At 37.0% G+C, this 288,358-nt stretch overlaps 1 protein-coding gene across 2 annotated transcripts; it reads right to left on the bottom strand.

The window, feature by feature from the left end:
• Nucleotides 1-141,933: 141,933 nt before the first annotated feature.
• LOC131035888 (violaxanthin de-epoxidase, chloroplastic) lies at nucleotides 141,934-255,109 on the bottom strand. 2 transcript variants are annotated; one of them, XM_057967649.2, is made up of 5 exons: nucleotides 254,958-255,109; nucleotides 239,912-240,515; nucleotides 158,094-158,190; nucleotides 157,542-157,933; nucleotides 141,934-143,049 (listed from the first exon to the last, which is right to left on the bottom strand). In XM_057967649.2, exons 2-5 carry the CDS (start codon nucleotides 240,496-240,498, stop codon nucleotides 142,548-142,550), a joined length of 1,578 nt encoding a protein of 525 aa, XP_057823632.2. In that variant the 5' UTR covers nucleotides 240,499-240,515; nucleotides 254,958-255,109; the 3' UTR covers nucleotides 141,934-142,547. The 2 variants fall into 2 exon arrangements, with proteins under 2 accessions (XP_057823632.2, XP_057823631.2); XM_057967648.2 differs by lacking the exon at nucleotides 254,958-255,109 and adding an exon at nucleotides 254,801-254,864.
• Nucleotides 255,110-288,358: the final 33,249 nt, after the last annotated feature.

Below are 288,358 nucleotides of genomic sequence, written 5' to 3'. Positions count from 1 at the left end.
GATGTGGAGCACATACCTTTAGTTCACCTCTTTAAGGGGCAACACCCCTAATTCACCTCTTAAATAGGTAAATGTAGCCTTCGGTAGAGGCTTGGTGAATATATCTGCTAACTGCTCTTTACTGGAAACATGTTCCAATACAACCTCTTTGTTCTGAAATTTCTCCCTCAAGAAATGATACTTGAGCTCTAAGTGCTTGGTTCTAGTATGCAATACCAGATTCTTGGAAATATTAATTGCACTTGTGTTATCACAAAATATACTCACCGGTTCAGATACAGGAACTTTGAAACCACTTAATACATGCTTCATCCAAATTGTTTGAGTGTAGTTCATAAATGCTGCAACATATTTTGCTTCTATTGTAGACTGAGAGATACAACTCTACTTCTTGCTCATCCATGAGACTAATCTACCACCGAGAAAGAATGCACCACCGGTTGTGCTCTTTCGGTCATCCACATTACCAACCCAATCAGCATCTGTGAATACTTTGAGATTGAAATCATTACTGTATGGATACCACAATCCATAATCTATAGTTCCCTTCAGATATCTAAGAATCTTCTTGATTGCTGCCAAGTGGGATTCTCTTAGACTTTTCTAAAAACGTGCAGCAATTCCCACTGCATGTGCAATGTCCGGTCTACTATGTACTACATAGTGCAACTTACCAATCATTGACTGGTATTCCTTCTCATTCACCAATGCTGAGTCATCTTCTTTTGACAATTTACAACCGGTCTGCTGTCTTCCATGCCAAAGGTCTTCAACGCCTCTTTGACATACTTGGAATGAGTGATAAAGATACCATCTTTCATTTGTTGAATTTGTAGTCCAATGAAGAACTTAATCTCTCTGATTAGTGACATCTCGAATTCCTTCTTCATTTCATCTACAAATGCATGGCTCATCTTGTCATCTCCACCAAAAATTGTCATCAACAAACACTTCATTGATCAGAATTTGATCTCCTTCTAACTTCAAATAGATATTGCTATCTTCACTTGTTCTTTCAAATCCAATCTTCAAAAGATGGGAGTGTAAATGTTCATACCATGCTCTAGGTGCTTGCTTCAATCCATACAAGGCTTTATGTAGCCTACACACCATATCATTATCTTCTGATAGGGCAAACCCATCTGCTTGCTCTATATACACTTCCTCTTCAAGTATTCCATTCAGGAATTTAGATTTTACATCCATCTGATACACTTTGAACCCCTTGAAGGCTGCATATGCAAGTAGCATTCGAACTCCTTCCAATCTAGCTACTGGAGCAAAGGCTTCTCCATAGTCTTCTTCATCTTCTTGAGCATATCCCTTACATACCAATCTTGCTTTGTTTCTTACCACTATGCCATCTTCATTCAACTTGTTTCTAAAAACCCATTTGGTGCCAATAACATTTTTGTGCTTAGGTCTGGGTACCAAAGACCATGTACCATTCTTTTCTATTTGGTCAAGTTCCTCTTCCATAGCCTTAATCTAGTCTTCATCTTTGTGTGCCTCTTTAAATGTTTTGGGCTCAAATTCAAAAATCATGCAAGAATTTTCTCTGACCTTTCTTCTTGTAAGAATTCCTGCATCCTTATCTCCTATGATCTGCTTTGGTTCATGATGTAGCTTTACATACCTAGGAATGATCTTAACTGATTCCTCTTTCTTTTCCTCTTTATCCTCATCGTCATCAGCATCTACTGGTGTAGGAGCACTGTTATTTGTACTTGGTTGTTTTGCAACTGGTTCCCAGAAGGTTACATCTGGTTCATCTACCGCTCGCTCGCTGCTGGTTTCCTCAGGTTTCTTAGAGGTTTCATCAAGTCTAACATTGATACTTTCAACAATTCTCTGAGTCCTATTGTTAAAACACTTGACAGCTTTTCTCTTGGTGGAATACCCTAGGAATATTCCCTCATCACATTTTGCATCAAACTTGCTCTGGTTTTCACTTCTCTTGATATAACACTTGCTACCAAATAGTCTAAAGTAGCTTACTACTGGAGTCTTACCAGTCCAATATTCATGAGGATTTTTATCCTTACCTTTCCTGATGAGTACCCGATTCATAGTGTAGATTGTAGTGCTCACCGCTTCTCTCCAAAAAGTGTGAGAAACCTTCCCTTGAATTAGCATCATTCTGGCAGCTTCAACTATAGTCCGGTTGTTCCTTTCTGCTAGGCCATTTTGATGTAGAGTCTAGGGGGCAGATAGATTCCTCTTAATTCCATTCTCCTCACAGTACTTATTGAATTCTCCAGAAGTAAACTCACCTCTTTGGTCAGTTCTAAGGCATTCGATTCTCTTACTGCTTTCCTTTTCAACTAGTGCTCTGAAGGCTTTAAACTTTCCAAAAGCTTCAGAATTGTCTTTCAAGAATGTGACCCACATCATTCTTGAGCAATCATCAGTAAGAATCATAAAGTACCTATCACCCTGAACACTCCTAGTTTTCATAGGACCACACAAATCAGGATGCACAAGATCAAGCAAATTATCTGTTGTGAAAGATTTACCTTTGAAGGTTGAGGAAGACATTTTCCCCAGTTGACATTCTCTACACAAAGTATTCTCTAGTTTGTTCAGCACAAGAAATCCTCTAACTCCCTTGATCTTACTGGCCTTCACAATATTATCAAAATTTACATGGCAAAGTCTCCTATGCCATATTCAACTATCATCAAACTTAGCCATTAGACATTGACTGATATTTGTATTTAACTAAAATAAGTTCCCTTTGGCCTGCATACTAGTGTCCATCAGTTCACCACTCTTTCCTTTTATTTTGCACACTCCATCTTTGAATTCTAGAGTGATTCCTTTATCATTCAGCTGAGCAACACTCAAAAGGTTATGCCTAAGACCTTCTACCCAATACACATTATCAGCACTGCTTTTTCCATTCAGAGAGATGGACCCTTTTCCTTTCACCATACATGGTGCATCATTACCAAATTGGACTACACCTCCATCATACTCTTCTAGAGACATAAACTTTTTCTGATCACCAGTCATGTGGTGAGAACATCCACTATCAATAATCCACTCATTAAAATTATCAAAGTGGGAGACAAGAGCCTTCTTGTCTGACACATCTTCCTTAATAGCTACAAATACTATTTCTTCACTTTCTTCATCTTCTGATTCATCATCAGTGACACCTTCATCAACTGCAACAAGACAGTTTCTCCTATTTCCTCCTTTGAACTTTTTAAACTTCTCTGGTTTGTCTTTATTGTCATTGTTGGGACAGTTGATAGCAATGTGTCCTATCCTATTGCAAGAAAAACATTTCAAAGGGCGCTTACCTCTGTATTTTCTAGTTCCCTTTGGAAGTCTCTTGGAAAGAAGAGATTCAAATTCCATTAGGATCTCCTCATCATCCATATCCCTACTTTGTCTAGGTTCATAGCTGATACTAGCTTCTTTACCCTTTCTAGATAGTGCATCAGATGCTCTAAAGGCTGAATTGGTCTTCTGAACACTGCCATCATAATTGTTTACCTCATATGTGGTCAACTTAGCAATGATGGAATCTAGGGATACCTTTGTCTTGTCAATAGATCTCAACTCCTAAATAGCGGCAACCCTTATTGCATAGACCGGTAATAAGGATCTCAAAACTTTTCTAACAATGGTGGAATCATCCATTGTACCTCCTGCACACTTGATGTCTCCAACAATAATTTTAATTCTTATCCCATATTGTTCAATGGTCTCTCCTTCAACCATTTGCATGTCTTCAAATTTTCCTCTAAGGCTTTCTTCCTTAGCTTGCTTCACATGCTCATCACCGCCATAGATGGACTCTAGAGTATCCCACACATCTTTGGGATTGTCTTTGTCCTGAACATCTATAAACTCAATATCAGATAGACTACTGATAAGAGTTTTCATGACTTGCCCATTCTCCTGAATTTTTCTTCTTTGATCATCGGTGAGAGTACCGGTAGGGACAACATAAGTATTCTCAACATAGTTCCAGTGTTGAGCACCCATGCTTTTAATGTATATCTTCATTCTGTCCTTTCATATCTTAAAGTTATCTCTGTTGAACTTAGGACCCTCCCTCTTCATCATTAGAATATGATCTTTTCCTCAAGCGGTTAAGCTTATAACACAAAGGACCTAGAGGACACTCTGATACCAATTGATGAATAATGATGAACAGTAAATACTCAACAGATACTAAGAGGGGGGGTGAATCAGTATAGACAAAAACTTCTTTAACAACTTAAACTGCAAAGACTGCACTAATTAGTAAACAACATCACCGATCTAAATCAAGGCAATACAGGTAAAACACACTGACTATAAAAGTCATAAACGGGTAATGCTTAGATCTTCACAAAACCTAATATCTCATTTCCACTTCACCCATATGCTTAAAAAAGTAATACATCAGAAATATAATGACCATTGGATCAGCTTGCATTACTGCTTAATAGAAAACACTAAAACATCACATGAAAAAGCATCACACATGACACACTTATTTTTCACGTGGAAATCCAAATGGGAAAAACCATGGTGGGATGAATACCCACAAGTTTTTCTTGAACTCTTCTGAAGTCCTCTCTGTTAGGAGCCTAGTTCAGTTAAAGACTTTACAATAGGTTCTGCTAGGAATCGATCCTACTAGGGATCACCCGGTTAAGGGATGGCTAAATACCCAGTTAGAGGTTAAAACCCTGTTAAAGGTTACCTTGTTAGAGGATTTAAAGAACTCAATGATTTTGAGTCACCTTGTTAAAGGATTTACAAAAAGCATATTAAAGCTACCCGGTAAAGGGATTTTCCAACTGCTGAAGTGGTTAGAAGTCAACAGGTAATACACTGATCTGATAACAACACTTAATGCCAAGGCAGATCCACTTCAGTTCCTTTACATCTGCAATTACACTCTGCATATATCTACTCACTACTCCGGTCTAGCAAGAATCACTTCACACACATTCATTTGCCAACAACTTCAAATGAGAATCATCATCGACCTTATAGACAATAATTAGGTCAATGGCAAAAACCTAAAACCCTAAGCATCTAGGTTAACAATACAATCGGTCCAATCCTGACCGTTTAATCACATTACATGGGGTAAAACAATCTTGAACAAATCTCAAGATGTTCTCCATCATCCATTCTTCACTACTTCTGGAAGCTGATAACCCATCACGCGCTCTCCACCATTTACTAAGATTTTGCACATTCCTAAGGTAGATAGAATCAATCTTCTTCATGCAAGATCCTCAAGGAGATTCTTCACGCACACAAGGCTAACATGGCAACATGATCTGATCTTCATTTCAATGCTAACTCATCACAGGATGTCATCGGTTGAATCACACAGACTTGGAATGCATCAACCGGAAACCCTAAAGCTAAGACTACCAACCGATAGTCATATCAAATGAAACCCCGATACAAGCGTTGCATATATCGGTTCACATTCCAACATATCAGTTCACCTTTTTGCATATACCGGTTCATACCATCATATCGGTTCTCTTGCCAGTTTTCTTTCTTCAATATATTGATTCATACTTCAGCATATTGACATCAATGACAACATACAATCCTATTATGTCATCAAACTCTGCACATATGCCAACAGAGGGGGTGAATCAATTGTTACAGAAACTTGCAGCAACTTACAATAATCTTAGATCTGATAATTAATAGTGAAATCATGAATCAACAACACAACATGTTCACACATAACACCAAGATTTTTTACCTAGAAAACTTGGTCAAGGGAAAAACCATGGTGGGAACTTACCCATAATATCATGATACCCTGTTAGAAGTATATGAAATATTACAATCGGAAATGCACATGCATTTAGGCACACTTCCTAGAGCTCATTACTTAGATACAATTAAGGGAAACAACCTTGGGAAATCTTACTACCTTACAAACAGATTCAGATCACTTCCGAAAAATCTCGAACTAAGAAATCGCATCCTCTATGCCTGGTTACAATTTTGATTAAGCACATATCATCTCTCACACTTCTACCCTAGTTTTGAATGATTAATACATTATTCACACACCACATACATCCACAACATCACAATGACAAAGATATTAATTTCATTTATACATGACATCAACCTTGGACCAATATCATCAAGGTTAGATCAACACATATCACCTAATTACAAAATATAACCATACACACTACAATATCATATGCAGACCAAAACAATGTCAGCTAAGACATAGAATGGACCTAAATCACCATCTCTAATATGAAACACCTCCAAAAATTATGCATCAAACATCTGCAACCCACTACAATCACCATGTCAGCCAAAAATATGAAGAACACCACCGGGAGAAGAAAAATCACCAATAATGCACTCACTGATCAATATGGACCACCAACATGAATAACACACGATCTAGAAACATCCACACATATCCTTAATTACCGCAAAAACATCCACACCAACTCAAATTACTAGAATCACATCATCATCATACCGAACTTCAAGAATATACACTGAATTGACTGTCAACCCTGAAAAATCACTTGCAGAGCACCAAATCATGAACCACTTGAATTGAGGACACGCATCATCATCTTAAACATATTCCCAAATCTGAAAAATAAGATATTACAATGCAGAGCAATGCAGATCAAAATATTGAACATCAGCAACACTGAAGAATAAAAAAATTGGTTACAACACATATACTCATAACTCACTCAAATCTTCATGTGGAGCATCAATACTCATGTTTAATCAACTAGAGATACTTATCTATAAACCCTTTAATCCACAAACACTGATCATCAATATACAACATAAACCGAACTAGTTGAGCTTCACTGCAACACTGCACCAAATAGAGAAAACATGTTGACAGTAATGACAACACATCTCTCCAACACATCCAACAATCTCCAACAATGATAGGGTCTCTTGGGACTCTTTAAAGCTAGTCTTACAAAATATTGGGCTTAAAGACAATGTTAAAATTCTTATAAAATTGTTTCATCACTCCCTCCTTCCCTATCCTTATAAATGGTAGACACAGTGGACACTTCAAATCTAAGAGGGGGTTGAGGCAGGGATACTTTCTCTCCATATATAATTAATTTTTTGGGAGGAATATTGCTTTAAGTATAAGCACAAGACAAATTCATTGATACAAAACAACTTCCTCTCTTAATCCTTTTCTCATCTACTACCATTGCCAAAGCTAAGGGATGGAGAAATTCTCTCTCTCTCTCTCTCTCTCTCTCTCTCTCTCTCTCTCTCTCTCTCTCTCTCTCTCTCTCTCTGTCTCTCTCTCTACGCCATGGTATCAAAAGACTAAACTTGATAAAGTTGCTTGTTTTCTTCAATGCATCTCAAATGATCCAAAACTAGATTGTAAATACTCTCAATTGTAACATCCTACCACCTTTTTAGGGATGTCTCTTTCTACTAGAAGAAAATAGTAATTACCTGAATCTAATTAATATATTTTAAAAGAAACTTGTTGCATGGAAAGGTAGCCTCCTAAGTGAGACAAAAAAACTTCTACCAATCAAATATTCACTCCAGAGTATTTCTATCTACCTTCTTTCTATTTTTAGAATACTAAGAAGTTTGGTTGAAATAGTTGAATAGATACATTTTTTTTTTTTTCTGAGCATGGAAGAGAAATATATACTCTCTTTGGTAGCTTGGGATCTTATGTGTTCTTCTAGGAATTATGGAGGATGGGATCTTTGTAAAAGCAAAGACATGGACAAGGCCCTAACTACTAAATTGGGGTGGAAATTAATAATAGGAGTGGATCAACATATTGAAAGATAATTATATGAAAAATATTGTTGGTCATTCCATTCTCTCAAATAATTATTTCTAGTTGGATCTACTCTTTGGAATAGTCTTGAAAAACATATACATATATTGGCCAAAGGGGTCAAATGGATTATGGTAAATGGAGAATTTATTCAATTTTGGGAGGATCCTTGGATTATTGTTTGTAAATTAGAAGATGTTGTACCTTGTAATCTTCTTAAGAAGGAATTAAGTAGGAGATTTGGAAATTTAATCAAAGACTATTTCAAATTAAAAAATAGGGACTATAGTTGGAAACTCTTCCCAAATATGACAAGTATTTATGACTTTAATTGCTTAAAGGATATCATTTCTAAGATCAACAACCACAAATTATTAAGAAAGGAAAGATAGGTGAAATCATTTGGTAATGGGACCCCAAAGGTACTTATTTTTCAATATTGGATACTTTATATTGTCATTATTCTAAGAATGTTAGAATGAAGATTTTGGAAAAATTTAACACCCAAAGGATCTAGCATATGAATGTAGATTGTCACCTTTCAAACATCCTCTTATTAGGTAAATTTGAGACCTGGCTCTATTGCATTATGGTTGGGGGTTTGGAAGAAAAGGAACAACATTTTTTTTTAAACTCTTCTAAACCTTGGTATGTTTTGGTTGAGATGATTATCCAAAACATACAAGAAAATGTTTGTATATAAAAAATAAAGAAACTCAAGTAACCCCCCACTAAGATTGAAATCCTTGTAGTTGATAATTATAATATGGTGTTAAAAAGGAGAATGTGAACATCACTAAGATATTCAAAAGAAAGAACACCAAGCCTTGATTCTAAATGGATTAAGATAAAATTTTATAGTTTATTCAAAGGTAATATAAGTAAGGTGGGAGGGGGGATTAATAAAAAATTATAACGTTTATCCAATTTTTTCTTATGTTGAGAATATAAAGATTAAAACTAATAACTTTGTTGTTGTGGTAGCTTTAAGAGGTGCAATCCTTGCTAGACATCGAGGCATCAATAACCTAATCCTTGAAAGAGACTAAAATTAATCTTAAAAATTCTCAAAATTGAGGTTGTTCCTCATTGCTCATATAAACATCATCAAGGAGACAAGGGAGATCCCCATATCAGTGGAAAATGTAAAAATTAATCATGTAATCAGGGAAGGCAATACCTCGGCCAATCTCCTAGATAATTTGGGAAGAAATATAAAAGGTTTAAAATGTTATAATATTAAGGGTACCCTCCCTTAATGATAAACAATAGTATTGATGAAGAATTTGTGGATATTAATTGATCCTCAAACATTTCCATTAAGTTTCTTGAGTGCAAACATGAGCAGATTTAAGAAAAAAGATATTGTCTCTTTTTCAATCTATCTTTATGTGTGTAACAATAAACATTAATGATTCCAAAACTAAACCTATAAGAATCATAAGGGATATTGCCATACCATGATCTCCTACTATTGGCCTACAATGAGTAGGGACATCATGACATATTTTAGGAATTTAATAGCTATCCCACCAAACGAATGTATAAAAATAGATGCTAAATAATAAAATAATTTGTAGCATCCTAAATTGTACTTGCCTACAATTTTTGACCTCACCTAGACCTCATTTTGGTGTTCTAGTTCTAAGGCCTGATTGCAATGCTGATTATGCTCACACCACTTACCTATTATGCATTTCTATCAAATTCCCAATTCCACCTCATTTTTGGAATCTTGATTTCCTAGACCAGGATGTACCATGCCCTGGTCCCAAATCAGTTTTAGGGTGTACCATGCCCTAGGCCTCTTAATTGGGCCCCAAATTGCACCCTCACAACAATCATCATTAATGAGTAGGAATTTGGATCATGTGTCGACTTGTTGAGAAAATTCAATTTGATTTTTGATGATAAAGTATAAAAGGAAGTCTATCCCTCCCATTTCTAACCTAATGAATTGAAATCAAGATCTATACTCTAGTAAATTCGATAAATTAATCAATTATTAATTAAGAATTGGAGAAGAAGTGAATTCAAGTTCAACCATTGAAGATGGCCTTCATGATAAATGTTTTATGAAGACATCCTACATGAAACTCTAATATCTTTGTGTGAAGACAAACAAAAATTCATCAAAGTAAACATTGTGGTTTCAAGCATTACATTTTAGATTCAAACTTTCCCTCAAAAGGAAAGTAATTTGTTTCAGTCTTTTATTACATTTTTCAATTCAATTTCATGGTTAATTCTAAAATTAAGCTTTTACCTAAGGTAAACCCCTATTCCTAACATATTTCCCTTTCTCTGTGTATGTAGAAAACAAGTGTGGAGTTGTACTAGAAAAAACAAGCAGAGTCAAGAGTGACAAACAAGTCAACTTTCGATGATGGAAAGTTTGGAGGACCAAGGTGGATCTGTGCTACTTGGACCCAAAAAATCAAGCTGAATTCTAGGAACAAGTTTGACACATCTTCTTTTGCCTAGACCCAATTTTGTGGCTCAATGGGATATTTGTAGCTTATTGTTTATGTCAGATTACTTCAATAATTCATCATTTTTCCCTAATTTCACAATCAATCAAATTCAACTAAGAAAGAGGATTAATCAACCCTAACCATTTGAATCCAATCAAATTCTCAATCTCTTTCCTATAAGGATTGAGCCTATATCTATTGGGTTCAAGCCTCTTTCAATGTAAGTTAGTTGATTGGGCTAGTTAGTGGTTTTATTATCTTAAACCCCAATTCTTAATTTTCCTTACATTACATTTTGGTGAACCCAACATCTTGCATGCCTAATCTAATTTATTGTCTCAGATCTAATTTTTTATGCATTTTAAAATTAAAATTTGCACTCATAATTGTTACTCAAGTGAATTTCAAAAATTTAGAGGTTAAATTCATAAAACCCCTAATTTATTATTCTAAAATTAACTTGTGAGTTCCATAATTTTTTCAAGTGTATTTTTAGATCTGATTATTATGACATATTATGTTACTATCTAAAGGCCTTTATCATTCAAAATCACAATTCAAAATGCTTATTTAATTGGTTAATCAAAGGTTATTATGTAACAAATTGCATTTCTTCATCATATTTTTAAATTTGTGCATTCAAATTTCCCTCCTTTGTGCATGCGAGTTTTATTACTATTAGTCCTACATACAATATTCTCATGAGAAAAAGTTGTAGAATTAAGGTTTTCCAAGGTTTAATCATTAAGGGTATGGAGCCTCAATTAGATCACTTATTCCATGAGAATGTTGGTGCTTCCTCTAATCCAACTAATGACATAATTTGTCCCCATTCTCCTCATAAGTCTCATGATGTACATGAATTACTAACTAGGGTTTTGTATTGACCAATTGGAGAAGATTTACAATGAATTTAAAAATATTTAAAATTGGATGAGTCAACAATGCCTCGAAAGTGAGGCAATCTCTGTACTTGAAAGATTAAAGAGAATGGTGCAAAATGATAAAATTGATGTTGATTTCTTATGTGGCCTTTCTCATATTGTTGACACTAATATCATGCAAATCAAAAGTTGTGTTGAAGTCCTTGGTTATTCCCAACCCACTAGTTAATCCAATCATTCCACCCCTATGCTTGCATCCTTGCCTAGTGTGCCTAAATTTACATCTTCTATCATTGCTAATTCCACACAAAATGTTAATCCTACACATGTTAGTCATGGAGGCAATCTCGTTAATCAATATTATTACATACCTCCTTCTGCAAGTCTTCCATTTATATCCCAAACATCTCCCATACCAACATACGTATTTTTCCACTGCCTTATTCCCAACCTCCACCTATTTACAACAATGTTACTCCTCCATCACACTCCAACATGTCCAAGTTCAATCCATCCACTGAATCAACCATCAATAATCTAGCCCAAACTATTACATACCTACAACAATAATTGGCTTCCATTAAATCCAATTTTAATGTGCCCACATTTGATGTAGCAAGCTCATCATCTGATGATATTGTTTGTGCAATTCCCCCTAAACATATGGAATCCCCACAATTAGAGTTATATAATAGAAAAGGTGATCCCTTCAACTTGTGAAGACATTTCAATAATTTGTGTAGTTATTTTGCTCATGATCAAAGACTCATGGCTAAATTGTTTACTAGAACCTTTAGGGATAAAGCTTTGCAATGGTATTGTTCTTTGTCTCCTGGTTCTATTACTTCATTCCAACAATTGGCTAATGCTTTCATTCAATAATTTTAAAATAATATTGGTCCTAAGATTACTTTGACTGATTTGATTAAGTTGTAAGCAAGGAGTTAAAGAAAAGGTGACTGATTTTTTGTACGTGTACGAGAATACAAGAATATGTGTACGAGTACAAGAATATGAGTACAAGGAAAAGATTATGAGAATATTCTTTTAGGGTTAGGGTCATTCTTTGTTAGCCATCTTTGTATGTTGCCCTAAAATTACATGTTATAAGCGGCTGGAATGTATAAGGCATTGTAATGGTGTTGTATTGATTTACTGGATAATAAGAAAAGATTGGACGACTGTGTTCTGTGGATGTAGCCCATTTTTGGGTGAACCACGTTAAATATTTGTGCTATCTATGTTATGCAATTTTCTTCATCTTTTGTGTTTGTATCTACATATAATTGTTAATTTGTATATACTCTGGATCTACCTAATCCCTAACAACATTCATCATCAAGCATGTAGTACCCCTGCCCTAATCAATTTCTAATCTCGGTTTGACCTTGGTTAGTTTATCATATTATAGTGTTATAGTCAGATGTTTTGATTTTAGTGCATACCTATTAATGTGGTTTTCACACCAATTTGTATGCAAGTTATTAATTCTCCTATTTTGTGTCATTATCTCGGGCTAACACTTTCATTAAGTTTATATATGTATGCATGTATGACTCTTGGTTGTAGGAGATTTCAAGTATAGTACCGCATGGGTGCGAGGTTCGTCTCCACCTGGGTTCACAGGTTTGAGTGTACCTCTTTGACCCTTAGAGTTTGGATTAGGTGATCGTAATACCCTCGTTTGGCCATAGTCGTGCTCAAGTGAGCGTCATCAGTCGTTGTCGGTTTTCCCTTTGGTTGGGTATGCGAGTCGTCTGTCTGTTTGGTTTTCTTGGGTTGCATGTTTTGTGTGTGGTTTAATCGAGTAATTAATCCTTAATCTCTAATTTGATTTAATATGTGTTTTCGCATTAGTATTTTAGGGACTAAATTAAATAGGCTCCATTTTTATGTGATTAATCGTTAATTGAGTTGCTCAATTCAGGTTGGTAGCAAGTTCAATTAAAGGGTTAATTTTAAATTTATTATGTTTATGTTGTTGAAAAAGAAAGATTTAAATTTAATTGCAATAGAATTAATGTAATCTTGTTGGCATTTTGGAAATAGAAAGGTTAATTTCAGTTAATTGAGGAAATCAATTTTAAATTGAAAAGCAAGTTAATATATTGATATAGTTGGAAAGAAAGAATTTGAAGATTTATTTTAAATAAAATAAATTTGGTCAAACTTCTCCCATTTAACCTAGATTTTTGGAAAAATATGGGAGGTTGATTTTCTTTGGAAAATATTTTGGGAAATATTTTTGGATGGAAAAATTTGGGGGTTTTGGGAGGAGAAGGAATGTCTTGAGCTGGAGAATTGGGCTCTTCTTCAATCTTGCCAGGATTGTTGAACCAAGTAGGCCTCTTGTTTAATTCATTGGCTTCTTTGTTTTCAAAAAATTGTTTTGGATCTTGAAGAAATCTGTTTGTGAAGATTAAAAAAAAACCTCATCTATTTGGGGAAAATGAAACAGTTGTAATTTTAATTCCAATCCAATCCCCTCTTGTTCTATTTCCATTCCAAGTTTAGATTATGGTTATTCTGGTTGTTTTAGAATCAAAAATAAACTTGAATTGCCTATTTAAAATAAAAATTTGTTTAAATTCCAAACAAATGCTTTCAAATTCAAGCTTCAATCAGAGAAATCTGCCTAGGTTTGGATAATGGATGTTAATCCTTATTATTTTGCCAGTATGGTATTGTTTTGGAGATATTTCCTTTCCTGTATCTGGGTATTTGGAAAATGTTAGAAACCTATGCTTTCTGAAAAAAAAAATTAGTTTTTTTAGTCTCTAGGAGGCTGGTTTTTTTTAACTGTGTATTTCACAGTAAGTAAAATTTAAAAAAAAAGAAATATTAATACCCATGTGACAGGCATAAACCCCCACCACGCGGGAGGTAGCAACTGCTACCTATTGGTAGCAGTGCTAACAATGGTAGCGAACTGCTACCAAAAGGTAGCAACGCTACCATGGGTAGCGTGAGCTACCAAGGGGGGGGGAACGTGGGGTTCCACGTGGGTACCCTCCCCCATATATATATATATATATTAAATTGTTTTTTTATATATTTGTTTTATCAAAAAAAAATATAGTAGTTTAATATTAATTAAATGATTTTTTTTAATTAAGGTTTTAATTATGATTAATTTGGCATTAATTTTAATTTAGGATTAAATTTGATATTAATTAATTGTATAATGGTATATATACGTTAATTTAATATCCAGATTTCATTTTATGATTAATGCATTTTTTTTCTAATTAAGTACTTAATTTGTTAATTTTGTTATTAATTATTAATTTGTTATATTTAATTAATTGTGGATTAATAAATATATACATTAATTAATAGTTAATTTTGGTATTTTTTTTAATATGTACGCAAGGAAATAATTTGTTAATTTGGGAATGGATTATCTATATTTGGTTTTTTTTTTTAAATACATATCTCCTTGATCTGAAAGTGTAACTTGGTTTTGGAAAAGATGATTTTGGAGAGACTATTTTCAAACCAGTATGTCAATGATGTTTTATTTAAAGATTAAATAGCATATTTATTTGGTTAATGTTAATTTAAATATATTCATGTGAACTTGGTTTAAAACTCATAATGACACATTTATGTATGTTTGATGCAATGAACCTTAGAGAGTTAGAAAACCAAGAACAACCTATACCTGGATGAGGTGGATAACCGCAATCAAACTTAGATCATTTAGAAGACTTGATCGACATTTAATGTTTATATCAATATGAGAAAAGATTGTATTTACCAATTGTTGCCTATGCAAGTTTAATTTTTTTATTCGCTTTTGCTTAAGTAATGGCAAGCATTGATTTGTTTGATTGGACCCTATCGTATGGTTGATTTGGGGTACCTATTTTTGTCCTCAGTCTCGAGTTTGACTATTATTTTGTGGTGGTGTTGTATTTGGTCTTATCCTTTATGCGGGTGTCGAATAATGTTTTATGGTTGACCATAGTTGGTCAAGTCTCTAGTTAGAGTATCATTAGTGAGTGCACCTCTTATGAAGCCATGTTTGACCAAATGGTTGATTTCTCCATTTTGAACTCTGTTTGCTTGACCATGTGTATTCCTTGGTTTTCGAGTTTGTTTGAGTATAGTCTAGTGTTGTATGGAAAAGTAGCTTTTGATTAGGGGCCACGCCCAAAGTGGTTGTTGGGTAACCCATCGAAAATGTGTCTAAAAAGTGATAACCTAATAGTAGATTAGAGAGTTAGTAATTAAACACTAAGTAAGATAATTGTGCCTCACACATGGGATGAGTGCTAACACAGACTCAACATGCTATGAGAAGGCCTGAAATGGCAAACCATTATCCTTGTCTTAACGAAAGGATGTGTGGGTCCACATGAGGCTTGGATGGGCCGAAGGTTCGGAATAGGTTGCCAGGGTAACCCAGTGTATGGGGCCAGAACCTATGAAGACCTGCCATGGTAACCATACTAGGTTGTGTGATGACACTTGTCCCCTGCGTTCGCTAGTGTGTTGTTGTGTTGCCTTGATAGGAGCACTTTTGTGGAGTCGTACTATTTCTTATGCCCTTGTGAGAACCTTATTTCATGCTAGACCTTGGGTTGCGAGGTCTTAGTTTTGTGAATGCTCTAGTGGACCTTTGTATTTGCTTCGATTATGTTTAGTTGGATCCTTTCCTATTTAGGGATCATTTATGTATTTATTGATCGACATGGTCGTTTGTATATTGGTTATGTTCTGCCTTGATGGCAGGATTGTAAATGATGTGAACCTCATGTATTCTTAACATATTTAATTATCAGAGGGGTCTTGCAGTTGAGCAGACCCGGAGATGTAGCCCTCTAGGGGTGAACTCCGAGATCAATTTGGTGTTATATGATGCTTATGTCTTTATGTTCCTTTTTAGTTTTAGTATGTATGGATGGCATCATGTTAGAATGTTTTAAGTGGTTTATATGAAATTAATCTTAAATGCATGTATGTAGTTGTCTTTTTAATGCAGTAATTGGATCATGAAATAATGTAGTTTTGAACAATAGAATGCATTCAGTTATTGATAATGAAATTAAGTATGCATGGAAAGATCTCACTAGTATATGATGAAATTCAAGTGTGTTATCAAATTAGATGTATGGCTTATATTTTAATGAAAGCTTGAACGTAAGGTATGAGTAAATCTTAATGGATGAACCTTATCTTGTGATCTATATTTTTATCTTACTGAAAGAATTTATCCTTGTTTAAGAATTATCTCGTTATAAGATAATCAGCTTATTGGATTTATTAGTGTGAGTTAAGTAAAATGTGGAATTAAGTAATCTCGTTGGGAAACCCTTTAGGTGTTAGTAGATATCTTCTGCTATGTAATCTGAATTTTGATATCTCGTTGTATCTTAATGTTGTGTTTATCTTTCAAAAAAAAAATTATTTGCACTCTATTCATGTGTTTTAGCTTGTCCCTTCGGGGTTTCCTGGTGGGGCATTACAAAGCATTTCTAGAGGTCTTCAAGGCTGCAAAATTCTTCTTCTATCTACTGTGGAGCAACTTTACATCATTCCTATGCAAGCAGGTGTGTGCAATTAGGGTTTTGTCATGTTCATGCCATTTCATACAACATATGTGATTACATTCAATAAGAAAAGTAGCATTATCAGTCATTGCAGATCTGACGTATATCTTTCTATTATTTATTTTAGTATTTGCAATATTTCATTCAAGGTTGATTCCTCAACCAGGGTTTGACTTAGGTAAACCCCTATTCCCAACCTATTTCCCCTTCTTTCTATGTGCAGGAAATGTGTACTAAGTTGTGATCTTTAGAATTGGCATTATTTACAGAGATGAATCAATCCCCCTTCGGTGCGTGAAAAGTATGGGGGATTCACTTAGTGAACCTAGGATATATCACGTGCATTCATGGCATACTAAAGAATCTTCATATTTTAAAAAAAAAATTGCCCTAAACTCCTTTTTTATCACACACTCCCAATACATAGCCTGAATTAAAAACCCCCCTATTTTTACCAGATAGGCAATATATTATTGTCAATTTTGGGATATTAAAGCCCCCAATATGAATGCATGTAATATAATATTCCCTATGTTGGTATTTTGGTATGGTTTTATCATTGATGTCAACACCTACTAAAGCACTAGCACTCTGAAGATCCAGCAACATTCACCGGCAAACAAGTAACTATTGCATAGTTACTTGTATATGGTTCACCGGTAGGATATAATCATCATCGGCACTTGGAATGATATGGAAGACACTTGGTAATGTCAAAGACATCATGTGGCCACTTTGTTTTGAAGAATTAATCATTGGTATATTCATATTTGCATATTTGCTTTTACCGGCAAATAGGTCTAGGGTTACCTAGGGTTACACTGACAGGTTTATCTTTTCCAGATCAATATGGCACACTATGGAGATGATTTATTATTGTTGTAAATGCATTAAGCCAACATGTTTAATCGGTTATTGCATCGGATATCATATTGTTTGTAAAATGTTTTTATTGTAATATCTTGTAGAGCCAACCTACTAAAATTGGTCTTAGGTTATGGTATAAATGTAAGATCTTATTTGTAAGATAAAATGTGGAATGCGAAAAAGAATTGTGAGAAGGTATATGTGAGATTAAGCAGAGCTATACACGAAGACATCATTTGAAGGTGAAGCTAGGTTTTTGTAGAAGCATATCAGCATTACACCGGTACTGAATCCAGCATATGAAGATGCTATTTTATGCAGTACATTCTTATTGGATTTAACCATCCAACTGTAGTCAATGTGACTCCCATTTTGTGATTGAGCAGTGAGCTCTAGGCTATTGGCCTTTCTTCATGTGTAAACCCCATTTATGTACACTTACTATTTGCAGTAGTATCATCTGATTGTGGGTAAGGTTTCCCACCGTGGTTTTTCCCCTTACAGGGTTTCCACATACAAACATTGGTGTTATGTGTTGTGGATGACTTTATGTTTATGTTTTATGCATTAATCTTTACTAGTATAGCAATTAACTGTTAACACTATCTATTGGCATACTTAACTGGTTTACCGGTATTAAGCATTAAGTTGGTTAAGTTGTTTTTGGCTTGAATTTATTTGACAACTGATTCACCCCCCCTCTCAGTTGTCTGCGGGACCTAACAATTGGTATCAAAGCTTAGTCCTCTTTTGCAAAAGTTTAACAAATTGAGGAGATCCAATCACTACTAATTATTTTAGGAAGGACAGTCCTAAACTTGATGGAACCAACTAGGGGATATGGAAGATCAGGATGGAGACACATCTGAATTGCATTGGTAAAGACATCTGGGAAGTTACAAAGAATGGTTATATTGTTGTTGTAGCTGGTTAGACCGCTCCAACTACCTTAGCCAAAGATGAGGAGAATGATTGCAAAGCAAGAGAAGAACTTTTGAGCGCTCTATCGGATCAACAAATCATGGGATTATCAGATAGGTCTACTGCTAAAGCTATTTGGGATCATTTAGAAACACTAAATGGAGGAGATTCCATAGTCAAGATTGCAAAACTTGAAACCTTCCGAGTCAGGTATGAACATCTGAAAAATGGAAGAAGATGAAAGGATTTCTACTTTTATGGAAAGAGTAAATGAAATTGTTTTGGGTATTAAATGTTGTGGAGGAACCTTGAGTGAGGATGAAATTGTTTCAAAAATCTTAAGAGGATTGCCACTGGCATATAAAATGAAGGTTACTACTATAAATGAGTTGAGAACAATACCTAATACATCAGTAACTAGGGATACATTAATCGGAAAACTTTCAGCCTTTGAAATTGAGGAATATGGTCTTTTTGCTACTATAAAGACAGATTTGGCCTTTAAAGCATCAACATCATCTGCTCCATCATTTGACAAATCAGATTGCAAAGCCTTTTATGCAAGAGAACTTGAAGAACTTGAAGCACTACTTGCAAGGAAAATGCCAAAAGGTCCAATTGGAAGTAAGTATGAAGGTAAAGCACCCTTTAAATGTTTTAACTACAATAAGATTGGTCACATGGCTTCGAGATGCCCTAATAGACATGCTAGACTAAGCAAATAAGCTAGAAGAACATACAAGCCTAATCCTAAATATTAGAGATACAGATTTAAAAAGAACAAAGACAAATCTTGTTACATTGCTGATGAAGGTGTAACTGATGATTTTGATAAGGATCGAGTAGACAATGGATGGGTTTTTGTTGCTATAACAGAAGATCAACCGGCACCCACTGCTCAACCGGTAGAACAAGCCCTAGTAGCTAAATTTGAAGTAAAGGATGAATGGATCATTAACTCAGGATGCTCACATCATATGACAGGAGATAAAGGTAAATTCTTGAACTTTCAAGAATACAATGGAGGTTTAGTAAGATTTGAGGATGACAAAGCCTATTCAATCAAAGGTAAGGGTACAATATCTCTTGATGGTAAGTATAACACTGACAATGTCTACTATGTTGAAGGATTAAAGCATAATCTTTTAAGTGTTGGTCAATTATTGAGAAAGGATTTCAATTACAATTTAAGAATGGAAAATGCAAAATCATGAATAGAATTGGTTTAGAAATTGCAACCAGTAATCAGAATAGAGGTAATATCTTTCATTTGAATAACAATGAAAAGGCATGCTTGATTGCACATATAGATGAAAGTTGGTTATGGCATAAGAGACTATGTCATGTAAACTTTGATTGCATGGTAAAAATCAGTACTTCTAAGGCAATTAGAGATCTAACTAAAATTGTGAAACCTCATAATACAATATGTAAGGAATGTCAGTTTGGAAAACAAGTTAGAGCTAGTTTCAAAAGTATTCCAGAAAAATCCAATAATGCTCTTGATTTGATTCACACTGATTTATGTGGTCCAACTAGAACTAAAAGCTTACAAGGTGATAGATATTTCATGCTAATTATTGATGATTATTCTAGAATGTGTTGGGTTACTTTTCTCAGAGAAAAATCAGAAGCACTTGGAAAGTTCAAACTGTTCAAAGCAATGGTTGAAAATGAAACCGGTAAGAAAATCAAATGTTTAAGATCAGATCAAGGAGGAGAATTCACATCTAAGGACTTTAATACATTTTGTGAAGTAAATGGAATTAGAAGACAGCTATCAGCACCTCAAACACCACAGCAGAATGGAGTTGTTGAAAGGAAAAATAGAACTATCTTGGATGCAGCAAGAAGTATGTTATCTGAAGCAAATTTACCACATGTATATTGGAGAGAAGCAGTCAGAACAGCCGTCTATACATTCAACCAAGTTCACATCAAAGGTGAAACCGGTGAGACCCCTCATGAACTATGGTTTGGTAATACTCCTACTCTTAAGTATTTTAGAATTTTTGGAAGTAAATGTTATATTAGAAGAGATGAGTATATTGGCAAATTTGATCCTAGAAGTGATGAAGGAATATTTCTTGGTTATTCATCTAAGAGCAAGGCATATAGATGTTTTAATAAGAGATTGCAGAAAATTGTTGAGAGTACAAATGTAAAAATTGATGAACAATTCAGAGGAACTTCAAGGTATATAGACTCTGAACCGGCAATAGAAATTGTGACAAATGAGCCTACACTAAATCCATCAGTACAGAATGAAGATCCAGTTACCCCGGTACCATCAGAGGATTCCTCAAAACAACAACAAACTAAGACACCCCGGTATGTAAAATTGAATCATTCTAAAGATCAGATAATTGGAAACAAATTTAAAGGAGCTATGACAAGAGGAAGATTGGCAAATGAAGAGGTATATCTTATTTCTCAAATTGAACCATCATCTGTTAATGAGGCATGTGAAGATAAATTTTGGATTAAATCTATGGAAGAAGAATTAGAACAAATTGAAAAAAATAATACTTGGACATTAGTTCCCCAGCCTAAAGATAAAAATATAATTGGAACCAAATGGGTATTTAGAAACAAACTTAATGAAGATGGTAAGGTTGTCAGAAATAAAGAAAGACTAGTGTGCAAGAGATATTCTCAGAAAGGAGTTGATTACAATGAAACATTTGCACTAGTAGCTAGAATTGAGGTGGTCAGATTATTCTTGGCTTTTGCAGCTCACAAGAACTACAAAGTTTATCAAATGGATATTAAAAGTGCATTCTTGAATGGAGATCTTGAAGAGGAAGTCTATATTGAACAACCTGATGGATTTTCTTTGACAAATGACAATGATATGGTTTGCAGGTTAAGAAAAGCTCTGTATGGATTGAAACAAGCCCCAAGAGCTTGGTATGCAAGGTTGGATAAGTATCTTTTAAAGATTGGTTTTACTAAAGGAAATGCAGAGAATAATTTATATTACAAAATAACTAATGATGACATCTTGATTATAGAAGTATTTGTTGATGATATAATCTTTGGAGGAGAAGATGGATTGTGTAAAGAATTTTCTATTAAAATGCGGCAAGAATTTGAAATGTCTATGATTGGAGAAATAAAATTCCTTTTAGGATTGCAGATTTCACAGACTGACAAAGGTATATTTTTTAGTTAATCCAAGTACTTGAAAGAGTTACTAAAGAAATTTGGGATGGAGAACTCTAAACCGGTAAGCACACCTATGACTACAAATGACAAATTATCTCAAAGGGATGAATCTACACCTGTTAATCCAACTAGATACAAATCTATGATAGGAGGTTTACTGTCTTTGACACAAACCAGACTTGATATTATGAATGCAGTATGTATTGTTTCTAGATTTCAAATTAATCCTAGAGAAAATCATGAATCAGCAGTAAAAAGGATTTTCTGGTACTTACAAGGCACTACAAATCTTGGATTATGGTATCCTAGAGATGAAAATTTTGATCTATGTGCATACACAGATGCAAAATGGGCAGGAGATGTGGATGATAGAAAAAGCACCACCGGCAGAGCATTCTTTCTTGGAAAGAGATTAGTTTCTTGGTTAAGTAAGAAATAGAGTTGTACATCTTTATCAACAGCAGAATCAGAACATGTTGCAGCAGCAACTAACTGTACACAGGTACTATGGCTCAAACAAATGTTGAAAGACATAAAGGTAAAATGCAAGGAACCTATTACTATATATTGTGATAACACTGCAGCAATTGATATATCTAAGAATCTGGTATTACATTCTAAAACAAAACATGTTTCTATCAAACTGAATTTTCTAAGTGAAAAAGTTGAAGAAAAAGAGATAAAACTGGTTTATGTGAATACTAAAGAACAACTTGCAGATATTTTCACAAAACCTTTGCCTAAGGAGACTTTTGAATATCTCAGAGATCGGCTTGGAGTCATACCACCACCAGTAGAGACTTAGACATTTGATGATTGTCATCAACAGACAGAATTAACATACAGATCTTTTACTCTAGTCTTTGATGAGGAAGCTACTTCTCAGGGGGAGTAGTTGGTATATTGAATTGATTGGTATTTTGTATATGAACTTGGTACTATTATAACTTTGGCATTTGATGTCAAAGGGGGAGAGATATCTATGGAAAAACACATTATCTTTTAAGAGAAATTTGAATAACACATGTTGCTCCCAAGGGGGGAGATTGTTGTTTGAGAGAGACTATTACTCTCTGTATTCTGGTTATGATCTTTTTGGAGAGATTGTTGGTTTTTGGTTTTTGGCATTTCTATTTTGGCACTTTGATGGTTTTTCCATCTTGTGTTGACATCAATGCCAAAGGGGGAGATTGTTGGTATTTTTTGGTATGGTTTTGTCATTGATGTCAACACCTACTAAAGCACTAGCACTCTGGAGATCCAGCAGCATTCACCAGCAAGCAACTATTGCACAGTTACTAGTATATGGTTCACCGACAGGATATAATGATCACCGGCACTTGGAATGATATGGAAGACACTTGGTAATGCTGAAGACATCATGTGGCCACTTTGTTTTGAAGAATTAATCATTGGTATATTCATATTTGCATATTTGCTTTTACCGGCAAATAGGTCTAGGGTTACCTAGGGTTACACCGACAGGTTTATCTTTTCCAGATCAGCATGGCACACTATGGAGATGATTTATTATTGTTGTAAATGCATTAAGCCGACATGTTTAATAATTTATTGCATCAGATATCATATTGTTTGTAAAATGTTTTTATTGTAATATCTTGTAGAGCTGACCTACTAAAATTGGTCTTAGGTTATGGTATAAATGTAAGATCTTATTTGTAAGATCAAATGTGGAATGTGAAAAAGAATTGTGAGAAGGTATATGTGAGATTAAGCAGAGCTATACACGAAGACATCATTTGAAGGTGAAGCTAGGTTTTTGTAGAAGCATATCAGCATTACACTGGTACTGAATCCAGCATATGAAGATGCTATTTTATGCAGTACATTCTTTTTGGATTTAACCATCCAACCGTAGTCAGTGTGACTCCCATTCTGTGATTGAGTAGTGAGCTCTAGGTTGTTGGCCTTTCTGCATGTGCAGACCCCATTTATGTACACTTACTATCTATAGTAGTATCATCTGATTGTGGGTAAGGTTTCCCACCGTGGTTTTTCCCCTTACAGGGTTTCCACATACAAACATTGGTGTTATGTGTTGTGGATGACTTTATGTTTATGTTTTATGCATTAATCTTTATCGGTATAGCAATTAAATGTTAACACTATCTACTGGCATACTTAATTGGTTTACTGGTATTAAACATTAAGTTGGTTAAGTTGTTTTTGGCTTGAATTTATTTGACAACTGATTCACCCCCCCCTCTCAGTTGTCTCTGGGACCTAACAGCCTAGCCAGTGAAGCTCCCATAGAGAAAAGTTTGGAGGACCATGGCGATGGGCACCAAGGTCCTGACATTTAGGATCTCTTTCAAGGATTAGATCTGAATCTACATTTCTTAGTTCTGAGTGCACAACTGAATCCCACATTTGTAGCTCACTGTTTTCATGTTTTTACCTTCATTTCCAGCCCTTTATCTTAATTCAGCAATTCAACTTAGAAAAGAGGGATTCCAAAATTAACTCAATCGGTATTCAAGCTTAATCCTTGCTGGTTTTTTACTGAATCTATTGGGTTCCCCCTCTTCTGAATGTAATAGTCTCCCAAGTTTAAAATTAGTGGTTTTCATCTCTCTTGGGGTGGAAACCCTAATTTTTCACTATCACATTTTGGTGAGCCTGACTCCTTACACCTTTACTTTTTATCTATGTTCTCAGATCTGACAATTTATGCAATTTAAAATTAAAATTTTCATTTACAAGTATGATTTCCTTGCAAATTTTAAAAATTTAGAGGTTAATTTCACTAAAACCCTAATTTTTCACTAGTAGATTTGGGGTTGAATTTCGACGGTAATTAGTCAGATTTTCGACTACATTTCATTGGACAACCAACCAAAATCATCATCAAAAACTTGTTGGCAGATGTTTTGACATTACTCTAGGCCATCAAAATTCTAACAGAAACCAGGACACGTTCAACAGTGAAGGTGACTGCCATTCCGATAAGCCAATATCGTCGTGCATATAACACGCCCATCAGACGTGTTACTCTTTGCCGTCGGAATTCCAATGGCATCTCTGCCACCTATCCGATGAGCCAATGCCTTCACGCATATAGCATGCTCATCGGATGTGTTACACTTTGTCGTCAAAATTTTGATGGCATCTCTGCCACCCATCTGACGAACCAATGTCGTCACGCATATTGCACACCCGTCAGACGTGTTAGTCTTTGGCGTCAAAATTCTGACGACATTTAAATTATTTAAAAAAATAGAAGACTATGGGATTGAATGCTCAAATGATCAATGAAGGCCAATTCATATCATCTTGGCCAATCACATTATGGCACCTTACATTGGAAGAATAAATATCATATCGGGGATCAACCTTTGGAATATGGCAATGAAACCTATATTTAAATGTTTATTTCCCTAGGTTAATGATGTGAAAGTTGTGATTCTGTTTGAGGACATATTAGAGAAGGTGATGATAAGGTAGTAGTTACTAAAATCACCAATGATATGGTTGAGGTGTATGTCAAAAGATGGAGATAAATAAGATTAAAGAGTAGGGATAAATATAAAATAAATTTAAAGAGCAATGATTAAAGGCAATTTGTCTATGTATAAAGGCAGTTAAGATATATTATTAAGGAAGCGATCAAGTATTCAGTTTGTTAAGGATTGTTAACATAGGGACATCACCTTTAGTGATAAGTTGTTTGTGCCTTGAATCAACACCTCCACAAAGGTATACAATAAGATTTGCATATGAAAATATAGGGGGAGGATCATGGAAGAGACTTGGGAAGGAAGAAATAAAGAATTTCATTGGTGATGTGTATAAGTAAAAGAAAGAAAGATCATTCTAGATTCAAAAAATAAGGAAATGCAGAACCAAATATTAATAAGAGAAATATGTGAAGGCAGCGATAGACATTAATAGAAGAGGCAATTCATATGCAGATCTTAAAGAGAGGTGTTGAGTGATAGATATACAATATGCAAATTTATGAAAAGAGTCCATGCAGATATATGAAAAGAGTCCATGGATATTTATGAAGAGAATGTATGGTTAATAAAGAGATTGTTTATATCAATTTGTGAAAAACATATCACTTGCGAGAAGAGTGTGTTGAATGTAAAATGACATATTTGATTATATATACACACCAGTTTGGAGAGGGACTTATATAAGATAATTATTGTCGATTTGAGGAAGAAGACGGTAAATATTCTATGACAGATGTACAAGGAGATTGTAATAATTTTTGTAACAAATTTGTAAGGTTTATGAGAGATTTATGATCAACATAAATCCATTGTCAGATCAGAGAAAGCTATAAATATAAGTTCTATTTTTTGAATCATTCTTAGAATTTTAAGTTAAATATTAAAGGAAATGTCTTTAGTTTGATAAAATTATATTCATAAATATATTACAACTCTCACCTTAAGTTGGAACTGTTGTCTCAAGAGTGAATTGTGATAAATCCCAAAAGGGGACAAATGCATCACCTCCTCCAATAGTTTTGCGACCATCTAATCCCACTTTTGCACTCATTCCTTACCTCTACACGATCTCCCCTCCTAGAGATCTCTCTATCATTTTTATACACCACCACACAACATCCTCTTCATGAAATTTTACCTTCTTTGTGTCTGTGACCCCTTCTTGAACAAAGATATGCCCCATTACCAATACCAACTTCATCAACTCCTCAAGTTCTCCCCCTAAGAATGTTGGTGTCTTCACACCATCCTTCTCTCCTCTTGTTGTACTGATCCTCTCTTTTTGTGTTGGCCTCTTCCATTATCACATCCAACCTAGCCATCATCTTTGCGTTCTTGGCCATCAATTGTGTCTCGCGATTTCTCTTTGCCCTTGCTCTCCATTGAGCGATATTCTTTGTGCCTTGTCCTCTACCCATCTACTCATGATGGAAATCAAGCCCTTCCTTGCACCTACCCAACAACCATTGTGCTAGAAGATACACCATCAATTGCCTTACACTTGACTATCTCAAATCAATTATTTTATGTAACTATCCCAAATCAGCAATTTTGCCAATCCATCTCAATTCAACAATTCTACCAATCTTCCTCGATTGAGAAATTCTACCAGACTACCTCGACTCAACAATTTTGCCAATGCCTTCTTTGCATCCTCTCACACATGTGCCAAATTTCCTCCCATTTATATTTTTGTTAGCACCTCCTACTCGAGAAAAATAGCATATAAGATCATTTTTTTTCATACAAATGCACCATGACATAACTATAGACCCATTAGTTCAAGAGATGAATGATAATGGATCAAATAGTTTCTTATATAAGTGAGCTAGGAACAATCTTTCTTATTTAATTGCTAACTTCCCAAGACTATGAATACAGATCAATCATAAACAGTCCTAAAAGATATACACAACATCAAAGTTATTAAGAGTTGGTAATAAGGACTGAGTTAGTGAATACTCTACTCCCAATATGACTTTTAAGGTATAATTTATTTGATAAAGTCAATCTTAAACTTAAATATCACCAATTTATTAATGCATATGAGATATTGTTATGATATTTAAAGGTGCTAATAAACAAACTAGATTCAATAAAAATTATAGGACTTCCCACCTATAATCCAAGATACTCTTCTTATTAGGTTCAACGATAATTGAAATAGATCCCATCCCTAGATAAGCTCTAGAGAACTCAATCAATAACCATTGAAAAACATAGGTACTGTCATATAAATGCAATCTTATACACCAATGTGTACTGATAAGAATACTATACAATCCCATAGGCAACACAATCTAACAACTATGCAAGAGGATTTTATAATAACATCATATTAACAAACCACATAGTAACAATCATTTAACTCCCCTTTTGATGGCTAAAATACCATATGATATCTAACCTAATATTTATTCAATTTATAATTAACTACAAGAATCATTACCTACTCAAGACTTTTCATATTCATAACAATTATCGATCCTTTAAAGATCTCATATCTAATATCAATCAATCAATATTCAAATCTTTGATTCTTTAGTTATGTAATGCACAAATTTACTTAATTTTTCTTCAATCTAATGATCATAATTGCATGTTATTTGCACCAAGGGTTGTCATGAAACATTAAAATAAGTATAGTTTATGGAGATTTAGATAATATAAGCATTATCAACTCTATGCACCCAAGATTACATTAATTTGTCTATACAGAAAGTATACTACTATATTCAACATACTATATGTATCTATAGTTTTTCTTTATGACTATAATTTCATATATAAAAATAGAAATTATATAATATACTTTGAATCGCCTCAATACTATGAGAATAAAGCATCCTACTCCATTATTCTTTCTAATATTGATCTTAAAACTCTCTATATGTGTATTTATAAAATAATTGCTTTAGTTAATCGATATGTACTAAAAGAAATGAAAGTAGATAAGACAGTATCATCTGATAAATAGTGAACTCTATAATAAAGGTTGCAAAAGGATGCCCTTGGTGGTCATACATCTACTTCACCATTATAAGCTATTTATAACTGATAGTCATAAGCAATGTGCCAAGGCCAATAAAGTCAACTAGGGGATGGAGGAAAAGGTACAAATCTGAACAGTAATTGCAAATGAAATGGTTTCCAAAATAACTAGATTGTGTCTAATTTCCCTCTAAGAAATTATGAGAAACAATATGAATATCATTAACACTCATAAAGGGATCCACACATTGGTATGCATGAAAAATATGATAACAAGGATAGCAAGTGTGAACTGTTTGACAATATTCCTCAAGCTAATGTGATCGTCGGTCATGCATAAAATGGATTTGTTTAAAAGGATTTAGAAATTTCAAGAAAATAGATTTTCCAATAACCATAATATAGAACGAAGCATGAGGATTCACGGAAAATGCATAGATCTAATTTATAGACTCTTATTAGTTCTAAGAATTATAGTTTAAGATGGGTAATGACCAGTATCAAAGACATGGAAAATAACTAAATTGATGGAGCAGTTATAAAATCATTAAGGATGGCCATACTTATCTCATTTGAACTAAGATCACTCTTTATCTTACTTTGGATCTCTTCTTTCTCCCCTCGCGTCCTTTCATTCTTATTTACTTCTTTTCTTCCCATGTTAAAGGATCAACTCCACTGATCTGTAACGTATTTGTCCCATCTTGCTACCAAAATAATAATGAACCCCAAGCCTTCTCCCAAAATTATTGTTGACCCCCCCTACAATCCTCCCCCCTATTCACATGATATTTTTGCCCTTTTATTTCCTTCCTTCGCTGCTAATATTAGCTTATTATCTCTCTTATCATCTTAGAGGGTTCTAAGAGACTCAACTAGAAAACACCAACACAATGCATCCATACAAATATATTAAAGTTTTTTGATGTCTATTCAACCTTCACTATGTGTTGACTCAATGCATAAGCTCATCCTTTCTACATGAGTCTAAATGTCTTGAAATGGAATATCAAAAATATGGTAATTAGATTTGTATCTTTCTTGAATTGGTTAATTCTCAATTCCAATGACTTAATTCTTAAGCTCATTCCATTTGACAAATAGATTATTTCTATGTCACATCTAGTAGTAAGATTATCAAAGAGACACAAACAACAAAAGTTTGTAGATATAAATAATATGCCTCTTTGAAATTTGAACATAGGTTTCCTTTATGAAAATCTCAATGACTTAAATAATTATGAAAATGACTTAGTTCTCCTTTTAAAGTGTTCAACTTAGATGCCATGACTTTGTTGGTGCCCAAAACCATAGATTGGAAAACCAAAAGACTTGTCAAATCCTTAAGTAATCCAATCAGCCTTGGCCAACGAATAGGGATGGTCGAAGACCAAATCCCTCTGCACTTTAGGCTCCACTAAACCTAGGTGGGTGTGCCTCTTCCTCTCAAGCACAAAAGAGGTTATTTATAGTGGATTTAAACCTTTTAGCAAGTTTACACAACTAGCAAATTATTGTTCTACAACTATACTTTATTATGTGCTTTAACTGAATGCTTTGAAAAGAAATGATTGTGAATGTATATTGAAAATGAGATTGCTTTCAGGACTTAAATAAAATCTGCATAGATCAATTCATATAGGATTTGGGAAGAAAATTTCTCTATCAAGGACCTTGAATGCATACAGATCAAAACCTTAAAAGATCAATAACAGACCAGTGCCTCTATTCAGGGATATATATGACACTCTATGGACAAAATATCTTATCAACTCAAGAGACAAATTCTCATCAACTATGAAGGTTCAGTATGCGTTACACAAACAATAAGAAATAAACCTTTCACTTAATGCAATGACATGTGATTCACACCATAGAAAATCTATAAACAGATCTATCAAGAGGACAAAGATAACTCATCAACACAAAAGTGTACACAATATTTGGAAAAGGAGACAATGAACCTTGTATATTAATCTTCAGGAAATAATTGCATACATAAGTTGCACTTGTAAATATTTCATTATAGATTGCTTGCACAAAATGGTACTTCTTCTTCCTATAGACTTCTCTGATACAAAATGATATTCAATCCCTACAACATTATGTCATTCTTGTGACTCCCCCCTTTTTTACATAAAAAATGACTCCCTATAAGTATCTGAATCAAAAGGCATATATGAAAGGACACACCCTTTCATACATAGACAATTTCCCTCCAAAGGAAACACCCTTTGGCTTAATAAAAAATTACAAATGAGAACCTTTAAAAATACTAAATGATGCTTTAATAACGTGTCTTCTATTCTCCATCTCGATAAAATATTCGACAAATATTCATCATCCTCTCATTATTTCCTGCACACAAGATAAGCTAATCAAATTCCTTAATTTTGAAAATTAGGTATACTCCTCAGATTTTGAAAAGTCAATTATCTTTGTATAAATACTGGTTTAAAATAGTCTAGTAAAACCAAAGTATTTATATTTTAAGAAAATAATTCTGCGAATATAACATCCATTTATATATAAAAAAAATACTTTACCCTAAGATGTATATTCAAGGTAATTATTCAAATATAAATAAATTTTATCTTTAATGCACTTTTAAATAATGTAAAGTAGGGAATATATTTCCCTTTTATTATTTTCAAGAATTTTCCCCTTTGCTGCACATCCATTCGTGCCATGTATCTTCTTCTGGTTCATTTGAGGATCACCCTTTATCTTTTCGACCAAACTTACTCATCAGCGAGCTATTTGCGGGTCCTATCAATTCTTCAGTTTCATCGATACCTTTTGTTTTTTATGGGACCGCATCTGATTTCTTCGATGAACCTCATGTTGATGAAATTGTTGCTTTCGGTGAGTCTATTTTGAGATCCATCGCAGCCTAAGTTTGTTCAATAAGCTCTGCACCACCAGACTATTTCACTTCAACCATTTGCCTTAACCGCCTCAATCTACTGCTTGCTGCTAGCGGTTAGTTGCCAAGTCGCAATGAATACACATCAAGCACCTTTTGATCATGGTATAGCAACCACCATTGGATTGATTCATCTGACCATCTAATCATCCTTATTTGCTCGGCCTTTAACCCTTCCTGAGTGGCTCTCTCTTTTCTTTGTATGTTTGTGTCGCATGTCACTTTTTGGTTCACCTGCGAATCCACCTTGACTACCACTGGACCTGGGTTCTTCTTCTGCGCCCCACCATGTGGCACATCTTGACTCACTTGCAGATCTACCTGGATGACACCTCATCTGCCACCTTGGCAGTTGCTATGTCGCGGGGGTATAGGTTGTGCAACTTCATCTTGTGGTATAGCAACGACCATTGATCCACTTCAAACATGCGTGCTCGTTAACCTCCCCTTTTCTGCATGTGCTTAGTCGCCAAGTCATGGGTTTAAACCAGCATGCATCTCTATCCTGCGACATAGCGATGGCCGCCAGATCCTTCGTGATCACCGTCCGATCAATCAAACTTGCTTGATCTTTAACGTCCATCCTCGCCAGTTTGTTGTAAAACTTTGGTTTCCTCAGGATACGTGCACATGTGGGGTCCATCGGCTTCAACCTTCTTCACACCAAAAGCCTTTTGTCTTTTGACAGTTATCATACAGGTCATTTTGGACTTAAAATTTAAATGAGCTTATCCCACAAACAATGTGGGATAAAGGCTTTCCCTCTGCTAGCGCAACACACTTGAAATTTTCCAAAGCCTTTTCCACCGTTCTATATGCGCAGGTTTGGGGGTCTTGGCGATGCCACTTAATCTTTCAACAGCTCCATTTTCTTCAGTATTGTAGTACCCCTACTAGTTTGAACTCATTAGACTCATATTTTATTATTGGTTGTTTTTCAATGGATACATTACCATGACATATTATTCAGATTTTTATGACATTATGCTTTATTTGGAGATGAGATGTATAATTTATTTGCAGTATTTCAGTACTTGTGATTTATGGCATTTTATGTACTGACATTTTACTTTATTTATGCAATGTGGAATTATATGTTGTGTGTTTGCGAGTGTATTGGATGCAAGGAGACGATTTTCCTTCACTCATTTCGGTGAGATAGGGAACGTCACGATTCTCCTTCATCGGTGTGTTTGTCATGTTTTCTATATTATATATATGTATGCATGTGTGGTTCGGTGATGCAGGATATTGCAGGTACAAGTACCGGGTAGGTACGGGTTATCGTCTCCACCTGGCTTCACAGGTCTGAGCGTGCCTTATATTTTCCAATGGAAGTGGAGGAGATAGTAGTTGACCCTATTTTACTCAGTTACACTCGTATGAGTGTCATCAGTTAGTCGTTTTGTCAGTTAGTTCAGTCTTCGTATTTTGTCATTTTATCTTTTATGGGTAATTGCTTGAGATTTGTTTAATTTGAGTGTTTTAGTGGATTTAATTAATTAATTAATTAAGTTTATGAAATTATCTCATTATTGTATTGTTTATGCATTGAGATTATAAATTTAGTTAATTAAAGAAATTATTAAATTAAGCTGCATGGTATTAAAAAAATATTTTTATTTTAAAAATAAATTAGATTAATTGTATAATTAAATAAATGAATAAAAAGATTAATTAGAATTAAAATATTGCTTTAATTCTTTATTTAGAAAATTAATTAATTGAAATTAAAGTATTGTTTTAATTCTTTATTTAGAAAATTAATTAATTGGAATTAAAATATTGTATTAATTCTTTATTTAGAAAATTAATTAATATGCATGAGAAAAGTAAAGAAGGAATAATGTTTTTTAATTATTGCATGTGATAAATTTAGAAAATAAAATAAAATAAATTACTATTATTCTAAATTTAGGTTTTTTGTGAAAAAGCTATTGAACCTAGAATTTTAGTTTAAATAGGGGTTACGTCTTTATTTTAGTTACACAGACAGGTCAAGAATTTAGGTGAAGAAATTTATTGGAAGTTATTGAAGGGATTAGGGCTCTTCTACAGATTTCTTCCAGGAAAGCTATACCAGGTTGGATGATTTCTTAGTTGTGTGTTTTATTAAAAATATTTCTATTTGTCTTTGCTTGATGTGTGTGTAAAATAATTGTCAAATTCAAAACCCTCTTCTAGTGAATTTGAGTTTGTTTTAAAATCCATGTCTGATGGGAATTTTTAAGTTATGGGAAGTATGTAATTTTGTGAAAATTAGGAAAATTGTTATAGATAATTTGTCGGATTTTACGATGCATGGAAATTTGCAAGATTTGTGAGAAAGGAGTATTTACCTGAGAAATGGTTTTAATTACCTTAAGGAAATAAATTTAATTATAAATTAAATTTATTTAGGTTAATTAAATTTTTTTTTTTAAATGAAGGATTGAAATTTTGTAAAAAGGGAATTATTGGAAATTTGTTATTATTGATGTTAAAATTTTATTAAAATGAAATTATAAAAATGTTGTTTTTTTTATTATACTGTTTAAAAATAAAATAATTATAAAAAAAAAAAATTAAAAAAAAAAAAATTAAAAAAAAAAAAATTAAAAGCAAACTACCTACGGTAGCATCCGCTACCGGTGGTAGTACATAGTACTACTGACGGTAGCAGTGCTACCGGACGATAGTACTAGCTACCCACGGTAGTTCTAGCTACCGGCGGTAGCATAGGCTACCATGACAGGGCCCTTTTGTTATTATTAAAGTGTTTTTTTTTAATTTTAATTAATTTCTAAACCCTATCCACTGTTTCGGGTTTCATACCCAGGGGTTAGATTAATTAAATATTTTATGTATTATATTATATATGTATATAAATAAATATATGTATATTCATATATGTGTTTATATATATATATATATATATATAATATTAGATATGTTTCTTTTGGTAGTTATTATAATATTTTAAATGTTATTTTAAATATTATTTAATTACAGTTTGGAATGTTAATTTAAATAAATATGTTGAAAATACATTGGGAGAATTATTTGTATTTTAAGTCTTTTTGGACAAATGACAAAGTGGATGTTTTGGTATTAAAAAGTTGTAAATTCTTGTTATCTGGAAATTTGTAAATTGCATGTTATTTATGCTTTGGCTATTTTTAAGGAAATATTGTCTGTAATAGGATCTTGCGTATATTGTGTTCTCAGTCAAGTTTTATTTCATTGCAATTTTGATTAAATTGTCATTGGGTCCTATGTTATTATTTCTCCTAGACCAGGTGTTGTTGTATAACCTATTTGATATGAGCCATTGTGTGTTTTTGTCCAAATGGTCAATCTTGGGTTGGTATTTGTGTATCCATCACCTGTGTTTGTCAGGATTGTTTATGGTTGCCTGTTTCGCCATAGAGTTCTTGTAGAGAGAAACATTTCCTGTTAGTGTCCTAAGAGAGAGAGTGGCTTTCGAGCGGGGGCCATGCCTGAAGTGGATGACAAGATAACCCATTGAAAGTTAGTTAAAAAGTGATAACCTAATAATTGATTAGGGGGTGGGTAGATTAAATATTAATTAAGATAAATGTGCCTTGTGCATAGATGAGTGCTTGTACAGGGCTCATGATGTTATGAGAAGGCCTGGAATGGCAAACTTACCACCTTGTCTTCACGAAAGGATTGGTAGGGTCCTCATGAGACGTAGTTGGAACTGGAGGCTCGGGAGAGGTTACCAGGAGAAACCTGAGTATGGGGGTCAGGACCTATGGAGGTTGTACCATGGTAACCATCAAGCTATGCGATGACACTCTCTTCTTAGAGTCACTAGTGTTTTGTGAGTTGTGTTACATGGATGGTTGCAAAGTCTTGTAGTCCTTTTGTACTTGTCTTACTTAGCTTGCTTGAGGATTTCTACTATCTCCTAGCACGGTGGGGTGGTTCCATTTCGGGATCACATGGTCGGGTGGTAGTGCCACTTCCCATTGGATGTTCTAGATTGTATCTTCAGGCGAGGAAAGGCTTCACCAGTGTTTCTTGGATCATGGTTTATGTACCAGCTCTTGTTCGAGATCATTGTTCAGTTGAGACCTTGTGGTCATTATATCAGACTTTTATGTAACCTTGATATTGTATCTTTGTAACCAGTGGTATTATTGGAAGCCATGTATTTATGGATATTGTAATATTATTATGTCAGTGAAATGAATGTTATTGTTTTGATCTTATGTTTAAATGATTTATGAAAATTGGATACATTGGAATACTTGTATATTTTTTTTTGGGATGTATGTGTAGTTTTAAACTTAAGTTTTCAATTTATCTTATTGAATGGATTGACGGTGGTGTTAATATAATCTATGAAATTAATCTTCATTGGTTACCCTTAGGAAAACTTATGATAGACTTCCGTTGTGTTGTTAAATGTGCAATGATTATAGTTAGTACACTTAGTCTTTAACAAAAAAAAATTATTTCACTCTTTAGTTGCCTAGTTGTGTTGTTTTCCTTTAGGGTTCCTAGCGGGGCATTACAAGTATGCTCCTGCATATAAAACACCCACAATAAATGCTCAAATGATAAGAAAAAGGGCATTTATATATAGCACAAAGTATTTTGTAAAAATATGTGCTAACAGACTGAGGGACCAATGGCATCTCTTACGATCTAATTTACCCAAAACTTGCAATTGGCCTTGTCCTTTGGATTATGCTGCACCCTAATTCAACATTTTAACATTTGTAGATGTAAATATGCAGCATACCTTTATGTTTGTTGGAAGAAAATTATTCATACGAGCATTGAGTTTCTCTAATTAAAACAAAGCAACACACTATAACCATTTTAGGCTAAAACCAATGGATAATCTTTCTATAATCAGATTTTACAAGAGTTAATCTAATTTACTAGAATTTTGGGTACGAGGAAGGCCTTTATCAATTGTTTAGAATATCTTCACTAAGGTTGTCTTTCTATTTCTAGCACATATTAGTGTCTAATTTTATCTTAAGCTTTTGCGCAAAACCATTAAATTTATTTGCCTCAATGTTCTTTCATTCATTGTGGCCAAAGCAATTTTAGTTTCTCAAGAAAATAAAAAAAATCCTAGCTTTATTTAAGGCATATAGAACAGTTGTTCCATTTTCACTCATTGAAGAAGACTTGTCTTGGGTCAAATAAAGTAAAGACACAACCACATAATCAGTGCATTAACTTTTTATCTTACCAAAAAATAAACACCGCAAGTAGATCCTTTTAAGAAATAGGACTAATTCACAAAGGATGCCTTGCTTGTCTTGGGGGATTGAGCAAAATGGTCTAGCTGATTTACCCTTAATTACACAAGCCATAGATGATAAGGCTTAAGAGAATTCCAATCTTGGAAAGGATCATGGAGCATGTCAACTTCAAAAGATGAGAAACATGCTCAAATGTATTTATCAATTGTGGTATACTTTATAATTCATCAAATATATTAATATGTTGTGTTCTCTAGCATTGCAGATAGATGAGGTTTGCATAAAATATCCTGGATGATTTACCTCCAACTGCATAATCCATAGATGATATAAAGTTTGAGAGAACTTCTTGGAAAGGATTTTGGAGCGTGTGAGCTTCAAGTACAAGGAACTTTAATGGCACTCATCATGTTATTACATCTTTAAATGTTAACTTCACCAACAGTTTTTTTCATTTATCATTTCATAATTTATTATTATTAATGTTCATTCAGCTTTTGAATATTTTAAAGTGGACATGCAATTAGTATTCTGACTTCTAGCTCATGCTAATCCCTTTGTTGTAAAATTTTTTATCTTGTTGGGATCTAAGAACACTGAGAGCGGGGAGTGAATCAATGTTCTACCGGAATGAACAGTTTTCAACTTTCTACACCATGCAAGTATGTTATGGTAAACAAATAAGCATATAACAAGAAGCAAATAAATGATCCACATAAATTAATACCTTAACACATAGAATTTATATGTGGAAAACCTCAATGAGGAAAAACCACGATGGGATTTGTGACCCACAATATTAGTTCACTGGCCATATGAAAAGATATTGCATAAAACAGGGGCTTGCACTTGCAGGAAGGCACACTTCCTAGAGCATACTGCTCATCACTAAAGAGTCTCACTAACTAAAAGATTTCTACCAAAGTAGATTACTGAAAATGAACTCACGAATGCATCTGCTATGCTCAATAGAGTTCCGATTAGATGGTTCTGCTCTGTATCGGTTCACAGTCTTGAACTATTACCAGTATTGCTTCTCCTCCAAGAGTGCTTTCCTAGTTGTCTATAGATCATTGCATGATATAATGTTCGCATACAAAAATGATCTCCATACATAATTTGCATCATAGTTTTGCTATACTTGATCACCTATTACATCATAATCTCATTCGCATCCTTATTCACCTTGTCACAAAATTGACCTAGTAGATTGACTTCTATACTAATTACATATGATATGCCTTGTGTCGGCTTACAATATATTTACAAAATATATTCAATGTTGGTCTCGATAATAATTACAAAAATATTTACTAAAATAAATCTTTCTTGATGTCAACTTCCTTGAAGTATTGATGTCGGTGTTGGTGCTAGTGTAGGTGTAGCCCTAAATGCTTCCAATGTCGGTATCTGTCGATATATGCCTCCTAGTGTCAGTTTGATACTTTCATCAGATCTTGTTGCCATCAATGACAAAAAAAATGAAGCCAATGAGTATCAATTGCCAACAATATCCCCCTTTGGCATTGATGGCAACACTCATGTGAAAAATGGATTCTCTACCGGTGTGCTCCACCTGAGCAACACACTTCATCTGATAGCATATTCACTGATATTTTTCACTACATACTCCCCCTTTGGCATTAATGCCAAAGACTGGTGAAATAATAAAGAATGAAAGACTATTGTTAGAGTTACTCGAGCCTAGCAATCTTCAGAATTTTTGGGTATGCCTTTTGTAGCAACTGAAGATATATGTCCCTGCCTAATTTGAAAGTATCAGATACCAATGCAAGTCCATTGAGTAAGTGGTCAAGTGATTCCTTCTCCAGGGTATCTACCGGTGTGGGCTTTGCTATCATATCCATGCATTCTCTCTTGTGAACACCCAAAGAGTCAAGTCTTGGACTTACCAAACCTCTTAAATTTCTTGCTCTCCTCATTATTTTATCTTTCTCCTTCTCAAAAGCACAAACTTGGTTCTATAAGGATAGAATTTGTCCTTCAACAGACATAGTTAGTGTAGTCAGCCCATCAAAATAATTAGCAATAGTAGTCATTTTGTCATATAATTCTTTTAATTTGCCATCTACATTGGTTGTTAGACTTCCTATATTGCAACATACTCTATAAATGTTAGCGCATTGTTTCAAACAAACCTCAATAGAGATAAGTTTGTCCTCTATCTTCTTTTTCCTAGTTTCTATAAGTTGATCAAAAGCTATTGTTTTTGTAGTAGAGAAATTGTCCAAAGCTTGTCGGTCTGCAATCTGTCTTAAGGATTGATAGTTATTTGATATGTGCTCTGTTAAAGTTTTGAGCTTACCGGAAGGGCTTGCTCCATCCTCAATCTGATAGTCTAGCATTATTCTCTGTAATACAAAGACTAATTGATCAATTAACCCTTTATCTACAGTTCCTTGTTTTAGGAATTTCTGAGTGGCCATCATCATTAGTTCTGTTGAACTTAACTCAGAAGTTGATTTCTTCTCAACCTGAGAAGTGTCAATTGCCAAAAAATTTGCGGGGGAATCTATTTTGCCTACTGGTATGGACTCAATTGATTTAACCTTGTCCATCTCAACCTCTTTTGCACTGGTGGCTTCGCCACTTGGTGCAGTATCGATTACTGTCGATGGAGTATTATCCACGGTGTTTCCAGTACCCTGTACATTCTCTTGCTCAAAATTGGTTTGTGTCAGTATAAATTGTACACTGTCCTTAACTGTCGATTGTGGTTGTGTGCCTATAGTTACAACTAGTTGTGATTGTGTCAAAATTGGAGTAGAACTTCCCAAAATACCCTTTCCTTTTGATTTGTCAGGAATTGTGGGGAATGTTAACTTTGCAAACTCTTCCTGAGATGTGAGAAAGTCTGGGTTTTTCTGAAAGAATTGTGTCCACCCCTTACTTGTCTCATTTACTCTACCCATCATAAGGCTTATCTATCGGTTTTTACTACTAAAGATTGTCCTATTAGAAGTATCTATACATCTTTTCATCTCTTCATTATTTATAGTGCCACATTGTTCCAAAATTGCAACTTCCTTTATTTCCCTATCCCTCTTGATAGCATCAAGCCTCCTAGCTTCAATTTTATTGTATAGGGATAAAAGTATCTCTTTAAAAATTTAAACTAATGCCTTCTTATAGATATCTATATACAATAAAATAGCTTCTTCTAATTCATTTTGCTCGCTTTCTTCAAAAACTTTATAATATTTTGATATGTTCTTTAATATTCCATCTTTTGTAACTTCATCAATAATTTCAGCATAGGTCATTATTGTCTTACCAGTTCTAGTATCATCACCCTTCTTCTTTTTGCTTTTGGTAGCCGGTGTGACTGGTTTCTTCTTCTGCATAGGATTCCTTACCGGTGGTGGAGGTGCAGTAGGCTGAGCTACCTTTCTAACAAGCCTCCTCCTTGGTTCTGCCTTTTGTTGCTCTACCCATGGTTTTACCACTTTCTTCCTTTGCACCCTTCTAAAGGTCAGAGGCTCATTATCCTCAAGGTCAGAGTCAAAAGTGATTGGGGAAATGTGTGCTTGTGGCTTCTTCATTTCTTTAGTAGCAACCTCTATCAATTTGACTGCCTGTTTAGATTTGGAACCTAGCTAAGTGACTATCTTGTAAATCACATCTTGCACATATGCAGATATTTTCTCTATTTTCTTCTCTCTTCTTTTTCTGTTAAAACCTATTTTCACTTCAAGAGCCTTTTCTCCTATTGTACCGAAGTTCTCTGTTTTGTCATCCAAAGGGGCATCTAACAGTGTCTTTGCATAGACTTCAAATATCATATCATATACCTCATATCCAAGCTCAGTGATCCATATTTGTCTGGGATCAACTACTTCCATGAGTATTTCATCAGTTTTCACCATGAAGAATATGTCAATGGAATACTTCTCCACAATGTTCTTTGAGATTCTTTCCCTTTGCCTCATGTTCTCCTGAAATTTCTTGAAATAACCCCAAAGCTTCCCATCTCTACCGATACCAAGACCAATGATAGCTTCTTTGATTTGCATACCTATCGGTATGTCATGAGCCCATTGCTTCTTTCCTAAACTAGGTAGCTCATTTAGGAAATAAAGTATCAAACAAACAATTAAGCTACCATATCTGAATGTGTCTTTCTTGGTTCCTTTGACCTTTTTAAAGTTTATCATTAACACACTCATCATCCATTCACATTATTTCTTATCATTTGATATGAGAATGAATGCATGAACTTGCAACAGAATTCAATCGATTAGATTGAGTTACCTTATATCCTATGATCATGCTTGTAAATTTTATGTCTTCAGTGCCCAAATCCTCAAGAGTGCAATGAATGTATGCCCTTACATCTTCAACATAAATTACTCCTTCAGGAACCCTAGAAAATGCTCCCGCAGAGTCTTCCTTCTTCACAATTTTGGGAACCTCCTTAAAGACTAGCCTTAACCTATCCTTGACTTCGACGATTGTCGGATTTGCGATAAAAGTAGGAGCTAAAGATCCAGATTCCATTTTGAAAAATATTTGAGTGAATGCTAGTGAAAGATTTGAGTCCTTCAGATAGTTGCTCAAAATCCTCTCTCAATTCTTTGCTTGCTCTTAGTTTTCCTTTACTTCGCTCTGATTTTTTGAATGCTCGGTGAGTGAAAATGAATTCACTTACCCTCTTTTATTAGAGAATAAAACCCTAATTTTCTGTCATTAATACTTCACCAATAACCCTATGGATGTCGGTTTCACAGTTATGTGTTGGGGTAACCTTCATCAATGATGAACACAGTTCTTCAGATTTCTTTCTAGATCTCTTCCGAGGTAATATGAAGAATTTAGTAGTGACTTTTCCAACCCCTAAGGCTTATGCCTCAATTACTGGTGGAATTTCCTTCCGGTGGAGGAATACCATGTTCTACTAGTGGATATACCAGTATAGATCCCTCCATTTTGTTCTTCAGATTTTCTAACCCATCTCTTGGTATGATCTTGTTGTATTTCATCTACCTTCTTCTTTACTTTCTCATTTTTATCATTATTAGCTGGTTGAGTCTTGCTTCTACAATACTTAGCAATATGACCTATTTTGTTGCACGCATAACATGTAACATTGTTCTTCTGAATTGATTTGACATATCTGGTATTATTATTTCTTGACCTACACTAATTAGCAAAATGTCCAAACTTTCCACATGCATGATATTTGACATTCATTTTGCAGTCTTCTGATCTATGACCATATTTCTTGCAGTTTGTGCATTAACCAGAAACATAATTGTAGTTTTGTTTTTCCTTATTTCTACATTGTTTAGCCATATGCCCAAATTTATTGCAAACAAAACATCTACCATTAAATTTATAAGCATTAGATTTCCAACCCGGTTTCCTCTGTTCTGATGAGTTATGCATACCAATTGTCTGATCTTCATTAGTAGTATCAGAGTTTCACCTTGTACAAATCCAAGTCCTTTAGAATCATCAATCTATCTTTGTCTTTTCAGTAAGTCAACCAACTGTGCAGCACCGATCCTAAACTTTTCATTATATTCACTTGCAGTAGTCAGATCATCTCTCAGAGTAGTTATTTTCCTTTCAAGTTCTTGTTCATTATTCTGGGAGTGTGCCAAATCAGTTCTCAATAGATTATTCTCATGATTCAATCTTCCACGTTCATCAAACTTGTTCTTCAAAGATAAAACAAGATTATCTTCCTTCTTTTTTCTATCCTCAATATCTTTTGATAACCTCATGGTCAGATCATGCATTTCAATCTTCATGAGCATATTTGCTTGACTTAGTTTGTGACATTGTTCCTTAAGAGCATTCTTCTCCTCATCATCCAGTTGTTGCAAAAGTTCTTTCCTTTTGGCTTGAGCAGATGACAACCTTTCTTGCAGAATAGAAATGAATTTATTTGTAGAATTCAACTTTTCTTGCAATTTCAATTTCTTCATCCTTACAGCATCATAATCCTCAAGAGACATCTCAAGTTGTTTCTCCATAGCCATGTTCAAAGATTTTGGTTTCAGAATCTTCCTCAAGATGTTAAAAAATTTCGAGGTACCATGCTTTGATACCAATTGTTGGGATCTAAGAAAACTAAGAGGGAGGGGTGAATTTGTGTTCTTCCGGAATGAACAGTTTTCAACTTTCTACACCATGCAAGTATGTATCGGTAAACAAATAAGTATATAACAAGAAGGAAATAAACCATCCACATAAATGAACACATTAACACACTAAATTTATATATGGAAAACCTCAATGAGTAAAAACCACGGTGGGATTTGTGACCCACAATATCAGTTCACTGGCCATATGAAAAGATATTACATAAAATAGGGGCTTGCCCTTGTAGGAAGGCACACTACCTAGAGCATATTGCTCATCACTAAAGATTCTCACTAACTATAAGTTTTTTGCCAAATTATATTATTGAAAATGAACTCAGGAATGCATCTGCTATGCTAGATAGAGTTCTGGTTCTGTTTCTTCTCTGTATCGGTTCACAGTCTTGAACTATTACCGATATTGCTTCTCCTCCAAGAGTGCTTTCCTAGTTGTCTATAGATCATTGCATGATATAATGTTCACATACGAAAATGATCTACATACAGATAATTCGCATCACAGTTCTGCTATACTTGATCACCTATTACATCACAATCTCATTCGCATCCTTATTCACCATGTTACAAAATTGACCTAGCAGACTTTATATACCTATTACATATGATATGCCTTGTGTCGGCTTACAATATATTTACAAAACATATTCAATTTCAGCCTCGATAATAATTACAAAATGATTTACTAAAATAAATCTTTCTTGATGTCGGCTTCCTTAAAGTATTGATGTCGGTGCCGGTGCCAGTGTAGGTGTAGCCCTAAATGCTTCCAATATCAGTATCTATCAGTATATGCCTCCTAGTGCCAGTTTGAGACTTCCATCAAATCTTGTTGCCTTTTATCTGATCTTGTTGCCATCAATGACAACAAAATGAATCCAATGAGTGTCAATTTCCAACATATCCTTACAAACACTGTCCATATTAGTATTCATCAAGACCTATCACAGTCATGTGCTGAGTCCAATTGGGTGATGTTCCACCAAGCCATTGGAGTTGAGTATTTATGAAATTCATTGGTTCAAGTCAATCAAGGAGAGTTAGAGGCCTAATCTTACCCTTATGCCAACCTACGTATGTGATGAAAGACACTTGGGGTCATCCCTTATCAAAATATCAGATCTCCTAATGTTGTCTTTGGTTGAATCAAGGAATGGAGTCACCAAAATTGTCTTATCTTGTTATTATTGAATACTTCCCTGTCATGAAGAGTTGAGTATTACCCCTATCTCTGCATCACTAAGGCATCAAGTTTGGGACCAACCCATCTGGGAACTACATTATGATACCTCAAAAATACAATACGCATACCAAGCCACAGTAGTTAAGGACAAATATAATAAATCTTGGAGCAGCTAAGAATTTGTTTGGCCTTCAAAGCTACAGAAATCTTCAAGGGAGATAATAAGGTTCATATAATTTGATCATTGTCTTTCACAATCCCAAATAATGAATGAGTACTATTGTATTCAAGAAATCATTAGCAAGAAAAGATAAAATGGTGCCATGAGAAGATTTTGATAATGGAAGAATAAATCTTCTCGAACCTTCACAATGACAAGTACAATCATGAGCCTTTCACTAGTGAAGAGCAATCTCACACAAAAACTAATCCCCTTCAAAAGGCATGATTAGGACATATTCATAGGAATGCTTCACATAAAGAGTGCCCAAAGAGAAGACTCAATAATAGCAATAGTGATAGCATAATCCATTCTCCATTTTGAGTACAATGATACAAATATACACAGTGAGAAACATTGAACATAGTAAGCCATTGGAAGATAAAGGTTCATAGTCCTAGGTCTATACATGTTTGACTAGAGGCAGATTTCAAATTATTTGCCAATATTACAGTAGAGGTTACAAGAGTTTAAGGGCATAAACAGCCCAAAATGAAATAGTATTAGAGAAACATCAAATGCAAATCTTCAAGGCTTCAAATATAGTGACAAGATCAAAGAAATAAGAGTTTGTTATCAACCATCAAAACACTAGTGATCAACCATCAAAATATTAGTGATCGACCATCAAAAGACTATTTTGTGGCTCTAGTACCAAGGAATTTTCTAGTAAAACAATCTTGACAATGGTTCCTACTATGAAAGTATGGTTTCTTTTAACAACACCAAGCTTGGTGATTGGTGTACAAGTAAAGGAAGGTCAATGGTTGTTACCAACAATGATTGATAGCATATAGGACAAAATCAAGCATTAGATTCAATAGGTAGCAATGAAGAATCACTATTATATACAAGAAAGAAACTTATCAGCAAGAGCTAGATTCAATAGGTACAAATCATAAATGGTCATCTGTAATGCCCCACCAGGAAACCCTAAATGGATAAAGCTACAACACACGAATGGAGTGCCAATATTTTTTTTTAAATAAGACACAACATAGAGATACAATGAGTTATCAAAAGCTTAGATAACATAGCAGAAGACTAAAAAAAACCTAAGGAGTTTGCCAATGTGATTACGTAACTTAACATCTAACTCAACTCACGACATCTGACCCAGTAAAGCAAGTTAACTTAATTTCATGTTATTACTTTAAACAAGGATATAATTTGCTCAGTAAATTAGCATTATAGATAATAAGACGCATTCATCCATTATGGTTGAAGATGAGTCTAACATGAGGAAATTTACCCATTGAAGTTAAAACATAGATAACATATGAATTCATCCATTAAGGTTAAAATATAGTCAACTTGATGAGTTCTTCCATTTTAGTTAAAATATAGCTAATATGATGAAGTTCATTTATTAAGGTTAAAATGTAGATAACCAAATGAGTTCATCCATTATAGTTAAAATATAGCTAATATGATGAAGTTCATTTATTAAGGTTAAAATGTAAATAACCAAATGTATAGTTAAAATATAGCTAATAAGATGAAGTTCATTTATTAAAGTTAAAAATGTAGATATCAAAATGAATTTCATCCATTAGAATTACAATTTAGGGAACATGACGAGTTCATCCAATAATCTCTAACCATTCATTACGTTCAATTTTACATTAAACACATGCCATGCACCTTGTTCCAAAACACACTTTAATTTCATCATAACTAGTGAGATCTTTTCAAGCATACTTATTTTCATTAACGATAATAGAATTCATTCTGCTAATCAAAACTACACTCTTTCATGATCCACATTATTGCATTAAGAGATGACTGCATACATGCATTTACGATACATCTCACCTAATCCACTTATACATTCTACCAATATGCCTTCCATACATGCTAACACTAAAACATGAAACATAAGAACAAAATAATCACATAACACCTAATTGATATCGAAGTTCACCCCTAAAGGGCTACATCTCTGGATCTGCTCAACTGAAAGACTCCTCTAATCATTTAAATAAGTTAAGGATACATAAGGTTCACATCAGTTACAATCCTGCCATCAAGGCGGACATAACCAATATACAAACAACCACATCGGTCAATAAATACATAAATGATCCCTACATAGAAACAGATCCAACTGAACATATTAAAAGCAAATACAAGGTCCATTGCCTGATAGTACTCTAACTAAAGACCTGACCAACTATGGTCAACCACAAATAACCACTCGACACTCGCATAAAGGGCAAGACCAATTATAACACCATCACAAGGCAATAGCCAAACTAGAGACCATTGATATAAATAGCTACCCCAAATCAACCAAACGACAAGGTCCAAACAAACATATCATTAACTTACTAATTCTCAAATCGATACATTATTAAATTTCCAATAATTCTAATAGCATATCATTTAAATTTGCAAAATATCCAATGATAAATATTTCATTTTCCAATTACTCATATACTTTAGTATTCCATTTCTAAAATTCCCAGATGACCTATATCATTTAAATCAAAAAATAATATATTCCTGAATAATATATTATTTAAAAATCGCCAAATAATAAATATATTTTAATTCAAAAATATCTCCAATAAAAAAATAATATTCTATCTATTCCCAAAGGGTACTTCCTCATTAAGATTGATACCCAAATTAAATATTAATCATTATATATTTATTAACCCCTGGATAATAAAATATAAACAATTGATAATTTAATAATGCACAATTTCAAATTAAATATTAATTAATATATGTATATATATATATATTAATCTTCATTAATAAAATATATATTAATAATAGTTTAATATTACACAGCTTTCAAATTAAATATTAATTAATATATATTTATTAATCTTTATTAATAAAATATATATATTAATAATAATTAATATTAATTAAAAACTATTACAACAAAATTTCAATAAAATAAGTTTGTTTTTGTTTTTGTTTTTGTTTTTGTTTTTGTTTTCTGATTTTTTTAAAAGGGTGGGGAAACCCTACGGGGCCCCCCTCACATCATGGGAGTGATGGAAGCCACCGCAGCTTCAACCCCCCCTCCCCCACAGCCACCACAGTGGGCGCAGAGGCCCCTGCAGCCACCATGGGTGTAGGTCCTAGCAGCCGCTGTGGGCGCAGGTCCCTACAGAACCCACGGGGAGGAGGAGAAGGGAGGCGGAGTGAGTCAAGCCTCGGCTCCTCCGCCCGCCAAACCCTAGCCCCAAATAATTTTCACTTTTCAATTTAATTAATTTGATTTTAAATCAAATCCATAACCCCATAAAATAAATTAAGAATAAACTAAAAAACCCCAATTCCATTTATTCACAGTCTTTGTAATATTTTCCAGAATGACCAATAACATCAATATTGAAATTTTTTCCAAAATAATTTTGGTTTTCCAAAAACACAAACTGTGTTGAATAACTAATCCAAATAAGAAAATTTTGAGCATAAGAAGATCATTTCCCAAACAATGAATCCACCAAATTACCAAACTTTAAACTAAAATGCATAGATTTAAAACCCAATCCCCATTTCAACCAAGAAATTTCTTTCAAAAAAAAAAAAAAATTATTTTCATTTTCTCTTTCTTTTTTTTTCTTTTCAACAAAGGAAATAAAACAAGACTCCTACCTCATTTCGCATTCCTGGCAAGATCTGATGAAGAGCCCAACCTACAACTCAAGAAATCCTTTCTTCCCAAAATGCCCAAATCTCCTCCAAAAATCCTTCTCCAAAAATATTTTCCAAAAAAAATCTCCAAAAATAATCCCCCAAAAATATTTTCAAACCTAGGGTAAATGGAAGAATCTTTGACCTAATCTCTTATTTTTGAATTTAAACATCTTTTAAATAAAGTGAAAAATCATTATTTTCAACTATTCAAATAATCTAAACTTGTTTTTCAAATTAAAAATCAAAATGCTTCTCTCCCTCATTTAATTTTAATTTTCTCAATATTAACAAAGCTAACATTTATATTTCACAATATTAATGAGGGTAAAATATTTTTAATTAAAATAAAATGCCAAAATAAATCTTTCACACTATATCAAATATATATATAAATTAAACTTGCTTTTCTAATTAAAATTGATTTTCTTAAATAATTAAAATTAACCTTTCTATTCCGAAAAGCAAAAGAGATTAAATTATTTTTATTTCGAATAAATTTAAATCTTCCCTTTCAAAATGCATAAACTGAATAAATTCATTATTTAAAATTAACCATTAAATTAAACTTGCTACAAACATGAATAGAGCAATTATATAAAAGAAACCTATTTACTTTAGTTCCTCAATTACTAATGCATAAATGAACACCTTAAATCAAATTAAATACTTAGGATGAAATACTCAATTTTACCACACATAAAGCACGCAACCCAAGAAAGCCAACCAAATACACGACCCACAAACCCAAATGAAAAGGGAAACTAACGGACCACAGGCGACGCTCACTTGAGCATGAATAGGGTAAAATGAGGGTTTTACAAGCACCTAATCCAAATTCTAAGGACGAAAGAGGTATACTCTACCCTGCGAATCCAGGTGAAGATGAACCTCACACCTAGGCGGTATTGTACCTACAATCTCCTGCAACTAGGAGTCACACAAGCATACATACATACATACATACATACATACATACCTATATATATATATATATATATATATATATATATATATATATATATATATATAATGAAGGTGTTAGCTCGAGATTAATAACAAGAATCATGAGAACAATCAAACTTACATAAGAATCGATGCGAAAGCACATTAACAGGTACGCACAATAATCATAATATCTGACTACAACATTACATCATGGTAAATCAACCATTCAAGAATGCCACATGAAAAGTCAACCAAGGTCAAACCGGTCTTTACAAAGCTAACTAGGGTAGGGGCACTACATCCTCCCCCCTAGGCTCTGACTTACTCCGGAAGTCGTAAGGCTAGATGATAAACATTCAACATGCCTTAGCCCTGAAACTCATTTAATAAAAATCAATTGCACATAGGAATCTTTTCATAAATAAATGAAACATTATTGCTAAATCCTTTACGAATGCCATTATCCATTGGCAAGATACATCTAAAACCATACATTTCTTATAACATTCTAGGAATTATCTATAATCATAACAGAGAAACAAAAATCTTCTCCCTTTCATTACACCAAATTAAAGCATTAAAAGAGGTAAGCAACAATTACCATACTCATCTATCAAACATGACAAGAAAACATGCAAACATGATCAATTTCTTTTACCAATACATCTTTTTTACAAAACTTTATCGCATAGAACTAGCTTCAAATATCAATTTCTACAACCAAGTTAACTTTCAATAAATAAGTGCAACATAAATAACTCAATTGTTTACACTTTCCAGGCATATAAGAACCTTTCCAATGACTATGTCCCATAACATAGTGATAAGTTAACACCATTTAATCCATGATTACACATAATAACCATCCACATAACTAGAATGCACAACTCAAAAGGCCACATGTGAGCATGTCTAATGCTCGGTCAAAGATAACATGCACGATCAGCATCTCTATGCCTAATCTTAGAATAAATAACATGATCATAAATATCCAACATCTCACTCAAGGGCTTGATGGTGCTAGGGCACACCATAGCGGTGCTACCTTCCATACAAGACCCTCGTGAACATCCCTTATTGCGTAAGGTGGGTAGCCTCCAAGAGATAGTCACCACACATAGGTAGGTAGTGGATCCTAGCTATCTCACAACCTCACATACCCCCATCCTCAAGGTTCCCTACGTCTACTTCCTCGTATACACTCAACCAAGACCGTCTCCTACGTTCTTGGAGAGGAATTCACATTTCAACACAAGACCAGCATACAAAAACAAAAAGGATAAACCAGTTTAGCCACCAAAGTACAGAAGAATAAAGATAATAATCATCAATTCCAACAGTAAGGCAAGAAAATAATTCTAGAATTGCAACACCAAATCAAGTAAACAAAATATCGCAAGATCGTGGCTAAACCTTCAAGGTCAAAATAAAATAAATTGCTGGCCCACAAGGAAACAAATGAAAATATCATGTGCACATAATATTACTATGTGACTAGCATCTAGCCACCAACGAGGAAGGAAGGAACAATCGTCTAGCTATTGCAATAGCTCATCATGTGGTGTGGCCTAGTCATACATCCGCATGGCATGGCAGTGTGCACCTCGACATCACCCTACCTCACGTCGTCACACTGCATGGCTCTATCCTAAACCAATCGATAGGCCACATGGCAATGTCTACTACATCCCACATCTTGTCTCAGCATGGCATGGCAATACTCCAAGCGGAAAAAGAACACAATGGACGTATCTCACATGGCAGTGTGCCTCGCGGAAAAGGGCACGCGCAGGTTACACCCTGCATAGTGACATACCTCTCAGGATACTCATCGTAAGCCAGAGGTATACATGGCTAAGGTCCACCCACATGTCTACCAACACTAGCCAATTGGTAGCTCATGTGAAAATAACATACCTTTCATGAAGACAAGGCAAAAGAAAGATCCTCCAATAAAAACCATCATTACGCTCAAGAACTGTCATCAATATGCTCAAATAAAGGATAGGAATAGGTTGGCACACATAAAACTTATAAACCGGTTCATCAAAAGGGAAAGTGTTGAGTAAACCTATAATACAGTTTCATTATTTAACTATATTTTTCCTCAAAATAGAGAAGCTAAAGTCACTTCGCACTGACATTACTCGTACGTCGATCCATGCTATTTAAGGAATGGTGACTTCTAATACTACCCCTTAACATACTGAACTACCAACAACCCAAGGTTTGGTACTCATTAGGGTAACAATTAAGCAACATCACATAAACAGTATGGTTTCCCATACTCATAAGTAAACATATCCTCCATGGTTGATTACTTCACCATCCCATGGGCACATAAAGCAAGCACGGATTTCTTACAATACACAAAGAAAGCACCAGTACTGGTTTAGTCACATTTACAGGGAGTACTTTTCAGTACGCTATCATCTACTCAAGGAAGGTTTTAATTATGCTTTTCACATGAATAACTGAATAAAGTTTATTCTAGATACAAGTACTGAAATTCTTCTTAACTATTCAACATTACATAAGGAAATAACATCATTCCGATATCTTTCTCAAATTCCACTAAGCATTCGAATTCACATTACTAACTATGCAATTTTCTTTTTGAAGCTTAAGACTTTCATCTTTCCATAAGAAGCCCAAAAGAAAACATACAATTTCATATGCGTTATAAAAATTCTTTTTAAATCAATGCATTCTTAGTAGCATTTCTAAAAATCTTATGATTTAGGAAAAGAGAAGGGAAAGAGAGTTTGATAATCAAACTATTTCCTACAAAGACACAAGATCAACAAGATCACACTACAAGCTAAAATTTCTCACTATAAGTCTATCATTTTAATTGCACGGTTTTCATTTCGCTACCATTTTAGGAGGATGCCAAATAGCCTAACATGACATTTCCAATTATTATGGTTGCAACAAAATGTTCTAGTTTTCCAAACAAGAAATCAAGACAGACAATCCTTCAATAATTACAAGGCCTCTTGAGAACACTCACTATTCTTAATTCAATACAAACACATATCATACTTTGCAACCTATCATTGAAAATCAAACTACGATAAGAAGATAAGCGAGGAGCTATCAACTAAATAATACATATTAATGCATGCACATCAAACAAGTCTTTCATTTAAACTTTTTAAACATAATAAGGTAATTACATATACCCAAAAGCAAGTTCAATGGGAATTGCTAAAATAGATCCTCAATCAAACTAGTTTAATGAAACACATAAAAAAATCTTTCGTGGAAAACATTAATACAGTCTCGAAACTACTATAACATGTTCCCTTTTGGTACTTCTTTTACAACAAAGTAGTTTCACAAAAATCTAGCTATTCACACCTTAATGCACATTACTTAAGATAAAATTTAATTATGTTACTACTATGAAACACATGGAGAATTATTTAATGTAAACATACAATTCTTCTCAATAACCAATATGAACTTTCAAACCAAAGCCCTTTTATAATCTAAAAATACATAAGTGTTATAAGGCTCACACAAGGTTCAACAAGTCACAACCTTCTCTCGCAAAAGAAAACTCAAATAAGAGATAATTACATATATCAAAAATATTTTAATTTCTAGATAGAGAGAGGAGGAAGGGTGATGATCATTTAATTTGCTACATAATAAGCATTCAATATCTACCACACTAGTCCTTCAAGCAAACAACATTAAGCTAGATCACAACCTTAAACAAGCACATTCATACTTTTAGATTAAAGACATCACTAAACCAACCCAAATGGATTAGTTAAGAGAGTACAACAATCAATAAGGAAGGTAGATACGACTCTCTTTCAGAATAAGAGAAATCGTAAACCAAGACCTCAATAAGGAGACAAAGCACATATAATCACTCCATAGCACCCACATCAAGAAGGTGAAAACAAGGTGTGAACACACACGTCACACACAAGTTAAGGTTTTCTCAATCACACACATACAAGAAGGAGGACAAGCATACAACATAAGGTCAATACACCCCACACCAACTAAGGGCACAAGTGAAACTAGAGATCCCAGTGTTTGCAACATGGGCTCTGATACCAAATGTAATGCCCCACCAAGAAACCCCGAAGGGATAAAGCTACAACACATGAATAGAGTGCCAATATTTTTTTTTTTTAAAGACACAACATAGAGATACAATGAGTTATCAAAAGCTTAGATAACACAACGAAAGACTAAACAAAACCTAAGGAGTTTCCCAACATGATTACGTAACTTAACATCTAACTCAACTCACAACATCTGACCCAGTAAAGCAAGTTAACTTAATTTCATGTTATTACTTTAAACAAGGATATAATTTGTTCAATGAATTAGCATTATAGATAATAGGATGCGTTCATCCATTATGGCTGAAGATGACTCTATCATGAGGAAATTTGCCCATTGAAATTAAAACATAGATAGCATATGAATTCATCCATTAAGGTTAAAATATAGTCAACTTGATGAGTTCTTCCATTTTAGTTAAAATATAGCTAATATGATGAAGTTCATTTATTAAGGTTAAAATGTAGATAACCAAATGAGTTCATCCATTATAGTTAAAATATAGCTAATATGATGAAGTTCCTTTATTAAGGTTAAAATATAAATAACCAAATGATTTCATCCATTATAGTTAAAATATAGCTAATAAGATGAAGTTCATTTATTAAGGTTAAAAATGTAGATAACAAAATGAAGTTCATCCATTAGAATTACAATTTAGGGAACATGACGAGTTCATCCAATAATCTCTAACCATTCATTACGTTCAATTTTACATTAAACGCATGTCATGCACCTTGTTCCAAAATGCACTTTAATTTCATTATAACTAGTGAGATCTTTTCAAGCATACTTATTTTCATCAACGATAATAGAATTCATTCTGCTAATCAAAACTACACTCTTTCATGATCCACATTACTACATTAAGAGATGACTACATACATGCATTTACGATACATCTCATCTAATCCACTTATACATTCTACCAATATGACATCCATACATGCTAACACTAAAACATGAAACAAAAGAAAAAAAGCATCACGTAACACCCAATTGATATCAGAGTTCACCCCTAAAGGGCTACATCTCTGGGTATGCTCAACTGCAAGACCCCTCTGATCATTTAAATAAGTTAAGGATACATAAGGTTCACATTATTTACAATCCTGACATCAAGGCGGACATAACCAATATACAAACGACCACATCGGTCAATAAATACATAATTGACCCTACATAGAAATGGATCCAACTGAACATATTAAAAGCAAATACAAGGTCCATTGCCTGATGGTACTCTAACTAGAGACCTGACCAACTATGGTCAACCACAAATCAACACTCAACACCCGCATAAAGGACAAGACCAATTATAACACCATCACAAGGAAACAGCCAAACTAGAGACCATTGATATAAGTAGGTACCCCAAATCAACCAAATGACAGGGTCCAAACATACATATCAAGGCCTTGACATTACTTTAAACAAAAGGGAATACAAAAATTAAACTTGCATAGGCAATAACCGGGAAGGGACAATCTTCTTTCTTATTGGTTTAAACAATAAAAGTCAATCAAGTTTTCTAAATGATCTAAGATTTCAAAAATACATTAACAGAAAAATAACCATTACAAGGTGAATGCAATACCACAATCGTAATACTACCATTTGTCTATTTCTCAATACAGAGGAAAATTATAACTAAACTATTTATTTCACTAAAGGAAAATATCATTAACTTACCAATTCTCAAATCGATAGATTATTAAATTTCCAATAATTCTAATAGCATATCATTTAAATTTGCAAAATATCCTGATAAATATTTCATTTTCCAATTACTCATATACTTTAGTATTCCATTTCTAAAATTCCCAAATGACCTATATCATTTAAATCAAAAAATAATATATTATTTAAAAATCGCCAAATAATAAATATATTTTAATTCAAAAAAATCTCCAATAAAAAAATAATATTCTATCTATTCCCAAAGGGTACTTCCTCATTAAGACTTATACACAAATTAAATATTAATCATTATATATATTAACCCCTGGATAATAAAATATAAACAATTGATAATTTAATAATGCACAATTTCAAAAAAATGGGAAAAAATATGTCTTTGTGTGCGAAAAAGAGATGCAATGCATCGACATCTTCTTTTGAGTGCTCTTATCTGCCGCGGGGAAATTACAGAGGTTCTGCTAATCAATTCGTTGTTTTGGCTAATAACTTCGGGACTGAGGATCTTGGTAGGGTCATTTCACAGACCCACAATCAAGAGGTCTTCTTTGCAAAAACAAAATACTCTTTGGTTAATGCGGCTAGGCCTCCCCCTCCTCTTTACAAAGGCTAGGATCAGGATTGGCATTTGGTTAGCCGCAAAAGGGCATTAGGGCAACCAAACGGCCTCAAAAGGATTTCCAATCATTGTTGGGAGGATTTTTTTGTAAAACCTAACCAGCCAAAGAGTTCCTCTGCTCGCTACATTCCTCCATGAAAATCCCTGGGCAAATTATCAGAGGATATGGAAACCTCTGGCCATCACAATTCTAAGGAAATTAAGCACCCTATGTCGGATCTACCTTCAAATTCCCCAACTACTCCTAACAGGTTGGTCATTGAAATTGATAATTATACTTAGGCTAGGTATCAAATGCATTGCAAAGATAGAATGATCTTTGCTCTGTGGAAAGGCTAGGGGATCCCGTCGAAACAAATTGCTAACTGGGTGTCATCCTCCTTCAATAACCAAGCAAAAATTAACATCCTTCCTGATAATTTCTTAGCTATTGAATGTGGTAATCATAATCTTAGAAATTCATTTCTTAATGAGGATATATTAAAATTTAAAGTTCTAGGATTTGATTGCTGGGAATGGCAACCTCTCTTTCTCCCATCTCAATTCAATTCCTGCATGGTTAATAGAGCAATTTCACTTGATAAATTCCCTGTAGAATTGCACAATAATGACCTTTTAAGAATAATAGGCAACAAAATAGGTAAATTTGTAGAAGTCAAAAAATCAGCCCTAAGCTTCTTTAACCAGTTCTTAATCATTAAAATGAATATTAACATTAAATCTTTAGAGCCTATAACTCTGAAATGTGATAAATCTTGTTTAACCCTAGAATTACCCTTTTATAATGGTCCTTTCAAAGATTCTATGCCAAGGAAGATCCCCTTCGAGAAACCTTTCCCTGTATCGTTGCTCAAGTCTAATGGTGCTCCATTTAGATTCGTGGAAGGAGGGGATTTTACCCTAGAGGGCTATAAGATTGATATTAACCCTAATCATCTTACCTCTAACCTATATCCTCATAGCTCCCCTATTAAGCCCTCTCGCTCCCCTCTTCCTTCACTACTAACTATAAATTCACCTATAGCTGACTCTCTTCTGGGGGATCGAGATTTATAAGATGGTGAAATCAATGAGGTTATCCCCCAGAAAGAGTAGCTTGGCCTAACAAATTTGTCATCATCTAGCTCTCTCATTCCACCAAAGAGGATGAGTCCCTTGGGGTCTCCCCCTTTAATGGAACTAATTTCCTCTGAGCAATCAGCAAAGCTGGATAGGCTTTCCCCGGATCCAGGATTGGCATCCTTACAGGGTCAACCAATCTCTCTAGTCTCAAGTATGGAGGGCTTTGAGGAGGAAGAGGTTTGCCCTCCATCTCTGAAGGTCGTTTCTGATCCAATTGTAGAATCTAAGAATGATCGAGTGGCTAGGGAAGTTAAAATCATTGTCAATTTTGTAGGGGAAGAAGTAGTAAATGACCTCATGGACCTATTGGTTGATGAAATCTGTGATGATGAGGATTTGGAAAGACAAAGGGATCTCCTTGTCAAAAATCTAGTGGATGTTACTAGAGTCGACTTAGAAATAGATGAACTCTTTGTAGCATTAGATAACTTAGAAAATGATAACCCAAATATTCTAGGCATTCTCAGCTCTAATAGAAGCAAAGACTCTCCTGATTGTGCTAAACACAGTAAGAGAAGAGGTAGGAGATCCCTTGCTGAACTAAGATCAAAGGATGGAGAAGCCAAGGGTCAGTCTAAAATATCTACTCTTTTTAATGTAGGGGAGGGGAAGTTCCTCCCCACATAGCCATGAAAATCGTAACTTGGAATGTTAGGGGTTTGAATGCCCCTAAGAAATAGCGCATCTTAAAGTGCTCCATCTATGATTCTAAACTAGATATAATGTTAATCTAAGAAACTAAAATGAACTCCTCTGATATAGCCCTTTTTGAGAAAAAACTAAGCATTAGACAGCTAAAGCACTCCCCTGCAATAGGGGCCTCAAGGGGCTTAGCCATAATTTGGGACTCTAGATTCATCTCATTTACACCTTTAGAGATTAAGAAAAATTGGATGGGAGGAGAAGTAGTAAGTTATAAAAATAACCTAAGATTCAAATTGATTAACGTTTACGGTCCTATCCAAAATAGGGATAAGGCTAGGGTGTGGGTGGAACTGGAGTCTTTCCTCAGAATTTTCCCAAATGATGTATGCATCATTGGGGGAGATTTCAATGCTATCACTAAGGTAGCAGACAAAAGAGGAGGTAGCAACAAACTTCCTCCAGTGGCTGTAGATTTCAATCATTGGATCAATAGGAACTCCCTATTGGAAATCTAGACGACAGATAATGTCTTAACCTGGAACAGCAGAAGGCTTGGTTTCTTTAACATTGCTGAGAAACTAGATAGGTTCTTTATCCATGGAGGGCACTCAAAGCTTAACTTTAACTTGAATGCAAAACCCCTCCCTTTAGCAGGATCTGACCATTTCCCACTCCAACTAATCTTATTATCTAACCACTCCCTTAAAAAATGTCCCTTCAAATTTGAGAGCATGTGGTTCAGAGATGATAACTTTTTAAACTTAATTGAGAACTAGTGGAGAAGCTCTGTTTTCTCTAGTTTAAAGATGTTTATTATCACAAGCAAGTTAAAGCTTATCAAAAGGAAGCTCTTAGAATGGAACGAGACTAATTTTGGAAATATTTTCGATAAAAAACTCCTAATAGAAAATGATCTTAAGAATGTTAACATTGAGGTTCTTGAGAAGGGGATGGATGAACATCTCTTCCTCAAAGAAAAGGCTCTACTCTCTGAGTATGAAAAGACACTCTCAAATGAAGAGATCTTTTGGAAATAAAAATCGAGGGAGACTTGGTTGAGTGATAGGGACCGAAATACTAAGTTTTTCCATAATAGTACTAAGCAGAGGGGATGGGTCAATCGAATTTCTAAAATTAAGAATTGTTAGGGTTCCATTCTGTCAGAACCAGATGATGTTGCCTCCGAGGCAGCAAGGTTTTTTGATAAAATCTTAAACAATATTGAAGGCTCCAACCTCAGAGGCCAACTCAATATTATCAAGAATCTTCCAAAACTCATTAACGATGACCACAACAAAATCTTGTCAAATAAATTCTCTGAGGAGGAGGTTAAATCTGTCCTTATGAAGATGAATCCTGACAAGGCCCCGGGCTCAGATGGCTTTCCCACTAGATTTTTCCAAAAATGTTGGGGTTTTATGGGGACAGAGATCATAGACGCCTTAGAAGGTATTAGGAACTCTAGTAAGATTCTCAAAGAAATAAACAATACCTTCTTAGCTCTCATCCCAAAAAAAGAGAATCCTAAAAGCTTTAATGACTTTAGACCAATAGCCCTTTGCAACACTCTGTACAAACTGTTAACCAAAACCCTAACAGCGAGACTCCAAAATCTTCTCCCCATTATCATTAGTGAAGAATAAACTGGCTTCGTAGCAGATAGATCAATCTATGATGGGGTAATTATAGCCCAAGAGGCCATTCATTTGGTCCAGCTCAACAGGGCCCCAAGTATGCTAGTCAAATTAGACATAAGCAAAGCTTACGACAAAGTTGATTGGTGCTTCCTATGAAAATCCTTGGAGGCCTTTGGATTTTCCAAATCCTGGATCAACCTAATCTTTGAATGTATATCCACCCCCAGATTCTCGGTCTTGGTTAATGGTTCCCCGAAAGGTTTCTTCAGTAGCTCAAGAGGGCTTAGGCAAGGAGATCCTATGTCCCCCTTCCTCTTCATCATCATGGTTGAAGCCCTAGGTAGATCCATCTCTAAGGCCAAAGAGGAAGGAGGGATCCAAGGAATCCCCATTACCAGTGGCCTCCCTCCCTTTACCCACCAGCAATTTGTCGATGACACAATGCTTTTTGGGCAGGGAAGTGTAAGGGAAGCGAGTGCCTTCAAAGGCATCCTTAATTCCTATATGCTAGCCTCGGGTCAAGAGGTGAATCTAGCCAAGTCTGTAGTTTTTATGTTCAACATAGACCCCTCCTTAGGGAAAGTGATCAGCAATGTCCTGGAGATTAGTGAAGGAACTCTTCCTTGCAAATACCTAGGCATTCCCCTTGACAAGGGTTGAAGACCCTCAAAATTATGGGACAACTTGGTGGATAAAATCAAGTCTAGGATTAACACATGGAAAGGAAAATGGCTCTCATCTATAGGTAGAGCAACCTTGGTTTGATCGGTCTTGTCAGCTATGCCCATTTACCAGCTCTCCTGTCAACATTTATCTTCTTCTAAACTTGTAGAGATCAACAAGCATCTCAGGACTTTCTTTTGGCAAGGTGCTAATGACAATCGTAAACTATCACTCATATCCTAGGATAAGATATGCAAACCTAAAGAAGAAGGAGGAATTGGCATTAAAAACCTTCATGATCAGGGCAAAGCCTTGGGTGCCAAGTTGGTCTGGAGGATGTTTAGAACCCCCCACCTCAAATGGGCTTGCTTGTTGCACCACAAATACCTTAATGGAGGGAATCCTATCCAAATATTCAGAGAAACCAACCCTCCCAGAGGGTCCTGCCTATGGAATTTTATGTTAGATTGCAAGAGGATTATCTCAGATAGACTTACTTGGAACCTGGGGTCTGGCGATAAAGCTCTTTTCTGGTCAAATTCATGGGGTGGATATAAGGCTATTGATAATATCCATGACTTTGGTGCTACTTGTATCCTTCTTGAATCTCATAGAGGACCCCTGTTAAACAACTATATCTCCCCTTCAGAGGATGGGGTTGGTTGGTAGTGGATCGAGAAGGAAGATGAGGATATCCCAGTAAGGGATAAACAAAAACTTATGGCAATTCTTAAATCAAGGAACATTTCCTTAGGTCAGAATGAGGACAAGCTTGTCTGGGATGGCTCCCTAAGAGGAGAATACAACTCCAAGGATGGGTACTTTCTCATCTCCAAATCATTTATAAGACCTGTGACTGAGCTTCCCTTGAAACTTTGCTGGGATAAATATTGTCTGCCTAAGGCAGGTATCTTCTCCTAGCTTGCGGTTTAGAACAAGCTCCTAACTATAGAAAAATTTAGAAGAATGGGGTATGAGGGCCCTAGTAGATGTCCTCTTTGTGAGGTAGATGAGGAGACACCAATCATATCCTCCTTAACTGCCCCTTTGCTCACAAATGTTGGATGTAGTTCACCAACAAACTTGAATGGTTTGCGGCCTTCCCCCATGCCATCTTTGGAATGCTCAATGCATGGCCTCTCCTCAGGTGTGGCTATCTCTTTGAAGGTTTATGGAGAGTTTTTCATTCTTCCATTATGTGGGAACTATGGAAGGAGAGAAATAGACGTCTCTTTAAAACTGAAAAACTAGAGGTTCCCAAAATCATTAACAGGATAGAGTCAGCTATCACTGAGCTCATGAACAACTGACTGTCATCGGGCACATTGAAGAATAACTCTATCACTTATTGGGATGAAAATATGAAAAAACGATGGGAAAGCTTATCCTTTCCTCCCTTTGTAGGAGATGGTCCTATTGCAAGTCTTCAATCAAGGGATGCATGCAGATGGTAGCCCCCAAGTGAAGGTTGGGTGAAGCTAAACATTGATGGGGCATCTCATGGCAACCCAGGGCAAGCATGGATAGGATGTGTTGTTCATAATTGGGAAGGCAAGGAACTAGCAACCCTTGCCTCTTCGGTTGGCATCAACACCAACAATTGGGTGGAACTTATGGCCCTAGTGGAGGGTCTGCATTTATGTAGGAAACTAGGAGTTAAGAACTTGGAAATTGAAGGATATTCGACTATAATTGTCAATGCTCTGAGGAAAGGTAGTATGCCTAATTGGTGACTAAATACTTTGCTATCAAAAGCTCTTGACTTATGCAGAGATTTTGATAGGTTCACAGTCAATCATATTTATAAGGAGGGCAATAAAAGAGCGGATGAGTTAGCCAACTTGGTAGCCGATGGCATCAATCTCCTATCTATGCCACCTTAAGGCAACCCCCTCTTTTGTTTTCATGTCCTAAGCGGTCGGTAGCATGTTTCTCCTTTCATCCCCTTATGTTTCTCTTCCCCAGACTCTGTTTTAACCCCCTTATTTATTCCTCTTCCTGCCTGTCATGCCCAAACTTTTGGGCAAAACACAACCAACAAATTTTTTATTTTTTTTAAAATCACTTAATTACATGCAACCATTGCTTAAATAGTTGTGTCAATTTAACAAGTTGTTCCCAACGAATTCATAATTGACATTAAATACTTATATAACTAAATACGATAACTCCTATTATCAAGCGGCGCAAATAAATTTTATAAGGGTAACATTAAATTCTCTCGAAAGTCCATTCCATCTCAGTTGCGCTTATTAGTACTTAATTTGATCCATTACTACTAAATAGACATTAATATAATTACTTGGTTCGATATTATTTATTTAAATAAGGGTATATCAAGAGTTTTCCCGATGCATAGATACTATGACCTCTTCAATAATAACTTAAATAAACCTTAAATCTATTAATTTCCATGTTATTATAATTTCATAGTAACATCTATTTGATTAACTAAAATTAAAGTACCTAGTATCATTACGATAATTAAATTGTCTGACAAAAGACTCCACTAGGGTTAACACGGTTCGCAAGACTTAGTCCATTTTATTGTGGAGAAAATAATTTACACCACTACAATTTTTTTTTTCTTCTTAAAATATACATTTAATTAAATTATTTTGTTAATTATAAAAAGGAACATTAAGATTTCTAGAGCGTAATTTTATAACTTAAATCACGTTGTCATGCATTCCTTCATCAAATATTAAATATTATAAATTTAATGTTCTCATTACCTCTCAGTTTAAATCTAATCATTTAAACATTACAAGAAGAATAAAAAGTGACCAGAAATGAACTCCTTTACAGAATTCACTAAAAAGAGTATATTTTTTTTTTTTTAAACTAAACAATTTCCAAATTAATTAGTTATTTAAATAGCTTCTCAAATATATTTACCCAAAAGGGTTAATAATAATATTATAGATTATTTAATTAAATTCCAAACTAACCCATTGAGCTAAATAATCGCTTAATGAATATCTCCTATACAAATCTTATGCATTCATTTTTATTTTTTTTTTGCTATATATATATATATATATATATATATATATATATATATATATATATATATATATATATATTCTCAATAATACACGTACATATGTAAATGTTTATTTTCTAAAATATATCTATTCCACAAAACTAACTAAACTTATTAAATAACCTTGTGACCTAATTTAAAAAAAAACATTCTAAAAATGCCTTTCCTTTTACCTTCTTACTTTTATACTCTTATAATTTCGAAATACCCTAACCCTGTTCGGGTTAGGGTTTTGAATTTTATTTCAATGCAGGGAGGGCCAAACGAAACATGGGAGGCGGCCGATGAATTCTTTTTTTTAAAGAGGGAGGGATGATGGTGTGGGGGTTTACCCAGCCGCCACTATGTGCACACACAGTGGTGGCGTGGGCGCCGCCCACTGTGTGCCCACACAGTGGCAGTCTGCGGGCCGCCCACTTTGTGTTCACATAGTGGCGGCGCGGGCGCCGCCCAGTGTGCACCCACACAGTGGCAGTCCACGGGCCGCTCACTGTGTGTCCACACAGTGGTGGCCTTGGCGCCGCCCACTGTGTGTACACACAGTGGGATTCGACCCCCCGCCCGAAACCCCTTTTTTTTTTTTTTTTATATTTAGTCTTATTTTTATTTTATTTTTTAATTTTTAATTTTTTATAATAGATTTATATATATATATATATATATATTTATGTACTTATATATATATTTATATTTATATATAAATATACCTTTTATATTATATATATAAATATGATTTAAATATGAATATAAATATATATATATATGTATATATATACTTTTTATTTATATACATATATTCTAAATATAAACATAAATAAATATATTTTGAATGCACTTAGATTTAGGGTTAAAGTTTCTATTAAGTAAGTATGTACTATTATTCCAGTCCTTTGAATAGATTGATTAAATTATCCATATTTAGATCAATGCTTTATTTTTATTTTTTTCTTTGCTAACCTTGTTGCTTTAATCAGAGATAGACTAAATAATTTAGATTTATTTAAATATAGATTTACTTTCTGCAAAAATAAGGTAATTATCATAATTAAATTCACTTAGAATAGCATAGATTTTATTTTCTGTACATAAACAACTGACAGTATTTAATAATTCTATAGCAACTATATAAATGACAAAATTTAATTAACAACAACTCGATAAATCTAGGAAATATTAAAATGAATCCTTAGAGATGACTATAACATTGTTTTAGATTTCCGTTTTCTGCAATTAAATCAATGACAGATTTAAATGAAACTAAATATGCATTTCCATATACAAATCTAAATTTTAGATTTTATTTTATTTCCAACCTACTACATGCATGCGAAGCTATTTTATTCCTTTCCTATTTTATTTCATAAGCATAAAGGAATAAAATAAATTTCTTGCCTTTCAAAATATTATATACTCAACAAATATTGACTTCAAAACTTTAGGAACTAAATCCTGGAATATTCATTTCTTTTCTACATTTTAGCATAAATAAATATTCATCTTATTAAAACATATTTCCAAGACCCTATTGTCAACTTTAAAATAGAATCTATCATTTCTAATAAATGAGGTTTTTACAAATGATAGATACATCTCCTTTCCAAAAATAGATACAACATAGTTTTCTTTTCACCCTGCTGCAACTTAAAATATAAACTAATCTATTTCCAATTCTTTTTCTGCTAAACATAAGTCCAGTAACCTCTACTTGTCCTTTTCTTTCCTTTCAACAACCTACAAATAAATCAATGCTATGACCATGGAGTGCTCACCTCCCATCCTAGGCTAACTGGTAGCCACCCCCAAGCTCGGAGAACCAAGCCCTAAATGGGAACACACATGCAAACACAAAAGACAAGGGAAAACAACCACAATCACATTCCCAACCCAGGCTACACTGCACCACACAATGTGATGTCTTTTCAAGGGTGGTAGTGGACCAAGTACCCTAAGGAGACTGCAAGTATGGTAAAACATATAGCCACCTCATGGCAAACCAAAATATGTAGCCACCTCATGGCAAACCAAATACATCAAGTGTATCAACCCCACATCCCTTATGCCCCCCAAGGCATTCATGCCTTATTTCCCTCCTTATGACCCCCAATGCATAAACAAGCCATGTAGCAAGGGTCACATAGAATCCCTTGGGATCACTCTCATAACGAGAGTCTCTCACTCAAGGGCTATCACTTCTACCACCCACAAGATCCTCCTCTCCCAAGAGTAAGAGGTCTTGATGACTCCCAAAAACACATACAATGTATAAACACAAAATACGAAATAAATTTCCAAGAGAACATGCACGGAAACTAGTCTCTTACACAAACATTACTTTCAAAAACACATGCAATAAGAAATCCATTATAAGAAAGATACAACCAACCTTAATCTACCCAAAGGTATGCTAGTTTTGTTGAGGATGAGCAGCCCAATTCCACGGTTCTTCCCTTTCTACTCTTAGCAAAATTCTCAATCCAAAGTCTAGCTTATTCTTTCCAAAATTCTTATGTCTCCAAAAATGGAGAGTGGGTGATTGCCCCCAAAATCTCTCTTTCTTGCTTAAGAAGACACAAGTGTGAGTTCTCTCAAGTTTCTAAAATCGAAAAGGAAAGTAAGGTAAAATGGGGAAGGGGAACTCTCATTCAAAAAGGAAGGTTCACAACTTAGTTTGAGTCTTCAAATTTCAATTTTCGCACAACTTAGAAAAGTCACTTTTTAGGGTGTCTAAAAGGTCAAATGGGAGTAGAAACTTGCCTAAAATTACCCCTAACCCTTAGGTATACCTTATGGGTTTTAGGAAACCCTATTAAACTACCCCTAGGTGTCCATTTTACCCCTTTTAAACCCCTCTAAAGTTAATTTTCGGGTCAAACTTAAGTTGACCATCCCAAAGATTCTTTACCCAAGGCATTTATGGAAATCACATCACATTAATTGAAAAAAAACTAGAGTTAAATAGTTCCCACCAAGAGACAAACTTAAAAATTCAAACATAAATCCACACATGTGTCAAGTGACACAAAGAAAATACTTTTACAAATTTATACATGAAATCGTGTCTCTTGTGGATTTTACACGAATCAATTAAATAACACTTGACACACATGCATCATTTACTGTTACGAATAAAATACAACACAAACAGGGTGTTGTCTCTCCAAATAGACAAACCCTGGTTTTATGAACATACATAGGTCTAGGTTTCGTTCTCCGTAATATTTCCATGGTCAAATGAATATCTTTTCCTGTGCCACTCCAATACACATTAGTAATTTCCAATAACCTCGTATAATATTAAACACATGAATTAGAATACACATCAAACACTTCGCATACAATTTACATTTGAACAATTCAATATATCTCATATCCAATTAAATCCACATAAGCAATTATCACAATTCTCATAATTTTGGTCCACACATAAAACATACATCTTAATTCTATCATCATAATAAAGTCCTGCAAATCCAATAATGACATACATCCTCTCCAATTTATCCTATTCTAGAATCATATAGAGTTCTTTATCATAAAGCATATAAATGAAGCATCAACATTCATCAATGTTATCAAATCACGAAATCATATACATTCTACATCCAAACATAGCTGACATACGTTAAATCAAGGTTATCCAATCAATGGATCTTTTAGGATTTCAAATTCATAACATATCAAAATGTACAGCACAAGGTGCAATAACTCTATAACTTGGTTCAATTACCTTTCTCACCAATCTATCTGTCTAACACAATCCATTCTATTGAATTATAAAGCATTTATTAATAGGTCAAACATGGTCAACTAAGTTAATCAAAGCTTGGTTTGGGGAAGGCCTTACATCCTCCTCCCCTAGAGTTTGACTTACTCCTGGAAGTTGCATGAGTAGAATTTTGAAGTAGGGACATAACATTTCCCTCCATTTCCATAAGTCACTCAAACTCTTACCTTGCCTACTAGAAGGATGAAATACCAAAATCAACTTATTATTGTAATTAACTTACTATCTTCACAAGGTTAAGTTCTTAGTATTTTTATTACATTTCCCTTTGATCTCAGGTAGGTGTTTGCAAGGTTCTATCTTTCAACAACTTACATTATTGCGCCATCCAAATCATATCTATAACACACATCAACTCCCACAATCAAGGTTACACATATTGAATTTTCTAGGAGTTCTACTTTGTTTAGGATTTGTTTAAAAGCATGTTTATCCTACTGAATTTTTGTCCATGCATGTTACTTAAGAAAATTGACATCACACTTAACCACAACGAATCTACTTATTCTACATTCGAGGCACCTCATTAGGGTGTTAATACACTATTTGCTAAATCGCCCTAGGTGCATAATTTCTTCCAACTTTCTTAGGTGGCAAGGCAAAATCAAATTTAGGTTCTTCAATTCTGCCCTTATATAGGGTAGTTTTCTACCACTATGGATTAAAATGTTTTTTTATATTTCTAGGCTCCAAGGTTTAAGTTTTATAGGGAGCATTATTCGCCATTTCCAAACATTAAGGTACACAACAATCCCATTCCAAGGGAGTGATGGAAGTTATTAAAACTTATTTTAGATATCATCCACACAATCATCTCCATACCCATGCCAAATTTACCAGTCGACAATCATTACTTTCGCAATTCATTACTTTCGCAATTCATTAGGTCTAGGTCACACTATTGTTATAAATTTTCTCTTTTAGATTACTCACAATTAATTTTACTTAGGAGGATATTCCTTCCTTTATCTTAATTTGATAAAACACATTCTTTGTTAATTCTTGTGCCTAATTTCACTCCTTGGAGTATTGTCCCTTGACACACTATCAGTGGTTCCACGAACATGATAGATATTACACAAATCACATCACTAGGGCTAGTTATATCAACCATCAAAATGACCACTTGACACTTTTCAAAAATACAAGTTACTTCTGCCAAGTCCAATAAAAAGAAGAAAAATGTCAGCAATTGAAAAATATTAAAACTAGAAACATGTCAAGTGCCATAGTTCATATAAAAAGAAACATAAATTTAGTGGTCTTCTCTTCATAAACAAAATAAATAAAAAGAAAGCTCTAGCCCCAATGTCACAATATACTCTTCAAAGAAAATCAAAATTAATGTTGAATCAAACTCGAAATAAGATGACCATTCTAGCCATGCTATAGGGAGTAACCGCAACACATCACCCAAGATCACACGTCCTGAGTGTGTTAGGAAGTGATTATTAGACTCTTGAGATTTTAGATTCTTTAAAATCCTTTATCAATTTATGAAATACATTCTTATACATGAGATCGCATTCGTTTTTTTTTTAGAGCATGTTCCATTTTAACCTTCACGTGCTTACTATTACCAGCAACACCTTCCGATATAATTCATTATCTATTTAGGGTTATTAACACCCTTAATTATATCTAACAGGTGATTGCACTAACTCTACCATTCTCCGTCCATTCTTCTTTGACTTCTATTACTTATCTTATATGCTAAACCTTGATTCAATGTTACATGGTAGTTCAAATATTGACACTTTCATGTCTTACGCACTTGGTTGATAGTTCGGTACAATTTTGACACTTGTTTACTTAGAACCACTTAGGGTTGTATAATGTAATCATATAATTTTACTAGGGACATCATTTGTTTTTTCTTATCACCTTATGTTAGCTTCTTATATTTTCACCTCTAACATTCACTTGCCTTCATTAGGTAGAAGCTTGTTGCCAAATTACTAACACTTATGGTTAAGAGCCATTTGGGGTGGATTTATTGTCAAGTAAGGTTGATAATGGTTGACAACAATTTCTACCCACACATTTCAGGACATAATTCAAACAACTCGGAGAGTGAACTTATTCTCTCCTAATTCACTTATGCAATTATAAAATCAAGGGGGTGTGCACTCGAAAGTGACCAACACCCATCCTTTTAATTAAAATTTAGTAAAAGGAAGTTATCTCATTCCATATTACTTATTTATATTTACTTACTAGCCAACTTCGGCATATCACAACCTTCGATCTCTTCAATCTAAACCAACCATCTTACCATCCTAATATCCAGTTACCCAATTACGGTATAACATAAGGATGTCCAATAATTACCAATGTCTTAAGACTCCCAAAATTTCCAAGTCCTCCCATAGCTAGCCACCTAGTCAGGCTCCTTATCATTGTTCCCATAAAAGATTATATACTGCCAATTGATCTTTCATTAAAACTTTGGTATTAAAATACTACTATACTATCTCTCCATAAGCCATTTCCATCTGCATGTTGCTTTATCCATACTTAATGTTTTTGCATACTTTCACACTTGAGTGCCAAAATTTGCAAAGCTTCTTCGATTGTGCCTAGTAGTTGAATTGTGTTACATACTGTCTTGTACCTAGCAACTAACCATGATTGGGTTGCACTTTCCTTCTTAGTTTCTGAACGACATCTAGTTACACATTTCTAGATTATAGGATCCTAAATACTTTTGCACTCCTTGCACTTCAATGGGGATTTTTTTGTATGATTCCTAAATCAACTCTACTCTCTCTTCCATTATTTACTTTCTTCAAGATTATCCTCTCATGAGGGAACTAGTTGAGGTTTTACTTGCTTGTTCCCCAATTATATAACCACAGATGAACTTAGGGTTTATTGTAAATATGTGTTTTTACCCAAGAAGTTCATGCCTCCTTTCTCCTTATTTAACTCACCTATAGTATTACTAGGGTTTTCTGATCAAGGGGATTGTCATACATCAGTTTAGTTCTTATATGTAGGATTATCCAACTCTAGCTCCACTACATTGCTACAATCATTATCTAACAAATGCTCTTAATAAGAAATTTATCATGACCCCTTTCTTAAGGTACCTAGTCATTTGCATAGGTTAATGTTGTTATATGAGATTTGCAAGAGCTCCTTTTAACTCTCCTTCATTGCTGTCTCCAATGGCGGCCTTGATCTTTTAAACCTACATAGCTTAAAATTTTATTTTGAATTGTCTCGATTCTTATTTATCTTGTTTATGGTGCCTTCATCTTAGGTCTAGCTATCTTGTTTGACTTGCCATGTCAAGTAAATATCTCGATTGATGGCATCATGTTAGTTTATCATTTGAGGTATTTTACTGAAGAATTAACTCCTCATATTGATTTGGCTAGGGAAATCATTGCGTTTAGGTTCAAATTGAATGGTAACCTCATACATACTAAAGAGCTAAATTCTGTTAATAATACTGAAATTACTTCATATGAATAAATAGTTGAATATTTCACAGCCTTAGGGGTTTTATTACACCATAAACCTTATGACTAATAATTTCAAATTTTAGGGCTTTAAGTGCCCCTTGGAACCCCCTAGAATTGATATATGTTGATCTATTGATTCACAAGAATTTTTTTTTTTCACTTATGTTTCTCTTTGTTATTTCACAAGTTTTCCACCTAGGTGTTATGCTTCAAACCATAGTTTGTTTTCAACTAAGTTATGAATGCAACCCATGTTCACCAGTGTATGAACCTAGGGCTCTGATACCAAAATGTCATGCCCAAACTTTTGGGCAAAACACAACCAACAAATTTTTTATTTTTTTTAAAATCACTTAATTACATGCAACCATTGCTTAAATAGTTGTGTCAATTTAACAAGTTGTTCCCAACGAATTCTTAATTGACATTAAATACTTACATAACTAAATACAATAACTCCTATTATCAAGCGGTGCAATTAAATTCTCTCGAAAGTCCATTCCATCTCAGTTGCGCTTATTAGTACTTAATTTGATCCATTACTACTAAATAGACATTAATATAATTACTTGGTTCGATATTATTTATTTAAATAAGGGTATATCAAGAGTTTTCCCGATGCATAGATACTATGACCTCTTCAATAATAACTTAAATAAACCTTAAATCTATTAATTTCCATGTTATTATAATTTCATAGTAACATCTATTTGATTAACTAAAATTAAAGTACCTAGTATCATTACGATAATTAAATTGTCTGACGAAAGACTCCACTAGTGTTAACACGGTTCGCAAGACTTAGTCCATTTTATTGTGGAGAAAATAATTTACACCACTACAATTTATTTTTTTCTTCTTAAAATATACATTTAATTAAATTATTTTGTTAATTATAAAAAGGAACATTAAGATTTCTAGAGCGTAATTTTATAACTTAAATCACGTTGTCATGCATTCCTTCATCAAATATTAAATATTATAAATTCAATGTTCTCATTACCTCTCGGTTTAAATCTAATCATTTAAACATTACAAGAAGAATAAAAAGTGCCCAGAAATGAACTCCTTTACAGAATTCACTAAAAAGAGTATTTTTTTTTTTTTAAACTAAACAATTTCTAAATTAATTAGTTATTTAAATAGCTTCTCAAATATATTTACCCAAAAGGGTTAATAATAATATTATAGATTATTTCATTAAATTCCAAACTAACCCATTGAGCTAAATAATCGCTTAATGAATATCTCCTGTACAAATCTTATGCATTCGTATATTTTTTTTTTTGCTATATATATATATATATATATATTCTCAATAATACACGTACATATGTAAATGTTTGTTTTCTAAAATATATCTATTCCACAAAACTAACTAAACTTATTAAATAACCTTGTGACCTAATTTTTAAAAAAACATTCTAAAAATGCCTTTCCTTTTACCTTCTTACTTTTATACTCTTATAATTTTGAAATACCCTAACCCTGTTCGGGTTAGGGTTTCAAATTTTATTTCAATGCAGAAAGGGCCGAACGAAACATGGGAGGCGGTCGAGGAATTATTTTTTTTAAAAAGGGGGGGACGGTGGCGTGGGGGTTTTACCCAGCCGCCACTATGTGCACACACAGTGGTGGCATAGGCGCCGCCCACTATGTGCCCACACAGTGGCAGTCTGCGGGCCGCCCACTGTGTGTTCACATAATGGCGGCGTGGGCGCCACCCACTGTGTGCCCACACAGTGGTGGTCCACGGGCCGCTCACTGTGTGTCCACACAGTGGTGGCCTTGGCGCCACCCACTGTGTGTGTGTACACACAGTGGGATTCGGCCCCCTGCCCGAAACCCCTTTTTTTTTTTTATAATTAGTCTTTCTTTTTTTTCTTTTTTTAATAATAGATTTATATATATATTTATGTACTTTATATATATATATATATATTTATTTATATTTATATATAAATATATCTTTAATATTATATATAAATATGATTTAAATATGAATATAAATAATTATATATATGTATATATACTTTTTATTTATATACATATATTCTAAATATAAACATAAATAAATATATTTTGAATACACTTAGATTTAGGGTTAAAGTTTCTGTTAAGTAAGTATGTACTATTATTCCAGTCCTTTGAACAGATTGATTAAATTATCCATATTTAGATCAATGTTTTATATTTTTTTTTTCTTTGCTAACCTTGTTGCTTTAATTAGAAATAAGCTAAATAATTTAGATTTATTTAAATATAGATTTACTTTTTGCAAAAATAAGGTAATTATCAAAATTCAATTCACTTAGAATAGCATAGATTTTATTTTCTGTACATAAACAACTGACAGTATTTAATGATTCTACATCAACTATATAAATGACAAAATTTAATTGACAGCAACTAGATAAATCTAGGAAATATTAAAATGAATCCTTGGAAATGACTATAACATTGTTTTAGATTTCTGTTTTTTGCAATTAAATCAATGACAGATTTAAATGAAACTAAATATGCATTTCCATATACAGATCTAAATTTTAGATTTTATTCTATTTCCAACCTACCACATGCATGCGAAACTATTTTATTCCTTTCCTATTTTATTTCATAAGCATAAAGGAATAAAATAAATTTCTTGCCTTTCAAAATATTATATACTCAACAAATATTGACTTCAAAACTTTAGGAACTAAATCCTGGAATATTCATTTCTTTTCTACATTTTAGCATAAATAAATATTCATCTTATTAAAACATATTTCCAAGACCCTATTGTCAACTTTACAATGGAATTTGTCATTTCTAATAAATGAGGTCTTTACAAATGATAGATACATCTCCTTTCCAAAAATGGATACAACATAGTTTTCTTTTCACCCTGCTGCAATTTAAAATATAAACTAATCTATTTCCAATTCTTTTTCTGCTAAACATAAGTCCAGTAACCTCTACTTGTCCTTTTCTTTCCTTTCAACAACCTGCAAATAAATCAATGCTATGACCATGGAGTGCTCACCTCCTAGCCTAGGCTAACTGGTAGCCACCCTCGAGCTTCGAGAACCAAGCCCTAAATAGGAACACACATGCAAACACAAAAGACAAGGGAAAACAACCACAATCACATTCCCAACCCAGGCTACACTGCACCACACAATGTGATGTCTTTTCAAGGGTGGTAGTGGACCAAGTACCCTGAGGAGACTGCAAGTATGGTAAAACATATAGCCACCTCATGGAAAACCAAATACATCAAGTGTATCAACCCCACATCCCTTATGCCCCCAAGGCATTCGTGCCTTATTTCCCTCCTTATGACCCCCAATGCATAAACAAGCCATGCAGCAAGGGTCATATAGAATCCCTTGTGATCACTCTCATAACGAGAGTCTCTCACTCAAGGGCTGTCACTTCTACCACCCACAAGATCCTCCTCTCCCAAGAGTAAGAGGTCTAGATGACTCCCAAAAACACATACAATGTATAAACACAAAATACCGAATAAATTTCCAAGAGAACATGCATGGAAACTAGTCTCTTACACAAACATTACTTTCAAAAACACATGCAATAAGAAATCCATTATAAGAAAGATACAACCAACCTTAATCTGCCCAAAGGTATGCTAGTTTTGTTGAGGATGAGCAGCCCAATTCCATGGTTCTTCCCTTTCTACCCTTAGCAAAATTCTAAATCCAAAGTCTAGCTTATTCTTTTCAAAATTCTTATGTCTCCAAAAATGGAGAGTGGGTGATTGCCCCCAAAATATCTCTTTCTTGCTTAAGACGACACTAGTGTGAGTTCTCTCAAGTTTCTAAAACCGAAAAGGAAAGTAAGGTAAAATGGGGAAGGGGAACTCTCATTCCAAAAGGAAGGTTCACAACTTAGTTTGAGTCTTCAAATTTCAATTTTCGCACAACTTAGAAAAGTCACTTTTTAGGGTGTCTAAAAGGTCACATGGGAGTAGAAACTTGCCTAAAATTACCCCTAACCCTTAGGTATACATTATGGGCTTTAGGAAACCCTATTAAACTACCCCTAGGTGTCCATTTAACCCCTTTTAAACCCCTCTGAAGTTAATTTTCGGGTCAAACTTAAGTTGACCATCCCAAAGATTCTTTACCCAAGGCATTTATGGAAATCACATCACATTAATTGAAAAAAAACTATAGTTAAACAGTTCCCACCAAGAGACAAATTTAAAAATTCAAACATAAATCCACACGTGTCAAGTGACACAAAGAAAATACTTTTACAAATTTATACATGAAATCGTGTCTCTTGTGGATTTTACATGAATCAATTAAATAACACTTAACACACATGCATCATTTACTGTTACGAATAAAATACAACACAAACGGGGTGGTGTCTCTCCAAATAGACAAACCCTGGTTTTACGAACATACATAGGTCTAGGTTTGGTTCTCCGTAATATTTCCATGGTCAAATGAATATCTTTTCCTGCACCACTCCAATACACATTAGTAATTTCCAATAACCTCGTATAATATTAAACACATGAATTAGAATACACATCAAACACTTCGCATACAATTTACATTTGAACAATTCAATATATCTCATATCCAATTAAATCCACATAAGCAATTATCACAATTCTCATAATTTTGGTCCACACATAAAACATACATCTTAATTCTATCATCATAATAAAGTCCTACAAATCCAATAATGACATACATCCTCTCCAATTTATCCTATTCTAGAATCATATAGAGTTGTTTATCATAAAGCATATAAATGAAGCATCAACATTCATCAATGTTATCAAATCACGAAATCATATACGTTCTACATCCAAACATAGCTGACATATGTTAAATCAAGGTTATCCAATCAATGGATCTTTTAGGATTTCAAATTCATAACATATCAAAATGTACACCACAAGGTGCAATAACTCTATAACTTGGTTCAATTACCTTTCTCACCAATCTATTTGTCTAACACAGTCCATTCTATCGAATTATAAAGCATTTATTAATAGGTCAAACATGGTCAACTAAGTTAATCAAAGCTTGGTTTGGGGAGGGCCTTACACTGCCCCCTGTATTTATGTATAGATACTCAGACAAACATTTAGTTTAAATATGTCCATATATTTGTTCTCCCAGACTTTAACTCGGGTAGTTAGGCCCAATCCATGGTCGGATATAATCATTAAAACACAAATCTCAATCAGAGATTTTATTCCTCTCCTTCATACCCATTTAGTCTTCCATCCTTTAGCCCATGGAGAGGCCCCTCGTCTAATATTTTTGTATATGCTTATCTCGAAACTTTCATTTTCAAACCCTCGCCTTGATTCAGTCATCCATCCTCATATTCAGCCTCTTATCGGCACATATATATATATATATATATATATATATATACATACATATATGTAGGTTTTATCTCACATTCTTGCGGCCCAGGACCCTTTCATGAATTATCTAGGACAGATAAGCACTCTCAACACTTGTATCCTTCTTTCATTGAAATACTGTATTTAGTCACTATGGTTGTTTCCTCACCGATACCTATCTCTTATCCATTGGGTTTTATGTCGAAGAAACCTCTGGCTTCGATGACCTCCTTTATTTTTTCCACTGAAACACTTCTTCCATCGAAATCATCACGCCCTGTCAGTTAATGGATCTATTGTCTCATTGAAGCCTTTCTTTATCCTCCCTTATCACCCTCCACCGATAAAGTCGCATCAGTGAAACCATGCGTATCGGAGGCATGCCTTTTTGCTTCCTCGAAACCTATTTCCTCATTGATATCTTTTATCGGTGTAGCTTCCTTTTGTCTGATCGACTTTATTCTTTCGATGAGAACATTCCTTTCGGTGTGTCCTTTTTATGTTACACTGAGGGTACTATCTCCTCAAAGAGCTTTTCCCGTCGATAAAAACCATCTCCGCTTTCCTTGATATCTTTTTTCGATGGAATTATTATCTTCAATGAGTCTTTTCTGAAGTTCATTGGTTCTTCCTTTCTTCGATGGCCCTTCTATATTGATGAGACATCATTGGGTCTCATCGATATTATTTGAACCCGGATATCTTAAATAGGATGCTTTTACACCCGCTTGATGACTTGTGGGCTACCATGGTATTAATGAAAATGATAATTCTTTTAACAATAGGGGGCTTTTATAATTTAACTTGACAGATAATCCTTCTTTCATCAAAATACTATATTCGGTCACTATGGTTGTTCCCTCACCGATACTTAGCTGATATCCACTGGGTTTTTATGTCGAAGAAACTACAGGCTTCGGTGACCTCCTTTATTTTCTCCACCGAAACACTTCTTCCATTGAAATCATCATGCCCTACCAGTGAATGGCTCTATTGTCACATTAGTGAAACCATGCGTATCAGAGGCATGCCTTTTAGCCTCCTCAAAACCTATTTCCTCATCGATATCTTTTATCAATGTAGCCTTCTTTTGTCTGATTGACATTTTTCTTTCGATAAGAACATTCCTTTCAGTGAGTCCTTTTTATGTTACACTAATGGTACTATCTCCTCATAGACCTTCCCGTCGATGAAAACCATCTCCGCTTTCCTTGATATCTTTTGTCGATGGAATTTCTGTCCTCGATGAGTCTTTTCTGAAGTTCATCGACGCTTCCTTTCTTCGATGGCCCTTCTATATCGATGAGACATTGTTGGGTCTCATTGATATTATTTGAACCCAGATATTTTAAATAGGATGCTATTACACCCGCTTGATGACTTGTGGGCTACCATGGTATTAATGAAAATGATAATTCTTTTAACAATAGGGGTCTTTTATAATTTAACTCCACAGATAATCCTTCTTTCATCAAAATACTATATTCGGTCACTATGGTTGTTTCCTCACCGATACCTATTTGATATCCAGTGGGTTTTTATGTTGAAGAAACCGCGGGCTTCGGTGACCTCCTTTATTTTCTCCACCAAAACACTTTTCCCATCAAAATCATCATGCCCTGTCGGTGAATGGATCTATTGTCTCACCAAAGCCTTTTTTTATCCTCCCTTATCGTCTTCCACCGATAAAGTTGCATCGGTGAAACCATGCGTATCGGAGGCATGCCTTTTAGCCTCCTCGAAACCTATTTCCTCATCGATATCTTTTATCGAGGTAGCCTCCTTTTGTCTAATCAACTTTATTCTTTCGATGAGAACATTCCTTTCGGTGAGAAGTTACACCGATGGTATTATCTCCTTGTAAACCTTTTCCCATCGATGAAAACCATCTCCACTTTCCTCGATATCTTTTGTCGATGGAATTTCTGTCTTCAATGAGTATTTTCTGAAGTTCATCGACACTTCCTTTCTTTGATAGCCCTTCTATATCGATGAATACATCATTGGTCTCATCGATATTATCATCCTCCCTTATCATCCTTCACCAATAAATTTGCATCAGTGAAACCATGCATATTGGAGGCATGCCTTTTTCACTTCCTCAAAACCTATTTCCTCATCGATATCTTTTATCGATGTAGCTTCCTTTTATCTGATTGACTTTATTCTTTCAATGAGAGCATTCCTTTCGGTGATTATGTTACACCGATGGTACTATCTCCTCGAAGACCTTTTCCCATCGATAAAAACCATCTCCTCTTTCCTCGATATCTTTTGTTGATGGAATTATTGTCTTCGATGAGTCTTTTCTGAAGTTCATCGGCGCTTCCTTTCTTTGATGGCCCTTCTATATCGATGAGACATCATTGGGTCTCATCGATATTATTTGAACCCGGATATCTTAAATAGGATGCTATTACACCTGCTTGATTACTTGTGGGCTACCATGGTATTAATGAAAATGACATTTTCTTTTAACAATAGGGGGATTTTATAATTTAACTTCACAGATAATCCTTCTTTCATCGAAATACTATATTCGGTCACTATGGTTGTTTTCTCACCGATACCTATTTGATATCCATTGGGTTTTTATGTTGAAGAAACCTTGGGCTTCAGTGACCTTTTTTCCACCGAAACACTTCTTCCATAGAAATCATCATGCCCTATCGATGTATGGATCTATTGTCTCACCAAAGCCTTTCTTTATCCTCCCTTATCATCTTCCACCAATAAAGGTGCATCGGTGAAACCATGCATATCAGAGGCATGCCTTTTAGCGTCCTCGATACCTATTTCCTCATCGATATCTTTATGATGTAGCTTCCTGTTGTCTGATCGACATTATTCTTTCGATGAGAACTTTCCTTTTGGTGAGCCCTTTTTATGTTACACCGATGGTATTATCTCATCGAAAACCTTTTCCCGTCGATGAAAACCATCTTCGCTCTCCTCGTTATCTTTTGTCGATGGAATTACTGTCTTCAATGAGTCTTTTCTGAAGTTCATCGCCGCTCTACTAGGATAAGTTTTAAGACTAGAAGGAGGCAATACCTTACATTAATGAGCATAGGTATATAAACGTGTTGGCATATCTCGCTCCTGGATATATGTGATCACAGATATATAGGTATTATTATTTATGTAGATATTGCCTTCTTTTAGGACTAACACTTACCTAGCTATTCTCATCTCTATTTTACCTTTTTGGTCCCCTATATTCTTGATGTTTTGTCTCTTATTTTTTTCTTAAGAATCTTTCAAGCTTTAATGTCTCTAGGTTGCTTTAACTTAGCTTTGTAATCTTTTTAAGCTATGTATATTCTTTAAGATGGTAGCTCCCCACGATCTCTTTGTAGGAATACTTATGGAATTTGCCTCGTTAATATTTATTGAATTTATGCTCTAATGGGTAATCACTCTTGCATTATGTTTCTGGAGATTTTTTGAGACTAATATTTTGAGTTGTGTATCCTAACAGGGTGACCATCCAGGTAGGTATGATATATTGTATAAGTTGACCTATTTGGTTTTCCTTTTCCTACCATTTTGGTGAGAGATTTTCTCAAGATTTTGTGCAGCATATGGAGTAGAGCATGCTTAACCCTATGTTTCAGGAATAGCAAGAACTGTCGCCCACAAATGGTAGCATCACCCCAAGAAATGGACAATCTGATGCTCAACTTTACACAAAGGATTTCTACAGACAATCTTCATTATTTTGGACAAGTTCCCTTTGTGATCTTGTATCTCCATTTTGTATCGCATTCTTAATTTTTTCTAATCCTTGAGGGATCTGGGCTAGACTGGAGGTTTTCTTCCCTCCATTCTTTCCTACCGGTGCCCACACCGAATGGAGGTGTAAATGTAATTCTATCTATTTTTAAAAAATAATAAAATTCTTTGGCCTCGGCCTTTTATCGATCAAAAAAACAAAAACAAAAAAATAATGCACAATTTCAAATTAAATATTAATTTATATATATATATATATATATATATATATATATATATATATATATATATATATATATATATATATATATATATATATATATATATATATATATATATAAATCTCCATTAATAAATATATATTAATAATAGCTTAATGTTACATAGCTTTCAAATGAAATATTAATTAATATATATTTATTAATATTTATTAATAAAATATATATTAATAATAATTAATATTAATTAAAACTATTACAACAAACTTTCAATAAAATAAGTTTTTATTTTTTTTTCAATTTTTTTTTAAAAAACAACTTTTAAAAAAAAGGGTTGGAAAACCCTGCGGGGCCCACCTCCCATCACGGGAGTGGTGGAAGCCACAACAACTCCCCCCCCCCCCCTCTACGGCCACCACAATGGGCGCAGAGGCCCTTGTGGCCACCGCAGGTGCAGGTCATTGTGGAACCTGCGAGGAGGAGGGGAAGGGAGGCGGCATGAGTTGAGCCTCGGCTCCTCCGTCCGCCAAACCCTAGCCCCAAATAATTTTTGATTTTACATTTAATTAATTTGATTTTAAATCAAATCCATAACCCCATAAAATAAATTAAGAATAAACTAAAAACCCCCAATTCCATTTATTCACAGTCTCTGTAATATTTTCCAGAATGACCAATAACATCAATATTGAAAAAATTTCCATAATAATTTTGGTTTTCCAAAAACACAAACTTTGTTAGAAAATTTTGGGCACAAGAAGATCATTTCCCAAACAATGAATCCACCAAATTGCCAAACTTTAAAGTAAAATGCATAGATTTAAACCCAATCCCCATTTCAATCAAGAAATTTCTTTCAAAAAAAAATAACAGAAATTTTATTTTCATTTTCTCTTTCTTTTTTTTTCTTTTCAACGAAGGAAACAAAATAAGAATCCTACCTCATTTCGCATTCCTGGCAAGATCTGATGAAGAGCCCAACTTGCAACTCAAGAAATCCTTTCTTCCCAAAATGCCCAAATCTCCTCCAAAAATCCTTCTCCAAAAATATTTTCCAAAAAAAACTCTCCAAAAATAATCCCCCAAAAATATTTTCCAACCTAGGGTAAATAGAAGAATCTTTGACCTAGTCTCTTATTTTTTAATTTAAACATCTTATAAATAAAGTGAAAAATCATTCTTTTCAACTATTCAAATAATCTAAACTTGCTTTTCTAATTAAAATTGATTTTCTTAAATAATTAAAATTAACCTTTCTATTTCGAAAAGCAAAAGAGATTAAATTATTTCTATTTCGAATAAATTTAAATCTTCACTTTCAAAATGCATAAACAGGATAAATTCATTATTTAAAATTAACCATTAAATTAAACTTGCTACAAACATGAATAGAGCATTTTTTTAATTAATGATTAATTATATAAAAGAAACATATTTACTTTAGTTCCTCATTTACTAATGCATAAATGAACACCTTAAATCAAATTAAATACTTAGGATGAAATACTCAATTTTACCACACACAAAGCACACAACCCAAGAAAGCCAACCAAATACACGACCCGCAAACCCAAACAAAAAGGGAAACTAACGGACCACAGGTGACACTCACTTGAGCATGACTAGGGTAAAATGAGGGTTTTACAACCACCTAATCCAAATTCTAAGGATGAAAGAGGTATACTTTACCCTGCGAATCCAGGTGAAGACGAACCTCACACCTACATGGTACTGTACATGCAATCTCCTACAACCAAGAGTCACACAAGCATACATACATATATATTTATTGAAGGTGTTAGCTTGAGATTAATAACAAGAATCGGGAGAACAATTAAACTTACATAAGAATCGATGTGAAAGCACATTAACAGGTACGCACAATAATCATAATATCTGACTATAACATTACATCATGGTAAATCAACCATTCAAGAATGCCACATATAAAGTCAACCAATGTCAAACCAGTCTTTACAAAGCTGACTAGGGTAGGGGCACTACATCATCAACAAAACAATCATGTTTATCATTGAAGAGAATCATTATAAGGATCATTTATAGAGCTAGAGATCAACAATCACATTGGATGAAAATGAAATGAACCATCAAACACAAGAAATAACTAAAGACCACCATTTGTAGACAAACATAAGACAGTGATTGAGGTTATTTCAACATAAGAGAAAACGTAGTTTGCTACAAGGTATTTAGAAAAGTAATGAGGTGCCAAAGCCATTTGGAATAATCAATTGAGAGCAGCCCCTCATTGGTATCATTGAAGATTATATTCAAAAGGACTATTAAGGTCATGTGAGTATAGAGAACAAATCAAATACAATGCCATAGAATGTAGTGGCATAGAAAATGATAAGGAAAATTAAAAAATGCTAAAGAAAATGTCAACCAAAAAAAAATTACAAGGATGAGGCATATTCACAACTTTTTCACTCGCGCCATGGCTGATATCAGTGCTAGAAGCAACTCATAGTGTTAGTGTACATAAAAGACAATATGGGAGTTCATTATACCCAGCAACTTGTGGTGGTGTTGTTCGTATTGTCTCTATTAGACCCTGCAATTAAGATTCAATATACATTTTTCAATAAGATTAACTGTGCAACATAATAAAATATTGAAAATTGTGTTATCTTATTGAGCTTCACTTTGTTTTGATAATAGTTTAATATTCTCTACTTAACATGGCCAACCATGCGAAGGTGGAAGCTCATTTGGCCCCTCGCCCCCCCCCTAACATCACTCTAAATTCCCCATTAACATCTAACATTCATTCATTCTTTCTACCATTAATAAAATATAATATTCATTCATTAATAACACATAATGTTCATTAACACATAACATTCATTAACATGCAACATTCATCAATATTAATTAACACATATCATTCATAACCATTCATTAGCACATAATTACATTCATTAACACATACAAATCAGTCATTATCAAATAAGGTAGATTACAATCATTTGGTTTTTTTTTTTTTTCTTTGAAGCTATGTAAATAATAAGTGGAGCATTGTTTTATTCATCATTTCCCCCCTCTTCAGTTGTTCTGCCCTTTGCTCGTGATCTTGATGTATGCCTAGTCCTATACTGAGGATAAGAGCACTGAAGCGAAGGGGGTTCCTCTACAATAACAAAGAAATGGGTTAAATTCAAAACATTTTTTTATTATTGTTACAAGTATTTCATTAATTTAAAGAAAATAACTATGCTGCTCTTTACTTGATGGGGCCACATCATCTTCCACGTCATTTTGTCTAGCCTCAACCTCAACATGTTGAACACCCACTAGATCCTCTAGAGTTGAAATACTAAAGGTTACATTAATGGTGAACACCAATTTCAATTAAATGTGTTTAAAGGAATAATAGTGGTCCTCTTTACCTGATTGGGGAACATCACGTTCCTAATGTTGTGTACCAGGATCATGCTTCACTTGGTCACCACCGACTACATGCTCTAAAACATTAAAAAAAAAGGTTACATCAATTACTACACTAATTACAATTTAAGATGTTTAATTGTATTAATAATTACATAAATAAATTTGAATAGAAAATGAATACCTCCACTACTGGGATGCACATCTGGACCTTCATGTGCAGGTCATGTTTCACGATTAGCAAGTTGCATTCCAATGTCATGCACATTGTTATCATTGCTTGCTTATTTAAAATAAATATAGTCACTTTATGTTGGAACTCAACATCAATTAGATTATTGGTAAAGTATTCAATTTGAAACAATTTTCATTTAGCTTATTTACCTGTGTGACAGATGCACCATTTTCATAGAAAGGACAGTGAACTGAAACCTTTTCATTTTGTAGGATCAACCTGATTATTATGAATGGTGTTGGAGTTGAATGTTAGGGGAATATTTGGGTGAGTTTACGTCTTTTCCAAGAATAGTTGAAGGGTTATAAAATAGTAAATTGATCGATGAAGTAAGACTATCCCATTGGTGGTTTTTTATCTTTGTGAATAGTGTGAACACAACAGAGGGTCAAGATGTTTCTTAGGGTGGTTGGGAGGGTTGAGAATTGTGTTTTTTTTCATGGGAAAGAAGTCCATTTATGTGTCCTTGGGAACCAATAGTTTGGTGTGTGACAAATGAGAATTGGGAGATGTGTCTTTAAACCATTAGTGGTACTAATTAGAATTAGTATCGTATCGAAGTCAAATTGTGAGAGTTGGAGTGATTCAAAGAGTGAAAGTACTCAAGATGGATTTGGAAAAGATGATTATGCCAGTAGGATCACAGTAGGACAGTTACATTAGGGGCAGATAGTGATCTCATTGTTACTATTGTCTTGGCACATAGTGGAGTCAAATGTCAGAGCAAGTGCAAGTGGCAATTTCCTTTGAGTCAAATAAATTGACAAGGTCCTATGATTAAGGGGTTGATCCAAGTCAAGGATCTAGAAAAAGGATGTGTTCGAGGTTTGTTGAGAACAAGTGAATGGATGTATAAGGGGGTTTTCTACCCTAAGGTATGAATGATCAATCATGAAGAGCATCAACTAGATCCCTCTGCATCAACTACATAATAAATATCTGAGCAATAACACTAGCATTAATAAAGAAAATTCACAAGTCTAAAGAAGGAATGGTTTTAATGTATAAAAAATCATCATCACCTGAACTACCTGCAATACCCTGCTCATGGCCAACAAGTTGATGAGGATGCATAATTTTTTGTAAAAACACACATACATATTTTAGTTAATGACATAAAAGAGTATAAAATATAAACCATTATTGAACTTTTGTTATAATTAAAGCTTTCATTACTACTTACTTGAAATTTTTCTGTTGTCCGCATCAATTTTTGCACCCTCTCTTGTATCTCATCAGTTTGAGGCTCCACGGATGTCAAAGCAACAATCTCTCTACTAATTTTTCTAATATATTTTTTTATCAATTCTATAGGGTTTATGGAATTTGCGATGTCATCATCGCTTAATCCTATTGAGTCCACATCTCTAGAGAGGTGCTTAGGTACTGCAACTCCCTTTCCCTTTCCCTAAGCATCCGTCTCTGACAAGAATATCATTAACACTATCAAAATTACTCTAAAACACTCAAGAAAAGAAGATAATAATGTAACAGTTTGCTTCTATCTAATTTGTACAATTATAATAAGGTTCACCTGCTCGGTAGAAGTGTCATGACCTACATCCCTATCTTCACTATGTGATGGATCCATGTCGCCTTGTGACAAAGAAAAAATATAAAAAAAATTAGCGAAATGAAACCAATAGACTTAGCAAAAAAACTTAATAATAAAGTGGTATATTGGAGTCATTAATTGGAGGTTGGTTAATTTAAATGGTATATAGTACGTACCACCCCCATGATAGTAACTTTGTTTGTATCTATATGATTCAAATTGTAATTGATTAGTATCTCTTCCCCTGCACTTATTGATTTTATCGCACATACGAATACATGATTTCCCTCACGCACCTTAAATATGCAGTTGGGTTGCTTATTAGTTGACCCAGGTCGCGTACTGATTTTCAATATTCCCTATTGCTTTTGGCCTTCCATCAATGTATACAGCCACTCATTTAATTTGATCATCCTTATTGATTTTATCACACATACGAATACATGATTTCCCTTGCATGCCTCAAATATGCAATTGTGTTGCTTATTAGTTGACCCAGGTTGCATTACTATTTGCAAAATTCCCTATTTCTTTTGGCCTTCCATCAATGTATATAGCCACTCGTTTACTTTGATAATTATCTTTTTGTTGTATATAATTTGCTGAAAGTGCATACCTACGCATTCTTTTTTTATATCGAACAATCTGCATCCAATTTTTGTAATTGTAACAAGGTTCAACAAACTCCATCAATTCAGCAACTTTGTTGTAACAGACCTTTATATCATCCATGTAAAATAGACCCAACCCATGTAACAACGATGGTGCTATGCAATATATCCTATCATTAACACAAAAATTAGTGTTTATTGGAGGAATTTCTTTGGGTACCCATTGTTTATGTAGATGTTTGTACCTCAAGAGCACCTCAATGTCACCTTTGGTCTCATCATCATAAGAACATGACCCCCCTTGAGCAAGGAAAAATTCCATGCATTTATTGAATTTTCTTCTAATCTTTTGACCTCTAGTTGATCTCCCTATTGTAGACCTACTACATGTCTCACTTTTGTTTTCTATTCCTACATTTCCCTCACTCGAGGAAGACACATCTGACAAATACCTATTTGGTGGTACTTGCACTCCATCAAATGAGAGAGTTAGTTGCTAATGAGAGAGATATTTTGCAAATGAGGGTAATGTTGATGAAAAATGCGGCCCTAAAGTTGATGTTGAGATTAAAATTTGAATAAGTCCAACTAGGGCCTCAAGTGTTGATAACTGTATTAGATTTGCTGCTAATGTCGAGGTTTGAAAAACTAAGGAAGTTTGTTTTCCAAGTAATTTTTAAAAAATAAATTGTTCTGATTGATTGAAAAATAGGTTTTAAGGACCCGAAACCATTACAACATAGTTAAATAAAAAGCTGAGAAAATAGAGTCCTCATACAAAGCGACTGGTCCAAAAAACCAACGAACAGAAAAAACAGCTAAACAACAAAAAATAGCAAAGAACCCAAGGAGACACTACATAGTAATTTTCTTCAGCAAAACCTCTGCCTTAGTCACCAGCTCATCATAGGTCGCCCCAACTACTTTTAGCTCCTCCAGGTCCTTATTCACTTTCTTTTCCTTCCTCTTTCCACGGGTGCGAGTTCTAGGACCTTGGGCTTCCCCGGTTCCTTCTGCATCCAGGTCAATTTCCTGGGTTTCCTTTTCATCATTGAGCTTGCTGATGAGGGTATGGGTGTTGTTGGCTGAGATTTTCAGAATGCTGAGACTCTGCTCCGCAATGTTCTTGAGGCACTCCTCTATCTTTTCCACTTTGGCAACTGTATCCGAGAGCATTTTTTCGCTAGTTTCCTCTAGGGTTTTTCTATCCTGTATCTCCTTTTCAATTTTCTCAAACCGAGGATTAAAGGCATCTCTGATGTCTTCCGCTTTGGCAATTGTGTTCTTCAAATCTTCGATATAATCAGCCATAGTGTTCCCCTCTCCAATGTTAATGGTCTCCAGGATCATGACTCTATTGCAAAGTTTTTTGTATTCATCCACAGTATTCTTATTCCCATCAATAAGCCATTCAATGGTTTTCATAAAACCCTTCAAGGCCTCGGGGTGAGGACCAGGAGAAGGAGTAACTTTACCAAGGGTTATCTGTTCATCTTTAGCAATATGGAGGGCAAAAATAGTGTCAGCGGCCCTTAGGGTCTCCTCCATAGTCTCCATCTCCAGGCTTTGTTTAGCTTCCAGGGTTCTTGTTTGCTTGTCCTCTTCCGGTTCCTTGCCTGTGTCCTTCAGATCTTTGCTCATCTCCTCTGTTTTCTTTTGCTTCTTCCTGGGTTGGGCTTGGTTTTTACTTTTTTCCTTCAGCACTCCCTTAGGGTTCTTCTTCTCCTTAGGGAAATCAGAGTCCTCTTCTTCCGAAGAAATACTAATCAAGGGTTTGCTTTGGGGTTTTTTGCTCTTAGAAGAAGAGGGTCTTGATTTCCTCTTCTTGCTCCTCTCATACTCTAAGTCGTCAAAGCTTTCCTCATTATCAATCGAGGAATCATTATCTGAATCCTCCTCCTTCGAGAAATCAGAATTAGACATTTCTTCTTTCGAATCCACAAAGAGCTACATTCGATTGATTTTACAGGCCTTTAGATGATCATAAATGAGGACCATAAGTCCCTGGTGCATTGCAGTGTCACCCCAAGGATTTTCTTTATATGCTTTTAGGGATGCATTCATAGAACAGAGCAAGAAGTAAGGGAAATTCACCTTATCGTTATGCCTAAAATGATTTAAGAGGACAAAGTGATATCCATATACTTTCGTAAACCTGCCATCTAGAGTTATATACCTCATTAAAACAAAGAGAATTTCTTGCCAGGGCTTTGCAAAAGCCCTAGGCGGGTAATAGGTTTTGCTCAACTTTACCAGTCTTTTATTCTCTTTCTCTATGACTGGGTACCTTTCAATGGCTTCCCTATTGACCTTCCTGTCTCTGTAGAAATTGCAGCCCTCCCTTTTGAGTCCTGTAGCTTTAGCTATTAACTCTTCATCAATTTCTACAGTTGGTCGCCCATTTTAAGCTTGCCCTTCTTCCAATTTTTGCAGAAGAAGCTAGTTATCTTTCCATCACGGCCATGGAGTCTCTCAATGAAGCTCGAAAGACCACCCTTCTACAAAATTTCCCACACCTCTTCTTTTTGTTTCCACTCCTTGCAACTTCTTGGCTCATATCTTCTCCTATTTCCGCCCATGGTGTCATTTCTCACAGTCAAGTTCAGGTTACAGAGCTGGTGAAATAGAAAGCTTTTCAAAGCTAAAACAAAAGACCAGAAAGCGTGCGTAGCATTAATGATTTGACAAGTTATAATGCATGTTCTGCTAACTTTGATGTTATAATGAGTAATTCCCTCATTATTGAAATACCTCGAAGTGCTTACTTCAGTACATATCATAATTGCCCTATCAATCAAGATTCTTTGGGGTACTTCGATATCTTTCATTTATTATGATTTGTCTTACATCTCCGGGAAGACCGCTCTCACCTGTCCACGTGGTAATTGTATCATTCTTCACTGCCACGTTTGCAGCCCAATCAGCAGAACAGTTGGCCTCCTGATATATATGGGATATGTGGCATTTTTTGAAGGTTTTGATGATGTCAATGGCAGAAAAAATTATATTGTGGATCGACCAAGAGGGCTGAGAGGTCCCATTGAGACACTTAATAATATTATTGGAATCCCCTTCGATCCAGAGATGGGTACAGTTCCATTTTTTGGCTAGAATAATTCTTTGAAGGGCTGCCATAGCTTCCGCCTTATGATTGGTTTGAATGCCAATAGGGATAGCAACCATACCTTTGCAAATGCCTCTGTCGTCTCTGAGAATAGCTCCACAGCCTGAAGGACCTGGATTTCCTTTGGCTGCTCCATCAAAATTGATTTTAAGCCAACCATGGGGAGGGGTTTGCCATTTAACTTCAAGCCTTTTATTGTGGCTGATATTATGACCATCAGTGATCTTCATATTCCAGGCTCTTAAGATATTTGACTCCAAAGAGTTGTTTGAGTAACAAGAGACCTCCATAGTTCCCATATTTTCCTGAATAGCCCTTTGAATTTTCTGAAAAACAATGTCTTGATTTAAGGACACATCCCTGAAAATTTGGTTGTTTCTTTCCTTCCAGAGACCCCACAGAATGTGAGGCAGAGAGAGCTGCCACATACACCTCAGAAAAGAGTTGGTCCAATGAATTTGCCAGGAAGAGAACAAATCTCTAATGTTACTAGGAAACACCCAAGCAAGACTAAAGCTTTTGAGGAAGCTTTCCCAGACAGAGGTTGAGAAAGAACAATGGAGGGCAAGATGGTCCACTGACTCTTCCTCTTGAAAGCACAGCACACACCTATTAGGAAGGGCAAAACCTCTGCATTTAAGGTTGTCAATAGTAAGGATCTTATTCTGGAGAATAGTCCAGAAGAACATATTGATTTTAGGAGTTAGCCCTTTTAACCAAGCTTTAGACCAGAAAGGATTCATAGGAGGGGAGGGGGAGAGGATACCATACATCGAAGATACAGTAAAGGTACCTTTGGGGTTATATCTCCAGATCAGGGAATCCTCTTCCTTATTCAGCCAGATAGCAGACAGTTGGGTTTTGAGCTTGGAGAGACTGGGATGAATACTATCAATGTTCTTCCAGTTGTTCCCGTCCCAGTAATCTGCCACTAAGGTACCAAAAGAGCCAATACAAGAGGGGGCATGGGGAGCCCACTCATAGAAACCCATTAGGGGTTTGTCAAAAAGCCAGGGATCCTCCCAGAATCTCACTTTTCTACCATTTCCAAGTTTCCATGTCACACCTTTAGCAATCATCTCTTTACATTTAGAAACATGGTTCCAGATATCAGATCCATTTATACTAAGATCCAAATTAAGAAAAGAAGATAGAGAAGAGGACAGAAGAGAATACTTACTTCTCCAAATTTTGCACCATTCAGAATCAGAGTTAAACCATCTCCAAACTTGTTTTGACAAGAGAGCTTCATTTAAAGTGCGGATCCTCCTAAGCCCCAGACCACCTTTGCTTTTTGGCTTGCAGACCTGATCCCATGCCACCAAGGACATTCTTTGCTTTTCCTCCACCCCAGACCATAGGAATCTTTTTTGAATTTTCTCAATAGCTTCAGCATACTTGACTGGAATTCTGAATAAGCTAAGAGCATAAATGGGGATACTTTGAAGAGTAGCCTTAAGAAGAAGGAGCTTACCAGCTTGACTTAAGAGAGCCCCTTTCCAACTTGCAGGTTTTTTGTGAAATTTATCAACCAGCGAACTCCAATAGGAGTCAGGAGGGGAAATCCCCATGGGGAGACCAAGGTAGGTAGCAAGAAGGTCAGCAATCTTACACTCCAAAATTTTGCTGATCCTTTGTTGTCTTCTCTCTGGGGTGTTAATGAAAAAGACATCACTTTTGGCCCAGTTAATAAGCTGCCCCGTTGCATAAGCATATTTACACAAGGTATTCTTCAGAACTTTAGCTTCTGAGATGCTTGAATCCCCCATAATTATTGTATCATCAACAAACTACTGGTGTGAACAAATAAGGTCAGCAGAAGAAGGTTGGAGACCCTTAAAGGATCCTATCTGCACCAAATTTTCCATGGTTCATCCAAAGCATTCTGCCATAATAATGAATAGGATGGGGGAGATAGGATCTCCTTGCCTAAGACCTCTCGAAGCTTGGAAAAAGGTTGAAGGAGAACCATTGACAAGAACAACAAAGGACGCAATAGTGGTAAGTTGGGATAAAAGATCCACAACTCTTGGGGCAAACCCAAAGGCAGTAAGGACTTTCTGAAGAAGAGACCAGTCCACCCTATCATAGGCTTTGGAGAGATCTAGCTTAAGGATGAGACCCTGCTTCTTCTCTTTAACAAGAGAGTGAATATTCTCATGAACAGTAATAATGGAATCGAGAATTTGTCTTCTAGGAACAAACCCATTCTGCTGGTGTTTAATAAAAGTCGGGAGAATAGACAAGAGTCTAGAGGTCAGGACCTTAGATATGATCTTGTAAAAGGAATTGTAGAGGCTAATAGGTCTGAACTTGTCCAAAGAATTAGCACCTTGAATCTTGGGGATAAGAGCAATAAAAGTACCATTTATTTCCTTCAAGAGTTTTCTAGCCCCAAAGAATTCCTTAACCCCGTTAGCAACATCAGTCCTGATAATGTCCCAGAACTCTTGAAAAAAGAGCATTGGGAAGCCGTTAGGACCAGGAGCTTTGTTTCCATCAAAGGAGAAAACAACATTTTTAATTTCTAAGGTAGAAGGAATGGAAGAGAGAAAAACATTATTTTGGGCATCAATGAGATGAGGAATGTTCTAAAGAAAAGAGGACTGAGCTTCAACATCCAGACTTTGATCCCTGAAAAGGAGGTCCAAGAAATACCTCTTAGCTTCATTCCTTATTTCATCTGCCTTGACCAACTCCCCACTGTCCACAACTAACTTGTTCATCCTGTTGGCAGCTTTATGTTTGATGGTTGACATATGGAAGAATCTTGTATTCCTGTCTCCTTCCTTGAGCCATATGCATCTCAATCTCTGCTTCCAGAAAATTTCCTCTTTAGTAATAATATCATGGTATTTCTTAAGAATCTCATTCTCCTCAGCAATAGAAATAGTACTAAAACCATCCTTCTGGATCTGGTCCTGTATCTCTTTTAGGTTTTCCTGAATTTTACTCTTAGCCTCAAATATATTCCCAAAGTTGTTCTTATTCTAGATTCGGATGTTGTCCTTCACACTTTTGAGCTTCTTAACCACTTTGAACATTGTCATTCCCTCAACTTGGATACTCCACCATTTTTTAATATACTTTTTAATATCAGGGTGAAGAGTCCACATTTTTTCAAATCTAAAGGGATAGTTTTTTCTTCTGTTGATCAAATCAGCATTAAAAGTAATTGGAAAGTGATCAGAACCAACCCAAATATGTGCAGATAAAGAATAGAAATATTGACTGTACCAATCATCAGAAATAAGAGTTTGGTCAAGGTGCACTTGAATAAGGTCATTACCATTTCTTCTATTTGTCCATGTGAAATTACAACCCTGTATCTCCAAATCATTAAGAGCTAGAGAATTAATAAAATCCATGAGAGCCATCCTACTTTCCAGCTGAGGTGGGCTACCTCCAAATTTTTCCTCCTCTTTTAAAAGCGTATTGAAATCCCCCATAACCATCCAACTTAGATTTTTGAAACTTTCCCTAGCCTATTTTATCCTTTTCCAAAAATAGTTTCTAGCCTTTAAGGTATTAGGAGCATAAATGTTTGTGAGAACCCATGAAAAACCATCTTTAAGATGCTCAAATTTAATACAAGAAAAATTACCTTCCTGAATAATGACCTGACCTTTAACAGTGTTAAGATTCCAGATGGTTGCAATGCCTCTAGAAGTACCCTTAGAACTTCCCCCACTAATTTTACCATTTTTGAAAAACTTCAAAGATTCAACTTTTTCTCTACTCATTTTGGTTTCTTGAATAAGAAAAATGTCAGGATTGCTATCTCTTATCATATTCCTAATAATATCATCTCCTATGGTGACAGGCTGCAAATTATATAAAAATGATGAATCTCCGAAAGCTAATCAGACCTTGTATAGATCTATGGTTGGTGGATTGCTATATTTGACTCAGACTAGACCTGACATTATGTATGTTGTGTGCATGGTTGTAGTACCCCTACTTGTTTGAACTCATTAGACTCATATTTTATTATTGTTTGTTTTCAATGGATACATTACCATGATATGTTATTCAGATTTGTATGACATTATGCTTTATCTGAAGATAAGATGTATAATTTAATTGCAGTATTTCAGTATTTGTGATTTATGGCATTTCATGGATTATTGCTATGTACTAACATTTTACTTTATCTATGCAATGTGTAATTTATGTTGTGTGTTTGTGAGTGTATTGGATGCAAGGGGATGATTTTCCTTCACTCATTTCGGTGAGACAGGGAACGTCATGATTCTTCTTCATCGGTGTGTATGTCGTGTTTTCTATATTGTATATATATATGCATGTGTGGTTCAGTGATGTAGGATATTGTAGGTACAAGTACCAGGTAGGTATGGGGTATCATCTCCACCTGGCTTTACAGGTCAAAGCGTGCCTTATATTTTTCGATGAAAGTGGAGGAGATAGTAGTTGACCCTATTTTACTCAGTTACACTCGTATGAGTGTCGTCAGTTGGTCATCTTGTTAGTTTGTTCGGCCTTCATATTTTGTTGTTTGATTTTTTTATGAGTATTTGCTTGAGTTTTGTTTAATTTGAGAGTTTTAGTGGATTTAATTAATTAATTAATTAAGTTTATGGAATTATCTCATATTTGTATTGTTTATGCATTGAGATTATAAATTTAGTTAATTAAAAGAAATTATTAAATTAAGTTGCAAGTTGCATGATATTAGAAATATATTTTTATTTAAATGAAAAAATAAATTAGATTAATTGTTTTTATTATTTCCTAAAATTTTAATTAAATAAATGAATAAAACGATTAATTAGAATTAAAATATTGTTTTAATTCTTTATTTAGAAAATTAATTAATGTGCATGAGAAAAGAAAAGAAAGAATAATGATTTTTAATTATTGCATGTTAGCTTATCTTTTGTGATAAATTTAGAAAAGAAAATAAAATTACTATTATTCTAAATTCAGGTTTTTTGTGAAAAGGCTATTGAACCTAGAATTTTAGTTTAAATAGGGGTATAAATCTTTATTTTAGACACACAGGAACAGGTCAAGAATATTAGGTGAAGAAATTTATTGGAAGTTTATTGAAAGGATTAGGGCTCTTCTACAGATATCTTCCAGGAAAGCTATACCAGGTTGGATGATTTCTTAGTTGTGTGTTTTTAGTAAATATTTCTATTTTTCTTTGCTTGATGTGTGTGTAAAATAATTGTCAAATCCAAAACCCTCTTCTGGTGAATTCAAGTTTTTGTTTTATAATTCATGCCTGATGTGTATTTCTAGTTTGTGGAAAGGGTTTAATTTGGAGAAAATTAGGAAAAAATATTATGGAGAAAAAAAAATAGTCAAGATCCTCATGATTGTGTGAAAAATTGCAAAAGTTGAGAGAAATAGTATTTACTAGGGAAATTATTCTCTCTTGTTTAAATAGTCTTTTAAATAATGGTGTCTCTGTGAAATTATATGATTACTTAGAAATAAATTTAATTAAGAATTAAATTTATTAGATTATCTGAAATTTTAAAAAAGTATATAATTAGAATAAAATTATGTGAAATAAATTTTATTGATATGGGGAAATTTATGTTTTTGCTGTCAGAAATTTTTTAGTAAATGGGGAATTTATTTTTAATGCTTTAAAAAAAAATAATATTAAAAATATATATATATAAAAAAAATAATATTAAAAAATGTGGGGAGGCTATGCCTCTACCCACGCAGCAACTACCTTAGGTGGCGGGTGTTGCCTTAGGGCAGCAACGCTACCCAAAGGTAGCGGTTGTTGCCTTAGGGCAGCAACGCTACCCAAGGGTAGCGTTGGCTGCCATATGGTGGCACCACTACCCTAGGGTAGTTAGTTTGTTATTTTTTTTTTTTTTTTGTTTAATTTAATTTTAATTGTTAAATTTTATATATTATTTTATTTGTTATTTATTTTTATTTTTTAAAATAATAATTAAATAATTAAAATGTCTTATATATATATGTGTGTGTGTGTGTGTGTGTATTTAAATAGATGTGTGTGTGTGTGGTGAAAATGGATAACAACAATATTGAAAGACTAAATGAATTCAACCACAAAACCCTAGCCTAACAACAACAAAGATCCACCATAACATATGAAGATTACCTAAGACAATGCAAATCAAATGAAATCACAAAGATTATACCATCACATGTCCAATAGGGTTTGGATCTCCATTCTTCCTATCTCCATTGATCTTGCTTGATATATTTGCTCTCAGATTTTATGTGCACAAGGGCTCAACAAAGAATGAAATGTGGTTGCAAGTAGGATCTCATATGAAAAGCGTAGTGTAGTCAAGTGCATAATTGAATTAGCTAGGGTTTGATAATGAAGGAAGCATCTCCTTATATAGAAGACACTATAAGAAATGGAGCGATAAGATTGAGAGGTGTAAAAGAGGTTGGCTATGATTAGAGAGTAGGTAAAGGAAATAATAAAATAATGAAAGGGTAGGTAGTGTATGAATTAAGAGATGAATGGCATGTGTCATGGGTAGAAAAGGCTAATGAATTAATTAAATAAATAAAGATTTATTTAATTAATAGAAGAAGTGGGATCAATTAAATAGATAAGATATTTATTTAATTTAGGAAAAGGATAATTTAAATAAATAAATGTATTTATTTAAATAAGAAATAAGGCTAGAAGAGGATAAATGAATTAATTAATTAAATAAAGATTTATTTAATTAATAGAAGAATTGGGCTAAAATAATTAAATAAATAAAGATATTTATTTAATAAGACATGACAATTTTAGGTGTCTACATTTTGCCCCTCTTTGAGACAATGCGGCTTGTCACGTTGTTTCAAAGAAGATAATATAAACTGATACAAAGTTGCCCCAAGATGGGAATGATATGCCCCCTCGAGAGATTGGATGAAAATGTCTGAAAAGATCACAGACAATCTCTCAATAAGAAATAAAGGCTAGAATGGACTGACCGGATAGGATAGAGTGACAAAGTCACGGGATAAAGAAGACTGACTCAGGAAACGAGGGCTAGGGCAGTCTATAAGATAGACTACGAGGGAAATACATCCTCATTGTCATCCATACATCCAAGAGATCAGAGTGCAGAGCGAGATAGAGCAGCAGCAGTCAACAGCGATGGCATTGGTTCACAGATTCGATCGCATTCGCCGATATCAGAGGCCAGCAGATGCAGGAGAGCCGGTAAGTACCACAAAACCTCCTTGTACTTTGTTGCAATAAATGTTGTCATTAATGCATGCTAGGTAGCACATTTAATGCATGTTAGAATAATGTCCAAAAAATGTCAAAATGTTGAGGCGCGTCTCTACTAGTGCCAGGCGCATCTAGGCTGGCTAGGCACATCTGTGTTTGTGTCAGGCGCGTCTATGCTAGAAAAAACGTCTGTGCCAAATGCGAGCGTGTCTGTGTTGTTCAGGTGCGTTTGTGAAATATGGGCACGTTTGTGCAGGACAGGCGCGTCTATGCAGAGCATAGGCACGTCTGTGTATTTCAGGCGCGTATGTGCAGAGCAGGTGCATTTATGCAGTCTTTAAGCACGTTTATGTCATGAAGGCGCATTTATGTCTTCAAGGTCAAATCGGTAGTTCTATGATGAACATACGCTGTCGTTTGGATAAGCTGCTGAGAGGATACACTCAAGCAGGTCCTCTAGGGAAGACTAGGATAGCAGATAGGGCCAGGATTGACAATTTTGTGATAGAACATACGTTGCCAATTAGGAAACTACTCAAGAGGATTCACTCAAGCAGAGGCCCTAGGATAGGATAGGTCAAGGCACTTTGTGATGAACAATGAGTACCAAGACATAATACTTTGTGATGAACAAGGAGTACTAAAATATGAGAAGCACTTTATGATGAATAGTGAGTGCAAATGTGAGCAACACTTTGTGATGAACAGGGAGTGCAAAACACGTAGTACTTTGTGATGAACAGGGAGTACCACTAGGATAATCAGCAACACTTTGTGATGAACAGTGAGTGTCACTAAAATAGAAGCAACACTTTATGATGAACAGTGAGTGTTACTAGGATAGAGTACCATATGCACTTAGATAAAAAGTAGCATTTTGTGATGAACAGTGAATGCCACTATGACTGACATGATTGATTTGCTTGACTGTAGGAGTATCTGCCTATGTTGGAGTTGCAAGAGAGATTCCCGTCGACTCAGAGGTTGCGACCAAAGTTGACATTCGAGGACAGGGCTGCCATTGAGGGTATGGGCCTGCAATATATTATGTATGTGCCTGAGTTTTGGGCAAATATGAGGTTGTTGACTGCGCTAGCTGAGAGATGGCACTCAGAGACTTGCACTTTCCATTTGCCAATGGGTGAGATGATAGTCACCTTGGAGGATGTTTACAAGATACTGCGGGTACCGATCGATAGGGAGTTGATTCCTTATGATCGAGAGGGAGATAGGAAGGCCCTAAGATGAGTGTTTCAGGATCCCGGACTAGAGATGAGAGTTGGACACATGACATGGGACATGATGACAGCAACAGGACTGGCACTACCAGCAGTGCTAGGAGGAGTGATCAGTGGGTTCCTGCGTCCAGACAGGGCGACATGAGGGTTGGCTGTGGGTTGGGGGAGCACCTTGGAGACACTGGTTACATAGCACACCAGATATGCCTAGGGACCATGTGTGCTGGCACACTTGTATTATAAGTTGCATCAGTTTGTGTATCATGGATCCATAGGATTGGGTTGTGGAGTTACATTGTTGTAGGTATGGGCCTATGAGCATCTGCCGATTACCCGGCCGATACACTTCAGGGGAAGGGGTCATGGACGTAGTTTTGTACATTTATATGATATGATTACATCCCAGCCACGAATTGGTAGGTTGGAGCATTGGCGTCGAGTCCTGGATGAGATCGACACTATGATATGGAGGTCATACCTTGGGTGCGAGCAATGGGAGGATGATGCAGTGGATCTACCTTATACTTTCTGGAGTAGATATCTGATTGGGTGGGTGCCCTATGTATTGGAGAGATAGCTGATTGACAGGGTATGCAGGCAGTTTGGCCGTATTCAACAGATGCCACGGGGTTTCGAGATGTATGCTTGGACAGTCAGGGATCAAGCACACTTTGGGCCATTATTGTCGTATGATTAGACCATGACGCAACTAGTAGAGATGGTGTCGATGCCATGGGATATGTGACCAGATATTGAGGATGCAAGTATGGATGCAGAGTACATGGCGTATTGGGCTGAGCATCCCTTTCCACAACTGACAGACCCAGGGGAGGCGATAGATGGAGATGGTGGGGGGATGGAGATGATGATGGAGATAGTGGGGGGAGAGGCCGATGGAGGAGGCGGGGTGCAGTTGGAGAGAGGAGGATGGCTCCACGAAGAGAGAGTGGGGAGGAGAGACAGGCTCAGGTGGTGAGGGGTCGTGGTGGATTGCCACTATAGGTGCCAGTAGCACAGGGTCCTAGACAGGTGTAGGGACAAGGGCAGAGGCAGGTACAAGTATAGGCATAGGCACCAGTACAGGGGAGCCATAGGCAGAGGCACAGGGGGCCGAGGAGGAGGAGGATGAGCTGCTTGAGCTGAGGGAGATCTTCCAGGGATAGGCAGATGAGATTTAGGACCTGGAGGGGGAGATAGCTATGCTCAAGAGGCGACTGAGGGAGACAGAGCATGAGCGGGATCAGACTATCCAATGCTATACTGAGGCTGAGATAGCACTGAGGGCTAGGAGGCAGGAGGCAGAGGATACAGGGGCTGGATATGCCTATGTTCTATGGGAAGGGGAGGAGATAGGTTATTGGCGAGACCTATATTACGAGGCAGTGCCACCAGAGTAGTGGGCAAGGAGCTTCTGTAGACCATCCCGAACAGCGACAACTATGGGAGGGAGCCAGAAGAGACAGGCGTCCAGCGATGGGGTTATGGGTCCTCCACCACCACCAGATAGAGGAGATAGGAGGGATGATCCTGGGGCAGATCCTTCTAGGGCTCAGACTCCGTCGAGGCCAGGCGGCTCCGAGGGAGGGAGTTCATCATAGCCATAGAAGGATCCCTATGTATCAGTGTGTTGTACCATTTTGTATTATGATGTAGACACCTTCGGGTGATTTTGTAGCCATATAATTTTGACATCATTGTATCATGACACTTTATATATATATATGAGATGATTCATCTTTGCGGTAGCTATATGTATGTGTACCTATGTGATGAGATGTTTCATGATGTATGTTTTTATGTGATGGTTATGACATGGATGCAAATATATACATGATGAAATGCAATATTTTTGTTCTTTTATGTTTTTAATAAGTTATGCATATGCAAATGTGAATATATGAAATGTTAATGAATATGATAATGCAAATGATTATTTACATGATGAGAATGTGAAATGTGCTAACATGTGTTGTGTGCAGGATGTGATGCATTTGGGATATCTATATGTATATGTGAAATGCTAATATGTGGTAATGCAGGTGCAACTACATGAAATGCAAATATATTTGGCATGTCATTATACTCAGTCATGTGATAATGGGCTACACGGACTCAAGAAGGATGATGGAAGTCAATCCAGAAAGGGGGATGGAAGATAGAAGATATGAAAGTGAAAAGAGCTTCTTGTGTGTTATCATCATTGAGCTTTATTATGGCAAGTAGGTTATGACAATCGAGGCATATGTTCGACCTAGAAAGTCATTGTACCTATTTGCATGGAGATAAGACAGTCACAAACAAGGAATGCCCCAGTTCATACTAGACTCTCAGTGTCCTCATATCCTTGGACAAGTCATAGAATTACTAAGAGACAATCCACAGACAGCAAAGAAAAATAGATGACGATACCCCATCCTCGCCTTTCTAGTCAAAGACATCCTGATAATAAAAATCTCCAGTCAGAGACATCCTAGAAAAGCTAAAAGACATGTCACCAAAAAGATAAAATCAAAAGAAAATGAAGACTCGACACCAACATCCACTGTAGTCCTCAAGTTTAGTGTCTCTTGTCACTTGTATAAGTCTTATTTGATTATGGTCACAATGTTTACTTTCACAGAAAGGATAGATAGCACTGAACCATATGTTGTATGAGTCTATTGAAAGATTTGATTTGTTGAAGCCCATTGTTGCTGATGTGTCTCATCTGAAACTGACTGAATCCATGAAACTGATACTTTATTGCGGAGAAGATGAAACTTTATTGCGGATTGTGATGCAAATGTTTCTTTATTGCGGATTGTGCATGAATAGACTGAAAAAAAAAGTGGAAGAAATTGTACTCCTCGAAACATGTGATGTTTTCAGTTCCACGCCCATTACTGGACATAGGACTTGCCTTAGACACAGATAGGACCTGATTTATTATGGATGGAAAGAGGGGGAAAAGGGAGGTTTATTATAAATGGCTAACCAATCTTGGGTAGATCAATAACAAGCCATGATGGGAATGTGTAAGTTTATTATGAATGGATAGGTTGTGAGTGTGTGCAAAGTGAAAGGATGAAATGGAATCCTGAAGGAGGGAGGAGCAATGTCTCTATGCATGGTGTCGGTGACCCGGTTTTCACCATGGTACTTGCCCAGGGTGCCATCGAAGTGGTTTTCACCATTGGATGAAATGTTTTTCTTTACTTTTTCTTTTTTTTTTAATTTTTTTGTGTCACAAGGCGCCTATTTGCCAGGTTTTCACCAAGTAATGATTTTTTTGTTTTATGATTTTTTTCGTATTTTTGAATTAGGATATTCTGAAGAGCTATGTGTAAAACCTACGAAAGTGCATGCTATTGATAGGATCCTCTAAATGTTCACCCTCTGTGGTTGAGAGCTGATATGCACCATATCCATATGTTGTTGTAATGATGTGAGGACCAAGCCAGTTTGGTTCAAACTTGCCCTTCTTCTCTCTGTCTTGTTGATTTTTAGTATTTTCTCTGACAACTAAGTCACCTACCTCAAATGTGCGAGGCTTGACTTTATGATTGTAGCTACATTGTTCCTTGACTGAATGATGTGTAACTTGAGTGACTGTCTTCCTTGATAAAGGAACTGAGATAGAATTACTAGTGTGTGGACTATGTTTGCCCATATGCGTGTCACCTAAAGAAGTTTGGGCATCCCTGATAACAAAGTCCTTCGAGGAAGCTCCATTAAAGGTCCATGATGTATCACCAAAAGGGGATAGATGTGTGGAACAAGTGGATGAGTTATGAAGGCTTATGATTGCAAAAAGAAGTGAAAGTAGGATAGCATGATGGAGACTTAGGATCAACAAGTATGCTTTTTGACTTAAAATTGTAGAACTTTTGCCCCTAGTTATTTTGATATTAGGGGAGATCAACTCTTGTTCTTTTTCTTTCATAGGATTTTTATCCTTGAACTTGATTTTTGCAGAGTCCAATAGCTTTTGATTTTGATTTGGACTAAAGGACTTTTCTTTATTATTGACTTTTAGATTTTTCTTTTCAAGGCTTGATGTTTCATCCCCAATTAGTAAGGGCTTTTGTAATTCTTGTTGATCCAAGTCTAAGAGAGGACTGAAAATGGAATGAATGGGTGAAATGGTAAAGCTATGTGAGTTCTCAAGAGGGCTGGTGATACGCTCAATAGATTCTTTGTTGGAACTACTCTTAGGACTATTAATACCAAGAGGTGCTTGCACCACTAGAGGAGATTTGCATTTAGACTTAGTAGCCACAACACTAGGTGGTTCACACCCAATTCCTTTCAAATTGTTTATAGATTGTTCATGTCGACTAAATACCTTAGGAGATAGTGGGAGTTGATCAACATGAAAGATATACTCACCACATCCCAGGTCTTTAATCTTGATCTTTTCTTTGATCTCTGCTTGTTTTGATGTAGAAGCTTTCAATGATTATGGATCCACATATGTTGATGAAGGAATAGCTTCTCGATTGACTGGGATTGTTATTTCTGATCTAAGTCGCATATTGTTGCAATATATGAATGGATTTGGGTTAGCTTTGACAGTCACTTCGACTCCATTGTGTGGAAACTTGATACATCGATGATATGTAGATGGTACTACGCTCATCTCATGAATCCATGGACGTCCTAACAATATGTTTTATGTGAGATCTAGATCAAGGACTTGGCATAGCACATCCTTCATAACTGGCCCAACTCTGAGAGGTAAGGTGACTGTGCCCTTGGATGAGCGCTCTTCGTCATCATATGCCTTGATGATGATTTTGTTTGTAGCATTCACAGCCCTTTCAGAATATCCCAATTGTTTAATAGTGTTCAATGTACATATATTGAGACCAGCTCCTCCATCAATCAGGACTCATTTTATTCGATGTTTGTGTAGGAAGGCTTCAATGTGTAAAGGTGCATTATGTGGCTGACTTACGAAGATGTCATCGGCTTCTCTGAATGTAAGGGAGTGTGGAATGGAAAGGTATCCCACCATGGCTTGAAACTAATCCACGTTCATATTAGTGGGGACAGTAGTGTCTCTCAAAGTTTTGTCAAGAATGGCCTTATGTGCAAGGGATATGCGTAAGAGCTCAAGGATTGAAATGAGCATGGGTGTCCTCCCTAACTGTTCTACAAGGTCATACTCGGGTTTGGTTGATGAGGAAGTAGTTTTTTTAGCTAGAGCACCTTGCAAAGTGAATTTACCTTGATGGGTTGTGACATTACATTCAGAGGTAGGTTGGGAAGAAGATCCAATGCCTTTTAGGACAATCTTGGGTCTTTGGGTAGAATTCTCAGGTGTTTTGTCCTTGATGATAATGGTAGAGACATAATTGTCCATCGAAATGTGATTGATAGTTGAATCATAGTTATAAGATGCTCTTGTATAGTTGGTTCGCTCATCTGTGGCTTTAGACTTTTCCTTGTCATGTTTCGAGAATGGTTCTTTAAACATTTCATGTTCTTGATTGGATGAGTGTCCCTCGATCTCAATGTCGCCTCTATCAATGAGATCTTGTATAGTGTTCTTCAGCCGATGACAATTTCCTATTTTATGTCCCTTGCTCTTATGAAATTCACAATATTCATCATCATTCCACCAATTTGGTTTGACCTTTGGCTCATATGGAGGCAAATCTAGAATTGTTATTATTTTGTTTGCCACTAGCTTTTTGAAAACTGACTCTAGTGGTTCTCCCAATGGGGTGCACTTCCTTCATGATCTAGAAGTTGTTTGAGTATTCACTTGATTGTTTGTAGAGCTTGATCCCAAAAAAATGATTTTGGATCGCACTGTATTGGCATCACAACACCATCATTGACTATGTTCTTGTTTTTATTCCAAAATCTTGGCTTATCTTTTCCTTTAAAGTCATCTTTGTTTTCATTGAATATCTTAATGACTCCTTGTTCAATTAGGACCTTTTCTATCGCTAAGCCTTTTTCAATGACGTCCTTGAAGGTGGACAAATAAGCTTTCCTTAGATCATAGCCGATGTCTTTGTTAACATTCTGGGTGAACATCTCTACCATTTGTTTTTGTGGGATTTCACAAGAGCATCTGCTGGCTAGATTCCTCCATCTTTGTAAAAATGATGAAAAAGATTCTCCATCCTTTTGTTTGGTGTTGCACAAGGTAGTGATTGATATGTTTGTCTCTATGTTGTATGAGAAATGTTGGATAAACACCTCTGCTAAGTCACCCCATGACTTAATTTCGGGTGGAAGTTGGGAGAACCATTCCATAGCTTGATCACCTAGGCTTTGTGGGAATAATCTCATCAAATATGTCTCTTCTAAAGCTACCTCAATGCAAGCTATGAAAAACTATCTTATGTGTGCCTTAGGATCCCCTTTTCCTCTATACTTATCAAACTTAGGTGTCACAAAGTGTGTAGGAAAAGGAGGCATTGGAATGCTCTTGTCAACTGGATAAGGACATACGTCTCTCATTGTGTATGTTGGCTTCAATGTATTTATGTCCTCCATTTTCTTTTGCAAGTCCCTGATTTGTTGCTCCAAATTGTTCTTCGGTGGAGACCGACTTCTTGGACCATACCCCATGCCTGAACCACTAGGTGGAGGAGGAGCATGTTGTATATATGGAGGATATTGATCATACACATGTTCATATGGAGGAGGTCTATAATGATGTTGTGTATATGGACCACTTGGTATAGAGTCATGTTGAGGAATGACATATTTGCTTTGTCCATGTATACCATACTCTATAGGAATGTCATGAGTTGGTTCTAGTGTGTTGCCCCCAAATTTGATGCAGGGTTTCCTTGTGTCCAAATTCTAAGCATGCCTTTGAATATCCAATTGCTTTGGTGGTTGATCCTTAGCATTGGTATGTGATTGAGCATATTGTTCTGCATAAGACCTCCATAATGGTCTACGAAGGTGAGTATCATATGCTTGACCATGTGTATGTGGGACCTCTGGTTTTTGAAACAAAGATGATGGTGATTCAAGCACAAGATGTGGTCCTCTATTGCCTCCACTATTAGGCCTCCTTTGATCCATGTTGGAGTGAGGTTGTTGCAAAGGTCGATTTTCCATTATTTGAGACATGTCAAAATCATGAGGGATCTTGGTTCCACTTTGTGCCATCACTTGTAGAAAATATTGTCTATCTCTCCTCATTATTTCCTCAACCAATCGATTGAAATGAGGATTCATAATGGTGTCTTCCACCTCTGCTAAATGTACGGAAAAGTTGTCCATAATGTCATTGTGTATATCATTGTTGTTTGTAGTGTCCATGTGCTCAACATTTGGAACGTTTCTATAAGCATCCATGTCAGGTAATGTAGTATGATCATAAGTGAAAAAGATATCATTGTCATACTCATAGGAGCTCATGTTTGCGGACTCTTGAGCCTCTTTAGTTTCTCTCCTATATTTTTGGGAACGGGTTTCAACCATGAACTAGGTATTGACCAAGATGTGTGAGACTAGATGAAAATGGAAAACAGTATGGAAGACCAAGAGTTGGATGGAATGTAAATGAATCTGAGGTTTACTTGCAATGTCCAAAATGTAAGACCAAGTATGTATGTAGTAGAGTGGGTGTGACTTCCAAAGAGAGGATAGTTTCTCTTGATGAGGTAAGTTGACCTTGACTCTAAGTAAGACCAAATGAGACCCAAAGGGGATAGACCCTGATGAGGGACCACTTAGTAAAATGTTGTTGTATGTAGTGTGTTGACAAAGTATGATGAGAACAAGAAAGTGACCTTTTGACTCAAGTTTAGACAAATGTGAATGTAATGTAAGGTGTAAAGCAATGATGGACTTTGTGAGACCCAAAGATAGGTTGAATGCTAGATGAAACCCTAGAGAAATAACCTAGGAAGCTCAAGAATTGTGAAACTGACTGTGTTTGTTTGATGGACTGTAAAAAATTTTCAATTCTAAACATAGACGTGCCTGTATACTACACAGACATGATTTCCTGACACAGACGTGGTTCTGTTTAACACAGACGCGAGTCTAAGATTTTGTAAATGCAATGTTGATTCTAAGAACACAGACACGTTTCTGCCCTTCACAGATGCGATTATACAACACAGACGCTATTATGTCAGACACAGACACGTTTTTGCAAAATTTGTGCAATTTTTTCCAATTTGTGAAGTTGCTTTGTTGTGACCAAATTTGAGTGTTTGACTATTTTTCGTGACAAGAGAACACAGTGTTGATGAGGATTCAATGTTTGCAAGTTTTAGAGTCAAAAAAATGACTCAAAGAAAGTGTGATGTCTGATGTAAAATTGTTTTGCATACACTTGAAGACACAAAAGACACAATGTTTTGATGTTTGGTCTTGAATGTTTGATTGTTTAAAATGAGTCAAGCACAATTCTTATGGCTGGCCAAGACAATAGTTGTTGATCCCACATGGAGTTTCTCCCGAGGCTACGCTATTCAGAGAAGATACTTAGATGTTTGACCCCACTGGCTCCACCCTCGGCACTCACTTCTCGAGGTAGCCAAGTATCAGTCCCCACGAAAACTCCTCATGGCGAACTTTGTATCTCTACTAAGAATCGTATGTGTGTGGGCCGCTACCAGAGGTCTGACCTCCTGCCCCAACAACTAGAAGGATTTTGGCTTCTAAAACAAAAAAGTGCTAGTAAGGGCATCTGCTCGTGTGGCCATACATGTGGCACTTTCAACTCTGTAAATACAGAAGGCTCCCAGCCGGTAGGGGTTACACCCTACAAATGATCAAATAAATTTGATCAAACGGGTTTATGGGGAGACATAGTGTCGGTATGAACTAATCAACACACGTAATTCATAGTTTTCACCATGAATACAGTTATTTATAGTGGTTTGGAAGAAGATGGCTTTTCTTTTGCTACCACTTGGGTCTTTCTCTCCTCACTAGTAGTCCTAATGACCACACGGGGAGACAGGCCCTCTAAAAATGAAACAAAAAGAGCCTATTGCTCAAGACACAAAAGACAATGGTTCAATTTTAGTGCACCAATTAAAGTGTTTGCTAGTCTATGAGAACAAGACACACAATAAAGATCAAAAACCCTTGCCAAGGTCCTGCAACAAATATTTGTTAGTAGTTTGGATTGTTTCAAATGATCACCCCTTCCTGCACACACAGAAGTTAGGTAAATTTTATATCCAAAAGACTTTGTGAAATAGGGGCCTTCAACAATGCATTTTGTTGACCAATTCAAAGATTTGATTCATCATAAAAAAATATCACCTGTAAAATTTTAAGAGATTTTTAGAAATGTAAGAAAATCCAAAAAATTTGCTAATTTGTTCCAAAAATTAATTTTTTATGAAAAATCATAAAAAATTCATATAAAATGCAAAATCGATCCAAAAAATCTAAAAATTTTATTGGAGAGTCCTGATGGTCTTCCAAACCTGCATAAAAAAATTTCTGCAACAAATCCAAGCAGGATTTTTTAGGAATGATTTTGCATCAAATTTAAAATCACAAAGAACAGATTTTGTGTATAATTCTGAGATATTTCCAAAAATGTAAGAAAATCCAAAAAATTCGCTAATTTGCTCTCAAAATTAATTTTTTATGAAAACTCATAAAAAATTCATATAAAATAAAAATTTTGATCCAAAAAATCTGAAATTTTTATTGAATCCTTGTGATACTTTTCCTAACCTGCACAAAACATTTGATGCCAAAATTCAAAGCCGTTTGTGAGATCTAATCAAAATAAGGAAAAACCCTAATTTTTAAAGATCTAATTTTTTAGGAAATATTTTGCATCAAAATTAAAATCACAAAGAACAGATCCTCTGTATAATTATGAAAGATTTCCAAAAATATAAGAAAATCCAAAAAATTCTCTCATTTTCTCTCAAAATTAATTTTTTATGAAAATTCATAAACAATTCGTAGAAATTTAAAATATGCTCCAATAGATCTGAATTTTACTTTGAGAGCTCTTGATGCTGTCTTCAACCTACGAAAAAAATTTGGTGCAAAATTTTCAATCCGTTTGTGAGATATGATCAAATCTCTCCAAGATCTTGATTTTGTGTCCAAAACCCTAGCTGCACAAGGTTATTCTCCAAATTGTTTTACAAAACAGAAATATAGGGTTAGAAAAATCTGTAAAAAATACAGATCTAACAAAAATCCATATCCCACCGGGTGTGCCAAAATGTTTATGGTGAAAATGGAAACAACAATATTGAAAGACTAAATGAATTCAACCACAAAACTCTAGCCTAACAACAACAAAGATCCACCATAACATATGAAGATTACCTAAGACAATGCAAATCAAATGAAATTACAAAGATTATACCATCACATGTCCAATAGGGTTTGGATCTCCATTCTTCATATCTCCATTGATCTTGCTTGATATATTTGCTCTCAGATTTTATGTGCACAAGAGCTCAACAAAGAACGAAATGTGGTTGCAAGTAGGATCTCATATGAAAAGCGTAGTGTAGTCAAGTGCATAATTGAATTATCCAGGGTTTGATAATGAAGGAAGCATCTCCTTATATAGAAGATATTATAAGAAATGGAGCGATAAGATTGAGAGGTGTAAAAAAAGTCGGCTATGATTAGAGGGTAGGTAAAGGAAATAATAAAATAATGAAAGGGTAGGTAGTGTATGAATTAAGAGATGAATGACATGTGTCATGGGTAGAAAAGGCTAATGAATTAATTAAATAAATAAAGATTTATTTAATTAATAGAAGAAGTGGGATCAATTAAATAAATAAGATATTTATTTAATTTAGGAAAAGGATAATTTAAATAAATAAATGTATTTATTTAAATAAGAAATAAGGCTAGAAGAGGATAAATGAATTAATTAAATAAATAAAGATTTATTTAATTAATAGAAGAATTAGGCTAAAATAATTAAATAAATAAAGATATTTATTTAATTAGACATGACAATTTTAGGTGTCTAGAATATACTTTATTTTTAATTATCAATTTAAAGATTTTTGTTATATGAATAAAGAATTTAGAATTTAGTAATTTTAGCAAAAAAAATTATAATTTTAAATTCGATATTCATATTGGAAATACATTAGGAGATTAATTCATATGTGAATTTATTTAACTTTATTGGACAAATGACAAATTTGATTTCTATGTATTATATAGTTGTAAATTCTTGTTATCTAGAAATTCTTAAATTGCATGTTATTTATGTTTTTGGTTGTTTTTAAGGAAAGATTGTTTGTAATAAGATATTGCATATATTGTGTTCTCAGTCAAGCTTAATTTCATTGCAATTCTAGTTGATTTGTCATTGTATCCTATGTTATTATTTCTCCTTGGTCAGGTGTTGTTGTATAACCTTATTGATGTGAGTCATTGTGTGTGTTTGTCCAAATGGTCAATCTTGAGTTAGTGATTATGTATCCTTCACCTATGCTTTGTCAGGATTGTTTATGGTTGTCTATTTCGCCATAGAGTTCTCGTAGAGAGACATTTCCTGTTAGTGTTCTATGAGAGAGAGTGGCTTTCGAGCGGGGGCCATGCCTGAAGTGGTTGACAGGATAACCCGTCAAAAGTCAGTTAAAAAGTGATAACCTAATAATATATTGCGGGGGAGTGAGATGAATATTAATTAAGATAATATACCTCGTGCATAGGTGAGTGCTTGTACAGGGCTCATAATGTTATGAGAAGGCCTGGAATGGCAAACTTACCACCTTGTCTTCACAAAAGGATTGGTAGGGTCCGCATGAGACTTAGTTGGAGCCGAAGGCTCGGGAGAGGTTACCAGGAGAAACCCAGGATGGGGGCCAGGACCTATGGAGGTTGTACCATGGTATCCATCGTAAGACATGTGATGACACTCTCTCCTTAGAGTTACTAGTGTTTTGTGAGTTGAGTCACATGGATGTTTGCGAAGTCTTGTAGTCCTTTCGTACTTGTCTTACTTTGCTTGCTTGAGGGTTTTCTACTATCTCCTAGCACGGTGGGGTGGTTCCATTTCAGAATCACATGGTCGGGTGGTAGTGCCACTTCCCATCGGATGCTCTAGATTGTATCTTCAAGCGAAGAAAGGCTTCGCTGGTGTTTCTTGGTTCATGGTTTATGTACCAGCTCTTGTTCGAGATCATTGTTTAGTTGAGACCTTGTGATCATTGTATCAGACTTTTATATAACCTTGATATTGTAACTTTGTAATCCATGGCATTATTGAAAGCCATGTATTTATGGATATTGTAATTTTATTTCAGTGAAATGAGTGTTATTTCTTTGATCTTATGTTTAAATGGTTTATGGAAATTGGATACATTGGAATACTTTTATTTTCTTCATTATGAAATTTAGATGTATGTGTAGTTTTAAACTTAAGCATTCAATTTATCTAATTAAATGGATTAACTATGGTGTTAATATAATCTACAAATTAATCTTCGTTGGTAACCCTTAGGAAATCATATGTTAGACTTCCGCTGTGTTATTAAACGTGCAATGGTTTTAGTTAGTGCACTTAGTTTTTCAAAAAAAAAAAATTATTTCACCCTTTAGTTGCCTAGTTGTGTTGTTTTCCTTTAGGGTTCCTGGTGGGGCATTACAATGGTTGCTAGATATCAAGTTGATCCAAAAGAGAGTCATGTCACTACTATGAAGAGGATATTAGAATACTTGAAAGGAACTGTGGATTATGGTTTGTATTGTCTGAGGAATGATGATTTCATGCTATGTGCTTAGACTGATGCTGATTGGGTTGGTGATGTTGATGACCGAAAGAGTACCTCCGATGGTGCATTCTTTTTGGATAAGAAATTGGTTTCAAGGGAAAGTAAGAAACAAGAATCAGTTTCCCTATCTATTGTTGAAGTTGAATACATTGTTGCTGCTAGTAACTGCACTCAAGTAGTTTGGATGAAATAAATGTTGAAGGATATCAGAGTTATCTATAATGAGCCTACTGTCATATACTGTGATAATTCCAGTGTTATTAATATGTCAAAGAAACTAGTGCAACATTCAAAGACTAAGCATGTATCAATCAAGTATCATTTTTTGAGAGAAAAAGTCAATGAAGAGGAAGTGAAGCTAGAGTATGTGTCAAAAGGAACAAATTTGTTGATATTTTCACCAAGCCTTTGCCTGTAGATACATTTGTCTATCTGAGAGACAAGTTAGGGGTATCCACCTCTCTCGATGAGAACTAGATGCATTGAGTTGCATCAATCTGATGGACTTCACAGTCTTATCTTCTTGTCTGGATTGATGACTTTACATTGCTCCTCTGATGGAGTAGTATGTTTGTGGTTCAGTTGAAATGGTTATAATCATGATTTTTTTATTCTAAGGGGGAGAGTAAGTTTAGTTTTATGTTTTGAGAACCTTTGTCATTGATGTCAAAGGGGGAGAGAAAGCGTGTGAAAAATTGTCTTATCTGTTGTTGGTGAGCTTGATCTTAGGGGGAGTTTGTTGAAGATGTTTTCTTTCTTTGCATTGATTATTTTTCACATCCATATGTTTCCATCAATGGCAAAGGGGGAGTTTGTTGGACATTGTTGCTGTTAGGATATGTTGTTGTCATTAATGTCAACATATTCCTATGATTTATTGCTTTGGTGGTTGCAGATTGGTTTATTGGGATCATTGTTCAATGTATGGAGTATTCCTTGTATCATTATATCTTTTTGTATTATTTTCTATGATCTGGAAGCTTAATTGATCATATCATATGATCCGGTTTACAACTTGGTTTTTCTTATCAGTGCTTTGTAGAGTTTGGTATTTCCTCCGCTATATTTCGGTGTGATCGGATATTGAGTTATGATTTTAAGAGATTGTTTGGGATGTTCGTGTGTATCTTCATTTCAAATGGTTCATGATTTGGTGCTCCGCAAGTTATCTTTCTTTGTGGCAGTTGTTGTTGTTTGAGTGTTCTTGAGTCTCAGATGTTGATCGATGAAGATTTGATAAGTGGTGTTGGTACAACTGCTACAAATGATTCTAACGTGCTTGCTGATGTTTCCTAACTATGTCATGTTTGTTTTGATGATCCGCATTGATCCTTGTGCACGTTCTTGGTGATTTTGTTGAACTGGTGATATTCTTCATGTTATGTGGTATTCTTGGTGATGTAGCGTGTTGCAATTGTTATTGGCGTAATTTCTGGTGGTGTTGCATGTTTGAGAATTTGATTTAGGTCCATGTTATATCATGTATATCATAATATTGGTCTGGTGGTCGATCTTTGTATCGTGTGATGTAATTTTGTAATTGTGAGTTGAGGGTTTGGCTGACCTTGTAGTCAAGGTTGATGAATTGTATAAATAGGTGATGTAGTCTTGTAAATTTGATATCGGTGTTTTTGTTTGTATTATTAGAGAGTGGTAAAAGTGAAAACACGCGAATACATCCTTTGACATTGTGTTTGAGTAGAGATTGGAGTGTTGCAGAGTAGACAATATGCTTAACTGGAACTGTCATCGAGCATTTGCAGATGCTATTCTTTCAGTTCATTTGATTCTGAATTGTTGTCCAAATATTTTGTAAGTCAGTGAGACTTCTTTTTAAGGTAGTGAACTTTCCTTTAGGGTTTTAGCCTTCTGGGTTATTATATTTGAGTGGTGAGCTTTAGGAAGTGAGCCTGAATGCATGTGCATTCCCGATTACATAATTATTTTCACATACTACTGCATAGTATCATCTAATTGTGGGTAAGGTTTTCACCGTGGTTTTTCCCTTAACCGAGTTTTCCACATCAAAATCTTGGTGTTGTGTGTTGTGGTATCAATTTCCTTATCTTTGTTGTTGTTACAGTTAATTTGATTTGCATTTATGGTTTAGTTTGTTAATTTGATGAAAACCGATTCACTACCTCCCTCTTAGTTTTCCTTCATTGTTGTTGCCAACATGAAATTCTAGATTGTTAGCGCCCTTTCATAAGGAAAACTCTTTACATCATACTTACTTGTATACACCCTCAAACAATTTTCCAAATTCTATTCTAGTTTTTTTTCTTGCCTTTGATTTCAAGTACCCCAATGCATTGAAAGATCTCCCATCCTCAACAAATCCCAATATCATGGTTTGACATAAATTAACAAGTTTGATGAATTCTGACAATGCATTAGTCAATACTGCGCTTTGAGTTATTTTTTGCCAAAATGTTGTTATTGATCCTGGTAGGTTGGGACTTTCCAATGCCTTAGCCTACTCCCTCATTGTTGTTGAATATTCAAATGATTGCTCTGATATATATTATGGTTATCTAAAATTCCTTCTATTTCTATTTCTATTTCTATTTCTATTTCTATTTCTTTTCTATCGACATTGCATATGGATTTCTTACAAAAATGATCAATCAAGCACTATAACTTGTTAAAATAATCCTTTCGACTACAACTGAGCCAATAATTAGGATACACAATAGACATGGCTTCTAATAGTTCATCTTGATGGAATTGACTTAAAATCTCATCTGAAACCTCTCTCCAATATTCTTTAAAGTATTTTTTACAAAACTGACAATTTTGTTAAAAGCTTCCCTAGTAACAGGCACCTCTCTCATTCTTCTTGAGCGCCCTAGTAATAGGCACATATCTCATTCTTCTTGAGCACCCGCAACCACTAGCGGTTATGGCATACTAGTGCATTGGTATTTCATACACGCATATGTGTATACATCTCTTTGCTAGTGTTAAACTTTAAAAAATTATCAGGATTTTCTAGATCTGTCATCCAATGCCAACTAGAAAATTCTTCCTTTATAAAAGGCTCTTGTCATAGATACATACTATCAAGGGTCATTATTAACCTTCTATGCAGACTAGTATATTATTGAATATACAGAGTTCTTTCTTGAGCTACTTTCACAAGATTTCTCATTTCATTCAAAAGGGGGAGAATACCAGCCAATGTTAAGAGTGTCTCTACATCACTTAACCTATGTAAATTCTTAGAAGCTTTGTCTACTGACCCTTGTTGTTTGTACATTAGTCCAATCAAGGATTTATATTCAGAGAAAAATCTTTCTACTAGTCCACGCAAGGAGATCCATCTGGTATCAACATCCTTAAGAAGCTTGTTTCCATCGGTTATTCCCTCGGCAAATTTTTTTATGTTCTACAAATCATTTGGGCCTTTGACAGAAGAATGAGTATAGCTCGCGAACCAGATTTTTAACTCTAGCTACTAAATCAAATTTTCTCACAATTCTAAAAGCTAAATTTAGTCTATGGGCCATGTAGTGAATACCAATCAAGTATGGTGAAATGGAATTTTGTAGCTTTGCGCAAAAACCATTCCTATGACCTTAAAACGGTGCAGCTCCATCAGTTCCTACACATACCAACTTTTCAACAATTGGTAAGTCATGCATACCACCAAAATGTTTTAAAGATTTCTTAGCTAACTCAAATATATTTTGCGTTATGGAATTCTCCTTCATTTTAACAACACAAAGTAAATGAGATTGTGGACATGTTTCCTTATGGTATACACATGCATACTTATCCAAGAAGTATTATCTACTATTGTAACTTCATCTAAAGATAATGCAAGAGAAAGTTTGATTGTTTAATAGTTTTCTTTATGTCATCTTTTTCCACATCAACAAGACAACCTGCCCATTCCCATCCACTATTTTTTGACCAATGCGTCTAAGGAAATATAGGAACATTCAAAAATCCTAATAAAGTAGCAGTCACGGTAGTCTAACATAGGATGACCATTTTTTAAGAGATGAAAAACAACAATCAACTTAACAGTTTTTGACTTGAATATTTTTCACATCATATGTTTGAATTGAGCCTCAATTGAACCTCAACATTTAGCATTCTTCTTCTCTCTTTGCATATGCTCTTTATACTCTTCTTCATACTTAACATGTTTACATTCTTCCTTTTTTTTTTCATCTAATCATGGATCGTTCTTTTCCATCTATGATTTGTTTTTCATACACTTTACCAATATGCTTCTCTATGGTGTCTAGTTTTAGCTGCAACTTCTTGTCCCTTTTTAGTTTCCAACTACAAATTGTACACTTGCATTTTGTTGAAGGCTCATCTTTGTTTGGATTTGGCACTTCTTCAATGAATGGGTACCTTGACACCCAATCCAATAGAAGATTCCTTGTCATTTATCACTCGCGGCCCGATTTCGATTTTCTTTTTCTTTTTCTCTTTCGTGTACTTCCAACAACATCATTTGTGCCTTTCTCAACAGCATCATTTGCACCTTTCTCAACAACATCATCTGGGTCATTCACATCAACAATGCCTATGGCATTGACATCAACCTCAATTGACTTATTTCAACTATTTTGGGAATCCAAATCTATTGGAACATCAGATGCAGCGTTGGCATATGTCTCAATTATCTCATTTTGATCTTTCTTGGAGGTTTCTCCTTCAATAATATTTTTTTATGCATCTACAACTATAGATGTTGTACCTTCATCTGATGGACTACCAATATTAACATTATCGAAGTATGACCTTATGCTTCTATTTATGTGTTTTGATGGCCTACCTTCAACACTTTCAGAACTCTGACTGGTCGACATCTCTCAAGAAATACAAACTGAAAGAAATGGAATCTAATAACAAAGAAGATAGACCCCTATATCCTGATTACTTAGGCAATAAATGAAACCCTACAAAATAATTTTTAAAAACAAATTAAAATTCACAAACTTTGCGTATAAATAATCTTATAATACTGAAAAATAAATTTTCACTCACACTTATAGATTGGTTTTGTCAAAGTTTGTTATACAACAATGTCTGTAGTAGCAAATTGTTTATGATATGAATCAACTATAGAGATCTCAGAACAAAACAAATTATGTCAATAAGTTACCAACTTTTGACTATATTTATTCCAATCTAGATTTGGCAAATTTTGCGGGGCATTTTAAAATTTATTTTAAATTTTGGCAAGTTTAAGTGGGCTTTTGGCATCGTTGAGTGAAAATGGACGAATCTCCTTAGCTAAAGAAATGATACGTTTTGATTTCCAAGGCGATCATGGACCTATAATTACCATTAACTTACAACACGACTGGCAAAAATGGGTCATCCTAAACAATAACGTACAAAACGATTGGCAAAATGGGTCTTCCTAAATGATTGTTGTATCAAACTACTTAGCTAGTATTGGTGACTGAATGGGTGCATGTACATTGGAACTTTCTAAGTTGTTGGAAAAAAAAAAGTATAATTGGCCCCCAAAAGACAATGGTGAAACACCTTGCCTGTGGCCCAAAACACGTAAAAATGGGGCAAATGGGAGATAGACCCTTGATCGTCATATTCACCAATTTCAAAATCCTCAATCTCGACTATTCGCTAATTGGCAAAAATTCGCCACTTAAAATACTCTGTAAATAACACATCTTTATGTGCAAGAAAATTTAGAGTCAAGTACAACAAACAACATAATTAGTATTGAGTTGAACACACATGGGAGATAGAGTATGGTTCTACTTCGATAAAGACATGCTTCAAGGGAAAGAAGAAAATCTTAAACCCTTAGCATTTAATCCATTCACAATTCTAGAGTAGAAAGGTAAGAACATTTTTCACCTTGATTTGCCACCTTCATGAAGATCAATTCAATGGTGAATGTAGAGCTCCTATGTCTCTTTTGTTATGAATAAGGTTATTTCCTAACCAAACATTAGTAGCGACCTATTCACATGTTAAATTTCCCTAGGTCCTAGGTGGCATTCTAGAAGTCTTAGTTGTTAAGATAAGAACACATCATATCTTATCTTTATGACTTTAATTACTTTAAGTCTCATGGGAATTTAATATTTGCATTAGACATTTAATTCTTTTCTCATCTTAGTTTTTTCTACTACATCTCACCTTGTCCATATAAGCAAGGCCCTTGTACATTTGTAACATATATCATATCTCAATATTCAAGCAAGATAATTATTGCATATTCTCTTCTAGAAAATATCTATTGAGTAGCAAGAAAGTCTAAGCACTCGGGTTTAGGGTTCTATTCTATTGTTTGTTGGTTGTTATACTCTTTGATGGTTCTTCCAGGGGGATGCCCTCGTGGGCCTCCCCAAACAGTGAGAATAGTAAAGGAACGCTTGTTTGAAATGCCCAAGGGGGAGATCCTTCCTCTCCATCATACTCTTAAGGATAATTATTTGTAGAAGAGGATCATGCCTCATTTGTTGAGAAGTTGGTTAGCAGTAGCCCTACCAAAATGGGTATAGTTGTTTCTTTGGATGTACTTGAATCTTCTTGTAAGTTTAGGGTTTGAAGTGGAGGTTCCTGACAAAAATTTGAATGCAACTACTGCTAAGATGAGACTATCATTCATTGGTAAGTTTTTGGCCTTCCATCCTACTATTGACCAAGTAAGGAAATGGGTAGACTTTGCTTGGTCTTTACAAGCTAGTGTTAAGATATTTGATATGGCTTATGGTTTATTCATCTTTAGCTTTGTGATTGAAGAAGATATGATAAAAAAATTAACTAGAGGGTCATGGTCTTTTGGAAGTTCTCACAACTTTTTGTCCTTATGCAAATGGAAACCTAGTTTTGATCATACGATGGATCTGTCTCCTTGCTCTTCCATTAGAATTTTAGAGTATTGATGTTTTTAAGGCAATTACTAACTCTTTTAGGCATCTCTTCATAGTGGACAAAATCACACAATAAAAGTCTAGGTTGTGCTTTGTTAGACTTTGTGTTAATGTGCCAATTAACACTATGCTCCTTTGCTTTTTTATAAAATCTAAGATGGGTTGTATGCTAAAACCCATTATATATGAGAATGCTTGCACCTACTACTTTAACTATAGGAAATATGGTCACCATAGTCAATAATTTTGCTTCCAACACTATAAGAGGAATCCCCTTGTTCAAGATGATTGTCCTTCTCAAAGTGATAATGAGATTAGGGCTATTGTTGAAGCTATGGTAGATAAGTTACAAGAAAGGAGTGAAGTTCATATGGATCAAAGTGATAATGGAAATATGGCTAATTTGGATATCATGACTGATGTTTCAGAAAGGGAATGAAGTTCAAATGGGAGATGCTTCATCGATACTTGGTTTTGATACTAAGATGCCTACTAAATAGGACATTAATAGAAGAAGAAAGTCATATTGGTAGGAGTAATTGCAGAAATCCTAGGAGATGCATGTAGATATATCTTATCAATAGGATGGTAGTTTGAACCAAATAGAAAAGATAGTTGATGTGAATGTTTCATATGAATCTCAAATAAAAGAGGTAAATAGTCTTGTAAAAAATAAATTTTGGAGTAGGGCAAGTTAAAAAAACAAAAGGAGGCTGAGGCAAAAGTGGACAAAGACGCACCAAAGGTGTTGCTAGAGAATGTCCTAAACATTCCTTCTTCCCTGAAGGAGGGCAAGGTCAATCAAGAGAGTATGATGAATCAAGTGAAGAGGGTTAAAAACCTTAAGGAAAACCTAGAGTTTTGGGGGTTTGCTTCTACTCTCCCCAGACTAAACAAAAATCTAATATGGATGAAGAGGATTCAGAAGTGGAATAGACTCAAGTTACCGGGAAACCCAAAAAGAAAAAGAAACTAGATGTTGGTGTTGAAGGCAAGTTGGGGCACCCCTCGCAAATTGAAACAAGGCATAGGGATGTAGCAAAGGAAATAGCCAATGGGAGGCAAAAAAACCTTAGATGGCCTCTTAGAATCCAGAAAGAAAACATGATAACTTGGGTTTCCCAACTGGGATCCCCTGTTGTTCTAGGTAGAGCAGTTTTGTTGTGTTTCTCTTCATGAAGATCCTTTTTCAGAATATAAGGGGGTTGAATAGCCCTGTGAAGCATCATATTTTGAAATGCACTCTTTTGGAGCAAAAGTTGATATTACTTCAAGAAACAAAAATGAAGCTAGATTATTGTTGCAAGGTGTGCGCCCTTGGTCTCCTTGTGTTGTGCAGTGCAAGCGACGGGTTTGTGACATGGCTTAACTGCCTCTTGTGGATTCTATGTGTCATGTGGTTATATCGGGCATTAACTGGTTGACCTTTTGGTGCAATGACAACCATGTTTCCAACTTGTGGTAGCAGAGCTTGGTCACAGGTTCAAACCCCCCACCTGCGCTGGGGGAATTATTGCAAGGTGTGCCCCCTTGGTATCCTTGTGTTCTGCAATGAAAGCGATGGGCTTGTGACATGGCTTAACCGCCTCCTGTGGATTCTATGTGTCACGCGATTGTATCGGGCATTAATAGATCATTCTTTTGGTGTAATGGCAACCATGTTTCCAACAATAATTTCTCTAATGTGGTTAAATCAATTTGACTAGCTGCTGATTTTTCAGTTAGTGATGCAGAAGGCACCTCGGCTAGTTTGGCAACCTTGTCGAGCCCTGCAAGGTTAACTGGAAGAACTAAGAATGTTTAAAAGAACATGTCTATACATTTAAAATATCTTGTAACTAATCAAGAGTGGAATATGCTAAATATCTATGCTCCTAATATTAAATCTACAAGAGTTGAGCTTTGGAACGCCTTGGCTAATCTTAAAAATAATGGGTACCATGAGGCCTAGATGCTTGGTGGTGATTTTAATATTTCGTTGTTCCCTTCTGATAAATATGGAGGGATAAAGGATTTCAATGATAGTATGCAGAATTTGGCTAACTTTATTGCTGCCATGCGTATGGTTGATATCGACCTTGAAGGAGCTATGTACACTTGGTCCAATAGGCACCAAGGTAACCATATAATCCAAGTCAAGCTAATTTGGTTCATGATTTCTAATAGTTGAGATATCTATGCAAATATTTCCCTAAAGGCTCTCCCAAGGGTGGGCATACCACAATGACATCCTTCTTACTTGGGATAATAATTATAGAAAAGGCCCTTCTCCTTTCAAGTATGAAATTAAGTGGACCTTGTTACTACTTATCAAGTTGCCATTAGTTTTTATATTCAAAGTCGTACTATATATTCTAGTCAGTTAGCACTACCGAATCATGCAGTCAGTATAAACAGAGAAGTCGGTATGCACAGTCTAGTCGGTTATAGAAGAAAGAAATCACAGAACGTAGTATACACCGAGCTGTCTATCGAGTATCTTTTTATGGCTACCGAGCAGTAAAGTTAACACACCGAGTTGATATTCACCGAGTGAAATGTGTTACCAGATACATTGAACCTGGACATGCATATGAAAACGTGTTACAAGATCGAGGCACATCTAACCGTTATTACATTGGAAATTGCACTAGAAGATTGTGTATGATTGCGAGGTCAATCTAACCAATGAAGTATTTTGTTTAGTTATTTATTCAAGGAATCTTGTTTGTAAGATCGAAGCAATGAATTAGATCACCATTTTAAGAGATCTATATATACAGGATTATTGAAGTGTATGTATGCATAAAGGAAGACTGTTATAGAGACACAGAGGTCATCGAGAAGGTTTTCAGAGAATAGTCGAAGAACAGAGTAAACAGAAGGGTTTACCAAGTTGCTATATGAGTTACCGAGGTATGCTATAAGCAAGGTAATCTTATCCTAAGCACATAGAATCTGCTATAACATTTCAGATGTAAAGTTACAGATGTTTGTAATGATTTTATTGTAATATTGCGAAGTTGAAAGAGAAACCTTTAACAGGGTAAAAGACTCTAACCAAGTCTATGAATTATAAAGCCTCTAACCAGGTGCAGCATTCAGAATAAATGTTGTAAAATCCTTTAGCAAGGTAGATCTAACAGATCTTGTTACTCCTAATAGGGTAAGCTATCAGAAATAGCTAAATGTAGCTCTAATCGAGCATTATTTATTATTGCAGTAGTGAAGTTGTGGGTGCCATCCCCACCGCAGTTTTTCTCTCTAACCAAGAGTTTCTACGTAACCAAAATATGTGTTATGGAGTGAATCATGTATGATTGTTATCTGTTTGTTTTAACTTTATTTTATGTTACTGCACTATTTTGTTTATGCATAACAGTAAGGTTATTATTAAAGAAAGGTTTTGAAGTACTGATTCACCCCTCCCCTCTCAGTACATTAGCTTTCTATATTGGGCCTAACAATTGGTATCGGAGCTTCAATCTTGGAAAAGGGTTTAAATACCTAAAGAGAAAGATCTTATCAATGGAAGGCTATAAACAATCTCGGAGGATTGTGTTTCTGCAAGAAGAGTTGGATCATGCAAATCAAGTGATTGCAGACATGCAAAGGCAAATGCAAAAATCTCTGAAAGTAAGAAGAAGATTATCTGATGACTTGCAGGATTCTCAAGAGTTAGTGGAACAAATTGAGACATTATCTGAGAATAGTATATCTGAAGAGACTGAAGAAATGATTGGAGTATTGAAAGAAAAGAACAAAGCATTGGTTGATCAACTAAAAGCAATGAAAAGAGAACATGAACATTTCAGTACACAGATGACTGAAAATCTAGATGCATTGAGGGCAGCAGAGGATAAAGCAATAGATCTACAAAGAGAGAAACAACAACTTGAAGTCTTAGTATCTGATAAGAATGATGAAATCATAAGGTTAACTGGGATTCAACAAAATATGATAGATCAACTAGGTTATGCACATCATGAAGCAATCCTAAAGAATGATGAAAATCAAGCATTAAAACTTGAAGTATCAAGGTTGACTGATGAACTTAAAATAGAGAAGAAATCCAAAGAAACATTGAAGAAGAGTTATAATGCATCAAAGATGTTGGATGAGCAACTGAATACAAGAAGACCCAACAAAGATGTAGGACTCGATTACAAAGGAAAAGAATCAACCGAGAAAGGAATTCATACTACCGAGAGAGGAGAATCATCAAAGCAAGCTGGAAATAGGAATAACATCAAAAGGAAGAAGCCTATTTGCTACTACCATGGAAATTAAGGTCATACTACCAACATATGCCAGATTAGAAAAGGTAAGCAACCGAATATCACTAAGTCCAGTGGATATTGTTACAATTGCAATAAATATGGTCACACGCCTAATCAATGTAGGACAAAGTCTGTTAACAACTATCAAAAGGCAAAATTCAAAGGGTTTTGTAGAAACTGCAATAGATATGGACATAGTACCAAGAAGTGCTGGTCTAAGCAAAAGAACTACATGCAGTGTCCACACCGAGCAGACACTAGAGGTTACTGAACTCACACAGATCCTTACCGACAATATGTAGCAGTACCATGGGATTACAATACAAGGATATGGTGTGAATGTTGTGGAAGATATGGACATATTAGTGCCAACTATTTTATAAGGTTTGGAATGAACAACCGAAGATCATGGAAAAATCCTGGTATGGCATGTTTTCATTGTCAAAAAGTTGGACATTTAGCTGGAGATTGCAGAGATCAACCTAGAAGAGACACTGAAGAGATAAAAAGAAAAATTTAAGATGATTTGGAAAAAGAAGGAAATCATGTCAAATGAAGAAAGCACCTTACCTATCAAGTTAGGTGCACATATTCCAAATTAATCAGAAAAGGTATGAAGGGACTGCATTCTCTAAAGGTTAAATCATAACAGTTCCCATTCTATTATGTACAAAATTCAAAATCTGCATAGTTAAGATGCAATTAGTAAGTTTGAAATTCTATCAAAATACTTTACAGGAAACCTGTCAAGTCGGTGTATACAGGAAGCCTGTCAAGTCGGTAAATGAAGGAAATTTGGTTACTCGGTTAAAACGAAAAAAAGAGAGTAAATCGGTGAAAGGTGAACTGAGTGCATTTAATGTTTTGACCTAACTCACACGGAGCCCGATAAGGTATTTTGTGTACTTAAAGGTATTTTCGTGGTCATTTTCATTCACCAAGTTTTCAAGAGAGCAGAGCAAAGCGAATCAAAGCAATCAAACTTCATTTAGAGCGAATTTCAAGGTATTTACATCAAATCTCATCACACTGTTAAGCTGGTTTCCGATCTTGTAAAATTGCTATTATCTACCGAGTGTGAAGCATCAATCGTTAGTAAATTGTCAAACCCTAAGGATAGTTTGCTAAGTTTTTACCTGAAACCTACAATGGCGCCCAAGATCCAAGATCCCGTAGTTGTCAAAAACGTGGAGAAGCCCTCGTTGAAGTACTCTTTGACTCCTAAAGTCGCCTCTGAATCGGATGACAAAACTCCATTTTCACTCATCCCTAATTGAGTCTTGTTAGTCGAAGATGTTAGATTCTTCACCAAATGTCGTGTTGAAGAACTCAGTCATGTTGAGATTAGTGACACATATGATGAACTTTGTACCGATGGAAAAATGGATAGCAAGTACGAGCATATCAAAATCAAGGGATTAATTGAAGCCCTAGCCTATCCCTGTGTGTTCAAACCCCAGTGGGTTAAGTTTGTTTTAAGCAGAGTTCATGATGATTTTATGTGGCTAGAGGAGAAACCATTCAAAATCACCAAGGAAATCATTCATGTGATCACTAGGTATCCTATCTATGATCATGCACGAGCACAGAAAATGATATCACGAAAGGAGTTAATCAGTCTAACTGGAGTAGAATCTGATTACCGAGGACTGAAATTGAACAATGTCACTGATGCAGAACTTAAGTTTGCAATTAGAGTAATTGGTTACTGTTTCTTCCAATTAGCAAGGGAAAACAGTGTACCATGTGCCACAGTTGACTTAGCCTATAAAATAGTGAAAAAGGGAATGAAAGTAGATTTATGTGAAGTGCTACTGAAGAACTTGTTTGAGAACCTGAACACAATAAGGAAGTCGAAGAAGAACAACTCGGCAAACACACTGAAGTTTGGTTCACTTCTTGTATGCATGTTTTTCTACTTTGAGAAGTTCTTTCCCTCAGTCGGTAAAGTAGTTTGGGAGCTACATCGACCTATCACCCATCAAATCAATGATTTTATAAAGAAACTAGGAGATAATTTTAATGATATCATGGATGACTATTTCAACAAATTTCAAGAGAAGATGCACAAAAGGTACCGGATTCCACCACAGCTGGTAGAGAAATATAAGGATGATATATGTTTTGAGGTAGACACCGATTACTGTTATATGAATGTTGTTGAACCAAGGACTCAATCTTTGCCACCAATGGGTTATGAGATTGACTATGATATCACACAACAGCAAATTGATGCCTATCTTTCATTGCCAAGGCATGCTACCGAACTAAGATATGGAACTTATGAAGAGGTGAAAGAAAAAGTAAAAATGAGCATTGTAGTACCCAAGGCTACAAGAAAGGCTACAAAGATGATAAAGGTTTTATCTGAGAAATTCAGAGAAGAATCCTCCTCTACACCTGTCAAAGGCACTCTTGCCATTACTAAAGAGGAATCAGAAGCTCAAGAGGCAGCAATAACATTAAGTACCGAGTTGCCTAAGGGTAAAGTTTTGAAAAGAAAGAAACAGGACATTTCAAAGGCCCTACCGACTCCACCAACAAACAGACCTAACACTAAAGCATCAGCTACATCACCGAGTAAGAAACAAAAGAGTGTTACTGCACCCAAGGTAACCAAGACCTACAAGAAATCTACTCAGAGACTCATTTTGGCAAAAGAGTCTAGTGATACAAAATCCGATGATGCAAACAAATTTCATATTGTAAAAAGCAAGAAGGTAAATATTCATAGTGTTGAAAAATTTTGTGCCAATCTTAAAGAATATGGTGGATTTGCAAGATTTAGATATGTCAAGTATGAGACTAGGAATATTGATGAGAAGCGACAAATTGAAGAAGTTGTCATCTGCACACTTCTAAAGTTTCGGCTAGCTCCATTAGAACTAGTAAAGTCACTTCCGAGTGAATTATACTTACATATTGATAACAGATGGAAATATGCAATGGACTCAGAGAAACAAATAAGAGAAAGAAGTCTAGTCCATCTATTTCCTGATATGTCTGTAGCAGAAATTAAAGAACATTTGACAACATACAATTCTAAATTTCTTGTCAAACAGAGAGCCTTAAAATTGATGAATGGGCTATACATTGATGTAGAAAATGAGATGAAAGCCAAGTGGTAGGAAATCTTCAAAATAAAGGATGTCAGTGAACAATCTCAAGTTGAAATTGTTGATGTCACCGAGCAAGATCCTGATGTCACCGAGCAAGGTCCTGATGCTACCAAGCAAGACCCGGCTGACACTATTCAAATTGATGAAGATGTCATGGATGCACCGGAGCAGGAAATGATTGAAGGCACTACCTATGCAAAACTTGTATCTAGTGAATCTGTCTTAGAACAAGTTCAGCCTTATCCATCGGTCAAGCCACCTGTCTCAACCGAAGCTCCTAAGGATACAGAACAAGGCACTGAAGGTCACAAGTTTGAAGCAGCAGAAGATACAACTAAAGATCAGACGTATCAAGCACCGTCAAGCACTGAAAATGTTACAGCTGAGACCCCTAGTACCGAGACACCCAAGGACACCACAACGGCTACAGGAACCGACCAAAGTGTTGCATCTACCGAGAAACCTACCCAGGGTCAGCAAGCCTCACAAGCACTTGTCTTAGTTCAACCGATCAAAGGTAAAGAGAAGAAGGTGAGAAAGCATAGTTTCAAAGTTGATTTAACTAAACCGATAGTGTTGCCCAATGTGGATATCTCAAAATTAAAAGGGAAAGCACTTATTGATTTTGGTGAACTATGCAAAGCAAAGGCCGAACAAGAAAAACAATTGGCCATTTAAAAGAAGAGTAAAGTACTACAGAAGGTAAATACACTACTAACAGATATGCTACCTTCAGCAATAGTGTCAACCGATGCAGCCATCCACATTCAACTGGATGAAATCCTTACTCAAATAGAAACATCTGGAGTTGATGCATCTGAGTACTTGAGCAAGGTAAAAGATAAAGAGCTTACTGCAAAGATGATATAAGAGGTACAAAAAGCTCTCGCTATAGGAAAAGTAAAGCTTGTCAAATTCATTGCTGAGTTGTCCCCTCAACTCAAGCATATTCTTTATTTATTTCAGAAACTTTGTACATTTTCCTTATTCATTAAAGATATCAAGAATAAAACTGATGCAATTGAGAAAGAGATCACCGATCTCTCAACTAAGTTGACCACCGAGCCTAATTCAGTTCAGAATTTTTATACCAAGCTTCAACAGCTCATGGCTCAATAGTTAGAACTCTAAAATGAAGAGCATAAGATCAGGATGGATATAATGACCCTCCAGACATTATTCCTTCCTCATCTCTCATCAATTAAAGAGCAGATTAACCAAGCTACATGCCTATCTACTACACAAGAGGGAAGCACTCTTGATGGCTTAATATCACTATTGGCTGATATTCAAGCACAAAATTCTTTAATGGAAAGTGTAAAGGATGCACTCTCAGTCGCACTCACAGACGCCCGGAACAAGTATAAAACTATTTTTGATCAGTTACCGCCCCCGGATGGAAATTAAGTTTTTGATGTTTGTCAAAAAAGGGGAGTAATACTACATAAGGGGAACAATATACTATATTTGGAGAGTGATACAGTTTTGGTAATACAGTTTTGAGTATTGTATACAAGGGAATATACCGAGCAGAGCATGTAAGCAAGCAGGGCATACAAGCACAGAACAGAACCGAGCATGCAAAATCTGAGTAATATACAGAATAATGATAAGGGGAGTATATCTGCATATACTATTTCATTGACTATTGTATATATTGTCAAGTGTAGTCATTTTGCAAAGTATATAGATTTTTGAGTTATGACTTTGAAAGTAGTTTTTGTCAAACATCTCAACTAATGTCAAAAGGGGAGATTGTTACTACTTATCAAGTTGCCATTAGTTTTTATATTCAAATTCTTACTATATATTCTAGTCGGTTAGCACTACCGAATCATGCAGTCGGTACAAACAGAGAAGTCGGTATGCACAGTCTAGTCAGTTACAGAAGAAAGCAGTCATAAAACGCAGTATACACCGAGCTATCTACCGAGTATCTTTTTATGGCTACCAAGCAGTAAAGTTAACACACCGAGTTGATATTCACCGAGTGAAACGTGTTACCAGATACATTGAACCTGGACATGCATATGAAAACGTGTTACAAGATCGAGGCACATCTAACCGTTATTACATTGGAAATTGCACTAGAAGATTGTGTATGATTGCAAGGTCAATCTAACCAATGAAATATTTTGTTTAGTTATTTATTCGAGGAATCTTGTTTGTAAGATCGAAGCAATGAATTAGATCACCGTTTTAAGAGATCTATATATACAGCATTATTGAAGTGTATGTATGCATAAAGGAAGATTGTTACAAAGACATAGAGATCACTGAGAAGGTTTTCAGAGAACAATCGAAGAACAGAGTAAATAGAAGGGTTTACCGAGTTACTATATGAGTTATCGAGGTATGCTATAAGCAAGGTAATCTTATCCTGAGCACATAGAATCTGCTATAACATTTCAAATGTAAAGTTGCAGATGTTTGTAATGATTTTATTGTAATATTGTGAAGTTGAAAGAGAAACCTTTAACAAGGTAAAAGACTCTAACCAAGTCTATAAATTATAAAGCTTCTAACCAGGTGCAGCATTCAGAATAAATGTTGTAAAATCCTTTAGCAAGGTAGATCTAATAGATCTTGTTACTCCTAACAGGGTAATCTATCAAAAATAGCTAAATGTAGCTCTAACGGAGCATTCTTTATTATTGCAGTAGTGAAGTTGTGGGTGCCATCCCCACCGCAGTTTTTCTCTCTAACCAAGAGTTTCTACGTAACCAAAATATATGTGTTATGGAGTGAATCATGTATGATTGTTATCTGTTTGTTTTAACTTTATTTTATGTTATTGCACTATTATGTTTATGCATAACAATAAGGTTATTATTAAAGAAAGGTTTTGAAGTACTAATTCACCCCTCCCTTCTCAGTACATTAGCTTTCTATATTGGGCCAAACAGACCTTTCACTCCAATTATAGAAATTTGATAGAACAATGGTGGAATACCCCATTTAATGGTACCCATGTTTAAAATTATCCAAAAACTTAAACTCGTTAAGGAAAAAGTTAAAGGGTGGAATAAAATCTCTTTTGGTAACATATTTCATAGAAAAAAGGTTCTCGAGGACAAGCTAAATTAGATCCGACATCATATGGAATTGGATTGGCATTGATGCCATGAATTTATGTGTGAAGGAAAGAATTGAGAACTCAATGGTTAAAATTATCAAAAGAAGAGGAGGTTTTTTGGAAACAGAAATCAAGGATCCAATGGCTTATGGAAGGTGATAGAAATACTAAATTCTTTCACCAATCTACTATGAAACATAGAAGCAAGAATACAATTTATAGCCTTCAAAGACAAGATAGTATTGTGGCTATGGAGTAAAGAGAGATAGATGAGATTGTGGTTTCCTTCTTTGTTGATCTTCAAGCAAATAGGAATAATCTTAATGGGGATTTGAAGGAAATGCTTGAATTTATTCCCCAAGTCATTGAGGAGAAAGACCTGAAGAACATATCTCAGCTAGTAACCTTATAGGAAGTTAAAGATGTTGTTTACTCCTTTGGAGATTTCAAAGCCCTAGGCTCGAACGGGTTTCCTTGACCTTCTTCTAGGACTTATGGGACGTGATTGTTGATGATATCTTTAATGTTATTTGTGATTTATTCACATTAGGTAAATTGCTTAAGCAGGTTAATGCTACTTTCATTCCATTGATTCCCAAATCTGAGAATGTTGCTTTTATGAAAGACTACAGACCAATAAGTCTTTGTAACACTCTATATAAGATTGTCTCTGAGATGTTGGTTAATAGGATAAAATTGGTGTTGGATAAGATGATCTCTCCTGACCAAAAAGGTTTTGTCAAGGGAAGACATATTATGGACACTTCTCTCACCACGCATGAATTGATTCATTCTATGGAGTTGAATAGTAAATTTTGAATATTATTTAAATTGGATATATCTAAGGCCTATGACAGAGTTTCTTGGCAATTCCGTATAGAAGTCCTCAAGAAATATGGTTTCTTTAGTATATTTTTTAAAATGTTGATAGAATGTATGATAACCCCCTCCTATTCTATGTTGGTTAATGGCTCTCCCTGAGACTACTTCTCTTGTGGACGTTGGTTGCATCAAGGGGATCATCTTTCCCCCTACCTTTTCATCATTGTTGGTGAGATTTTAGGAAGGAATATTCAAAAGTCCCTATATCTTAATCTAATTAAAGGTGTTAAATTTGCTTCCTCTATGCATCCGTCATCTCACCAACAATTTGTTGATTCTATCCATCCTTCCACCATTTTGTGGAAGCAAAATGGTGGAAGGAAATCTTGAATCGATATGCTCTGATTTCAAGTCAACTCATAAATTATAGTAAAAGTAAGTTAAACTCATTTCATATCATGCTCAATCTTCACCATAAAATTATCCATATAATGGGATGCAACTCGACTTCTCTCCCATATTGCTACTGTGGGCTTCTTCTTATCTCTAAAAGCCCAACCAACAATTTCTGGAATTAAATTATTGAAAGATTCCAAAAGAAGATTGCAGGCTAGAAGGGCAAGCTACTTAGTCAAGCAAGGAAACTTCAACTATTAAAGGCTTTTGTACAGAATGTTCCAATTTACTACTTATCCCTCTTTAAGATCCCTGCCAACTTGGTAGAAAAAATAGAGTGAATCTAGTGAAAATTCTTATGGACCAACATTAAGGAAAAATCTCGAATCTCCCTTGTCAATTGGGAAAAGGTGTGTAGATCAAAGAAACATGACGGTTTGGGATTCAAGCAAATCAAAATATTTAATAAAGCTCTTCTAGTGAAAATTGGGTGGCAAATCCTTGAAGGTGGTAAAGATTGGGTCCAAAGTATAAGAACTAAATACCTAAGTAATGGGTTATCCAACCAATTTATTTATGATGTTTCTCCCCCTAGAGGATCAATGGTTTGGAACAATCTACTAAAGATAAGAAACATTATCAAGAAAGGTAATAGAATGCTAGTTGGGAATAGAAAAAGTACCTTGTTCTAGGAGGATGTGCGGAATAAGGATGTTGTTTTATCCTCTGGCAATGGTTTTCAACAAATCAATTCAACCCTTATCAAATGCAATGGTAAATTATGTATGATTATGTGGATTAGAATAGCGAACCACCAAGATGGAAAGATTTTCAAGCTCAACTAAATAACATTTAGTCTAATGAGATCCCATGTCAAAATGATAGGGATAATGTAGTGACTGCTCTTTATCAACAAATGGGAGAATTCTCCTTTATCTCTACAAACATGGAGGATGAAATAATATGGAAGTCAAACTCCTTTGGTAATTATTTTGTGAAATCTACCTATAATTTTTTAGAGATTGTTCCTCAAGAATCTTTCAATTGGCAACAGGTCTAGATTCTAAAAGTAATCTCTAAAAATAATGTTTTCTAGTGGATTAGTGCTCACCATAATATCCTCACTGTTGATAATATAAATAGAAGGGGTTTCATGTTTGTCAACGGATGCTCCCTCTTTTATGAGGATGCAAAAAGTATAGAACATGTACTTTTTCATTGCCCTTTTGCTTGGGAGCTATGGTTTGTCATTCTCTCTATTCTTGTTGTTTGTTGGGTTATCCCTAGAAGTATGAAATAGTTTTTGGAATTATAGAGCTTATGTCCTTTCTCCCACTTAGTAATTGTTGACTCTGGAGGAAAATTCCTCCTTTTTTTGTTGGGGGTTATGGAAGTAAAGAAATAACTACATTTTTAGGGAACAATCTAAAATTGCACATGACTTGTTTAAGATCATTAAACAACAAATTAAAGAAAACGTCAATGTTGTTTCATATGAATTTCAAAAACTCAATCATCTTATTTTGAGATGAGGCTGAAACAAGTATGGGGGATAAATCAGGACCTTACAAAGATTAATTGGAAAAAGAATCTCCTAAGGAAAATGAGTAATTGGCATCCTCCTATGGAAGGGTGTGTCAAGTGTAATTTTGATGGTTTCTCCAAAGGCAACCTTGGGATATCTAGTGCAAGAGGTGTTGTAAGAGATAATAAAGGAAGACTCATATAATATTATGGGAAAAACTTAGGAGTGGGAACCAGAAATAATGCAGAGGATCTTGCTGCATGGTGGGGATTGAAAAGATTGAAGGAACTTAATTATCAAAAAATTATCCTTGAAGGGGACTAAAAATTAATTTTTGATATTTTTTTATGGAGCTACTAATAGTCCATAGAATATTAAACAAATTGTTGAGGAAAGTAAATTCATTCTTAAAAGCTTTCTTCAATCCAAGGTTTTGCATGTTTATAGGGAGTCAAATAAGATTGCAGATGAAGTCTCTAATTGGGCGCTAAACTTTAATGAGTGGAGTATTCAATTTAATCATTGTTCTGTAAACGTGAACGAACTTCTATCTAATGAAAGAGGAAAAATTAGCTGTGATGAAATATCTATTTAATTCCACCTTTATTACGGTTATGCTTAATAATTACAAGCTTGTTATGTTAAGGTCATCCACCTTGATTAGATATCTTTTTGGCATGAGCCTCCCTACCATGTTGCTTATGGTTTGGGAAGGATTTCATTCCCAAGACAATACCTCTTGATATTTGAATGTTGTGTATTAATGGCAAGTTTTGTAGAGGTACACCTAGGGGAAATGATAAATTAATTAAAAGACAATACGCTTGTGTGCCAACAATAACTTATAATGATTTCATATCCTTTAAAACATATTACATAAGCCACATTTTGGGTTGTTTTTGAATTTGATACTTTCTCTGAACAAAATTAGTTGTGTTTTTGGGACTTATTCTATCTACAACAGAAAAGGCAAGATGGGGGGCCCTCTAAAACACTGAGAGCATGGGAAGTGTGATGATCTGAAGCAAAATGAGAAGTTGTGGGAATTATTCTTTGAAACTAGCTTAACTCCATTCTTTGAAGCTATGAGGGGGTATAATCGTAGTCTCACTACCAATTTTTGCAACCCTTGGAAGAAAGGTGAAGTGATGACTGGTTGTATAAAATTCCAAGTTATTCCTGAGTTAATTACTAAGGCGATGGGCTTGAAATGTGAATGCTTGAAAGTGGTCAGAAGAAGCGGTGGAGACTATAATGTGTTCATGAATAAATTCTTCGAACAAGGTGATAATGTTGTTGTTCTTCAAAATGGTTTTGACAAGTTGATTCTCCCCTCCCCTTATGCCCTTGTCAGCTATCATGTTATGTGATATTTAACCTTAGAGGTTCATTACACCACCATACATGGGTATCACTTTCCCATTCTTAACCATATTAGACACAAGGATTTTATCAACATTTCATTCTTCCTATTCGCCTGTTTGTGTGCTAATATTGAAGTTAAAGGAACTAATGCCCTATTACACTAGGGCCTAATTTTCTCTCTGTATAGTTATGTGTTCAGCCTCACCCCTAAGAGTAGTAGGCTTCTTACTCAAACAAAAGACCCTAATGTGACCCCTAGCTCTATAAAAAAAAGATTTGATTGAAAGTAAGGTGCATACCCTTAAGAAGTCTAGCTCCTCTGGAAAGAAAAAAAGGAAACAAAATGGATAATCCTTGCATGGTGACAGAAGATGATGAACTCCTCAAGTCGGCCCCAAAAAAATAAAAATTTGCAAGCCCTAGACCTAAGGGGTCTAAATTTAGAAAGACATATGTGCATTATAAAGCTAAAAATGTTATTATCTACTTGGATACTAAAGGGAAGGAGACTAATGCTAAGGAGGTTCACCAAAAAGACATAGATAAACATGACACTATGCAGGAGGATCGAAGGTCTACAAGGCTCAAAGAAAAAGATATAAAAACCAAAGAAAAACCTAAAGAAGAAAAGGATCTTGAGACACCATCTGAAGAAGAATTCCTCCCAAAGCATGATGAAAACCACAAGGAGTCGGAGTAAAAAGATGAGGAAATGGATATAAAGGAATTTAAGGAATCCACTGTTGTTTAGGAGGATGAAGATGAGGTTAAGGAAGATGTTTTGATGTAGGAAAAGGGAACTCCTAAAGAATAGGACTCTCGTGAAAATTCTCAAGCTTAGGTTAATTCCTATATTGCTACTAATAACATGATGGCTAACCTTAGTCCAAGTTAATAATATGTAGGTAAGATTGAAGGGCCTTGAAACTATTGTGGAGGGCCTCACAGTTGACAAAAAGTACCTAATGCAGTGGTTAAATCCGTACTTTGATCACAAACAGGTCTTGTTAAAGACCAAAAGAAATAGGTTGTTGGCCATGGGTATGTTGGTTTTTTTGGGTGGGCTTAGTTATAGGTTGTCTTTAGTCTATGGTGGTTTCTCTAATACTTTTGTTTATGATCTTGTATGGCTTGCATGCCTCTTATATACTCCAATGGTTAGTTAATTTTTATAGCAGTTATGTTTGACTTAGATACTCTGATGGTACATGATATGTTTATTATTATGTATGTCTAATGGTTGTTCTGTGCCACTAGTTGTTCTGTTCTAGTGGCTATTTTTTGCTTGGTTGTGTTGTGTTGTTAACTATATGGGACCAGGGCCCTTCCCTAATTACTTAATCAAAAACATCTTTGTTTTTGCTAGTGATCCTAAAGTCTTCATCTTATACATGGTATCAAAGTCATGGCCATGCAAAATCCTTCTCAAATTTAAGGTTAGAGCTATTACCAAATGTGAGATTTTGATTACATGTCATTTTTTACATGTCTTGGAGGAGTTATGAGCTCGCCATTTAGTCCAAGACAACTGAATAAGTGAAGATTTATCCTTTCATTTTGTTTGAATCTAACCATTTTTTCCAAATTTATGAGGGTTTGATGTTTGGGCAAGTTGTTGTATTAGGGAGGTAGTTGTCTTCCAAAACCTTTAGAATTCTCGTCAAATCATCAAAATCAATCACAATGTCCTGGGGCATCAAGGATTTCTTCTAGCTATTTTTTCATTTGTATGTGTTTCCTATTGTACGGATCCATACTATACAACTTTGTACAATCCATACACAAGAGTATGGGTTGGGTCACACAATTGGCATTTAGGGGTTAATATTTTGTAGCTTGCATAATGATTATGCAGGCATTGCATCACCTCATCTGTGAACTACTCCCAAGCTTACATCAACTTTAATCATCTAAGGGTACGATTTCTTATTTTAAATTAGCATTTTTTAAAGTATTTTATTTTATTATGTTTTGTTTAATTTTGTTTAACGCCCCTACTCGTGGTCACACTTGTGACCAAGGCTTAACACTCCTCAGTGGCTTGTGGAGTTGTCACCAACCTTCACCACTAGCTCCCCACTGCTCACCACCCACCCAAGGGTAGGATTCCATTTTGCTTTGACAACTGACGATCATATGGATGATTGGGCTATGCTAAAATTTGGCCCCCTTGTACCTGAATTTGGCCTTTTTTCAAAAGGGTATAACTTTTTTTTCCATGAAGGCCATTTTTTCAAAATGAGATGTTATCAAAAATCTAGTTCTCTAAATTTTTTAGTGGCGCAAGTCTTTTTTCAAAAAAAAATTGTTTAGTACCATTTATTACAGACAAAAGTGGATCTTCCCATTTGGACTCCCAAGCTTATAAATTTTTGCCAAAATGTCCAATCTTTGTGATTCCAACAACATTTGAAAGGTGATCGGGAGCTCTATAATTTTCTCCATGCACTTTTTCTAGATTCAATCCCAAACATTATCTATCAAGTTTTTACAATTTTGCCATCTATTTGATTGTTTGACATATTGTCTCCTAGAAAGATTATATTTGCGGGGAGGGCTTCATTTCTAGTTGTGCTTTAGATTTGGGAGGTTTCAAATCAATTTGTATCATATATTTGTCCATTTCTTTCTCTTTGTGCTTGTGGCCCTAATCGTTGAATCAGGGTTTGATGTTCTCACTCCTCATAACTATTTGTAGTGTTGTAAATTGTAGCACCTTACAATTTTACACTCCTTTTGAGCCATTTCTTTAGTGTGTTCTCTCCTATGTCATTTCAAACTTATTTGGTTCTGTAATGGTGTAATTTGGAACTAAGGTTTCACCAAGTAAGATAAGACCACCAATTAGCCAAATTAATCAATACATTAAAAGGAGGATGAGTCCCCAATAGATCCAACCTCAATTCTATTAAGAAGAGGGTTGAATGTTGATTGAGGTCCTAATTCCCCTTTTGTTTGTGTTGAAATTGTGTAATTGAATTAGGTTTGAAATTACAAATGCTAAATCTATTGAAATGAAATGATGAAAATAGAATGTTGCAGAAATCAAATAGAGCTATAAACTAAGATTTGAGCAAGAGAAGAGGATCAGAGCCTACACCCGAAAGTTTAGGAAAAATTATCAAGACCAGAGCGATGGGCATCCTGGTCCTCCTCCAACACTTTGGTCCCTCTATAGCACCCTGGTCCCGGTGTATGTCTGGAAGTCCTGCAAAAGGTAGTTCACTTTGTCTCGGTCTCCTTTGTCTTTTTCCACTTGCACGACTACCAAATCTGCCACCTTCACACAAAAAGAAGGGAAATTGTGTTGTGGATAGGGGTTTGCCTTAGGTCAAACCCTGGGTTTGGAATCAACCCTAATTGAAATAGAGATTGAAATTGAATTGAAATGTAATGGAGAATCTTGCCTTTTGAGGGCAGGGGATTGAAATGCTTGAATGTGGATTATTATACCTTCAATAGGTGATACAATGCTCTTAGGATAAGTCCTTCATGTGTTGATGCAATAACATGATAAATCACACAAAATCCATCATGAAATCATAATTGAAACATAAGTTGAAGATGCCTTGATGTAGTTTGTTGCTCCTTGAATTAGATTTGCTCTTGAATTGATGATCATGCTTGCATATGATATGATTATATTAAAAATGAATTGAGAGGGATGTCTTATATAGGGATTTCATAAATTAAAATCACCATAAGGCCGACTTAGATTTATTTATTTTCGCAAAAAATTGGATTTAAACATTATAATACCACCAAAACATGATCCCAAAATTCAGGGAGAAAAAGTTGGGACCGATGTGATTCACACCGGTCCTATCAACTTTTTTCCAAATTTCTAGGGATGCAAGGTATCGTGATTATAAGGTGATCCCCAAGTGGGTGCGACGATTCAAGGTGTTTAGATATGCAAAATCGGGCCTTGAAGGTCAAAATAGGACCCTATCAAGACTTCATTAATGAATTGATTGATGAAAATAAAATAAAAAGGGGCACACTTAGGGTTAAGGGCCCAATTCTATAATGTGTGGAGTGATAAGAGAGGACTTTAGATTTGTTATATTCTTAAAGGAATTTTTAGAATGCAAAATGCAACACACTAAGGCAAGTGCTAACCTAAGCATGAAATTGTACAACCTTAATTAAGGGTGTACAATTTACGACACTATAGGTTCCTATCCTGTTTTAAATTTCAAGACACCTTATTGCACATTCAATCCTCATCGATCCAAAAATTAGGACCAAATCCAATATCAGACCAAATCCAATATCAGGGCCCTAATATCTTGCTTCTCACAAAAGCAGGGCCTATTTTGTCAGGTCTATGGAGTGTCACTCCATAGATCTACACTTTTTTGCCAAAAAATTGAGGGACTAATGTGTTAGCCTTGACATTGTAGAATCTAGTCTTTATTTTTGTATATGACCATTGGAACTTGGCCTAAATGCTAATATACCTTGAGAACCCTATATAAGACATCATCTCTAATTCATTTGATAATATTTTATATTTCATAATCTAGAAATTCCATCATTTCCAATTGAAGAGCAGATTTGAGTACAAGGAGCATCAAGTTATAGCAAGTTTGCCTTCAAGTATGTTTTCATGATGGATTTGTTATGATTTATCATGTTATTGCATGAACACTTGGAGGACTTATCTAAAGAGCATTACATCAACAATCATAGGTATTATCATTTGTTTTCAACATTTCATTTCAAATTTAGCCTCTTCCCTATTAGGGGTGAGCTCTCTTTTGTAATTAGTCATAGTTGTAGTGGAGGTTAACACCTACTCAAGGTTCAACTTAGGCAAGCCCCTATATAGCACAACACCATTTTCCTCCTCTTTTGTGCATTTGTGATCTTAGCTATAGGTTTCAAACTCAATTTTCAGGAACACGAGCACAATGCAAATTTAGACACATGTTACTAGAGAAAAATTAGTAGAAAAAGGGTTGATCTATGGCACCTAACGCTCTAGTCCACCTAGCCTATGATGTCTAGTGCCATAGTCTTGGTAAATTGACTTTAAAAATTTGGAGGGAAGGAAATTTGGAGGCTTCTGGGATTAGTTTTGACAATTGTTTACACCCATACACCTATCTAGACTATGGTGCCTAGCTCCATAGTCCTCTTGTTTTAGGCCCAAATTTCAGACACAATTTTTTCTTTATACCTTATTTCCAAATCTAATTTTGAGTTGACTTTCAGTTCTACATCTTTCTATTTCTACTAGTTATTGTCAATTTTGCATCCTTTTACCTTGTTCTTGCATTTTCATATCTAAATCATTATCCAAACATCCACATTTACAAGGGAACAATCAATCAAAGTGCTAAACTCTCCTATAGGACTAAATTTGAGTGTTATTGGTTGTTCCCCATTAAAAGAGTTTGGAAACAGTTCCTAGTTTGCATTCTTAGGCTAGACTCCACTTTCATGCATTTCACTATCATACATGGAAGGTTAAAACAAAAAGATTATTTTGGTCTGGATTTGTAGTCTTGATCGAATGAACATCAACCTACCAAAACAAAGAATATGAAAGGTTTCTACATAGGAACAAATGTGATCTAAGGCTATGTGCTTGATTGCAATGCATATTTCAGATAGCTTATTCTTCTGCATTGAGGAATGTACTACTCCTAGACAAGTATGGGATAAGTATAAGGATTTATTTAGTTTAGTTAGTGAGGTAAGAACTATGCAATTGGAAACAAAATTGCCATCCCTTTCTACTGATATTTTCCCTACTATTGAGGATTATTTGGTTAAGTTCAAATCATTGAGATCTCAATTAGTTGGTTGTAGGAAAGATAAAATTGATAAGGAATGCATATTTCTGATTTTGTTGAAGTTATAGGGAGCATCCGCATATTCATCTACTTCCTTTTACTCTATTATGGATGAATTAGGAGATTCATTTGTAATTCCTTCATGTGAAACATTTTGTGATAGATTGCCTAGAGAACAAGAAAAACTTAGTCAACTTGATGTATGTTCTAAGTCACGTGATTTTAATTGCACAATCTAAGGGTAAAGGAAAGAAGAAAAAACCTAAGACAAAATCAAATGGACCTCCCACCTCTTCTTAAGAGGAAAAATCTAAGGAGAAGACTAGATGTAGCTAGTGTAATAAGCTTGGGCATGCTAAACACTATTGTTTCAAGAAACAATTAGATGACATGAAAAAACTTCTTAAGGAACTTAATATTGCTTTTTCATCTTCATGTTCACCTCCTCCTCCTCCTCCTCCTCCTTCATCTTCTCAACCTTCATCTTCTACACATAGGTTCAACAAGTGTTACAAATGGAGATAATATGATGAAAGGCCATGCACTTATTACAACTCATGTTCCTAGATCTATTGGATGGATACTTGATTCTAGTGCTTCTAATTATCTGGCATATACACTTGACTGCCTCCAAGCTCTTAGGTCCTCATGGACAAATAAGATATTGATTGCAAAGTGATTATATTGATGTTTATGCTAAACACATAATCTCCTTTTGGTTTATCAAATTGTTCAAAGTGCTTTGTCCCTAGAGTTTACTCCTAACTCGATATTCATTCAAGATTCCAATAGTAGGAAAAAAGTTGTCATGGGTACAACTAATCATAATGTTCAAGTGCATACTTTCTCCCTTTTTGTTCCTAATAATGGGAGTTCACTAGTGGCTTCACCTAGAACTAGTGTGGGTAGTAATAATATTGGGTTTATGAACCTTGTTGTTGGTGTTCCACCATCTCCTACTTTATACTTCAAAGATGACATCATTTTTAGATCTTCAATAAAGTAGGAAGTGTTATTTTTTAGAGTTGTCTTTGTGGGATGGTTTCATAACATGGATTGCATATTTGTTTTGGCATTCCCCTTTTGCAAATTTGGAGGACATAGTTGAGGGGTTTCTTTCCTTGACACTTCATCTTCTTTGGAGATTGTTCTTGAGTCTTCATATCCTTTGTCTTCTTCCTTGATTGGGGTAACACCTAATTTTGTTGAGAAATCTTTGGAGGCACTTCATCAGGTTCAAATATTCATATTTTGAGACTTCTTCCCTCCATTCAATTTGACTTGGAGTGGCTTCTTTATCCATCAATGGACTTCTTTCTTAAGGGAAGACATGTGGTTTGTCAACATTGGGCTCCAAACCTTCTTCGGTGGCTTTGAGGATACTTCCTTATGGGGAGGCTATGTAATCTTCATATGTATCTCCTTTGGAGGGACTCGCGTATTGCATCTTCATGATGAAAGTAGTTCTTGAGGGGTATTGATGAGACCTTCATACATCACTCATTGCATCACTTATATATGATTTCTTTTGCATTCTCACTTTTGGGAAGGAGTTTTTTTTTTTTGCAAATGGTTTTTCTCCTTTCCTCTGTTTATGTGAGATCATTTGTACATGGGTACCTAAAATGGTCTAGTAGTGAGACCCATCTTGCATCATTTGCATAATAATTTCATCTCCCTAAATTGCACTTAAGGGAGGGTGTTAGTATGAATAAAGTTATTTCCTAACTAGACATTAATGGGAACCTATTCACATGTTAAATTTAATTAAGTCCTAGGTGGCATTCTAAAAGTCTCAATTGTTAAGATAAGAACATATCATATCTTATCTTTATGAATTTAGTTACTTTTAGTCCCATAGGCTTTTAATATTTGCATTAGGTATTTGATGATTTTCTCATGTTAATTTTTCTTACTACGTCTCACATTGTCTATATAAGCAAGGCTCTTGTACATCTGTAACATCTCATATCTCAATATTCAAACAATCTCATTATCGCATACTCTCTTGTGGAAGTCATTTTTGTTTTCTTTTGGTGATCTTGAAGTTTGTAGCTTCTACATCTTTAAGCCATCCATGTTTGAGAGAAGGAAGAGGTTTTGTTTCCTACAATTGAGGATCTTTCTCTACAAACACAAGAGGAACTAGAAAGTGATATGGTTCTTCGGAAGAAGAGACAAACATGAATAAACATTCACAATAATTGGTTGTTTGGGTTGAAGGTTCAAGCTTCAAGCACTATGAAGTGGTATTCAAACGAGGATTTGGGAAAGAAAATTTCTCTCTTATTGAATCCCTAATCTTTTGAGGACAAAAACAAACCCATTTGAGATGTGATCCATAAATTGCATTTATTTCTAAACAAGTGAGTCGTTTTAGGACTTATCTTCATAGGAAGATATAATATCATTACTGAGAAGCCAAAATGATTCTATATAGGTCAAATGAGGCCTTGGGGTTGTTAGTGTTGGTTTTTCATTTTCCTTATAGTAGGGAATAATTATTTTTCCTACACATTATTAAGCTTGCTTAGGTTATATTATAATGGTTAGTATGAGGACAATTGGCATAATCCTACAATCACATGTGTCATTCACACCCACATTTGGGTAGTTGAACGTCATACCCTCTTTTGGATTTATATGCCACATCCCATTTCCATTTGTTTGTCTTTACCTAATTTGGCATAACCATGTATTTGGCATTTACCAAGTAGGTAAAACTCCCTCCTATTTTGGGTTTTTGGTAGTTATTATTCCTCTTGGAGTTATATGCCCATATTTTCTTATATAAACAACCCTCGCCTCTCCCTATGTTGAGAAGATCACTAGCTCAGTTGATTATGAGTCTAGTTTAGTGCAAGGGGAGTGTTGAGTTTTGATCATCTTTGGATTCTTGTCTTGTTTTCCTTCAATCAAATTGATCTTGGGTGGCTTCACAGCTAATCCAACAAGGGTGAGATCTAAAGCATCTTTGACATGTTAAAGGCTAGGTGTGCAAGTAGGAGAAAGAAGTAAATTTATGAAATGAAAAATTCACCAATTTCTATGGGTAGAAAAAGCATTTCTATTGCACAAAAAATGTCATGACTGTAAGTATTTTGGTTTTTCCTATTGGCATAAATGGCAAAAACATTACAACCACAATGTTTTTTATTTTTAATCATAGAGAATGTAGCAAAAATGTCATTATGGAGATAAAGCTTGGAATCTATAGTCTTGGGTGGTTCTTTTCACCTCCCACTTCTAGGAAACATCTTTTGGAAACACTAAAGACTTGGGAAAGCTACATATGACTATTCCACATCTTGCAACTAGGTTATTTCTCTTTGTATTTGTAATTTTAAGTTAATAATGCAAGTATTTAGACAATGGAACAATTTGTTTGAGGTTGTAGACTTCATTTAACTTCAACAAAGTTGTGACATTGAGGAGCTTGTTGTTTGACATGTAAACCTACTACAATGTACTATATTGAATTGAGGATTTTGTAGCTCGATGTTGTTGGGTTTTTATCCTTTTCATGGTTTTTCTATGGTGTATTAATATATTAATCAATATTTGGTATTTTCCTTGTACTCTCAATATTTAACAAGTTTCTCTAATGTCACAAATATTTTATGGTTGACTATGTAGTAGATAATCACACTTATAAATCATTTTGAGGTGTTTAAGTAGGAATAATTGGAACAAATCCATTGTTGATTAGATGTTAAGAAATATCCACTTTAGTTTGCAAATCAATGTGCTTCATGATCAAATACTTCTTCATGATGAGTGGTATCTATTAGATCTTCAAAGATTCCATTTTATCATGAATCTTGGTCATTGTAGAATTAGACTTCTCGAAGTGAGAGAGGGATGATAACAAGAGTTTGGCCTAAACTCTAAATGCATACCCTAAAAGGGATAAATAGGATGAAACGTAGGTATGATTTAGTAAAGTAAAGAAAAAATTGATACTCTTAAACTTGCAAGCAAAATTATAAATTACGCATAAATCTAAGGAAAATACCTAAGGGGTCTAAGATCATATGGATGCAAAATAAAAAGCTTGCTATGTAAATAACCTAGAAAAAAGTAATTAATTAACCATAATAAACAAAACACAATAGGATTATGAGTTGAGAGTAAGTATGCCACAAAAACATGTCCATTAATAAAGATGGAAATAAATAAATAAAGGTGTTAAGCTCTAGATTTAACACTATATAAATTATGATAGATAACACTCTAATTCACTTGTATATCAATGTTCTAAAACTTTGTCAAACAATTGGTATTAGATTGTTAAATCCACTATCTATTGATATGAGTCATTTCTTCATTAGTTTGAACCACTTTCATTTCCATGCCTACATATCTAATTTCCATCTATGGCTTTCACCTCAGTTTGTAAAAAATACTTGTGCATTCCCAGCATCTCAAATATGTTTGCTTAGGTATTTGGAACCTAAATTTGAAAAATAGACAATGTTGGCAAACATCTTTTGGAGCATTCTAAACAAGGACCCTATGACAAATCATTGAATTCAAATTAATGATTTGAATAATGACTAACGACATATCAAGCAACCATGTTATCTACCTAGTCTATCATTAATGGTGTATGTAAGATGGTGATGTAATGTAAGTTACCCATTTCTTGTGGAATTCAATATGAGAGGTTAGCTTTGTAGAGGATCATTCCCTTTTAGGCCTTTATGGTAGAATTCGCACAAAATTGGCTTCACTTATCAAAGCCAAGATCACACATTTTCATATACATTATGTACACCTCCAAGAATGGAAGCTTAGAATTTACATTTTTTCATTGCTCCCATAGCACAAAACTAGTGTAATTTTCATGTCCCCATATTTATAAGATTCATGCTACTTCTAACCCCTTTTTGCCAAAAATTAATAGAAAAATATCACTTGCCTATTTATATATTTAAAGGGAATCTTAGAATCATTACAATCTTGTGACTCATCATGACCAAAATTACAATTCATATCTTGATTTTTTTTTTTGAGTAATCTCATCTCAATTATGGCTCTACATCTTTTGCTAATCAAGATTAAAAAAAAAGGAAAATCAATTATGACATGGGGATGCAAACTAAAGATGAAAATATATCCATCCATGGCGCAAATTACTTATATAGGTAGATATTCCATGGTCAATCTAGCTACATATATCCATTCATGGTCCAATTTGCCTATATAGATTGAGCTTGCACAATCAATGTGGTTACGTATACCCATCCATGATGCACTCATGTCTATTTATTATTTTGCTTCAAGAAGCAAGATATATCATAATATTAGAATAACAACCTTCAAGTGCATTCATAGCTATAAGAAACTCACTTCACTCCCTATAAAACCAATTTATAAAAAGCATACAAAGTAGCTCTCTAACAAATTCTTATTCATGCATTCAAATCTTAAACTTCATACATATTTTAAAATCAATGTATGCACATGAAAGAGACCCCATGTGTATGGTCAGTGAGCATCCAAGAGGGTGTGGGTGTCTATATGAGAAATAATATATTTAGCACCAAATAACTCAATTAGGGGAAGAGCACTAGTTATTGTCCATGTTCCAATAACCATTCACTTCTTGCACACCCAACCCGTCAATTACTAACTTTAAAGAAACCATAAAAAAAACTAAAACCCTCTTGATAAATTTCACATGTACCAATAGCTGCCCATTTTCTAGCATTTTTGGACCATAATTGACCTATTTGTGCAGCCTTTATTGGTACCTACAGTGCACGACTATTGGGGCATTTGTGCATAACTTTGGCAATTTTAAGTACATGGTTATTGGGATATCTTTAAGCAGGTATTGAGTGACACTTTGAAATGTGTACTTTTTTACCCTTGCGCACATAATGGATCCCACAGCGTGCATCGTTACTACCCAGAAGCAAAAACAATAGCTATAAGCAGTTAAGCCATATGCGAAGACTAATGATGCAATCAGAGCATAATGAACTACTTCCCACAAGATCTACCCTTTCCCACATTTGAATTCTTACTGTTTATCTGGAAACAATATCAGAAATCAATCAGAAATGTCAATTTGCAAGAAAATTCTTACCAAAACATAATTATTGGAATGTCTGAAATTGACATCTAATTTAAATGTAAGATCTCCATGTTAATCTCATAAATATAAGAAGGTTGTATTGAAAACTTCAAAAGAAAGATTTATAGATAACCCTACACTATTCTGTCAAAGTAATTTCAGCGGAAACCTATCTTCACTGCAACATATGGCACATTGTTTCATCAAAGAGAACTAGCAATTGCAATTGAATTAATTTATAAATCGCAAATGCTAACCGGGCTATGACCATTACATACCACTTTCCCCATTGTGGATAAGATCGCCAGAATAATACATGGTTGACTCACATTTTCCTTCTTTATCTGTGTGAATTTTGCTTTTAAATTTTGAAAATTGAAAATGTCTTTGGGACCTGTAGATGAGAAATTTAAGACGTCTTCAAATGATTGCAACTCAGACTTGATCTTTATAAAAAAAATTATGAGGAAAAGTATTCCAATAATGTCTGCAACCATAACTGCGAAATTCCATGCTACATGCCATCCAACCCAAAGAGATTTCCTTGTAATTGATAATTGTAAAGGCCAAAAATCAGATATCATCAAGATATTCTGGCACCGCTATGTGAAAATTCATCACAATGATGTGTTCTGCCTATCTGATTTTTCTTATTGGCAATGCCTTTCCAAAAAGTTTCTCAATCTCCACAGCTTCCATTTTCAGATCATCCAAAATATCCATTTCCTCTTTACTCAATTCTTGCAAGAGATACTTCTCATCCTTCTCTAATTCTTGTATTCCCTTTCCTAAGTTCTCTAGTAAATTCAGTTCTGTCTTTCCAACTTCCTCAGCCTCTTTTTCTAGTTGTTCTACTTCTTTTGCAACTGCCTGTTCTCCCTCCTCAAACTTTCTTTCTAATCTGGCCAACAGAGGGGGCTCAGGGCCACATGTGTTGTCTGTTCTCTTAAACTTTTTGAAGTCCAGTCCCACCCTTCCTGCAGCCTTTTCTAACTCAGGCACAATGCTGGAAGGAAGAACTGGAGTCCGCGTATAAATAACAGAACCTCCATATCCTTCCCAGGCATCATTTCTGCCTCGATAGTATACAAATATGTAATCATCTGGTTTATTTTCTATCTTGGATGAAAGTATGTACCTGCATAAAAATTTACAAGTCTTTAAGTAACAGTTCAAAAGTTTGAAATTTAAAAGAAAGACAAGAATTGACTTGAGATGCAAGTATATAAATCATAATCTCTGCAATTAGAAACAAGGAAAGTGATCCAAATTGTACAACCTGATAAATATTAATGATGGTATTGCCAATATTTTTGAAAAGAAAAAACAATGCACAGTTTTCCCTTTTACAAACACTACCACAATCGCTAACCAGTTGTATACCGTCAAAGTAGAATGAATGTATACACTTCATCTCCAATACCTTTTGCAGTGAAAAGAAACATTAAAGACGGAATATAAATGAAAATCAACCTTTCACAAAAAGTGGAAGGTGAAATCCCAAAAATGTCACCCTTTTGACTTGCCCTAATGATGAAAATGTTTCAATAGTGGCCTTCATTTTGCAAACAAAGCTTAAATTTATAAGTGTGGGCTACAAAATGAGAACTCAAGTGCTAGACACCATTGGATGAGGGGCTTATGTGGTATTATGAAGTTTACGTAAACCTAGAATCTAAATATTATTAAGGACTCCCAACATGGACAAGGAGCCCCCAAAATCAACGAATTTTAGTGTCTTAGAAAATGTTTTGGAAAGGACTACCAGACTCTTCAATTAGGAATAGACAAACACACTGTGGACACCTATAAAAACCTGGAAAGCTAAGAAAGAAAAATACGTTGTATTGGATGACGTATAATGGGAGTCTATGAAAACAAAGTTATGTAGCAACCAAAAGGCTCCAAGTGGGAAATCTAGGAGACTGGCTAGAAATACAAGTACAGCCTCTTCACTTTTGCAACACAGCGATGCCAAATTACTGCAATACAGGCAGACTAGTCAGAAAAGTAACAATTATGGTATAATCTTAAAATTCAACTCAGTCCACATTGTAGAGAATAATCAAATTGCTAAAGATATGAGATGTGAAGGAAGACCTCTCCCATTTTGCATCATTTCACCTGAGTAAAGATTCACAGAGATGGTGATACCACAGGGAAACTATCAAGTAAAGGACTAACTTGGGTTTTGTGCTTTGAAGGTTCCCTCATAGTTGGGAGGTGAAGCAGTCAGTCGGATATTGATGCACAGACCTAAATGGGAGAGAGAGTAAGTGTGAGGTGGTAGGAGCCTTCTGCCTTGTGTTTGTTATTTTCATATATAGTAAAGAATCTCTTATGTCCACATATAGATGCATTTGTTGTTTTTGCCTTATTGTAAATCATCAACTATTGCACAAGAAAAAACAAAAGGGCCAAAGTTAACAATTTAAAGTCACCCAAGCTTGCCAAAGCAATTGACACAGATAGAAATTCTCAAATGAAGCAAGTTATTTAGGCATTCACGATCACAAAAAACACAAAATAATCCTCACCTTCTAAGGGATTTTTGGATAGCCCAAAATAGTCCACTAGTGGGGATCAAACAGAGGTCCGCAATATTGTTTGATAACCTGCTCTTCTTAGAAACAATGGGTGAGTAAGCTCATTTAGGATTGTGCTTAATGTGATTTCATATTGGGACCCACTTATGTTAAAAAGTCAAATCTCTTGCTTGATTTAAGAAAACGCAAATGCACATTCTTGGAGTTTGGGAGCTAGCCTAGATGTCCTAAAGATCCTATTGAACGCACCCCAAGACTGAGAGGAGGGGGTGAATCAGTCTTGAGCAAAAAAATTTTGCAGCACAATTTAAATTCCAAGATCCTTAATCTGATCAGCAATAAAGAAAGATAAATAAACGAACACACAGGCACAAAAGAACACCAAATTTATGTGGAAAACCCAAGAAGGGGAAAAACACAGTGAGAGTCTCACAATATATAAACAAGAATTACAATTTGTTTAAGGCTCATTGCCTAAGGAAGCACACTACTCCCGAAATGGACTTGTTGCTAAGGATCACTTCCTCAATGCAAGATACAAAAGGGACTTGCAAGGTGAGGCTCACTACCTTGGGGAAAGATAAAAAGATTATTTGAATTACAAAGTATTAGCCTTCAGCATCACAATCTCCTAAAAAAGTAGTTGCCTTGACACATTTCCTTAAGCAACCATTTGGCAATTCAGCTCCAAAACTTCCACCACACACATCTACTACTTAAATTTTGCATCTTTCAAAATCCTTACAATATCCACACCACTTGCAATTGATTTGATCTTCTATTTATACCATTTGCATCATCTCTGAACTCTAATTAGGTCAGCCGAAATAGGGGACAAGCAATAACCCCAACAGGTCAGCCTCAAAACATTATTGCGGTGAAAGTGGTCCAATCCAAGAGATAGAGAGGACTTAAAGCATCTTAATACATCATCCAATGTGGCCTCAAGCATCAACCACACCAGTGCACTTCCTCCAAAGTCAGCAATAGGATAATGCGTAGAAGAAACATGTAACGCCCTAACCAATCAGACCAAAAAACATATCCACCAAAAGAATTCACCCAATGCAGATCACCACAAGGCATAGTAGGAACCAAATACAACTTATCACATACTCCAAAGCTAGCACAGACCCCCAGATACATAGCACAAGCAAGAGAATAAGCCCTGTCGGCCAGACAACGACAAATCACCTTGAAAACCAACACCAAACAATATGCAGCACCAAAAAGATAAACAAATGCCATGCAGACCACATAGAGACACTTCATGAACATCCAACAACATCCCAAATACTTATTTCACACTATCATGCCAAGACAAGATGGCGCAACCAAGTTGATACAGAGTTCTCCATACCCGAATGCCCAAACAACACAGCCATAAGATAAGACATTGTCAAACATACTTAAGGAGAACATCATCACTTGAAATCTGAACTGAGACACTGCACAAACATTATAAGCACATCCACTAAGCTACAACAACAGAAACATCAATGCGGAGCATCATTTTCCAGATCAATCTTGATAAACAACCAACCTGCCAACATACTGCATTTACCAACAAGACTTGTTGCAACACTAGGGACCTGAAAAGATAGGAGTGCAATGTTCACAAAACATACACATTAAATCCCAAACCGCAAGACCATATCTGCAAACACGGAGGAATGCGGAGCATTCTCCCAACCAATCTTCAACACACCTTTCTACATTCACACTCTTCATCAACCTACAACAATCAGAATATCCTTGTAGCAACATTTTCTCACTCAGGAGCAACAAAAGAAATACTACAACAGCTTGTAGTATGCTTCTAATCCTCATCTTAATGCTTCAACATCATCACTGATCTTCAAAATCACATATCATCACCATCATAAGCACCATTACAACATATTGAGTGTAGAGATCAAACACCAAGAAGGTGGACATCCACAACAAAAGAACATCTTCAACCATCATCCGTCTGCACTCTACATCAATGATCACAACACAACACTGAGCATATCATCAATTACAACACAAAAGTTAAGGGTTGACATCAATGACAACAATTGCTGACACATCCTCGAGATGGGGGATGGAGACAAAATGTACAAGCTCGCACTTTCTTTCTCCCACCTCTCCCCCCTCCTAATCCCCATCCCTACAAAGAAAACAGTGGACACCCCTTGTTCAAAAATGTCTCACCATCACTGCAAATCAGTAGCTGTAGCACAGATATCAGGGTATTCTTGGTGATTGTCAACAATGTTTTAGTTAAAAAAGATTCTGAAAAACAAAAGCACACTTAAAAAGTAGAAAACAATAAAAGAAATTTAAGATATCTTCAAAAAGAAGTAGTGAAGGTCAAATGAGATTCTTACCAATGTCAAAGAAAAAAGAATGCATCCAAGCATAACCTCCATGCATTGGTGCACAAGAAGCGAGATACTGTTTCTTTTTGTGATAGGACAGGAGAAGGACAACAATGAAAACACCCTTTTAGGACTGTTGATAACTCTCATTTCTCTGTTGACATAATCCGGTTTTTATTTCCATTTGGTACTGCTGAAAGAGAAGAGTTTCCTTTTAAAAATCTACATTTAGTGAATGTTGTTTGCTTCTTGTTGGGTGAAAGCTCCATTTCCCCTACAGCAGTTCCACCCATTTACTTATTTTGCATAATATGGAAAGAAAAGACAAAGGGATGGAGAACACAATTTTAGATTATGTATATGCATGGAATATTTGTTATATAGATCATATTTTGGTGGACTGTGTATGGAATAAAAATTGAAAAACTTTCCCATCTTTCCCTTCACTTTGATTGCAGTAAAATATTTTTCTGTTAAAGAAAAAAATATCATGGTAGAGATGACAAGAGAAGGAATGGGAAAAATAACCTCTTCTTGACACTCTTTGACCATACTAGATTTGCTTCCCTTATATTTTATATCATGCATGGTAGCTTGAAAAATTACAGATGGAACTAGAGAAAGAATCCCATAATGCTTGACCCTCATTTTGAGGACATAGTTAATGATATTGGTGGGGTTTTGTTGGTTGAAAGAGAGGGAAACTAGCCCCTTTAAAAAACTTTATTGTTTTGGTCCTTGGTGTTGGAAGTGAATGCCTAGAGTTTGAGAGATTTGGATGGCACACACTCCAATGTGTACATGCTTGTATTTATTATGGAATGGAGAAGTTATATTGATAGTTATAACTTACATCGTAATATTTCAAGAGATAACTAATGTGGGATTATTGCAATAAATGGTTGCATACAAAGTTTAGTCTGCCATTATATTATATCTAATACGCTCTTCTTTGTGACTAAACTGGATATAACTCCAATTTTGTCTTGACATTTTAAAAAAGGAATAGTACAAAGAGGTTTAGTCATTAGATTAGAAGACTATTCCTAGATGTGCAGTCGATGAGAGATACAATTAACTGCAAATTTGCAACCAATTGCCAAATGCAGTGACGATAAACCTCAATTTGCTTGGTATGTGCATCACAATATAAGTTCCTCACTAGCTTCAAGACTCCCTACTTGTCACAAAAAAGTAGAGTCGGTATAATCAAGTTAAAGATCTCTCAATGAGGTGTAATCATACTGTTTCACAACTAGCTCTAACAGGTTCTTTGTACTCCACTTTAGTGGAAGATAAAGCTACAATATATTGAAGCTTACCCTACCACAGCACAACTCTGAGCCCAAACAGAAAATGTAGCCAATAGTTGATCTCTAACACCATCCCAATCATGTTTTGTATATCTTGACACCCTAAAATGATATGTCCTTTGATTGAGAATTCCAAAGTCAAAGAGTACCTTTGACATATCACAACACATATTTGATATTTGTTGTTTGCCAATGAACAAACTTTAATTGGGCTATATTATGAGATAGAAAACTAATAACAAAACAAAGATCCAATCATGTGGATGCATGATATATCAAACAATCAACCAATTGTCTACAAAATGACTCACAGACCAATGATGAATCATTATAGGATGACAACTTCAGTTGAACCACCATGTGTAGTGGAAAGAACTGTAATTAACCATACAAAACAACTCTAACAGATTCATAGCATATTTTTAACTTGAGCCATGAAAATGAAATGGTCATGATGCTACAACTCTAAACTTTATCAATATTGTGGGAGACCTAGATCAATAATGTTCTCTAATAGTCCATATCAAATAAGTGATTCCATATTCATTTTTATATCTCTTTTAATGATTGTCCACCCACATCCCCAAATTTCAGGAATTATTTTTGTCGTCCAACAAACGCATGCCCTTGTCCCCAAAACTTGGAGAAACACTAATTTTGAGATTTTATACTCTAATGTTATATTTGATAGGAAAGCAACAAGCCTGATGTAGGAAGACTTGCATTATACCTAGTTCCCACTCTCCTAGAAAAAGCTACATTATAAACTTAAGAGTGGGTGCCAATAGCAACCTTAGGATGGTAAAAGATTTCATGCTTGAAGCTATTAGTGTCTTGAAATACAACCTCACCAACAAAGTAGTCTAAAAGCTTTAGACCCAAGACTACGGCAATACTTCAACTTAAAGTGGTCCCATTTGTAGCAAAATAGATTTTCCAATTTCTACTGCTATAGGACCCATAACTAAGGCTGTAGATGCAACATAAAATGGTTTGTTCCTTAGGAAAGTCCATCAAAATTCAAGCAATTTTAGGACCTGTTGGTGTATGTTTTATCGAATGCCAAGCATTAGAATAAAGTACCCAAAGATAATTTATCCTCTCTTGAAAAATCACCGCGTATGCTAAGATTGCGAAAAGATCATATGGTGATTCCAAGGTTTCTTTTGTCAAGTCTTGACATGTGGACAAGCTCAATGGGCGTTGTGATATGCTGGTAATACACAAAGGGACTTACGCTTGGATTGTTCACAATCTTAGGACTTAGACAAATTTAACAATTGATGCTCTTCTCTTTATTTTTTTTGGATTTTCGGATTTAGACTTTCAAAAAAGGGATAAAAGGATAAGGGTTTAGAAGTCTACTCTAATCCTATGAATTCAAGAGACGGTATTGATTCGGTGAACTCAGTAAACCATACTTTGCTTCGCCTCACTTAAGACAACTACACAAAGTGGATGCAATCTTCAAGGGATGTGTTTTGATCGAAAGTTTAAGCATGCACAAAATAGAAAGCTCAGACTAACTTTGCACAGTGAATGAAAATCATCCATTCACCAAAAGTATGAGCGGAGATACACCATAAACCGATACTTATCAGATCTTTCATTCATCTAACAACATAAAATAAATTCTAACTAATGTGTTGAAGAAATTGAAAACCTTGCTTAATCACTCAAACAATAGGGATTACAAAGCCTTAAGAGAAAACACACATGTAATATATTATCTGAAAAATGACCTTCATGCAACAATATTTCAAAAACCTCACACTCTCCAAATGAGAGGAAGCAACCTTATATAGGAGTCCAAAAATTTTGAATGGCCAAGATCGAACAGTGATCAAGGGCCCAAATTAAAAGATCAAAACCCTAATTAGGGTTTCCAAAAACTCAATTAGTTTCAACAAGAGAAAAGAGGACAAGTGGCACAGCTGCTAATTTCATTGAGGTGGGCATCCAGTTTCCTTTTCAGTAGATGCAATGTATTTGGACACAAGTGGTCGAACCTCCTCCATGGTGACATGTGGCAAGCTGCCAATTTGGAAATCAATCATGTCCACATCATCAACACATGTGGCGAGAGTGCTCTCCCAGTCAGCAACCTACACTAAGAAATTCTCATCAATATGAATGAAACTCGAAATCCTAGTGAGATCTTCCTTGAGAATCGGCCCTGAAACTTTGAAGAGGTTTCCTTGAACTTTGGCCCTCAAATTCTCAGCACGCAGATGCTTCTCTCGCACCTCATCCTGCTGCAATATCTCAGCTGCCACAAAGAAGACTTTGTCCTGAATACTCCTGATGGTCTTTTCAATCTCTGAACACTTAGCCTCAGATTTTCTCAAAGATTCAACCCTAGTAATCAAAGCAAAGTACCAAGTGCTGAAATCATATATGTCACCGGGTTGGATGACATTTCCATCTATAAGATCCTGCTGAGAAAGCCCTTTGATTATCTTCAGACATGGAATTATCCTTCTCTGAATATCCTCAATATCTTCCCAAGCCTCAGCTATGTCTTGAATTCTACTCAATAAGGAAGAGGTGGAGTCATGTGCTGATACCGGATTCTCAATGAGTATGTCAGCACGCTCTGAAGCATCAAAAGTCCATAATTTGGCTTCTCTGAAAGTCATCTTCATGTCCTCATAATCCTTTAATGATTCTTGTGGAAGAGGTATGCGTGGAGTAACAGGTACCTCCTCTCGATCAATGGGATTTGTCAAATGTTGAACATATCTCTTCCATTGCTCATTCTCAGCTTCAACCTTCTTTCTTTTTTCTATTTCCTTGTTCAATCTTGCCTTGAGGGTGTTGCAGGACTCATCAAAGTCCTGGACCTCTTGGGATTTGGTAGATTTACCCAAGTTCACAATAGTGATCTCGTACTCCTCAGGAGTGATGTCATCCTGAGTTTTACTTGCCTTTGGAACTGCTACTTGAACTGTCCTGAACCCTGCACTATTTCTTTGAATCGGAGAAAATCTCTTGGTTGGCTTGGGCGGTTTTACTTTGCTGGACTTGTCTAATTCAGCCAAGAGTGCAGCTGTGTTATCTACTTGGTGCACTTTCTCAGGAACCTTTGCTTTCATTCTCTCCTTCAACCAATCAGGAATGGTTGATCGTTCCATGCCACCTTCATCAAAATTATCCTCAATATCCTTAGGCGTAGTGATTATACCATCCAGGAATTCTCTTTGAGGTTTTGGGTTCTCAACTTCTACAACCTTAGCGACATTGGGCTCCTGTGTTGGTTCCTAAAATGGGGTCTGAATTGGTTCCTCTATGATCTCCTCAATGACAGGAGAAGGAACTCTCATTTCCTCATCTTCCATTTCACTGTCCTATTCTTATTCATCAATCATAATTCTCATTGGTGTGGTAGATGAAGCACTTATGGTCAAATGACCTTCTCCTGACTTTTGTCATCTGCTCACATCTACTTCTCCAGTGACTTTCATTCCTTTTGCCCTCAGTGAATTTTCAGTGGGTTCCTTTCTCTTCCTCGACCCAACACTTTTTGGATTTCTGGGACCACTGAATGTTACACCATGATTTGAAGACATGGACTCAATAGTTCCCATGAGATCATATGTGAAGGCAACGTTTTTCGCCTTGAGCTCCTTAGTTTTTTGAGCTGCCCACCACTTAGAGTACTCAATTACAGGCCTCACCTCATAAGGTCACCTAGGTTGGATCTTTCAGTATCTGACCAATCGACGGAGGCAAGGGGCTCATTCTTCAAGGTGGCATAATGTGGCTACTCATATTATTTGTCTTCATCAAGCTGGTCTACTACACGGAATACTTCAAAAACTCTGATCAAACTCAATGGAATTCTAGACCATAGCCTCCTTCTCACATCGAAGCTATTAGCAGCACTAGCCCAATAATCCTCGAGAATCGGCCTATGCTCAAATTTTACTTTATTCACCTTTCCCATTTGATGAAAAGGATCGAAATGACTCCTCGCTTGATACTGGAAGAATGGGTACCATTGTATTTCTTTGTCAGCATGTGTAGCAGCCTGGGCCGATGGACATGTTTCCAATCCATTTCTGACAGTGAGAGAAGATGCTCCTGTCTTTTGTTTCTTTCTCTTCACACTCATAAAATTCTCCAATTGACGTACCACCTCAAGTAGTACCATCCTGTTCCTAGGAAACATGGGTAACTTGTATGGTTGTCCGGAGAATCCTTGGATCCTTAAGTAGGTAAATCTGGGATTTTGGATATACCAATACCCAAACCTGTTGATAAAATCTTTCGACTCTTGAGAGAGTTGTTGATGGATACCTCCCTGAAGGGTTCTCGTGATATGCATTAAGAATGCATCATTAACTCTTTTCAGATGGAATTTCTCCTCTAGGTGCAATTGCGGATAACAATCATAAACAACAAATTGGTTCTCCTTATTTCCCACAGCTCCTCTGCATACAAGGCCTCTATATCTATATGTCCTGGCCAAAGAATAGACCAAATAAGAAGTCATATAGAAGGTCCTATTCTTTTCCAAGTTTCTCAACTGATCATCCAGATTATCACTAATGATTCTGACCCAGTTTATCATCTTAACTCCAGCAGTCACTTCATGGATAAAATAGTACATCGATGGCCGAAAGGAGCACCTTGTTGGCTACCCATGACTTTGTTCAATAGGACTATGAGGTCTCCATAATCTTCTTTGAAATATGCCCTCACAAGGAGTTTAGGTATCTTGGAAATTCCTTTCCTCGGCTTTTCCAACCATGAATGGTTGATATTAGCCTCATATTCTTCTATGTGGTCATTGTATAACTGTATTGCTTCATCTCCAGTCATGTAGACAGTGTTATGATACTCAGGTATGCGAAATGCTTCCCTAATTGCCACTTCTCTAATATTTGCGAGAATTTTGACATCAGGAGCTACTATCTCTCTGTTCTCTAGGTTATAGTGCTTGAAGCACTCTGCAATCAATTCAGTACATTGCATTGCTGGAAGAAAACCAGCAGCCTGTACTATACCATTCCGCATCATTTTCCTTGCTATTGTCGTGGGCAGCTGAGTGTCTATGCTGTGCATCCGCTTCTTAAACTCTCAGAGGTTGATGTGTCCCAAGTTTGTGTCTCCTACTTGTTTCCATTTAGAATTCATTTTTGATTCGGGAGGGGAATCTTTGTCAACCTGAAACTTCATTCTACATGATGTTCCAACCTCGGAGGTCATCCAAATCTGCAAAAGAAACAAATAAACTTAAGTTAGAATTTATATTTAAATGTAATTTTGGGGTTTGACAGCTAAGTGTATCACGATTTTTACTCTCCTTCCAACACTTAGCCTTAAAATGAGGTTTTCAAATACTTTGATATTCTGAAAATCTTAATGAAAACCCCTGAAAATCATCAAACTTAAGGAGTTTACAGTCTGATTTTAACTTCAAAATCAGAATTTAGGGAAAATCGAAGTCCAAGAAAAATCAATTAAATTCATTCTAACTTGTTTGAAAGGCAGAAAGTGAGAAAGAAAAGAAGGGGAATCTGCTATATTTGTTCTTTCTCTTTAAAACTTTGAAGAAAAATCGGGTTCAAAACCCAATACTCTGCCCACAAAACTCATTTTCACCTTCGGAAGAATGAGAAGAAGAGAACAAAAGCTGCTTGGAGGATGAAAAATCAGATGATAATATCAGAAAATTAATGAATTTGCCTTCCAAACAGTCAAGAATCTCCTTCAATTTGCATGTGAACTTGTGAAAAATGTTGGAAATCTCAGACTTAAACTTAAAATCTTTCTTGAAATCACTTCCAACCTGCAAAAACTATTAAAAAATCTCTCAAAAATGTCCACCTGTAGAAAACCTCTCTTAGTTGCTCTCAACTTGCTCAGAAAGTTCGAACTTCAAATGGATAAATGAGGAATGCACAAGGTATTTGTATAAGAGTTCGAATTTCATAATTGGAAACACGGAGGATCTTCAAAATTTGATTCTAATTCAATCTTCATTCATCGAACTTGGACATTCAGTCTTTAATCTTTCAAAGAAAGTTTCCAAATCAGACCTTAGTGAACTGTCATCTCTTTGGCAAGTTCGAACTTTCAATTTTCAGTTCAAGATGAAAGTTTCTAAATCCATTTTCAGTTTGTAATTCGAACTGGATCTTCAATATTCTCTTTCTAAAACTTTCCAAATCTGTCATAGTTCGAACTTGGGAATCAAATCTTGATGACATCAGCTTGGAATATTCCTTTGTTTCAAACTTAGCAAGTATCTTTGACTTGATTTCAATTGCAATCAAAGCTAGGGTGGACTTTACACAACTTGTGCACCATCATTCATATGTTATAGGGCGGACTTCATCACTTTTAGGAACTGCTTCATCATCCATAGGGCGGACTTGGTGAAGAATGTGCACCACTTGTTGTCTCTCTAGGGCAGACTTCATTGAAGTCATGCACCTTGATTTGAAGGAGGGCGGACTTGGGGAGACTTGAGAACCTTTCAACCTTGGTATTTCCCTCACTTCTTGGGCGGAGTTTAAGATACTTGGGCACCAAATGCTGTCTTCTTGAGCGGACTTTGCTTGATCCATGCACCATTATTTATTACCTTGGGCGGACTTCCATGAGTTTGTGCACCACTTGTTAACTTTGCAACCTTTCCTAGGGCGGACTTTGAGAAGGTCATGACCATGCTTCCCTACCATTAGGGCAAACTTTTCTCTTTTCATGCACCACTCAATGCATAGTGGGCGGACTTTACCAACTTTGTGCACCAAAACTCATGGCGGACTTTGTTAACTTCATGCACCATGGAGGGAAGACTTGCTCAAACCTTTGCACTTCTCCCACATGCTACTTCCTTCACCCTTAAGCAGACTTTCTTAACTTCATGCACCTTATACTCAATCAAGGGCAGACTTGGTGAAACTTAGAAACCATGGAGAGCAGACTTCATGAACTTCATGCCACATTGCTTGTTTGCTAGGGGGACTTGCTTTGACTTAGGAACCATCTTCATGTCCTTGAAGGTGGACTTCACGAATTTCAAGAACCAAGGAGGGCGGATTTCAAGAAATCCACGCACCATGAGATCAAAACTTCAAATCTTCATAACTTGTGCAATTCTTCTCGGATTTGTTTGAAATTTGAAAACCACTCATCTTTCATCCATTGAATTCCTCTAGATCCCTAAAATTTAGGAAATTGGCTTTTTCAAACAAAACTTGAATTTCGGAGGAATTTGTTGATTGTTTCCAGTGAATCTTTGAGCCAATAATGCAAACCCTAGATCCCCTTTCCAAAAATAGAAAAAAGAAAGCATCCCTAAAAAATAGGAAAAACTTTCTAAAAATAGCCACTTCGGAGATCGTGCTCAAAATGCCAAAAAGAAATTTCCTAAAAAATAGGAAAAAGCAAAAAAGCATTGTCCAAATTGACCCAAATCAACTGCGATCTTCATCCTTTGGCCTTTCTAGGCACTTTGATGATGTCTAGACTCTGTTCTGACCATGGTTTGCACAAACTAACTTATGACTTTCAAAATTCAGACAATTCAAAACTGACGAACTTTGGCAATACTGATGTTGGAAGGTCACAAGGCTCTAACAAAAACCCTAGAAAGCAGGAAAAAGGGAGTGTCCCCATTCTCAATGGGGTGATGTGTGAAAAGGTCACAACAGGACCACACAAATATGTATTCCAAACAATCATTCAATTATGAAAAATTTATCACCAGTAAGATTTCTGTGTAGTTACCACTACCGGGACAGGAGAGACAAGATACATTGTGACAGAGCAAAAGACTAGTGGTAACATTTTTAGATACAAGAGTAAATGGAAATGCCCAAGACATCCATTAAATATGTAGAAAGTGCAAGAAATTTGGCAATGATAACAACAAAATGCAACTTTACAAAGTAAAGAAAATTGAGAATGATACAAAAAAATACATGCACAAGAGGTTTAGTTACAGAATAAATAATATAATACAAGGAGAAAACTATATCATGAGATAGAAATTGTAATTAAAAAGTGCAGCAAAGATAAAACACAAAAAATATGAGGTCAAACATATCAGATGTAGATGAAAACTTCATATAGAATTTCATCAAGGGGGAAATCTACCATTCAAGAAACTTAATGGGATGAGCTTAGGCAATTGAAATAAACATACAAATATAGGAAAGCCAGCAAGATATTTCTTTTGTTTCATGGTCAGTTAAGAGTGCTTAAAATGGGTATATAAACATGTATTTACTGCTTAGTAATAAATTCGGATTACAATTGTTTTCCATAAAAGATTAAGTAGGTTTTTCAGATGGTTGACCACCTTTATCTTAAGTTTAATATAATGTTTTGATCTAAGAATATTTGATATTTGATCTTAACAAGGTGATGGATGGCCAGGTTCTCCTCTTTCAAGTATGTCCATCTATTAGGTTAGGGGCTATGTTTATGAGGAAGCAATCCCAAATCATAGAATAGAACCTTTCTCAATGGGTCTGCTGATTTCCACCCCTGAACCACTGAAAATCCAGATTTCATGTACAGTGACAGTAAATTTTCAGGGGCAATCATTTATAATATATATACTTCTATAAAGTATAAACATGTGCCAAAGAGTAACATATTTTCAACCTATGGAAGAGCAGTGTTTGATTTGTGCATGATTCTTTGTTGGCTATAGATAAGAACTTTCGAAGTGCAATGATGGTGACCAAATGTTTTAAACACGGTATAATAGTGAAAGGGTTGACTCACGCTAAAAGTTGATTAACACTGGCCATGCATTATCCCTTAGCAAATGTTCTGGACTTCAATCTAAACACAGAGGGAATTATTGGATGTATATAAAATGGAAAACTAACAGCTGATATATCATCACCCATAAATATTCATTTTAAATGCAGTGTCTGCCTTGCAAGCATTCTGAAGCAAATAGGGACCCTTCCATGGTGGTTCACTAAATGTCTGGTTCCACAAATGAGTATTTGTTGGATAGTATAACTTGTGCGACAACATTTATGCAATCTAGGGGCTGTTCTGGATGTGAAAGAACACAACACCTACCAATTTCCAGTTATTATCTCATGTTGAAATTTTTGTATCACAGTTAAGATCATGAAATCAAATGTGGTGCATTTTAACCAATTTCAATAGTTTTTAGTGATTATTCTAAAATCTGTCTTAGCATTATATTATTGAGGAAAATATCCTGTTGATGATATATCTTTGAGGCCAATGTCCATGGAGACTATTGTATTTATTTTAGGTTTTCCTTGTTTGCATTGCTACATAGGAGCAAACAAAGCACATAAAATCAACAAAATAGATTTCTGTCCCTAATTATGGTTCATTACATACTGCTGGAAATGAAAACAAATAAGGCATTTTTGTTAATGGATATAGGATAGAGTAATAGACCAGTCATCCTGATAATGAAGGTACTCGTTATCATGATTATAGAGCACTCCAGGCTGAGACGGATCTTCCACAAATCTCTGAACAGCAGAACGAGTGAAGAAACCACCATCAGGGGTTGATATTCGCCATGACAACTTTCCAGTGAGATTATTCGATGCCGGATAAAATTCATGAACTTGGCAATCAAATGTATCAAATGTTGGATTCAAGCCACTACTAATGTACCACTTGCCACTGAAATCTGCAATGTTAAAATTTTTAACAAGTGCAGAGGGATCTGGAACAGGAAATGTCAATTCATCTTGCTTCTGAGGAACACACCTTTTCCGGGATACTGCACATTCATTGAATTGATCTACTACACTATTCTCAAATAGATCTCCACAGTGAATCTGCAAACAGATTTCAAATCTTAAAACTAATAATTATTTCAGAAGTCATAACAAGGATATGGGAAAAAATCTAACATGTTACAAGCATAGTGCTGGTTAATAAGTTTTGATTTATGTCATCCTTGAAATATAAGAGAGATAGAGAGAGACAGACAGAGACCTGGCATTCTGTCTCATCTGGACGATTATTACATGTTTGGAGGCAAGCAACATTTGCTGCACATGCAGGGTCTGCAATGCACCTGGCCAATTCCACCCTACAAAAAGACATGATCAACTTAAAACACAATAAAGATTAAGTGTAGCTATAAAAAGAAAACAAATAATGTTGAAGCTGGGAAACTATATTTGGAACAAATGAAAATATTAATTCACATTAAACAATTATTACTCACATAATGGGCTTCCAGCACATAAAATGTTCAGTAGCATGAGAAAATATCGAATAATCAACTAAGCACACAACTGGAATAGCCAAGGAATCTTAGGATTACTATCACAGGGAGAACCATTCTACATGTTTCACATCTTTCTTGATGAAACTATCTTTCTTTGGTCACTTTTGATGGGGCTACAATCCACATGTTACCTTGGTCTTTAGAGAAGAAACCCCCAGTCTATCAAAGTTACCCAAGGCCTAATCCAGCTTTATTTGCATTCTGTAAATAGTGAGAAGAGGATAGCTCAAAACCAGGCACAAAAAGCAGTCCCCAAGAGTACCACAAGACATATTGAAAAAGTCCTTGGAAGAGCGAAATTTGGTAAAACATGACAAATTTGGGCATTGAAAAGGACATTTTGGAGAAAATGAGTTCCCACACAAGTTGATTCCTCCATAGAAATAAAAGCACATTTGAAGCCTTAAAGACAAAGAAAATGAACTCCCCTGGCATATTATAAAGGTGTGCCCTTTCTATGATCTATAAAGGCTCAGAAGAAAGGATTTTCCAAAAAGTTATCAGTTTTATGATCTAGTTTTAGATAGACACATAATAGGACACTCATTAAATTAGGCATGGGTATGTTTTCTAACCAAGGAGGTTTTTGATCTCACCAGACCTTTGCAAGTCATAGGAGAGGCTCTCTGATCATAGACCCATAGTTTTCTCTGTACCTTGAGGTGCCTGAAAATCCATGGTTTCTAGAATTATTTTCAAAAGTAAAGTCTTCCACCTTGAGGAACTACCCATCTTTTAAAGCACAGAATTTTAACCTTGACCCCAATCCAAAAGGCAGCTTTGACTGGAAGTTATGCTGGAGTAATACATGGTAGTAGAAAAAACATGGTAACACTAGATAGCTGCATTTAAAGGGGTAAATACATATGCGAATAAAGATATGTTTTCCAACTAAATAATATCCTTGAATACCAGTACATGTACATATAATGTTGCATTCAATAATGGCTTCTGTGATTTATTTGGTTATTCAAAGATTGTAGCATCCTACCAAGCAGCACCCATCTTACACCACCTGTGTATAAGTGACCCTAATATTTGAACAAGTGACATGTCCTTTGCCTAGATATGATGACTATGATTGCAACGCCTATCAAAGTAGCTTGGTAGCAACAATTATGCCCTATTGAATATTTACAGATGAATTATATGTGGACTATTTTGGAATGCTTTGTGACTTGGGGGCACACTAAATGTATTTGATGATACCCTTTAGTTGATTTTTATGCTATGATTAGATGATCCTTTGTGATGCTTTTTTCAATGCATTTAATGATTTAATTAGAGTTGACTACTGAGTTTGACAATTATTTGTGGAGAATATGATCATCATTTATTATCACTGCTTCATTGAACTTATGATGCTTAATTGCATAGTTTTTTAATCTATAGAATGCATGAATCTGTGACATCTAATGAGCTATAGGGTTTTACATAATGGGGGTGTGTTGTCCTCATTTTTGTTTCCAAAAAAGGACCATAACATAAATTTTTTGTCAAAAATGAAAAAATTTACTCTATGGCACGCTTCCCGAGGCAAAATTTCGCCTAATCCTTGGACTGGCTTAATCCTCAGTCCATCCTCGAACCACGTTTCAAATTTCGTCGCATTCTGGGTTTGTTTGCTATGTCTTTCCTTCAATTTTGGGTTTTTTCTCCTTGACTGCAGGTGGGAAATTTTCCTTGAATTGCAAGTTTTAATGATTTCTTTTGTTTTGGTCTTTCTAGGAAAATTTTTGGCTAATTACAAGTGCGCTTTATTAAAAAAAACAAAAAAACTTGCGACTTACCTTTTATTTCCCCCTTGATGCCTTATAGCTTTTTAAGTTATGATAGGGATTTTTTGGATAAGTTGCAAGTTAATTTTAAATTACATGTTTATAAATAACTTGTAATTCTTTTCTAAAACCCCTATTTTAATGTCTTTTGTTTGTAATAGGGATTTTAAACCCCTATTACATATGTGCAAGTTATTAAAACTACTTGTAGGGATTTTATTTTCCCTTTACAAGTATTTTGTAACTTGCACATCTCTCTCCAAAACACGATTTTGCCTAGAAATGAAATAAAGTGACATTTTAAACTTGCTATTTTGTCTAAAAACCCGATTTTCTCCATAAAGTGCAAATTGAGGAATTTTAAACTTGTAAATGCATATCTAAAACCCGACTTTGCCTTGTGAAGAGAAAAGAGAGATTTTAAACATGTAATATAATCTCCAAACCCGATTTTCACTATTACATGCAAAATCGAACTTGTTCTTTCTTCTCAAAAACCCGACCAGCCAAGGAAAACGTTTTTGTTGGAAATTTGAAGCATTTTTTGTGGAGAATTTGTTGAGAGATGCAAGGCGTTTGGGATTCTTCCCTATTTTCATGCAATTGCAAACATCTTTCACGCCATTTGGGGGTTTTTGTTTGCTGATTTTCTACTTCAACGCCTACCACGTGGTTCTTTCAATCCACATTTTGGGGGATCTAAACTCCATCAAGTTGCAATCTCCTAAGGCGTTTTTGCCTTTCATACCTAGGCGTTGAAGTTGGAGGGAGATTTGGCCACTTCTTGTGCCATTTAACTTGCATTTGGTGCCACGTTTTGCTGTTTATGGCGTTTTGGTAAAACGTGGCAAGGGTTTTCAATTGCGGTTAATCTCTATTTAAGAGATATTCTTCCTTCTTTCAAAGATTGATCATTTTTTGAAGAGGCATTTTCAGATTGAAACAAGGTATGATTTCTTTTCTTTTCTTGTTTCATTTTCTTGTTTTCTTGTTTTCTTATTTTCCTTTCTAGTTGTAGATTTGTATATATGTTGATTTTGCCCCAAAAATCGGTTTTGTGAGAGAGATTTTCCCCTTTGAAAAGCAATTTTTGAATTGCATTGTTCTTCCCCATTTTACCTCTTTACTTGTATTCGGGATTTTAAATCCCGATTACAAGTTGGATGAAAATCATTGTTCTTCCCTTACGGTTAAAAAAATTTTAACCATCTTTTGTTGAAATTCCAAGTTGCAAAGATGAGAAATACCCATCCTTCCAAAATCAGGTTTTTAGAACTGGAGTGCATGTTCAAATTACTTCCCATTTTCATGAAAATGTCATTCCCAAAATCTTTCCATTTTTATCCATCCATATCACCTATATCCGTATTTTCTGTTCACGTCATTTCCCACAAGTCTAATTCTCATTTTTCACTCATTTCTCCATTTTCCATTTTACAAGTATACTTGCATTCAGGTTTTAAAAATCCGATTGCATGTGCATTCTTCCCAAACTTGTATACTTGTAAAATTTTCCCCAAAATCCGAAATTGGTCAAAGTCAAGATTCCTAGCATTTCCCATCTTTCTCTCACAAAAACGTGAAATGCAAGGGTTGGAGTTCTTCCCATTTGAAGGAGGAAAAATGATCATGGCAGCTGATGGCGGACTTTTGGTCTATCACCAAGGATGGCGGACTTTGGAAGGCATCAAGGAGGGCGGACTTTCATGAGACATCAAGGAGGGCGGAGTTTTGTGCTCCTTCTTCAAGGCGGACTTTTGACTACTTTCTCATGCATGGCGGACTTTGGTGCTCCCTCTTCAAGGCGGACCTTTTCCTTTCATTTTTGTGTCAAGCTAAGTGTGGACCAAGGTAGATTGGGCTTGCAAGGACCCCTATGCATGCCTTGGAATGGATTGTGGCCATCAATGATGAAGATTTTAGGCTAGGACTTGAATTTCGCTCTTGACCCTTCCAAAGGGTCCAGAGCGAAATCCTAAATAGGTCCTGTCCCTGGCCATGATTCTTAGCGAAATTCTCCTTTCTAGCCATTTTAAGGGTCAAGCAAGTTTTGTCATGTTGAGAGAGGGATTCAAAGATAAAATTCTATGTTTGAAAAGTGAAAAGAGTAAGACCTTGGTAAAGAAAAACAAGCAAGTCAAGAATTTCGCTCCTGACCCTTCCAAAGGGTCCATAGAGAAATTCTCAATTTCACCTAATTTGCTCATAATGAAGGTCAAGTTGTGGATTCCTAAGCTTTGGTGAAGAGAAGGCTAGTGTATGCTTGCCTTGGAAGGCATTTTGGAGTAGCGAAATGATAGAATTTGTCCTAGAATGTGAATTTCGCTCCTGACCCTTCCAAAGGGTCCAGGTTGAAATTCCTAAGTGGTCTAATATTTTGCCTAGGTCCTTCAGCAAAACCTATTCCTTGGCAATTTTGGAGGTGAATGACTTGATCTTGGTGGAGTAATGTTGAAAACGAGGTCTGATTGAGCAACCTTGCCAAAATTCGCTCCTGACCCTTCCAAAGGGTCCAGAGCGAAAATCTAATAGGGCCTGTCCCTGGAGAGGATATTGAGCTAAATCCCATGTTGATGTCTTCTCATTAATGATATAAGGTGGAAAATGCTATATTGAAATGAATATGTCATATTTGTTTAATCATCCTTTGGTTCATTTTGCAGATGGGAGGAGACCAAGCCAGGACAAGCAAGGACGACCTATTCCAGTCCATCCTCATCAAGGACATTCCAAAAGCATAAAGGTGGACTACATGTGTTCTAGGAGTTGCCATCTACCTCCAAAACCTTCACTTTGCCAGCACTTCAACACAAGGTATGCTACCGGAGAAAGAACACTTGACAATGAGGAAGCCTCATCAAGCATATGGGAGTCAAGGAGGTACATCATTCATCACATGAAAGACAGAGGAGGATCAACCAAGTCACAAGCATTAGGCAAGGTGGCATCCTAGTCATCATTCCTCCGGTCGGATTGGTTCACCTCAGTAGGACCAGATTCAATGTACCTGACTCATTGGAGGCCGCACAAACTTCAGTGTACCTAACCCTGCTTCCTATTGGTCCTCGCTTCGGGAATGTAATTTTCTAATTGGCTAAGGAAGTTTGTTATGACAAACCCTAATTAGGGTTTCTATCTTGTAATCCTAGCCATTGATTCTAAGTCCATCAGAGCCGTCAATTTGTAAAGGGCTCCCTATATAAAGCCTTGGCTCCTCATTTTTAATAGTTAATAGTTAGCTAATAGTGAATAGTCTGAGAGTAGGAAATAGTTAGAGTAGAGTAGAAAGAGAAGGCAAAGATTATTGCCAAGATATTGTTGCAAAAGACTTGTAAACTTCATTGAAGAAATGGTGAATTCTATGGGTCGATTCAACAATTTGCATGGTCTCTATACTTCTCAAATTTGATTTCATGTTATTAGGTGAATGGAAGAAATTTGTATGATCAACAGTGAAATTCGTATATCCATACTACTAGCGGTTTGTTGATTGCAGACTTGCCTTGTGTAGTCAACTGGAATCATTCAACTTAAGCTTAACTTCAATTATCGCTTCTTCATTGATATGCATCAACCTGACGGTGTCTATGCTTGTAGCGGTGATCTGAACATCATAAAGCTTTCCTTAGAAGATTGCACTAACCTTGTGGAGATGATCCTCGCATGTCAAAGCAAGACTTAGTTAGAGTTTCATTAAAGGTCATCCATTGCTCCTACATTCTTAGTGTTAGAAATAGATCCCGTTTCAACCCTTATCCTTTTTTACTTTTTCAAAATCAAGGGCCAATGAAATTCCATGTTCCAATAATATTCAAAGCAAATCAGATATTCAGGTCGTCGAAAGTAAGTCCCCTTGTGATTCCAGCAAAATCACATCGTACCGCAAAGAGCTTATCCACACGTAGGTAACCTACATATCAGAACCTTGGAGTTACTCCGACTGATCCTTCGACGAGATCTTCAACAATCGGGAAACTTTGTTCAAGAGAGGATAAAGTACCTTTAGGTATTTTATTCTGTGTTTGGTCGTGTACAAAAGACACATCAACAGAATTGATGCTAGAAGCAGGGCATGATCGCGATAAACACCTGAACAGCTGATATCCAGATTTTATCAATTTTTGTTCGGGGGAGTAATTTTAAGGACTTTTCACCCTTCTCCCACGCTCAACAAAATTAGCAGTGCTTGACAGCGAATGCAAACTCTTGAATCCAAGGAAGATCAGTGGAAAGTCATCTCCAACACTCGACGGAGGTGGTACAAAGAAGGAAGGTGATCGTTGAGTCATCAATTGGACTTGCAAAGAAAGGAAGAGCTTTGCACAACTAGAACCGGTTGAGCTTTCAATTTGAATCTGAGATATTCCAGATCTCTCTTATTCCTAAAAATCAAAAAAAAAAAAAGTAAAAATCAAAAAAAAGTGAAAACCAAAAATCCAAAAAACAGTAAAAAAAGTGAAAAATAGAAAATCAAACAAGAAAGATTTCTCGATGGAGCGACGACAGTTCCACAATGAGCAACAAGTTGATTTTCCTCAACTTTGGTGGAGATTAAATACACGGCTTTATCCACGCCGATTGTCCGAGTTTGCAAGGTCAGGGCAGCGTAGAATCCATGAGACAAATGAACATGATGAAATGCCTTGCTTGAAATACTTATCAAGGATGGAATCGGCAGCGCAGGGAAAAATCTTCTTTTGGGATGTCCCCAGGCTAGAAGCAGAAGAAGACAGTTTCAACGTCCCAGAAAGCAAAGATCCTCTTCTAAGCTTCTTGTGGATGATCGAGAGTCAGCTTATTTTGAATGGTGAAATGCGTTTAGAGGGCATATTGCTACCATTATGGTGTAGGATTCACAATACACCTCATTCTGAATTTACTTGCTTAGTATGTGAAATGGCCATCAACCAAGTCAGATATCAGTTCAGAATGCCAACCTTATCCGGAGAAGAGTGCCTCGTGAACAGATCCTGGGGTGCACATCTCGCAGCTGAATTCAGGAGAACCTATGAACAAGACATTGCTCCAGCACCTAATTGTGAGAAGAGCCAGTTGCAAGTTGAGGATGCAAGCTCCCTTAATGATCAATGTGAAGCATTGAATGATAGCTCTCTACACTTGGTACCAAAAGAAGAAAACAATAAAACAACCCTTCAAGAGGATGAATCATTCCTCGAGGAATTTTCATTTATGCTACAAAAGGAGATCCTTGAGAGTGAATTACAAGAGGTTTCAAATAGCATTCTTAAAGAGGACAATCAAGTTGAGATGTTGAATAAGGAAATACAAACCATCATAAGTGAGCCCAGGTATGAAGAACAATTCAAAGGGGCGCTTAAAGGTTTCATCACCATCATGCTATTTGAGGAAGCATTGAAAGATCTCATGGAACAAGTAAAAATGGAATCATGGTCAAAATTTTCTCAAGACAAACAAGTTATGGTGAGTGAGGTGGTTCATCATCAGCTCTGACCTCCCGAGACTATGCATGAAGGAGAAAGACCACCAGAGATTATATTCGATCAACTAGAGGAGATGTTTGAAGCTCAATCCATCAAAGAGACTCTCATTTTTGAAGATATGCTAACAGAATTTCATGAAGATGCTTGGTTTATGCAAGATGTCTCAATGAAAACAGAGAATTTTGAGCTATTCGAAGGGGCACTAAGCTTATTCAAAGAAGAACTTGTATGTAAAGATCAACATGTTGTGAATGCTCGTGGAATGGTTCATCATCAATGGCGACCTCCTGAAGCAGCTGGGGACCTCGCTTCCAACAATGCAGTTCCATCTGAGTCTGAAATATGCCTAGTTGTCTTTCCTTAATCCTAGCCTTGAAAGTTATTATGATTTTGATTATGGGGATTTGGGGAAAACAACTTGCATCTGGATTGATCATGGTCCTAACGAATTACCCTAGTTGATCATTTTAAGTGAAAACTTACCTGAATATGAGAGATGCATGGTGAGAGCTTGCTTTTCTGTGTTTAAGGATGAATTTGCCCGACTGAGAACCATCACGTTTGCCATGCTCTTGTTGCACTACCTGAGAAATCATGTAAAGTCATGTACATATTTCGCTTCTTTGAGTTGTGTCGAGTCTAGGAGTCTTGTATATAGTTTTAAAGTAAGTTTTCTTTTCGTGTGTTTAGTTAGAGGTTTTGAGCCTTGTTATTAATTTGCCTTGAGTCATTTGATTCATGATTCTTTAGTGGCTCAAGTATTTTAGTTCGTTGGCTTTTGGTTTGCTTTAGCTTAGTTTGCTTTGGGTTGGTCGGTTTGTTGTCGGTTGGTTTAGTTTGGGTGTCTTGAGTAGGAGCCTCCATTCGTGAGAAAGGCGTCTGTGTTGTTGCTCACACACTGGCAACATCTTGGATCTTATGTCAAACTCATTTCTTAGATATCTATTCATGAAGTACTCAGAATCCGAGGTTGTTCCTCTCCAGCTTTATCATCTGATCAAGACTTGTATTTGACTTGGAAGGGAATCACTTTCTGTGTCTTGATGGCGACATCTGTTGATTACTATATCTTTACACATTAATAGACTCCGAGTCATTATGGTTTTTCAGGCAAAGCTGTGATTAGTGAAAAATCTAAAATCTGGCTTCAGCGCCACCGCAATCCTCAAACCCTAGTAAGCTTCACTGCTTACAAGCCAAAGGAATTGACGAAACAAAAAAGCAATATCAAAAAGGAAAAAAAATGAGAAAATGAAAGAGAAAAATCAAGAAAAAAATGAAATGAAATGAAATATCAAAATTGGCTAATGGGAATATGCAAGTAACTCCATCAGGGCTATGGACGCCTGGCTGGCAATGGAGCAATGTTCGTGGGATTGCGGCGATAACCTCGTCGGGACTATAGACGTCTGACTGGCAACGAGGCTCTATCCAGGATGCTTATGAAGTTTAGATATACTACGTAGCCAATCACAGGGGAACTTGAAAGTCATAGTTGTCTTGTCGAGAGGAATGAATACATTTGCACACACCTGGGTAACCAAAGACTAACTGTCTTGATCTGGTTAAGGATCCTCCTTCCACTTTGAGTACATTTTCTAATCTCTTGATAAGTTAGGTTGAATTTTTCGGAGATTCTAAGTGTCGATTGAGTCTTCATCTCTGAAATGTACAGGAACATTTATTCAAGGTAGCGCTAGATGTTGTGACGTATTCACACATTGCCCTATTGCAAATGGGGACCCCTACTTTTTTGCTTTATGGGGTTTGATTCTAGGTCTTTTGGGGTTTTGTCTATTAGCCTTTGCATGTTGAGTGTTGCTAGAGGGATCACTAAGAGAGCAGGCTCTGTTTTAGCTAAAGGTGAGTCAGTGGATGCTCCGGGTTAGGGTCATCTTTGAAAGTCTTCCTTAGGACAAGGATTTGCTCTTGTTGCTAATTGTGTCTTGTTTGAGTTTGAGGAGGTCAATGAGCTTGGTGAGTGAATATTCTCTTTGAAGGTTTGAGTTAGGTCAAGTTGGTGAGTGATGAAGTCTGGAATGTCATCCTGATCTTCAAATGTCCTGAAATTTGGCTGTCTGGAATTTCATCCTGATCTTGAAATTTGACTAAGTCTAGAAAATTGAAGAATCCACCAAAAACTAGATTTTGCATTATAACTCCTGGAGGTCCGAAACCACTCTCAAACATCCTGACAGTATATATGGAATATAACTCACTTATACTTAAAAGTTATATTCCATATATGAATCTTGACGGAGAGACCAAAATGTCAAATTTCGCTCCTGACCCTTCCAAAGGGTCCAAAGCGAATGTCAAACTTCGCTCTTGACCCTTCCAAAGGGTCCAGAGCGAATTCCTCTATAGGACATTCTACTTTGATCCAAACTTAGAACTAACTCATTCCTAAGAATTATTGAGGCCAAAACATTTATTTGAAGTGAAGAAATGTGAAAGAGTGAAGGATTTTTGACCAAGACAAGAATTTTGCTCTTGACCCTTCCAAAGGGTCCAAAGCGAAATTCATATGAGACCCTTTTTTCTTCACAAAACCTTGAAGTGAATGCTAACTTGGACAGGAGGATGATCAGGGGAGGCCTAATAAGTTATATCCAAGCCAAAAAAGGGAGGAAAAAGGTGAAAATGAGCCTAAAATAAGAATTTCGCTCCTAACCCTTCCAAAGGGTCCAGAGCGAAATTCACTTTTCCTCTATTTTGCTCTTTCATATGGCCAAGTTTTGGATTTTTGAGGCATGGTTGAGGAGGCTTTGATGCATTTTTGCCTTTGAGAAGAGGTTTGAGGTGATGAAGGGGTAGAAATCAACCCAAAAGGAGAATTTCGCTCCTGACCCTTCCAAAGGGTCCAGAGCAAAATTCCCTATAAACCTTGTCCTTGGCCTAGGTCCAGAGCGAAATCCTCAGTTTGACCCCCTATCTTGCCTAAAATGATGAAAACGACCTTGTCTTGAGCTAGTTTGATGGTGGATTCACTTAAATGTGGAGAAAGGAGCTTAGATTTGATCAAGTTTGAAGGAGAATTGGATGAAGGAAGTGAAAACCAACCCAGAATGTGGATTTCGCTCCTGACCCTTCCAAAGGGTCCAGAGCGAAAATCCCCATAACTCTCATTTTCCTCCTAGTTTTGGCCAAGTGTTGGTTTCTAAGGCATGTGGGAAGGTGAATTGGTATGTTCTTGCCTTGGGAGATGATTGAAGGCATTAAAAGATGAAGATTTTGCCTTAAGGATGAATTTCGCTCCTGACCCTTCCAAAGGGTCCAGAGCGAAATTGTTTATAAACCTCATTTGCTCCCTTGCTTAGGCTACAAACCTTGTTCCTTGGGTGGAGAGTGATGTATTTTTGCCTTCCAGAGAAGATTGGAGTTGAAGAGATGAAGAATCAAGCCTAGAGTAGGAATTTTGCTCTTGACCCTTCCAAAGGGTCTAGCGCGAAATTCCCCAAAACCATTCTTTTCTCCTAGCTTTGTGCCAAGTCAAGTGTGGGTCAGGGTGAGATAGGATTGGATATGTCCTTAGGAATGACTTTGAGTTGCTAGTGATCAATAAATGTGAAGGAATTGAGCAAAATCAAGAATTTCGCTCCTGACCCTTCCAAAGGGTCCAGAGCGAAATTCCTAAGATCACCTATTTCCCCTGCAAATTAAGTCAAACTTTTGGTTTATATGGCCTAGAGAGGAATGGAGTAACATTTCCTTGGCTTTTGAGGTGAATTGAAGTGAAAAAATGATGAAATATGCTCAAGAAGGTGAATTTCGCTCCTGACCCTTCCAAAAGGTCCAGAGTGAAATTCCTAAAATCCACCTTTTCCTTTCATTTTTGTGTCAAGCTAAGTGTGGACCAAGGTAGATGTCATGTCCCCTCTTTAGCTCTGTCTAGCAGAGACATGTGAGTTAGCTTATTATGGGGTCTTGTAGGCTGACAGCGATGGATAGAGACTCAGTGTGGTTATACAGTGTCTGGGACTTGGTGTTCTGGCAGTAGTTGATCAGTTTGGAGCAGTTCCTTATTTTTAGGAGACAATTCCTACATTTATGGAGGATATCCCTACTATTTAGGAGGTTATGACCATACCTAGGGTTGGGTCTCCTTGAGATTATTCTTTGGGTTCAGTTTCAGGGGATTTGGGTTTGTTTCCTAGTTTCTAGGAGCATCCCTAGATTTTAAGGATGAGACTGCCAGTGGATCCTTGATTTCCGACTTCAGTCACAGACAGGTGGCAGGTTGACTTTCTGGTTTGTGGTGTCATTTGAGCATTTTGCAGCTATTTGGGTTATATTTTTAATATTTCCTAAGTTAGCATTTATTATTTAAATAAGGCTATGTTTATAGCCATTTTGGAGTAATAAGGGGTTTTTGGCCTCATCTGGATGCGTATCCCTTGATGTAATAGCTCGTTGGAAAGGTCTTGGACTTTTCTAAATATTTCTCTTTTGACCCAGATCCTTTTGGTGAACGGATTTCTTTATATTTGAAAAAAGGTTGTTTTTCTATACACTTGGCAACTTAAAATGAGAAATATAACATTTTAACCCTAAACGCCCCATTGAGTCACTTTTAGGGTTCAAGCTAAGTGGGAAGGTGTTATAAGGAAGTTGTGACCTAACTCTTGGATATCTTTTACACATTCAAAACTTGCCTCTTGCGAATTTGCTCTGGTAGAGCGATTCTTCATCTGGGACGCAAACCCCAGGTTGGATACTGGCTGGGACATAGCCCCTAGCAGTAGTTTGTCAATAGATACTTCAGGGTGTTGGGCATTGGTTGACAGAGATTGGGTGCGCTATTGATTGCAGAGGATTCAGATTGCATTCAGAGGGTTTCATCAAGGCAGCTAACCTTATTCAGCTGGCACGTGACTACAGCTGCAGCCCATTGGGAGTTGTGGTGGTGTCATTCTTCCTTGCTGTCCACGTTTGGTTTGTTGCTGGTGTGAAGAGCTGGAAATCTGCATATTGTATCTTGCTTATTCATTGCTGGTCAATTCATTTTGTAGCAGCTCCAAATTGGTAAATGATAATTGCTGGAATACAAGGAAATCAGATTATTGTCCTGGTACGAGTTGTAGTATTTTAGATTGTAAGTGTTCTAATTTATGAACATTGTTTCCATTCTTATTTTGCACTCTTGTTGTTTACTGTTTCTTTATATATATATCTTCAAAACTCCAAAACAAAAAGAAACAAACCCCCTTTCTGCACTTCTGTCTATTCTATAAGATCACCAGAAAATTACAAAAAAACCTCGTTTATTAAATAAAAATTACAGCAGATCAAAAAAGGCATCCAGCAGGGATCTTTCAGTAGATTGGGCTTGGAAGGACCCCTAGGCATGCCTTGGAATGGATTGTGGCCATCAATGATGAAGATTTTAGGCTAGGACTTGAATTTCACTCCTGACCCTTCCAAAGGGTCCATAGCGAAATCCTAAATAGGTCCTGTCCCTGGCCATGATTCTTAGCGAAATTCTCCTTTCTAGCCATTTTGAGGGTCAAGCAAGTTTTGTCATTTTGAGAGAGGGATTCAAAGATAAAAGTCTATGTTTGAAAAGTGAAAAGAGTAAGACCTTGGTAAAGAAAACAAGCAAGTCAAGAATTTCGCTCCTGACCCTTCCAAAGGGTCCAGAGCGAAATTCTCAATTTCACCTAATTTGCTCATAATGAAGGTCAAGTTGTGGAATCCTAAGCTTTGGTGAAGAGAAGGCTAGTGTATGCTTGCCTTGGAAGGCATTTTTGAGTAAGGAAATGATAGAATTTGTCCTAGAATGTGGATTTCGCTCTTGACCCTTCCAAAGGGTCCAGGTTGAAATTCCTAAGTGGTCTAATATTTTGCCTAGGTTCTTCAGCAAAACCTATTCCTTGGCAATTTTGGAGGTGAATGACTTGATCTTGGTGGAGTAATGTTGAAAATGAGGTCTGATTGAGCAACTTTGCCAAAATTCGCTCCTGACCCTTCCAAAGGGTCCAGAGCGAAAATCTAATAGGGCCTGTCCCTAGAGAGGATATTGAGCTAAATCCCATTTTGATGTCTTCTCATTAATGATATAAGGTGGAAAATGCTATATTGAAATGAATATGTCATATGTGTTTAATCATCCTTCGGTTTATTTTGCAGATGGGAGGAGACCAAGCCAGGACAAGGACAACCTATTCCAGTCCATCCTCATCAAGGACATTCCAAAAGCATAAAGGTGTACTACATGTGTTCTAGGAGTTGCCATCTACCTCCAAAACCTTCACTTCGCTAGCACTTCAACACAAGGTATGCTACCGGAGAAAGAACACTTGACAATGAGGAAGCCTCATCAAGCATATGGGAGTCAAGGAGGTACATCATTCATCACATGAAAGACAGAGGAGGATCAACCAAGTCACAAGCATTAGGCAAGCTGGCATTCCAGTCATCATTCCTCCGGTCAGATTGGTCCACCTCAGCAGGACCAGATTCAATGTACCTGACTCATCGGAGGCGGCACAAACTTCAATGTAACTAACCCTGCTTCCTATTGGTCCTCGCTCCGGGAATGTAATTTTCTAATTGGCTAAGGAAGTTTGTTATGACAAACCCTAATTAGGGTTTCTATCTTGTAATCCTAGCCATTGATTCTAAGTCCATCAGAGCCATCAATTTGTAAAGGGCTCCCTATATAAAGCCTTGGCTCCTCATTTTTAATAGTTAATAGTTAGCTAATAGTGAATAGTCTGAGAGTAGGAAATAGTTAGAGTAGAGCAAAAAGAGAAGGCAAAGATTGTTGCCAAGATATTGATGCAAAAGACTTGTAAGCTTCATTGAAGAAATGGTGAATTCTATGGGTCGATTCAACAATTTGCATGGTCTCTATAATTCTCAAATTTGATTTCATGTTATTAGGTGAATGGAAGAAATTTGTATGATCAACGGTGAAATTCGTATATCCATACTACTAGCGGTTTGTTGATTGCAGACTTGCCTTGTGTAGTCAACTGGAATCATTCAGCTTAAGCTTAACTTCAATTATCGCTTCTTCATTGATATGCATCAACCTGACGATGTCTATGCTTGTAGCGGTGATCTGAACATCATAAAGCTTTCCTTAGAAGACCGCACTAACCTTGTGGAGATGATCCTAGCATGTCAAAGCAAGACTTAGTTAGAGTTTCATCAAAGGTCATCCATTGCTCGTACATTCTTAGTGTTAGAAATAGATCCCGTTTCAACCCTTATCCTTTTTTACTTTTTCAAAATCAAGGGCCAGTGAAATTCCACGTTCCAGTAATATTCAAAGCAAATCAGACATTCAAGTCGTCGAAAGTAAGTCCCCTTATGATTACAGCAAAATCACATTGTACCACAAAGAGCTTATCCACACGTAGGGAACCTACATATCAGAACCTTGGAGTTACTCCGACTGATCCTTCGGCAAGATCTTCAGCAGTCGAGAAACTTTGTTCAAGAGAGGATAAGGTACCTTTAGGTATTTTATTCAGTGTTTGGTCGTGTACAAAAGACAAATCAACATGTCCCCATTCCGAAAAAGCAAAAAGTAGACATCCCTAAAAAATAGGGAAAAGTTTCTAAAAATAGCCATTCCGGGAATTGGTCCAAAAATGCCAAAAACGAAACTTCCTAAAAAATAGGAAAAACAAAAAAGCAAACTTTCTAAAAATAGAAAGTTGTTCAAATTCGTTCAAAACAATTGTGTTCTTCATCCTTTGGCCTTTCTAGGCACTTTGATGGTGTCCAGACTCTGTTATTACTTGGCTTGCAAAAACTGACTTTCAATCTCTAGGACTCGAACCGTTCAAAACTGAGCAAGGCTTGGCAAAACTAAAGCGGAAGGCCACGAGCACTAACAAAAACCCTAGAAAGGAGGAAAAAGGGAGGGTCCCCATTTGCAATGGGGCGATGTGTGAAAAAGGTCACAACAGGTCCAAGAGTGATTTTTATCTTCAAGGTCATGTCCTTCCGAAGGACATAGAGCGAAATTCTTTGAAAAGGTCCTGGAGCGAATTTTGAGTCATGTCCTTCCAAAGGGTCCAGAGCGAACTTGAATATGTGTACCTTGGAGAAGTCTCAAAGCGAGTTTTGTCCATAATATGTGCGTACCTTGCAAAGGTCAGAGAGTGAATTGCATTTTAGGTCTTGTCCTTGCAAAGGACAGAGAGCAAATTGCATTTTAGATCTTGTCCTTGCAAAGGTCAGAGAGGGAATTTCATCTTGTCCTTACCAAGGTCTTGGAGCGAAATTCTTATCAAGGTCACATACCTTAGAAAGGACAGAGCAAATTTTGTTTTTATAGGTCCTGTCCTTGGAAAGAACACAGAGCGAATTCCATTATAGGTCCTATCCTTGCTAAGGCCATGGAGCGAGTTTTTTCTTTTGAACTTGTCCTTCCAAAGGACATGGAGCGAAAATTTCACTAAGGTCGTACCTTCCAGGGGTCACAGAGCGAATTCTACTTTTAGGTCTTGTCCTTGCTAAGGACATGAAGCGAACTTTTAATTTGACCTTGTCCTTCCAAAGGACCTAGAGTGAACTTGACCTTGTCCTTCCAAAGGCCATGAAGCGAACTTTTAACTTGACCTTGTCCTTCCAAAGGACCTAGAGCAAACTGATTTCAAGATTCATGTCCTTCCAAGGACCCAAAGCGAAATTCTCAAAGGCAAACATTTTGACCCCAAGATCAATTCAAAATTCAAATTGCTAAAAGGAGAACTCTAATGTGTTAAGTCGGCCAGCATAAGGAAGACGATTTGTTGTTTTATTTTTGCTAGATCAAGTCGGGCTTAACCCCAAAAGACACACCTTTACCCTAAATCGCATAAATAAGAGGAGTCAAAAGGATCATTTAACATCAATTAAAACACAATTCTTCTCCAAAAGCGAATTTTGTCAGCAAGTCAACGAATTTCTCCAATTAAACAGCGAACTTCATCAAGCATCAGCAATTATAAAGGGCGAATTTCATCATTGAAGGCAGGTCTGGTCTTTTAGAAGAGGCGAATCTATCATTTGAAGATCAAGAGGAAGCGAATTTATTCAGCTAGGAGCCTGCCATACAGCGAATTCATCTTAGGACAGCCTGAATTTGCCCTTAGACATCAGAATTTCATTCCAAATAGTGAATTTATTAGAGCGCAAATCATCAAAATCAGAAGTAAGGACTGAATTTAGGATTAAGAATCAGGTCTGATTAAAGGCAGAAAATCGTAATTCATTCAAGTTAGGATGCATGTAAAGAGTTAGATCAGTCTTATTAAGCATTTGATTAGAATCATTAGAGCATAGGACTGGTTTAAATCAGTATTTCACCTTCATTTCTAGGCTTAAAGTCTATAATTTTCATAACCTTATCAAGACCCTAACTTGAACATTTCTCATAGGTCAATGATGGCAGCGCCCAAGACAAGTGGATCTACCTCCCGGCAAGCTCTCATCAAAGAAGATCAGAAAAATGATGACTTGGAGACCAAGATTACATCCCGGTGGAGCAACATTGGAGATACAAATCTTGAGAACTTCAATGTGAAGAAGTTTTGTGAGGCACCATACATTGGCAAGCCATCACCTATAGCCAAGAGGATAATAGAAAGCAGCATCATCAAGGCAGCCGGCTTCCCTCCTACAGTTAGATGTCATGAACTGATGATTGAGTGCGCCAAGCACTATGATTCACACTCAAGGACAATTGTGGCCGAGGATGGAACCGTTCTTGCTTACCTATCAGAAACAGCTATAAGTGAAGCTTTCCACCTACCAAAACAAAGAGACATGATCTATAGAAGCTTGGAAGGAGCTAAGTCAATTTATGAAGATGATCCAGATGCATGCCTAGCAGTCATCAATAGGGATTGGTTGCAATAGAGTAGACCTTGCCTGAACAAGATACCTAATGGGCCACACCGAAATTTACTTCCAAGAGGAATTCGAGGATTTAGTCACCTTGCTTGGTCGAGTTATAGGTGCTCCTCAAGCCTTTTGTTTTAATAAATGGGTGTTCTTCTTCATACAAATAATCATCCAAGGGAAAGGAATGATCAAATGGGCAAGAATCATTAGTAATAGCCTAGATGTACAATTGAGAAGGTTAATTCCCACGAAGTCAGTCCACATAAGCTCATATGTCATATATTCCCTTGCAGGAGTTATGAATATGTGGGACTACCACATAGAGGTAGAGTTGGAAGGAGGCCCACAGAGATAAGGGTTTGTGATTCCTATGAAATATTGCATCACCCACCTAAGCAGCATTATAGATTGGTCAATGATACTTTCACAATGCACATCACTAGGATCCTACAAGGTGGAATCCATCAGAGATTGTCTCTGAAGGCACAAGCACTTGTCAAACAATATGGTGCATGGTTCATTCAATTTCCCAAATTCACATACATAAGGGTTCAAGGATGTCCTTCTCCTCCTTATATGTTGCCACGTTATCCCACAGACAGGATAGTACTTCTTGAGGTGGCAAGACAATTGTTAGCATGTACCGAGTCATTGAGGTACAAACACGGAGGTGTCATCACTAATTCCATTTCACTGAGGAATTCACTAGAAGTTTGTCCTTCCCTTCAAGCAGCTGAAAGTGTCGAGCCAGAGTTTTCTCTCTATTTGTTTACACCATTTGCTTCTAGAGATAACTTTGATCCCTACGGTAATGTAGAAGAAATGGCTGGAAGGAAGCATAGGCATGTGTTTAAAGTAGAAGACTTTTGGATGAATGCACAAGATGACTTCGAGATAAAGAAGAAGATGCACTCCCGGATGCCTCTTGATCTTATTAGGAAATGCAAAGTCTATAGAGTGGCAGACCAAGCACAAGATTGTGGTAGATATATCCAATCTACCTATGAGATGGAAGATAAAAAAGTAAAGATTAATTGGGATGAAAAGGAAGTCACGGATTTGAGGGAATTGATGAATCAAGTCTTAACTTGCACACGTAGATGGATAGATATTCAACATCAAAAATTGAAGGAGCAAGATGTAACAATGACATTCAATTTGGAGACAAGAACAGAAGAAGAAGAAGAAAGGGCAAGTGTAAGTGAGAGTACTTCTCATTCTAAAGGATCAAAGAGGAAGAATGAACAAGGAAAGGAAACATCTAAGAAGCAAAAGACAAATTCGGATCAGCCTCCTAGTGCTTCTTCTAGACATGAGAGAGAAATAAATCAAGGCAAGGATCAAAGGATAGATGAGAACATGGTCCATGAAGTAGATGAATCAATGGAATCTACAATACAAAATGACAGGAATGATAGACAAGATAAAGGAAAGATGCCACAAGAATCATCAAATCCGGCCCTCCATATCTAGATTTGTGATGATGAGGAACAAGGAGATAATAATGAAGTAACTTCCCCTCCCAGAAAGAAGCCATTGCTCAAGGAAGTGCAAGTAAAAGAAGGAAGATCTTCTATCCCCGACTGGCTAAAGGAAAGACTTGCCAAGGATGTAATAGTAGAAGAAGAAGAACAAGCGTTTGATTTGGAGAGTCTTCTAAATGGACTGCAAGAAGTCATTGAGAAGAAGAAAGCTTCAAAGATGTCCAAAGTAATAAGAGACGATACAGGCTCCAGGAAGATACAGATTGCCACTCCGGCAGTAGATAAATATGAAGATGAGATTATGGCAGATGAATATGATTTGGAGACATTTGACTTAGGTCCACTTACTTCCGAACAAGCCATGGAGGAAGCAACCGATTCAATGAAGGAAGTCAATGAGAAGCTAAGGGCTGAAATAGAAAAGAACAAAAGGTTAGAAAAAGAAGTAAATGCATGGAGGAGCTATTTCCATCAGTTCAAGGAACCACTAAGGCGGCATGACCCAACAAACACACCTCCACTAATGCTTCCTCATGAATCGGTTAACCATATGAAGAAGATTGCAAACTCAGCACAACTTCTAGAGGCATGGGTCAACAAATCCTTCACAATGGCTAATGAGTTTGTAAGAAATATGATGAGTATACTTGGTAGAGCCATATATGTCCTTGAGATAGTTCATAACCTCATGGTGACAGTTGATGCCTTCACTCATACTAAGGATGTCGCCATCCCGGTATTGCAAGCAATAAGGAAAGCACCTAGACAAATACTGGTACAAGAAGGGATAATTAGAAAGGAATCAACTCCTAATCTATTACAGTGCTCGACTTTGCTTCAAATGAAGAAACTCCTTTTTGAAGATAATAGTAGCAGTTGTAGTCAAGTTGAAGATACCGTCCATCCTATTCATGACAAGATAATTGAGGTGATGTGCGTCATCCTTGACAAAAGGGCAGAAATTGAAACAGATGTGGACATTCAAGAATTGGAGGGCAAGATAAAAGTCATCTTTCAGGGAGAAGGTGAACTAATCACAGAAAGACAGTTGGATCGTATGTATACCAATATGTTCCTTATTGATAAGACAAAAGAACTTGAGCATGGATGGGAGATAACACTTCTTGCAGCCTTTGATGAAGTGATCCACCTAGAGGAACGAATGAAGAATCTACCTGAGATTCCAATTTCTGAAGTTGAGAGTATGACATCCAGATTCATTGAATATGCCAGAAAAGAAAAGGAAAAAGGGAACAAAGTTCTAGAAGAAAGTTTGTTATGATTCCACTTGGCGTTCCATTTTCCTATTGGAGGATGCTTCCTCGATTTCTGTGCTGACACATGCTATTTTCTCATTGGTTGTTTCATCATGATGATTATCTAGATAGGGTTTTCATTTGTATCAAACCTTGATTAGGGTTTAGGAGGCAAAATCTTGGCCCTTGATTTTCATTCGATCTCGGCCCTTCATTGTATTTGGGAGTCTTATATAAGCTCCACTAATTTCATTTGTAATGGTTAATAGCAATGTTAATAGTGATAGCAATAGCAATAGAGTAGAAGAGGATAGAAGAGAGTAATAGTGCTAGAATAGAGGCAAGAGAAAGACTTGAATAATTCTTGTTGTTTGGCTATTGGATCAATAAAAACATTGAAGTTATGGTGTTTTTGCTCAATCCTTGAAGCTTGTTGCATGGTTCTTTTATCTTCTCAAGCCAATCTTTTGATGATAATTTAAGCATTAGTTCATATGAAGGAATGTTGCACTTGATATATTGTGAAGCTCGTTATCCATACCACTAGCTTTCTTGCTGATTGTAAGCGAGCCTTGTGCAGTCAACTGGAACACTTGAAATTGTTTAAGTTCGAGTATTGTTCAATCATTGATATGCATTCGACTAATGGTGTCTATGATTGGTAGTGATTTGAAAATCTCTAAACATCCTTAGAAGATTGCACTGGTTCTAGGGGAGTTGTTCATGTATGGCGATGATATAACTAGCTGAGTTTCACTTGTGTCATTTCTTCATTCATTCATTTTAGAATAGCTTTTCTCTAAACCCTCATCTTTTGCCATTTTTTGATAATCATTTAGTAGTCTTAGAAAGAGACCTCATTGCATATCATCTGCCAATCACTTCATGAAATCTTTTCGAACCATAAATGGCCCTTGATGAAACAACAATCACAATGACCAACTAAGCTTATCCACACGTAGTGACCCTACATACATGAACCTTGGAGTCTACTCGAATGATCCTTAAGCTAATCTTCAACATTCGAGAGATTTTGTTCAAGAGAGGATAAGATACTTGTGGTATTTTATTTTGTGTTTGCATGTGCCTAAAAAACACATCAACACTACCAAACGGTACGATACTGATACGGAGAGGCATGCAATATCCACAGGGGTGGCTTGCAATCCTTCCGACATTGCAATCCGTATGATCGGACTAGGTGAGATCAGGTGTGTCGTCAAGGATAGCCTGGCTGGTGCGAAAGTGATGGTATGGCTTGAACCTCTCGGCACATTAGGAACCTTCGACAGCTGCACCACTCCTTCAGCTAAGTCATCTCCCCCCACAACCAGGTCATCCTTCTTGGCTGATATATCCTCCACTACTCCTGCTCAAGTTGAATTTCCCCTTCGTCCTCATATACGGCCACCCAGAATGAGTTATCTTCGCTCTCACTCTCCGTGGATGAAATATCCACCATGTCTTCCTCCTCTTTGCCCTGGCTTCCCTCATCCTCAGCACTTCCTCTTCAGCACTTGGCTCCATATCCTACAATTCCTATCGTCTCTTCTTTCTAGGCCAAGACTCGTCAGCTATGAGTGTGTCAAAGTGCGTCCAATAGAACATTGTGGGCTTATTTGGTTCCACTCGGCTGAGGGGTTGGAACTACCCCCATCTATCCGCTGGTACCCTGTGTGTGCAGTGCCTCCAGAAAGAGCCTGATGGCATGATGGCTCATATAGAACGTCTTATGCTCGAGAGTTAAGAATTCTTTAATTCTCTCTGAAAGCACAAACGCCCAATTGTAGACGGTGTCGGTCATAATCCCATTCATTAATAGAATCATCCAAACTGTAATATCCAAGGCTCTGCTAGCCCCCATGAGCCAACTCTTTATCAAGTCCAAGATGCATCTCCATTTTGCAGTAGCGATATAACTCTTCTTCACTCCTCGGCTATTGTGACTACTCCATAACCCTTCCCACTAGTTGGCAGTCAAATCACTTCTGCATACTAACTAGAGAAATCTCTCTCTGTCCTCTCGGGTGTCTCTGGTATGTCAGTCTTTATTTGGTCGTGTTGTGACCTAATCACACATCACCCCATTCCAAATGGGGGACCCCTACTTTCTAGGTCCTCTTGGTCTTTTGGTTTTGGTTATTTGGGTCTTTTCGCAGCAATCCCTTCACTCTCCCCAATCTTCAAGTGCTTTTGATGAAATTGATCAAGTTTGCAACTAGTTTGAGCAAATTTGGCGGAGTCTGGAACCCATTGTCTATTTTAGGGTTTTTCCCTTCAAACTTAGGTTTGATGTCTTTTCCTTAGGGTTTTGGAAAATTTGAACATTGCAATGAAGTCAGAGCCCTTTAAGGAAACCATCAGTGAAATTTGGGCGAATTCTAAGCACTTACTATTTTTAGTTTCTATTTTTAGTAATTTTCACTGTGTTGTGACGTATTCACACATCACCCCATTGAAAATGGGGAGCCCTGCTTTTTGCTCTCTAGGGTTTGTTTTCTAGGTCTTTTAGGTTTTAGTCTGTTAGCTTTTGCATGGTGAGTGTTGTCAAGAGGATCACTGGATAGCAGGCTCTGCTTGAGCTAGGGTGAGTCAGTTGATGCTCCAAGTTAAGGGCGTTTTTCAAGGTCTTCCTTAGGCTTGGTTTTGCTGGTGGTGTCCCGTTTGGGTTCGAGGAAGTCACTGAGTGGTAGAGCAAATTTGGCTAAGGAATGGAAGGAGTAAAGCAAAGATATAGCCTAGGACAAAGTCAAGCCAGTTTGAAGGTGAATTGAGCCTAGAAAGGTGAATTTCGCTCCTGACCCTTCCAAAGGGTCTAGAGCGAAATTCATGTAAAACCCTATTTTCCACAAAAACTGGAGCTATATGTCAACCTGAAGGAGAAATTTGCATGATCATGAGGGAAGGAGGCCTGATAAAGTTTGTCCAAGGTGTGAGGAGGAGAAAATATGTGAGAAATTGGCTCAAAATGAGGATTTCGCTCCTGACCCTTCCAAAGGGTCCAGAGCGAAATCTTCCCCTTTTGCCTTCCTTTGACCTTAAAACCTAGTCTGACCTTGCCTGGACCCAGTTGGGTGATGGAATATTTTGGTAATGAAACGAGGAAGTTGATTTGATCTAATTTGCAGGAGAATGAGACAAACCAAGGTGAGAAACTAGCCAAGAATAGGGATTTTGCTCCTGACCCTTCCAAAGGGTCCAGAGCGAAAATCCCCTTAAGCATCAAATTCTCACTTGTCGAGGCCAGGATTATAGCTTCCTTAGGCATGGTAAGGGCAAATTGATACGTTCTAGCCCTAGGGAGTGATTGATGATGGATGAAATGAAGGATTTTAGTCAAGAGGATGAATTTCGCTCCTGACCCTTCCAAAGGGTCCAGAGCAAAATTCTTGAAAGCTCATCATTTTTCCTTGGCTAAAGTCGGGATCTTGATGGGGATGCGTGAAGAAGGGTCTATGTTTGCCTCTCAAAGAGATTTGGAGTTGAAAAAGTCAAGGATCAAACCCAAAACATGATTTTCGCTCCTGACCCTTCCAAAGGGTCCAGAGCGAAAATCTTTGTAGCCCATTTTTCCTTCCCAATTTTGGCTAAGTGTTGGTTTCTAGGGCATGTTTGGGGGTGAATTGGTATGTTCTTGCCTTGAGATGGAGTTGGTTGATTTTGAAGAGCAAGGTTTTGGCCTAAAAGAGAATTTTGCTCCTGACCCTTCCAAAGGGTCCAAAGCGAAATTCATCATTAACCTTATTTGTTGCCTTGAATGGACTAGAAACCTTGTTCCTAATGTGGAAAATGATCTAATTTTGCCTTCTGAGGTGGTTTGAAGTTTGAAAAGTGAGCAATCTAGCCTGGGCTGAGATTTTCGCTCCTGACCCTTCCAAAGGGTCCAGAGCGAAAATCTTCTTGAAGCTCATTTCCTCCTAAGTTTGACTAAATTTTGATTTGCAGGGTATCTTGGAAGGAAGGTTGGACATTCTTGTTGCCTTTGAAATGTTTGAAAGCATTGAAAATGAAGGATTTTGGACCAAAAAGAAAATTTCGTTCCTAACCCTTCCAAAGGGTCCAAAGCGAAATTCCTAAAAACTCTTATTTTTGCATTGAAGGTGGTCAAGTTCTTGGTCTTTTATGAATTGAATGGAAGGGAGATAGCTTGTCTTTGCCTCTTGAAGATGTTTTGAATTGAAAAGATGAAGAATCTAGCCTAAGTCAAGATTTTCGCTCCTGACCCTTCCAAAGGGTCCAGAGCGAAAATCTCTCTAAGAGGCATTTCTTTCCTTGTTTGGCCAAATCTTGATGACCAAGGCATGTTGAAGGAAAGAATTGACATGTTGGAATCCTTGGGGATGCTTGGAAGTTATGAAAATGAAGGATTTTAGCCAGGAAAGGAAATTTCACTGCTGACCCTTCCAAAGGGTCCAGAGTGAAATTCCTTATAAGCCTACTTTTTGACCTTTATGGGACATGAAACCTTGTTCCTAGGGCAATGAAAAATGAAATTCTACCTTGCAAAGAAGTTTCAAGTTGAAAAAATGATGATTTTTGGTCAAGAATGAGAATTTCGCTCCTAACCCTTCCAAAGGGTCCAGAGCGAATTTTCTCAAAACCCCTCTTTGCTATCAATTTTTTGCTAGATCAAGTGTGGGATAAGGTAAAATCAAGGAGAAATTGCCCCTGAGAGTGACTTTAAGTTGCTAGAAACCATGAAAGATGAAGGAATTGAGCCTAAAAGTGATTTTCGCTCCTGACCCTTCCAAAGGGTCTAGAGCGAAAATCCTAAAAACCATCTTTTCTTCCAAAATTTGAGCAAAGTTAAGCTTGGACAAGGGTGAGAGAAGTCATTTGGATTGCCTTAGAATGGATTTTGGTCGCCAAGAATGCAAATTTTGAAGCCAAATGAGAATTTCGCTCCTGACCCTTCCAAAGGGTCCAGAGCGAAATTCTTAAGATCATCCCTTTTTCCTTGCAAATCAAGTCAAGATTTTGATTTTATGACCTAGAGAGGAGTGAGGCAAGGTGTTCTAAGTCTTGGAGGTAATTTGAAGTTGAAAGGATGGAGAAATAGCCCTAAAACAAGATTTTTCGCTCCTAACCCTTCCAAAGGGTCCAGAGCGAAAATCCCAAAATCTACCTATTCCTTTCAAATTTTTGCTAAGCTATGCCTAGACCAAGGTAAAAGATGCCCTTGTGATTACCCTTGAGTTGATGGTTGTCTCAAGAAATGATGATTTTAGGTCAGAGGAGGAAAATCGCTCCTGACCCTTCCAAAGGGTCCATGGCGAAAATCCTTCAATCACCTATTTTGCCTTGCAAAATCAAGTTAAACTTAGGTTGGATGAAAGAAGAGAAGTACTTCCTTGCCTTGTGAGGTGGATTGAAGTTAAAATGATGAGGAAATAAGCCTAAAATAAGATTTTCGCTCCTGACCCTTCCAAAGGGTCCAGAGCGAAAATCCTAAAAACCATCTTATCCTCCAAATTTTGTGCTAAGTCAGGCCTAGACTAGGGTGAGAGAAGCTATTTGGAATGCCTTGGAAAGATGTTTGACCTTCAAAAGTGTGAATTTTGAGCTAAAAGGTGAATTTCGCTCCTGACCCTTCCAAAGGGTCAAGAGCGAAATTCTTCATCTACCTATTTCCTCCTTGTGTCAAGTCAAGACTTGGAGTCCTAAGGTGAAGTTGAGGTTAAATTGATGTTACTTTGCCCTACAAGATGAATTGAAGTGAAGAAAATGAAGAGTTGTGACCTAAAAGGTGAATTTCGCTCCTGACCCTTCCAAAGGGTCGAGAGCGAAATTCCCAATTTCACTCAGATTGCTCATGATAAAGATCAAGGCGAAGAGTTGGTTGTGAGGTAATGTTGAAAAGAGGTCTAAATGAGCCAAGAATGCAAATTTCGCTCCTGACCCTTCCAGAGGGTCCAGGGCGAAATTCTTATGAAGCCTGTCCTTGGAAAGAATCTTGAGCAAACTTCATTTTGATGTCTTCTTGTTGATGATTTAAGGTATAAAATGCTATGTCGAAATGAATTTATTATGTGTCCTTAATCATCTTTTGGGTTTGTTTTGCAGAGGAAAGAAGACCATAACAAGGACGACCTTCTCTGATCCAGCATCAACAGGGACGACCTTTTCGGTCTAGCATCATCAAGGATGACCTTTTCCAATCCAAGGTACATCATCCATCCTGCACATCAAAGACAAAGGAAGATAAAGCAAGGGTTCGTTGAAGAAGCAGATAGTTTCAGAACAGTTAATTAAAGCTAGCTTTGCAACATCATCAAATTGAACATCAGCCAAGTTCCAAGTGTCAGGCAAGGTGGCGTCCCAATCATCACTCCTCCATGTTGGGTTGATCCACCTCAGCGTGTCCAGGTTCAATGTACCTGACTCATCAAAGATGACACAAACTTCAATGTACCTACCTGTTGTGACCATTTCACACATCGCCCCATACCAAATGGGGACCCCCTTCTTTTTGCTTGTTTTTCGCTCGTTTTCGCTTTTGTTTTTAGGGTTTTGTTAGTTAGTTGGTCGTCTAGATTTAGGGCCAAGCCTTAGGGTTTTAAATTTTGCCTTTTCAAGCCAAAATCCAGTCATTTTTGAGAGCTTTTGAGCTTCTTTTCTAGAATGCAAATTTTAAATATAATGAATTCGCCAAATTGGTCTAATTTTCAATTGGAATGTTCATGCAAAGCTTAAACTTGTCTAAGTGTTGACCGTCAATATGAATTTTTGTTTGATTGAATGTTTTGACCAAATTTTGACTTTTTTGAAGTTTGATCCTGGGCATTGGAATTGATTCGTTTTCGCCTCGTGAAGTGTTAAAATGTGAAAAATCTTGTTATTTTGGCCTGTAGGAGCAAAATCGCTCCTGTCCCTTAGTGAAGGACGGGAGCTCAATTTCAAATATCTCATCATCCTTGCAGAGTCCAGACAAATTTTACGTTTGAAGTGATGAAGAACGACGAGATCTTTTCATTGAATATAAATTGAAGATTTTCATGAGCACAGAAAGGCCTCCAGAAGGAAAATCGCTCCTGTCCCTCAGTGAAGGACCGGAGCTAATGACTTAGCAATTTGAGGACGTCCAAGGGAAGATGCTTTGCCAAATGAATATAATTTGAGATGCAAAAACGAAGGAAAATGACCTATATTGACTAAATCGCTCCTGTCCCTCTCCAAGGGACCAGGGCGAGGTACCTTGTAGCTCTCGTCCCTCTCCCAGGGACCAGAGCGATTTCCTCCATTTTGCAAAATCCAGACAAGGGTCAAGGCAAGTTTACGTTCAAAAACAAGGGAAAACATGAGATGAACGCATTGAATATAAATTGAAGATTTTTGGGACGTCCATAACAGTGCTAAATGCCTAGTTCGCTCCTGTCCCTCAGGAAGGGACCAGAGCGATTTTTGATATAATTGCTTTTCTTGCAAAGTTACAAATGATGTCAAGGCATGAACGAATGGAGGGAAGAAGGACGAGTCCGTTGAATATAAACTTGGAACCAGGCAAAGTGAGATAGTGGCCACAAGGGAAGGATCGCTCCTGTCCCTCTCCAAGGGACCAGGGCGATGATGATGATAATACTCTCTACGCAAGTTCAAGGTCGTCCCTCCAAGGTTCAAGACCGATCCAAGTCAAGATGAAGGGTGGCGAAGACATTTCAAGGCATTTCCATCAAGCGCAAGGTTGTAAAGGTCATCACATGGAAGGATTTGCGCTCTAAAGACCCAGATCGCTCCTGTCCCTCAAGAAGGGACCAGAGCGATATCTACATAATGGCGTAGATTTCAAAAGGCAAACAAGTTTCGAGCAACCAAAAAGGTCGAAGGGACGTCATTCCACGCAATGAAGTTGATTGCAAGTTGGTACAAACAAGAACAAGCACATAATGATGAACTTCGCTCCTGTCCCTCTCCAAGGGACAAGGGCGATGGTCCCTTTAATGCATCCAAACACATAATAAAAGCAAATGGGAATAAGCGCAAAAGAACATAAGCATTGATATTTCGAAGGTCAAAGATACAAGATGAACATGGAGACATGGAGATCGCTCCTGTCCCTCTCCAAGGGACCAGGGCGATAGTGGTCATAAGATGCATTTGCTCGCACAAGAATGAAATTCAAATTCGAAGGACCACCAGATGATCGATTTGGGACGTGAAAATGAAGGAGTTGAACGTTAAAAACGCAAGAATCATGCCAAAGATGGTGAATCGCTCCTGTCCCTCTCCAAGGGACCAGAGCGATGAGGTACGTCCCTTTCATTTTCATATTTTTGGCGCCAAATTAAACAATTCGAATTTCCTTAAATGCTAAATCGATTTAAAAATTGAAAATCTTATTTAAATTGGCATTTAATATGGCGTTAGACATTTATTAATTATTTTGCCTTTATTTAAAATCGAAATTCTCAAATAAAAAAACGCAAGGCATTAAATAATTGATTAATTAATTAATAAAAAATCAATTGGAGCGCTCATATATGGAGGTCGGCCTTGTCATGTCATTGCAAATCATTTAAAAAATCGTTTAAAATGGTTTTATTTTTGTTAAGTCGGCCTAAGGGGTGAAGGATGAATGCGCTCTATAAGGGGGGTAGAATTATCATTTTCTACATCATTATTTTACCTTCCTTCATGCGAATTGAGAAAAGGCGAACGTAGTGCGAGTTTCATTCATCCAAAGGTGGTGCGATTTCAAACCAAAGGTGGCGTTAGTATCATCTTGCGTGGAGTGCGAAGTGTGTTTGGAGAGGTGCGAATTCCATCCAAGGTGGCGTAAGCAATCAAAAGGTGATGCGAATTTGAAGATCCATCTAAGACCACCCCAAAGGGGAATTTGCTAAGGACTTGGAGATTTGTTAGTGCGAATTTGAAGATCCATTTGAGACCACGTCCAAGGCGATAAGTGAAGATCACATTCTATCCAGAGGTGGCGAAGTCAATTTTGAGGGGATCATATTGAAGATTATCTTTATACCTCAATTTTGCCTAGGCAAATTTTGTTTTTGCATTCTAGAGTTAGCTCTCTATCGAGGTATGGCGATTTAATTGTTATTGCTTTATTCATTTATCGTCATATTTTAAATTTTGAAATTTTGATTCTTGAATATCTCTTGGCTCAATCGTTGTATTTTAGGAAATGATAACTCTGGAGACTTATCATGAGGTTTCCTAAAATTTATCTCTCTTAGTTACGTTATTTATTGCAAAATCTATTTCTTATAATGAAATGTTGTGTAGGTATGGCGACTCCAAAGGCGGGAGCATCCACCAGTCGCTCGGCTCTCATGAAAGAAGATCAGAAGACTGAAGAAGTGGAGACCAAGATCGTGTCCAAATGGAGCAACATTGGAGATACCAACTTGGGGAACTTTAGCACGAAGAAGTTCCGAGAGGTCCCTTACATCGGCAAGCCATCACCTGTCGCCCGGAGAATAATAGAGAGTGGCATCATTAAGGCGGCCGGTTTTCCTCCAGCCATCCAGTGCCACGAGTTGATGATCGAGTGTGCCCGTCATTACAATCCACAGTCCAGGACAATTGTGTCCAATGAAGGAAACACTTTGGCATACCTTTCAGAGGAAGCCATAAGTGAAGCCTTCCATCTTCCAGAGCACAGGGACATGATATACAAGAGCATTGAAGGAGCCAGATCAGTGTACGATGATGATCCAGATGCTTGCCTAAGCATAATCAACAAGAACTGGCTACTTAAGAGTCGTCCCCGTCTGAGCAAAGTACCGAACACACCACACAGGATTGATTTCCAGGAGGAGTACAGAGATTTGATCACCATGCTCAACAGAGTTACAGGAGCACCTCATGCCTTCTATTTTGAGAAATGGATGTTTTACTTCATCCAGGTGATTATTCAAGGAAAGGGTACAATACATTGGGCTAGGATAATTAGCCATTGCTTAGACGTACAGTTGAGAAGACTCAGGGCCACTAAGTCCTTCCACATGAGTTCATACGTCATCTATGCCTTAATCAGGAGCGTTGAGTACGCAGGACTACCTCACAGAGGAGTGATTGGAAGAGGACCCGGCGAGGTCAGAGTTTGTGAATCCTATACCTACTTGCATCATCCACCAGGGAAGAACTACAAGTTAATCAATGATACTTTCACGATGAACATCACAAGGACGTTGCAAGGAGGGATCCACAACAGATTATCTCAGGATGCCCAGGAATTCATCAAGAGGTACGGTTCTTGGTTCATTCAGTTTCCCAAGTTCACTTACATTAGAGTGTATGGATGTCCTTTACCTCCATACATGTTGCCGAGGTACCCGACAGACAGAATTGTGTTACTTGAAGTAACAAGGCAGTTGGCAGCATATGTGAAGGCATTCAGACACAGACATCAGAATGGAGTTCAGGTACCTATTATTTTGGGTAATTCAGTTGAGGTATGTCCTAATGTCTTAGCCATGGATGACGCAGAGAAGGAGTTAGCCTTGTATCCTTTTTCATCTTTTGCTTGGAGGAATAGTTTTGATCCACATGGACATTTAGAGGAGACGGTCGGTAGAAGATTTAGACATGAGTACCAGATTGAAGATTTTATGATGAATCTCCTAGATGATCTCGAAGTGAAACGAAAGATACATTCTAGATTGCCTCTGGATTTCATCAGGAAATGTAAGATTTACAGAGTAGCCGACCAAGCTCAGGACAACGGCAGGCACATCCAATCTTCATATGATAGAGAAAGCAAGACAATAAGTTTGAATTGGAATGAGCCCGAAGCCGTGGATTTAGATGAATTGATGGCACCAGTCTTGTCTTGTACTCGCAGATGGGTAGACGTTCAGCATCAGAAGTTGAGAGAACAAGGCATAGCCATGTCTTTTACTTTGGAAGAGAAACCAGCCGAAGGTGGAGCCAGTGTTAGTGAAGGCAATCCTAATCCTAGGAATTCAGGTGAAGGTAACCTTCGATGTGCCAGTGAGGGCAATCTCCATTCGAGAGGTTCAAAGAGAAAGGAAAGATCAGAAAAGAAAGAGCCTTCCAAGAAAAAGCAAGGTGCCAACAAAGATCAAACACCAGGTATTTCTTCCAGGCCAGAGGATAGAACAGTTCGAGTGGAAGAATCCATGGAATCGATGGTACAGAATGACAGACAGGAAGAAGAACAGGCACAGCATGTTTCATCCGATGGATCTCTCCAAGACTATGATTTAGATAATGATAATGAAGTAACATCTCCTCCCAGACAAGAAGAAATGGTACATAAAGAGATTCAAGTTCAAGAGACAAGGTCAAATATCCCAGATTGGTTGAAGGAAAGATTGACTAAGGTGATCGTAATTGAGGACGAGGACAGTGCAATTGATTTAGAGAGCCTTGTTGGACGCTCACATATGACAACAGAGAAAAAGAAGGCTACAAAGATGTCCAAGATGATTCGAGATGAGACTGGATCAAGAAAACTGCAGATAGCTACACCGGCAGCAGACAAATATGAGGGTGAGATCCTAGCAGAGGACTATCATATACAGACTATTGAGTTAGGATCATCCACAGCAGAGCAGACTTTAGATGATGCCACCGACACATTTGAGGCATTGAAGGACAAGTTTAGAGAAGAAGTAGAAAAGAGTAGAAAGCTGGAGAAAGAGGTTGGTGCATGGAGGACATATTTCAGTCACATCAATGAACCTTTGGGACGTCAGGATCCAGTTAGATCACCATTGCAGGCATTGCCCCTTCAATCAATCAATGAAGCAGAAAGATTCAGGAATATGGTCCAGCGTACATGTAGTTGGATGGATAGATCTCACACGGTGGCCATAGAGTTTGTTACAAGAATGTCGAAGATCACCCATCAGGCTATCCAAGTTCTTGAGATTATTCACAGATTGATGGCAACAGTAGCTGCATTTGCCCATACCAAGGACGTTGTCATCCCTGTCTTGAAAGTTATAAGACATACATCCAGAAGAATTCTAGCACAAGAGAAGATCTTAGAAGGTGATTCTCACAGTTTGTTTCAGTGGTCAACCTTACTCCATATAAAGAGTGTTCTCTTTGAGGACATCAGTGTTAGATGTGGTCAAGTTGAGGAGGTGATCAATCCGATCCAGGACAGAGTATTTGAGGTACTTCGTACCATTCTTGGCAGAAGGATCGAGGTCGAGACAGATGTGGATTTACAGGAATTTGAAGATAGAATCAAGATCATCTTTCGCAAGGACGCAGATGTTACAGATGAGCAGTATGATCAGATGTATGCTACCATGCTCCTGATTGATAGAACGAAGGAACTTGAACCTACTTGGGACACAGCTCTTCTAGATGCATTTGATCAGGTTATCCACTTAGAAGAGAGTATCAAGAATCTTCCCGAGATTCCAAGCACAGAAATCAAAGGAATCGTGACAAAATTCATTGCATATGCTAAGAAAGAAAATTGGAAAGGGAATAAGATTCTAGATGAAAGGTTGTTACAGATGACATGACATCTTATTTCTCATTGGTTGATACCTCCTAGATTTTTGTGCCAAATTTAATATTTGGCTATGTATTTAATATTGTTCAGTAAAAAGGAGGTCATTTGTAACAAACCCTAATTAGGGTTTAGGTGTCATGATCTTGTCCATTGATTTACTTTCAATCTGGACCTTTCATTGTAACTGGGGATGCTATTTATACCCCCATTTTTCATTTCATTTGTAATAGAGTTAAGAGTGAAATAGAGTTAAGAGTGAAATAGAGAGATTAGAGTTGTAAGCAATTTTTATTTTGTAGCAAGATTGAGTCTTGAAGAGAGAAATTCAAGCAATTGTTGTATATGATGACTTGGAAATCAATAAAATATTGAAGTTATGGTGTTTTGTTGCAAATTTCTTAAGTTATCTTCATGGTTGTTGGATGTACTTGAATCACGCTCAATCGAAGTAGTTTGTTAATTTGAAAGGCTAAGTGTGAGATTTGATATTTGGTAGGATTCGCAATCCAAACCACTAGCTTCTTGCTGATTGTAGGAACGCCTTGCGTGGTCGACTGGAAAACATTTTGATGTCCTTAACCTTCAAGCATTTTCGCATCTAGGATATGTACCTTCGTAGTAGTGTCCTTGGTCTTTGATGCATTGAATACCATTATTACCTTAGAAGATCGCACTAATTTCAATTGAGTTGTTATCTTATGGCAAAATTGAAGTTAGTTGAGTCTTGCCAAATCTCATTCATGCTAAGTCGTTCATAGGGTTAGGTTAGATTAGACTTCCTTAAACCCTGTCCTTTTTCCATTTTTTGAAAGTTCCTTTTAGACTAGTAAAATCTTCGAGCTTTGAATACGTAAGACGCCTTGGAGGAAACAGCAAATCACATCATACCACTAAAAAGCTTGTCCACACGTGGAGACCCCACTAAAAGAACCTTGGAGTCCATCTAACTTATCCTTTTTGCAGATCTTCAGCAGTTAGAGACTATTTTCTCAAGAGAGGATAAGATGCCTGTCGGTATTTTATTCTGTGTATGATTGTGTACAAAATACACGTCAACAGAATTGGCGCTAGAAGGAGGGCCCTTTAGTTTTAAAGTTCGAAGTCCGAAGATTTTGAAAAGAGAAAAATATTGCAAACATGATCATGAAGTACGATGGTGTTGCCGAATGAAGGACTGAATCAAGTGGTGCAACCCAATTTGCAAATCGGCAATACCCAAGAAGACATCATTTCCCAATTGAATCAAGTAGCTTGGAACGCAAGGAGAAGTCAAGTCGAATATAACAGAGTCAGAATCATCTTAGAGCAAGAGGAAGATAGAGCCGAAGAACATCAAAGGGTCATAGCTAGGAATCTTCGCAATCAAAGGAACGTACAATAATCCTTGCAAGACTTCACGCTGGATCGCATTGGTTCATTCTTGCCCGAGAAACATCAAAGGTTGTTGAGGTCCACACCAGGCATCAAAGATCTAAGTGAACTTCAGTTCACTTCCAAAGCAAAGCGAGCTAAGAGAGAAGACACTCCCAAAGAGTTCGAACTAAGATTGAAAGGATCTCCCGAGTCATCACAAGTTCTTCAAGAACAAGTACAAGCGGCGATCCAATCTAGTATCCAGGCAATTTCACAAACAAAGAGCCAAGCTAGTTCATCAAGTTCAGTTTCAAGGAATACAATGGCTCATCGTGCTCCACCTCCACCTCCTCCTCCTCATGTACTTAATGGTGCGACGTGGCTAGTCAACAATCCATCACCGTTGGAATTTGCAGTTTATCATGATATGCCGAAGAATCCAGAACACTTTTGTTCCAAGTTCAATGTTAGTGATTTCCATCGCACAGCAGAAGATCACATCAAGATGTTCGAGGACCTTCTTCGTAACAGACAAATTGAATATGGAGATGTGGCATGTAGGCTTTTTCCCTACTCATTGGGAGAAGAGGCATACTTTTGGTTTATTCATTTGCCTACAGGGTCCATCAGGACTTGAGACGCAATGAAGGACGCATTCATTGCTAAATTTGGCATCCCAACTACACCAGCAGAGTTATACAGACAATTTGTTGAGGTTCGAAGGAGAGAGCATGAACCTATTACTTCCTTCAACGACAGATTCCACCGAGCATACACAATGTTACGTCCTCCTTATCTTATTGCAGATCCAAGGGAAATTTACTATGGAGCCTTAGATCATCTCACAGCCATGTTCGTAAGGACACATCCAACTCCGAATGATCTAAATGCGGCCTATACAAGAGCCATTGAAGTGAGTAAGCACATGGGACAAAACATCACTGGACCACTACTACATATGGGATCCGTCGCAGCACCTAACCAGATGCAAGCAGTTGGTACGGCTTTGGCCAACCAAACTCCGGTCATGAACCCAATTCCGCAAGCGACCTATCCAAGCGTACAGCTGGCAAATCAGTTGGTCCTTCACCCAGGAGCTCCAATTTCTCAAGCCCCACCCGCTCAACCTGTGTACCTGCAAAATGCTACAAATTCGTCAAGGACACAAGAAGAGAAAGACGAAATGAAAGAGCTAATTGAACAAGTCAAGAGGCTATCGACAGAGGTAACTCACTTGAGGAACCAGAATAATCAACTCCAGAACATGCAGAGGGCCAGCCATGGCCAACATCCGAACAATCAGAATTTCCAAGGGAATAATAATCAAGGATTCAGAAACAACTATCAAGGAAATAACAATCAAGGTTTCCAAAGAAGACCATGGAACACGGCTCCAAACAATGGAAATGTGGTGACGCCCTTGGACAATCCACCAAATGCGCAAAGTCAAGAGAACCCCTCTTCGAGCAAAGTGTTTTTAGCTGAAGCAGCCTTGTCCAGTTGGTGCAGACTCCACAACACGAACCAACATTCCGAGTTGCAGTGCCCTGAATTCAAAATTGCGGCCGACATTTTCCAACAAGAGATGCGTACTACCAATCCACCTGAAAATCCTCCTACCACAGGGTACGAAATTGTTCCAACCACGCAGTATGGTCAAGCCATGATCGTTGAAACCTGCAGATATTCGCAAGAAGAAATTAATCAAGTGCAAAATGGGAGATTTCCTCCAGAATCGGCCAATGGACCGATGGTACCACCAGGATCTCAGTTTCCGCCAGCATCTGCAAATGGACCTGTAGAGAATTCAGAATACTATTTCCCACCATTAAACGACAGTGTCTTAGTAGAGGGAATAAAGGAAGTGTTCCACCAATCGTCAGGAGGTGCAAACCAAAAAGTTTATCACAGGAATCAGAGAAATCCTGAACCTTTAACAACATCGATTCCTCCAAACAATTTTTCAACTCCGCCAGATCCCCAAGCCAGCAACGTCCCTGAATATCCACAAAACACTCAAGAATACAGACAAAGAAATATTTCACCTCCCGCGGGAAATGAAATGAAAAGGTTGGCCGCCTTGGTGTTAGATGAACTTAAGAAAGTCAAGGTAAGTTTACCACTCTATGAGTTGCTCAAAGTGTCAGAAATTAAAGATACAGTGATCAATAGTTTAAGTGAACCTAGTGCAACAAGGTCAAATGTTCAAGCCACTATCAATGTGACCCAAGAGGAGGCCAATTCTCAAGAACAACCTGAACAAAATGAGTGCATGGTTCAAACTATAACCTTCCCAGCTAAAAAGGAAGATATGTTGGAAGGAAAAGTATTACTCAAAAGAGGCGAAACAAAGAAAGCCCAGCCTACAGTCAAAGAGAACCTCACTACTAACTTGGTTCTTCCCGAAAAGGAAGTCGGAAGCAAGAAAGATATTGTTAAGAGGGATAAATCTACAAGCAAAGCCAGTCACTCGAAAGAGGAGAGCCTAGCGAAGGAAGATCACTCAAAGATCAATCAAGTTAAACATCAAGAACCAAGTGAAGAAAATTCAGTGCCTTCTCAAGGAAAGGACAAACCGGCCCCATTCCTGCTATCAGTCAGAATATTTGGAAAATTATTACACAATTGCCTTTATGATTCCGGAGCCTCAAGCAACGTGATGCCCCTGGCTGTTTGTCAAAGACTTGGAATAACTCCCGCACCTACCAAGAGAAAAGTCACTCAGCTTGACAAGACAGAAGTTCCAGTCATGGGAGAGTTGAACAACATTCACATGCAATTGGCCGCAGACCCAAGAGTCCAGAATTTTATAGATATATCAGTAGTGGATATTCCAGATTCATATGGAATGCTCCTGAGTCGAGATTGGTCCCGAAAATTGAATGGATATGTATCGACCGATTTCGCACACATGTGGCTACCATGGAGAGGAGTTCCGAACCAGATTAAAATTGATAGCACCCCAAGGTTGAGGTTGATGATAACTGAATATGGAGAAGACAATGAAGTCCTATTTTTAGAGTCCGACCTAGGAACATACAAGCCCAAAGTGGAGGAAATCTTGATGATACAAGATGTACAAGATGAAAACACCCAGCAAGAGGTCATGGAGTCAACTGAGATCGTCATTGAAAGCGATCAAGGATCCGACCAAGAGGACAAAGGGATGTTTGAAAACTTCAGAAGGTTCGTACAAAGAAACATCCAGCAAAGTATGCAACTTGGCAACCTAGCATCCGTCCGAGATCTGCTTCTTCCGAATTGGTGTAGAATCCACAATGCCGTCCACTCAGAATTATCTTGTGCTTTATGCCAGACCGCATTGGAACAAGTATACAAAAGGGTCCCACAGACACCAACTATAGAAGAAATTCAAGATTCAGAGAATGAAAGCTCTACAGACACCGAAAGTTCTGTGGAAGATGAAGTTTCGTCCGATACAACAAATGAAAGTCATGAAAGTCCAGAAACAGACAATCAAGAAAATCAAATATGGACACTAAGGTTCGACGGATCTAAGTCCAAACAAGGATCCGGAGCCGGATATGAATTGATTAGTCCTAAAGGAGAAACATACCTTGCCGCTCACAGATTGCAGTTCCCTTGTACCAACAATGTAGCAGAATATGAATCTTTGGTTCATGGATTATTATTAGCCATCCAAAAGGGGGCAAAGATACTGCAAGTATATGGAGACTCAGAAATCGCAATAAGGCAAATTAGGAAGCAATATGTTTGCCATGACAAAAGGCTAACTAAGTATAGAAATCGAGTCTGGGATCTAATTGAAAGTTTTGATGCTTTCAATATCAATTCAATTTATAGACATCAAAATCAAGTGGCCAATTCACTTGCACAGGCCGCGAGCTCATTGATTCCATTAGCGATGGAAGGATTAAAGAAGTTTACCATCGAGTTAATATCAGTTCCTTCAGTCCCAGACAACATTACCAATTTCCAAGTTTTCGAAGACGACAAGCACATTTTAGACTTCCTAACCAGCACGGACGTCTTCTTAACACAGATCATAGATGAAGATGAAGTGGGTGAAGCTGAGTTCGATGCCGAAGGAGTCCTGAACTTAAAGACAAACACTATTCCGAAAGGAATGGTTGAATTAGAAAGGATTTTTGATCCTGACAAGTTGAAAGAAAAGAAGAATCACAGCGTAGAAGGCAATATGTGCGACGCGATCAATCTAGGTGACGAGACACAAGTTAAGAATGTTTTCATTGGAAAGTCCTGCACAGCAACTGAAAAAGATGGAATCCTAAACAACATGAGGGACTTCCCAGATGTCATTGCATGGAGCTATGAAGATCTCAAGACCTACGACACTGCAATTATCACTCACACAATCCCGTTGAAGCCAGGAAGCAAGCCATTCAGGCAAAGACAGAGACCCGTCAATCCTTTGTTGGAACCATTGATATACCAAGAAGTGAAGAAGTTACTCACTGCTAAAATCATCTTCCCAGTAAGACACTCGACGTGGGTCGCCAACCTGGTACCTGTTAGAAAGAAAAATGGAGAGATCAGATTGTGTGTTGATTTTAGAAATCTCAACAGAGCATCAGAGAAAGATAACTATCCGCTCCCATCATTAGATGAAGTACTGCAGATCGTCAATGGATCACAGATGATGTCCTTCCTAGACGGATATTCAGGATACAATCAAGTCCTAGTCGAACCTGAAGATCGACTGAAGACTGCTTTCACCACCAAATGGGGAACATTTGCCTATAAGAGAATGCCTTTTGGACTCATAAATGCCGGGGCCACATTCCAGAGAGCTATGGATATCGCTTTCAGAGATTTAATTGGTAAAAGCATTATTATATATATGGATGACATCACAGTTTTTTCCAGACAGAGAGAAGATCATGTGGAAGATTTGAGAAAGGTCTTCCAAAGATGTAGAAGATACGGTGTCTCCCTTAATCCAAAGAAATGCATATTTGGAGTCACAGAAGGAAAGCTTTTAGGACATGTCATTTCAGAGAAAGGAATATCTATTGATCCTGAAAGGGTGAAGGCCATATCTACTATCAATTTGCCAGCAAGTAAGAAAGAGCTCAAGTCATTTTTCGGCAAGATCAACTTCGTCCGAAAATTCATTACTGGATTTGCCGAGATTGTCAGGCCATTGAATGAAATGTTAAAGAAAGATGCAAAGGTCGAGTGGACTCCACAAGCCAGAGGGGCATTTGAAGAAATAAAGACCGCCATCATGGAAGCACCAGTTTTGATTAGTCCAGATTATTTCAGGCCATTTTATTTATATTCCTTCGCTTCTGATTACACTTGTGCCGCCATTCTCACCCAAAGAAGTGAAGAGAGGGATGAAAACCCAATTGCTTTCATGAGCACCCCATTGAAAGATGCAGAACTCAGATATCCAAACATTGAAAAGCAAGCATACGCATTAGTAAAGGCAGTTAAGAAATTCAGACATTACCTCCTGAGAGCCAAGATTTATGCAATAGTGCCTGATGCAGCAGTCAAGACTCTTCTCATGCAAAATGAATTAGGAGAGAGAAGAGGAAAGTGGGTCGCCATTATCCAAGAATTTGATATTGAGATACAGCCCATGAAACTTGTCCGAGGACAAGCTTTGGCACAGACATTAGCAATAGATGGGCCAGGATTAGTCCAACAAATTTATGAATTAGAGGATGTCACACATGATGAATGGTACAAAGACATTGTGACATATTTGCTTAATCACAGATGTCCTGCTCATATGACAACTACACAAAAGAGAGCATTAAGATTAAAGTGTCAACGTTACGTGCTTCAAGGATCTGTTCTATACCGTTAAAACTATGAAGGAGTATACCTGAGATGTGTTGGCAAAGACGAAGCAAAGCAGATAATTGAACATTTCCATTCCAAGTTTGGAACCGGACATGGAGCCAACCTCGCCACAGCTCACCAGATCCTAAGAGCAGGATATTACTGGCCTACGCTTTTTAAAGATACATTCAATCACGTTAAGACTTGCCACACATGTCAAGTCGCAGCTATTAGAGAAAGAAATCCTGCCATGCCACTGAATCCGGTGATTGAAGCCAGACCATTTGCTAAATGGGGAATGGACTTTATTGGTGTTATTAACCCCGCATCCTCAGCACAACACAAGTACATCATTACAGCTACAGATTATTGTACCAGATGGTCAGAGGCACAGGCACTTAAGATTTGTTCTACTGAAGTTGTAATCAAGTTTCTAGAGGAGAGCATAATCACGAGGTTTGGATGCCCTTATGCGTTGGTTTGCGACAATGGATCGGCATTCACATCATTGAGATTCTCGAATTGGGCTTTTGAGTACGGGATAACCCTCAAGTTTTCATCAAATTATTATCCTCAGGGTAATGGATTAGCAGAGTCCACAAACAAAAATTTGCTCAGTGTTATCAAGAAATTATTAGAGAGAAGCCCCAGAGAATGGCATACCCAGTTGAGATTTGCTTTATGGGCAGACAGAATCAGAACAAAGAACGCATTAGGCATTTCGCCTTATTTTCTAGTTTATGGCCAAGACCCAGTCTTCCCCATGCAACTCAGGATTCCGACTTTGAGATTCATCCAGGAGTACATGGAAGACACAGATGCAGTACAGGCCAGGTTGACACAGTTGATGAACTTAGAAGAGAAAAGAGATCAAGCACTAGATAACTTTGCTAAACACCAAGGAGTGGTGAAGAGATGGTTTGATCGACAAGCAAGGGTCAAGGCGTTCCGAATTTCAGATCTCGTCCTGTATTGGGACAAAGCGCATGAGAAAAGAGGAGAACATGATAAGTTTGATAAGCTTTGGAAAGGTCCTTATCAAATTTCAGAGATATTGGGAGAAAATGCATTTAGGCTGCAGACTTTAACTGGAGAAGACATCCCGTTGCCTGTCAATGGGAGATATCTCAAACATTATTTCCAATCCTAAAATGCCAAGGCCTTCCCTTGTACATAGTTAGTTTAGTTTGCTTTCGTCGTTTTCCGTTTGTTTGTTTTCCTCGTTTTGTTTTGCCCTTTTGTTTTTCTTAGTTTTGGTGTTTTTGTTTTTTGTTTTAGGTTAGTTGTTTTCGTCCTGGGGGGTATCCATTTGACATTGGGTGATTTTGTTATGTAACTCTCTGACTTCCTGCTAGATTGTTGGATGCATTTGGAAAATCATGAGGTCTTTTGGAATTACCAAGGGAGTTTCTTTTAATGAAGCTTTGAGTCAGGACGTATTTGCATTGAAGTAGATTAGCTTATTGAACTCACGTATTTTTGTCTTTCAGTTATTATATTTTCACATACTTATAATCTCCGAGTCATTATGGTTTACAGGCGAAGCTGTGATCAGTGAAAAATCTAAAGTCTAGCTTCAGCGCCACCGCAATCCTCAAACCCTAGTGAGTTTTTAGTACTCACAAGCCAAAGAATTGACAGAACTGAAAAGCAGTATCAAAAGAAAAGATGAAAAAATGAGAAAAAATCAAAAGAAAAGAAATGAGCTAAAAGGAAATATCAAATTGGCTAAAGGGAATTTACGAATAACTCCATCGGGGCTATAGACGCCTGGCTGGCAATGGAGCAATGTTCGTGAGCTTGCGGCGATAACCTCGTCGGGATTATGGACGTCTGACTGGCAGCGAGGCTCTATCCAGGATGCTTTTGGAGTTTGGACGAACCATGTAGCTTATCACAGGGGAACCTGGAGATCATGATTGTCTTGTTGAGGGGAATTAACGCATTTGCACACACATGGGTAACTGTGGACTTGATACTTTGTCTCAATATGATGGTCTCTTCTTGTAAGTGTTTCTTAACTCCTGGTTTTGTTGAGGGAGGTTTTCTGAGTCTTCTTTTAGAAGGATTGATTCCCAAATGTTTTGCAACATTTCTCAGTGGTGTCGCCAGATGTTGTGACCATTTCACACATCGCCCCATACCAAATGGGGACCCCCTTCTTTTTGCTTGTTTTTCGCTCGTTTTCGCTTTTGTTTTTAGGGTTTTGTTAGTTAGTTGGTCGTCTGGATTTAGGGCCAAGCCTTAGGGTTTTAAATTTTGCCTTTTCAAGCCAAAATCCAGTCATTTTTGAGAGCTTTTGAGCTTCTTTTCTAGAATGCAAATTTTAAATATAATGAATTCGCCAAATTGGTCTAATTTTCAATTGGAATGTTCATGCAAAGCTTAAACTTGTCTAAGTGTTGACCGTCAATATGAATTTTTGTTTGATTGAATGTTTTGACCAAATTTTGACTTTTTTGAAGTTTGATCCTGGGCATTGGAATTGATTCGTTTTCGCCTCGTGAAGTGTTAAAATGTGAAAAATCTTGTTATTTTGGCCTGTAGGAGCAAAATCGCTCCTGTCCCTCAGTGAAGGACGGGAGCTCAATTTCAAATATCTCATCATCCTTGCAGAGTCCAGACAAATTTTACGTTTGAAGTGATGAAGAACGACGAGATCTTTTCATTGAATATAAATTGAAGATTTTCATGAGCACAGAAAGGCCTCCAGAAGGAAAATCGCTCCTGTCCCTCAGTGAAGGACCGGAGCTAATGACTTAGCAATTTGAGGACGTCCAAGGGAAGATGCTTTGCCAAATGAATATAATTTGAGATGCAAAAACGAAGGAAAATGACCTATATTGACTAAATCGCTCCTGTCCCTCTCCAAGGGACCAGGGCGAGGTACCTTGTAGCTCTCGTCCCTCTCCCAGGGACCAGAGCGATTTCCTCCATTTTGCAAAATCCAGACAAGGGTCAAGGCAAGTTTACGTTCAAAAACAAGGGAAAACATGAGATGAACGCATTGAATATAAATTGAAGATTTTTGGGACGTCCATAACAGTGCTAAATGCCTAGTTCGCTCCTGTCCCTCAGGAAGGGACCAGAGCGATTTTTGATATAATTGCTTTTCTTGCAAAGTTACAAATGATGTCAAGGCATGAACGAATGGAGGGAAGAAGGACGAGTCCGTTGAATATAAACTTGGAACCAGGCAAAGTGAGATAGTGGCCACAAGGGAAGGATCGCTCCTGTCCCTCTCCAAGGGACCAGGGCGATGATGATGATAATACTCTCTACGCAAGTTCAAGGTCGTCCCTCCAAGGTTCAAGACCGATCCAAGTCAAGATGAAGGGTGGCAAAGACATTTCAAGGCATTTCCATCAAGCGCAAGGTTGTAAAGGTCATCACATGGAAGGATTTGCGCTCTAAAGACCCAGATCGCTCCTGTCCCTCAGGAAGGGACCAGAGCGATATCTACATAATGGCGTAGATTTCAAAAGGCAAACAAGTTTCGAGCAACCAAAAAGGTCGAAGGGACGTCATTCCACGCAATGAAGTTGATTGCAAGTTGGTACAAACAAGAACAAGCACATAATGATGAACTTCGCTCCTGTCCCTCTCCAAGGGACAAGGGCGATGGTCCCTTTAATGCATCCAAACACATAATAAAAGCAAATGGGAATAAGCGCAAAAGAACATAAGCATTGATATTTCGAAGGTCAAAGATACAAGATGAACATGGAGACATGGAGATCGCTCCTGTCCCTCTCCAAGGGACCAGGGCGATAGTGGTCATAAGATGCATTTGCTCGCACAAGAATGAAATTCAAATTCGAAGGACCACCAGATGATCGATTTGGGACGTGAAAATGAAGGAGTTGAACGTTAAAAACGCAAGAATCATGCCAAAGATGGTGAATCGCTCCTGTCCCTCTCCAAGGGACCAGAGCGATGAGGTACGTCCCTTTCATTTTCATATTTTTGGCGCCAAATTAAACAATTCGAATTTCCTTAAATGCTAAATCGATTTAAAAATTGAAAATCTTATTTAAATTGGCATTTAATATGGCGTTAGACATTTATTAATTATTTTGCCTTTATTTAAAATCGAAATTCTCAAATAAAAAAACGCAAGGCATTAAATAATTGATTAATTAATTAATAAAAAATCAATTGGAGCGCTCATATATGGAGGTCGGCCTTGTCATGTCATTGCAAATCATTTAAAAAATCGTTTAAAATGGTTTTATTTTTGTTAAGTCGGCCTAAGGGGTGAAGGATGAATGCGCTCTATAAGGGGGGTAGAATTATCATTTTCTACATCATTATTTTACCTTCCTTCATGCGAATTGAGAAAAGGCGAACGTAGTGCGAGTTTCATTCATCCAAAGGTGGTGCGATTTCAAACCAAAGGTGGCGTTAGTATCATCTTGCGTGGAGTGCGAAGTGTGTTTGGAGAGGTGCGAATTCCATCCAAGGTGGCGTAAGCAATCAAAAGGTGATGCGAATTTGAAGATCCATCTAAGACCACCCCAAAGGGGAATTTGCTAAGGACTTGGAGATTTGTTAGTGCGAATTTGAAGATCCATTTGAGACCACGTCCAAGGCGATAAGTGAAGATCACATTCTATCCAGAGGTGGCGAAGTCAATTTTGAGGGGATCATATTGAAGATTATCTTTATACCTCAATTTTGCCTAGGCAAATTTTGTTTTTGCATTCTAGAGTTAGCTCTCTATCGAGGTATGGCGATTTAATTGTTATTGCTTTATTCATTTATCGTCATATTTTAAATTTTGAAATTTTGATTCTTGAATATCTCTTGGCTCAATCGTTGTATTTTAGGAAATGATAACTCTGGAGACTTATCATGAGGTTTCCTAAAATTTATCTCTCTTAGTTACGTTATTTATTGCAAAATCTATTTCTTATAATGAAATGTTGTGTAGGTATGGCGACTCCAAAGGCGGGAGCATCCACCAGTCGCTCGGCTCTCATGAAAGAAGATCAGAAGACTGAAGAAGTGGAGACCAAGATCGTGTCCAAATGGAGCAACATTGGAGATACCAACTTGGGGAACTTTAGCACGAAGAAGTTCCGAGAGGTCCCTTACATCGGCAAGCCATCACCTGTCGCCCGGAGAATAATAGAGAGTGGCATCATTAAGGCGGCCGGTTTTCCTCCAGCCATCCAGTGCCACGAGTTGATGATCGAGTGTGCCCGTCATTACAATCCACAGTCCAGGACAATTGTGTCCAATGAAGGAAACACTTTGGCATACCTTTCAGAGGAAGCCATAAGTGAAGCCTTCCATCTTCCAGAGCACAGGGACATGATATACAAGAGCATTGAAGGAGCCAGATCAGTGTACGATGATGATCCAGATGCTTGCCTAAGCATAATCAACAAGAACTGGCTACTTAAGAGTCGTCCCCGTCTGAGCAAAGTACCGAACACACCACACAGGATTGATTTCCAGGAGGAGTACAGAGATTTGATCACCATGCTCAACAGAGTTACAGGAGCACCTCATGCCTTCTATTTTGAGAAATGGATGTTTTACTTCATCCAGGTGATTATTCAAGGAAAGGGTACAATACATTGGGCTAGGATAATTAGCCATTGCTTAGACGTACAGTTGAGAAGACTCAGGGCCACTAAGTCCTTCCACATGAGTTCATACGTCATCTATGCCTTAATCAGGAGCGTTGAGTACGCAGGACTACCTCACAGAGGAGTGATTGGAAGAGGACCCGGCGAGGTCAGAGTTTGTGAATCCTATACCTACTTGCATCATCCACCAGGGAAGAACTACAAGTTAATCAATGATACTTTCACGATGAACATCACAAGGACGTTGCAAGGAGGGATCCACAACAGATTATCTCAGGATGCCCAGGAATTCATCAAGAGGTACGGTTCTTGGTTCATTCAGTTTCCCAAGTTCACTTACATTAGAGTGTATGGATGTCCTTTACCTCCATACATGTTGCCGAGGTACCCGACAGACAGAATTGTGTTACTTGAAGTAACAAGGCAGTTGGCAGCATATGTGAAGGCATTCAGACACAGACATCAGAATGGAGTTCAGGTACCTATTATTTTGGGTAATTCAGTTGAGGTATGTCCTAATGTCTTAGCCATGGATGACGCAGAGAAGGAGTTAGCCTTGTATCCTTTTTCATCTTTTGCTTGGAGGAATAGTTTTGATCCACATGGACATTTAGAGGAGACGGTCGGTAGAAGATTTAGACATGAGTACCAGATTGAAGATTTTATGATGAATCTCCTAGATGATCTCGAAGTGAAACGAAAGATACATTCTAGATTGCCTCTGGATTTCATCAGGAAATGTAAGATTTACAGAGTAGCCGACCAAGCTCAGGACAACGGCAGGCACATCCAATCTTCATATGATAGAGAAAGCAAGACAATAAGTTTGAATTGGAATGAGCCCGAAGCCGTGGATTTAGATGAATTGATGGCACCAGTCTTGTCTTGTACTCGCAGATGGGTAGACGTTCAGCATCAGAAGTTGAGAGAACAAGGCATAGCCATGTCTTTTACTTTGGAAGAGAAACCAGCCGAAGGTGGAGCCAGTGTTAGTGAAGGCAATCCTAATCCTAGGAATTCAGGTGAAGGTAACCTTCGATGTGCCAGTGAGGGCAATCTCCATTCGAGAGGTTCAAAGAGAAAGGAAAGATCAGAAAAGAAAGAGCCTTCCAAGAAAAAGCAAGGTGCCAACAAAGATCAAACACCAGGTATTTCTTCCAGGCCAGAGGATAGAACAGTTCGAGTGGAAGAATCCATGGAATCGATGGTACAGAATGACAGACAGGAAGAAGAACAGGCACAGCATGTTTCATCCGATGGATCTCTCCAAGACTATGATTTAGATAATGATAATGAAGTAACATCTCCTCCCAGACAAGAAGAAATGGTACATAAAGAGATTCAAGTTCAAGAGACAAGGTCAAATATCCCAGATTGGTTGAAGGAAAGATTGACTAAGGTGATCGTAATTGAGGACGAGGACAGTGCAATTGATTTAGAGAGCCTTGTTGGACGCTCACATATGACAACAGAGAAAAAGAAGGCTACAAAGATGTCCAAGATGATTCGAGATGAGACTGGATCAAGAAAACTGCAGATAGCTACACCGGCAGCAGACAAATATGAGGGTGAGATCCTAGCAGAGGACTATCATATACAGACTATTGAGTTAGGATCATCCACAGCAGAGCAGACTTTAGATGATGCCACCGACACATTTGAGGCATTGAAGGACAAGTTTAGAGAAGAAGTAGAAAAGAGTAGAAAGCTGGAGAAAGAGGTTGGTGCATGGAGGACATATTTCAGTCACATCAATGAACCTTTGGGACGTCAGGATCCAGTTAGATCACCATTGCAGGCATTGCCCCTTCAATCAATCAATGAAGCAGAAAGATTCAGGAATATGGTCCAGCGTACATGTAGTTGGATGGATAGATCTCACACGGTGGCCATAGAGTTTGTTACAAGAATGTCGAAGATCACCCATCAGGCTATCCAAGTTCTTGAGATTATTCACAGATTGATGGCAACAGTAGCTGCATTTGCCCATACCAAGGACGTTGTCATCCCTGTCTTGAAAGTTATAAGACATACATCCAGAAGAATTCTAGCACAAGAGAAGATCTTAGAAGGTGATTCTCACAGTTTGTTTCAGTGGTCAACCTTACTCCATATAAAGAGTGTTCTCTTTGAGGACATCAGTGTTAGATGTGGTCAAGTTGAGGAGGTGATCAATCCGATCCAGGACAGAGTATTTGAGGTACTTCGTACCATTCTTGGCAGAAGGATCGAGGTCGAGACAGATGTGGATTTACAGGAATTTGAAGATAGAATCAAGATCATCTTTCGCAAGGACGCAGATGTTACAGATGAGCAGTATGATCAGATGTATGCTACCATGCTCCTGATTGATAGAACGAAGGAACTTGAACCTACTTGGGACACAGCTCTTCTAGATGCATTTGATCAGGTTATCCACTTAGAAGAGAGTATCAAGAATCTTCCCGAGATTCCAAGCACAGAAATCAAAGGAATCGTGACAAAATTCATTGCATATGCTAAGAAAGAAAATTGGAAAGGGAATAAGATTCTAGATGAAAGGTTGTTACAGATGACATGACATCTTATTTCTCATTGGTTGATACCTCCTAGATTTTTGTGCCAAATTTAATATTTGGCTATGTATTTAATATTGTTCAGTAAAAAGGAGGTCATTTGTAACAAACCCTAATTAGGGTTTAGGTGTCATGATCTTGTCCATTGATTTACTTTCAATCTGGACCTTTCATTGTAACTGGGGATGCTATTTATACCCCCATTTTTCATTTCATTTGTAATAGAGTTAAGAGTGAAATAGAGTTAAGAGTGAAATAGAGAGATTAGAGTTGTAAGCAATTTTTATTTTGTAGCAAGATTGAGTCTTGAAGAGAGAAATTCAAGCAATTGTTGTATATGATGACTTGGAAATCAATAAAATATTGAAGTTATGGTGTTTTGTTGCAAATTTCTTAAGTTATCTTCATGGTTGTTGGATGTACTTGAATCACGCTCAATCGAAGTAGTTTGTTAATTTGAAAGGCTAAGTGTGAGATTTGATATTTGGTAGGATTCGCAATCCAAACCACTAGCTTCTTGCTGATTGTAGGAACGCCTTGCGTGGTCGACTGGAAAACATTTTGATGTCCTTAACCTTCAAGCATTTTCGCATCTAGGATATGTACCTTCGTAGTAGTGTCCTTGGTCTTTGATGCATTGAATACCATTATTACCTTAGAAGATCGCACTAATTTCAATTGAGTTGTTATCTTATGGCAAAATTGAAGTTAGTTGAGTCTTGCCAAATCTCATTCATGCTAAGTCGTTCATAGGGTTAGGTTAGATTAGACTTCCTTAAACCCTGTCCTTTTTCCATTTTTTGAAAGTTCCTTTTAGACTAGTAAAATCTTCGAGCTTTGAATACGTAAGACGCCTTGGAGGAAACAGCAAATCACATCATACCACTAAAAAGCTTGTCCACACGTGGAGACCCCACTAAAAGAACCTTGGAGTCCATCTAACTTATCCTTTTTGCAGATCTTCAGCAGTTAGAGACTATTTTCTCAAGAGAGGATAAGATGCCTGTCGGTATTTTATTCTGTGTATGATTGTGTACAAAATACACGTCAACACTACCCCAGCTATCCATTGGTCGAATATTCCAGAGAAGACATGTGTCCAAATAATGCAATTATTTCATTGGCCAGAATTGAGTTTGTTGTAACAAACCCTAATTAGGGTTTTCATTGTAAAATCTCAGCCATTGATCTCAAGTTGATCTGAGCCATCAAATTGTATTGAGGGCACTATATAAGCCCTGGCTCCTTATTTGTGAAGGCTAATGGTTAGTCAATAGTTGATAGTAGGTGAATAGTTAGAAATAGTGAATAATTAGCTGATAGAATAGAAATTAGAGTAAAGTAGGAAGAGAAGGCAAGAAATTGTTGCCTTGATTGTAAATGAAACCCCCTTTTTTTATTGAAGATATGGTGAAAAATGTCGTTTCTTTACAATACGCATGGTCTCTTGTTGAATCTTCATTGTAAATGGTAAATAGTTAGATTGAAAGAAGAAAATTGTTGAATGCACCTGTGTGGAATCTGTCTAGTCCATACCACTAGCCCCTTACTGATTGTAAGTGCACCCTACGTGGTCAACTAGCAGAAAATGAGCTTAATCTTAAGTTGTTACACATCTATTGTTCATGCATTATCTTGAATGGTGATCAGTGCCTGATGGCGTACGATTTGAACGTATTGGAAGCATCCCTTAGAAGATCGCACTGAGTTGGTGTTGAATTGTTCAACTTGATGGTGAGACCCAGCCCAGTAGGACTCCACCTAGTCATTCATCCATCTTCTCGCATTCTAGGTAGTAGAGTAGACTTCCTGAACCTTGCATCTTTTGCCATTTGTTTGTCTTCCAGTTCGTTAATAGGGCCTGTGATTCCAGCAAATCAGACGTTTAGGTCGTCAAGTGTAAGTCCCCTTGTGATTCCAGCAAAATCACATCATACCACAGAGAGCTTATCCACACGTAGAGATCCTACATAACAGAACCTTGGAGTTACTCTGATTGATCCTTCAACGAGATCTTCAGCAATCGAGAACTTTGTTCAAGAGAGGATAAGGTACTTCGGTATTTTATTTTGTGTTCGCATGTGCATAAAAAACACATCAACACACTGCGTCTCGGATTGGCTTAATTTTGCCAAAAATCAAACTTACTATTTTTAGTAAGTGTCACCCTATCCTGGTTTGCCCTGATATGGTGTTTTGAAGTACTTACTATTTTTAGTAAGTCTATTTTTGGCAGGTCCATCTCAGGCAGTGGTCATGACACTAAAGGTAGAACATTCCTGAAAATCTTTGTCTAAATCTGGAAAGTTGAAAAAGCAAACTAGTGGTCAGAAAAAAACGGCTAAGTATGAAATTACTTCGGATAAAGTGGAATAAGTACGAAAAATCTCCCAAGGCACGAAAATCCACTTCATATTAAAATGGCAACCAAATCTAGAAACATGAAATCCACTTCATCCTGAAATGGCATCTAAATCTGGAAAATGAACAAAAATGGACAAGTCAGGAAAGATTTCCAAGATTGATAAATTCCTCCATCATGGCGAAAATGCACCCAAATCTGGAAAGGGGTGCCAAATGAGGGTCAAGGAGGAATTCCTTGAAAATCATAAATTCCTCCACAAGGTATAAATGGCAGTCTAGATCAAAGGAAGGTTCTAAATCATGGTAATGGAGGAATTTTCCTCCAAGTCTAATATTCCTCCATGTGGTCAAAACAACACTCTAGCAAAAGGATGGGTGCTAAACCCAAGGCAAGGAGGAAAAGTTAATGAAATCCAAAATTCCTCCATGAAGTTCAAATAGTACCCAAACATAAGTATGAGCGCCAAATTAGGGGTGTGGAGGAATTTTCCTCCAAAACATTTTTTGCCTCCACATGATGAAAATCCCACCCTAGTTGGATGCAGAGTGCCAGAACAAGGTTATGGAGGATTTTTCCTCCAAAGAACGAAATCCTTCATAAAGTAAGAAATGCACTCCAAGTTGAGCAAGAGCGCTAGAATGAGGTCATGGAGGAATTTTTCCTCTCCATGACATACATTCCTCCAGAGCATGAAATTGGCGCCCAGATCAAGAGAGGGAGCGCTAGACAAGGGTGTAGGAGGAAATTTCCTCCAAAGCACGTTTTCCTGCAGAGCATGGTTTTATGAAATGTCCCCCACAAATTTTTTTCAATTTTTTACACAAGATCACCACCCGTTAATATTAGCAGTAAGAAATATCATGATCAATACAATTGGCGGTTAAACCAGCCACTTCCACTTTTCAGCGGGTGAAGTAAGAATAGTAGAAAATAACAACCCCTTGGTGGTATGACCAGCCAATTTACAAACCAAACAAAGATAGAACAAGACAATCACTCGACCACTTTTCAGCGGGAGGACTATGCATAAACAAAAACTATCACTCGACCACTTATGCATCGGGAGGACAGAGAACATCAAACAATCACTCGACCACTTATTATTCAATGGGAGGACTGGAGTACATGAAAATAGAGAAATAGGCGGCTAAGCCAACCTCTTCCACTTATGTAGTGGGTGATACAAGAATATTGCAGAGAGATGGACTTTTCCGTACAACTGAATCAGTCTTACAATATTATATCCTACAAATACTGTCAGTACAATATGATTTCAATCTCTAAATAGAAATGAAAGTACACCAAGGAAATACAATAAGATAACTTTGAAATAACTAGCCAAATACACACTTAACCAAGTCTAAAATGAATTACCAACAATACCAGAAACGAACCAGCAACACAAAAATGCCCGTAACTCTCTCAAAACTCCACCAAACAGCTCCAAATTAGCAGCAAAAGAAAGCTAGGGGGAAGGTGATCAAACCCCAACCCAGCAACCACAACAAACCTCACTGATTCTGCTCGCAACCCAAGGGCAAGGCTGAAATAGTATGGCCCAGCAAGGAAACTCAACCAGCAATGAAAAATTACACACTCCACCTCATAATACGAGCCTCCAAATGAAGAACTGCCCAGCAGAGGGGCTTCCAACGAGCTATTACCTAGAATGAACGGATACACAGACAAAGAGTTCAGAATTAAAATACGCTACAGCCACACCCAAAACCAATAAGCTGGAAACACACCAAAACACTCTAATTACTGAAAAATAGGCTCACAATCCATTCTATCAGCTCACTCTATCTCTCTGGATGAAAGATAGTCTCAATAGACCAGCTAGGTGCTATCTCTCAAGCACGAAACTAATGGTTGCTAGGAATCTCTCAACTTCGAAGCTCAACTAGAACCAATCCAGTAGCACTTTGTTGCAAATAAACATGAATAGTCTCAAATGAAGGCCAAGGCACATATTTATAACTTCCTCCTCAAATCGAACTTCTTTTCCCTCTAATATGGGATTAAACAACAACATTCCAATTTCCTTAATTTGCATTTCATTTCATTTTTCCCAAAATCACCCATCACATGGTGGCAAATACGCTTTATAAAAAATATATCAATAAAGTGTATTATGGCGTCCAAAGAATAAAGTGAATTATATCATAAAATTGTCTTATTTTCCTCCTAAGGCATCCATCTTGCCTTAATAATTCACTTATAAATATTTTCCTTAACCAAGAATTGCCCACAAATAATTAAGGAAATGCTTTTAGATATCAATATAACTTAAGCAATCCCCCTTAAATAAATCGTCCAACTTTTGCCTTAAGTTATAATATAATTTAAAACAACATTTTTCATCAAATACTTAACTTGCCAAAACAAGCTCCAAAATATTGGAAGACAAACCTCTCAAACTGACCTGTTGGAAATAGCTATCTGAACTGAACAACTAAAAATAGCATACTGCTAAAAATAGTAAGTGTTTCCAAAGTGATTTTTACCACATTCTGAGCAGCAGTCGTGACTTACTAAAAATAGTGTCCGGAAATCATCTCTAAAGAATTTGCATGTCAAACCATGTTGGAGCTCTCAAAAAACCTAGAAAAACCCTATAAAGCAAACAGTTGTCAACCTATCGCAATTTACTAAAAATAGTAAATTCATAAATCTTCTCTAATTGTAAAGCATGTTATACCATCCTGAAGCTCTCTGAAAACCCAGAAAAACCAAGAGAAATAAACTGCCCCCTCCTCCACTTACTAAAAATAGTAAGTCTGCCAAACTCTACTGCTTGCTATGCATGTACCATCATTGCGAAGCTTTCTAAAAACCCAGAAGGAATACAAAACCAAAACTGACAACTCCAACATGCAAGCCACCAAAAATGCTGAAACATCCTCCCAAGGGTAGGAAACCCTAATTTCTGCTCCTGACTAGCCTACGGGTCTCCAGAATAGGCTAATGGTCAACTGAACTGGTCGCTGTTGAGAAGAGGACACTACATTTTAGTACAAAAGTTGAGGGTGGAGCGCCAAACAGAGGCAAAGGAGGAAATTTCCATGATTTTCAAGATTCCTCCTCCCAATTGAAACTATGCCCAATGATATAAAATTGAAAAAGAATTCAAAGCAAGGAAGAAATTCAAAATTCCCTTCTCAAGATGAAAATTCTCCCCAAATGGAGAAATTCCAAGGCACAAGAAAAATTGACCAGGTGAGAATTTTCTCTCCTAAATTCTAGAGCTCAAAATAAAAAATTCCTAAAAAATAGGAAAAGTGATGAATTGACCAGAAATTTCCTTCAGAACAAGTTGAGCTCAAAAACACGAAAAAAATTCCTTCAAGATAAAATTTCTCTCTCCAAAAATTAGACAAACAAAATTTCTTTCCAAGTGGAAAAATCGACAAAATTCTTTCAGAAAAGGAAAATCTTTCAAAATATCTTTTATGAATCTTCAAAATCAATGAATTGGCAAAATGCAAAGGGAATATTCCACATTTATGACAACTTAAGAAATTATGAAAATTTCCATTTTCGAACTCAACTTTGATCGCAGGACCCATTTGCATGGCGAGTTGTCATGGGAAACATGATGCATTTTAAATACAACTGCCAATTTTAAACTTTCACCAACTTAGCAACTTGGTAAGGAAATTCTATTTAAACGATGGATTGGAATTCACTTGTCACGCAGGTTTTTGAAGAAATTTGAATTTAGAGAGAGGTGGAGAAAAGTCAGAAGCAAAGAATTTATTATTTTTTCAGAACTTCTTGTTCGCAGCGGTTCTATTTTACTCCAAATTGGGAATTTGCACGCTGGAATTCCTTATTCATCGTTTTATTAAATTCCTTATGATGATTTTAATGTTAATATATTTTGTTCTATAGGAATGGCAGAATCCAGCAAGGCTGCAAGCACTTCCTAGCAAGTGCAGATCAAGAATGAGATGAAAAGATTCCCTCCAGAGTCCAAGATTATTTCAAAGTGGAAGGAAATCAGCGACACCAACTTAGGAACTTTCCAATTGGGAGTGTTCCGGAACAAAATTTTTGGAATAGCTGGGTGTGCTTCGTTAGCCCTTTCCATCAAGTTTGTCAAGAGCGGAATTGTCTCAACTATCGGCTTCCCTCCAACCATTCAATGCCCAGACCTGATTTTGGAGTGCGCAAGGCATTATAACCCTGAAAGAAGAGAAATTTTGACATTAGATGGCAAGCTTCTGGCCAACCTGACAGCTGAAGCTCTTAGAGATACATTCGGGATTCCAGCATACCAATCCATGACTTATAGAACCAAGGATAGAGTTGCGATGATATATGATGTTGGCGTGGGAAGATGTGCTGAAATAATCAACAAAGTATGGATGCAGAAGTCAAGGCCACATATTTCCAAGATGCCCAAACAAATCACCAATTTTGACTTCAGGCAAGAGTATGCTAACCTCATGAAGATGTTAAGTAGGATTATGGGATGTCCACATGCCTTCAAGTTCGAAGCATGGATGTTTTTCTTCATCGTTGAAGTAATGGAAGGCAATGGGATAGTGGATTGGGCAAGATTGATCAGCCACTACTTGCATGAGCAGCTGAATAATTTGAAGCAGAAGCGTACCCAATCTTTTTACATGAGTTCATACGCCATCTATTCATTGGCAAGAATGGGAAAATTGGATGCCTTGCCACGAAAGGGACCCATGGGATGTGGACCAGGTCAATTGAAGGTTCATGAATGCTATCCACAGTTACATTTGTACAACACTACATCTTTCAAGTTAGTCAGTGACACTTCCACCATGCATTTAACCATATTATTACAAGATGAACCCCATACAAGGTTGTCCCAGGCAGCCAGAACACTAATACAGAAGTACGGAGCCTGGTACATTCAATTTCCAAAGTTTACCTATATCCGGGTCTTAGGATTCTCTTTTCTGCCGCATAAGCTACTGAGGTATCCGATGGACAAAATGGTGTTGCTGGAGCTCACTAGACAATTGACCGCCTACAACAAAATTCAAAAGAAGAAGTTGTCAATTGATTATCCTATTGTCGTAGATGATTATGTAGAAATGTGTCTAACATTGGCGGCAGTTGAGAATTTCGTAGATGAATTGGCATTTTATAACCTGACATCCCATATGGCCAAATCCTACTTTGATCCGTACAACAAAATAAGGATGGTTGTCGGAGTGAAGTTCAAGCACAAATTCCACCTAGAGGACTACTAGGCTAAGGCTAGGGATGATCTTGAAATCAGAAAGAGGATGTTCTCTAGGTTGTCCCTTGACATGATTAGACTTTGTGAAATAATTCAAGTGTCAGACCAGGTCAAAGAGGATGGGAATCTAGTTCAACCAAAATTTAAAAATTTGAAGGATAGGCCCATTCAGGCTACAGATTGGTTGAAACCAAATATTGATGATCTGGATGTTTTGACTAGAATAGTCCTAAAATTCACCAAGCATTGGGTTGATCAGCACATCATGAGGCTAAAGGCAGGAAATGTTCACCTAAGTTACAAATTGATCGTAAACCCGTATTCCCATAGTTAAGCCACAGAGGGGTCATCACAAGCCCAAGCCAAAGAAGGAGAAATTCCACAAGGAGCCGAGCAAAGTAAAGAGACGAATGTTCCTAAGAAGGCATGAACAAAGAAGAGAAAGGAAGTGACGCAGTCAAGGTAGGGAGATCCAATGAAGGACATCCCCACCTTGCAGCTCATAACACAAATCACCATGAAAGATACCGGCATAACACAAAACACCATGCAAGATACCGACAACCGGTAACAGATCACAAGATATAACCGGTAAGTAACCCTAACCGGTAGAAGCAACACAAGATATAACCGGTAACAAATAAATCCATCATTACAATCAGTTAAAGAATTACATAAGCCTTCAGCGGCTACTCATGTTGGACCACGGCCCAGGATTACAAAACAATCCATGCAACACAAATCTAAGATCCGCAGATCTTCTGCTCGACAAATAGGTCTCCGATAACAATCTGCACTGTCCTGCACTGATCCGGACTTCAGTCCCCCCGGACCAGAATCTCTCTGGAAACTACATCTTAGCTCGGTCTCTACTTTCTTCGACCTTTGTCCCACTGTCCTCTAAAATGAATCTCTAAACTTTCCCTTTATACCATCCGCAAGCAATAACAACTCGATCAAGTCAGCCAAAGACCAACCGGTTCATGATGAAACGTGCAAACGATAACATGTCGGCCCAAATCACCAAGAACATTTTCAAGTGCATAAAACTTCACGCGGTCCTCCGGGAACATCGGACAAGACCCAAAACAACATCACTCAACGATTCGCAAGTTACAGAAATCACCCGCAACCCGATTACATACACTGCAAAACCAACCAGTAAGAGCACACCAATACCGGGATCGATGTCTCACCGGGATCAAATCCAAGGTGCCGGTTTGAACTAATTCAGTGCTCCTGCATCAGGAAGCTCCGTCTGAAGAGCCTCAGCAGAAAAGGCCAAGGGTGGAGGAAGCACGATCACCAGCCAGTTCCTCCAGTGTGCAAGAAGTTGAAATGTTCACACAGGAAGTCCCAAAGAATCAACCACAAGACAATATTCCTGATGATGTACAAGCCCAAGACATGCTCAGCACCAGTGCTTCTCACAAGCCTGTTCAGCCGGAAATTCAAAGGAAGGAACTTTCTCCCAATCCAAAACAGCAGGACCAGGATGGTTTTGTAGAAACAATTCTTGGAGACTTGGAGGAAATTTCGTAGGAACAAGTGCACATGGAAGTTCAAGACCAACCAATGGCCGCTCTAGACTGGCTGAAGGAAAGGATGAGAAGAGAACCTGAGGAAGAAATGGATCTTGCACTAGAATTGGAAAAAATTTTGAGCAGAATGGACAAACCAGCAGAGAAGAAGGCAGCCAGGAATTTTTTAAAGTTTGCAAGGGATGAGTCATGATCCAGAACATTGCATTTGGCTGAGCCTAGAGTAGATAAAGATAGAAGTGAAATCATGCCCAATGAGTATGTAATCAAAGAAGTTAATTTAGGGTGTGCATCCACAGCAAACCTGTGGTGGAAGATTTTGATGAATCTTCCTTGGCAATGAAGGAGAAAATGAAAAAGATGAAGAAAAAGATTAAGAGGCTGAAGGGCGAGAATAGGGCATTGTGTGAATATGCGAGGAACCTGAAGAATCCACTCAGAGAGGAAGATCCATCTTTCGTTCCTCCCCCTTCTCTTCCCAGGGAATCTGTTGATGGTATTGAAGAAATGAGAAGAGCTTAATATTCTACAGAATAGGTGGAAAGTGTCTTCACCTCAGCCAAAAAATTCACTGAGCAATTGGCTCACTATCACTGGAGGATTCAGGCTATCTTGAATAGGATGGAGATTGTGGATAGTTCATGGGAGGATGTGCATATTTACCAACACTTGACTATTACGCGACTTAGAGCATTAATGAAAATTCCTAGGCAAACCTTGATTGATGGGAAAGTTGTCCAAGAGAGTGAGATTTATGATTTCCCGCAGTGGTTTTATGTTGTTTGCATTGGATAGGAATCTTTTGAAAGATTCAATCAGGAGTCTACGTCTTTGAGGGACTCAGTCAGGAAAGTGTTGGTGTCTATTTTATCATCTATCAAACATTGGGATAGGATAACCGAAGGCATTCTATCCTCTCCTGAAAAATCACTACTAATTCCAAGGTCTATATGTGCAAACAATCGACTTTAGTGAAATAGCTTCTTGGGTAGTGTATGCTGAAAATCTCAAGGGGGACTTACATTAACAAGTATCTTTGAACTGCTGGACTTAGACGGATTTAGCAATTTTAGGCTCTTCTTTTTTGGGGGATTTTCTGGGATTTAAACTTTCAAAAAAGGAGAAAAGAGATAGGGTTCAAGAAGGCTAATCTAATCCTACGAATTCCAGAGACGGTATCAATTGGGTGCTCTCGAGAAACCAAACTTTGCTTCGCCACACTAGGGACAACTACACAAAGTCGGTGCAATCTTCAATGGATTGTGCTAATGATTAAGATGTTGGGATGCACAGAGGATGGGCTCAAACTAACTTTTCACGGTGAAATGGAAATCATCCATTCACCAAAAGTATGAGCGGAGGTACACCATCAATTGACACTTATCAAATCCTTCATTCAAATTAAAAAAAACAATGAAAGCAAATCTAGATTAATTTTAACTAAGTGTTGAGGAAATTGAGACCATGCAAATCATTCAAACAATAGGGATTACAAAGCAAGCGCACATGCAATATATTATTTGGAAATGACCTTACGCAACAATACATCAAAAATCTCACACTCTCCAAATGAGAGGAGGTAGCCTTATATAGTTTCTCAAAAATGAATGAACGGCTGAGATCAAACAGTGATCAAGGGCCAAGATAGAAAGCTATAACCCTAATTAGGTTTTCCCAAAACACTATCAGCTTGAATGAATAAGAAAGAGACATGTGGCACAGTTGCTAATCTCACTGAGGTGAGCATCCACTTTCCTCTTTCGCAGATTCGATGTACCTGGACACAATAAGCCTGACCTCCTCCATAGTGACACTTGGCAAACTGCTAATCTGGAAGTCGATGATGTCCACATCATCGGTACATGTGGCGAGGACGCTTTCCCACTCAACCGCTTGGGCAAGAAAGTTATTATCGATGAAGAAAGTTTGCAATCTTTGAAAGATCACCTTTGTCAATCATCCCTGAATCCTTGAAGAAGCTTGACTGAATCCTGGCTCTCAGGTTCTCTGCCTGCAAATGCTTCTCCCTTATACTCTCTTTCTTCCAAATATCAGACGCTACATGAAACACCTTGCTCAAGATCTCCCTGACACTTTCCTCTATCTCGAAGCACTTGGTCTCGGATTTCTTTAAAACTTCAATCTGGGTGACCAAGGCATAATACCAGGTGTTGAAGTCATACCTATCTCCAGCCTATATGACACCTGCATCCACTAGGCTTCTTTTCGACAAGCCTCAGATAACTTTTAGATGCGGAAGTATTTCATCCTGAATTTCCTCCACATCTTCCCAATTGGTAGCTAGGTCCTGGATACGGCTGATCAACGAAGAGGCCAACTCATGTGCTGACACTAAATTTTCTACCAGTATATTAGCACGTGCTGAAGCGTCTGACATCCACTCCTTGGCTTGTGTAAATGTGCCCTTCATATCCTCATAATCCTTCATCAATTCCTGCTGAAGAGGCTGTGGAGGGGTAACCGGGATCTCATGGTTAAGTGGTCTGGTAAGATGGAGAACATATTTTCTCCACTGCTAGTTTTCTTCTTCAACCTTCTTTCTCTTTTCTTTCTCCTGAGCTAAGCTTGTCTTCAGAGCATTACAAGAGTCATCGAAATAATGGACCTCTTGGTCTTGGGTGGGCTTACCCAGCTCTATGGTGGTGATCTTGTAATCATCTGCGACGACATTGTCCCTAGTTTTTCCTTCTTTAGGCACTGCTATCTAGACTATCCTAAATCCTGCACTGTCTCTCTGAATCAGAGAAAACTTTCTGGCGGGCTTGGGTGGTTTAGCTATAACTGGCTCATTCACTTTCTCCAAAAATGCTGCTATGATTTCTTCGGAACGGGCCTCCTTGGGGACCTTAGCCTTTATTCTTTCCCTTAGCCAATCTGGGATAGTTGATTGCTCTACAGTATTTTGGTCAAATCCATCATCTGTTCCTCCTGGGTTTGCAGCTATGCCATCTAAGAAGACTGTAGGCGTTTCAGTTTGCTCTCTGTCCGGATTTTGGACAACTTCCTTCATTACTTCCTCAACCGAAGGAGAAGGCACTCTCACTTCATCACTAATCATGCATATGTTCATCTCCTGCTCCTCAACGGCATTTTGATCGGGTACACTAGAAGCGGCGCTTAGGATGGACTGGCCTTCGCTGGACTCCCTTCTTTCCCCTACAATCTTCTTTCCTGTGACCTTTACAGAGCTTCCAACCAACTCCTTCCTCTTCCGAGACCCAACACTTTCTGAATTCCGAGCATTACCTGCAGAGGTACAAGGATTGGAGGACAAAGAGTCATCCATTCCCATCAATTCATAAGTCAAGGCCACACCTTTGGACTTTAATTGCCTTCGATGCCCACCACCTAGAATATTCAACCATCGTCCTCATGAGGTCTGCTAGATCGGATTTCTCTCCCTCTGCCCAATCTATCAAAACTAGTGGTTCATTCTTCATCTTTTCAAAGCCCAGCTGCTGAAGCTCAAGGCTATCCTCTACTTGATCAGCAACTTTGAATACCTCTGTTGCTCTTACCATGCTCAAAGGAATTCTCGACCAAAATCTCTTCCTGATCTCAAAACTATCAACTGCGTTAGCCCAATAATCTTCCAGATCAGCCCTGTGTTCAAATGTCATTCCTTGGACCTTCTTTATTCTGTGGAATGGATCGAAATTCCTTCTTGCCTTGTACTGATAGAGGGGATACCAGGCCAGCTCCTTCTCAGCAGTCGCAGTAGCTTGTGACGATGGACATGTTTCCAGTCCATTACCAATTGTAAGAGAGGAAGTTCCTACCTTCTTCTGTTTATCCCTTTGAATTGCCATATACCCCTCCAATTGCCTAACAACCTCGAGTAACCCCACTTGGTTGGTAGGGTAAGCTGGAAGCTTGTAGGGAGACCCGGAGAATCCCTGAATTCTAAGGTAAGTGAATTTTGGGTATTGGATATACCAATAACCGAATCGATTGATGAAATCCATAGACTCTTGAGAGAGTCTCTGGTGCAGTCCACCTTGTAATGTCCGTGTGATGTGCATGAGGAAGGTATCATTCATTCTTTTAAAGTGGAACTTTTCTTCCATGTGGAGCTGGGGATAGCAATCATAGACTGGAAACTGGTTCTCTTTGTTCCCTACTTCTCCTCTGCAAGTGAGGCCTCTGTATCTGTAGGTTCTGGCCAGGGAATAAAACAAGTACGAACTCATGAAGAAGGTCCTATTCGCTTCTAGGTTCCTTAGTTGGCTGTCTAGGTTGTCGCTAATCATCCGGGCCCAGTCGATCATCTTTACTCCATTCATTATTTCATTAATGAAATAATACATCCAGGGCTCGAATGGAGCACCTTGAGGATTTCCCATTATTCTGTTCAGCAGAACAATCATGTCTCCAATGTCTTCCTTGAAGTATGCTCTCACCAGGCTCTTCCTTTAAAGTTTGGAGGAGCCCTTCCTTGGCTTGTCCAACCAAGAATGGTTGACTATGGCATCATATTCCTCCAAGTGATCCTAATACATGCTATCAGCTTTGTCCTTTGTCACATACACCGTGTTGTGATACTCTGGGATCCTAAAGGCCTCTCTGATGGCCTCATCACTGATGTTTGCCAGCACTCTTCCATCAGGTGCAACAATGTCCTTACTAGTGGGGTTGTAACGTTTAGCGCATTCAACTACTAATTCAGTGCATTGCATAGTGGGGAGAAAACCAGCAGCATGCATGATGCCACTCTTCATCATCTTTCGTGCAATTGTGGTAGGCACAAGGTTGTCCACACCAAACATTCGCTTCTTAAATTCCCTCAGATTGATGTGTCCGAGGTTGGTGTCGCTAACATTTTTCCACTTCGAAGTCATCCTTGACTCTGGAGGAGCGTCTTTGTCCACTTGAAATTTCATCGTGCCTAGGATCTGCAAACAAACAATGAATCTTAAAGTTAGAAATTAATTCATAAATTGACAAAGGGGGCTGTGAAATGGCTAAGTGTTTGAAAATTCCATTTTATTCTCATACTTAGCCATACAAACTGAGTTTTCATCTGTAAACCCTTCAATCTCAAGGATGATTGTGATCGTAAATCAACACCAAGTGTTATAACTTCAAAAAAATTCTTATACTTAGTCAAAAAAAAAAAAATGATTTCCCTCCCCTAGAAATTTGAATAAATCCACTAAGCATCATTTCTCAAACTCTGAAAAATACTCAGAAAATACATAAATCTGCATCATGAATTCAATTTCACCTTCGAATAGATGGAAGTAAGGCTGGAAATTTCTCAAAAATACTCAGAAAATTCGGGAAGGATTCAACAATTCTTCCTTATACTGGCTGGCTTTTCTTAAAAATCTGTGAAACTTTCGCCAAAAAAGTTTGCCCAGCTGTAAGCAATGTCGAAATTTCTTCAGATGAACTCCAATCTGAAAATACTTTACTATGCTCTCCTTAATGATTTCGAACTTCTTAGTGTAGAAATGAAGTTACAATGAAGTATTTGTAAACAAAGTTAAATTTTCAATTAGAAACACTCAAAATCGTCCAACTCATGTTTCCAATTTTAACTCCACTCTTTAGGAAAGTGTTGTCATCTTCTTTAGTTCGAAAATCCTCCAATCATGCAAGTTTCTAATTTGTTTTCAGTTGGTTAATTCGAACTAGGCTCATAAAAGAATATCTTCCAAAGTTTCTAATTTAGAACTCAATTCAAAGATCCTCTTGATTTTGCGAAATATCTCCTTTCCAATTTTAATTTTGAGTTTCCATTTCGACTTACCAATTTAATAATCTTTGAAATCTCTTTTTGTTCAACTTTCTAACTCAATTAAGAGTTAGATTTTCTTGGGAGATTTGATGACATTACTCAAAATTCTATTGACTTTGTTTGACTTTTATGTTTGGCTGGACTTTCTTGACCCTTCCATCTTATCCATCAAACTTAGGCGGACTTTTGATGTATCTACTAGGCGTAGGGCGGAGTTTTAAGAGGGTCTTCAACATCACATTTAGCACCTTGGGCGGACTTTTGGTGCATCTCCTAGGGCGGAATTTGGAAAACTGTCCACCATGGTGGACTTTGAAGATAGCTCAACCAAGGTGGAGTTTGGAGATACCCCTACATGGCGGACTTTTGGAGGTTTCCATCATAGGGCGGAGTTTGAAGGCATCAAGGAGGCTTATACACCATCATGAGCAGACTTTAGACATCCCTCTACATGGCAAACTTTTGGGAGATCACCATCATCTTTCTTGGATAGGGCGGACTTTGGAAGCATGACTACCAAGGCGGAGTTTGGAGGTAGCTCAACCAAGGCGGAGTTTTGAAGACATCTCCAAGGGCAGAGTTTTCCCACTCTTCAAGGCATGGCAGAGTTTTGAAGGCTCTCTGTGATGTCCCCGATATAATTAAATAATAAATCTAATTACTTTATTGTAAGGCCCCAAATTTAATAACAAATCTGTCGGGCCCTTTCTATTTAGTTTTGGCAAGTTTAGGGTGGTCGTGTCGGCCCGCTTGTAACCCTTCGGGAAGTTTCCCCAGAGCCCATATATATGGCCGAGTTAGTCATTGTTGTAGGTATGCGAATTTTGATATTTATTTTCTCTTGTGCGAATTCCTGTTGGAGTTCTGGTTACTGCCATTTCAGAGGTGAAAGACCCTCCCTATTTGGTACTTGCAGTTTCGGTGGGATTCACCTCTCACCCTATCCTACCTTTGTATTCGTTCCAGATCTGGCAAATCTTGAAATATATCATTGCTTACTTTCTCCAGTTGCGTATCTGTTAATTTGGATTTACATGCATAAGGGGAACTCATAATATTCCAAACCCGTTACTCCGAAACCCACCACACAACCGCTGCAGTTCACCAAACCTCGGCATCTTTATCCAATCCTCACCATCGTACGGCCTTCACCGTACACCTTCAGCACCACCGCACGGCCTGCTTTGCACCACCATACGGCCAGCCCTACACCACCATACTGCCTGTCTTGCACCACCGTACGGCCATCTTGATGCTACCGTGCGGCCTGTTGCGCCACCGTACAACCTCTTGACCCTACCGTACGGCCACTCCACCGTACGACCCTGCTCCAACCCCACCGTACGTTTGCCTCCCTCGCTAGTGCGGTCAAGGAACATTACAGTGGTATCAGAGATTGTGATCTTGCCAGCCTGTCGGGTAGTGGATGCAAGTGTACACTAGAAGGAGGTACCGTTCAGTCGATCGAATGGGGGAACCACAGGACCCTACAAGAGAAGTCATGGCACTATTAAGGGAGCTAACCAAAAGCCAAGCTCAGCTCAACGACACCCTAACCAAAGGAGAGTAACGACAACAAATCATGGAGCAAACCTTACGACAATTGGCCTTGGGAAAAACGAATGGAGAATAGAATGGACAAGGCGATGATTCGGTCACGGGAAGGTTAAACGTCCAACGCTCGCATTCACGGCCGCTGATGCCGACTTCTCCTCAAAAATCAGAAGCACCGAGGGGGGAGCAAGAGCCCACCTTTCAGGAGATGCAAGCACAGTTGAGCCAAGATTTGAGGGATGCCAATCTCGAGGGGAACATCTCCTTCAAGGATTATGTGGACCTTTGGATGAAATACTCGAGCGGCAGAAGTCGGGGCCATTATGGACACTATAACAATGACATCAAGCGGAAGGTTGGCAAGATCAACATGTCATCCTTTGATGGGGCCGGCGCGACCTCGGCACGAGCTTGGGTTCAAAAAGCAGACACTTACTTCCAACTCAACCCGATGCCTGAAGATGAAGCTATCAAGTTTGCAGCACTCCACCTGGAAGGGGTCGCGCATGAATGGTGGCATCATGGAATGGTCACTCTTGGCCATGACCAGATAACTTCCTACGTCGAATTCACAGAGAAGCTCATAGATCGATTTGATGAGAAGGATCTGGAACTCAATTTTAAGGAGTTGGCGCAACTAAAGCAGTCGGGATCTGTAGACAGCTACATCACAGAATTCCAGAGACTATCTATGTTGATAACTGACATCTCAGAGCGGAGATTGGTGGTCTTGTTCATGGACAAATTGATGGAACCACTGAAAGGTTGGGTGAAAGGGTTCAACCCCAGCACACTCACAAAAGCAATAAAAAAGGCCCGTAACATGGCAACATCTTCCTCTGCTAGAAGTTTTGCACATACCAAACCACCTTTCGTTCCGAGGGAAAGGGATAATAAACCCTATCCGAAGGGGTCATCACTCGATGAAGCCACAAGACAGGAACTCAGAAGGAAGAAGCTTTGTTTCACTTGCAAGGAACCATGGGAACCAGGACACCGATGTTTGGGCAAAGGAAAGATTCACTATATTGAAGTGATGTCTGATGGAGAAGAGGAGCATGAAGAAAGCGAACCCTCAAGGGAAGAATCTGCCGAGGAAACCGGCCTGGTGGAGAGAATCTCCACATTGGTACGAAGGGGGGGCATCATTGCCACACTGGCGGGTACCCCAAGGTGCAGTGTATTTAGAGTACGTGGTACCCTCCAAGGGCAATGAGTTCTGGTTATGCTCGACAGTGGGGCCTCGCTCAACTTCATAAACTCGTCACTCGTCAGCCGGAAGGGTTTGTGCACAAAGGAGCATGAAGGGTTCGATGTCAAGGTGGCAGGAGGCAATCTCCTATCATGCACCCACCTAGTTCCGCAGTTGAGCATCACCATGGGAAATTACACGGTGACCGATGATTTCTTTGTTGTGGATCTGGATGACACGGATGTCAAATTGGGCATTCAATGGATGGAGACCCTGGACCAGTACACACAGAGCTTCAAAAGGATGGAGTTCTCATTCGAGGTGGACGGCAAGAAGGTGGTTCTCAGGGGAATGTCGAATGGCAGCCCGAGGGAGATTTCCGCCAAAAGAATGGAAGCCATCTTCAGACATGATGAAGTAGTCTAGGCAACACGTTGCTTGATCTCAACAAAACCTGTGAAAGGGCAACCGACTTACTACCAGGATGAGGAACTTCAGTCAGTTCTGGATGGGCATAGTTTGGTCTTCTCTGACATTCCACCTGGTATACCCCCACACCGAGGGTTCGAGCACACCATCGAATTGGAGGAAGGGGCAAAACCCGTTATCACCACACCCTATTGCCACCCAAAGAAGTTCAAAGATGAGATAGAGAAAACGATCCAGGAGCTCCTAGATAAAGGATGGATCCGGCCCAATTCTAGCCCCTTTGCGTCCTCGGTGGTTCTAGTGAAGAAGAAGGACGGAACTCTCAGAATGTGTGTCGACTATCGTGCTCTAAACAAGAAGACTATCAAGAATAGGTACCCCATTCCCAGGATCGATGAGCTTTTGGACGAACTACATTTCTCCAAGATTGACCTCCGCTCCGGCTACCATCAGATCCGTATGAGGGATCAAGATGTGGAAAAGACGGCCTTTCGTTGCCATTATGGACACTATGAGTTCTTGGGCATGCCGTTTGGATTAACCAATGCTCCAGCCACTTTTCAGTCCTGCATGAACCACATCTTCAACAAGCAACTGCGTAAGTACCTATTGGTATTTTTCGATGACATACTCATCTACAGCAAGACCTGGGAGGAACATGTGGGGCATTTGGATGAAGTATTGGGGATTATGGAATCACAATCATTGTATGCCAAGAGGTCCAAATGTGAATTTGGAATGACCGAGGTCCTGTACTTGGGTCACATCATTAGCGCCCAGGGGGAACAAGTTCACCAGGAGAAGATTCAGGCCATTTTGGATTGGCCTCCACCCAAGACTCTATCGGAGCTGCGTGGATTTTTTGGTTTGTGCAGTTATTACAAAAGGTTTGTGAAAGGATTTTCACAACTTGGGGCACCACTAACCGATCTGACAAAGAAAGGATCCTTCCATTGGCACGCACAAGCACAACAGACCTTCGACAAATTAAAAGAAGTTATGAGTACGTGTCCCATTTTGGCACTACCAGACTTCACTCACCCCTTCATCCTGGAGTGCGATGCATCGGGGGAAGGAATTGGAGCAGTGTTGATGCAAGACTGTCACCTCATTGCATTCGAGAGTCGGAAGCTCTCGAGAGTTGAGCGGTTATATTCCATCTACGACAAGGAGATGCTAGCCATACACGCACTGACGAAGTTCCGGCAATACCTCGTCGGAGCAAAGTTTGTTGTGAGAACAAACCACAACAGCTTGCGATACTTCTTAAAGCAAAGGGATCTGAATGAACGACAACAGAAATGGGTGAGCAAAGTCCAGGCATTTGATTTCGACATTGAATATGTAAAGGGAAAGAATAACGTGGTCGTTGATGCCCTATCAAGAAGGCCTACCATATGCTCTTTATCTCAGATTTCGGCAGACTAGAAGGAATATCTCTTGGTTGAATACTCCAAGAACACTTTTGCCTGCGAACTAATGGATGGTCAAGTACAGGATGACCGATACAAGATGGTTGACGACATCATTTATTACAAGGACAGAATTTATCTGGTACCTGAATCCAAGATAAAGGAAAAAATTCTGAAGGAATTCCACGACTCTCCCTTGGCAGGACACCAGGGATACCTAAAAACCTACAGACAGATCCGTGAAAGGTTTTCCTGGAAGGGGCTTAAGAACGACGCCCTGCAGTATGTGCAGGAATGCTCCACCTGTCAATAGAACAAATCTGAGCATAATCTACCGACCGGACTGCTGCAAGCTCTGCCAATTCCCGACCAGAAATGGGATAGCATCTCGATGGATTTCATTACTGGACTCCCCAAAGTACAAGGAAAGGATTGCATTTTTGTCATAGTTGACCGATTGACCAAATATGCACATTTCTTTGCCATCCCCACAGGATATCAAGCAGTTCAAGTGGCCGAATTGTTCTTCCGTGAAGTGTTTCGCCTACATGGTTTACCACGAAACATAGTCAATGATAGGGTTAGCCGTTTTCTGAGTACCTTCTGGATGGAGTTATTTCGGTTGGCAAGAACCGAGCTGTCGCCCAGCACGAGCTACCATCCTCAGACAGACGGACAAACCGAGATTGTGAACAAATGGCTGGAGGGTTATCTTAGGAACTACGTCTCAGCTCAACAGAAGGCCTGGGTTTGCTGGTTACATTTGGGTGAACACTGTTACAACACCACGTATCACATGTTGACAGGCATGCCACCCTTCAAAGCATTGTACGGTTATGAACCATCTTCATTTGTTAATCTGGCATTGGGAGATAGTCATGCGCCGATGGCCAAAGATTGGCTTCAGGAGAATTTAGACATCCTGACATCTCTCAAAGACAACTTGCAGAGGGCCCAAAACCAGCAAAAGCTATATGCTGATCGGCACCGGATTGAGCGGAATTTTGAGGTTGGTGATCTAGTTTACCTCCAACTTCAACCGCACAGACAATCCTCCTTAAAGACAAGTGGTAAGGAGAAGCTGAAGCCATGTTTCTATGGGCCCTACAAGGTGGTTCGAAGAGTGGGTGAAGTTGCCTACGAGTTGGAACTTCCTGAGGGGAGTCGAATTCACAATGTTTTCCACGTGTCATGTCTGAAAAAGGCCGTTGGGCAGCGCACCACAGTGTCCAAGGATCTACCCCCCATCGACGAAGAAAAGAAACTAATTCTGGAGCCAGCGGAGATCATCGATGTCAGAGAAAAGAGGCTGAGAACACGCACAGTCAAAGAGTTCCTTGTTCACTGGAAGAATCTACCCATCGAGGATGCTACCTAGGAAGGCAAGCAAATTCTGGAGCATCCCAGCTTGCAATTGCTTGAGGGCAAGCAATTTTTGGCCCGAGAGGACTGTGATGTCCCCGATATAATTAAATAATAAATCTAATTACTTTATTGTAAGGCCCCAAATTTAATAACAAATCTGTCGGGCCCTTTCTTTTTAGTTTTGGCAAGTTTAGGGTGGTCGTGTCGGCCTGCTTGTAACCCTTCGGGAAGTTTCCCCGGAGCCCATATATATGGCCGAGTTAGTCATTGTTGTAGGTATGCGAATTTTGATATTTATTTTCTCTTGTGCGAATACCTGTTGGAGTTCTGGTTACTACCATTTCGGAGGTGAAAGACCCTCCCTACTTGGTACTTGCAGTTTCGGTGGGATTCACCTCTCACCCTATCCTGCCTTTGTATTCGTTCTGGATCTGGCAAATCTTGAAATATATCATTGCTTACTTTCTCCAGTTGCGTATCTGTTAATTTGGATTTACATGCATAAGGGGAACTCATAATATTTCGAACCCGTTACTCAAGAAACCCACCACACAACCGCTGCAGTTCACCAAACCTCAGCATCTTTATCCAATCCTCACCACCATACGGCCTTCACCGTAGACCTTCAGCACCACCGCACGGCCTGCTCTGCACCACCGTACGGCTAGCCCTACACCACCGTGCGCCGGCTCTACACCACCGTACGGCCAACCTTACACCACCGTACGGCCAGCCTACACCACCGTACAGTCGTCTTAGTGCTACCGTACGGCCTACCCCTGCACTACCGTGTGGCTTGTTGCGCCACCCTACAACCTCCTTGACCCTACCATACGGCCACTCCACCGTACGACCTTGCTCCAACCCCACCATACGTTTGCCTCCCTCGCTGGTGCGGTCAGGGAACATTACACTCTCCCTTGGGCGGACTTTGGTGCCCCTTCCATCTTGGGCGGACTTTTGGCCTACCTCCTCAAGCATGGCAGACTTTAGGAAGCACTCCATCTCATCCTCTTCAAAGCGGACTTTATGACTCCTTTCATGGCGGACCTTTGAAGCACCTCCAACATAGCGAATCTTGATCATCTCTCCAACATGGCGAACCTTTCCTTGGGCAGACTTTCTGCACACCTGTCATGACACTCAACCTTGTCCATTAGCCATACTTAGAAAAATTTTAGAAAATTTCAAAATTTCACATTTTAACCAAATTTAACCAGATTAACTTGAAATTTGAAATCCATACTTAGGCAAACCATCTGAAGCAATATGACCCCTAAAATGTAGGGAACTGGCTTTTTAGGTCAACTTGGAAATTTTGGGTCCCGGTCGAAGCAGGTTAGTGGTATTAGCACAAACCCTAGATTCCCATTCTGAAAAAGCAAAAAAGCAGACATCCCTAAAAAATAGGAAAAACTTTCTAAAAATATCCATATTGGGGATTGGGCTAAAAATGCCAAAAACGAAACTTCCTAAAAAATAGGAAAAAGCAAACTTTCTAAAAATAGAAAGTTGTCCAAAGTTGTCCAAATTTGTCCAAATCAATTGCGATCTTCATCCTTTGGCCTTTCTAGGCACTTTGGCAATGTTCATACTCTGGAATCACATGGTTTACAAAAACTAACTTTCAATCCTTAGTACTCAAACCGCTCAAAACTGAGCGAGGCTTGACAAAATTGAAGCAAAAGGCCACGAGCTACTAACAAAAACCCGAAAGCAAGAAAAGAGAGGGTCCCTATTTGCAAATGGGGCAATGTGTGAAAAAGGTCACAACAAAAAGTACATGGAGAAGTCCTCAACAAAGTTGAGGCATTATTTGCCAGAAGGTTGACTGAGGATGAGTTGACAATTGACTCCCTGAAGTGCAGGTTACATGAATATTTCTTTATGGAATCATTTTCCCCAGGCACATTCGGAAAATGTTTCCTAGTTCTCCAATACAATGCGGAAAACTCAGGAGGTAGTGACAGATTGGGAGAATATTTTCTCCAAGTGCGAAGAAGATATTTACTTGTTGGAGTTCAAGATGGAGAATCTGTCGAGCGTCTCCATAGGAGAATTGGAGGCTGTCATTACAAGATTCATTGCATTTGCCATTAATGAGCGAGATAATGGTCATCTGTTTCTGGACAAGAATCTTTTGACTGCATGAGGTAGTGGCTCATTCATTACTAGAATATTTGACCAAATGGCAGCTGAGTCAATGCATAGTGAGATAATAGAGCATTTATTACATATGGCCGATTTTGGAGATGGTGGAGCATTCAAGACACAATGGGCAATTTATTGCATGATAGAGCATTTATTACATATTGCGTGAATTTGAAAGAAGTGGTGCATTTAATGCAAAGTGGATGCCATTTTTAGCAGGAATGTAATTAATTGATAATGGGCATAATGTGTCATTAATGTTTATTCCCACCTTGTTGCAACATGTGTGTGGAATCTTTTGGGTCAAACCCTAATTAGGGTTTGCATGTAATCAAGGCTGGAGGACTATATAAGGGGATGACTCCTTCATTTGTAAAGGGGGGAGATTGTATGAGTTTAATGCGATAAGCTATTGAAGCAATAAACTATAATACATTGTTCTTTGATGGTGTATACTTGTCTTATTTCATAGCTTGCATGGTTTCACTTTCCTCACTTAGAGTAGATTTATTTCAAGCACTTAGGCAAACGAAGTTTATTGCAGTGTTCTAAGGAGAAGATCGTATGCTCATACCTTTTGTTGGTAGATGATTTCTATCAATAGTGCAAGGTTGGACTGAGCTATTTTTATGTGTATGCTTAACCTGAATTGTTGGATGAACATTGTTCTCTGATGGTGTTCATCGGCGGTTTAGAATCTTTTAAACACACCCCTCAAGATTGCACCTATTTCATGTAGTTGTCTACTAGTGGCAAAGTGAAGCACAGTTGATCCTATCCTAAACATTGCTATCTATTGAGTTCTTAGTTTTAGAGTAGCTTTTTCTAAAGCTCTCATTTTACTTTCAGCATTATCCAATCGAAAAGTCCTAAAAAAAGAGCCATTCATAGCTACATCATTCGAGTAAAATCTACTTGAAAGTTATAAATTTGTCAAAGTCTTCTTCAAAGTGTATGTAAGTCCCCTTGGATTACCAACTATATCACCACACGAGCCTATATCCACATAAAGTCGCTGGTACGCAGTCGGAACCTTGGAGTCATCGTATGATCTTCCTGCAATCTTAGCATACATTTGACTTTGGTCAAGAGAGGATAAGGTAGTCATTGGGAAACTTTATTTTGTGTTGGGCATGGTCACAAAATGCACGTCAACAGGTCGTAGGGGCATTAATTGCTAGAGGTACGTGTTGACGTGTATTTTGTACACTATCAAACATAGAATAAAATACCTAAGGGTACCTTATCCTCTCTTGAGTAAAGCCTCCGAATGCTGAAGATGTCGCGAAAAGGATCAATCGGGATGACTTCAAGGTTCTTCGTTGTAGGATCTCTACATGTGGATAAGCTCTCTATGGTATGATGTGATTTTGCTGGAATCACAAGGAGACTTACACTTGATGACTGAACTTCTGATTTGCTTTGAATATTTGCTGGAACACAGGATTTTACTGCCTTAGATTAAAAAAAAAGGAAAAAAGACGAGGGCAAGAAAAGGATCTAATCCTAACACTAAGAATGTAAGAGCAGTGAATGATCTTTGATGAAATTCTAACTAAGTCTTGTTTTGACATCCCAGGACCATCTCCACAAGGTTAGTGCGATCTTCGAAGGAAAGCTTTATAATTTTCAAATCATCACTGCAGGCATAGACACCATCAGGCTGATGCATATCAATGAAGAAGCGACAATTGAAGTTAAGCTTAAGCTAAATGATTCCAGTTGACTATGCAAGGCAAGTCTGCAATCAACAAACTGCTAGTAGTATGGATATACGAATTTCACCATCAATCAAGCACATTTCTTCCACTCATCTAATAACATGAAATCAAATATGAGAAGTATAGAGACCATGCAAATTGTCGAATCGACCCATAAATTTCACCATTTCTTCAATGAAGTTACAAGTCTTTTACAACAACATCTTGGCAACAATCTTTGCCTTCTCTCTCTACTCTACTCTAATTGCTATTCTAATCACCTTCTAACTACTCTCTATCTGTCTTCTATTAACTGCCTCTAACTGCCTTTACAAATGAAGAGCTGGGGCTTATATAGTGCCCTTAATACAATTCGATGGCTTAGATCAATTCGAGATCAATGGCCAAGATTTTACAATGAAAACCCTAATTAGGGTTTGTTACAACCATTACATAACATTTAATGCTTGACCAATGATAAAATTGTATTGCTTGGACACATGTCCTCTCCGAAAAATTCCACCAATGGATAGCTGGGATAGGTACATTGAAGTTTGTGCCACCTTCCATGAGTTAGGTACATTGAATCTGGACATGCTGAGGTGGACCAATCCGACTGGAGAAGTGATGACTAGGATGCCACCTTGTCTGACACTTGTAACTTGGTAGATATTCGATTTGATGTTGTTGAGAAGCTAGCTTTAATTAATTCATCTGGAACTATCTGCTTCTTCAACGAACCCTTGCTCTGACTTCTTGTGTCCTTGTTGTGCAGGATGATGACATACCTCGCCTTGGGATACCGGACTGGAAGAGGTTGCCCTTATCCTGATGACGCTGGATCGAAGAAGGTCGTCCCTGTCGATGCTAGACTGGAGGAGGTCGCCTTTATCCTTGCTTGATCGCCCTTGATGAGAACCTGCCAACTTGTAGATCCTTCGAGCTTGGGAGTCGCCATCTTGACACCTACACAACATTTCACAATTAATAATATATCTTGAAGTGTAGAAATTAGGATTCAAAAGGAAGATTTAAGATTTTAATTAGGAAACTTCATGATAAATCTTGAGTTATCATTTCCTAATTAACTATGCCAAACTTAGAATTTTCAAAATAAAAGTTCAAAATTCAAATCTTCAATAATGGTGTCAAGATGATTTCGCCATACCTCCCCTTAAGTATTAAACTCTAAGAAATGATGCAAAAATAGATGAAATTCGCTAGGCAAAATGTAGATCAAAGCCTTCTCTTGAACAAATTGTGCCTCCTCTAGCTTGGAAAATAATAAACTCCACTAGCCTCTTCAAAAATCTGGAAATTCGCCTTCCTATTGCCTTTACAAAATGAATTTCGCCCTCCTTAGTCTCCACACTTAGTAGAAATTCGCTCCATTCCAGCTAGATTTCGCACCTTCAATTAGCTCTCCAAATTCACACTTGAAAGGATGATTGAATGATTTGAATGATGAAAAAACACACCTCCAATATATAGAGCGCTTTACCTTGATTCTTGTTGAGGCCGACCTAGCAAATAAGCTTTAAAATAAAATAAAATCCCACTAAGAAGAAGGCCGACTTAACAATAAAGGCAAAATAATGACTATTAAGCGCTCAACTTTTTAATTAAATTAATTTCAATACCTCTAAGATGTTTATTTTGATTATTTCAAGGTACAAAATTAATTTATTAAATTGAAATGCCTTTAATTTAATGTGAATTTGATTTAATCTTCCAAAGGCTTCGAAGTGAGCAAATTTGGTGAATTTTAAGAATATCAACGCTCAAACAATGTAAAAATGAAGGATATCACCAACTTCGCCCTGGACCCTTGGAGAGGGACAGGAGCGAATTTGCAAATTGTCATCAAAATTTGTAAATCTTGCATCTTAATTCCACCTCAAGGCGTTTCAAACATCATTTCAAACTTGCGCCTTGGCCTAGATTTGTCCAAACTTGGAGGGAAGGGTTGGATATTAGGTTTTTCGCCCTAGTCCCTCAGAGAGGGACAGGAGCGATTTTGCAATTTCAAGCTTATCCGTCCTTTGCTGGCCTTCCAAATTATCTTCAACGGGCTAAACATGCCTTCTTCCATTCATTTCAATCACAAAACTTGCCTTGTCTTTGCAAGAAATTTGCACTTTTTAGAAAATCACTCTGGACCCTTGGAGAGGGACAGGAGCGCCTTTTGTCATCTTGGTATATTTCCTTGCTTGTGGACCACTCAAATTATATTCAACGCACAAATCATGTTTTCCTTAATCTCTTCAAATCATAAAATCATTTTGATCTTGCAAAAATAGTGCAAATTTGAAATTCAAGCTCCGGTCCTTCAGTGAGGGACAGGAGCGAATTTTGCCTTCTAGGCCAAAATGCTTCTCCTTTCATCACGAAATGTCCTTGCTAGGGAAGATTTCACCTTGTTACACACTATGAATAAAAGTTCAAGTCCAAGAAAGGTCTAAAAATGTGTATATAAAGAAAATCGCTCTGGTCCTTCAATGAGGGACAGGAGCGAAATTACCCCTCTAGGCAAAAACTCCATCATTTCATTGTCTTTAATCAAGTCTGGATGCTTTATCACGTTCATTTCGTCCTTCACCATGCCTTTGATGTCTCAATTTAACCAAACAAGGTCAGGAATGATTCCAATAAGCCTTTTCGCCCTGGACCCTTGGTGAGGGACAGGAGCGATTCGCCTTGGTCCTCCTGAGAGGGTCAGGAGCGAAATTCGCTCTGGATCCTCAGTGAAGGACAGGAGCGAAATTTGACTTTTTGAACTCTCTATCAGGATAATTTTATGGAATATAACATTTAAGTATAAGTGAATGTCACTTATACTTTAAGTTATATTCCATATATACTTTCAGGATGTTTGAGAGTGGTTTCAGACCTCCAGGAGTTATATTGCAAAATCTAGTTTTTTGAGGTTTTTCAATTTCCAGACTTAGTCAAATTTCAGGATCAGGACATTCCAGACTTAGCCAATTTTCAGGATCAGGACTTTCAGACTTAGCCAAAATTTCAGGATCAGGACATCACTCAAGCCGGACTTGCTATCCATGTGATCCCCTTGGCGACACTCAAAACGCAAAGGCTAACGGACAAAACCCTAAAAGACCTAAAAAAACAAACCCTAGAAAGCAAAAAGCAGGGGTCCCCATTTGCAATGGGGCGATGTGTGAAAACGTCACAACAGTACGGCATCTGCCAATATCCCGCTCTTCTTCCTCCCTACGAGTCCTTTCTTCATATCGTTGCAGTATTTGTTGTCGACGTTGCTCTCGGTTCCTTTCCTCTTGCTAGTCTTGCAATTCAATCAAATTTTGTGCCAATAGCCTTGGGATTCTGCCGAGAAGATCGAAGACCGTGTGGTTCACTAAGAGTTCATTGCGTACCATGCTCTTAGGGACTACTCTCTCTCGAGCTTCCCTCTGCACGTACTAAACGACCAAAACCTCCCACAAGTTCACCAAGTCCTACATCAACTGATCTTCTAGTGTTTCTTCCTTGGTGTCACTTTTCGTTCCTAGTACTTGTTGTTCAAATGATCAACCCATTACTCCCCCATGCCTATTGCCACTCTCAAGGTAATCTCAAATCTCTAGGTTCGAATTGGCAATGGCACCAAGATGTTTACTCTGTAATGTCCCCTTCTCAGCAGTAATCAGTTCAATTGGTCGTTAGCCTATTCCGGAGACCCATAGGCTAGTCGAGAGCAGAAATTAGGGTTTCCTACTTTCTAGGAGGATGTCTCGACAATTTTGGTGGCTTGCATGTTGGAGTTTTACAGTTTTGATTCTAGATTCCTTTTGGGTTTTCAGAAAGCTTTGCAATGATGGTACATGCCTAGCAAGCAGTGGAGTTTGGTAAACTTACTATTTTTAGTAAGTGGAGGTGAGGTCAGCTCATTTATCTAGGTTTTTCTAGGTTTTCAGAGAGCTTCATGATGGTGTGACATGCAACTAGATTTGAAGACTTTTCCGAAGTTACTATTTTTAATAAGTTGCATTGGCTGCTCAGAATGTGGTTAAAATCACTTTGGAAACACTTACTATTTTTAGCAGTATGCTATTTATAGTAAGTACTATTTTTGGCAATACTATTTTTGGCAAGTTTCTGTGGTCTAGTTCTGAGGCTATTTCTGACAGTGCAGTTTTCGATACCTTTGGCCTTCAGCTCTCTATGTCAGTGTTCAGTATATGGAAAAAAGTTTGTTTTTTAATACTTTTAATGTTTCCCCATGGCCTAGGCGTGTGACTTATGTTATGACTTAAGGGGTCGATTTGGTGCTAAAAGTATTATTTTTATGACGTAAGATTGGACGTCCACTTTGGAGTTATTTCATTAAAAGATTATAATTTGCAATGTGTAAACAATTATTTAAGTGGGCGTCCCTTTTGGAGGAATATATGATTTAAAATAAAGACAGATATTATATTGCTTTGGGGGTCCAAGTTGGCATTTGATTTCATGTCAATTTGGAGGGGAGTTGAATTTGAATTTGAGGAGGTTTTTTCTATAAATACAAGGCTCTACTCCTCATTTGGAGATCCATGAAAATTTGTAACGAAGTGCTACCGAATTTGTGTCAGACTTGTGCTTCGAAGTTGAGAGCTTCCTAGCTTGTGCCAGTTTCGTGCTTGAGAGATAGCACCTAGCTGTTGGAGAGCCTATTTCTCATCCAGAGGAATAGAATGAGCTACATTGAGATGGATTTTGTTATTGTATTTTCAGTTTTCTGAGTGTTAGTGTGATTTTGTATGTTGCTGGTTTGTTCATGGCTGAAGCAATTATTCGATCATATCTCCCTGCCTGATTGTCTAATCATTCTAGGTATTGGCTCGTTGGATTCTTCTCTACTAGGCATCCCTTTTTGTTAAGTTTCATGAATTATAACAAAGAGCTGGATTTTTAAGGCAGGCGCCCCTCTCCAAGAAGGTCATACCATGCTAGAAGTGACCTTGGGATGCATGCATTAATGTGTGAAGGGTGTTGGGATTAGTTTGTTGGTTGAGACTTGGGCATCCCCTTCCTAGCTCTTATTTGCCACTGATTTGGAGCTATTCGGAGGTGTCTTGAAGGAAATACGGACTTCACAGTGCTACTAGCCTGGTTTTTAGTGTTGTTGGCATGTTATTTCAGATTTGGTAAAGTGATCTTTTTGGATTGTATTTTCTAGTATTCATATTTGTAGCTTCTTGGAGTATCTTCTTGTATCTCTTAGAGAATGGAGCTTACTAACAAGTATTTTGCAGAGTTGTCATTGTAAGGTTGTATTTATTAGTACTGAAATAGTCCATTATATTTCTACACTATACTTCTTGTATCACCCACTGCACAAGTGGAAGAGGTTGACTTGCTGCCTATCTCTATTCTATTTTGTACTCCTGTCCTCCCGCTAAATAAGTGGTTGAGTGATGATTGTTATTTCCAGTCCTCCCGCTGAATAAGTGGTTGAGTGATGGTTGTTATTTCCAATCCTTTCGCTGAATAAGTGGTTGAGTGATTGTCTTGTTTAATTTCAGTCCTCTTGGATTTGTAATTGGCTGGTTATACCGCCAAGTTGTTAATTTCCAGCATTTCTTTATCCCGCTGAGAAGTGGAAGTGGCTGGTCTAACCGCCAATATGCATTGCTCTTAAAATTTCATCATGTTAACGCTAATGGGTGAAGTTATTGTGTTTAAAAATTGTGGGGGGACATTTCATACTCCCAAATGGAATAACTTTAACTTACGGGAAAAAACAAAACATAGAACATAACAAAACTAATAGCAAAAGATATTCAACACATGATATGGCCAAAATGATATTCCTTTATTCACAAGTGTAATGTTTGTACATCGTCACTATCTCCCTGTTCCCGATACAACAACAATATAAATAGTACCGAACGGTTGGTTAAGATTGCCAACCATCGGCAATCGACACAACTCTTGGGAACTGATTACACTACCATTATTAACAAAACATAAACAAAGTACTATTTATTCCTAACGGCATATTTGTTGTTTACATCCTTCCAATGTGTCATTTGTTAATACATCCTTGGCATATTTTGCAAGTATTGAATTCTTCCAATCCCTAGATATGTTCATCATAGAACATAGGTGAGGCCTTGATAAAGCATCAGCCACAACATTATTCTTTCCGTTCATGTATTCAATATCAAAGTCATAGGCTTGCAACTTTCAAACCCACTTCTATTGCCTATCATTTAGATCTTTTTGGTTCAAAAGAACCTTAGGTTGTTATAGTCGATCTTGACAATAAATCTTCCACAAACCAAGTAGTGTCTAAACTTGGCTAAGGCATGTATAATTGCTAACATTTCTTTGTCATAAATAGAGTAATTCTTCTCCATCTCTTTAATTTTGAGACTTTCAAAGGCTAGTGAGTGTTTATTTTGCATTAGTATAGCTATGATGCCGTCCCCACAAGCATCACATTCTAAAGGGAAGAGAGAAGCTTGGAATGGCTAACACTAAACAAGAACTCATTATTTCTTTAAGTTTGTCAAAAGCTTGTTGGACCCTCTCGTTCCATGTAAAAGCACCCTTGTTACTCAAATTTGTCAATGAGGTTGTAAGCCTTGAAAATCCTTTGACAAACCTTCTATAATAGCTACAAAGTCCTAGAAATCCCCTTAAATGGGTTGAAGTCCTTGATCGTGGCCACTCTCTTATTGCTTTGATCTATTCTTCATCCACACTAACTCTCTGGGCATTGATTTTGTGTCCCAAATACAAAATTTCATCCATCCCAAATTCACATTTGGATGATTTAGCAAATAACGATTGTTGCCCAAGTATCCCCAAGACTTCATCAATATGTCTCTAGTGATCTCCCCAAGTTTTATATATTGTCAAAGAACACCGAAAGAAATTTCCTTAATTGCTTGCTGAATATGTAATTCATGCAAGATTGAAATGTGGTCGGGGCATTAGTTAGTCCAAATGGTAAGACTAGGAATTCAAAATGCTCAAAATGACACCTAAAGGCTGTTTTAAGAACATATTTCCTCATTCCTATTTGATGATACCCAAAACGTAAGTCTATCTAGGAGAAGTATTTTGTACCATGAAGTTCATCTAGTGACTCATCTACCCTAGGGAATGGATATTTGGTTTTGATAGCTTTTTTATAAAGAGTCGTATAATCTACACACATTCTCATAGTGCCATTTTTTTTTCTTTACTAACACTACAAAAAAAGCAAAAGGGCTAGAACTAGGTTGTATATGCCCCATCTCAAGTAACTCCCTAATGGTTTTCTCAATTTCTTCCTTATATTTCCTTGGGTGGTGGTAAGGTGTGGTAATGATAGGTTTTGTCCCTTCTTCTAGTTCAATGGTATGTTCAAAATCTCTCTTAGGAGGTAGTCCCAATGGAATATTGCTAAAAATTGTCTTATCCTTGTCTATGATAGATTGAATATCAACATGTATAGTTTTCCCTCCTTTAGATGAAGATCTATCAAGGATCATGCATTTTGTCACCCACTCTACTTGCCCATGCCTAAAATCTCTTTCCATCCTTTTGATGACACCACCCTTGGGGACCCATTCAATAGGCCTTGGAGAATTACTTCTTGGCCATCATGTTGGAAACATAGTTCTATCTTTTGAAAGTCTTGATAATAACTTTCTAAGGAATGTAACCATTGGATGCCCAACACCACATCCATCTCTCCCATATCTACATGAAAAATCCTCACTTATCTTATGTCTCCCCAAGGTGATTGTTAGTTTCTGAATTCTTTGTGTGCAAGGGGTAGTGAATCCATCTACCATGACTACCTTGAAACCTTAAAAAAATTCAGCTTCTAACTTCATTCTCATTACTAACCTTACTATCCACTAAGACAATCACTTTTTGTCCTTGTAACACACTACAAATTCTAAAGGGTAGATACGTGGGTACCCCTCAAGTGTGGCCAATGCACCACTTGAAAATTATTCATCGTCCTATTTACTCTTCTTTCTTTTAGTTTCAAATTCTTCCTCATCCATCATTGCTTCTAAATTGTGTACTTGTCCCCTTTTTGAACATTGATGGCCTAGTTCCCATTTTTCCTTACAAGCATAACACAACCCTTTCTTCAGAAGCACTATCTTGGATTCCTCTGTTGTGTTGAATTGAGGAGGCAATGTCTTTGGTTGCCAATTTATCTTCTAAGGGAGTTGCTTATGCGACCCCAGTGGTGTATTTTTGGAACAGGTCCTATCCTTAGTCGTTGTAACATTTAACCTTAATGCCTTTTGGATTGCATATTATAGTGATGTAGGATCAAGAGCGCCCACCAAGCCACGGATTGACTCTGTTAATCCCTCAATAAATAGGTATGTAAACCTTCCTTCAATAACACCGGGTGCCATGACTGAAATTCTTTGAAATTCTGCCACATAATCCTCCACTAAATCATGTTGCTTTAATTGTATCAACTCTTTGAAATGTCTTGCATTGGCTCTTCAGAGCTAGGTTGTCACAGAAAACAGGATCTCAGTATTTTTTCAGAGACTTGGTTACAGCCATTTCAACATTCAGTACCTATGATGCATTGATGATCTTCATTCCTAGCAGTATCCAACATGAAAAAGCTATGCTCTATCATTGATGTAAAAAATAAATCAGTATCTTTTCCTTGTCTTGAATAAGTTAGAAGTTAATCATGTCATAAAGACTTAAATGAGGAGGACAACTCTCTATAGAAGATAATGTCAATCACAACAAAGTTTTTGTAATTACAAGTAGAAGAATTTGACTAATGATGAACAATGAGATCAATCGGAATCCATGCATCTTAATGTACTCTTTCCCTATATGGTCAAATGATGATTTTGAATAAAAAAAAAAAAAAAAAAGTTGTCTGTTGCTTGGAAGAAAACCACAAACATATCAGCATTCATTTATCTCAAGTCGAAATAATTTACTGACTTGTGTCTTCCAGTGATTTATTTCTTATTCAGTGTAAAGGAACATTTTGTGAATAAACCCACATTTGAAGTGTGGCTTTTATCACTTGAAATGCATATGATGTTGTCTAACTCATAAAATATGTATCATTGTTTCCATTTCCAACATATATTACATAACAAAACACAAATACACACACAGAGAGACATACATGTATAGAGTGTAAACATACCTAAAAACAACTGTTTGAAATGAAAACTGTTAAGAAATACAAAAGATTGCCTTCAAAAACATTATTATGAGAAAAGAGGCTATAGAGCTGTAGGGCAGTATAATACCTGCACTCTTTCAACAAACAAGTACATGTCTTCAGTGCATCAGTAGCATAAGCAGGCAGATTAAACAAAAGAATCCATGATAGGAAGATCGCTGCCACTGTGGTTTGTGGGCTGGTATTACAATTCGCATCATTCTGTAGATCTAATAGCCATGCCTTTGTACTTTTAATGGCCTTCCAAACCTGTAGAAATGTCCTTTTTCTGTTCCATCTGCTTAGATGAATGTTTGCTTCATCTTCAAAAATGTGAGTCTGCACACGTGTGTTCACTTTTTGTGGGTCAAGAACTCTAAAAAAAATTGCCTTCATTTGGTATCCAGCAAATTTTCCACTCCAATTTGGCATATTGTAAGCTATGGTTTGGCCAAATAATTTCTCTTTGCATTTGATCTCATGTGAGTCATTTCTCTCACAAACTGTGAAGTTATGAAATTGATACTTAGGCCAAGGCTTACCCCTGACACATTTCCAACAATTTAAAGCTGTATTTCTATATCTTTTATTGCCAGTCAGAGAGGATTCCTTCGAACTTTTCACTAAAATTTTAGTCTGATAGAACCTATGAAGAGATGATGGAGATGAGGCCATATCATTAAATGGATCACCTGCACATAAATGCAAAAAAAGTGTCCATTAAACCAAGATAGTTTTCTTTAGAACTTTCTAATGTACCAAAAAGAAATGCTGAACAAAGAAAAATGTTCACAATGGAGAAGCAGTAGCCCTTAACTCAACTGGGTATGGTTATTACAAATAATCCCAGGGTACTATTTTGTACATGTGTGATTATCTCAAGTTGGCTATTAAGAATGTATGATTGACAACCAAACTATACCAACATCTAGAACAGATTAGGTCCAAACTTATTGTCACAAAAATTTGCATGTAACACATAACAAAACTAACTACACATCAAGTTTAATGTCACAGCATCCATTACAATAATAGGGAATACGACAAACTAGAAGGCATGATTTATCACCTCTTTATACTACCATGCCAGATGAAATATATACAAAGATGATCATTCCACATAAGAATATTAGAGATGAAATTTATGGGACCAGTGATGAAAGATGATAACTCCAAGAGGAAGAGAGAACATTATCTATTTGGCAGTGGGCTTTAAAAGACACGTGGCTAAACTAACTTGTACAATGTGCCAAATTATCAACTGAAAATTCACTATACCACTTCATAAGTATTAAGCGTCTAAGGCTACCTATCATGCAAAGTCCCTAGCACCTTACCCACTTTCATTTCTAAAAACAATCTAAGTGAGAGTTAGCAAAAGTGGTCTTGGTGGGTGGATCCTCAGTTGTGCTGTTGTAGGAGACCTTGGTAAAGGAAAAGACGGTGTGAGAAATGATAATTCTGATTACCCTGTAGAAGGTGGTGATGTAACACTATTGTTAGTAACTCTAGAATTAAGGATGCTGTTAGTATTTGTGATGATGGAATGATCATAACGTAATTCTATTATCAAGTAAGATAATGTGACCTTCCATGAACTATTGGCATGGAGAATTCCAGCGATGATGCTGTTAGTTTTAATGTTGATGGTTATGCTCATTAAATCCATGTTAGGTTTAGTGGCATAGAATGCATGAGTATGAGTGTCCCCATGGCAGCACAAATCTGTAAGGAAGAATTTAATAAAATTACTTGCACAAGAGAAGAACATAATAGGAAGTATGTTGCAAACAATTGATAATAATAAGCCACTTCCAAGGGGTAAACCTCCAAAAGTATTCAATGCAAAACAAATTCACAATATGATAATTACATACTAACTGGGTATATATTTTTATCTTGTGTCCTCTACAAAGCAGGCCTTGCCTCCTTTGTCCACATGATTCATCATCCTAAAGCACTGTTTCCTCTTGATTCCTACCCCATGGATCACCGGTATGCTGCAAAGTGTAAATCACTACATCAAAGGTACTATCTTTTCCTGGCCCGTTACCCTTATTCCATGCCCTCCACATGAAGAGGCTATCATTGTCCCGTATTACATTCCAAACAATTGATTGTAACCAAATGTAACAAAATTTTGTACTTATTAAAGGAAAGAATAAAATAAGAAATAGTTTTTTCCCAAACACTGTATTGCACCTTTGTTTATTCAGACTTGGCATTGTGAACTCCTACTTCTTGTGACATTTTCACACATCACCCCATTGCAAATGGGGACCCCCTTTTTTTTTGCTTTTTAGGTTAGTGTTTTGGTGTCTTAGCATTTTGTCTCCAATTTCTCTTGTCTCTGCAAATGAGTCAGGGTTTCAAAATTTGAAAAGAGTCGCCAAAGTTGGTAAAGTGAAGGAATGGTCGAAAGGGTGTTTTGATGCTATAGATGTGCCCGAATAGGTCGAAGAAGTAGAATCGCAATTTCTCGGGGTCAATTCTAACAACTTCCTATTTTTAGAAAATTTTGCATTTTTGCTTTTTGCTAAATTTAGAAAGTTTTGTTTTTGGCATTTTGGGGCCAATCCGGGAACCTACTTTTTCAGTCTGCTTTTTGCTTTTTTTCTAAAAATAGAAAGTTGCTCCTTTTTTTTGCTTTTGAGGTCATCGATGGTTTCAAGGTCAAGAGAAGTGTCTAATCAGAAGAATTCATCCAAAACAAACCAAGTATGAAATGGCTTTTGAATCCAGGGGATAATTTCTAAAAAGCTAGATCATAAGAAAATGGCTAAGTCTGGAATCAAAATCAAGAAATTCCTTGGGCAAATCATGAAGATCGCCTAAGAAAGAGGAAAATTTCCAATTGAAGTGAAGTTAACTCAAGGCACGAGGAATTCCTTGGACATAGTGAAATCCACCTTGGAAGGGAAGAAAGTTCCTTGTGCACAAGCAAAGTCCACCCATCCCTTGTGGAAGACTTCCCTTTCCATGCATGAAGTCCACTCATGGAGGAAAAAAGTTCCTTGGGCAAGAGAAAAGTCCGCCCAAGATGAGGAAAATGTTCCTAAAGTACAACCAAAGTCTGCCCCTCCCTTGGTAAGAAATTTCCTAAGACACCTTGAAGTCCGCCCTAGGAGTAGGTGTAAAATTTGGTTAAGTATGAGTGCTTTGAGAAGGGACAAGTCAGAAATTTTGGTTAAGTATGGCAACTAGGTGGAGTTTCCAAACAAGACATCAAGTCTGCCCATGGTGTTAGGAAGATTTCAAATGGTAAGTAAAGTCCGCCCTTCTTCAAGCAAGAATTCTTCATGCCACATCCAAGTCCACTCAAGGAAGAATGAAAGAAAATATCCTTAGTTACACATCAACTCCGCCCAAGGTGAATGAAATGTTCCCTAACTCAAGGCAAAGTCCGCCCATGGCTAGTGATAAGTTCCTTGACTAGCATTGAAGTCCGCCTAGACACATAGAAAAGTTCCTTCCTCCAAGACTAAGTCCACCCTATGCTAGGTGAAAGTTCCTTGTCTATCAGCAAAGTCCATCCTCTAGGTAAGCAAATTTCCTTATCCTCATGCAAAGTTTGCCCATGGCATGGTAATAATTCCCTATCAGCATATCAAGTCTGCCTTAGGAATTAGGGAAAATTCCCAAGTCATGATGAAGTCCGCCAAGGAAAGTTTTGGCAATGATTAAAGCAAATAAAGCGAAGAAGAAAAGTTGCCTAAGTGAGAGAAAGGAGTTTGAAAATTTGTGACAAAGTAAAAATGGAAATAAAGCAAAAAGACTAAAACAAGGTGAAGTTCACTCAAGAGAGGTGGCTCACAAAGTCAAAGGCAAGAAGGAATTCGCCTAAGTGTTGAAGGCATAAATGATTAAAGCAAAAAATAAAAAATAAAGCACAAGAAGAATTTGCCCAGCTGAAAGAGAGAGGAGCTTGAAATTTTTGGCAAAGTGTTGAAGGAAAGGAAAAAGGAATTAAAGCAAAAAGTTTGCCTAAGTATTGCAAAGAAGAAATTTTTGCTAAGTAAAAGAGAAATAAAACACAAAAACGAAACAAAAAGGGAAAAAGTGAAATAAAACAAATGTTGAGCACAAGCATTGGTATTCATTCATTCACAAGTTGCTTCTCAAAATTCAAAAGTGGAGCTCAAGAAAGAATTTCTTTCAAGTTGTAAGGTAGATTCTCAAAGTGAATTTCAGGTGCAAGACAATCCAAGGAAGAAATCAGGCCAAGTTGGAAGCAATTCTTTTTAGGAATTTCTTCAATATTTTCAGGTCTATAAAAATTTCTAAGGCAGATTTTCAGAGTTTCAAGTTCAAATTACACTTCAAGACTGCCTTCTTTCAATCTAAAAATTCTGATTCTCAGATTTGCACATGATTTCCCACCTCAAATTCTTCAAGGAATGGTGTTTCTTTTTGTGCTTTTTCAATTTTGAGGGCAGAAATTTCATAAATCAGACTTAGTTTTGCAATTTCCAGAATTTTCCAAGTCTGATTTTAATTTTTCAGAATTTCTCTAACTCTGATTTTCGTTTTTCCAGACTGGATTAAGTCTGATTTCAAGAATTTAATGAGCAAAATCAGAGTTATCCTTCAAAATTCCTTAAGTGAATATCAAATCCCCTTATTGTTTTTAACTGAAAAAAATTTCATGATTTTCAGGTGGTAGATGACAACTCGGGAAGGGATTTCCAAAAAGGTGAAGATGAAACAAAGGAACCAGTCAGAAAGATGATTCCACAACGCATGGAAGGGCAACATTCATGCTTCAAGGTGGAATCCAAGGATGAAAGGAACAAAGAAGGACTTACACTCCATCAAGACATTCAAAAAGACTAAGTCATTCAAGGATGAAAGGCTCTACATCGACCTTGGATTTCTTTTGGAAATCCAAAATCAAAAGGAAAAAACTTGTCAATATGGAGTATTGTTCAAGAAGCACAAGATCAAAGTGAAGATGAAGATTAGTTCGAACATAAATAAAACTTTAGAAAGATTCCACACCAAGGATCGATAAGTGCAATGAAGAAAATGTGCTAATCATCTTGAATTTCCTTTGGAAATCCAAGAATAAAGTATCAATACTTCTTCATGATGGAGAATCAAATATGCAAGGCAAGCTGAGGTGGCATCCTAGTCATCAATCAACCAATCCAAGGGTTCCAAGTCAGACATGTTCAAGTGCAATAAACTAGACTCAGCAAGTGGAAGATGTTAAATGGCTCCTATTTTCTCATTAGTTACCCAAAACATTATAATTTTCTCATTGGCCAAAAGGAGTTTTTTTGCAATTAACTCTAATTAGGGTTTTGTGTGTTAATCTTGGTTGTTGATCTTGGATCAATCTAGTTCGTTGCTTTGTAATGGGGTGTCTATATAAACCCTCCTCCTCTCATTTGTAATGAGAGACTTCGGAGAAATTGTTGTAGTGATACTTTTTAAGTGCTAAGACATAATTCATTGTTCAATTGTTGGTGATACTTTTGATTTCTTTGCTCTCATTAGAGTAGGTTGTGTTTTCAAGTTGTTAGATTGAATGAAGGATTTGATGGAATTGCTCAATGTGGAATGATGTGTTCATACTTTTGATAATTGGATGATTTTCAGTTATTGTGCAAAATTAGTTTGAACCAGTAAAGAAAACTTAACTTCTATTGCTTTATTCATTGTTCAAAATGTTGGTGAATATGAGTAATATGAAAATCTTTTGAATTCCATTCTTTACTTCTATTGCTTTATTCATTGTTCAAAATGTTGGTGAATATGAGTAATATGAAAATCTTTTGAATTCCATTGAAGATTGCATCGTTCTTGTGTAGTTGTTGAATTTGGCAAAGCAAGAATTGGTTTTGATTCCGCATTTGCAATTTTTGTCTCCCAAGTTCATAGGATTAGCTTAGGATTACAATTATCTTCCTCAACCCTCATCTTTTGCCTTTTTTTTCCAAAACATACTAGAACTAGAACTTATTGAAAATCATTCCAAAAAAAAGGTAAGTCAAGAATCAGTAAAATCTTTAGATCGATCAACTCCTAGGACAATTGTGTAAGTCCCCCTTGAGATTACTAGCATATCACAACGAACCAACTGAGACTATCCGCATAAATCAGGAACCTTGCAGTCATCTTTGTGATCACACAATCCGTTTGTTTAGCACATAGAAGATTTTGATCAAGAGAGAATAGGATATCTCTGGGTATTTTACTCTGAGTTGCACATGCATAAAAAACACACCAACACTACTATACTAAGGAATTGCAGGAATCAGATTTCAGTTGTGTTGAGTATTTTTCTGACTATACCTATACGAAAAAATTCATATTATGTTGACCTTTGAGTTAAAACTATCTTCTCCTCAAACATGAGTCCTGCTTTAGACTCCATTCCATTTGTCAATGTAATTGATGTTGTCTCTCCTTAGTTTGCAAGAAAAATGAAGAGTTGCTCTCAAGTGCATTGATCAATGCAAAGAACAGATTCAAGTAATGAAGATCTTAAAAAAATTAAGCAGGAAAAATGTGCATGAAATCATGAAAATTTCAAGGTCAGTTTTACTGTCACATACAGAGAAGTACATCATATAGTAGCAAGGGCTGGTCCAAAATAAATTTGCTGCATTACAATATAATGGCATGCACCCTATAGTGGGAAAGGAAGCCGTAAAATTTGAAGTTTGTGAGTCAAGTTAACAGAAGAGAATGCTCAGTAGAAGAAAAACAGGGATTCTAAGTTCAAAAGTTGCAAAACCACTTTATGGCATGCACCATATTGTGTAATGCCCCATTTTAAGCAAAATTGATTTGTGAGCAATTAGCCCATTTTTCGAGCTTTCTTGTAAGCTACTTGTTAAGTTGGGGAGAACTCCAAACTTCTTGGAGTGTTCAAGGTTGGTTAATAGTGACTTTGGGTCTTGGCAATGAGCTCAGTTGGTGGTGTGGATCTGCATGACACTTTCAAAATTGATTTCCAGCTTCTTAGTAGCTCTCCAAACTTCTCTCAAGAGTACTATTTTTAGTAAGTCACCCAGTTGCCTTTGGTCATGGTCCCAAGTCTTCAATATCATGATGGTATGATCAAAATTTGATTTCTATATCATTGCATTGCTTTCTGCAATTTAGGTGAATTAATTAAATTATTCACTTAAGTTGTCTAAAGTTGAATTATTAAAATGACAGCTTAGTGTAATACTTCAATTAAACAGTGTTAAATTATTAAAATGACAGCTTAGTGTAATACTTCAATTAAACAATGTTAAATTATTAAAATGACAGCTTAGTGTAATACTTCAATTAAACAGTGTTATAAGTGTGTTAAAAGTTGGACGTGTAGCCTTGGGGGCCTTTTTGCACATTGAAAAATTATTTATTCTTCAAAAAAATCATTTTGGTGAATAATGGAATTGTTATTTTTAAATTATGAATGTTCCCTCCAAAAAAATTATAAAAGAAGGGTGAGAGCTCATTTGCAAGGTTAGACTGGAAAATGATATTTGCTATTGTTTTCTTCCAAAGCATCTGGAGGAGGAAAACCATCTTAAAAGTTGTTGGTTTTGGGGATGAAAACCCCCCAGCTGGTCTTGGTAATTCCATTCAAGGATTACAATGGTGCTGCAAGTGGTGTTTATTTGGTTGTTGATCAAGATGGTTATTTTTTATGTATTTTAAAGTTGTAGATTTGATATTGTTTGTGAAGATTTTGCTGTGTTCGAAGGGCAAAATGAAGAGCTTCTTGCTACCTATACTTTTCAGTCTTGGCAGGTCGTACCAATCCTAGCTTTGGTCATACTGTTTTTGGACCTTTCATGGTGGGCATCATACTTATTTTTCCTAGTTGAATTTGGTCGCTAGTAATGTTATTATGCTATCGTACATTTCTAAAGGTGGTTATTTGAAGGTTCCTTTCTAGCCATACCACACCCCTGTGGCAAGTCATACATCCTCTGTTAGCTGCTTGTGTGGGTATATATCCTGAGTTTGTTCTCTTCATCTATTGTTTTGGTTGCCATTCCTATTATCTTTGCAGGTCGTACACATTGCAAAGGAGTTTCAAATATAAGAAATGGGTTGTACTACATAGTACAAGTCGTTCCATGCTATTAGAGGGGGGACGTGAGGCTATTTGGATGAAGCACTAGGTTTCTAGGTCGTACAATACAAGGTTGGCCTAGCTTGCAAAGGGATGCGACCCTTCCTTGGATGCCTATATAAGGAGAGTAGTGCATTACCAATTGGCATCAATTCAATTCAAATCTCAAACAAGCAGGAGCAAAGTAGGCCTGTGAGTGAGCAGAAATTAGTCTTCGTGCGAATTTCATCAGCAAAGCCATTTTCGGATTTTTATTCCTTGTTTTGTCAATGCCATTTTTAGATTGTAGGAGTTTAGGTGACTTGATTGTTTTGATGATTTTCTTGATGTTTGATACAAGATATTATTGTCTTTCAAGTTTGACACAAGGAGCTCAAAAGGAGGCAAGTTGTAATGTCCCCTTTTCCACTCTAGTTTGTTTTGGGGTCTGTTGGCCAATTCTGAGACCCATTGGTCAATCAAAGGCAGAATTAGGGTTTCCTATTTTCTAGGAGGATGTTTCAGCATTTTTGGTGGCCTACATGTTGGAGTTTATCAGTTTGGATTCTGGATTCCTTCTGGGTTTTCCTAAAGCTTCGCAATGATGGTACATGCATAGCAAGCAACGGAGTTTGGCAAACTTACTATTTTTAGTAAGTGGAGGCGAGAGCGGCTTATTTCTCTGGGGTTTTTTGGGTTTTCAAAGAGCTTCGCGATAGTGTAACATGCAAATGAATCTAAAAACTTTTTCCGGACTTACTATTTTTAGTAAGTTGCGATGACTGCTCAGAATGTGATAAAAATCACTTTGGAAACACTTAGTATTTTTAGCAGTGTGCTATTTATAGTAAGTACTATTTTTGGCAATGCTATTTTTGGCAGGTTGCTGTGGTCCAGTTCAGAAGCTATGGCAGGTAGTGCAGTTTCAAAATTCCAGCCTTCAAATTATTTTGAGCAATATTTGGTATATGACAATTAAAGTATTTTTTAATACTTTATTATTTTCCCCTTGGCCTAGGCGTAAATGGTGTATGACATAAAGGGGGTCGATTTGATATTTAATTTATCAACTTATAGCCTAAGTCTAGAGGCCCATGGAGGTATTTTTCATTAAAAGGGATTATGACTTTACAATATATTTGATATTTGCTTAAGGAAGAAATACATTGTTGCTAAATAAAATATTTAAAAAGTCATTTCCCTAAGTTTATGTTGAGCACTCACTTATTATATTATTGGCAATTTTAATAAAGTGACTCATCTATGCACTTGGGCGATTTGGGAAGGAGATGGAATGAAATGAAATGAAAGGCAAATTAAAAGAAATTTGAATGCCAGTGTTTAATCCCATATTGGAGGGAAAGGAAGTTTCGATTTGGAGAGAAGATTATAAATAAAGGCCTTGGGCTCTCATTTTGGGTATCCATTTGCTATGATAACGACATGTTGTCGAAATACTGTCAGACTTTTGCTTCGAGGGATGCATACCTCCTAGTGCCTTCAGTTTCGTGGTTGAGAGATAGCACCTAGCTGAACTTGTGACTGTTTCTCATCCAGAGAAGCAGATTGAGCTCAATGAAGATGAAGATTTTTGTGGTTTTCTGATTTTGGAGTGCTATTAGTGTGTTTTCAGGTTGCTGGTTTGGTGTGGCTGTAGCATGTTTTCGTTCATACCTCTGTGTCCGGCTGTCAGCTCATTCTGGGTAGTGGCTCATTCTCTTCCTATGTCCCAAGCGATTATCCTTGTAAGTTGGTAGAGCTTAATTTTGTGTATTTATTTTTATATTGCAAGTTGTACTTCTGCCCTAGCCATACCATGCTGGGCTACCTGGGAATGCGTGCAAGAATTCATTGGGGGATGGTTGATGCAGTTTGTTGGGTCTAGCTTTATCGCCTATCTGATATCTTTCATTTGCAACTGTTTGGGGGTCATTCCGTTGAGTGTGGGCAAAGTTGTGAGCATTTTAGTGAGTTTTTAGCTTGCTGGTCTGCATTTTCCCAATGTGCAGTTTGCAATTTCAGAGTTTGAAGTTGTTAGTGTGGAGTGCATTCTTGGTGTGGTTGGTCTATGTTGGTTTGGGAGTGAATATCTTATTATTTGCAGCTGTTGGACTTGTTATCAGCACTTGATTTACCATTCTTATCCATTTTGTAATGCTGGTTAGTAGTACTAACAGCAAGTTTCTTGTTTACTTTTAGTCCCACTGCATAAGTGGAAGAGGCTATCTTGGCCGCCTATCTTTGGACAGTGATATCTCTTAATCTAAAAATCCATATTGTGCATTGTAAAGCTAATTAGTACTACTAACAGCTATCTATTTTGGATTGTTGCTCAGTCCCACAGAATAAGTGGAAGAGGTTGGCTTACCACCTTTCTTTTATTATTGTAACACTATCCTCCCGCTGAATAAGCGGTTGAGTAGATTGCAATTCCATTTTCAGTCCTACCACTGGATAAGTGGTAGAGTGATTGTTGTTATTTACAGTTCTTTGTAATCTTGTAATTGGCTGGTTGCACCACCAAATAGTTGTAGAAGTTCTTTCACCCGTTGGATAAGCGGAAGGGGTTGGCTTGTTGTCCATTTTTGTATTTGCATTGTAATTTCCAACAGATCATTGAGCTAACGATCCCCTTATCACCATATGCTCTCACCTTCCCACATGGGGCTATTGGTGATCAGAAAGTGGAAGGGTTACTTTCAGCAGTGTTCGATTGTCATTATCTAACCCTAACGAGTGTTTGCATTGATTGTAATTGGGAAAAAAATAAGGGGTATATTTCACAAGTCAACATCAAGATTCAAGAGGGAGGCGTCAACACAAATATTGATAGGCAAAGGAAAAAAAAACAATACAACATCAAAATCTGATGCAAGTATGGAAGACTTAGGGCATTGAAATTTCAAGGATACAACCACAAGGAGAGATCGCTTTACAACATCAGGATTCAAGACATTTATGAAGGCATGGTGGAGAACATGTAAAAATCAACTTTACTAAGGCGTGCAAGATGAGCATTAAGATTCAAGGCAAGAAGGAAGTCAACATATACACCTTACAATTTCAACATTGCACTACAAAGGAAGACCAGTTCAAGAACTTCAAGATGAGGATTCAACAAGGAAAAACATGAGACTATCTTGAATTTCCTTTAGAAATCCAAGAATAAGGGTCTGTACAAGGAGGTAATCCTGGTTTAGGAACGTTGCAACATGGAGATACCCCTGCATCAAGGCGAGGAATTCAAGTCTAAAGAGAGGATTCAATGCAAGGATCGAGGTGAAATACATCACATGGAAGAATCCCAAGTATGAAGATGAAATTGTGCAAGTGTGATTAAGCCAGATAGTTTCAAAAGAGTTGATCAAAGTTAGAAGACTTGATCATCAAAGATGATGCAATTTGGGAATATGAATCATCACAGTCAAACAGGTTTGGAAATGTTGAGTATCAAGAGATATTGGCCCAACATGGACATTTCTTTGTGATTATCTACAAGACAAGTATAATGAGGTGGCACCTATTCATCATTGACTCATCAAGAGACGCCACCTTGATGTGTCCAAGTACATTGAACCTAACTCATCCAATGAAGGAGCAAGTGACATATAGCACTACATCATATATTGTTTCAAATACTCAACCTATTTTCTTATTGGTTAGCATTCAAAGAGGGACATGTGTCCATTACAATGTAATTTTCTCATTGGCCAAATGAAGTTAGTTGTAAATAATCCTAATTAGGGTTTTGTCATGTAATCTTGGCCATTGATCATGAATTGACTTGATCCATTCAATTGTAATGAGACCTCTATATAAGGTGCAGTTCTCTCATTTGTAAAGGTTGATGGTTAGTAGACAGTTAGATAGCAATTAGCAGTAGAGTAGGAGGAGGAAACTTGAAGTTGGTGCTAAGACTTGTTGAAGTAAATACACGATTTTCATTGAAGCATGGTGGATCTCTATGTGTTATTTCTACATTTTGCATGGTTTCTTGTTCTCAAAATCAGATTAAGTTCATTAATTATAATGGAGAAATGTTGATGATACTTGTTTGAATTCCAGTTCATACCATTTGTAATTTGCTGATTGTAAGTTGCAGTGTATGGTTAGTCTGAACCTTATTAAGCACAAGTTCAATTGTGGATATTCACTTGAATTGCGCCAATATTGGGTGTTTGAATGAATGTTCATAATATGAAAACCCTTCGTTATCCTTTGGAGATTGCGTCAGTTTTGTGTAGTTGTTTTTGGATGGCGAAGCAATGCTTGATTATGGAATCCATCTATCAAAGCATCATCCATTGTCATCATTGTTCTCATAGACTTTCTCAACCTTTATCTCTTTTGTCCTTTATTTTCTAAGTGAGTTAAGTAAGATTCCACGTTCCAGCTATGTTCATAAGCGTAAATCCCTTTGTGATTACCAGCAAGATCACATCAAATACACTGAGCCTATCCAAATCTTAAAGTCAATTGTTTGCATTGTAAACCTTGGAGTTGTCCCATTTGATCATATTATTTAGCATATGAGGTTTCTTTGTTCAAAAGAGGATAGAATACTAGGTATTTTATTTTGTGTTCAAAGTGTCCTAAAAAACACATCAACACCTAATCCCAACAAGTGGCACACTCTTGTGCTTGGTTTGGCTCATGCCTCAACTCATATCCATTCCTTTTTTTTCCCACTTACACTTATTATATGCCTTTGCCACTTGCTACTCATTATTACACCCATATTTGCACCTACGTCCATTCATTCACTCCCAATCTCAAGATTATCATTTCTCTACCAAGGTTCATTTTTGTCCCACTGAAGATCAATCCACCAACATATGTGAATGAGTCAACTATTCAGATATTCAAATTCAAATTCCAATTTTCCTGCCCTTTTCTACTGGCTGTTATGAGCTGACTTGGTACACATTTGTGTGACATGTTGTTATGTCTTGGTATTGAAAGACACTCAATTTGCCATTAGTAAATAGAGGATAATACAAAAGAAGTTAGGAATCACAAAGGAAAATCATCATAGCATATTTCAATTTTCTAAAAGGAGCAAAGACTTGCATGTTAGTGAATGTTCTTCAACTATTTTCTCTAAATCATGAAGTCGTCCTATCCAGGGTTTGATCCAAGAGAACTTGAACTTAGAGATCCAGCAGAATCCCCAAAGGTATCTTTGGACACTAATTCTTACAATCTTATTAGACATTAGAGGTTAGAGTGAACATGTTCAGAAGTCTATTTTTCACTAGTTCAAATCTGCATCAGAGCTTCAAATCTGCAGCAATCAGGATTGAACTCATGACACTCAGGATTGAACCAAAGGGATTTATGTGCCGGTTCTAATTCTGAAACATTGATCGTACACTGGGTATGTGCCAATTTGGATTCTTACACATCAGAAAGTATTCTTCAAGATATTTCTAGTTATTGATCACATTTAAATTAGTAAGGTAGTTATGACCTTGAGAAGCTGGCCTCTTAGAACTGTTGTACTATCTTTTTTCCAATGCAATTAGAATGAATAAAGACCAAAATTTTCATTTCTTGCAAACTAGTTAAGCAAATAAGTGTCTTGGTTTGTATTGGGAATGAGATGTTTTCATATATACTTGCCTAGAGATTTTGTTTTTTAGATCATTGGCTGTAAAACCTTGGAAGATCCTCTTTCTTTATTTCAAATCGTATCCAAAATGACTGAAAAAATTATATGGGAATCCTAACAAGAATCAGTAAGTCCTAGCACTCTTGAGCAGATCCTTGTTGGTTGTGTCAGCACCCTTGAACAGATTATAGCCAATCAGACAAAGATCTCAAGCTAATGCAAAAATTGATAAGAATATTTGAGATCATTGCTTTTGCGAAAATCAAATGAACGAGGAACCATATAATATATCCACAATGGTTCCATCTAGCAACTTGGCTCCACCTACACAACCAAGTTTGTTACCTCAATCAACTAATTGGCTCGGAAATCGACTAATTTCCTTCACTAGCATCCCAACCAGAACGGATCAAGCACTTCAATTGTTAGATACAAAACCCATGTTGAAGATATACTACAACTCTCCCATAACATGTTCCACTTCTGAGCAAGTCTATCACTTCCACAGCATACTATTTTTATTCCTTGGTCCAACTAAAAGTTCAACAAACCAATAACGAACTCCATGTTGTTTTTCTCCTTCCTCTAGAAGTTTCCTTGGATATCCTTTTATAATACTTATGTACAGATAAAACAAATAAGTGCTCAACATGTTAAGTTGCAGCAATCAATTGACTCTCTCTTCTTGGTGCTGCAAGTGTCTTCCTTTAGTTCATATCAATGTTCTTGGTACCAGATTGAGAGGGATCAGTTAGTCTGAAAGTGTGGTGTATAGTTATCAAATCACTAATTAAAAAAATAATTTAAAGAAAATGAGCAAGTCTTTAAGTCTCAGAACAAAAATCTTTCTAAGAGTAAAGAAGTGGCTGATGTAAAACAACACAGGCAGAGAAAACCAAGGCCACATACAAGCATTCGTAGGCATGCTATTTTGAGGGGCCGTGATTAACTATGGAGCATTGATTCGCACGTCCTAACGTTCTAACTCGCGACAATTTCAAGCATATAAAATTAATAAAATGAATGCAAACTTTGCTATGCTAAATGGGTTCCCTGGAATGCATTTCCATGGCTAAACTACAATCTTTTGCAACACTGGGAACAGCTCAGACATATCACTATCGGTGGTGCAAAAAACTTATCCAACTGGGCAAATTCCAGCGATCCCCTCATTCCCCACCTAATTCTTTTCTCCTCTCGACAAGAAGGGAATCTCAAATTACATGGAGATATGCTTACAGTCGCAATTGTGTCACAAAGGCACCCAATGCTAATTAATGGAGGGAGCGCACAAAAGAACATTATACCATGCAGAATCAGTAAGCACAAAACAAAGGCGGAAAATTTAAATGCCATCACCTAAAGGCTGCAACTATTCTGCTCAACTGAAAAAGAATATCACAACAAAAAAAAATTATCAATTAAAAAATAATGCAGCAGGAAACTATACGGTCAGAGACATACCCGAATTTAAAAGCAGCAGTTTTAAAAAACTGGGGAGACACAGTATCTATTAAACAATTCATTTTGATAATATATTTGTTATATCTACGAGGGTGAGCCGCCTTCCACCCATTTGTTTCCATGCTGAAAACAGCCAAAAGTAGCATTAACTAGTCTAGAATACGCGAGACTACTCTTTTATTTAGTAACTATATATTGTCTCTGTGTGGGTTTGTTCTCTACTAATTTGATCTTTTGTACTTGCTCACTTTCACTTGTATTTGTATTTGGATTTGTGACAAGGGGAGGGGAATATTTCACTAGTTATTATAGTTAATTTCAAGTATCTATTGATCTTATGTCAGATTTTGATGATATTTTTTTATTGTTTTTATATGTAATTTAATTGTTTATAGCTATTGTTTTGGATTATGGGTAGTAACAACACACGTTGTGGGATTTGTTATGCACACAAGGGTCAAAAAATGGTCATTTCAAAGTGTCGCTTAATACCTACTTAAACATGCCCCAATAACCATGCACTACAACCACCTCAAAAATGGTCAATACTTATGCACAAATGCCCCAATAGTTATGCACTATGGGTACAAATAAAGTTGGACAACTCCTCCAATAGTCCAAAAATTATAACTATTGGAGGTAAAGTGGGCCGCTATTGGTACACGTGAAATTTATTAATAGACTTTTAGTTATCATTTTTTTGGGTTCTTTAATATTAGTTATTGTGGGGTTGGGTGAGCAAGGAGTGAACAATAATTGGAACATGGGCGGTAACCAGTGCTCTTCCCCTAGTGTTGAAAAGTATTATGGAATTTATGGCATTAATAAGGAATGTTTATGACTTCCTTAATAACATGCTAAATCCTCATATTGATGTATCAAGGAAGCAATGTAGGTGCTTAAGATGCTAATATGGTGTTATATTTGTTTATTTATGTTGATGCAAGTACTCTATTATAATTCTTTGTGTTATGATCTAATGAAACTCTCTAATATATGATTTGTGATTATATTTTATAAGCATTAATGACCTAGGAGCTTGGAATTAGGATCTATTAGCTAGTCGTGGAGTTACTGTCGTGAGTATGAAGTAGGGTACTTGCAACTGCAACACAAACACTCAATAGATCATTACAAGCATGGTTAGCAAATTGAAATCAAATGAAAAATAAACCATGGCAAAGCGACCTATCGCCTCCTAAGAGATGCGAGTGTGGATTTGCTCTCAGATCTAGATGAGCAATCCCGGTGACTTGACTACACCAAGATGGGGGATTTAAAATGATATGATGTGCAAGCTAAATGAATGCATGAATAAGCTTGATTGATCCAAGAAGCTAATTATTCTAATGATATGCGTGATTATGCTAAATGATAGATGCAATTAAGCTAGGTGAGAGATTGATTATGCTATATGATTAAGCAATTATACTAGAAGATGATCAAATTAAGCTAGATCTAAGATGCAATAAATGATAACAATGCTAAACTAGAATGCTAGAAATGATATGCCTATAATAACAATGCTTGAGATGATATGAGATGGGATCCTTTGTGCTCCAAAATGAGGGATACTTATAGAATTTCCAAGGCCAAGGGTGAGGTGGCAGGAATCAATGGTCAAGATTGAATCTGAAGATATCAAGGGTCAAATTGGAGGAGGTTGGAGAAGAGGTTGGAGGGAGGGACACTTGTCATCTCTGTGGTGACAAGTGTTAAGGAATCTTGCTCACAAGAGGGCAAGTGTCCAAGGAAGGAGACATGTGGCATAAGTGCCATGTGTCTCAAGGGGAGAGTATCCAACCCATAGGAGGTTAGGATACTGAGGTTAGGATGTGCAAGAGGACAGTGTTAGTTAAACCCAGGATTAGGTGGAATGGGTTAGGTTAGGGGGTGGTTAGGTTAGGTGGTTAGAAGTTAGGAGGCATGTGGGGAATTTGAATTTAAAAATTCAAATAATAGGAAAAGGCTAATTAACTTTCAACAACTCATAAATTGATTTGTTTTAATTAATTAGGGGATTAGAAGAAATGAATTAAATGGGGGGAGGATTAATTAATCAAAGGGGACTATTGAAATGAACTTATTAAATAAATCCTTAGATTTATTAATAAGCGGGTGAATGGGGGAATTTAATCAAATTGCTAGTGAATTCAATTAAATTGAGAAGGGGGATTAACTAAATAATTGCTTATTTAATTAATTATCTTCGGACCATTTTTAGGTGTATACATTTTGCCCCTCTTTGAAGCGAGGTGTGATGACGTGTTGATTCAAAGAATAATCTCATTTTGATGATGTTGATGTGATATTAGTTCGATAGGATGCCCCAAACATTGATTGATAAAATGTGATACAATGATGCCCCCTCGAGAGATCAATTGAGATAATTGACCTTTGGAGTGTTTGAATCTTTGCGAAAATGATTTCCCGATTAGAAATGATTTGATTCCGCAACGTTGATTGATGAAAGTGAGAGTTTTTCGATCATTGTGATGTGGTTCTTGATGTGATGATTGATAGAGTTTGATTGAATTGATAAGACTGATGAAATTGAGATCAAGTATGGTTTCAGGAATGACATCTCTTGTATAAGACACAGATGATCAAAGCGTCTAGTTTCAAGAAGGATACATCTTGTATAAGACATGATAGAATGGATCAAATGTGATGGATTGATAAGAATTGATAAGATTGATTGGATAAAGAACTAACATTTTGTTGCAGGAAGATTCAAATGTGTTGGTGTTGGCATATTCGAGGGAGTAGCATAAGATTCACTTTGGGTTGACAACATCTGGAGAGAGATGAGTCATCATTCTGATTGTGTATACACCTATGATGATACATTGATAATTCCTGCGAGAGATTTTGCCTTGGCTAAGATGAGCTTTTGTGATCCTATGCAAGAATGAAATGCAAGCTAAATGCAAATGAAATGCAAAGCTACGATCGGACCAGTCACTGGGTTATTGTGTTTTGTCATCATTGAGCTTTTAAGATGTGGGAAGTGAGTGCAAACATCGATGGTATAATTGGACCATGATGACATGAGCACTACTTTCTTGGAGTTTGATATTGCAAGTTAGCGCAAGCATCGAGGTATAATTAAACCAAGATGACCGAAGTGTTGCTTGCATAAAACAGGCAGTATTAACCATTTCTATATGCAAATTGGAAATGTCTTTGATGATACTCCAATGATCATTTCCTAAGACAAATTTGCACATATGAATGATTAATTTACAGACAGCAGACAAGAAAAATATCATGGTCCTTCTTTGTTCCTCTAGTCAAAGACATCCTGGAGTCACTCAGAAATCATGATAGCGAAAATTAAGATAGATAAGTTGAACTAAAGTGCTAAAATCATTAGTCAAAAGAGATCATCCATTGATATGTGTGTGATGTGTTTAGACTGACATGTGATAGTTGGATGGTTGATAATTTGATCTTGTGTTCAATGTTGGATGTGTCTTAGTTTCACTTGACAAGAGTTGTCTAACTATTGTGCTACCTGTTTGATTAAGCTCAAAACGATGAAAATTTTTGCCCTCGGCTAGGTTCAAGATTTTGCCCCTAGACTAGAAACAAATTTATTATGATATACCCAATGATCCAAATCATGGTGAGAAATCAGCTGCAATGCCTGCATATGTACAAAGGCTTATTTATGGATATGAACAATGCTAATGGAAAATGAAATGCAAGCGGAAGGATGCCTGAACTAATAGATGAAAGAGCTAATTTACAGATAGCGCCTATTGCCAGGTTTTCACCATTTGTTTTTATTGCAGTTTTTCTCATATTTGATTTTTTTTTTCGTTGTTTTTGCATTTGCTGATTTGTTTTTTTGTTTTTTACTTTTCTGCTTTTTCACTGTTTGTTTTTTATTTTTCTGCTTTTCCACTGTTTTTTATTTTTCTGTTTTTTCACTGTTTTTTATTTTTCTACTTTTTCATTGTTTTTTATTTTTCTGCTTTTTTACTATTTTTGATGTTTATGTTTTTTCACTATTTTTGGATTTTCTACTTTTTCAGACATAAAATTTCTTTAGATGCATGCTATTGATGGGTTCTTCAAGTTGATCCCCAATCAGTGTTGATAGTTGATATGCTCATGACCCAAATACTATTGTGACCACAAACGGACCCAACCAATTTGGTTCAAACTTCCCTTTCTTTTCTCGATCTGTCTGGTTGCATAGATTTTCTTTTAGTACTAGTTCTCAAACTTGAAAATCTCTTTGTTTGACCTTGTGATTATAACTTCGGCATATTCTTTGCCGATACACCTTTAAATGATCAAAGGCATTTTGTCTTCGTTCATGGATCAATTCTAACTCTTGTAGTCTAGATACCCGTTGTTCTTCATCTGGGATAAGGCCTTTTAATGATACTCGTAGAGAAGGTATCTCTACTTCTATTGGCAGTATTGCTTCAGATCCATAGACAAGAGAAAAAGGTGTGGTGCATGTTGGTTTGCGAATACTGGTACGGTAGGCCCATAGATCAGGGTTCAATTGAATATGCCAATCTCTACCAGCATCATTCACTGTCTTCTTTAGGATTTTTCAGAATAGTTTTGTTTGATGCTTCTGCTTTCCCATTCCCTTGGGGATAGTAGGGTGTGGATAATCTATGTTGGATTTTGAATTTCTCACATAGCTCTTGTACATCCTGATTCTTGAACAGTCGCCCATTATCAGTGATAATGGTCATGGGTATGCCATAGCGATATATGATGTAGCTCAAGATAAATGCAACAATTTGTTTTCCTGTGATATTTGTGAGAGGTACTGCCTCAATCCATTTTGTAAAATATTTTGTAGCTACAAGGATGAATTTGTGACCATTAGATGAAGGAGGGTTTATCTTTCCTACTATATCAAGACCCCATTGGTAGAAAGTCCAAGAGGTTGCCAAAGCATGAAGTTCTTGTGCTGGTGCATGAAATAAATTTCCATGGATCTGACATTGTTTGCATGTTTTAGCTATTTGAAAAGAATCTTGTTCCATAGTTGGCCAATAATAGCCCAAGTGTATGAGTTTTTTCGAAAGGGCAAGACCACTTGAATGAGTGCAACAAATGTCATTATGGACTTCATTTAAGGCCTTCTTGGATTCTTCTTGCTTGAGACGTCTTAAAATAGTATCGTACAGACCTCGTTTAAAAAGGGTATCCGCGACAAGAGTATAATGGGAGGATTAGCGAATAAAGTTTCGCTTTTAGTTCTTTGACAAGTCGGGAGGGAGGGTGTTATCTTTTAGGTATGTATAAATTTGGCCATAGCGGGAGGAATCATGCCCAACAAGGTGACAGATAGTTTGGGAATCAGGACAATTATGAGCAGGGTAAAACAACTCTTCCACCAGGAATTCATAACGCTCTTCATTTTCCTATGTCTGAAGTAGAGAAGCAAATGTTGCCATTGCATCTGTTGCTTTGTTGTCATTCCTCAGAATTTGCTCAAAAGTTATTTCGACAAAGTACTTATTGACATCATCAATCATCCTCTTATAAGGCATTAGCTTTTCATCCTTTGTTTCATAATCATCATTGATTTGATTGATGATGAGCTGAGAGTCTCCAAAGATTTGAAGTTGTGTAATGTTTCATTCTATGGCCATTTTGATCCATGTGACCAAAGCTTCATATTATGTTGTATTATTGGTGCATGGAAAGCTTAATTTGTATGCTTTTAGAATTGTATGACCTTGTGGCGTGATGAATAGAATGCTTGATGCTGATCCATGCTATGTATATGAACCATCAAAGTATAATTGCCATGTCTTTGTGGTGATCGCTAGGACATCAGCATCTAGAAATTGAATGTGTAAAGGATGATCATCTTGAAGTGGTGCCTTTGCTAATTGGTCTACAATGACTTGCCCCTTGATATGTTTTATGTCCACATTCTCAATATCAAACTCGCTCAGGATCATGATCCATTTTGCTAATGTTCCTGTTAATGTCGCCTTGTTGAGCAAATACTTCAATGGATCGATTTTAGCAATCAGCTTGATGGAGTGAGATAGTAGATAGTGTCTCAATTTTTGAGAAGTAAACACTACTGCCAAGCATAATTTTTTTGTTGGTGAATAGTTGAGCTCATATCCCACTAATGTTATGTTGATGTAGTAGATAGCTCATTCTTTTCCTTCATTATCCTGTTGTGCGAGCAAAACTCCTAATGATACTTATGTGGTTGATACATATAGTAACAATGGCTTTCCTTGAATTGGTGACATTAGGACTAGTGGTTGCATGAGATATTCTTTGATTTTGTTCAATGCTTCTTCACATTGATTATCCCATTTGAAATGGACATTCTTGTGCAATAGATGAGTAAATGGTTGACATTTATCTGCTAGCTGAGCAATAGATCTTTTGATTGACTGCAGTCTTTCTTGAAGTGATCTGAGTTGACTGATATTCCTGGGAGATGTCATTTCCATGATTGCTTTGACCTTGGTTGGATCTACTTTGATACCCCTAGCTGAAATAATGAATCCCAATAGCTTACCTAAAGTAACACCAAAGGCACATTTCTTAGGATTGATCCTTAGCTTGTATTATTCTAACCGGTCAAATATCTTTTCCAGTATTTCTATATGTTCTTCTCTGTTGTATGATTTTGCCAATATGTCATCCACATAGTCTTCCATGAATGTATGCATCATGTCATGGAATATCATTGTCATGGCTCTCTGATATGTAGCACCTGCATTCTTTAGTCCAAATGGCATGATGTTCCAGTAGAAAGTACCCCATGGACATGTGAAAGTTGTCTTTTCTTGATCTTCAGGAGCTATTTTAATCTAGTTATATCCTGAGAAACCGTCCATTAGAGAAAACATGGAATGTCCAATAGTTAAATCCATAATAATGTCAATATTAGGCAAAGGAAAGTCATCCTTTGGACATGCATTATTGAGATCTCTGAAGTCTGTTGGCATATATGCAGAGTATGTTGACATGATTATATTATGTTGTCATTGATGTCAATATGCTGAAGAGTGAACTGGTAATATGTTGAAGAGTGAACTGGTTTATTGAAGTTAAGCAACTGGCAAAGTGAACCAGTATAATGTTGTGGACCGGTATATGTGCAAAAGGTGAAGCGATATGTTTGTCCAAGTGAACCGGTATATGGAATGTTTTCCATCAAGGTTTAATATGGTATGACTACCGGTTGGTAGTCCCAGCCTCAGGGTTTCCGGTTGAAGTGTTTCGAGCCTGTGTGATTCAACCAATGGCATTGTGTGATGAGTTAGAATTGTAATGGAGATCAGATCATGTTGCCACACCAGCCTTGTGTGTGTGAAGGATCTTGCATGAAGGGGATTGATCCTATCTACCTCGGGAATGTACGAAGTCCCTGCAAACGGTGAAGAACGCGTGATGGGTTATCGCCTCCAAGAAGTAGTGAAGAACGAATGGTGGAGAATGTCTTGATATTTGTTCAAGAACGTTGTATTCAAATGCAAAGTGTTCAATGGTCAAGATTGAACCGACTAATTTGCTCAACCTAAAATGTTTAGGGTTTAGGGTTTATGCTACCGACTTGTCTATTTCCTATAAGGTCGATGTTGTGTTTCATGTTGAAGTTGTTGGCAAATGTTGTGTGTATATCTAAGTGTAGAGATACGTGATTCTTGCTAGACCAAATAAGAGAATTGATACCTACAAAGTGTGTGTGTAGAAGGAAGGAACTAAAACGGATCTGCATTGGCATTGAGTGCTATTACCATATCATTGTAATACCTGTTGATCTCTAATCATTTCAACAGTTGGAAAATCCCTTAATAGGGTAGCTTTAACTAGCTTGTTGTAAATCCTTTAACAGGGTGACTCAAAGCCATTGAGTTCATAAAATCCTCTAACAAGGTAACCTTTAACAGGGTTTAACCCTGAACCGGGTATTCTAGCCATCCCTTAATCGGGTGATCCCTAACAGGATCGGTTCCTAACAGAACCTATTGTAACAGTCTTTAACCGAACCAGGCTCCTAATAGAGCGGACTTCTAAAGAGTTCAAAAACAGCTTGTGGGTATTCATCCCCATCGTGGTTTTTCCCAATTGGGTTTCCATGTGAAAAACATGTGTGTCATGTGTGATGCCTCTTTCATGTGATGTTTGGTTATTTCCTGTTTAGTGGTGAATCATGTTGTTCTAGTAAATTATTGTATCTCTGATGAAATATTATATGTTTATGCATAAGGATGAAGTGGATATAAGGGAGTAGATTGTATGGAAAGCTAAGTGTTGCTAGTTTATGTCTTTCACAGTCTCATTATGTTTAACCGGTAGTAATTTGGTTTAGATCGGTATTAGTGTTTGTCTGTCAAGTGCACTGTTTGCAGTCAAATCGGTTCTGGAAAAGTTTTTGTATCTGTACTGATTCAGTACCGGTTTGGTACTCATTGTTCATCATTGAGTTATCAATTGGTATCAGAGCATCTAGAGGTCCTTTGTGTTGTAAGCTTAACCGCTTGAGGGAAAGATCCTATTGTAATGATGAAGAGGGAAGGTCCAAAGTTCAATAGAGATAACTTTAAATATGGAAGGACAGAATGAAGATATACATTAGAAGCATGGGTGCTCAACATTGGAGCTATGTTGAGAATGCTTATGTTATTCCTACTAGTACTCTCACCAATGACCAAAAGAGAGAGATTCAGGAGAATGCGCAAGTCATGGAAGCCCTAATTAGTAGTTTATCTGACATTGAGTTTATTGATGTTCAGGACAAAGAGAATCCCAAAGAAGTATGGGATGCCCTTGAGAATATCTATGGCGGTGATGAGCATGTGAAAAAAGCTAAGGAAGAAAGCCTTAGGGGAAAGTTTGAAGACATGCGGATGGTTGAAGGAGAGACCATTCAACAATATGGAATAAGAATCAAAATTGTTGTTGGAGATATCAAGAGTGCAAGTCGTAAAATGGAAGATTCCACTGTTGTTAGCAAAGTTTTGAGATCCTTATTACCGGTCTATGCAATAAGGGTTGCAACTATTCAAGAGTTGAGGTCTGTAGACAAGACAAAGCTATCCCTGGACTCCATCATTACAAAGCTAACAACTTATGAGCTAAATAATTATGATGGCAGCATTCAGAAGACTAAATCAGCCTTCAGAGCATCTGCTGCACCATCCAGAAAAGGCAAAGAAGCTAGTACCAGTGGTGAACCAAGACAGAGTAGAGAAATGGATGATGAGGAGATCCCGATAGAATTTGAAGCTCTTCTTGACAAGAGAATTCCTAAGGGAACTAGTAAATACAAAGGTAAGCTCCCTTTGAAATGCTTTTCTTGTAACTAGATAGGACACATTGTTGTAAACTGTCCTAATGGTGATAGCAAGGACAAACTAGAAAAGTTCAAGAAGTTCAAAGGAGGAAACTGGAGAAACGCAGTTGATGAAGGTGTCACTGATGAGGAATCAGAAGATGAAGAAAATGAAGATATTGTGTTGGTAGCAGTCAAGGAAGATGTGTCACACAAGAAGGATCTTGTCTCCCGCTTTGATAATTCCAATGAGTGGATTATTGACAGTGGCTGTTCTCACCATATGACTGGTGACCGGAGTAAGTTTCTATCTCTGGAAGAGTATGATGGTGGTGTGGTTCATTTTGGTAATGATGCACCATGTATGGTAAAAGGCAGAGGGTCCATCTCTCTGAATGGAAAGAGCGGTGCTGACAATGTGTATTGGGTGGAAGGTCTCAGACACAACCTATTGAGTGTTGCCCAGCTGAATGATAGTGGACTCACTCTGGAATTCAAAAATGGAGTGTGCAAAATCAAAGGAAAGAATGGTGAATTGATGGCCACCGGTATGCAGACCAAAGGTAACCTATTTCAGCTGAATGCAAATGTCAGTACATGTCTTATGGCCAAGTTTGATGATAGTTGGATATAGCATAGGAGACTCTGCCATGTCAACTTTGATAACATTGTGAAGGCCAGTAAGATAAAGGCAGTTAGAGGATTGTCGATGCTGAGCAAACCAAAAAATCCTTTGTGCAGAGAGTGTCAACTGGGGAAAATATCTTCCTCAACTTTCAAAGGTAAATCTTTCACTGCAGACAATTTACTTGATCTTATGCATATTGATTTGTGTGATCCTATGAAAACTAGGAGTGTGCAGGGAGATAGGTATTTTATGATTCTTACAGCTATTTGCTCAAGAATGATGTGGGTCACATTCTTGAAGGACAAGTCTGAAGCCTTTGGAAAGTTCAAAGCTTTCAGAGCACTGGTAGAAAAGGAAAGTGGTAGAAGAATCAAATGCCTTAGAACTGATCAAGGAGGGGAATTCACTTCCAGTGAATTCAACAAATATTGTGAAGAGAATGGCATCAAGAGGCAACTCTCTGCCCCCCAGACTCCATAATAGAATGGCCTAGCAGAAAGAAACAACTGGACTGTGGTTGAAGCGGCTAGAACTATGTTGATCCAAGGAAAGGTTGCTCACACCTTTTGGAGAGAAGTGGTGAGCACTGCAGTCTACACAATGAACCAAGTACTCATCAAGAAAGAAAAGGATAAGACTCCTTATGAGTACTGGACCGGTAAGACACCAGTAGTAAGCTACTTCAAAGTGTTTGGTAGCAAATGCTATATCAAGAGGAGTGAACATCAGAGCAAATTCGATGCAAAATGTGATGAGGGAATATTCTTAGGATAATCCACCAAGAGTAAAGCTCTCAAATGTTTCAACAATAGGACTCAGAGAATTGTTAAAAGCATCAATGTTAGGGTTGATGAAAACTCTGAGAAACCTGAGGAAACTGGCAGAGAGCATGTAAGAGATAAACTGGTAGTAACCTTCTAGGAACCGGTTGCAAATCAACCCAGTACTAGTAATTGTGCTCCTACACCGATGGATGCTAATGCTGATGAAGATGAGGATGAAGAAGAAAATCAAGATGAACCTGTTAAGAATATACCTAGGTATGTAAAGCTGAATCATGATCCAAAGCAAATCATAGGAGACAGAGATGCAGGAATTCTTACAAGAAGAAAGGTCAGAGAAAACTCATGTATGATCTTTGAATTTGAGCCTAAATCATTCAAAGAGGCACATAAAGATGAAGACTGGATCAAGGCAATGGAAGAGGAACTTGATCAAATATAAAAGAATGGTACATGGTCTTTGGTACCCAAACCGAAGCATAAAAATGTCATTGGAACCAAATGGGTTTTTAGAAATAAACTGAATGAGGATGGCACAATGGTAAGGAACAAAGCCAGAATAGTATGTAAAGGATATGTCCAAGAAGAAGGAGAAGACTATGGAGAAACCTTTGCTCCAGTAGCAAGATTGGAAGGAGTTTGTATGATTCTTGCATATGCAGCTTTTAAAGGATTCAAGGCATACCAAATGGATGTAAAATCTGCATTTCTAAATAGAATATTTGAAGAGGAGGTGTAAATAGAGCAACTAAATGGGTTTGCCCTATCAGAAGACAGTGACATGGTGTGTAGGCTACATAAAGCCTTGTATGGACTGAAGCAGACACCTAGAGCATGGTATGAATGCTTGCACTCCCATCTTGTGAAGATTGGATGTGAAAGAACAAGTGAAGATAGCAATATCTACTTGAAATCAGAAGGAGATCAGATTCTGATTTGTGAGGTATTTGCTGATGACATAATCTTTGGTGGAGATGATAAGATGAGTCATGACTTTGCAGATGATATGAAGAAGGAATTTGAGATGTCACTCATGGGGGAGATTAAGTTCTTCATTGGACTGTAGATTCAGCAAATGAAAGATGGAATCTTTATTATTCAGTCCAAGTATGTCAAAGAGGTGTTGAAGACCTTTGCATTGGAAGACATCAAACCGGTTGGTACACCAATGGTGACCGGTTGTAAACTATCAAAAGAGGATGACTCTGCATTGGTAAATGAGAAGGAATAATAATCAATGATTGGTAAGTTGCATTATGTAGTGCATAGCAAATCGTGCATTGCACATGCAGTGGGTATTACCGCTCAGTTTTAGAAAAGTCCAAGAGAATCTCACTTGGTAGCAGTCAAGCGGATTCTTAGATATCCGAAGGGAACTATTGACTATGGATTATGGTATCCATACAATGATGATTTCAATCTGAAAGTGTTCACAGATGTTGATTGGGCTGGTAATGTGGATGACCAAAAGAGCACAACCAGTGGTGCATTCTTTCTCGATGATAGACTGGTCTCATGGATGAGTAGAAAGCAAAGTTGTATCTCTCAGTCTATAGCAAAAGCAGAGTATGTTGCATCTTTTATGAACTGCACTCAGACTATTTGGATGAAGCATGTATTGAATGGCTTCAAAGTTCCTGTATCTAAACCGGTAAGTATATTTTGTGACAATACAAGTGCAATTAACATCTCCAAGAATCCGGTTTTACATGCTAGAACCAAGCACTTTGAACTCAAGTATCATTTATTGAGGGAAAAGGTTCAGAACAAAGAGGTGGTATTTGAACATGTTTCCAGTAAGGAGCAGTTAGCAGATATATTCACCAAGCCTCTACCGAAGGCTACTTTTACCTATTTGAGAGGTGAATTAGGGGTGTTGCCCCCTCAAGAGGTAAACTAAAGGTTTGTGCTCCACATCAGTCAGATCTCACTTTGCTATATCTTTTCAGGATTGATGTGTTGAAGGATGCTACTCCTCAGAGGGAGCAGCATAGTGGAACAGGGAAGCTTGTGCCTCCACTTTGGCATTGTTGTCAAAGGGGGAGAAGATGTGAAGCGAAGAAGATATTTGTAGTATTAAGGAGAAGATGTGATGCAAAAAGAGAGATATCTTTGTATATTTCCATCAATGCCAAAGGGGGAGATTGTTGGCATATATGCAGAGTATGTTGACATGATGATATTACGTTGTCACTGATGTTAATATGTTGAAGAGTGAACAGGTAATATGTTGAAGGGTGAACTAGTTTATTGAAGTTAAGCAACTGGCAAAGTGAACCGATATAATGTTGTGGATCGATATATGTGCAAAAGGTGAAGCGGTGCATTTGTCCAAGTGAACCGGTATATGGAATGTTTTCCATCAAGGTTGAATATGGTATGACTACCGATTGGTAGTCCCAGCCTCAAGGTTTCTGGTTGAAGTGTTTCAAGCCTGTGTGATTCAACCGATGGCATTGTCTGATAAGTTAACATTGTAATGGAGATCAGATCATGTTGCCATGTCAGCCTCGTGCACGTGAAGGATCTTGCATGAAGGGGATTGATCCTATCTACCTCGAGAATATGTGAAGTCCCTGCAAACAGTGAAGAACGCGTGATGGGTTATCGCCTCCAAGAAGCGGTGAAGAACGAACGATGGAGAATGTCTTGAGATCTATTTAAGACCATTGTATTCAAATGCAAAGTGTTCAATGGTCAGGATTGAATCGACTGATTTGATCAACCTAAAATGTTTAGGTTTTAGGGTTTATGCTACCGACCTGTCTATTTCCTATAAGGTCGATGTTGTGTTTCATGTTGAAGTTGTTGGCAAATGTTGTGTGTGTATCTAAGTGTAAAGATACGTGATTCTTGCCAGACCAAATAAGAGAATTGATACCTGCAAAGTGTGTGTGCAGAAGGAAGGAACTAAAATAGATCTGCATTGGCATTGAGTGCTATTACCAGATCATTGTAATACTTGTTGATCTCTAATCACTTCAACAGTTGGAAAATCCCTTAATAGGGTAGCTTTAACCAGCTTGCTGTAAATCCTTTAACAGGGTGACTCAAAGCCATTGAGTTCATAAAATCCTCTAACAAGGTAACCTTTAACAAGATTTAACCCTTAACCGGGTATTCTAGCCATCCCTTAACCGGGTGATCCCTAACAGGATCGGTTCCTAACAAAACCCGTTGTAACAATCTTTAACCGGACCAGGCTCATAACAGAGCAGACTTCTAAAGAGTTCAAAAATAGCTTGTGGGTATTCATCCCTATCGTGGTTTTTCCTAGTTGGGTTTCCACGTGAAAAATATGTGTGTCATGTGATGCCTCTTTCATGTGATGTTTTGTTATTTCCTGTTTAGTGGTGAATCATGTTGTTCTAGTAAATTATTGTATCTCTGATGATAGATTATCTATTTATGCATAAGGATGAAGTGGATATGAGGGAGTAGATTGTATGGAAAGCTAAGTGTTGCCGGTTTATGTCTTTCACAGTCTCGTTATATTTAACTGGTAGTAATCTGGTTTAGATCGGTATTAGTGTTTGTTTGTCAAGTGCATTGTTTGCAGTCAAACCAGTTCTGAAAAAGTTTTTGTGTCTGTACTGATTCACCCCCCCTCTCAGTACCGATTTGGTACTCATTGTTCATCATTGAGTTATCAGAGGAAATTCATCCTTTGGACATGCATTATTGAGATCTCTAAAGTTTGTGCATACTCTAATACTTTTATCTAGTTTAGAAACAGGAACTATGTTTGATACCCATTGAGGATATGCTACAGGTCTGATGAATCCTACATCCAATAATTTCTTTAGTTCTGCTTTGACAAGAAAAGCGATATGAGGATGCATCTTCCTTAATTTTTGTTTAATTGATTTGGCTCCTGGAGTGACATTTAAGTGATGCATAATAAATCTAGATCCAACCTCGGCATGTTTGCATATGACCAGGTAAAATTGATTTGTCGTCATTTGAAGAATTCCATATATTGTTGCATTTCTTGTTCTGATAAAGAATTTGTTGGATGTAGAATCTTTGGTTCCTTTGTTACCCAATGTTAACTGCCTCTGCTGGTTTGATCAATATGGATGACCTTTCTTGATAGTATTCAGGTAAGGTGTCAAATCTCCCATCTTTCAGTGCCTCGAGAAGGTTTTTACCGTTAGATGTGTCCTTTCTTTTTACTTATCTTGGTCTAATGTTGCCAATAAATGGCTTTCAACATTAGACCTAATATTATTTTCTTTATTTTCACTTTTGCGGCTGTGAGATTTGGCACCCACTTGACTAGAAGATGCATTGTTGAAATCCCTAGTGAAAGTTGTTGCGGGTTTGATTGCATTAAGATATAAGGATATGGCATGGTCATTAGGAAATGTATCAATGGAAGTATGTCTTTCATTTTCCCAGTCAATAAGTTCTGGATGAATTAGAGGTAAGGGGTCCTCAAGTTGAGATGCTTCAAAGGTTTTAAGGGTCATGATAGAGATGTCAAAGTTTTCGATATGTATTTCAATGTCTGGACCGATACTCTCGTTAGAATGACCTCTCACAAGTAGCTCCTGATCGTCCTCGATTAAGTCCAAGTCAACTGAATGTGATTCTAATTCAAGTGGGTTAGTTGCTAACGTTTGCCCCGCATATGCATGAACTACATTGACACCTACATCTTCTTCAAAGCAAGTTTCTTCAGCTGATTGTTTAGAGTGATAGGAATCCCATTCCCATTCATTAGAATCTGTCTCACTTGCAACTTGTAATCTGCAGATTTATTCATATAGCATTTGATTTGTTTCTTTTGTTTTTCTTGCTATATCTTTTCTTCTCTCGTATTCAGCTTCCTCTAGGCTGATATTGAGTTTTGTCAACCTTGCTATCATCTCTCCTTGATTTGTACCAGCTTCTTGTCTATTTTGATTAGGAGTTAAATCTGTTGGGGAAGTGCCTTTAATTTGTTTTTCTTGTTGATTAGAAGCTCTCTTCTTTTTCTTTTTCATGTTTATTTGTTCTCGTTGTTTGGCAGATATTTCTTCCCTTTCAATTGCAAGTTTCTCTTGTCTATTATCATGCTTATCTTTTTGTTGCCGAGAAGAGGTGTCCTCTTGTAGAGTAACTTGTCCATACCCTAAGCCCGATTTGTCTATAGCCTGCTAAGTATGAGGTTGTATAGGTTCTGAGATACCTTCTTTTCTTTTTCCTATAGGACCCATTCCAGTGTATCCCATTTTTTGAAGGATGTTAAATCATTTTCCATATTTGTTTGTAGGTATTCTGACATTGTTGATTTTTTGTAGGACTTCTTCATCCTTGTATAGCCATTGTAGCACATATTTGTTTTATATTTTCTCTGATAAGGTCCCAGCACTAACAAATGCTCCATGAAATATTGGAAGATGTTTCACAATTGGTTGTTGTTTAGAGTTTGATGGTTTTTCATAGGATTTAGGAGAGAGTGGTAACTGTGATAGTGAATTTTCTTTGTTCCCTCAATCTCTTAGCTGCATTTGTTTTTCCATACTTGAAAAAATTGAGGCAAATGATTTTTCTTTGGATTGTGTGTTTGAAGACGATGCCTCCCTATTATGAGGAACAATGACCAATTGAGCTGGTTTTAGATTACTATAGTATTGAAATGGATTTGAATCTGCTGAGATTGTGATTTCCTTCCCATTATATGGAAACTTCAGAAACTGATGATATGTTGATGGAATAGCTTGTATGTCATGTATCCATGGTCTTCCCAAGAGTATGTTGTATGATAAATCCAAGTCTAGAACTTGGCATGTTGTGTCTTTCTGCAAAGGTCCCACTCTGATGGGTAATACCACAATTCCTTTGGAGGAACTCTCTTCTGCATCATATGCTTTGATTGTGATCTTTTTCTGGGGATCAACTGCATCTTCAGAATAACCAAGAGCACAAACAAGACTTAATGAGCAAATGTTTAAGCCATGTCCCCCATCTATTAGGACACGTTTAACACACGTCTTATGAATGAGGACTTCAATATGCAAGGGAGAGTTATGGGGATGTTGCAAGGACATGTCATCTTCTTTGGTGAATGATAAGCAGTGAGGGGTTGTGAGGTGTCCCACCATGGTTTAGAATTGATCTACATAAAGATATTTGGACACTGTTGTATCGAATAATTCTCTTTCAAGAATTTCTTTGTGTACAAATGAAAGCCTTAAAAGTTCTAAGATGGATATTTGCATAGGAGTTTTCTGTAGTTGATCCACTAGACTATATTGTTTTGAAGTGGATGACGTGTTAGTTGTAGGACGTGGCAAAATAAATTTGGCTTTGCTTCTTGTGATAGCATGAGCAGGTTCTTGATGTTGTTTCTCTTTAACCACAATCACATTTACCAGATTGTCATATGCATGAACATAGTTCACCTTTGCTTTACCCTTACCATTATGTGTTGTTGATGATTCACCATTCTCATAGTTAGGAAGCGAAGTTTTGAAAGTTGTATGAGATTCGTTTTTCATATGCTCATCCACAGTTATCAGTCCATTATCAATCAAATCTTGGATGACATGTTTCAACCACTAACAATTATCCATTTGGTGTCCCTTGTTTCGATGAAAATCGCAATAATGATTGTCATTCCACCAAGAGGGCTTCACTTGAGGTTCGAAGTTTCTTCCTTCTAGAAAAGGAATCAACTTGTTTGCGAGAAGCATCTTTAATATTGACCCAAGTGGTTCACCAATGTTTGTAAATTTCCTTCGAAAGAAATTGTTGAAAGTTGATTTTTGGTGATTGTTTTTTTGTTGAGCCGCTCTTGAGTGATTGGATGAATTGAAAACTAGTTGCTTTGGTTTTACATTGTTGTTATCCACTATCCCATCATTGACGATATTTTTATTTATATTCCAAAATTTGGGCTTATTATTGTTGTTGTTACTAGTATTGTTGTTAGGAGGATTAACTCCTTCTTTGTATAGCTTCAAGTCACCCTTCTTTACCATAGCTTCCTCCATTTTGATTCCATTATCAATCATCTTTTCAAAATTTTGATGACATTGCATTTTTAGATGATAGCTCATTTGTCCATTTTTATTATCGATGAATGTGTCTATTTTCTCGTATTCTCACACAGTACGAGGATATCATGAAGTCAACCATCTCCATCTCTGTAGAAACGTCATGAAAGGCTCTCCACTCTTTTGTTTAGTATTACATGGGTCTAGCATTGTGACCTCATGTTGTATGTTGTAAGAGTATTGTGAAACAAACTTATCCACCAATTTTGTGAATGATCTAATTCCAGGTGGAAGTTTCGAGAGCCATTCCATAGCTAGTGCACTTAAGCTCTTTGGAAATAACCTCATCGGGTATGTATCCTCATGTACAAACTCTATACTCATCGTGCAAAATTCTTGTATATGATCTTGGGGATCAGTGCTTCCATTATATTTATCATATCTAGGAGTTTCACAACCTGTAGGAAATGGTATCATGTTTATATTTAGGTCGAATGGGTAAGGACAGATTTCTTGAAGCGAATATCTTCTAACAGTTCCTCTTTGCATATCTTGAATCTGTGTTAGCAACGTTTGTATTTGTTGTGTAAGAGCTATGAGAGAATTATCAACATGATTTATCCTTGCATAACCATGAGTTTTCATTCTAGTATGATCTTGATCTCTTCTTATATCATCCCAACTCTTTCTTGTGTCCTCATTAGATTTGAAATTGTTGAGAATTTCTACGTCATCCTTTTGGGGAACGAAAGTTTCCTCATTAGTTCTTGTGTTATCAGGAATTGATGTATCATCCTTTTTGTGATCGGAAATCTCCTCATGTCATTTGTTATCATGGAAAGGGCCACTTCTCCTTTGTCATAAATTGCTCACATCAAAATCTTGGGGGAGTGTAGCACCAGATTTTGCTAACATTGGGAAGTATTGTTTCTTTTTCTCCCTCCAATATTTTCTCCATAAACTTATCTAATTTAGGATCTTGTTTGATTTCTCTGATATGTTGATTTGTTATGTCCTCTTCTTGTATTTATCTTTGGTATGCCATGTTCCTATAACCTTCAGCTATTTCAAATGCTTCTATTTCTGTTTCTTCGATCTTACACCTATGCGCTCTAGTTAAAATGGGCATGATGGTATGATGAAAGAATAAGTATCTGGTAGAATACTGAGAGGGGGGGGGGGTGAATTAGTATATTGAAAAACTGATACAAAATTCCCAAACTCAAATTCAATCACACAAAGTAAACATATCTCAGTCAAGATCAATATTTCATAAGAATACTTGACATCAACCAGTTTGATTGTTATGACAACCTAGTAGTAAACAAATTTAATCTTGTAAACATCAACAATGCTTAATCATAACTCAACATATTCATCTCTCAATCCTTCTAGTTATCATTCCTTATTAGAAGTTAACCAAATCAACAAATAATATCATAACCACAAAAACATTCACCACTTGACACAAATGTTTATACGTGGAAAATCCAAATAGGTAAAAACCATGGTGAGATGAGACTCACAAGGATAGCTATATGAACTCTTCTGAAGTTCACCTTGTTAGGAGCCAAGTATGTTAAAGCTTTACAATAAGTCCCGTTAAGAACTAATTTTGGTTAGGAATCACCCAGTTAAGGGATTTACAAATATGCCTTGATGAAAAGCACAATAGCCTGTTAGGAGTAACCTCACTGGAGGATTTAAGAATCCAAGCTAATGGACCACCTTGTTAGAGGATTTAATGAGTAAACAAGCTTGTTAGAGCTTACCCGGTTAAGGGATTTCACTTCTGCTGTAATTGTTAGAAAACAACAGGTTTTCTTGATTTGTCTAAGTAGCACTGCATTTGCTTGATCATATCCTTCTAAGATTCAATTTTCCTTCACTCAAAGTGTAGATCCATTCATTGGTCATGCAACTACACACTCAATAGTTTTCTATCAATCTTGCCAACAACCTTTACAAACAAATTCATCGACCTTAAATACAAATCAATTAGGTTGCTAACACAACAAAAACCTAATTCTCATCATCAAGATTACAAACAAGTCGGTACAATCTTGACCGTTAGAAATCATGATAATCTCTTCACATTCTTCAAGAAAATTCCAACTGCTCCGTGATCACCGCTTCATTGGACTTTATAACTCATCACGCGTTGTGCATTAGATGCAATCCACTTTGCTCCTTCCCTAGACAAAAACAAACGCGGCAAAACAATTTGAACTTATCCTCATACAATGATCACACATGTCTCCATCATTACCACTCATCAGATAATAAACCAACAAACTTGACTGGTTAGGGTTTAATAATTGATGGGGTTTACCGGTTACATTGCATAGAAAGGTTTAACCCTTTACACCGGTTTACCGGTTCAACTTACAAACTTTACATACCGGTTTACAATATCTTCCACAAAGATCTTCTTACTAGTTACTAACAAATATAAAAAACAACAATATCAACAATAACATGAATACCATTGTCGGTTCAATTGACATCAATGACAACATATCATTAATGCAATCTCTATGCAAAATGCCAACAAACTCAAAATGCCAACATCGTCTTCCTAAAACCATTAAATTATGGAATGGTCAACTTATGCAACTCCTAGTTGTGTGGCCTACCACCTCCATCTATTCACTATATATTCCTTTCCCTAAAATCCAAGTAACCAGGAAATGACATTTCAACCTAAAAATCATCTTCCAACCAACCCAATCTCTCCAAACATGCCTATAATACTCCTAATTTTTGGTTTCATTTTCTACTATAGTGTTATTTATTTGATTAAAATTGAGCACGAGAGGCGTAGACTTGACTGTCTTACTAAAGATATCATGTTGGCTAGTCCTATTATTAGTTGAGTTTTATCCATTAGTTCTATTGTTTCCATTGTTTCATACATTGTCATTTTTTCCATTGTTATTTTTGCATAAAATGGGTAACCATTTTAGTCATTTGTTGCTTGGATTGGGTCATTAAATTCATCATTTCATACTATGCTATAGCCAAGTCATTTAGCATATTTTCAACACTAAAAATATCTTCTTCTTTTTTCTCCCATTCCAAAAGGTTCCCTATTATTTTGCACATCTTTGTCCCCCATTGTTCGATCTTAGGTTGAGTTTCAAACTTTTGATGGGATTTTTTTCTTCCTAGGTAGTAGTTTGATGGTATGATGAAATAATAAATATCTGGTAGAATACTGAGAGGGAGGGGGGGGGTGAATCAATATATTGAAAAACTGATACAAAGTTCCCAAACTCTAACTCAGTCAAACAATGTAAACATATCTCAATCAAGATCAATATTCATAAGAATACTTGACATCTACTAGTTTAACTATTATGACAACTTTAACAGTAAACAACTTCAATCTTGTAAACATCAACAATGCTTAATCATAACATGCCTTATCAGAAGTTAACCAAATGAACAAATAAGATCACAACCATAAAAGCATTCACCACTTGACACAAATGTTTATACGTGGAAAACCCAAATAGGTAAAAACCACAGTGAGATGAGACTCACAAGGATAGCTATCTGAAGTCTTTTGAAGTTCGCCCTGTTAGGAGCCAAGCCCGTTAAAGCTTTACAATAAGTCCTATTAAGAACTAATTCCGATTAGGAATCACCCGGTTAAAGGTTTTACAAATTTGCCTTGATGAAAATCACAATACCTTGTTAGGAGTAATCTCGCTAGAGGATTTAAGAATCCAAGCTAACAGACCACCTTGTTAAAGGATTTAATGAGTAACCAAGCTTGTTAGAGCTTACCCGGTTAAGGGATTTCACTTCTGCTATAATTGTTAGAAAACAACAGGTTTTCTTGATCTGTTTGAGTAGCACTACATTTACTTGATCAGATCCTTCTAAGCTTCAATTTGCCTTCACTCAAAGTGCAGATCCATTCACCGGTTAGGCAACTACACACTCAACTAGTTGCAATCAATCTTGCCAGCAACCTTTACAAACAACTTCATCGACCTTAAATACAAATCAATTAGGTCAGTAACACAACAAAAACCTAATTCTCATCATCGAGATTACAAACAAGTCGGTACAATCTTGACCATTAGAAATCATGACAATCTCTTCACATTCTTCAAGAAAATTACATCCGCTCCATGATCCCCACTTCATCAGACTTTGTAACTCATCACGCACTGTGCATTAGATGCAATCCACTTTGCTCCTTCCCTAGACAAAAATAAATGCACCAAAACAATTTGAACATATCCTCATACAATGATCACACATATCTTCATCATTACTGCTTATCAGATAATAAACCAACAAACTTGATCAGTTAGGGTTTAACAGCTGATAGGGTTTACTGGTTACATTTCTTAGAAAGGTTTAACCCTTTACACCGGTTCACCGATTCAACTCACAAACTTTACATATTGTTTACAACATCTTCCACAAAGCTCTTCTTACCGGTTACTGGCCAATATCAAAAATAACAATATCAACAATAAAATGAATACCATTACTGGTTCAATTGATATTAATGACAACATATCATTAATGCAATCTCTATGCAAAATGCTAACAAACTCAAAATTCCAACACTCTCCCCCTTTGGCATTGATGGCAATACAAATATCAACGCCTCTAATTGTTGCTGAAATTGGTGAATAGGAACCCTGGTTTACATAGCCAAGTATTTACCTTGCTCTGTTTGTCTTCAGCCTGCCACTGGTTCACCTAATTAGACACATAATTCCTCTCTCCTCAATCACATAATTCTTCTCCCCCTTTGATAGCAATGCCAAAGTGAAAGTAAAACATGTAATTTTGCTCTCACTATGCATCAACATCATTCTGCAACTTGAAGCTCCCCCTGTGGAATACATCCACTTCTTCATCAATCCATGTAAAATTTTGCAAGTGGTTCAAGGACCGATGCAATCAGCATCATGCTCAACTAACTTCATGAAGAGGGACAACCCTCGATTGACTTCTAAGATACTCGAAAGTGGTCTTAGGCATAGGTTTGGTAAAGATATCTACAAGCTACTCCTTGGTAGAAACATGCTCCAAGATAACATCTTTACTTTGAACTTTTTCCCTCAAGAATTGATATTCCAATTCAATGTGCTTAGTCCTTGCATGCAAAACATGATTTTTAGAAATGTTTATTGCACTTGTATTATCACACAAAATCTTTATTGGTTATGAGATTTCCATCTTCAAACCTTCCAAAATGTGCCTCATCCACATAGCTTGTGTGCAATTCATATAAGCTGCTACATACTCAGCTTTAGCAGTAGATTGTGAAGTACAACTCTTCTTTTTACTACTCCATGAAACTAGCCTTCCTCCTAGAAAGAATGCTCCATCGGTAGTACTCTTATGGTCATCAATATTTCCTGCCCAATCAGCATCTGTGTATGCTTTCAAATCAAAATTTCCACAATATGAATACCATAACCCATAGTCAAGAATACCTTTCAGATATCTAAAAATTTTCTTGGTTGCCATCAGATGTGCCTCCTTTGGATTCTTCTAAAATCTAGCAACAATACCAACTGCATGGGCAATATCCAGTTGACTGTGAAAAACATAGTATAATTTGCCAATCATTGACCTATATTCCTTTTCTTCTACAAACTTAGATGCATCTTCCTTAGATAATTTACAACCTGTAACCATTGGGGTTCCAACTGGTTTACAGTCACTCATATCGAAAATCTTCAAAGCCTCTTTCACATACTCAGATTGAGTAATAAAAATACCATTCTTCATCTTTTGTATCTATAAGCCTATGAAATTTTTTATTTCCCCTACTAATGACATCTCAAATTCATTCTTCATTTCATCTGCAAAACAATTACTCATGTCATCATTACCTCCAAATATAATGTCATCTACAAATACTTCACTGACTAGTATTTTATCTCCTTCAAACTTGAGATAAATGTTGTTGTCATCATTGGTTCTAGCAAAGCCTATCTTCATCAGATGAGTATGAATCCATTCATACCATGCTCTAGGTGCCTGATTTAATCCATACAAATCTTTATGCAATTTGCATACCATGTCTTCCTTATTTGTCAATGCATAACCATCAGGCTGCTCTATATAAATCTCTTCTTCCACTATCTCATTCAAGAATTCAGACTTAACATCCATCTGGTATACCTTGAACTTCTTATGAGCTGCAAATGCAAGCAATGTTCTGACACTTTCCAGTCTTGCGATTGGTGCAAAAGTTTCTCCATAATCTTCTCCTTCTTCTTGCGCATAACCTTTGCATACTAATCTTGCCTTATTGCGAACTAAAACACCATCTTCATTTAATTTGTTTCTGAATACCCATTTAGTACCTATAACATTCTTGTTTACCGGTCGGGGTACCAAGGTCCAAGCATTGTTCTTCTCAATTTGATCCAACTCCTCCTCCATAGCTTTCACCCAATGATCATCACCAAATGACTCCTTACCACTTCTAGGTTCAAAGGTAGAGATCATGCAAGAGTTCTCTCTTATTCTCCTTCTAGTTAGTACACTGACATCCTTATCCCCAATTATCTATTCAGGATTGTGATTCAGTCTCACATACCTAAGAATAACATGATCATTCTCTTCAGGTTCAACTTCTTCATTATCATCTTCCTCTGAATTTATTTGTTCTGGTTTAACAAGTACATCAGGAATTTCTTTACCGGTTTCTGATTTAACAGTTTCAAGTTCCAAAAGCAAAATGCAAGGATCTTCATCCTTTTTGTCTGAACTGGTTCCTTCTGTAACTTCAAGACATTCATCTACACAAACATCAACACTCTCAACATTTCTCTGTGTCTGGTTGTTGAAGCATTTATAGGCCTTACTCTTGGTGGAATATCCAAGAAATATGCCTTCATCACTCTTAGCTTCAAACTTGCTTATGTAATCACCTCTTTTAATAAAACATTTGCTTCCAAATATCTTAAAATAGCTAACATCAAGTGATCACCCATACCAGTACTCATATGGGGTCTTGTCCTTACCTCTTTTCACTAGAACTCAGTTCAATGTGTAGACAGTTGTACTTATAGCTTCTTTCCAAAATGTTTTTGCTACACCTCCTTGTATCAACATAGTCCTAGCAGCTTCAACCACTCACTAGTTGTTTCTCTCTACTATACCATTTTGCTATGGTGTCCTTGTTGTAGAAAGTTGTTGCTTGATACCATTATCATCACAATACTTAGTGAACTCCACATAAGTGAATTCACCTCCTTGATCTATTCTTGCCAGTCTCTTTCTCAGCTAAGGCTCTGAATGCCTTGAATTTACCAAAAGCTTCATTCTTATCCTTCAAGAATGTGACCCACATCATCCTTGAACAATCATCAGTGAATATCATGAAGTATCTGTCACCTTGAATGCTTCTTGTTCTTATTGGTCCACATAGATTTGTATGAACCAAATCTAACAAGTGCTCTGTTGAGAAGGACTTGCTCTTGAAATTTGAAGAAGTCATCTTTCCTAGCTGACATTCTTTACACAGAACATTAACCAGTTTGTCTGGCTGAGGAAGACCTCTTACTTTAACAATATTGTGAAAATTTATATGACAAAATATCCTATGACAAAGCCAACTATCATCTATTTTGCAATCAAATAGTTGCTAACTTTAGGATTGAGATGAAATAGATTACCTCTGGTTTGTTTCCCGATTGCAATCAATTCACCTTTGTTGTCAAAGATTTTGCACATTCCATTTCTAAATTCTAGTGGGTATCCTTTGTCATTAAGTTATGCCACACTTAAAAGATTGTGCTTTAGGCCTTCAACCCAATAGACATCGTCAGCACTTCTCTTCCCATTAAGAGAGATAACTCCCTTACCTTTAACCATACGAGGTGAGTCATTGCCAAATCTGATAATACCGCCATCAAATTCCTTCAAGGAAAGAAATTTTCTCTGATCACCGGTCATGTGATGTGAACAACCACTATCGATGATCTAATCATTAGATTTATCCAATCTGGATACTAGTGCCTTCTGATCTGATATTTCTTCCTTAATAGCTACAAACACAATATCTTCACTAGCATCATATCAGATTCTTCAACAGTAATACCACTATCAATAGCTACAAGATAATATCTCTTGCCTTTACCCTTATACTTCTTAAATTTGTCTCTCTTGTATTCATTTTCACCATTAAGGCAATTTGCTGCTATATGACCAATCTTGTTGCATGCAAAACATTTTAAAGGTAGCTTACCTCTATACTTACCAGTGCCTCTAGGCAGACATTTTTTTAACAATACTTCAAGTTCCACTAAGTTGTCTTCATCTTCAACATCTTTGTTTGATCTAGATTCATAGCTATGGACGGTATCTCTACTTCTTCTCAGAGATGGGTTAGAGACAAAAGCTCTAAATGCAGATTCTGATTTCTGTACACTACCGTCATAGTCATTTAGTTCAAAAGCAATAAGTTTTCCAATAATAGAGTCAAGAGTTACTTTTGTCTTGTCAATGGATTTCAGCTCATGAATAGCTACAACTCTGATAGCATAGACCAGTAGCAAGGTTCTGAGTATCTTACTAATTACTGTGGCATCTTCCACTTTCCCTCCTGCACTCTTTATCTCTCCAACTATCTCTTTAATCCTTTGACCGTACTACTGGATATTCTCACCTTCAGACATTCTCATGTCATCAAATTTTCCTTACTTTATATGTAGTTTCAAGACCATGAACATCTACATTTTCAGAATCAGATAGGGAACTGATAATAACCTCTAATGCTTGTTGATTTTTTTGTTGTTCTTTCTTCTGATCATCAGTCAGGGGTCCACTAGGTGTAATATACTTATTTTCTATATGATCCCAATACTGACTACCAAGACTCTTCATATAAATCTTCATTCTATCACTCCATATTCTATAGTTATCTTTGTTTAACTTTGGACCTTCTTTCTTCATCATGATCTACAAGATCTTTTCCTCAAGCTGTTAGGCTTTTAGATTAAGAGGACCTAAGATGTTCTGATACCAATTGATGGTATGATGAAAGAATAAGTATCCGATAGAATACTGAGAGGGGGGGTCAACCAGTATATTGAAAACCTGATACAAAGTTCCCAAACTCAAAATCAGTCAAACAATGTAAACATATCTCAGTTAAGATCAATATTCATAAGAATACTTGACATCAACCAATTTAATTGATATGACAACTTTAACAACAAACAACTTCAATCTTGTAAACATCAACAATGCTTAATCATAAAATGCCTTATTAGAAGTTAACCAAATAAACAAATAAGATCACAACCATAAAAGCATTCACCACTTGACACAAATGTTTATACGTGGAAAACCCAAATAGGTAAAAACCACGGTGAGATGAGACTCACAAGGATAGTTATCTAAAGTCTTCTGAAGTTCACCCTTTTAGGAGCCAAACCTGTTAAAGATTTACAATAAGTCCTATTAAGAACTAATTTTGGTTAGGAATCACCCGGTTAAGGGATTTACAAATATGCCTTGATAAAAAGAACAATACCCTATTAGGAGTAACTTCACTGGAGGATTTAGGAATCCAAGCTAATGGACCACCATGTTAAAGGATTTAATGAGTAACCCAGCTTGTTAGAGCTTACCTGGTTAAGGGATTTCAGTTCTATTGTAATTGTTAGAAAACAACAAGTTTTCTTGATCTGTCTGACTAGCACTACATTTGCTTGATTAGATCCTTCTAAGCTTCAATCTACCTTCACTCAAAGTGCATATTCCATTCACTAGTTAGGCAACTACACACTCAACTGGTTTCAATCAATCTTGCCAACAACCTTTACAAACAACTTCATCGACCTTAAATACAAATGAATTATGTCGGTAACACAACAAAAGCCTAATTCTCATCATCGATATTACAAACAAGTCGATACAATCTTGACCGTTAGAAATCATGACAGTCTCTTCACATTCTTCAAGAAAATTCCATCCGCTCCATGATCACCACTTCATCGGACTTTGTAACTCATCATGCGCTGTGCATTAGATGCAATCCACTTTGCTCCTTCCCTAGACAAAAACAAACGCGCCAAAACAATTTGAACATATCCTCATACAATGATCACACGTGTCTTCATCATTATCGCTTATTAGATAATAAACCAACAAACTTGATCTGTTAGGGTTTAACAGCTGATAGGGTTTACCGGTTACATTTCTTAGAAAGGTTTAACCCTTTACACCAGTTCACCGGTTCAACTCACAAAATTTACATACCAGTTTACAACATCTTCCACAAAGCTCTTCTTATCAGTTACTAGCCAATATCAAAAACAATAATATCAACAATAACATGAATACCATTACCGGTTCAATTGACATCAATGACAACATATCATTAATGCAATCTCTATGCAAAATGCCAACATAGTTGTACGTACTAGGATGTATCACTCATCCCAAACAATCTTCAAGAAGGTTTTTTAGAGCTCTGATATCACCATAGTGTTCAATCCCCAATTTTTTATTTTATTTGCCCAATTTGAATGTGTTTTCTTGACAAATTGGAAGAACTCTATTGTATATTTTTTGAGTAGATGTGTACATTCATTCATCTTGTCATTTTATACTTGAAGAAAATTGTAAAAAAATTAAAAATTGTATGTGCAAATAACTAAACATTCAACCAATAATTTCAAGAGAAAAATACCTTAAATCAAGCTTTCCATTAATTTGATACTTGACACATACTTATTTTATACATATCATTTTTTTCCCTCATAGTGGTGACAAATTTTGAATCATATAAATGTTTCCCATTCTATAACCTTTCATGATCATATATTTTGATTTACACCTTGGACTAACGTCATATGTGGCAAGTACATCTTTTCCTCTTCTCATATTGAATCCATAAAGATGTGTGCACTCAAATTGAAGGGGGGTGTAATATCCCTATTATGTTCATCATTTTATATGATTTCAATTCTAAATAAATTGTGGGGGTCACATCAATTTAAACACCATGATAACCTTATACACCATTGTTTCATTTATAAATCTTACTCGGTTTCATGGAAGCCAGCTTTGTCACATCCTCATGACATTGTTTTAGAGCTAGACTGAAAATTAGTTTTTGTATGGCTTCAGGCTTGTTTGTTACAAGGACACCACTAATTGTAATTGTATACACCTAAAATTGGTCTAAAGATAATTATTTAAATAAGCAATTATTTAATTAATCCCCCTTCCCAATTTAATTGAATTCACTAGCAATTTGATTAAATTCTCCCATTCACCTGCTTATTAATAAATCTAAGGATTTATTTAATAAGTTCATTTCAATAGTCCCCTTTGATTAATTAATAAATCTAAGGATTTGTTTAATAGGTTCATTTCAATAGTCCCCTTTGATTAATTAATCATCCCCCCATTTAATTGATTTCTTCTAATCCCCTAATTAATTAAAACAAATCAATTTATGAGTTGTCGAAAGTTAATTAGCCTTTTCCTATTATTTGAATTTTTAAATTCGAATTCCCCACAAGCCTCCTAACTTGTAACCACCTAACCTAACCACGCCCTAACTTAACCCATTCCACCTAATCCTGGGTTTAACTAACCCTATCCTCTTGCACATCCTAACCTCCTTATCCTAACCTCTTATGGGTTGGATATTCTCCCCTTGAGACACATGGAACTTATGCCACATGTCTCCTCCCTTGGACACTTACCCTCTTGTGAGCAAGATTCCTTGATACTTGTCACCACAGAGATGAGAAGTGTCCCTCCCTCCGACCTCTTCTCCAACCTCCTCCAATTTGACCCTTGATACCTTCAAATTCAATCTTGACCATTGATTCCTGCCACCTCACCCCTTGCCTTGGAAATCCTATAAATATCCCCCATTTTGGAGCACAAAGGTTCCCATCTCAAGCATTGTTATTATAGACATATATCCCATCTCAAGCATTGTTATTATAGGCATATCATTTCTAGCATTCTAGTTTAGCATTATTATCATTTATTGCATCTTAGATATAGCTTAATTTGATCATCTTCTTTCTTAATCATATAGCATAATCAATCTCTCATCTATCTTAATTGCATCTATCATTTATCATAATCATGCATATAATTAGCATAATTAGCTTCTTGGATCAATCTATCTTAATCATGCATTCATCTAGTTTCCACATGATATGATTTTAAATCCTTCGTCTTGGTGTAGTCAAGTCACTGGGATTGCTCATCTAGATCTGAGAGAAAATCCACACTCGCATATCTTAGGAGGTGATAGGTCACTTTTTCATGGTTTATCTTTCATTTGATTTCAATTTGCTAACCATTCTTGTAATGATCTATTGAGTGTTTGTGTTGCAGTTGTAGTCAAGTCACTGGGATTGCTCATCTAGATCTGAGAGAAAATCCACACTCGCATATCTTAGGAGGTGATAGGTCACTTTTTCATGGTTTATCTTTCATTTGATTTCAATTTGCTAACCATTCTTGTAATGATCTATTGAGTGTTTGTGTTGCAGTTTTAGGTACCCTACTTCACACTCACGAGATTTTGGCGCCCACTGTGCGGCCAAAAATCTAATTTCTTGGTCTCTTGCATCTTCAAATCTTCAATCTCACGGATCTCTGGCAGCACTGTCTTCAAAATCTCGTATGAGTACCTTTTCATTACCATACAAGTTTCTTTATGGACTTGTATGGGTATGTGGGAATACTCGTACTGCTAGGTGAGAAAAATCGTATGATTTTTTGTTTCTGTCTTTTCATAAACAGAGTTCATTTTAGGGTTTTTATACTTAAATTTGGCTATTACTAATGCTAACCCTGGTCTGATTTTGAGTTTTCTGGCAGCCTAACTAGTTTTCTGCAGAATGTTTGTCCAAGATTATGCGGGCTAAAGAATCAATTACTCAAAATAAATGTGATTACTAATGTATTGGTTTTGCAGGTTGCCTAAGGCAACTCAACCAAACTTTGTGTATTCTGAAAGTTTTCTAGGCACAGTTAATTTGCTAATGATAAATGAGCAATCTTTTTTTCTATGCATGAGAAGTTGTCTAAAAGGTAGGAGAGTCTGCTATTGTCCATATGGACAATCAAAAATCCCGACCCTTGAAGCACTTCTATGTTTGAGATTTGAATACCTTTAGTGGGCTTGTCATAGTGGGAAAAAGTAATCACCCTATGAGAATGACCCAAGTGAGTACAACTAGACCTAAGCTTTCCGACTCACTCTAAAAAATAGGCCTCTTGGGAATAAAGTCTCGAAGGATGGGATTATTTGAGTTATCTCTTTTGAGATCTCATATCAAACATTTTGTAGGGCCTCGTGGTCTCAATCACGCTTGTGTGACTACTTCTTGTTACGGTACCTTATTGGGCTATATGTCTAAATCATGGTTGCATGACTGTAAGGGATAATTCCAAACGAAAATCCTTACTATGAACCCTAAGATAGAATCTACCTAGTTCACCTCCGAAAGGGGGATAATCTTTGTGCAAGAGAGATAGTAACTCTCCCAAGACACTTGCCATATTGTGCCCCCATTAGCATTTGGAGTCAGATAATATGATATTGAGAATCCATTGCATGAGACTCAGCAGTCGTATTCTGATTAGCTATTGGGTGTGTACTTAATTTTGCAAGCAAAGGTTTTCCCTCTCAGTCAACTTCCTTAGGATTTAGCATGTTGTGCTTGAGGTCACTTATCATATTGTGTGTTTGTTGTGTTTTCATCCTTCGCACTAAAACTGAAACATCTAAAACTAGAAAACATAACCAAAACATCAAACATCATTGGTCACAAATCTGTCAAATTCAAAAATTTGTCTCTGCTCTGTCATAAGTCATATGAGTTTCCTAGTTTGTCGTATGAGAAAGCTAGTTCATCATTCTATTCTGTCTAAATTTTCGTACGAGTCATATGAGAAAAAGTTCTTTATTATCAGTTATCATATGGTTGTCTCTAAATTGTTGTACGAGATTCTTAGTTTGTCATGTGGAACTATCTAAATTGTCATCTGGGAGTCCTTAATCTGCCGTACGAGGTTTTGTCTCTATCAATCCAGAGCTGTCTTATTGCATGTCTTTTCCAAATCTGTCATGTTTGCTTGGTCAATTTAAAATGAGTATATACACCTGGTATATATCCTTCTGTGCTTAGGTTGTCTTCTTGGTTCCCTCGGTTAAGTAATCTTCTGTCAAAACAAATTATAGAACCAGACACCCCAAGATTTTCAAGTATTCATCTTCAACAAGTTCAAGATCTAAAATCTCAAAGTGCATCATTTCCTTCTTTGATAAACTGATCACTCAAAACATAGTTTCTCATCAAGATCTATCATCCTTTATCACGAAACTACAATGTTTGATCAGGATAACCTCATCCCATATCATAGGATATATAGTTCCTATTAGACTTGTTCTTATGAAAATCATCATCATTGCACTCCAATATAAGATCAAAAAACTTACAAACTTACAAATACTTGAATTATCTTTTCATGTCATATCACTCTCTTATATCTACATTGACAATCGGTCACTTATCAAAACACCTTTTAGACAATCGAATCCTTGCACAATATTCAACACACATGTATGCCCTGTTGGAATTTTGAGTTTGTTGGCATTTTGCATAGAGATTGCATTAATGATATGTTGTCATTGATGTCAATTGAACCGGTAATGGTATTCATGTTATTGCTGATATTGTTTTTTTTAATATTGGCTAGTAATCGGTAAGAATAGCTTTGTGGAAGATGTTGTAAACCGGTATGTAAAGTTTGTAAGTTGAACCGGTGAACTGGTGTAACGGGTTAAACCTTCCTATGCAATGTAACTGGTAAACCCCATCAGTTGTTAAACCCTAACCAATCAAGTTTGTTGGTTTATTATCTGATGAGTGGTAATGATGGAGAGATGTGTGATCATTGTATGAGGATAAGTTCAAATTGTTTTGGCGCATTTGTTTTTGTCTAGGGAAGGAGCAAAGTGGATTTCATCTAATGCACAGTGCATGATGAGTTACAAAGTCCGATGAATCGGTGATCATGGAGCGGTTAGAATTTTCTTGAAGAATGTGAAGAGATTATCATTATTTCTAATGGTCAAGATTGTACCGACTTGTTTGTAATCTCGATGATGAGAATTAGGTTTTTGTTGTGTTACCGACCTAATTGAATTGTATTTAAGGTCGATGAAGTTGTTTGTAAAGGTTGTTGGTGAGATTGATAGAAACCTGTTGAGTGTGTAGTTGCCTAACCAGTGAATGGATCTACATTTTGAGTGAAGGCAGATTGAATCTTAGAAGGATCTGATCAAGCAAATGTAGTGCTACTCAGACATATCAAGAAAACCTGTTGTTTTCTAACAATTACAACAAAAATGAAATCCCTTAATCGGGTAAACTCTAACAAGCTTGGTTACTCATTAAATCCTCTAACAAGGTGGTCCATTAAATTGGATTCTTAAATCCTCCAACGAGGTTACTCCTAATAGGGTATTGTGCTTTTCATCAAGGCATATTTGTAAATCGCTTAACCGGGTGATTCCTAATCGGAATTATTTCTTAACAGGACTTATTGTAAAGCTTTAATAGGCTTGGCTCCTAACAGGGCGAACTTCAGAAGAGTTCAGATAGCTATCCTTGTGAGTCTCATCTCACTGTGGTTTTTACCTATTTGGGTTTTCCACGTATAAACATTTGTGTCAAGTGGTG

This window comes from Cryptomeria japonica, chromosome 8, assembly GCF_030272615.1.
Source record: "Cryptomeria japonica chromosome 8, Sugi_1.0, whole genome shotgun sequence".
Lineage (NCBI taxonomy): Eukaryota > Viridiplantae > Streptophyta > Pinopsida > Cupressales > Cupressaceae > Cryptomeria > Cryptomeria japonica.
Note: the sequence above shows the minus strand (reverse complement) of the source record. Positions and strands in the feature narration are given on the sequence as shown.

What these genes read in the sequence shown, in the direction of transcription:
- LOC131035888 (XM_057967648.2), bottom strand. Translation starts at nt 254,849, where the DNA reads ATGGCATTTAAATTTTCCGCCTTTGTTTTGTGCTTACTGATTCTGCAT. An exon ending in TGTTTGTTGAAAGAGTGCAG is followed by an intron (nt 158,191 to 239,911) that starts GTATTATACTGC and finishes GTCTTTTTGTAG; the next exon opens with GGTGGAATTGGCCAGGTGCA. An exon ending in CAGATGAGACAGAATGCCAG is followed by an intron (nt 157,934 to 158,093) that starts GTCTCTGTCTGT and finishes ATCTGTTTGCAG; the next exon opens with ATTCACTGTGGAGATCTATT.